Raw genomic sequence first — 243,793 nt, forward strand, 5'->3', positions numbered from 1 at the left:
GGGGCACAATTGTTCTTCAAGTGTGAAACAGTGGCCCATCGGCTGAGAGTTGTCCCCCGATTTGTCCCCCTCCTATTCTTTTTTCTTTTTTTTTTCCTCCCTTCCCTTTCTGGTTCACCTATTGGGATAGACTGAATTCTTGCACATAGTATGGCATCTGTTATTTTAAATTGACTGAACCTAGTTTTAGATCTATACTCTTTGACAGTATCCTCCAGAAGAAGTACGTATTGTTTGTGAAACGGTGAAAATCAAGAGTTTATGGATTATGTGATTTACTATATAATGTTGGACACTATTGGAAAATATTACCTATGATTTTATGTTTATTTGTCAACAATCTTGCAAAGGCTCTAATAGTGGATATGAGACCTAACTTTCATTATTTAGGAATTATTGGTGTTGTATATTGTAGTGCTGTTTGAGTCTTTAATTAGACACATTAACATTTCTTTGTTTCTTGCATTTGATGCAGTTTGATGCTCAGAATGGTCTCATTGATAGCTCATGTTAGTTAATGATTAATTTGATGCAAAGTTAAGCATGAGAGATCTCAAATGGCCATGGATACAGTATGAAGAGCAAGAGCTTGTGAGTTTTGGCCCTAACTCCAGTACAGTGCTGTTCTTTCTGTAGTTCTGTCCATTAGCCTACCGTTTCATTGCCAGGTGTTCTTAGTATGAATTTGTATGTACACACACTTTCACTGTCCTGAAGAGTACAGTTTATAATAGCTATAAACACAGTAAGCTCACCATGTATACAGCATGCTGAGGCATGGGATTTGTTTGATTTTCATTATTAATGATGCTTTTAGATCTGTCTAAGATGTTCAGTCACTTTGCCCTTGAAATGTTTGAACAAGATATACTGTATGTAAATTGGATCTTGGTTCACTCGTTCCCAATCATTTCTTGTGTGTCTTTAATCAGAGCTTGACAGAGGGAGGTGTTAGGAAAAATAAAAGGAGAGGCAGTGTACTAGTTCCACACAAGTTCATTTTCATTGAATGGAAATCTTTTAGACTTATGGATTTGAACAAAGACAACCACTTCTAAAGGCACGTTTTAATTTATCAAATGTCAATGCACTTCATCTAACTAATTCCATATGCACAATTCTATATTTGCAAACGTTGTTGGCAAAAAGCATATACCACAACACAAGGGATTAGACTTGTTTCTGTATCACAGACCAAAAGTTATGGTATGCCAGAGCATGATTGGAACAAAGCAGTCATCAACGGCCGTTTTCTTTCTGTAAATAAAGCTACTGGTGTCTTTACCATATTGTGAGATGAAACCAAGAACGACAAATGCATTTGTAAAGCTCTTAACAAATATACACACTCTGTTCCTACTGTAAGTAACCTGAGCCATGTGTATACTTTGACAAGCAGTTAAATAAACTCCTACTGCTCAGTACGAGAGCAGAGTAACATCTATGGGGTTCAGTAAATATTTGAAAACCCAGTTTACAAGACTAGGCTATGCCAAGCTCCAAATGTAATAATAATTGGTAATTGCTTACAGAATCTTTACTGAATTTCATAATGTACAAGACTTACCAAATGCACTGAATATAAGCTACTTGAGTCAAGATCTAAACTTAGTTAGAAACTTTAGCTAACAAATAATACAGTTCACTAATAGCAATAGGCATAAACAACTGGAAAACCCATCCTACACTTAGTTCTAGAAAGTGTCAGTGACAATTTAAAGAACTTATTAACTCCTTGTAACCCATCCTGGAGCTAGAAGATGGCAAAACTCTATAGAAATCTAAAAGGAAATATGTCAGCGCTCAGTGATAAAAATTAGCTGCTAGCAAAAAGTGTTCATACACAAAAAACACATAAACAATACATAAATAAAATTTTGCAGTGCTAAAAGTAACCACGTATGATAAACAAGACCCGTGAAAAGTGCATAATTAATAAAAAAGTGTATAAACAGTCCAAAAAATTCAAGAAAAATATTCTCTTCTCTAATATCAAAATTTCAATTATTTTCCTCATATGGTGACTTGAATTGTGCTGAACCTCCACCTTAAGTAAAAGTGCATACTCACCAGACTCAGTTGCGGTCTAAATAAATAGAACAGCAGGAAATGCTTTGTTAAGTGAATATTTTCTCCAAGAAAATGTACTCCAAATGAATAGATCTCTGTCCAACACTCTCTTAGCCCAATTAGACAACAAAAGACCATCAACAATGAAAAAGGTCTTATCATATTGTAATTTTATTAAAAAGCCTATATCAACAAACAGTGACTTTGTAAACATATATTAAAACATCCATCCAAAAGGTATCTGGATGGACTGGATGGACTGTTGTCTTTTTTCAGCCATACTAACTATGTATCACTTACATGTTTAGCCGCCAATCTTGAATAAGCTGTTTTGCGAAAACGCAATTGGTTTAGACAATCTTTAGCTGGAAATGGAATATAGGTTATTGGGAAAATCTGTAATTATTATTATAATTCTTATTATTATACAGGATTTATATAGCACCAACAATTTGCTCAGCACTTTACAATACAAAGAGAAACAGTTACAATACAATAAATAAAAAAAAAAAAAACAAGAGTATTAGGAAGGCCTTGCTCATAAGAGCTTACAATCTAATAGGTTGGATATGGGGTTACTTTAGATCAGGGGTATTGAATTAAAATTCACCGAGGTCCAGGCAGTAAGGTTGTCATGCATCAGATGTCCGAATCTCATGTAAGCACCTGCGGTGCATTTTCGTGTGCACCAAAGCACGTGTTTCTATGGTGCAATTTTGAACAAAAAAAGGGTCGGTGACTTCTTTGTGTTTTCTAGTGGGTACTGCAGCCCATTAAAATGAATGGGCTAATCTACCCACGATGTGTGCACCAAATGCGCATGTACAGATCTGAGCCTGTTCTTACATCAGTGTCCTCAATCCCCACTGCACATCACAGTCCCCTCCTCATTCACAACAAGATCCCCTCTTGATCTTGTCCTCTGCTCTCCCTTTACATCACCCCCTCCACTACTTTCACAGTAGTGTTCGCACACTTCCTTGACATCAACGCATCCCCCCAACAGTACTCTCCCCATACTCTCCTTGTCACTGCAAAGTACTCTTCCCCTTTTTACATAATCTTCCCACATTACTGTCCTCAGCCACCCCTCAAATGTTACTGTCCTCAGCCCCCTCATTACTGTCCTCAGCCTCCCCCCAAGTTACTGCCCTCAGCACCCACATTACTGTTCCCAGTCCCCCCACATTTCTGTCCTCAGCCCTCACATTACTGTCCACAGCCCCCCCCCCCCCACATTACTGTCTGCAGTCCCTCCACATTACAGTTCTCAGCCCGCACTTTAATGTCCTCAGCCTCCACACACCACATTCCTTAGCCCCCTACATTACTGTCCTCAGCACCCCCCCCCCCACATCACAGACTCTAGACCCTCATATTTCAGGACTCAGCTCCTCCAGTTTAAGTTTAACCCCCCTACACTACTGTCCTCAGCCCACCCCCAACACTTAATGTCCTCAGCTCCCCACCAACATTACTGTTTTAAGACCCCCACATTCAGTTCTCTGCTGCTTTTCACATCATCCCCCCTTCACACTAAGGTCCTTAACCCCTTTAACTTTGCCCCCTACCCCACTGTCCTACCTTACACAGTGATTGACAGACAGTGATCAATTGCTAGGACTGCCCTTCATTCTAGAAACCGATCACCTGCTTGTTAACCTCGGGCAGCTCCCGCCCTCCATCCAGAACTGTCCTGCCTCCCGTTGTCAGCTCTGTGAGGATGACCGTGAGACGGCTGGGGGAAGTAAAGGCTCCAAAATGTCAGGACCCCATGGGTCCGGATGGAACAGTGACTCGGTCCGCATCCGGACACCGGTCCGCCATTTAGTGATGCCTGCTTTAGATTAACATGAGGTTGTTCTATTGCAGCTGTCTTAACAGAGTCTAAATGGATGGCATACATGAGAACTCTTTCTATAAAAATGAAATCTAAAGGTCTTATAGTAACTTGGTGTGGTCCATGATGTGAGAGAAATAAAAAAAAAAAAAAAACAACAGACCCATCTCACCAAGCCCACACACCCTGCTAGGATAGATGCCACCTGCAGCTGGCTGTTTTATAGTTTTTTGATCTGGCTGATTTTTCTGTTCTTTCTTATACAGATTGTTGGTACTTTTTGTTTTTAGTTATTTTATTTTTGAAATCCAAAGCAGAATATGTGGACTGTAAAATGATGTGCTCCTTTTCCTTGTAAGTGCGGTGGTAAACTCAAGGAAACTTTGGATTTACGGACATCTCTGCATGACCGCACGGTATTTTTATTATATATTATGTTGTGACTTTGGAAAAATATGTAAGATGGAAACTAAGGTATTATTTAGCTAAAACTAACAACAGAACAAAGAGAAATAATATTGCCTTTTTAGAAAATGAAACTGGATTTCTTAAACAAAGAGCATGGTAGGAAAAAACAAGCCATTGAGATATATTTCATGCAAGCCGGACCCAGTAATGATGTGTTCACCTGGCTATATTAGAACAGTGGCTGTATGCAAGGTGTTACTATACAAAGGTACAGACATTATTTTGGTCAATTATTCAACTTAACGTTCCCACATTTTGTGTAGCAATTATTGCACTAAATATTTGTCAAATGCAAGGTTCACAAAATATGAATTTGTATTTATGTACAAAATATAACAATCAAAAAGTTGTACTGTGGAATCCAGCCACTTTATTGCCTATATTGGAGGAGGCTGAAGACAAAGAAAACCACATGTTAAACTGATGTAGGAATCAGCTGCTGTGGACCCAGTGAAGACACATTCCCTGAAGACCCAGATATTTGATTTTTTGGAGATTTGATCCTGGTTTTATACCGAGGATGCCTAGACCGATACTGAATATGCAGTTATCACCCAGAAAGATGCTCTGTATTTAGAGTCATTAGATACTTCTTCCCCAGGTCAATAAGAAGAGCTCCATGCTTTAGCAAAGTCTGTGAGCTACTGAAAGAGTATACATTTATATACAGTAGATTGTAGAGAATTAGAGAGCTTTTGGGGTGCCACGTGATTTTGGTTCCACTTGAAGGGCTAGACGTTTTTTACTTCGGCAGGTAAACCAATCAAGCATGCTAAGTTAATTGATTATCTTCAGCCTTCCAGCTTCTTGCTGAGGTAGCCATACTAATATTAAAAACACACACATTGGAAGCAGATCAGGTGACTAAAAATGCTGCATTATAGCCCAGGACACTTCCTGGATCTGTGCAGCTCACAGATTCCTGGCCCAGTAGAGCTGGGATTAATACTTCTTATGAAACAGGACTTTGGAAAAAGATGATGCCAGCCACTCTTTTCCCTTCATCTTGACACATGGACTGTGTCATCAGTCAGATGCAGTTATGGCTGCCTTTGTTAATTAGCCTGGGATAGCGCCAGGGTTCACCACAGTTGTTTTTGAATATATCGCTTCTTGTTTTACCTGCTACCAAAGGTGTTACTGAAAACTGAACATCCCTTCCAGAGATTACAAAAGAATATATTCAGATGCCCAAGTCAATATCTTACGAGTATGCACTGGTCTGTATGGACATGTTTTCTGAATGGCCAGAAGTTTGGCCAGTGGTAAATGCTACTGCAAAGGCCACAGTAAAGAGTGTTATCAGAAGTAGTTTGTAAGTACAGTATCAGAAGCTATAGAGAGTAGCAGAGGAACTTGTTTTATGGGAGAGTTCTTACAAAAAGCTTGAGGTTTTATTTTGCATCTCCTACCGTCCACAATGTAGTGGAGAAAGTAGAGTAACTACTAGGGCAAATGTCAGAAACTAGAAAACTATGGCCCGAATGTTTTAATATTTTTATATGTGGAATTTCTCCCTATGAGATTTTGTTTGGAAGTGTGTTGCTCACTTGCCTATATTTTTCTCAGCAGCTGAAGTCCTCCACTCAAATCTCACAGAGAATGTTGCTGATCTTTCAAGGTTTTTACAAACTCATTTATGTGTTTTCTCCCCAAATTCCAGATTCTAACAGTTTGGAAGGATCTCATAAACTAAAGCCAGGTGACTTGTGGACTGTTAAGAGGCATTTACACTATATATATATAGGAAATTGTTTGGAGACACAATACAGCTTCTGTTTCATGTACAGTTTACAAAACTTGAAGTCAAGTGGATCCATACTAGTCACTGCAAAAATGACTAAATGAAAGTGTCTTTGTATTTAATTTAGTTTCCTATTGGAATCACAGTCCGGGGTAATATTTATTCAAAATGCTTCAATAAATATATTAGTAAGGGATATATGTATATTTAATGTGATATGAAAAGTAGTTTAACCATGCCGAAGTCATGTTGTCTTTTATATGTCTTACATTTTATGTAGAATTGTCTGTTTAACTAAGCTGGTAAGTCAGCACGTCCACAATGAAGCTACAAGACCATTCTGGCTACAGGCTCTGAGTGTACAGCCAATTACTCTGTAAATATTTATCATCAATCATTTGTTTTTTATGTAAATTTAGTCACAATAAAAGGTCATCTTGTATTGATATTGCTGCTCTCAGCTATTAGATTATCTCCAGTGTTGCTTGCCTCCCAGACCAGGACTAGTTCTGCCTAAATGTAAGGAGGTTCCAGGTTAAAAGGTTATCAAAATGTAAAATATTGATCAAAAGAGGGGAGATTGTAAAGGAAATTTGTGAAGTCTGTATAAAATTGTATTCTATATTGTATGCTTTGCCTATGTATTGTATACTACACTCAGCACTAATGTTTTTATTACGTTTGCATTTCTTCAAGTCCTGATTATAATTTAGCCTGCCTATAGAACGCTGATTGGTACTATGAAAGTACAATTGTAATAATAATGTGATAATCATGTGTATAAAAAAACTTCAAAATATGCTGAATAAAAAGAACAGTGATTTGGAAAGATGCTAAGTATATTATTATTATTATTATACAGGATTTATATAGCGCCAACAGTTTGCTCAGCGCTTTACAATATAAAGGGAGACAGTACAGCAACAATACAGTTAAATACAAGAGGGATAGGAGGGCCCTGCTCCTTGGAACTTACAATCTAGGAGGGAGGGGTTAGTGGTACAAAAGGTAATAACTGTGGGGGATTGACTGGTAGGAAGAGTAGAAGATTCCATTATTAGCTGAGGGCAGGATAGGCTTCCCTGAAGAGATAGGTTTGCAGAGATCGCCTAAAAGTGAGCAGAGTATGCGATAGTCTGATAAATTGGAGAAGAGAGTTCCAGAGGATGGGGGAAGCTCTGGTGAAGTCCTGGAGACGAGCATGGGAGGAGGAGACAAGGGAGCTAGAGAGCAGGAGGTCTTGTGAGGAGCGGAGAGTACGCTTTGGGTGATATTTGGAGACAAGATTGCTGATGTAATTTGGGGCAGAGTTATAAATGGCTTTATATGTTATTGTTAATGTTTTGAATTTTATCCGTTGGGCAATGGTAAGCCAGTGAAGGGATTGGCAGAGAGGGGTTGCTGATACAGAACGGTTAGTAAGGTGGATGAGTCTGGCAGCAGCATTCATGATAGATTGAAGAGGGGATAGCCTGCGATGAGGTAGGCCAATGAGGAGGGAGTTACAATAGTCAAGGCGAGATATAACAAGGGAGTTAATAAGTTGCTTAGTGGTTTCCAAGGTTAAGAACGGCCGTATCTTGGAGATGTTGCGGAGGTGACGTCTACAAAATCTGGACAGCGATTGGATTTGGGGCTGAAAGGACAGATGGGAGTCTAGGGTTACATCTAGCACCCTGGCATGAGGGGAGGGACTGATGATTGTGTTATTGATTTTGATGGAGAAGTTAGGGGAGGGGGCACAGGCTGGAGGGAATACTAAGAGCTCAGTTTTGGAAAGATTGCGTTTGAGGAAGTGGAGTGACATCCATGCCAATATGTCGCTTAGTAGGTTAGTAATGCGAGAGGAGACAAAAGGGGTAAGGTGAGGGTTAGAAAGACAGATTTGTGTGTCATCAGCATAGAGATGGTAGTTAAAGCCATGGGAGTTTACCAAGTGACCAAGGGAGGAGGTATAGATGGAGAAGAGTAGGGGCCCAAGGACGGAACCTTGAGGGACCCCTATAGAAAGAGAGAGTGAAAAGGAGGAGCCAGAGTTATAAGTAATGCTGAAGGAGTGCTTTCGTTTTGTGTCTGTTCCCTACTGCAGTAGTTATTAATTAATTAGTTATTAATTTTGAACCACTAATGAATATAAGAATGAAAAATTTCAGTATTAATGTCCAGAACAGGTGTAACCACATATTAACACTAGAAATCGTGGAGGAACCCTCTGCACACTGCTAATTACCCTTTCCAGCAAATGTTGAAATAAAAAATAGGATTTTTGGTTCACACATACTGCAATACATGTTTAATCTGGCCAATTGCGTCAAAGTAATTTGTGTCTGTTTGCCCCAGGTTGGCATTATGTCCACAGTAGCATTTGTTTTGGCAGAGCAGAGTAGGACTGGCCATAAAAGGGATTACTTTGCAGCAGTTGGCTAACTTAAGCATGTACTGCAATATGTGTGACCTTTAAAATCACAATTTTCTGTTGCAACATTCACTGGAAAGGGTAATTAGCAGTGTGCAGAGAGTTCCTCCCAGATTTCTCCTGTTAATATGTGGTTACACCTCTTTAGCACATGATAGAGAAATGCATACACAAGCTATTGGAATTGGAGCACAGGTATATCTTTCTGTTCCATTCACACACAGATGTGGCTCACCCCACCCCCCACTGTCCCCTCTATGGCTCACTGACTTTGATTGACAGTAACTAAAGCCAATGACTGCTGTCCCAGCCAATGAGAAGGGAGAGTCGAGGCTCTCATGCACAATGCTGGATCAAGATGGGGCTCAGGCAAGTATTGGTGGGGCTGGGGCTGCTGCACACAGAAGGTTTGTTATGTTCATGCATAGAATGCATGATGGTAAAAAAACCTTGAGCCTTTACAAACACTTAAAGGAGGACTTTGTGATTTTTTTTTTTCTAATCTAGTGGGCCATTTGTTATCTGTCAAAATGAACAGAAGGGGGCACCAGCCTAAGTGCAGTATTAAAAGCAAATCTATTATATCAAAGACAGCCAAATTGTTAGTCACAACTGTGGTAAGTGTATAAGTACTTATGGGTAAGCTGTGTCCCAAGGAAATGTCTTTGAGGAGCCGGAGTGGATCTGCTGAACCTCAGACGCAGGTTACTGTCTGCAGAAAAAGTGGAAGCTTTGAAAAGCCTCACCTGACTCATTCCCACGCTTCCATTGAATGTTGCTTCTGGTCTGGTCTTCCGTGCATTCCACAGTGGTTACAGCATCCTCAGCTGACAGCCCGCAATTCCATGCAGTCACTTGTGTCTGAGCTTCAGTGGATCCACACTAGCTCCTCAAAGGCATCTCCTTGGGACACAGCTTACCATAAATGCTTATACACTTACCACAGTTGTGAGTAGTGCTTTGGCTCTCTTTGATATAATACATTTGCTTTTAATACTGCACTTAGACTGATGCTCCCTTCTGTTCCCTTTTTCATTTTTACAGAGTCTTGCGTCACTCTATGGGGCGCTGCCACAATATAGTGCTCATTTTATGGACTTTATACTAATATTGTATTCTTAAGTCACGGTGCTTACTATTTCTTCTCAGCGCCATCTGTATTGTGTTTTCTCCATTTGTTATCCATGACTGTGCCAATATCAGAGGTCCATAGATCTATAATATCATAAATGATCCCAAAACTGATATACAGTAAGTTACCCTTGGATATAATACTCTTTGTGACAGACATTTTATGCTAGGGCAAATTATGTAAATTGAATGGGTGTATCATGAAAATGAGTTAATAGAGCATGGTGTAGTTGTATGTACAGATGAAACTCGAAAAATTAGAATATTGTGCAAAAGTTCATTTATTTTAGTAATGCAACTTAAAAGGTGAAACTAATATATGAGATAGACTCATTACATGCAAAGCAAGATAGTTCAAGCCGTGATTTGTCATAACTCTGAGGATTATGGCTTACAGCTCATGAAAACCCCAAATCCACAATCTCAGAAAATTAGAATATTACATGCAATTAATAAAACAAGGATTGTACATAGAACAATATCGGACTTCTGAAAAGTGTAAGCATGCATATGTACTCAGTATTTGGTTTGGGCCCCTTTTGCAGCAATTATGGCCTCAATGCAGCGTGGCATGGAAGCTATCAGCCTGTCGCACTGCTGAGGTGTTATTGAAGACCAGGATGCTTCAATAGTGGCCTTCAACTCTTCTACATTGTTCGGTCTCATGTCTCTCATCTTTCTCTTGGCAATGCCCCATAGATTCTCTATGGGGTTCAGGTCAGGCGAGATTGCTGGCCAATCAAGCACAGTAATCCCACGGTCATTGAGCCAGCTTTTGGTGCTTTTGGCAGTGTGGTCAGGTGCCAAATCCTGCTGGAAAATGAAGTCAGCATCCCCATAAAGCTCATCTGCAGAAGGAAGCATGAAGTGCTCCAAAATCTCCTGGTAGACAGCTGCGTTGACCCTGGAATTAATGAAGCACAGTGGACCAACACCAACAGAAGACATGGCTCCCCAAATCAATACAGACTGTGGAAACTTCACACTGGACGTCAAGCATCTTGCAGTGTGTGTCTCTCCATTCTTCCTCCATACTCTGGGTCCTTGGTTTTCAAATGAGATGCAAAAGTTGCTCTCATCAGAAAAGAGGACTTTGGACCACTGAGCAACAGACCAGGTCTGTTTTTCTTTAGCCCAGGTAAGACACTTCTGACGTTGCTTGTTGTTCAGGAGCGGCTTGACAAGAGGAATACGACATTTGAAGACCATGTCAAGGATCCGTCTGTGTGTGGTGGCTCTTGATGCACTGACTCCAGCCTCAGTCCACTCCTTGTGAAAGTCCCCAACACTTTTGAATGGCCTTTTCCTGACAATCCTCTCCAGGCTGCGGTCATCCCTGCTACTTGTGCACCTTTTTCTTCCACACTTTTCCTTTCCACATAACTTTCTATTAATGTGCTTTGATACAGCACTTTGGGAACATCCAACTTCTTTTGCAATTACCCTTCGAGGCTTTCCCTCCTTATGGAGGGTGTCAATGATGGTTTTCTGCACAACTGTCAGGTCAGCAGTCTTTCCCCTGATTGTGATTCTTACTGAACCAAACTGAGAGACCATTTAAACACTCAGGAACCCTTTGCAGGTATTATGGCTTAATTAGCTGATTAGAGTGGGACACTTTGAGCCTAGAATATTGCACCTTTTCACAATATTCTAATTTTCTGAGATTGTGTATTTGGGGTTTTCATGAGCTGTAAGCCATAATCATCACAATTATGACAAATCACGGCTTGAACTATCTTGCTTTGCATGTAATGAGTCTATCTCATATATTAGTTTTACCTTTTAAGTTGCATTACTGAAATAAATGAACTTTTGCACGATATAGAGTATAAAACATAGTCTTAACGTATAAGAACCAGATAATTGTGACAACAGAAAAAGACCATGTAAATTCCACCAACGGTGTTCTCTTAGAGACAAAATCTCAGGGAGGTCAGGGTTATCCCAAAGTGGAGTAAATGTAGTATAACCTCCTTCAGAGAGAATACGTTTACAGACAGACCATACACTATGCAATAGCCATAATATAGGAAAGTTTTGAAAATATTTCGGTAGCTGGGACACACCCAGAAGAACAATAGGATTGTGCTCCTTTGTTATACCTCTTGTAAGACACATCTAGCATAAATAGTGAAATTGGCCAGCCATAAAATACAAATACAGATGTGGAAAAGTTATCACTTTACATTGTCCTAATCTATTAAGGGTAATTCAGGCTGTTTTACCCTTTGATGTAAAGGTGTGAAATACCAACTGCAGGAAACCAGGTGAATTTTGCAAAATATATAGTAGATTGGGCATTGGGACCTTCTTTAACAGGCTAGCATGCCCGACAATTAATGAATTCACAATAACCCAAGCTTGCAATCTTTTCATCATTTCAGTCATCAACGGGCCCTAGTTTAAGGTGATATTGGAATTGGCTGATATTTGCATACTCAGGTAAGAGAAGGAATGAACACAGGAGATATGAAAAAGATTAGGTGGGGGCAGTGCAGGAAGAGAACCTATAGGCAGCAAAACTGATGTATGCTAAATTTACCTAAAAGTCAGTAAAGCCAAAGGTATCTAAGAGTCTCATAATACATTGTAAGAATTCAACATTATCAACCAGATACACTAATGTATTATCTAGTATCATTCACTGATATACGTTCTTGCAAAACACCATAACAGAGTCCAAAGAATGCAGAGGTTCTTGCCAATATAGCCAGTGATTCCATTTTCAAACCAAATAGGACAAGTAATGGGGACATCCTGGCCTCATATCTCCTTATAAAGAGAGTGGATCACAGCCCTTTTACTGTATGAGCATTGGGATATTTATGAAGAAGTTGGAGCCAGGTAAGAAATTTTTTGGCCTACACTGTAAGCAAAAGTGCCCATAAATAATGTTGAATACAATGTTTTTGCTATATGTAATGAAAGAGTAGTCCAATTACCAGTGCTGAAGTGTAGTAGCTGCAGATTCCAAAAACGTCTGCATATATCTGTTGTGGTGCTTCTGTTGGGAATAAAACCTGTCTGGTCATGGGGAATAATTGTGGAAATGACTTTAATGTATTAATAAGAAATAGCAGTATGGGACCAGTGGGAGAGGGTCCTTACTCAGCTTTAAGAAAAGGGTTATAGCAGTTTGGTGTTAGGGCAGGTGGCTAGTGTAACCAATATCTGCAGCAGTGTTATTGGCCAGTAAAGGATGACCTTGTCAGCAGAAGCTAGTTGGGAAAATATAACAATATCCAGATAATGAGAAAGGGCCAGGTCAGGTTAGTCAACTCTGGAAGAATACAAGGACTGTATATTACCAGGAAAGGTCCTGCACAATTGTTGCTGAGGTTAAAGCAGTATACTCTCTTGAGGTGATAAGAGCAAACTGTAGCAAGACCAGCAATGAGCTAGTAATTTCGCTATATTAAAAAAATAAAAAAAAATCGCATTTAAAAAAATATAGTTTTGGCAATGTGTTTCTATGGTACCAAACACTCCAATGTGGACCAGGCCTCTTTTAAAGTAATTAAGGCTCCTGGGGAGGGATTTAAATGACACATGGACTCAGCTTTACTAAACTCTGCTATTAAAGGGTGTTCTTCCCTTTAATGGCTATATTCAGAGGTATACAATGTCCTCTATAGACAGATTTCATAGCACTCCATACCAATGTGTCAACATTCAATTTGACAAAAACTGAATTTGTTAATTTCAGATATATTGTAAAGTAATGAGGTTTCAATTTTGACATAGGATAGGAGCTAAAGGAGAGTAAAATTAAATGATGTCAGAGAATGATGCAACAAGAGTCTAGGATCAATTACAATATCAGTCATCAAGTGTATTGTGGGAGCATTTGCAAGTATCATATCTATCTGGCAGAATGTGAGGCAGGAAGCAGATAGGCAAGTAACTTGCTTTGTCCGTGGGTGATGCAATAACCATTCATCTAATAATCATTAGATGCTTTCACTAGGCAAACTAGGCAGCCTGTCTGTGTGGCCTATAGACCTCTTCTATGAATTCTTCATTTCTCTGCAGAGTCCCCCTCTGCTCATACATCCTCATACACAGGGAATGATGAGAGAATGATGGTTGTTACTGCACAATTGTCTCACAGCCTGTCCACACACATGACCATTTAGTGTGTATATATATATATATATATATATATAAACAGTATTCCATATAGCAGTGAAGTGTCGGCTCCCCCTAGGATGGGAAGTGGTTATTACATTAGCCCAAGGGTGATCAGCAGTCTTTGATTAGAGGATCCGACCGTACATCTCCGGTACACACGATTCTCTAGCTGTAACAGGGAGCCAGCTAGTGACCGAATGGGCTCCCTGTTGAATTATGTGTTATTAAGTCCAGAGGTACAAGCTGTATAATTATACACATTCTGAATGGCAGAGTCAAAACTGTTTTTATTATGTTTTTTAAATGAGATTTGTATCAATAAAATATATTTTTTTATGTACTTATGCTAGTATGGCTGCAATGACGTCCCATGAGACAATCTTCTTTGTAATCTTGGTCTTCGACAGGGTTCAGATGACCAAAACAGGAGAAGTACATTGGGATTTAATTGAAAAAGGGAACATTAACAGTGGAGCTCTCAGGAAGTGCCATCACTCACATGTGCAGGTTGACCACAGGGGGCTTTTAATTTCTACCATCCATCTCTCTTGTTCACCCATTTCTCTTGGTTGAGAGAGACATCATACATGCCCTTTCCTGAAGGACCCTCTGCAGGGTATTGTCCTTATGTGATTTTCCTCCAATTCATGGAGTACAGTTTTGCTTCCAGTACAAATTACTGAAGCCAATCAGGGCAAGTAGTTGTAGATCACTGTAATTACTGCCCTTTATACAGTTTATCTATGCATGTCCTATTTTATCTTTCCTTTAGTCCTCTGCTCTATAGCTTTACAGGAGTTCCTCCTGGGCCTCATCCAGCATGGTTCATTGTTCTACGGGTTTCTCAGATTTAGAGTCAGCATCATCCAACATCTAATATACCCAACAAGCATTCAATACACAATCAAACCTGGCATATTTTCACACAATGACCACATGGGCTTGAATTCCCTCACTAACATTTTAAAGATTTCAATTACTTCCACTCACTAAAATGATGTAGGGGTCATCCAAGAAAACCCTTCTTATTGACATATAACCTACCTATTATTTTTCCAATGGTAAAGAGAAAAAAGTTTTTTTGGCAGTTCTGATTGGGGAGAGAAATGTTATCAAGGATCATGCAAGGAGATATTTGCTGGTCTTACAGTAGTTGGGAGAGACTGTAGTAACATTTATTACAGTGAAGGAAATAAGTATTTGATCCCCTGCTGATTTTGAATGTTTGCCCACTCACAAAGAAATGATCAGTCTAAAAATCGAATGGTAGGTGTATTGTAACACAGAGACAGAATAGCAACAAAAAATTCTAAAGAAATGCATGTCTAACAAATTATGCATTGATTTGCGTGTTCATGAGGGAAATACGTATTTGATCCCCTATCATTCAGTAGGATTTATGGCTACCAGGTGTCTTTCATACAGGTATCAAGCTGAGATTAGAAGCAGTCTCTTAAAGGGAGTGCTGCTAATCTCATTTTGTTACCTGTGTAAAAGACACCTGTCCACGGGAGCAATCAAACAATCAGATTCCAAACTCTCCACCATGGCAAAGACCAAAGAGCTGTCCAAGGATGTCAGGAACAAGATTTTAGACCTACACTAGACTGGGCTATCAAACTCTCGGCAAGCAGCTTGGTGAGACGGTGACAACAGTTGGTGCAATCATTCACAAATGGAAGAAACACAAAACAACTGTCAGTCTCCCTAGGTCTGGTGAACCATGCAAGATCTCTCCTCGTGGAGTGTCAATGATCATGAGAACAGTGAGGAATCATTCCAGAACTACATGTGAGGATCTTGTCAATGATCTCCAGGCAGCTGGGATAACAGTCACCAAGAAAACAATTGGTAACACACTACACCGACAAGGATTGAAATTCTGTAGTGCCCGCAAGGTCCCTCTGCTCAAGAAAGCACATGTCCAGGCCCGTCTGAAGTTTGCCACTGAACATTTGAATGATGCAGAGGAGGACTGGTTGAAAGTGTTGTGGTCAGATGAGACCAAATTCGAGCTCTTTGGCATCAACTCAACTCGCCGCGTTTGGAGAGGGAGGAATGCTGCCTATGACCCCAAGAACACCATTCCTTTCCTTAGGGACAGGCAACTGCACCGTATCAAAGGGACGATGGACGGGGCAATGTACTGTCAAATCTTGGGTGAGAACCTTCTTCCCTCAGCCAGGGTATTGAAAATGGGTTGTGGATGGGTGTTCCAGCATGACAATGACCCAAACACATGGCCAAGGCAACAAAGGAGAGGCTCAAGAAGAAGTACATTAAAGTTCTGGAGTGGCCTAGCCAGTCTCCAGACCTTAATCCGATTGAAAATCTGTGGAGGGAGCTGAAAGTTTGAGTTGCCAAATGTCAGCCACCAAACCTTAATGACTTGGAAAGGATCTGCCAAGAGGAATGGGCCAAAATCCCTCCTGAGATGTGTGCAAACCTGGTGGCCAACTACAGGAAACATCTGACCTCTGTGATTGCCAACAAGGGATTTGCCACCAAGTACTAAGTCATGTTTTGTGAAGGGGATCAAATACTTATTTCCCTCATGAACATGCAAATCAGTGCATAATTTGTTAGACATGCATTTCTTTTGAATTTTTTGTTGCTATTCTGTCTCTCAGTGTTACAATACACCTACCATTCGATTTTTAGACTGATCATTTCTTTGTGAGTGGGCAAACATTCAAAATCAGCAGGGGATCAAATACTCATTTCCTTCACTGTACATATTATGTCCCCAATCAGGGCAATGACAGTACATTTCTTTTGAAAGTTATTTTCAGAGTTGCTTCTTAAATCAGAGGGCACAATGCTTTTAAGCTGGAAACTCCAACTTAGCACTGGATCAAGTAAAACCTTGTGTTTCAAAATTATTTGACAGATGGATGATTGGAGGTCAACCTATCTGCTATGGACTATACATATTATTATTACAGCTCATCATCAGTATTCCAGAATAGCCTGCATATCAATTCCTCAATTATTCTTCAATAATACCTTTATTAACATCTGCTTGAGTTTTTTTTTTACAGTCTGGTCTGACAACAACCCATTATTAACACACATCAAAGACATTGGTGGAAAGCTACTACATTTTCATTGGCAGTAAATGAATCCCGGTAGTAAGTGAAGCCATATGTTTTGACATATGACAAATTGAAATGTATTTTGATAAAAAAAGGCCTAGGATCCACCTCTTACCACCAATTGATTGACACATAAAGCACATAAAGGGGGTTTCTAATCCAGCTTTTATTAGTACTGAAATAGGCACATGACCATATTGATCAGAAAACTCAAGAATACCACAAACTTTAGCTATAAATCCCAATTTAGACCTTCACCCTAAGAATGGAACAATCACACACTGAACCTTTTTGATCACTAGGGTAGAGAAATCCTTATGATGGTCTAGACATAATTTTTTTTTTTTTACTCTCAGAGACAGACCAGACTTTCTATTAACTAACAAATTTAATCCTAAAATCCAAGCAATCCCTAAAATTAAGCTAGATAATGGTAAATTTTCTCAAAACCCAAATCCAGTTTGACATCCACAATTTTATAGCAATATTTATTAAAAACCACTTCTCGTATCCAAAGCAAATTTTGACTAATTTTCCAAATATACAGTATTGATCTCCCTAAAATAGACCAACACCAAGCAGGCATAATGGAAAAGGTATTCACTGCTGATGAAATAATTAGGGTAATTAAATTCATTAGGCTAGTCAAATCCCTGGGTTCTGATGAATTCTATAATGGCTTCTATTAAAAAAAATTCTGACCTGTTGGTTCTACATATCCTCACCCATTTTTAATTATCGGATGAATGGCAACCATCTGATTCTGGAGGAAAATGGAGCTTACTTTAGCATTTTACCTAAACCTGGAAAATACTCTGCTGAGGTAGCTAATTACTGGCATATCGAGCCTATCAACTGTGGTCTTAAATTATTAAGACTTTAGCAGTCAGGTTGAATACAGTTCTAGATTGCTTTATGCATTTGGGCCAAACATACTTTGTATGTAGCAATCAAGTCCTGGATCAAACCTAAAGAAAATTATAGTCAGCAAGTACTTTTCAATTTGGTCTCTATTACATGCAGAGAACCTATGCTCCTATTCATAAACTTAAATAAAAAAAAATCCCATTGTTCAAATATCAAAAACAAAAAGGGAACCACACAGGGGGAAGAAAATAAATGCACCCTTTTTGCAGAGGATGTATTATTGTTCATAATTTTCCCCTAAAAACTATCCCTAAACTTACCTAAACCCCTAAGATCTTTTGTTCACATATCTGGATTAAAGAAATAAAATTACATTTCTTACTCTTAAAGCTAAAAATTTCATTATTAGCTACATAAATTTTATATCTGACTATATGTGCTGAAAGTTTTTTTTATAAATAGAGTATTAGTAATTACCTTGTGATTCTGTCAGTTCATATGACATATAGTACATATCGAGTGTGGTAATGCTATGCTGTCTGATCCTCTATTGCCACTCTGTGCTGAAAGAGGTCCAAAGAAACAGCGTTCAAAGGCTTGTTATAGAATGACCAAGCAATTGGTTCCAATAAAAGATAATAGATTTATTCCAGTATAATAAAAAGTGCAGTATTGTCATCCAATATCAAACCAGCAGTGTCAATTGTCCAATTTGTGGCCGTGGTGGAATATCCACTCACCTTTGGCTGAACAAGAACCCTGAACCAGGAATGGAGATGTGTGCAGAGCTAATCCATTTACAGGTAGAAGCAGGCTGACAGGAACGGGGACCATGCAGCACCAGAACTGACGTCACAGGTCCCGGGAGGAAGCAGAAATTGGCCACCGGGAATCAGGCTGAACCACAAGCGTTCCAGTTGCCATGACAACATGTGTCGTGCACATGCGCTTTGTCAAGTCCTGGATAACTGTGGCAACTGGATATCTTTTATAAAGAGTCCGATCTAATGGGCAGGCAAGGGGACGATACTTGACCGTGATATTCCACCATTGCCAATATCACAATCAAGTACCACCCCCTTGCCTACCCATTGGAGGAAAGGAGAGGAGAGGAGGCCTGTGTCACCATCAGACATGGAAGACACATAGCCCTTCCTGCCCCAGAGATGGCACCAGTGAATTACACTCACCAGTGTGTGCTGCAGAGCAAAAGCACAGGACATGCGAGCTGCTCAAGCTGCAGGCTTATCGAGGCTGGAAGGGCTTTGATCAACTCAAGAAAGATTTTTTTATAAACAGTATCAGCTACCATTGCTTTATGGGCTCTCTTTTACATTTTTCAAATGATAATTGTAATTGTTTTTTTGTTTGTGACTGTCACATGACTATCAGAGCACCGATAGGCTCTGCAGTTAGCTCCAACCACATATTCCACACTGAGTTGCAGAGGAAGAATCTAATGATCAACTGACTGATGTGAGTAATATAAATAAAAAAAGTTATTTATAGCAATTCAGTGGCTGAGTTATATGGATTATGTAAGGGATTTCCAGCAAGAAGAATCCCGATCGGGAATGCGCATGCGCACAACCGGCAATTCTTCTGCGGGAATTCCTATGCGCATGCGCGTTCCTGATCGGGAACGCGCACGTGCACACGCATGGTGAAGATTGGTGCCAGATGGCCCATTTAAGGATTGCCACTGTTCAGGTTCAGTGCTGACTGGTCTTCAGCTCCCCCCTGTGTCCTGCTTGTTCCTGTACGATTCCTCCGTTACCAACCCGGCTTGTTCCGGACCCGACTTCGATTACTCTCCTGCTACCATTTCCTGACTTCGGCTCTGCTCCAGTCTTTGGCTTTTCCCTCTGATTCTGTACTGTGCTGTCCAACTGTTGATGACCCTGGCGATCCTATGACCCTGCTCCAGTCTCTTGTCCTTGCTACCTACCTTGCTCTGCTGTACGTCTGGCAATCCACAGAACCTGCTCTGTCTGTTATTACAGTGCCTAAATCAGAGGATCATCTGCCTTCCAAGGTCATCATCTGCAAGAGCTGCAAACAACCACTGGCGCTCTTGTCCCCCTAGTGTGTAGTATTTTCTTGAATTAAGAGTTTGTAGACCCAAGACAGAGACAAAATGTTGCCTCATCTTGAATATGCAGTTCAGTTTTTGGTACAAGTTCACAAAAAAGATAATTGGAGACTCCATATATATGAATCAATGTTCTTAGTTCTATAGTTTCATACATTTATGAAAGGGGGAGTCACCAGTATGTTAACATCAAACTCTTCTACAATAAAAACCTGGTTAAGACTCAACCTCTATTTAAATGTAAATAAACACAGTTATTATAATTCTTTATTGTTGCAAAAATTAAAACTATAACCAAAAACAAGGAAAACACACAAACACAGATTAAAATTATAGACCTCAAATGCCCTCCTCTCTCTTACTATGATCACATATATCCATCTAGCATTATTATCTATTTATAGGTGTTTAACATAAATCCACTGAGAGCAAGATCCTGGAAAATGAATGGTGTCTTAAAGTCCCATCAAGACATGGTTCCAGCTCAAGAGCTCCATAAGAAACAATGGTGCTGCCCAATTAATGAATGGAGGGCACTATGGTCCAGAGAAGGATATAACACACAAATGCACAACACAAATCACACTTTGATGATGGGTCCAACCCCTTAAGTCCAGTGTTGTAAACACCTCCCATGTACACCAGTGAAGGCCACACAGTTAGCAGAGTCAGTGGTGCAAAACTTGAAGGAACCCCAAAGTTCAGATTCTCAGACAGAGTTAACAAAAGAAAAGGGCAACCAAACTGAAGAGTGGCATGGAAAAGCTCAGCTATGAGGAAAGATTAGATGGACTAAATTTATTCTCTCTTGAGAAGAGGTGAATAATGGGGGGATACGATCACTATGCATAAACACATTTTGGAATTCCTAATCACTGGGCAGACACAAAAGTGTCTCAGAGGCAGTGAGAAAGTGGCGCAGAATGCTCCAAATTCATGTACCTATGTGGACTAGATATTTCATTTTGGTGCACTTCTTTGCTATTTGTCTCACACCTCTTCTGAGTAAAACTGGCGCTCTACCCTTATCACACCTTAGTGTGAATGCAGTTCTAATTGTCACATGTCTCTTCTGTAAGGAACTGGCCCATTAAGCTTTCTACTATATTTGCCGTATTGCTTTTTAACTGTCGCACGTCTCTTCTGAAGGAACATTAAGCTTGATGTTGTATATGGTGCATTGGTTTTAAAATGTTGCACGGCTCTTCCACTCTAACCTTCCTATTGCACTTTGGAGCAATGCTGATCTGATTGTCGTACGCCTCTTTCTAAAGCAAACTGGCGCTCTAATCTTCCTATTGCAATTTGGCACGATGCTGTTCTAACCGACATATGCATCTCTGAGGATAAGATGACTTGGCACTTCAGTTTGGAGGAATTCTGCTCTAACTGGCATACACGTCTCTGTGGAGAACTGGCATTCTTTCTTTTGGAGAACATTAGAGATGAGCGAATCGAACTTGGCGAAGTGGAATTCGTTTCGAATATTGGGAACTTCGGATGCGCGAATCGAAATTTTCCAAAAATGGCGGCGACATGTGTGGCGACGGAGCGGGGATCTCTGGGAAGGCGCGCAGACAAGGCGCGCTGACCCATAATGCATTCATTCATGACATGTGATCGCATTAGCCAATCAGCAGCCAGCCAGCACTGTGTAATGGTCGAGCTATAAATTGCGGCCATCTTAGAATTCTCCATTAGCCTCCGGTCATTCAAGAGAGACAGACCTCTCTGTATTAGGGACAGAGTTAGGGCCAAAGAGACTTTAGGGCCACAGAATCGTTACTTAGGGACACAGAATTGTTACTCAGGGACAAAGAATTGTTACTCAGGGACACAGAACTGTTACTCAGGGACACAGAATTGTTACTCAGGGACAGACACAGAATTGTTACTGAGGGACACAGAATTGTTACTGAGGGACACAGAATTGTTACTGAGGGACACAGAATTGTTACTGAGGGACACAGAATTGTTACTCAGGGACACAGAACTGTTACTCAGGGACACAGAATTGTTACTCAGGGACACAGAACTGTTACTCAGGGACACAGAATTGTTACTCAGGGACACAGAACTGTTACTCACTGAGGGACACAGAATTGTTACTGAGGGACACAGAATTGTTACTGAGGGACACAGAATTGTTACTCAGGGACACAGAACTGTTACTCAGGGACACAGAATTGTTACTCAGGGACACAGAACTGTTACTCAGGGACACAGAATTGTTACTCAGGGACAGACACAGAATTGTTACTGAGGGACACAGAATTGTTACTGAGGGACACAGAATTGTTACTCAGGGACAGACACAGAATTGTTACTGAGGGACACAGAATTGTTACTCAGGGACACAGAATTGTTACTCAGGGACACAGAATTGTTACTCAGGGACACAGAACTGTTACTCAGGGACACAGAATTGTTACTCAGGGACACAGAATTGTTACTCGGGGACAGACGCAGAGTTGTTACTGAGGGACACAGAATTGTTACTGAGGGACACAGAATTGTTACTCAGGGACACAGAATTGTTACTCAGGGACACAGAATTGTTACTCAGGGACACAGAATTGTTACTCAGGGACACAGAACTGTTACTCAGGGACACAGAACTGTTACTCAGGGACACAGAATTGTTACTGAGGGACACAGAATTGTTACTCAGGGACAGACACAGAATTGTTACTCAGGGACACAGAATCGTTACTCAGGGACACAGAATCGTTGAATTAAAGAGTATGTCAGACAACACGCAGAGGAGTGGCAGAGGAGGCAATGTTTCAGGAGCGAGCAGACGTGGCAGCAGAGGAAGGGGTCGAGGCAGCACTAGTCGCAGCCAGAGGCCAGTGCTCCCGGTGTCATCCAGCGGTCGTGTCTCCACCGACAACCCTGCCGTCATCGATTGGTTGGCTCGGTCGTCTTCCTCTTCCCAGGTCACCTCTGACACCTACAGCCAACGGTCGGTGGGTACGTCAGACACAACCGTTAGTTGGCATGGCCCGGGAGCAAGCCCACTGAAATCACGTGTCCTCTACCTGCCCCTGTCCTTTGGTGTTCCCTCACCAAGCGAAGTATCGCATGCTGTGGGCTCAGCCCCACTGTACAGTGAGGAAGAGCTAACAGAGGGCGGTCAGGAACGGGGGGAGACATCCGCCTCTTCAGCAGCCAGGCGAAGAAGTACTGGCGAGGAGAGTGGCTCGGTAGCCGGTCTAGAGACAGGTCTGTCTCCTGACCCACACGCAGCCGAGGGGGCTAGTAGTGAGGCGGAGACCCTAATTGATGATGATGAGGCTGATCGCACTTGGCAGCCTCGTCGTCATCAGGCTATTGCTTCCGCATCATCAGGAGAAGAGCTTGGCACCCAGCTTGGCAGCGAGCAAAACAGTCGGTGGGTTGCCCAGGAGGCAGCAAGGTCGCAGCAGTGTCAGTGGAGGCAAACGGCCACGGAGTAGAGCACCAGCTCCACTGCAGCCTACCACCACGGCCAGTAGTGGTGCCGGTGTGCACGGAGGAAGTAGCAGTCAGCCAGTGAGGAGTAGCGGAGGCAAAGTTTCCTACTCGGCGGTGTGGCAATTTTTCGTCAAGCCGCCCGAGGAAGTAAACGTAGCCGTATGTCGACTATGTGGCCAGAAAGTCAAGCGTGGCCAGGGAGCCCATGTTGGGCCAGGTCCAGAGTGTGTCATGGGTCCCTGTACGGCCTCCCATTGCTGCTGTCTCCATCGCCACACTCTGCCATGTGCCACTTTCAGGTCTCCTCACACTGCTGGTGGGTTCCATTTTGTCATAGGGTGCTGGCAGATTACGGGCCTCCCATTGCTGCTGCCAGGCCCGTAATCTGCCATGGGCCCCTGTACCGCCTCCTCATGCTGCTGCCAGGCCCGTAATCTGTCATGGGTCCCTGTACGGCCTCCCATTGCTGCTGTCTCCATCGCCACACTCTGCCATGTGCCACTTTCAGGTCTCCTCACACTGCTGGTGGGTTCCATTTTGTCATAGGGTGCTGGCAGATTACGGGCCTCCCATTGCTGCTGCCAGGCCCGTAATCTGTCATGGGCCCCTGTACCGCCTCCTCATGCTGCTGCCAGGCCCGTAATCTGTCATGGGTCCCTGTACGGCCTCCCATTGCTGCTGTCTCCATCGCCACACTCTGCCATGAGCCACTTTCAGGTCTCCTCACACTGCTGGTGGGTTCCATTTTGTCATAGGGTGCTGGCAGATTACGGGCCTCCCATTGCTGCTGCCAGGCCCATAATCTGTCATGGGCCCCTGTACCGCCTCCTCATGCTGCTGCCAGGCCCGTAATCTGTCATGGGTCCCTGTACGGCCTCCCATTGCTGCTGTCTCCATCGCCACACTCTGCCATGTGCCACTTTCAGGTCTCCTCACACTGCTGGTGGGTTCCATTTTGTCATAGGGTGCTGACAGATTACGGGCCTCCCATTGCTGCTGCCAGGCCCGTAATCTGCCATGGGCCCCTGTACCGCCTCCTCATGCTGCTGCCAGGCCCGTAATCTGTCATGGGTCCCTGTACGGCCTCCCATTGCTGCTGTCTACATCGCCACACTCTGCCATGTGCCACTTTCAGGTCTCCTCACACTGCTGGTGGGTTCCATTTTGTCATTGGGTGCTGGCAGATTACGGGCCTCCCATTGCTGCTGCCAGGCCCGTAATCTGCCATGGGCCCCCGTACCGACTCCTCATGCTGTGACGTTGCAACAAGGTGGAATTCAACCCTACATATGTTAGACCGCCTTTACGAACAGCGAAAGGCCATCACCGATTTCCTGATGTTACAAGCGGATAAAGGTACTCCCTGTGTAACTTAGATGTCAGCCATTGGCAGCTCATGCGTGACACCTGCCGCTTGCTCAGGCCCTTTGAGGAGGCCACGCTATTCGTGAGTCGGCAGGACTATGGGATGAACGACATCATTCCTCTGTTGCACGTCCTGGAACAAATGCTGTTAACAATGGCTGGTCAGGGTGCGGTAGACGTGGCGCACAGATCTCAACGCCACATGACCCCTGTGGGGGCAGGACAGGAAGAAGAGGAGGAGGTAGAGGAGGACATTGGTGCTCAGGAATTATTGAGTGAAATGGGTGGTTTTTCCACTCAGCGGACAGGAGTGGAGGAGCAGGAGCATCTGGTAGAGGAGGAGGAGGAGACAGAGGACCCAGACGCACCATGGCAGTATGCTGTGGAGATGGAGGCAGGGAGTCCCTCGCATTCCTTGGCACAAATGGCCCATAGCATGCTCGGTTGCTTGCGTAGCGACAGCCGAATAATAACCATCAGACAGAGGGATGACTTTTGGCTGTCCACCTTGTTGGACCCTCGCTACCGTTCAAAAATGGTGGCCTTTTTCACACCTGCTGAGATGGAGGCCAAAATAACGTACTATAAAAACCACCTATGTAGTCAGTTGGTCTCTGCCTTTCTGCGCCAACGTCCATCCTCAGACACTGTGGGCCCTGTGCGCTCGCGTTCCGCTGCCATGGCAGCAGGGGAGGGGTGGGGTGGTAGGAGCAGTGGCAGCTCCACCAGCAGCGGCTGCCTCAGTCTGCAGTCGATGATGAGTAGCTTTCTTCACCAGCGCAGTGAGGAAACTACTAACCAGCCGCAGCAGCAGCAGCATCAGGTGGACCTGGAGCAGGAGCTCAAACAACAGGCTTGGGCCTACTTGGACAGCACCCTGCCAACCGAGGTAGACAATCCCCTTGACTACTGGGGAACGAAACTTGACCTTTGGCCCCAACTAGCTGAATTTGCCCTTGAAAGGCTGTCATGCCCGGCCAGTAGCGTGGCATCGGAGCGCGTGTTTAGTGCGGCAGGAGGTATTGTAACTCCGCGGAGGACACGACTGTCCACCCAAAGTGTGGAGAGACTCACGTTTGTGAAAATGAATCAGGCATGGATTAGTCTGGATTTCAAACCACCAGTTCCTGACACAACTGACTAAATCCGCCATGAATCATGCCCCAAACATGTTATTATTTTTAACATAGGCCTCTGTATGGCCTTCAATTTAAGCTGCTTACGCTTCGCCACTCTGCCATGGGCCCCTGTACCGCCTCCTCTTGCTGCTGCCAGGTCCAGAGTGTGTCATGGGTCCCTGTACGGCCTCCCATTGCTGCTGTCTCCATCGCCACACTCTGCCATGTGCCACTTTCAGGTCTCCTCACACTGCTGGTGGGTTCCATTTTGTCATAGGGTGCTGGCAGATTACGGGCCTCCCATTGCTGCTGCCAGGCCCGTAATCTGCCATGGGCCCCCGTACCGCCTCCTCATGCTGCTGCCAGGTCCAGAGTGTCTCATGGGTCCCTGTACGGCCTCCCATTGCTGCTGTCTCCATCGCCACACTCTGCCATGTGCCACTTTCAGGTCTCCTCACACTGCTGGTGGGTTCCATTTTGTCATAGGGTGCTGGCAGATTACGGGCCTCCCATTGCTGCTGCCAGGCCCGTAATCTGCCATGGGCCCCTGTACCGCCTCCTCATGCTGCTGCCAGGCCCTAATCTGTCATGGGTCCCTGTACGGCCTCCCATTGCTGCTGTCTCCATCGCCACACTCTGCCATGTGCCACTTTCAGGTCTCCTCACACTGCTGGTGGGTTCCATTTTGTCATAGGGTGCTGGCAGATTACGGGCCTCCCATTGCTGCTGCCAGGCCCGTAATCTGTCATGGGCCCCTGTACCGCCTCCTCATGCTGCTGCCAGGCCCGTAATCTGTCATGGGTCCCTGTACGGCCTCCCATTGCTGCTGTCTCCATCGCCACACTCTGCCATGTGCCACTTTCAGGTCTCCTCACACTGCTGCTGGGTTCCATTTTGTCATAGGGTGCTGGCAGATTACGGGCCTCCCATTGCTGCTGCCAGGCCCGTAATCTGCCATGGGCCCCTGTACCGCCTCCTCATGCTGCTGCCAGGTCCAGAGTGTCTCATGGGTCCCTGTACGGCCTCCCATTGCTGCTGTCTCCATCGCCACACTCTGCCATGTGCCACTTTCAGGTCTCCTCACACTGCTGGTGGGTTCCATTTTGTCATAGGGTGCTGGCAGATTACGGGCCTCCCATTGCTGCTGCCAGGCCCGTAATCTGCCATGGGCCCCCGTACCGCCTCCTCATGCTGCTGCCAGGTCCAGAGTGTCTCATGGGTCCCTGTACGGCCTCCCATTGCTGCTGTCTCCATCGCCACACTCTGCCATGTGCCACTTTCAGGTCTCCTCACACTGCTTGTGGGTTCCATTTTGTCATAGGGTGCTGGCAGATTACGGGCCTCCCATTGCTGCTGCCAGGCCCGTAATCTGCCATGAGCCCCCTTACCGCCTCCTCATGCTGCTGCCAGGTCCAGAGTGTCTCATGGGTCCCTGTACGGCCTCCCATTGCTGCTGTCTCCATCGCCACACTCTGCCATGTGCCACTTTCAGGTCTCCTCACACTGCTGGTGGGTTCCATTTTGTCATAGGGTGCTGGCAGATTACGGGCCTCCCATTGCTGCTGCCAGGCCCGTAATCTGCCATGGGCCCCTGTACCGCCTCCTCATGCTACTGCCAGGTCCAGAGTGTGTCATGGGTCCCTGTACGGCCTCCCATTGCTGCTGTCTCCATCGCCACACTCTGCCATGTGCCACTTTCAGGTCTCCTCACACTGCTGGTGGGTTCCATTTTGTCATAGGGTGCTGGCAGATTACGGGCCTCCCATTGCTGCTGCCAGGCCCGTAATCTGTCATGGGCCCCTGTACCGCCTCCTCATGCTGCTGCCAGGCCCGTAATCTGTCATGGGTCCCTGTACGGCCTCCCATTGCTGCTGTCTCCATCGCCACACTCTGCCATGTGCCACTTTCAGGTCTCCTCACACTGCTGGTGGGTTCCATTTTGTCATAGGGTGCTGGCAGATTACGGGCCTCCCATTGCTGCTGCCAGGCCCGTAATCTGTCGTGGGTCCCTGTACGGCCTCCCATTGCTGCTGTCTCCATCGCCACACTCTGCCATGTGCCACTTTCAGGTCTCCTCACACTGCTGGTGGGTTCCATTTTGTCATAGGGTGCTGGCAGATTACGGGCCTCCCATTGCTGCTGCCAGGCCCGTAATCTGTCATGGGCCCCTGTACCGCCTCCTCATGCTGCTGCCAGGTCCAGAGTCTCTCATGGGTCCCTGTACGGCCTCCCATTGCTGCTGTCTCCATTGCCACACTCTGCCATGTGCCACTTTCAGGTCTCCTCACACTGCTGGTGGGTTCCATTTTGTAATAGGGTGCTGGCAGATTACGGGCCTCCCATTGCTGCTGCCAGGCCCGTAATCTGCCATGCGCCCCCGTACCGACTCCTCATGCTGCTGCCAGGCCCGTAATCTGTCATGGGCCCCTGTACCGCCTCCTCATGCTGCTGCCAGGTCCAGAGTGTCTCATGGGTCCCTGTACGGCCTCCCATTGCTGCTGTCTCCATCGCCACACTCTGCCATGTGCCACTTTCAGGTCTCCTCACACTGCTGGTGGGTTCCATTTTGTCATAGGGTGCTGTATGGCCTCCCATTGCTGCTGCCTCCACCGCCACACTGTGGCTCCACACTCTGGTTTTGGCCCCGTGACTGCCCAAATGAGTGAAGTGTGCGGTGATTCTAAGATCGACGGCACTCATCTGCATGTCATACTGGCTGACAGTATTATTTCTCTTCCCCAGCAGACTCCAAGGGCATTTAAATTAAAGGTACAGTGTTCTGCACTAATATAAAGGCTCTCTGAAGCCTAGAAACACCCTTTTTAAAGTTAAATTCGCAGCGAATATATTCGCCTCGAATCGAATTTATTCCTCGAATTCGACGAATCAGCCGAATCGAATTTTTGAATACTTCGCTCATCTCTAGAGAACATCTATCAAGGTAACATCTTCCATTTAGAGTTACCAAATTACAGTACTGGAGTCATTAAAAATACATTTTTGAAGAATGTTTTCAAAAGAATAATATTGACTCCAGTAGTATTGAAATTATTCATATTAAGTCTCAACAACTTAAGCCTAATAAAAGACTACATTGTCAACTGAACAAATAAAAACATAAAATTAAAACAAACTGTCACCAGTCAATATCCCTGATCATGGCCACACCAGTCATATGATGATGCTGTACTGCTCTGGTGACAGTATGTAAAAAAAACACCAAAACTTTATTTAATTTCTTCGCTTTCCAAAATATTGTGACAAAAAAAATTACAACTTCAAAAACTCACCATACCTTTTATTAAGTGCCTTGGGATGTATATGTACTGTCCTGGAATTATAGGGCCTCAAGAAATGAGATAGGCAGTCAGTACTTCAGGACTGATCAGTTTTAATATATATATATCCCATCCTTTTATTTTCACGCTGAGTAAATAATATACATTGATTTGGGTTATTTTTACTAAAGAAAATGTATCAGAATACATTTTTTTGTTTTATATAGAAAAAAAAAACAATGATTAAGTAACACCAAAAGAAAGCGCTGTCTCAAAAGATGATAAAAGTTTCATGTGGGTACAGTGTAGCATGACTACTCAGTCATGCTACACTGGAGCCACATGAAATTTATCATCTTTTTGTATTCTGATACATTGGCATTCAAACTGTGGCAGCGCTGAAATCTTAAAACTCTGCCTAGGCAGAAAAGGGGTGAAAGTGCCTGGTATTGAAGTGGTTAAATGACATCAACAAAATGACTAAATAAGTAATGACACTATCTAAATGACACTGACAATAATTCTGCCACTTATGGACACTGACTGACACGAACACTAACACTCAGTAGCCTAAACCAAGTCCTAATCTGATTAATCTTTATTTTTTTGTTTTCAATCTCTTTGTGCGCCAAAATAGAGTTGGTCCTAATTAGCTCCAGTTTTGCAGGAGAAAACTGTTATTTAATTTTGAATTTGGGGGCAATGTGACAAAACTAAAAAGTGACTCAAAGAAGCACTAGCTGAATTTCGTGCATGACTCACAGATAGGAAAAAAGGTAGTGCAAATAGTTATTGAATTTGGTGCAATGCATTAACAATTATTAAGCTGTTAATGCCAGAAAAGTGGCTCAAAACCTTAATTTAATTCCCCAGAGTGTCAAGCTCATTTGCAAAATCCAAGTAGGATAGGCAACACATTGGCCTTGCTCCAATCCAGTGGTACTATGTCAGCCCAGAGTCTCCAAAAAATAGAAACAATGGCTTTGAAATAACAGATCTCAACGCTTTGAGTACATGGGGATGGAAGCAATTTGGTCCAGGTGCTTTATTCAACTTTGTTTTGTCTAAATGTTTCAAGACCCCCATCATTTGGGGCTATGTCAATACTATCCCCATAATGGACCTGAGCTCTTCCATTTTCCTTTGCATACACAGAGCTCAAGAGGGTATTTAATAAATGTGTCTTCTCTTTGTCTCCAGTCACCAGATCTAAATTATCCTGTAAAGGGCCTACATGCTCAGACTTGACCTTTTTATTAATATATTTGAAGTTTTTTGGGGATTCTGCTCTACTCTTTTTTTGCAACTTGTCATTGTTTTTTTTTGTTTTTTTTTTAAGTCTTGATTTCCTTTTTACATATTCTGGTTTTTTTTTCTTTGTAACTCTTAAATCAGTGGTTCTCAACCTTTCTAATGCCGCGGCCCCTTAATACAGTTCTTCATGTTGTGGTGACCCCCAACCATAAAATTATTTTCATTGCTACTTCATAACTGTAATTTTGCAGTGGGAGGAGTAGTGCCCCATCACTGATGTCAGTGGGATGAAAAGTGCCCCATTGTTGGTATCAGTGGGAGGAATAGTGCCCCATCGTTGGTATCAGTGGGAGGAATAGTGCCCCATCACTGATGTCAGTGGGATGAATAGTGCCCCATCATTGGTATCAGTGGGAGGAATAGTGCCCCATCGTTGGTATCAGTGGGAGGAATAGTGCCCCATCACTGATGTCAGTGGGATGAATAGTGCCCCATCACTGGTGTCAGTGGGAGGAATAGTGCCCCATCACTGGTGTCAGTGGGAGGAATAGTGCCCCATCATTGGTATCAGTGGGAGGAATAGTGCCCCATCACTGATGTCAGTGGGATGAATAGTGCCCCATCATTGGTATCAGTGGGAGGAATAGTGCCCCATCGTTGGTATCAGTGGGAGGAATAGTGCCCCATCACTGATGTCAGTGGGATGAATAGTGCCCCATCACTGGTGTCAGTGGGAGGAATAGTGCCCCATCACTGGTGTCAGTGGGAGGAATAGTGCCCCATCACTGATGTCAGTGGGATGCATAGTGCCCCATCGTTGGTATCAGTGGGAGGAATAGTGCCCCATCACTGATGTCAGTGGGATGAATAGTGCCCCATCACTGGTGTCAGTGGGAGGAATAGTGCCCCATCGTTGGTGTCAGTGGGAGGAATAGTGCCCCATCGTTGGTGTCAGTGGGAGGAATAGTGCCCCATCGTTGGTGTCAGTGGGAGGAATAGTGCCCCATCGTTGGTGTCAGTGGGAGGAATAGTGCCCCATCGTTGGTGTCAGTGGGAGGAATAGTGCCCCATCGTTGGTGTCAGTGGGAGGAATAGTGCCCCATCGTTGGTATCAGTGGGAGGAATAGTGCCCCATCGTTGGTGTCAGTGGGAGGAATAGTGCCCCATCGTTGGTATCAGTGGGAGGAATAGTGCCCCATCGTTGGTGTCAGTGGGAGGAATAGTGCCCCATCGTTGGTGTCAGTGGGAGGAATAGTGCCCCATCGTTGGAGTCAGTGGGAGGAATAGTGCCCCATCATTGGTGTCAGTGGGAGGAATAGTGCCCCATCATTGGTGTCAGTGGGAGGAGTAGTGCCCCATCATTGGTGTCAGTGGGGGGAGTAGTGCCCCATCATTGGTGTCAGTGGGGGGAGTAGTGCTCCATCACTGGTGTCAGTGGGGGGAGTAGTGCCCCATCACTGGTGTCAGTGGGAGGAGTAGTGCTCCATCACTGGTGTCAGTGGGAGGAATAGTGCCACATCATTGGTGTCAGTGGGAGGAATAGTGCTCCATCATTGGTGTCAGTGGGGGGAGTAGTGCCCCATCATTGGTGTCAGTGGGGGGAGTAGTGCCCCATCATTGGTGTCAGTGGGGGGAGTAGTGCCCCATCATTGGTGTCAGTGGGAGGAATAGTGCCCCATCACTGGTGTCAGTGGGGGGAGTAGTGCCCCATCACTGGTGTCAGTGGGAGTAGTGCCCCATCACTGGTGTCAGTGGGAGGAATAGTGCCACATCATTGGTGTCAGTGGGAGGAATAGTGCCCCATCATTGATGTCAGTGTGGTGGAGGGGAGAATAGTGCCCCATCATTGGGGTCAGGGGGGGGGGAATAGTGCCCCATCGTTGGTGTCAGTGGGGGGAGGAATAGTGCCCCATCATTGGTGTCAGTGGGAGGAATAGTGCCCCATCATTGATGTCAGTGTGGTGGAGGGGAGAATAGTGCCCCATCGTTGGGGTCAGGGGGGGGAAATAGTGTCCCATCGTTGGTGTCAGTGGGGGGAGGAATAGTGCCCCATCGTTGGTGTCAGTGGGGGGAGGAATAGTGCCCCATCGTTGGTGTCAGTGGGGGGAGGAATACTGCCCCATCGTTGGTGTCAGTGGGGGGAGGAATACTGCCCCATCGTTGGTGTCAGTGGGGGGAGGAATAGTGCCCCATCGTTGGTGTCAGTGGGGGGAGGAATAGTGCCACATCGTTGGTGTCAGTGGGGGGAGGAATAGTGCCACATCGTTGGTGTCAGTGGGGGGAGGAATAGTGCCCCATCGTTGGTGTCAGTTGGGGGAGGAATAGTGCCCCATCGTTGGTGTCAGTGGGGGGAGGAATAATGCCCCATCGTTGGTGTCAGTGGGGGGAGGAATAGTGCCCCATCGTTGGTGTCAGTGGGGGGAGGAATAGTGCCCCATCGTTGGTATTAGTGACACAAATGATGGGGCACTATTCCTCCCACTGACACCAATGATACTTACTTTGCTGACCCCTGCTCCAGCCTGGGCTCGCTCTCTCACTTACCTGTCAGCTGTCTTCCTTCTCTGGCCGCTCTCCTCTTCACTCGCTCCGGCAGCTCCCTTGGTCTTCTTTGATGTACGCGCGCTGCCGCTCGGCTCCTCCTCTCCAAGCTCCACCTCCTCGCCGGTGATTGGTCGCCTGTGTGCCTCTCCTGAGCTACAGTTCCGGTGGCCAATCAGCGGCGAGGAGGCGGAGCTGCTGAGCGATCCCGGAGGTGTGGCCAGGTGACAGGAGCAGCGTATCATCCCGCCCACACATCGCCGGAGACAGCAGCGGTGTCTCGGTTCCTAAGACCATCGGAAATATGTGTTTTCCGATGGTCTTAGGCGACCCCTGGGAAATGGTCGTTCGACCCCCAAAGGGGTCGCGACCCCCAGGTTGAGAACCGCTGTCTTAAATGATGATAGCATGCCTTCATTGTTATATTTTGAATTTTGAAGTGACCTTTTCCTATTAGTTATAGATTTTCTAACTTTAGACGTGAGTTACATTTTATTTTTCACCTTTTAAACTTGATGCCTCTGGGAATATACTGTATTTTGTAGTGTGTTCACATATAGTCAATTTGAAGCATTTCCATTTCTGGTCTGTGCTCTTTGATGACTATATTCTCTCCCAGTCTAAGTATTGGAGTGCAGCCCTCTGCCTTGGAAAATTTGCTCTCTTAAAATTAAGCATTTTTATCTTTATAGTTTATCTTTATCTTTATCTTTACCAGTATAGGCTTGTTATTTACTGCTTGCAGTACATTAAATCATGTTATGGTCACTGCTACCCAGATGTTCATTTAATTAATTTAACATTAATTTTAAGCTCTGCATGGTTTAAGATTACCAAATCCAGCATAGCATCATTTCTAATTAGGGCTTCTGTAAACTGTACCATAAAATGGCCTTGCAAAAGGTTTAAGCACTTCTGCCTTTGTGCTGTTTCAGCAGTTCCATTGCCCCAGTCATTTTGGGGGTAGTTTAAATCCCCCATTATTATCACTGTTCCAGCCCTTGCATCCCTTTCTGCCTGTGCAAGCAGCTGAGTCTCCACTTCCTCATAAACACTTCCAATTTTGTAAAAAAACTAAATTAGGTGATGACGAATGACAAATTCACATGCACAATTAACCATAACTGTTGTGGATTTCAAATGGCATAGGCCCCTTTTAACTGTTACTCCTTGCTGGACAACTGAGACCTGAAAGAAATTAGACGATTGGAATGCTGCGCTGCCAGTCCTACAACTGTGAGACACTGGTTAGAGAAGTAATATATGTGATTTGAAAAATCTGTGGTTGTGCAAGTATGTAGTTTTACAATGCACCTCCCTCTTCAGTGTATAAATGTGTGAATTAAACAAGAATGCCAATGATGCATACCATGTTGCAGTCTTCACCTGTCTTCTTAATGGATGTAATCCTACAAATTACCATATTGCACCATGCTACAATACACCTCCCTTAGATGAAAGTACTTGTGCAACACTCTATAGTAAAAAATAGCAGACGAGATACTTGTGATATAAATCATAAACCATAGGTGAGGACCCCTATGTGGAAAACTGTGAATAATGTGGGGACTACAACACAACTTCTAAAAATTACACACATTAATAGTGCCGAATGTAGACCTGTGAATTATGTGTTCTTAGAAAAAAGCAACCGGAAAATATATCAAACCATGAAGTGAGAACACCTATATATCAAACTATAAATGTAGCAGGGACAACAAAACACCTTCCCTAGAAAGTACCACACTATATTAGTTGTGCTGAAAATAACTCTTTTAAAAGAAAGTGTGCTTGAGAAATCAATATATAAATACAATAAATGTGCCAGTCCATATTATGAAGTCCTGGTGCTACAAAGCACCTTCCACAATTTTTATGACATAGTGACTTGGTGATATGTTGGTGATCTTGATAAAAAAATAATGATAAGTGCTGTCTCTCGTGCTCCCCCTCCAGAATCCTCTTTCTAATTTCTGTTGTTGATTTCTGTTCTAACAGCAATTGATTCTTCACCCACTTTGATTCCCCTCCTCACCATTGAATGGAGTACCTATACTGTCTTTGTATGTGCTATTCTTGATTGAATGCCATTACATTTTTCATATGTAGTACAATCTTAATGTATAGGATCAACAAGACCAATATCCAACCAATATCAACAAGACCAAGATCAACAAGGCTCTGAAAAATGTAATCTTTATTGTCATTTTATTGTACATTGTCATGACCATTCCAAATGTTTGTAACTTTTTATAGAATTCCACAGATTGTAAAACAAAAAAAAATCCTGAAATTTAAAAGACTTATCTAATTCAGTAATTTCAGCACACAGCACCTCCAGATGGTGGCACTGCAAATAGGTTTTCAGTTTTTGCACTCTAGTCAAAAACATTTTGGTGCTGTGGCATGACTTGATTGTTTTGGTACGTCTTCCCACTTTTCTTGCCTCATAGCCCCTTACTGTGACAGGCTACCTTACTGGCCATCCAGGGTGCTTCTTAATTTGAAACCAGGCCTGACACACAAGTTCGTGCCTTAGGGCTCATATACACTGCAGCTGATAAACTCACATTCAGGAGCTTTTCTGCATTTTTTTCAGCAGCCTCTTAACTCTTCCTAATGTTTTCCTATGTGTCCATGTACACTATGTCATTTACAGTCGTTTACAGGCAGTTGAGTTTACAGTCGCATTTTTGAACGCACCAAACTTGAGTTCAGGAGTAGATTTTATTAGCATTTCAAACGCCAACTGCTTGTAAACACGGCTGTGTTTATAAGCATTTCCGTTTAGAAGCGTTTTTTAACTGTTCCATATCCAAATGCTGTCCAGAGTCTTTTTTCATCATCAGAAATGCATGCAAAGCGTTTTCCATGTATTCAAATGGACCTAGCACACCAGCGCAGTCAGTTCCAGGTTTTGAGTGAAGGAAAAAATGGTAGAACGTGCTGCATTATACTCATGATGGGATCCATAGTGAATACAACCAGAAAAAGATAGGTCATCTCAACACATACTGCACTCTCTGCTTCTGCCTCTCTATTTCACTCAAAATGTCTCAAATAGTTATTTTTTTACTGTTTTTTAATACATTCTGGGTATTTTGAAGGTCTCCTGATGTCGTTTTTAAAAAACACTTCTAAACGCACATAAACGCGCATAAACATGGTATGCAAACGCAGCTAAACTGACTTTTTAACCTTCATTTTCCAGCAGTCAGTTTCCATCTTTCAGAAGTGTTTTCCAAACGTCCTGTGTACATGGAGCCTTATACACTACTATGTTCTCAGAGCACTGGATTTGGCGAGTGTTTTAAACTTTAGATACACTTTAATGGAAAGCCATACTGAACAAAATATGGCTTGCTGATATTCCTCAGATTTCTCTTTTCTTTGCTCTGTGACTTCAGTACTTTCTGAATCGCTGATTTGAAACGTATGCAGTCAGTGAAACAAGAGGGAATTGAGAGCTCCTGATCTGTATATTTCTTCCAGGTCAGTGACCCAGAAAGCATTGAAGCCATAGGATCAATATGACCAGGGCTTTTTTTCTCAGAGAATAGGTGCTTGAACTCGCCCTGAGTCACCCCTTGTCTCCGCCACCACCCACCTCTGAGCACCATCCCTTGGTTTCACCCTCACCCACTTCCCAGTACTGCCCCTTTTAGAGAATACAGAACCAAGTATCATTTTGTGGTGCTAAGTAATTTGTATGGAAAAGTAGTAAAATAGATCTCCAACAGCCAGCAACAATAGACCCCCAGTGATAATAGATCTCCCCAGCAACAATGGATTACGTGTAACAAACTACCCCCCCCCCCCCCAGCAACAATAGACCTCCGGCTGAAAAAACAGATCTCCCAGCATCAATAGATCCCATCATTCAACAACAATAGGCCTCAACAATAGATCCATTACAGCAACAATTGACTCCCAGCAATATAACACCAACTCACAGCAACAATGAATTCCCCCACCAGCAACAATAGACTTCCCCAGAAACAATAGACATCCTTGCAAAAATTGAATAGATCCCATCCAGGAACAATAGATCCCTCAGCAGAGAGCATAAATAGACCCTCCTGTCCACCCTAGCACTCCTTGGCATTACATACATTCAGTACTGGAGGTGCCGGAACTGCGTTCCCCCATGCTCCCACTGAAAAAAAGCCATGAATACGACAACTATTAAACTTGCATTTTCCAAAGTAGTGATCAGCATTGGCAGTCTACATGTTTCTCAGAAGTATACTGGTTTCCTTTAAATTAAAAGTGTGCTTACTTTAAAGCTAATAAACCACCACCAGACATACAATGCATGAACTTGATGGAGTCTACATGTTTTTTTTACAAAGACTATAGACCTCTCCAAGAGTCCCAACTTATGTTTTACTTTTATTCTGATATGATGAAAACAAATGCAGACAGTGAAAACTGTGATGGTTCTTAACATTCGAAGTAAGAGCAGAAATTGCCCCTTGCACTCGTAGAAAACATCCCCTTCGTAGTTGTGCTCAGTGTAGGTAGGAGATCAATTCACCACTGCTCACTGCTCTAAGAACCGCCTCAGGTGGAAACCAGTTGAGAAAGACTGTGCTAGAGACACTCCTGTTCACTGCTTACTAATTTTCATTATGTATATATATATATATATATATATATATATATATATATATACACATACATACATACACATACACACAGGCGTACCTCAGTTTACGAACGCCTCGGTAAATGTAATTTTCGTTTTACGAATGAGAATCCATTGAAAATAATGTCTCGGTTTACAAATTTTTTTCACAATACGAACGGATTAATTGATTTTTAATGCATTTACAAAATCTTTTTTAATCATGTCCCTGTACAGTGCTATGCCTTTAAAGTGCACTTTATAAAGAGTTTTGAACAGATGAGACTTTTTTTCACTTTTTTGTGACCTCTGGAACGGATTCATTGGTTTTCAATGGGAAACCATGTTTCGGTTTACGAATTTTTCGCAATACGAAAAGTCCAGCAGAACGCATTAAATTCGCAAACAGAGTTGTGCCTATATATATATATATATTTTTTTTTTAACATAAAATAGGCTGAGAAGCATTTAAATCAGCACTTTACTGTAAGCTCCTCTTTATAGCCACACAACATAATTATTTAATAATGTCAACACTGTATAACATCGATTTCTCAGTGTTGCAGAGTTGACTTTAAATGTTTCACAAATACCTCTATAGGAGCCCAGGAGGTTGCTTAATTCACGTTGTAATAATGTGAATCACAGCCAACCAGAGTTAAAACCATATTGTTAGTTGCCTTTTATGCTCACCGACCCAGCAACACCAGATCAACTCAGAATCCGCTTCCTTCCATTGTGTCTGATTAGAGCCGGGAAATGATGTGTGGATATTATCCAGCAAAGAGTGATTGAAGGGCACCATTTTGGAAAATTGTTTTTGTTGTTTTTGGTAGAATAAATTATTTTTATATCTAGGGGTTTTTTCTTTTCCTATTGGTTGAACTTGTGTCTTTTTAACCTAACTATGTAGGGGTTAAGGTATAGGCTATAGTACTTACCATAAATCCCCACTCCAGCTAGCTATGGGACTCTCCGCTTCTGCCAGAAGCTCTGGTCTGTGGCAGAGCCTCAGCATTATCAAAAACAATACAGGGACAGTAACAATACAGACCCTGTATTGTTCACTTAGGAAGCTGGAGTGTGAGCAGAGCTGATTTACAGCACTTACAGAGCTTACAGAGTGGATTGCAAGGAAGTGGTCACAGCAACAGAGGGACCCTTCTGGAACAAGGAATAAAGTAAGCATTTACATCTTATTCATTCAGCCCTAACATAGTAAGCATTTACTATTTACCCCGCATTGCAAGAGTAGTTTTTTTTAATTCCTAGAGTTGGGCTTTAATAACAGCATGTTCCATGAATTTGATTCAAGAGTAGATTACCTGGCTACTACACAGCGTAGACTGTAGCATTGATTGTCTGTTGGATACTTTTGAATAGCTGTAACTTTTATTTTTAACACTGCTGTGTTACAAGGATTTAGTAGCTTGATCACTGTAAATACTCATGAAGAAATTCTGGTTTGTATATATGTACTTTGGTACTTAAACGTGTATGCATAAATTGTAAACTGTAGGTGTGTATTTTCAGGGAAAATCACTTATCAGAAACCCACTCCTCTGAGTTCAAAGACTAACACACTCTTGTTTGAAGTTTCTATAAGAGATAAGCAGTCAAAACCACAAGGTCTACTGCAGTTTCACATTTCATAACAGACAATTCTTTCTGGCTGGAGCAACCAACACATTATTAAGCAATGCTCTTGACAACGTTCCAACACAAAAAAAATGTATGTTTATTACAGAGCACAACAAGATGGGATGATCATGCATTCTAATTAGTAGCAAAGCTGAACTGAAGCTGCACTAAAACATGCTACTGCAGATATACAGTGGATAAACGGAGTATTCTCTGTAAATGCAATGTCTGATTCAGCAAAAAAGAAAAAAAAATAAAGAACTCACATATGATATAGACTAGCATTTACTAAAATCATTTCAACCTGGCAAGGTATCAGAAGGGATAAAGGGGTGCATGAGTCATTTTTAACAATGGTTAATGTCTAGGTTAGATTTCACTAAATGGGAAAAAGCTAGTAAATAGTCATCCTACATTGTAGATCACAGCAGTTAAAATGAATCAGTTCCTGAGCACAAGAGAGATCCATCAAAACCAATTACAATATACACATCCTAATGATACTTAATCTATACTACCTAACCTTTCACAGTAAATAGGGGGTGTCTAAGCAATATTATACACATTACTCTCAATCTGACCATATTTAGACATTTGATAAACCAACATCTCTTTTATAACCTAAAAATTACAATAGTTCTGATATTGTAGTCAGCACCATGTCCAATGACAATTATGTCCAACCCCCAAACCAGCATGAGAGCAAATCTCAACTTCTCATGCTGATCCGTAAAAGGAGTACTGAAAGATGGGTAGGTAGGAGTGATAAAAGAACAAGTATGTGCTGCTGAGAGAGCCACTGCTAGTGAAATAAGTAACAACAGGAATTTCTGTTGGTTGCTAGCAGAATTACATTGAGTCTTATTCATAATGGAGAGTGGCTATCGCTAGCTGTGTCTGTTATACTCCATTTGGCTATACACACCTCAGCCAGTTTACGAAATATTGCTCACAATGTGCAGCTTATGGTACTGCATGAAGTGCAGCAAAAATAGCTCTGTGATTACAAAGTTACTTAGTTACATAGGTAGTCTGGCTGAAAAAAGACAAAAGTCCATCCAGTTCAACAAAGAAAAAAAAAGGTTATAATCCTACACCCACAGTTGGGTGTATTTACCTATAAATGTTAGTATCCAGTTATATTCTGTGTATTTTAGAAAGAATCCAGGCCTTTTTGTAAAACAATCCACTGAGCTGGCCAGAACCAACTCTTGAGGGAGTCTATTCCACATTTTCACAGCTCTTACTGTGAAGAAACCTTTCCATGTTTGGAGATGAAATTTATTTTCCTCCAGACATAAACAGTGCCCCCTTGTCCTCTGTGATGACCTCAGGGTGAATAGCTCTACACCGAGTTCACTATATAAACCACTGATGCATTTATACATGTTGATCATTTCCCCCCTTAATCCCTCAAGAGAGAATAAAGTCAGTTCCTCTAATCTTTCCTCATAGCTGAGCTCCTCCATGCCTCTTATCAGTTGGTTTCCCTTCTCTGTACATTCTTCAGTTCCCTAATGTTCTTTTTGTGAATTGGTGCCCAAAACTGAACTGCATATTCCAGATGAGATCTTACTAATGATTTCTACATCTTCTCTCTTCGATCTCTCTCTCTCTCACTGGAGTCTATACCTCTTTTAGAAACTGCAGTTTGGCATTGCATGCCATTATTAAGCTTGTGATCTACCAGAACTCCCAGATCCTTCTCCACCATTGATTCCCCCAGTTGTACCCCCTCTAGTATGTATGATTCATGCATATTCTTAGCCCCCAAGTGCATAACCGTACATTTATCAACATTAAACCTCATTTGCGACATAGTTGCCCAATTAATCAGTGTATTGAGGTCAGCTTGTAAATTGGTGACATCCTGTAAGGACGTTATTCCACTGCACAACTTGGTGTCATCTGCAAAGACTGAAATGGTGTTTATAATCTCAGACCCTATATTGTTGATAAATATATTAAAAAGTAAGGGTCTCAAAACTGAACCTTGGGGTACACCACTGACAACTTTAGACCATCCAGAGCATGAATCATTAACCACTAGTTTCTGAATACGATCTTTTAGCTAGTTTTCTAGCCATTTATATATGGATTTTTCCAAGCCTGTAGAATTTACCTTACACATTAGCCGTGTGAGGAACTGTGTCAAACGCTTTTGCAAAATCCAGGTATACCACGTCCATCACCACCCCTCTGTCCAAGGTCTTGCTCAGCTCCTCATAAAAAGAAATTGGATTTGTTTGACAACTTCTCTTTGGTTTGATTGGGGGAGAGATGGTCATATCATTTTGACAGGTCAACGGACCAGATCTTTTTCCTGGGCTTTTTCTTTCAAACTCCCACTCAATTGATAGACTACTCCAGGTTCAGACTTAAACCGGTCATACATGGATTGAAAATTGATCCGGTTCAGCAGGGAGCAGCTGAGATTCGATCCATATATGGAAAGGCTGATTGTACCCAAGTCGATCCATTGACTGACTTGCGTACAACCAGCCTGTTGGATTTTCTAACATTTGCCTGTGGCTATAGCCACTAGTAGTAATCATTGTGTTCTGCCAGCTGGGAATAATTTCTAGAGTTAATGTGGTTACACCCCTTTAGCACCTGATGGATAAATGCATGCACTAGCTGTATGGATTTGAGCACAGGGATCTCTTGTTTGCTGCCAGCTGGGAAGGCTCCCCTGTGTCCCTCTGCTGGCAGAACACAATAGCATTCCCACACTAACTGTGTTGATGGGGGAATCAAGCAATCTTCTATTCTTCCACCCATGGTTGAAGGAAAGAAAATCAAGCCATCTATGGGCTGCCTTAACCGAATTATACTGCTGAATGTATTGTTTTTGAGGACTAATCTAGATAAATGCAGGAGTTTCAATGTTAACTGCAACATTTTCATATCTACAATTAGTACTAATTGACATTTAAAGTGAACAATATCTTTGTCCATGCAGGACAAAGTAACAAGATCATTAAATTGTTCTTCTTAGCTGCCCATGTTGACCTTCTCCTCACTCACTTAAGTTGGGTACACACAGGCCAAAAATGGTCAGGTGGGGCAGAACCAGCTGACTTTCAGCCCGAGTGTACAGCTTTCTGTTCTAAAAAAGCCAGTCTTATGACCAGCTTCTGTTGAACGGGAATGGCAAACCAGCATCTGATCAGCACTGGAAGTGTGTTCTGGTGGGGGGGGGGGGTGCAGTTCCCCTGTCAGAACACAGAGACATAGTGGGGGATATAGCCACACTAACATCTCTTGTATTAGTACGGAGATATTTCCGGGAAGGGGGGGGTGGGGGGAGTTCCATTCAGCCCACATGGTTGAAAGAAAAAATTGTCCTTGTGACTACCCCACATTACAGCTCTGTCTGCCATCAGGGGCGGAAGACAAAAGACTGCTATTGGAGTATGGTATGTATGTGACTTTCTACCAAATTACAGCTTTGTTGTATGTTAATTGGACACTCCAACCAGTGCTGTCCCATATGGACAGGAAGACAATTCTGTCTTATATGTAGCACTACCCCCTTAGAAGTCGCTGAGTTATTTTTAGGCTCCCTGTCCCTCTTATCCCCTCTCTGAAAGCCCAACCCCTGCTGACACCACAGTACCCTTCTGACCAGAGTAAATTATCACCAGAAAGTAGACTCATACACATATTAGAGTGAACTGATGTCTATATTAAAACTTAGATGTTCGCTCAGTGAAACAGTAAAACGTGGTATATGTTTATGTAATGATAATTACCACTCTTAATAACTCTAAGCAAAGAAAACAACACATGTAGCAAAATCTCAATCAGTGTTGGCAGGACTTCTTTTCAGAAGTTAGCCCAAAACCTCAAACCTGAGGTGTTTCTACTCTCTAGTGACCAAGGAAACCATCAAAGGTGGAACTAGCTCACTTTGGGCCCTCAGGATCTGATGGCAACGTTTAAATCTGAAACAGAAAGGAGCTCCTTTAATTAGGGTAGTCAATGTCCCTTTAAATGTCATGAGTAATCTTCTGGGCACTCGCTGGGGCCCAATTGGTGCACTAAAATGATCCAGACTATTTAAGTAGGAAAAGATGAAAGTTGCAGTCCCTCAAAGGAATAATAAGAATTAATAGTGGTACTAATAATAGAAGGGAAGAAAAAGGAAGAAGAGATACTATTCCTTTAAGTGGCACTTAACTTGGGTGGTGTTTCTTTAATGCACTAAGCAGGTTGCAAACTTCAGGCAAAAAGGTGTCAGAAGTTGGCAGAAGCACTTGCTAGCAAAGGGCAACTCCTCTCTGGGCTGAAGTAACTAATGGCAATGGTGGTAGATGTTCCTTTAAGAGGGTAGGATGATGGTTAAGGGAACAATGATGTGGTTTGGCCTGCAGAAGGCGTATACTGCGGCCAGCTCAAATAATTGAACTATGCTGCAATGTGTTTGGGAACTAGGCCACAACATGTGTTAACTATATGCAATGTCCGCAACTGTGGGCCGGGAAGTGACCAATTGGAAAGGAATATCAGTGTTGACTTGTTTGGCTGGTGTATGGGACTCTCTCACCTGATCTTCCAGTAGATCCTTGCAGTCTCTCTCTCTCAGTGGATGAGAGCCCCTAGTAGTTCTCTGATCCCCACTGCAGCACTTGGTCCGACACAGCACTGTGAGTCACCTGCCGACAGGATGTCTCTCTAGGTTGGCGATGTTGGTGGTCAGCGTTCCCTCCTGGCGGCCCACGCAGCTCTCTTTCTCCAATTCTGCTCTCCAGCTCATTCCCCTCTCGCTTCCTGTTTCTGTTCTCTTCTACATTTATATGCACGCAAGCTGTTCTGGGAAAAATGCAGTCCTCCAATTAGCAGCTTTCTAAAAAAGTTCAGCCTAAAAGATCCATAAAGCTTTTACCAGAGTGTGTCACTGAGTTGCAGGATACTGCTACCTTGTGTCTCTTTTAAAATCCTGCAGTCTGAATAATAGCAGGGTGTTACATATAAAAGCCAAACGATGGGATTGGAGGTTTTGCATGGCTTCATGCTGTGAAGGTCGACTGTCAAGTGAACCTATTGCTATGCCCTACATACAGTACATATGTTGTCAAAGCACAACTTTACTGTCACTAAGGCTGGCCATACATTATACAATTATCTGGAGATTTTTGGTTTAGATTTACCAAAACCCATATAATAGGAGGACAAACCTTAACAACACTTTCAGTTGTATCCAATTAGGCAGGCCCTCGCACTACACAGTTGAAGGTAAATCTAAAGGAAATTGGGCAGAAAATTGGAAGATAAATGTATAATGTATGGCCAGCCTTACTGTCATTTTTATCTCATTACTTTTTACTTTGCAATACCTGCCTTTCTCGTGGACACCTTCTCTATGACATATTTCCTCACTTTTAGCTTATGACCATGGCCTCATGGAAATCAGTTTTGGTGTTCACAACAAAAACAAATACAGACTACTACATTGCTCATATTTGGACTTCTACCACTCACTGTTTTTTTTTTGGTATTGGTAAAAGCACATGTTCAGCAATGGTCATAGGCAGTCCTCAAACAATATCGACAATTGTGCATATCGGTAAAAAGCCCCCAGAACAATATAGTGAGTACAAGCACAGTATTTAAACTGTACTACACAGCATTTTGAAAATGACGCACACCTGGAAGCTTTTTGTTAAAAAAATAAAGAGTATTTATTTCACTGAAAAAAGCAGCTACATATTACAGTAAGTACTGTAGGTGTACAGTCTTTAAACACTGACTAGGCTGCATTTTGAACAGGGCACAAACCTACCAGCTTTAAAAACAAATCGGCATTACAAAGTATTTATTGCACTGTAAAAAGTCCACAAAATATTGTAGTGCCTACATGTACAGTATTGCAACTGTACTTTTGAAAAGGACACAGACCAGACAGATTTTAATCTGTAAAAAAATAAATAAATAATGCAGTGCCTACATGCACATTACTGACTCACTTTTAGAAGGCCTCATTTTGAACAAGACCTAGGACAGCCAGATTGTAATCCAGAAATGACCATTAGAGAGTAATTTTTTTGATGAAAAGCCCCCAAAATAATGTAGTGCCGTTGTGTGCAGTATTGAATCATTTTTAGTAGACCACTTGTTTGTATTAAAAAAGCCTCCAAATAATGTATTGCCTATGTGCTGAATCTCTTGTACTAGGCCTAATTTTAAATGGGACTCGCACCAGCTATTTTAAAATCAAGAAATCATCATTAGAGTGTAATTTATTAGCTTATAAAAGCTGCCAATTTTTGTACCACATTATGTGCAGAGCAGGGGCGGACTGACAACTCATGGGGCCCCTGTGTCCTTGCCCAAACTCAAAAAAGCATATGAAAAAGGTACCAGGGGCATCTCATGGGGCCCCCCACTGACCCCGGGCCCTCGGGCAGTGCCCGAGTTTCCAAATGGTCAGCCCGCCCCTGGTGCAGAGTACTTAAAGCAGTATTAAACCCAAAAGTAAACATTTATTATATTGAATCTCCAGCACAATGCATCAGTTTACATGGATGAGAAAAAACACTTAACAGATGGAGTTTGTCTTTAATTTGTTTAGTGTATTTAAATCTGCTAATTCATTTAAAACTTACGTACTGTCAATATGCACAGTATTGACCACTTGTACTATCCCAAAAACAAGAAGTCAACATTAAAGTGTAATTATTTTGCAAAAAAAAATATTGTAGTGCCTTTGCGCTCAACATTTAATCACTTTTCCTAGTCCCTATTTTAAATAGGATCTCCACCAGACAGATTTTATTCTGGAAATCAGCAATGTAGAGCCTATGGACACATTTTTGAATCTCTTGTACTAGGCCTAATATTGAATAGGTCCCACACCAGCCATTTTAAAACCAAGAAATAAACAGCACCTCCACGTACCATGTTTTTTTAACATTCATATTATTGAATTGTTGTACTAAGCACTATTTTGAACAGGACCCACACAGTCCTTTTAACACAAAAGAATCAACAGTACAGTATAATTGTTTGAAAAAAAAGCCCCTAAAAACTCAGTGTCTACTTGTACAGTAATGACTCATTTGCATTAGGCCCCCATTTAGAACATGATCCCAAACAGCCATATTAAAATCGGGAAATTCACATTAGATTGTAATTTATTCCCTGAACACTCCCCAAAATATTCCTTTCTACTCTCCTTTACTTCCAAAGAAACAAATGGTAGATTCACTTTAAGGTTTTAACAGCTACTGTGCCTTGAAAAAGTATTCATACCCCTTGAAATTTTTCACATTTTGCATGTTACAACCAAAAACGTAAATGTATTTTATTAGGATTTTATGTGATAGACTAACACAAAGTGGCACATAACTGTGAAGTGGAAGGAAAATGAGAAATGGTTTTCAAAAGTATTACAAATCAGTATCTGAAAAGTGTGCCGTGCATTTGTATTCAGCACCTCGGAGTAAATACTTTGCAGAACCACCTTTCGCTGAAATTACAGCTGCAAGTCTTTTTCCGTATGTCTCTACCAGCTTTGCACATCTAGAGAGTGAAATTTATGCCCATTCTTCTTTGCAAAATAGCCCAAGCTCTGTCAGATTTGAAGGAAAGCATTTGTGAACAGCAATTTTCAGATTCTCAATTGGATTTAGGTCTGAACTTTGGGCCATTCTAACACATGAATATGCTTTGATCTGAATCATTGCATTGTAGTTCTGTCTGTATGCTTAGGGTCATTGTCCTGCTGGAAGGAAAACCTCCACCCCAGTCTCAATTCTTTTGCAGAAAGGTTTTCTTCTAAGATTGCCCTGTATTTGGCTCCATCCAACTTCCCATCAACTCTGCCCAGCTTCCCTGTCCCAGCGGAAGAAAAGCATCCCCACAAAATGATGCTGCCACCACCATGTTTCAAGGTGGGCATGGTGTGTTCAGTGTGATGTACAGTGTCAGTTTGCTGTCACACATAGCGTTTTGTTTTTAGGCCAAAAAGTTAAATTTTGATCTCATCTGACCAAAGCACCTTCTTCCACATGTTTGCTGTGTCCCCCACATGGCTTCTCACAAACTGAAAATGGGACTTCTCTTGGCTTTCTTTCAACAATCTTCTTGCCACTCTTCCATAAAGGCCAGATCTGTGGAGTGCATGACTAATAATTGTCCTGTGGACAGATTCTCCCACCTGAGCTGTGGATCTCTGCAGCTCCTCCAGAGTTACCATGAGCCTCTTGGCTGCTTCTCTGATTAATGCTCTCCTTGCTTGGCCTGTCAGTTTAGGTGGACGGCCATGTCTTGGTAAGTTTGCAGTTGTGCCATACTCTTTCCATTTTCGGATGATGGTTTGAACAAAGCTTGGGATATTTTTTTTATAACCTAACCCTGCTTTAAACTTCTCCACAACTTTATCTCTGACCTGGCTGGTGTGTTCCCTGGCCTTCATAATGCTGTTTGTTCACTAATGTTTTCTAACACACCTCTGAGGGCTTCACATAACAGCTGTAATTATACTGAGATTAAATTACACACAGGAGGACTATTTACTAATTCTGAAGGCAATTAATTCCACTAGATTTTAGTTAGAGGTATCAGAGTAAAGGGAGCGAATACAAATGCACGCCACACTTTTCAGATTTTTTTTTGTAAAAAATTGATAACTTATAGAATGATTAAGCAAATAATATAATGTAACACAAATACTGAACACCTACAATGTTATTATCAAACAAGTCCCAAGGAGTTAATAAAAAGTCAATAAAAATCAATGTCTGTATAGTGCACAAGAGTAATCCAAGTGAATGAATGAAGGTAATTAGGATCCTCACTAAACAACTGTAGCTCCTCAATCAGTATCTTGAGAACAATCAAATTTGTTCAAAGGCGGTTCATTCTTTTTAAGCCCATGCTTTTTAAAACTCCTTCCCCTGTATAGTGGCCAGGCTTAAAAAGGGGCAGATAACTCTGAAACACATCATAATTTCTATAAAGTGCATTCCACAACGTTCATGCTTACACCTAGACACCACTAAACCAGTGGTGGTAAACTGCTTCCAAACGGCTACACAATAGCAGCACGTTTTTGTATGTTCAAGACTATTGTATCAAGTTAGGTAGCCCATTAAAAATAAAAGGGTTGTAATGCACCTCAACACCTAAAAATTTTGGCCCTTCTGAATTTTTTGCAATATATTGCATAGCACACTGAAGAGAAAGTTGGAATCATCATTGGTGTCAGTGGCTGCAATAAAAAACCTCAGTACTGGTGTCAGTGGACATAATAATAACCCCAGCATTGATGTGAAAGGATACAATAAAAGCCCCCAGCAATGGGGTCAGTGAAAACAAGAACAACCCCCAGCATTGGCATTGGTGGCAGCAAAAATTACCCCCAGCATTGCTGTTAGCGGACACAATAAAAACGTCCATCATTGTTGTCAGTGGACATAATAACCCCCAGAATTGTCAGTGAACACAAAAGGTACTCCAGCATGAATGTGAGTGACCGCAAAAAAAAAAATCCTCTGCGTTGTTTCAGTGAACACAGTAGTAATCTTTAGCACTGGTGTCAGTGATCACAATTATAACCCTTGGCACAGGTGTCAGTGGCAGTACTATTAACCTTCCCCCTACATTGGTGGCCATTGGCAGTGCTGTTAACTGCCCCCCCTACCCCCCACATTGATGCTCAGCAGCAGTACAATTTATGATATTTAACCCCTCTCCCCTCATTTGTAGTTTTCACCTCTTTTTTAACCACTTGACCTCTGGAAGATTTACCCCCCTTCCTGACCAGGTAATTTTTTTGCTATACGGCAAAGTTACTGAGTTACTTTAATGGACAATTGTGCAGTCATGCAATGCTGCATATAAATGAAATTTATGCCATTTTCCCCACAAATACTGTAGAGTTTTCTTTTGGTGGTATTTGATCCCCACTGGGTTTTTTTATTTTTTGTGCTATAAACAAAACAAGACTGACAATTTTAAAGAAAAAAATTTTTTTTTTTACTTTCTGCTATATAACATATTGAATAAATTAAAAAAAGAAAATAAATGTCATTAATTTAGACCAATAGGTATTCTGCTACATATTTTTGACATAACAAAAAATCCCAATAAGAGTATATTGATTGGTTTGCACAAACGTTATAGCATCTACAAACTAAGGTATATATACTGAAATTTGTATTTATTTATTGTTATACTAGTAATGGAGGCAATAGGTGACTAATTGTGGTGGACAATCTGACACTTTGTGGGAATCAGTGACACTAGTACATTAATCAGTGTGAAAAAATATACACTGTCACTGTACTAATGACACTGGCTGGGAATGGGTGAACATCTACGGCGGTCAAAGGGTTAACTGTGTGCCTTGCCAGTGTTTATGTCTATAGTGTGATGTTTTAACTAAGGGATGTACTGGATTTTATTCCCTGCTTTGCAGGGAAGCAGAATCCAGCAAATTGCTGCTGACAGGACACAGCTCTGCCTCGTTTACATAAGCAGAGCTGTGTTCTGTCTCTCTCCTTGCTGATCAGCAGGTGCCAGCTGTCACCCACTGATCGGCTTCTGCTGTGGCTTGTGCCCTACTATAAATTGCAGAACCATGTATGTAAATGTGATCCTGCCACCCTGTAGCAGTAAACTGATTAAATATGCTCCCTGCATTGTTGGTCAGTTGCTTGGGTGATGGATGGCTGTGTTTTTAACCCCCCTCGACATTAATGGTCAATGCAATGGCGGTGAAAACCTGATCTGATCACAAACACCAGCGCTGCTCTCCCTCCAACGAGGCCAGGACTAGACCTATACTGTTGGGCAGGGATCAGTCTGTCTGACAGTACTGCCTATACTTCTATGGCAGGTGATGAAATGCAGAGAGCATTTCAGTGTCTAGCACCCTGCTGCAGCTCTGCAAAGTCCACAAATGCCCAACAGGTGGCAGACCCAGCCCAGTACATGGTGGACACCCAACAGGCTGCCAGGGCACCAGGGCACTAATCCCTTTATGTATAGCAATGCTTTTACAGCATGCTTTGTTAACATTGCCACTTCATAGAGGTTTATACATGATAACTGGCAAAGTTTTAATCCTGTGGTCTGGAGGCCAGCCGCATTGTGTTGCTTCTGGCTCCAACTATCATGTAAGGAAAAAGAGACTAGCAGGAATTTGGTTTTGTTGTGTAATTGCTGGAATTAGCATGCATTAATAAATCTGCTTGTATATTTACCAGTAATTACAAAGAGAATTGGCACCTGCGGCTAGACAAAATCCAACCAAGCCAATGCACAACTGAGATAACCATCAAGCTGCACGTGTTGCTTGAATTATCTATGTAACGGTTTGTGATGGGAGCGACTTTTGGGGGTGGGGGGACCCCTGTATCATCTCCCCAAATCATTATGTTTAACCTACCCTGTGCCTGTTTAAGGGTACAGGGTGTACATGTGAATGTCCCAGTATTGTGCATTTGTGTGTTGTCCTTTGTCTAGGCCACATGGCTGTCCATTGTTTGTTTGCCATGTTCTCCCCCCCATGGTGCTGTGCCTTCCTGTCCAGCAAACTATTATGGGATGTACTGTTTGTGTATTGGTGTGGGGGTTGGTCAATGTCCTTTGCCGCATGGCTGCATCCCATTGTTCTGTGTCTTGGGTTGGTTGGGGTGGTTCCCTGTAGCCTTTCCCACTGAGAGGGCGGGCTGATGATGTATTTCCTGTTCCTGGTTGTGTTTCTCCACCCTCTGTATATATTCTGTGTTTTGTGTTAAAATAAAGAGTTGGCTTTCTGTTTTAAGAGCTGGGTGCTGTCTATTTCCTGAGGGATTTCAAGGGTGTGGTCCGTGGATGGTGTTCGGACAGGGGAAGCTGCAGGATAACGGAATATACCCAAGTGCGGTCGGGTACCGGTTCCGTTACATTGGTGGCAAGCGGTGGGATTGTGCTCCCAGCTGTAAACACATCCAAACCACCACCGGGATTCAAGAGCAGGAAAAGACGTCAGTCACCCCAGTGGAGCTATGGACCTGGCATCAGAGTTCCCAGGGCTGCTACAGACTGTCCTTGCAACATACCCCAGGACTGTGTCTACGGATCAGTACCTGGAGCTCAGGCAGCGGATTTGGGAGGTGCTTTGGAGAGGAGTGGTCCAGGCTGCTGGTATGGACAAAGGCAAGTGCTACCCAACCCCAGGGGAACGGGCCAGGGACCATCGGAAGTTACGGATGCCATTCCTGGGAGAGCAACCCCAGGAGCAATGGGTGACTGAGTTGGACAGGCTGGTCCAGCAGGAGATAGAACTGGACAATAGATATCGGGCTCTGCGGTTGTACACAGAGCAGGAATATTTTGGGGTGTCCACAGAGTGCTCTCCTGAGGGACTTGACTTTGGTGGGCCTGGATTGCTGTGGGAGAGCCTTACAGACCTTTTTTTGTTTGGCAATAGAGGAGAACCTACTCTGAAGGAGTTATGAGAAGGCAGAGAGGCTATGTTTGGTCTCACAGGATTCTCAGAACTTAAACCAGATCTGGAATACCTGCTGAAGAAAGAACTGGATCTAGAAAGGGCATACAGGAAGCTGCTAGGACATGTTCGTCAGCATGCCCAAGAATCAGCAGTAGAAATTCCAGAGACTGGGGACCTCTCGGCTGAGGAGGAACCAGCAGTAGACCTGGCAACAGGGCCAAACAGTACTGAACTCCGCCCAGCACTGGTAACGTCTCCTGAGTTCCACGAACAGGAGATGGTGAGCCCCGATCCCCAAACACCAGTTCCAGAGGCTGGGGATTTGATTAACTTTTTTACTGATGAGGAACCAGCCGCGGAGCCGCCAGCTGAAGCGCTGACAACCGGACAGAGGGTCCAGGACCTCTGCCCCATGCCTGTGGTAGTTTCAGAGGCCCAAGGTGAGAAGGGAGAGGAGGTTGTTGTCCTCCCTCCCCCACAGTCAGCCAGAGTGGAGGAAACTGTTTTCCCTCCCAAGCCAGGATCTGTGCACCAGGGGGACAGTGACAGAGGAATGCCATCCCAGCAGCAGATCCACAGTCTGGGAGTGGAGGAAGTCGGTCTCCCTTCCCTACAGTTAGCCGGAACAGATGTGGGGTCCCCAGCAGAAGAGCTGGCACCAGGGCAAGGCATCGTTGATCTCTGCCCACAACAACCAGCACTGCAGGAGCTACAGCAAGAGGATGCAAGCGGCACCTCACAACAGCAGCTTGAGCTGATGTCCGTGGATGAGACTACAGCCACCACCTGGACACCCCAGGGATGCTGGGCAGTCAGCCCAGATGCCCCACAGAATGATGGAGTCAGCCCAGCCACCCTGTCTTCTCTCCAGCGGCTGAGAGGACTTCCGGGAGAAGGACCAGTCCGTACTTCTCCCCAGCGGCGGGTATGTTCTACGGGAGAGGCAGAGGTTGGCTGGGTGAGTAAAGCTTGGTGTGGGACAATTTGCATGGGGTACTGTGTGGGTGCTGGCATTGGGGGACTGGAGGTGCAGACTAACTTCAGAGTACATCTGTGTGGGATCTACTCCTGTGTTAGTCTCCTGCCGAAAGGGGAGATATGTGACGGGAGCGACTTTTGGGGGTGGGGGGACCCCTGTATAATCTCCCCAAATCATTATGTTTAACCCACCCTGTGCCTGTTTAAGGGTACAGGGTGTACATGTGAATGTCCCAGTATTGTGCATTTGTGTGTTGTCCTTTGTCTAGGCCACATGGCTGTCCATTGTTTGTTTGCCATGTGCTCCCCCCCATGGTGCTGTGCCTTCCTGTCCAGCAAACCATTATGGGATGTACTGTTTGTGTATTGGTGTGGGGGTTGGTCAATGTCCTTTGCCGCATGGCTGCATCCCATTGTTCTGTGTCTTGGGTTGGTTGGGGTGGTTCCCTGTAGCCTTTCCCACTGATAGGGCGGGCTGATGATGTATTTCCTGTTCCTGGTTGTGTTTCCCCGCCCTCTGTATATATTCTGTGTTTTGTGTTAAAATAAAGAGTTGGCTTTCTGTTTTAAGAGCTGGGTGCTGTCTATTTCCTGAGGGATTTCAAGGATGTGGTCCGTGGATGGTGTTCGGACAGGGGAAGCTGCAGGATAACGGAATATACCCAAGTGCGGTCGGGTACCGGTTCCGTTACACGGTTTGCTCAAGTTGCAAAGAAATTAAGCTTCCAGAATTTTTTGTACAGGTTATTTCACCTATTATGTATGGCTGAACTTTTTGCAAGCAGGACAGTCCTACAGAGATGTACATACTTTGTACATTTTATATACCTGGTGACGACAACAGTAAAAATCTTTTTTCAGTTTTAGTGTAAAGTTGAGCTAAACAACTAACAATTAAAAATTAATGGCTTAACCTGACAAGTAAAGAAGTACACATTAAGATCCACATTGGGGATGATTTTCTAAATGCAAATAGATTGTGCACTTTGGAAGTGCAATTGCTCCAGAGCTTAGTACATGAGGGAGAGTTCTGCTGACTTCCATCATTCAAACATATACAAGCAAAAATGCTGTTTTTTTAATACTTATCTTTGTTTTATTATTACTTGTATGTGATTTGGTATTCTTTGCAAAATTAAGCTCATAAATGAGGTAAAGCTTAATTTTGCAAAGAATACCAAATCACTTGCAAGTGATAAAACAAAGAATGTGCTTCACTGTAATCGCAATGCTTTGGATGGCTGTTCTGGGGCTGTACATACAGTTCTCCTCCCCGTCGGAGATCCTAGGCAATCACTGGGTGCCGGCGAGTAATCACCGGCCAAGACCCGGTGATTGACAGCCACGAATGACAGCGCGGGTAGGGCACACACGCGCCCCCTACCCGGAAATGCAAAATCACGCATATATACGTGATTTTGCGCACCCGTGCCGCCCTGTAGCAGTATATCCAGGGGTGGACTGACCATTTGGAAACTCGGGCACTGCCCAAGGGCCCGGGGTCAGTAGGGGGCCCCATGAGATGCTCCTGGTACCTTTTTCATAGGCTTTTTTGAGTTTGGGCAAGGACACAGGGGCCCCATGATCCCCTATTTCCCGGGGGCCCCATGAGTTGTCAGTCCGCGCCTGGGCTGCATGTGATCTCCTGAGATAATTGTGTGATTACAAATTACCTAAGATTAAACAGTGAAACCAAAGTTAAAAAGACCATTACATGAAAATAAGCACTGACCCTTGGTATTTTTTAACGCACATTTTGGCACATTCTTTAAATTTGTATTTTGGCTCCTTTTTATTGCACATTTTAGCATTATTTACATTCAGTTTGCCGCTTATTAACAGTCTGTATTTTTTTAACATGCATTTTGATGTGGTTTTTTTTAATGTGCATTTTGGCGCTTTTCTAAACACACATTTACCCCAGGTTCACACCTAAGCATTTTCCATAGCGTTTTGCAGAAATGCAGTACAGTCCATTTAACATGATTTCCTATGAGACATGTTCACACCTCTGCGTTTTCACTTGGTGCGTTTTTTGGAAAGGGTCAGGGACTTTTTTGAATGCAAAAAGTTGCATTTTTGGTTCAATAAACTTCAATGGAAACGCTGCAGAAAAGCATGTATTGCAATTTTGCTGTATTTTTGATGCGCTTTTGTGTTTTAAAAATGCATAAAAATCGCAAGTGCAAAAACGCAACGCAAAATGCAATGCAGAAACAGCTCAAATGCAACCTGCATAGGTGTGAATCTAGCCCTAGGCACTTTAACGCACATTTTGGCACAGGTTATTTTAACATGTATTTTGGTGTGGTTTGTAATGCACATTTTGGCACTTTTCCTAGCACGTGCTTTGGCAATTCTTTAAGGTGTATTTTGATTTGGTTTCTATGCATATTTTGGCAAACTGCATATCTGCTAGCCACTTTTGGGTGTCATTAACAAATAATGGCACCACAAACGTGACATGCATTTTGCGTGCGTTTCCAGAAAACACACAAAAATGGAGGTGAAAAATTAGCCAAAACACATGTTAAAAATGCACATAAAAATTTCAACAAATTTTTTTAAAAATGTGTGTTGCAAAAAAGCAGCCAAATATTTGTTAAAAACTTCACCAAAATATGCAATAAAAACGCCCCAAAAAGCCAAACTGAACCTTTTTTGGGTATGGAGTGTTGTGTGTTTTTTAAATATGCATTTTGGTGTGTTGATAGTGTATTTGTCAAATGACAAATGTGTGGCAATATGCATATCTGCTAACAGCATTTGGGGTGCCATTAACCATTTCCATATCGGGCACTTTTACCCCCTTCCTGCCCAGGCCATTTTTCAGGTTTCAGCGCTGTCACACTTTGAATGACAATTGCGTGGTCATACAACATTGTACCCAAACTAAAATTTTATCATTTTCTTCACACAACTAGAGCTTTCTTTTGGTGGTAATTAAAATTAAAAAAATTTTCACTATTTTTTTTTTACATACTGTCACCAGTGCAGTACAGCGTCATCATATAACTGGCATGGCGGTGATCAAGGACACTGACTGGTGACAGTATGAAAAAAAAAATTTAATTTTTTTTATTTTTTTTATTATTTTATATTTTTTATTACATTTTTTCTTTTTTTAAGATTTTTTTTTTCATATTTCACTATGGGGAAGTGATCAGTATTTTTTTTTTTTTTTTACACAATTTGCTTATAGCAAAGAATTATTTTGCTATAAGCAAGCATTTACCTGAATGACATCGATTCATTCAGGGCTTTTTTTTTTTTTTTGTGCTTAGCTGTGATTTGGCCACGGCTAATCACATGACACAGCTGGGCTGTGATTGGCCCAGCTTGTGCATGTGATCGCTGTGACCATTCACAGCTAGGCACACTAGTATACCATGGATGGCATGAATAAAGCCATCCATTGTATACAGCTGTCATGTGACCTGCTGTGATTGGTCACAGCAGGTCACATGGTACCGGCAACGGGGCCGGTACTCAGATCTGTCATCGGCGCGGCACAGCTCTGCAGGGGCGCAAACTGCGCATGCCCGGGAGGACGCCATATGGCGTCCACCCGGAACGCTGAAGGATTTTGCCGGCCGCCATCTGGCCATAGGCCAGGAGGGAAATGGTTAAAAATGAATGGCACCCAAAGGCACACTGAGTATTTTTATAACATTTTAGCACAGTTTGGAATTGCGGCAAGAATTTTTCAATTCTGCCAACAATTCTGCATTGCTCAGGTGTTAATGTATTCTAAACGACAATACATCATAACTATACTGTATGTATGTAAAAACGTACCCTACGCTGCACCCACACTGTGGCAAACTGCAGTAGGGTAATATGCATGAAGCATACAAAATAAAAAGTGCAGCACAACATTTAGAAAGTAATCAAAACTATATAGCAAACAAAAAACACATTTAGCACAGTGGCTAAATGGTTAGCACTTCCGCCTGGCAGCACTAGGGTCATTGGTTCAAATCCCAACCGCGGCACCACCTACCTGGAGTTTGCATGTTCTCTCTGTGTCTGCATGGGTTTACTCCGGTTTCCTCCCACACTCCAAAGACATGCTGTTAGGTTAATTGGATCCTGTCTAAATTGGCCCTAGTATATGTATGTATGAATGTGAGTTAGGGACCTTAGATTTTACGCCCCTTGAGGGTTAGGGACTGATGTGAATGTACAATATATATACAGGTGAAACTCGAAAAATTAGAATATCGTGCAAAAGTTCATTTATTTCAGTAATGCAACTTAAAAGGTGAAACTAATATATGAGATAGACTCATTACATGCAAAGTAAGATAGTTCAAGCCGTGATTTGTCATAATTGTGATGATTATGGCTTACAGCTCATGAAAACCCCAAATCCACAATCTCAGAAAATTAGAATATTACATGCAATCAATAAAACAAGGATTGTACATAGAACATAGGACCTCTGAAAAGTCTAAGCATGCATATGTACTCAGTACTTGGTTTGGGCCCCTTTTTGGGCGTGGCATGGAAGCTATCGGGTGTTATGGAAGACCAGGATGCTTCAATAGCAGCCTTCAGCTCTTCTGCATTGTTCGGTCTCATGTCTCTCATCTTTCTCTTGGCAATGCCCCATAGATTCTCTATGGGGTTCAGGTCAGGCAAGTTTGCTGGCCAATCAAGCGCAGTAATCCCACGGTCATTGAACCAGGTTTTGGTGCTTTTGGCAGTGTGGGCAGGTGCCACGTCCTGCTGGAAAATGAAGTCAGCATCCCCATAAAGCTCGTCTGCAGAAGGAAGCATGAAGTGCTCCAAAATCTCCTGGTAGACGGCTGCCTTGACCCTGGACTTAATGAAGCACAGTGGACCAACACCAGCAGATGACATGGCTCCCCAAATCAAAACAGACTGTGGAAACTTCACACTGGACTTCAAGCATCTTGCAGTGTGTGCCTCTCCATTCTTCCTCCATACTCTGGGTCCTTGGTTTCCAAATGAGATGCAAAAGTTGCTCTCATCAGAAAAGAGGACTTTGGACCACTGAGCAACTGTCAAGGTCCTACCTTTCTTCAGAGCTTGTGCATCTCCATGAGCTGGCATCCATCTTGGTTTTCTGCAAAGCATGGTGGGAACCTTTATGCCTTCAGGCTTCTGCGGCTCCTCCTCAGAAGGGTGTGGTTGAGCACATTTAAACCTGCTGTCTGCAAGTGTGCTCTGCACTTGTGTCCTGTATGTTGCTCTGTTGCAAGCTCTTGTGTTGTTCCCATTGCTCTCCTGGTAACCGACTCGGCTTGGACAAGACTACTCTCTGCGTTAACCCTTTACCTGACCTCCCGTTGCTGAACCCAGCCCGTGACCTGAGTATTCTTTGCCTACCGTCTAGTACTGTCTGCTCCGTTGTTATTGACCCAGCTTGTCTGACTACTCTACTCGTGTTCCCATCTAGCTCCCACCAGCTGTACGCCATTGGCGGCAGTCGTTATCGCAGCTGGGGTCACTCGGGGGCTGCGACCTGGTCTCAGGCTGCGTCAAGTCCATCCCGACCATCAGGGGCACTGGTGAAGGGTAGCCTGGGGCTTAGACTCCGTGCCCTGAGGGACTCTGGTCTGTGGGTAGTGGCTGTCGTCATTCGCAGCGTGACCGTACCATAGGCCTGCCTGCCCATTCCAGCGTTCCTGTCCTGACATTACACAAGTGCCATGAATCCTGACGGTGCAGGTACGCCTTCGATCCCTATGTTACTCGCCAGACTTGACCAACAGGATCGCTTGTTGGATCAGTTCGCTCAGGCGTTGCAGGCTCTGCTTGCACGCACAGCGCACCTTACCCCTGGGGCTATTAGGTCAGTTGTTACTCCGGTGGACTCTCCCACTGTTGCTCTGGATGTTGCACCTACCTCCGCATCTGTTGCGGAACCCACGATACCCAGAGGTATGACTGGTTCTGCCCCTCTTTCTCAGCGCTTTGGGGGGGAACCGAGTCAGTGTCGTGGTTTCCTTAACCAAGTGGGGATTTACTTTGAATTAATACCTCACGCTTTCCCTACTGAGAGGGCAAAGGTGGGCTTCCTAATCTCGCTACTCTCTGATAGGGCCTTGGCCTGGGCTAGTCCCTTATGGGAGAGGAATGACCCGGTGATTCACGTGTTTACCCGTTTTGTTGCCTCCTTCCGTACGGTATTCGACGTGCCCGCTCGCTCTGCTTCTGCTGCCAAATTGCTCATGTCCATGCATCAGGGTTCACAAACCGTTGCCGAGTACGCCATAGAATTTCGTACTTTGGCGGCAGAGGTGGGTTGGAACAATGAGGCTCTAGTGGCTGCTTTCTCTCATGGTCTCTCTGATGCGTTGAAGGACGAGATCGCAGCCAAAGAACTGCCTGTGGAGTTAGAGGCACTCATCTCCTTCCTAATCTTGATTGACACCAGGCTCAGAGAGAGGCCTTCATTTAAGGAGTGTCTGCGGAGGCCTCCTAACCGTTTGGCGCCTACCTTTTCTGTCCCACCCGTGCCTCCCTCTCCTCCCATGCCTCCTGGGGATGGTTTGTCTGGTAGTGAGCCCATGCAGCTGGGGTTTGCTTGCCTTTCCGAGGGGGAGCGGGCCTCTCGGCGTCGGGAGGGTCGATGCCTGTATTGTGGACTCGGGGGGCATTTTTGGCAGTCCTGTCCGGTCCGTCCGGGAAACGCTCGCACCTGAGATCCTGTCGGGGGCAGATCTTGGGTGGAGTTTCCTCGTCCCCGGTTTCCCGTAAAGATAAACCGCTTATCACCGTTGTCCTCTCTTGGGCAGGAGGCTCGGTGACGGCCCAGGCATTGGTAGACTCTGGGGCTGGCAGTTTGTTTATGGACAGTTCGTTTGCTGCCCAGTACTCCATTCCTCTGCAGGCTCGAGAGATTCCATTGGTTTTCGAGGCAATAGATGGCAGGCCCTTGCAGCCATCGCAGGTTACCCACGAGACCCTGCTGGTGGAGGTAGCTATTGGGGCTGTTCACAGGGAATTGGCCTGTTTCCAGGTAATTTCTTCCCCGCACTACTCCGTGGTTTTGGGCTATCCCTGGCTTCAGAGGCACAATCCGACCTTTGATTGGCGATCGGCCAAGATTCTCTCATGGTCACCACGGTGTGGGGCTGGTTGCATCCGTGGTCCGGTTAAGGTGCTGTGCACCTCCTCGGACTCTGTGCTGCCCACTGAATATGGGGAGTACCTGGACGTGTTTGACAAGGTGCGCTCCGGTGCTCTGCCTCCTCATCGTTAAATACGATTGTGCCATAACCTTACAAACTGGTGCCACTCCTCCGCGTGGCAGGGTGTATCCTCTTTCGGTGGCAGAGAATCAGGCCATGGAGGAATACGTTGCGGATGCGCTTTCCCTGGGCACATTCGCAAGTCTACGTCTCCAGCAAGAGCTGGGTTTTTTTTCGTGAAAAAGAAGGGAGGTGAGCTGAGACCCTGCATTGATTTTAGGGGTCTCAATCGGATCACGATTAAAAATGCTTATCCTATTCCGTTGATCACCGAGTTGTTTGACCGCCTCAAGGGAGCAACGGTCTTTACTAAACTCGACCTTAGGGCTGCCTACAACCTCGTACGGATCAAGGAGGGCGACGAGTGGAAGACCGCGTTCAACACCAGAACCGGCCACTATGAATACCTGGTTATGCCCTTCGGGTTGTGTAACGCACCCGCGGTCTTTCAGGAGTTTATTAACGATGTCTTACGTGACTTGTTGCAGCAGTGCGTGGTGGTTTACTTGGACGACATCCTGGTTTACTCTGCGTCTATGGAGACTCATATCCAGGATGTTAAGCGGGTGCTGCAACGGTTACGTGAAAACAAGCTTTTCTGTAAGCTCGAGAAGTGTGAATTTCACCAATCCCAGGTTGCCTTTTTGGGCTACATCATTTCCCCGGTGGGTTTTTATATGGACCCTGAGAAGGTTTCAGCGGTTCTGCAGTGGCCTCATCCCAGTGGTCTTCGGTCCATTCAGCGCTTTTTGGGATTTGCCAACTATTATCGGAAGTTTATCAGGAACTTTTCCACACTGTCCAAGCCTCTCTCAGACCTGACCAAGAAGGGCAGTAACCCTCACGAGTGGTCACCCGAGGCCATCTCAGCTTTCAAGGCTCTGAAAGCCGCCTTCACTTCGGCCTCAATTCTGTCTCATCCCAATCCTGGGTTGCCTTTTGTTCTCGAGGTTGATGCATCTGAGACAGGAGTAGGCGCCCTCTTGTCCCAGCGTCGGTCACCCGAGGGACCCCTACTTCCTTGTGGGTTCTACTCCAAGAAGCTTTCCTCTGCAGAGCGCAACTACCAGATTGGAGACAGGGAGTTGTTGGCCATTATTCTGGCTCTCAAGGAATGGAGGCACCTGCTTGAGGGTTCCGTGGTCCCGGTCCTAGTTCTCACTGACCACAAGAACCTCACATATCTCTCGGAGGCTAAGAGGTTGACACCCCGTCAGGCCAGGTGGGCACTGTTTTTGTCACGTTTTAACTATGTGGTCTCTTACTTGCCTGGTTCCAAGAATGTCAGGGCTGATGCCTTGTCGCGGCAATACTCTGAGCTGTCCAGGGAGGACACTGAGCCGACCTCGGTCATTCCTCCAAACCAGATCCTGGCTGCCATTCGTACCAACCTGACTTCTCCCCTTGGGGAGCAGATTTTGGCGGCTCAAACTAACGCTCCCCCTGAGAGACCGGCTGGAAGATGTTTTGTACCTGAGGGATTGCGTACCCGCTTGCTACATACCTACCATACTTCCAAGACTGCCGGTCATCCTGGTAGGAACCAATTGTCCTGGGTCGTTTCTCAGTTATTCTGGTGGCCATCTCTCCATTCTGACATCGCCTCATATGTAGCAGCTTGTTCGGTCTGTGCCCAGAATAAATCTCCTCGCCACCTTCCATTGGGCCCTCTGCAACCCATTCCCAATGGGGAGCGTCCCTGGTCACACCTGGGCATGGATTTTATTGTGGATCTTCCTGCGTCTCAAGGTCATACGGTCATTCTTATGGTGATCGATCGTTTTTCTAAGATGTGCCATTCCGTTCCGTTCAAGAAATTGCCGACTGCACAAGAACTGGCTACGGTTTTCGCAAAGGAGATCTTTCGCTTGCACGGGTTGCCCAAGGTGATTGTCTCGGACCGTGGGAGCCAGTTTGTGTCCAGGTTCTGGCGCGCCTTCTGCTCCCAGTTGGGTATCGAGCTTTCCTTCTCTTCGGCCTACCACCCTCAGTCCAATGGGGCTGCGGAGCATTCCAACCAGGCCCTGGAACAATTCCTTCGTTGCTATATATCGGATCATCAGGACAACTGGGTCGATCTCCTGCCATGGGCAGAGTTTGCGAGGAACTCGGCTGTCAACTCCTCCTCTGGGATGTCCCCCTTCATGGCCAACTATGGGTTCCAACCCGCTGTATTGCCTGAGTTGTTCTCTCCACAGGACATTCCGGCTGTGGATAACCACCTGGCTGCTCTGCGCTCCTCATGGGGGCAGATTCAGAGGTCCTTGAAGGACTCGGCACAGCGCCAGAAGCTCCAGGCTGATCGTAGACGGTTGCCCGCTCCCTCATACCAGGTCGGAGATCGGGTGTGGTTGTCCACTCGCAACCTCAAGCTTCGGGTGCCCGCACCAAAGCTGGCCCCCCGTTTTGTTGGTCCTTTCCGCATTCTTCGCAGGGTGAACCCGGTTGCCTATGCCCTTGCTCTTCCTCCTGGGATGCACATCTCCAATGTCTTCCACGTATCCCTGTTGAAACCTCTGATCTGTAATCGCTTTACTGCCTCTCCGCCTCGGCCTTGTCCTATCAGGGTCGACGGCCATAAGGAGTATGAGGTGAGCCGCATCTTGGATTCTCGGTTGGTCCGCGGTCGGGTACAGTTTCTGGTCCATTGGCGTGGTTATGGTCCCGAGGAACGTTCCTGGGTTCCTTCCGCGGATGTTCATGCTCCTGCCCTCCTCCGCGCTTTTCACGCCCGATTTCCTCAGAAACCTTTTGTTGAGCCGCGGAGGGGGAGGGGCCCTTGAGGAGAAGGTACTGTCAAGGTCCTACCTTTCTTCAGAGCTTGTGCATCTCCATGAGCTGGCATCCATCTTGGTTTTCTGCAAAGCATGGTGGGAACCTTTATGCCTTCAGGCTTCTGCGGCTCCTCCTCAGAAGGGTGTGGTTGAGCACATTTAAACCTGCTGTCTGCAAGTGTGCTCTGCACTTGTGTCCTGTATGTTGCCCTGTTGCAAGCTCTTGTGTTGTTCCCATTGCTCTCCTGGTAACCAACTCGGCTTGGACAAGACTACTCTCTGCGTTAACCCTTTACCTGACCTCCCGTTGCTGAACCCGGCCCGTGACCGGAGTATTCTTTGCCTACCGTCTAGTACTGTCTGCTCCGTTGTTATTGACCCGGCTTGTCTGACTACTCTACTCGTGTTCCCATCTAGCTCCCACCAGCTGTACACCATTGGCGGCAGTGGTTATCGCAGCTGGGGTCACTCGGGGGCCGCGACCTGGTCTCAGGCTGCGTCAAGTCCATCCCCACCATCAGGGGCCCTGGTGAAGGGTATTTATTAAAGATAGTTATTTAAGAGGTTGTAGAATGAATAACCGTATCACCCAGTAAATGGTCTCCATTCAGTAGCCAAAAAAGGCATGCTAAAAAAGGGGGATTGTGAAAAGGGATTCACAGAAAAGCGGCTACATAATGAACAGAATGTGATACTCATAAACATTTCCAAAAATTATGCTTTATTACACATACAAATTTGACATATGGGCAATCGCCCTGGTTTACCATCACCTCAGTATGAGACAATACACACAGACCTAAAAACCATATAAAATGACGCCAAGACCGGTCTGAATATATGTGCAACAAAGACTATGACTACTAGAGTCTAAAGTCTTTGTAGCACTGGCGCATAGGTGAACACTTCCCAAAGGAGGTGTATATAGAGAAATTATACCATAAATATCCCATATAGCATATTAAAAATGTGTAGACTATGCTACTTCCATAATGGTTATATCCCAAACAAGGGGTTTCAAAAAATTATACTACGGATATAGATATCACATGTATGCAATACAGCAAGCACAGTATGCGTCAACCAAGAAAGGCATGCCTCTAGGCCTATATGAAACTTAGCATGAATATCATATATATAGATATGATGCAGTACATTCCTATGCCGGCACAAGTGGTTGGGGCCCATTCATCTGTAATATAGATAGCTGTTTCCTAGGGCTCTTAAATGAGAATATGCCCCATCAGTTACCAGGATGGAAGAGTAGATGCAAAGAGTAGCGCACTGCTTGAAATGGTTTCTTCACCACGGTATGTGGACTATACACCACTTTCAATAAGAGAAAAAACAAGACACATCCCAATTGATCTTCTGCCCGTTGAAATATACGTGGTATATCTTGTTTCCTATGCAAAGCACCATAGTGTCCCCATCCTGTAGTGAAACAAACAATATGTAGAAAGTCACTAAAGGAACTTCCACTCTATATAGGATGTATAGGTCATATAGTTCACATAGGACCATATATCTGGTGTCCTGTGACGGTCCACTCACCACCTGTGCAATGGATGATAGGAAAGGAAAAGATGTCCTTCATAGGTACTGCCATACAAGGCCAGGGAGGCCAAGGAACTACCGCTGACATCAGCCGATACACCGCGGGTTCCGGCCTCTTCTTGGCGCCTGTGCTGCTTAGGCTTGCCTCATGGCATGTGAAGATGGCTTCCTCCTTGTAGGTCAGCGTGCGTTCCACCTAATGCGCATGACCGGAAGTGACGTATCTGACGTATGACGTCAACGCGTTTCGCCGATGGGCGTATCTCACTCAGCTTCGTCAGGACCAATGAGACAACTGTGGTGTGTGTGGTGGCTCTTGATGCACTGACTCCAGCCTCAGTCCACTCCTTGTGAAAGTTCCCAACACTTTTGAATGGCCTTTTCCTGACAATACTCTCCAGGCTGCGGTCATCTCTGCTGCTTGTGCACCTATTTCTTCCACACTTTTCCCTTCCACATAACTTTCTATTGATGTTCCTTGATACAGCACTTTGGGAACATCCAACTTCTTTTGCAATTACCGTATTTGCCGGCGTATAAGACGACTTTTCAACCCCTGAAAATCTTTTGAAAAGTCGGGGGTCGTCTTATACCGGTGTCAGTGCGGCACTTTTTCGTGGGGCGGCGCCGCCCCCCCTCCTCCTCCAACGGACACCATGTACAGGGGTGGGCAGAGGGACTGCTGTACCTTACCTGGCTCCGGTCCCGGTCCCACGACGATCCGGTCCAGGAAGCGCGGCTGCTCTTTCTTTCAGTTCGGCCGCTCGATGGTCCCGCCGCGCGCTCGGCTCCGCCTCCTCACCGGTGATTGGGCGCCAGCACTGGAAAGGCACACAGGCGACCAATCACCGGCGAGGAGGCGGAGCCGAACGGCCCTGCGAAAATCAAGCGGCCGCACTGAAAGAAGGAGCAGCAGCTCCTCTCCCCCACTGACACTAACGATGGGGCACTATTCCTCCCCCACTGACACCAACGATGGGGCACTATTCCTCCTCCCCACTGACACCAACGATGGGGCTCTATTCCTCCCCCACTGACACCAATGATGGGGCACTATTCCTCCCCCACTGATACCAATGATGGGGCACTATTCCTCCCCCACTGACACCAATGATGGGGCACTATTCCTCCCCCACTGACACCAACTATGGGGCACTATTCCTCCTCCCCACTGACACCAATGATGGGGCACTATTCCTCCCACTGATACCAATGATGGGGCACTATTCCTCCCACTGACACCAATGATGGGGCACTATTCCTTCCACTGATACCAATGATGGGGCGCTATTCCTCCCACTGACACCAATGATGGGGCGCTATTCCTGCCACTGATACCAATGATGGGGCGCTATTCCTCCCACTGACACCAATGATGGGTTGCTATTCCTCCCACTGACACTAATGATGGAGCACTATTCAGTGGGAGGAATCGTGCCCCATCATTGGTGTCAGTGGGAGGAATAGTGCCCCATCATTGGAATACCATACTGAAATACCATACCATATTGAAATCAAATCTGATGTTTTTTTATTTGGTGTGCGTTGGAAGAGGGGTAGTCTTATACGGCGAGTATAGCTCAAACCCCATATTTTAACAGGAAAAGTAGGGGGTCGTCTTATACGCCCTGTCGTCTTATACGCTGGCAAATACGGTACCTTTCGAGGCTTTCCCTCCTTATGGAGGGTGTCAATGATGGTTTTCTGCACAACTGTCAGGTCAGCAGTCTTTCCCATGATTGTGATTCCTACTGAACCAGACTGAGAGACCATTTAAAGGCTCAGGAACCCTTTGCAGGTGTTATGGCTTAATTAGCTGATTATAGTGGGACACTTTGAGCCTAGAATATTGCACCTTTTCACAATATTCTAATTTTCTGAGATTGTGGATTTAGGGTTTTCATGAGCTGTAAGCCATAATCATCACAATTATGACAAATCAGGGCTTGAACTATCTTGCTTTGCATGTAATGAGTCTCATATATTAGTTTCACCTGTTAAGTTGCATTACTCAAATAAATGAACTTTTGCACAATATTCTAATTTTTTGAGTTTCACCTGTATGGAAAAGTGCTGCGTAAATTGACAGCGCTATATAAGTACCTGAAATATATATATATATATATATACACACACACACACATACTGTACACTATATATAAAGCACAAATATACATACATAAACATATATAGTTATAATTTATATCAATGTTTAACCCCACTGGTGCTGATATTAGGAAGAAAGAAGCCTTCTTCCTCACATCACAGCAGCTTCTCACCAAGCTCTGGGCTGGAGAATCTGGGAAGGAGATATTTTAAAGAGATGGCCAGTGAGTGCTTCAGATCTCACCTTCATAAACTGCCCATCTCTGTAAAAGTGAATGACAGAAGGGTGTGTCCTGTGATGAGAAGTGAAGAAAATGTTCTCCGCTCCTCACCTTAGCTTCATAAACTGGCACACCTGGGAGATCAGCTGTGATCCTCGGGATCTCAGCTTTTCTCTCTTTCTTAAACGGACACCTAACACCAAGCAGAGTCTGCTTACAGCTGAACTCTAAACAGCTATTGACTAAATACAAGAACGTGTATTCCTCCTTAAATCTTGGAGTGCTTTGTACATTATTTTCAGATCTGTGCAGAAATCCTGTTTGAAACCTTGTCTCTGTGCAGGAGCTTTCTGTATTAACTACTTGCCCTCCAGAGGATTTACCCCTCCTGACCAGGCCATATTTTGCTATGCGTTAGTTTAACTGACAATTGCGCTGCGTTCGTTTAACTGACAATTGCGCGGTCATGCAATGCTGTACATAAATTAAATATATGTCATTTTTTCCCCACACAGAGCTTTCTTTCGGTCGTATTTGATCATCTCTGTGTTTTTTATGCTATATACAAAAAACTGTCAATTTTAAAAAAAAAAATATTTTTTACTTTTTGCTATAAAACATATCCAATAAAAAAATTTTACAAATAAAATTTCTTCATAAATTTAGTCCAAAAAGTTGTCTGCTGCATGTCTTTGCTAAAAAAAAAAAAATCCCAATACATGTAAATTAATTGGTTTACATGAAAGTTATAGCGTCTAGAAATGGCGGTATATATACTGGAATTTTTTTTTTCTATACTAGCAATGGCGGTGATCAGCGACTTATAGCGGGAATGAGGCGGGCATTCTGACACTGGGTGGGAACAGACTAATGACCACTGACATCCCCAGTGACACCAATACAGTGATCAGTGCTAATTTATTTATTTATTTCAGGTACTTATATAGCGCTATCAATATACGCAGTGCTTAATATATATATTGTACATTCACATCAGTCCCTAACCCTCAAGGGGTGTACAATCTAAGGTCCCTAACTCATATTCATACATACACATACTATGGACAATTTAGACAAGATCCAATTAACCCACCTGCATATCTTTGAAGTGTGGGAGGAAACTGGAGTACCCGGAGGAAACCCACGCAGGCACAGGGAGAACATGCAAACTCCAGGCAGGTGGTGCCGTGGTTGGGATTGCAACCAACGACCCTAGTACTGCCAGGCGGAAGTGCTAACCATTTAGTGAGCAGGGTGCTCAGGTATGAAAGTGTATATAACATTTCTCATACACCGATTCAACTGTTTGATTAGAAATATGTATTAATAATTTATGTAGTCAGAAGGCCCACATGATTGAATAAGAAATAAATGGATTGATCAGGTAAGCCCTGTATGAACATAATTACTGGTATGTTTTGCTGGTCTATAATATCTAAAGTAAGGGGAACCCAACTGGTGCTTGGCCAGCTTGAAGCACACATGCGCCCAAAGTATGAGCCGCCCCAGCATCACGCGTGCTCGTCCTCTACCCGAAACTAAAAAATCATATATATATATATATATATATATATATATATATATATATACACATACACACACATGATTTTGCTCAGAGCGGCCACCCTGTAGCAGTATATCTGCCATAGAGCGATAGGTGAGTGGTTGAAGACTAGTCACTGCTGTTCTCTCTCCTTGTGCAGGGTGGCAGGTCCTGTATACACCCCCATCCCCACCCCTGCTGCTGAGACTACTAATGTTTATCGCTCCACAGCTCTAAATAATCTTTTTACTACTATAAATAAGCAATCAGCGCTGCCTGTTAAATCACATAGTAAAAGATCATCCCGTGATGTGAGTTGGTGTGGTTGCATGTGAACATACACAGCCCTAACAGAGCACACAACCATGCAGCACTGAGTGTTTTTTACTATTATGAAGGAAGAAGCAGCACTGTCTGGAGTGTTTGATAGACCTGCCAATGTCCTGTATGTTTACCAGCAGCAAGCAGCTCTATCACTCAGCCCTGCAGCATTGATTGGTCATTCATAATAGTCCAGACCGATCAGATTTAAGAGGGGGCAGAGGCTCAATGCTGGCTGCACCTCCCCCAATAGGAATGTCCATGCATTGGGCTTCAGACTGAGGTTGAGCTACAGCCAGTATTAAAGTGGAATGTACCTCTCCTTCAATGGCCCCCATCGATCCATCCCCCAAGCATCGTCTTCTTGGTGTTGGTCTTTGGTCGTCTTCATTAGCCAGGGTGGGATGACATCACTCCTGTGCATGCACAGAAGTCAGTCATCCTGGCACACTGGGACCGTGCCGGCAATGTAAGCTGAGCTGCACAAGCTCAGCTCAGTTTACATGCTGGAGAATGGTGCAAGCAGTCAGGTAGGTGCATTTCCTTACAGAAGAGACACTGTTGAAAATTTAATAAAACTGGTGCTCTCAGAATCTGGTGCAGCTGTACTTGGTAGCCAATCAGCTTCTAACTTCAGCTTTTTCAATTAAGCTTTGACAGTAAAACCTGGAAGCCGATTGGTTTCTATGGAGAGCTGCACCAGATTTTGCACCGTACAGTTTTAATAAATGTATATAGCACTTGGTCCCATTCTGATCTGGAGAGTGCAAAATCTGTTGCAGCTCTGCAGAAAAGCCAATCAGCTTCCAGGTTTTACTGTCAAAGTTTAATTGAGCAAGCTGAAGTTAGAAGCCGATTGGCTAGTCTCTCTGCAAAGCTGCACCATATTTTGCGCTCTCCAGTTTTACACCCCGGTCACATCGGGTGCGACTTGGCATGTGATTTGCATGAAATGCAACTTGCAAATCGTATGTCAAGTCACACCATATTGTCCGCAATTAGAGCAGTCAAATCGGTGCGGTTCCGACTTGGTCGGAGCCGCACCGATTTCTAAAGAAGTACGTGTATTACTTTTGGTGCAATTTGCATAGATATCTGTGTCAGATGTCTTGCAAATCGGACCTGAAATTGGCATCTCACCCGACTTTGAAATCATGCGACTTACAGTGAAGTAGCATGATTTCAAAGTTGGGTCTGATGTGACCGGGGGGCGGGGGGTTAATAAACAACCTTCATTGGATATCTGCAATAGAGAGCCTGCCTGCTCACAGTTTGTGACATTGGAATTTTCGATTCACTTTAACTGTAAAAAGGTGTTTTTAATGGACAACTGAGCCACCGATCAGAATGGGACCAAGTGCAATATACACTTGGGGGGGGGGGGGGTATTTATTAAAACTACACAGTGCATAACCTGCTGCAGCTCTCCACAGAAGCCAATCGGATTCCAGGTTTTATTGTCAAAGCTTAATTGAGTAAGCTGAAGTTAGCAGCTGATTGGCTACCATGCACAGCTGCACCTGGTTTTGAGTGCACCAGCTTTTAGTAAATCCCCCTCATGGTCTCCTAGAGGATTAAATACAAGTGTAAACATTTTGGTGTAAGTTTGTCCTTATGCCTTTTGTTTTAGTGCCCCCCCTCCCCCTGGACTTTTGCTATCTTAAGCACCTGTCTTTATATTTATCCATTCGACTTTATAGATCTCTTTAGGGAGAATTTTATCTGCCATCTACTTGCCTTTTGAATCCATTAGTTATGCGGCCCCATGAGCTATATTGTAACATCTCAATCACAAACCTGGAACTGGGTCTCCGGTTGCACATGCTGCCACTTTTGACTGCTGCAGACAGAAACTATTGTTGGCCACACTGGGATCAAAGGAGTATAAAATGTGTGATGTAAAGCTCTGTTCAATCATTTTTCAGTCATGCAATACTTTAATCTAGCATTACATTGAGGAAACAAAGAAACACCGCCACCCTTTAAATCCCTTTTCTATCTGTTGATCACGTTTCCTAGAATAATTTATAAACCGCGTCTGAAATAAAGGAAAGATGCAGGTGCTGCCGACACCTCGTGCGTGCATTGCTGACAACTAATGTTACGAGGTTGTTAAGTTGTTCTGACATGTGCACAACAAGCAAAGTGTGGCAACGTTATTGAAAATTCAGTGCTAAAACGTTAATAGAGCATAGCTGATATTGATATGTTACATGCAGTTTATTACAGTAACATGTCACATTGGGGTCATTTATAAAATCATAATCCTTATATAACATAGTTTTTCCACAGTTTCCTGGACTATACAATCTACTTTAAATTAAATGGCTGGATTTGACATGTCATTCAGATTTGGTATTTTTGTAACTAGTAGATATTGACAAATATCACCTGCTAGCCGATCCAGACTTAGTGCACTTTTTTTTCCTTTTTTCAAGCAGAACTACAGTCAGGGTGGATAAAAATCGATGATTTTTATATATATATATATATATATATAATTTTAAAAAATTGTTTATTTAAATCAGATTTTTTTTATTTTTGTCAAATATATTTTAATATAATGATTTTGGAGTAAAAATCTATCTAAAGATAGTTTTCTATTTAAGATACATTAATAATTTTGTTTATTCAGCATGAAATGGAGCTTAGTTATGTAGCATGAGGCTGTATATTCTGCAATATTTACATTTTTGGTAAACTCATTCAATGAATCCAAGCTCTACGAGCTGAGATATCATGCACTGCATTGATGCACACACAATTTCTCAGTAACCATGAGAAAAAAACATGAATTAAAAGAATTTGAGTAGTTCTCCAGCTATGTGTGATTAACCTATCAACCTAAAATCGGTTGTGATATCACTGTTTGACTAACCTGACAGCTTATTCTAAAAAGGAAACCTTCATTTGGTTTGCAAATATTAAAGATTCTAACTACCAGCAAGAATGAGTCAGATTCCTTATATTTAAAGAGCACCTGTCATTTTAGATCCATCATGGCAGTGCCTGTTAGTGGGCATCCATTCACCTGCTGACGTCACCTTGTTGTGTCACTGCCGCATCACCAGCCTTCCCATTAAAGTGACTGGGACTGTCAGTGAGTCAACAGCTGATCAGAGGAGGAGCCACTGCGGGACAGAGATGACAGCTGCTCTTTAAAAATTATGATTTAAATTGAGCCTTTTCACTGGTGATTTAAATCAAATCCACCCTGACTACAGCCCAAAATAACAAGATAAAAATGAATAGTCCATTAACAGGTCAAATATTAATCTTCAGCTTCAGTCCAGAGATATCCTCACAATGCTTTTTTCTGCCACTAGATGTCCCCAGTCTGGTGGCCAGCATCATTTAACCCCTTCCCGCAGGCGCCTCCCAGCCCTTTAAGAGTTTCAGAAGCCGAGACGGGCAGGGTTTAGGGATCGTCACGGCGGTCACATGATCGGGAAAGGTACCGATCGAAAGAACAGACCGGGACCTTTCCATGAGTACCGGACATGTGTGCTGGGAGTGCGCAGGGTGCACGCTCTCAGCACATATGTTTTTTGTTAACTGCACGCAAATGTGCGACCACTGGGCATCTAGGCCCAGACGCCGGGAGGCCGCACATTTGTGTGCGGCCACCGTGAAGAGGTTAACCAAGTTCCTCTGAGCCCAGGTTGGCTTTGACTAGCCGCAGCCTATGAATGGAGAGTGAAGGGAGACGTGGCACAGTGATTAGCTTACCTTTTTGTTACTCTTTTTTCTCTTCCTATCAGCATGCTTCTTGTCACACATGCATTCAGCCTGGGTTCACATACTGTATATGCGTTGCGGTATATCGCATGTGATTCGCACACGAACTTTACTGTAATCTTGTGCAAATCACATGCAATTTATGTGCGGTGTGATTGGAGCCAAACATTTATATAAGTACCTGTAATAAAATAATAAAAATAATAATGGCTCTAATCACACCGCACCCACACCAAAAACCTGCAGGACCCTTTTTTGGGGCCGCACTAGAATTGGATCGTATTGGGTATTCACACCTATGCGATCTGATACTGCACATCGCACCGCATTTTGCGGACCACTTTCAGGGTGTTGTTAACTTAACATACACACCCACAGCAGTTCGCATGAACGGGGTGCGAATCTGATACGGTGTGGAATTTGCACAGAAAATGCTGCGAATTCCACACCGCATCAGTGTGAATCAGGGCTTAATGATGTAATAAAAATTACAATGCTGTATTAATTTGTGTATTTTATATCTTCCTAGAGTTCAGCTTAAAACCTTGTACGAAAAATGTTCAAAAGTGTGAGGTCCACCCTAGATAAAAGCACCGATATAGACATTTTTGTATGAAGCCTCACATGTGATTTCCTTTGGAAACTCTAAGTGGCCTCTTAGTAGAGGGCTCAAAGCATTGCTAGTTTTTCAGGGACTAGGCATCCATATCCTCATTATCACCTGCGGTGCCAGTGTAAAGAAAAAAAGAGATTCTCCATGACAGCAACCATTGCATTCAAAGACACAGGTGTGAACAAGCTCATTAAAAGATTCTATTTCAGTAAGTATTTAGCTTATGATAATAATTTCAACTAAAAATATTTCAGCCTGATACTATGCTTTAAAGCTGTTATATTTTTCATAATTTTTTTCATATAATGAAATAATGCCTAAATTGTATAAAACCAAGACTTTTTATTTTAGTTTTTGATAGAGGAAGTTAGAACTCTTATTGCGCTCTGTTTTGTCCCAGGAAGATTCATCCTATTTGTCACCAGGACAGAAAGTGGGCTAAAACTTAACATTTTTAGTTGTCAGGTATACAGGATAAATATTCCAGCGGAGACTGCTGTTCCTATGACTACTGTGAAGATTGAAACTATGTGACTAGATTTCCGCCTACTTTCCGTTGTGAAGGGAAATATCTCCAATGGGACATGGGTGGCAGAATAAAAACTTGACAGGGTTTAAACTATTCCCTTGTCTTAATCCAAAATAGACTTCGATATACACCCTGTTCCAAATTATTATGCAAATTATATTTTTCTAATTTACCTAAATAATTGATGTAAATAACAGTCGGCATAATTCTCATGTTACAACTATTAAGAGAACAATTCAAATTTTATTGAACAAACCTCCTAATAATAACAGTATTTATTTAAACATAAAAAACTTACAATGCACTTTTCCAAATTATTACGCACAGTAAGTTTCAAAACACTTCATAGGTTGTAAAGAACTGAAAATTGTTGAGTTTGCAGCATATTTACTGAAATCAAAAGCTATTTCAATCAAACTTTTAACAACATTTTAAATTTTAAACATTTTAACAGGTCACGTTACATTGTAACATAGGACCCCTTATTTGATAGCAGCTTCACAAGTCTTGCATCCATTGAACTTGTGAGTTTTTGGACAGTTTCTGCTTGAATTTGTTTGCAAGATGTCAGAATAGCCTCCCAGAGCTGCTGTTTGGATGTAAACTGCCTCCCACCCTCATAGATTTTTTGCTTGAGGATGCTCCAAAGGTTCTCATTAGGATTGAGGTCAGGGGAGGATGGAGGCCACACCATGACTTTCTCTCCTTTTATCCCCATAGCAGCCATTGATGCAGAGGTATTCTTTGCAGCATGTGCATTGTCATGCATGAAGATGATTTTATTATGGAAAGCATAGTTCTTCCTTCTGTACCAGGGAAGAAAGTGGTCAGTCATAAACTCCACATACTTTGCAGAGGTCATCTTTACACCTTCGGGGACCCCAAAGGGGCCGACCAGCTCTGTTCCCATGATTCCGGGCCAAAACAGGACTCCACCACCGCCTTGCTGACGTTGCAGCCTTGTTGGAACAGGGTGGCCGTCCACCAACCATCCACTACTCCATCCATCTGGACCATCCAGGGTTGCACGGCACACATCAGTGAACAGGACTGTTTGAAAATTAGTCTTCATGTATTTTTCTGCCCAATGCAGCTGTTTCTGCTTGTGAGCATTGGTTAGTGGTGGCCGAATAGAAGGTTTCTGCACAGTTGCAAGACTCTGGAGGACTCTACACCTTGATGTCCGTGGGACTCCAGAGGCACCAACAGCTTCAAATATCTGTTTGCTGCTATGTAATGGTATTTTAGCAGTTGCTCTCTTGATCCAGTGCATGGATCTTGCAGAAATCTTCCTCAATGTGCCTTTATCTGCACGAACCCGTCTGTGCTCTGAATCAGCCACAAATCTCTTAATAGTGCGATGATCACGCTTATGTTTTCGTGAAATATCTAATGTTTTCATGCCTCGTCGAAGGCATTGAACTATTTCACTCTTTTCGGCAGCAGAGAGATCCTTTTTCTTCCCCATATTGCTTGAAAATGGTGCTCTGCTTAATAATGTGGAACACCCTCCTTTAGTAGTTTTTCCTTAAATTGGGCTCACCTGCCAATCTAATTATCACAGGTGTCCGAGATTGTTTTCAGTGATCAAAAGAGCCCTGAGACACAATGCCATCCATGAGTTAAACTGAAAAACAAAATAATTTAATCTTTGTGACACTTAAATAGAATTTGCATAATAATTTGGAACAGCATGTACTTTAAGGCGAATTAAGCAAATATGCTACTGCCCACTTCCTTCTGTATGTGCAAAGTCCTAAATAGGAGTTCTGCTCCCCCACCTCCCAAAAATTAAAAGTCAGCAGCTACAAATACTGTAGCTGCTGACTTTTAATATTAGGGTCCTTACCTGTCCAGGGAACCAGCTGTGTCCTCATCCTGAGCCAACTCTTCAATCGGCTGTTGGGTGCTGCGCTGCCATCTTGACTAAGGGAAACCGGTTTTCTACTGCGCTTGCGCGAATTGCACTGCACTTTGTAAATGGGACTCAGCTCTCTGGGACCTATGAAATGCCTCAGAGGGCTGCGGAGGGAAGGGGGGGTGAACCTCCACTCAGTTTGCCGCGGCAAACTAAGGTGGAAGTGAGAGCGGGTACCTGTAAAAAACAACAGGTACCCATTCCTCCCTCCCCCCCAAAAGGTGCCAAATGTGGCAGCGCAGGGGGGAAGGAGGCAGATAAGTAGAGCTTCCACTGTTGGGGTGAACTCCGTTTTGAAGTGGAACTTTAGGTAAAAAGTAACAATGCGCGAACAGGCAAGAATTTTAATGTAGAAGTGATGTGCTTTGTCTCTTCTGCATTAAAGTTATGTATCTGCCAGTCTGCCCCTGTTTAGTGAGCAGTGCATGTGCAGCTCATTGTACAAATCTGGCAATTCCAAATCTGACTGAACTCGCGCGCATGCGCAGGAGTGACGTCATCCCTATCCAGCTGAGAGCGGCAGGTGATAGAGACCTGTTAGTCAGATGCTCAAAGATGTCAGGGGCCACCAGGGAGATCCGAGATGGTGCAACGCTGGATTCAAGGTGAGTATAGTTCTGCTTTAAGCTGGCCATACACTGATCAAAACTTTTGATCAGTCTGTAGCTGTTCCCACTCAACAGAAGTTGATCATTTGATCTTCATCTGTCAAAACTGACATGCAGCTACTGATTAGTGTATTGTGTAAGACTATAATATCCCGGTGCGGGGATTCCTCTACCCATCTTGTCTGTGTAGATGGGGGAATTTGTTCATCTGATCAAAAAACGAATCATGTATGTCCAGCTTTAAGAAAGCCCTAATCCACGTGACAGCAAAACAGCCTGGCAACAAGTCTTTTAGAGACTCAGTATTGCTTTGTTGCATTGGAGGAGATAACTATTTTTAGCCATACTTAGAAAGAGTAGGAAATGTACAATCTGCCATTTTACAGTGCCTACTTTTCACCAGATTGCTTAGAAGTTTTTGGGCCTCCACAGGTTTGCTTTAATTGCCTACCGGTCACTTTTACCCCCTTCCTGCCCAGGTCAATTTTCAACTTTCAGCACTGTCGCACTTTGAATGACCATTGCGTAATCATGCAACACTGTACCCAAACAACATTTTTATCATTTTTTTGAGACAGATAGAGCTTTCTTTTGGTGGTATTTAATCACCGCTGATTTTTTTTTATTTTTTGTTAAACAATAAAAAAAAGATTGAACATTTTGAAAAAAAAAAATTTTTTTTCTTAGTTTGTTATAAAATTTTGTAAATAAGTAATTTTTCTCCTTCATGATGTGTGCTAATGAGGCTGCAGTGATGGGCACTGATAGGCAGCACTCATATATGGAACTGATAGGTGGCACTGAAAGGCAGCTCTGATGGGCACTGATATGTGGCATTGATGGGCACTGACGGAGCTACACTGATCATCAGGGCACTGATCACCAGTGCCCTGATGATCAGTATAGATGTTCCCTCTTAAGAATGCCGCTTACCGGCTCTACTCTCCTCACGCACTTTCAGCGTGAGGATAGGACTGCCGATAACTGGCATTTCCTTGTTTACATGCAATCAGCTGTGATTGGACACAACTGATTACGACAGAGCTTGTGTCATCGGCTCTTTACTGTAATCGGCTGTGTCCCAGAGACTGATCACTGTGCCGTGTGCCCCTGGGGCCGTGCATGCGCAGTAGAAGTGGGAAGATGTCATAGGACGTCCTCCCAGAACGAGAGAACAGTTACCCTCCTGTCATATCCTTATATGGCGGGCGGAAGGCAGTTAAAGTATAAAGATTTAGTTTAAAGTAAAAATTTTCTAGTTTTAGAGTAGAAATATTTTTTTATTAGTCCCAGTGTGGAGATTTCCCTCTACGGCCTGCTCTGTAGAATCAACAGGAGCTAAGGGAAAGTCTCTGCAAAATTATGGCAATCTTTTCTTGAACAAGTTGCAACTGTAACAAGTATTCCTGCTGGGAGATGTGCCCATTTACCTGTTCCATTTTAAACGAGTAGTAAAGACTGATGCCAAAAATTCTTCCAGCTACCTTCTTCTACATATCCTAAATGCCCTGTTTAAAAAAGATCTGCGTACTTACCGATTTTTATTCTGCTTCAGTGTGGTCATGTGATCCTGCAATTCTGGCTCCCTTGTGTAATGTAGCGCTTAGCAATGACTGTGAATTCCCAGAGCCATGACATCACCTATAGGCTCCCATGGCCCATCCTTTGTTGCCGCTCCTACTCCTCCTCTGCAGCAGTGGCTCACTGATGCAGAGGAGACAGAGCTGCGGGATCACATGAACAGACCAGATTAAAATTAAGTACGGTAAGTATATAAATCTTTGTTATACAGCGGATGCAGAATAGTTAGGAGTAGAGTGGGAGAGAACATTTTTAAAAATAGATACTGTGTTTCCCCAAAAATAGGACATGGTCTTATATTAATTTTAGGTTAAAAAAATGCACTAGGGCTTATTTTCGGGTAGGTCTTATTTTTATTGACACCCCCTCCGACGAGCCCCGCAGGATGGATCGGATCTGCGGATTGAGCATAATGGATCGGAGTCCGATCCATTATCCTCCCCAATCCGCAGATCCAATGCATCCTGTGGGGATCGTCGGATTGCAACCTAACTGATCTCTCCACCAGCTCCACAAAAAGGTACGTTTTAAAGCAACCCCCGCCTTTTCTCTCTCTCTTCTCTCCCTTCTCTCTCTCCCCCTCCTCCTACATGAAGCTGCAGTACTGTCACCAGGGTCGGGGGATTACACTGACCTGCTGCATACTCTGCCTGCGTCTTCAGCACCGTGGCAGGGATGTGGACCCGCCCCTCTGCTGAAACTCAGAGGAGGCGAGGGGTCTGCAGTGTCTGCCTAACTGTCCGTCCCGTCAAATCCTTGCTTATTTCAGAAGCGGTACATACAGGGACAGACTGAGCCTGTCACGGGGCCCTGCAGTGCCCAAATGGTCAGTTCTGCCTTGGTGGAGGTAGGTCTTATTTTCGGGGGAGGGCTTATATTAGCAGTACGTCAAAAAGTACCGCTAGGGCTTACTTTCGGGGTAGGTCTTATTTTCAGGGAAACACAGTTGTATTAGCCTCATCTTCCACTTTAAATTTTTGACTTGTGACAGTGGTCACTAGGATAAATAGTACATTGCCATAGTGGGGGCACAAACTGCAATAACAAAACTTGACAGGAAGATCCTAACCTTCCCTTACGTCATCCAAAATATTCTAAAAAACAGATAAGCTTTAATTTCACAAAGTTTTTGTACAGCTACTATAAAATAGTGGGTAAGGCAAACTGCATACAAAGAGATAACAATAAATGTTAGGCAAGACTTCCACAGCTTTCAGCTAATTTCTAGTGTCTGAACCAGCCTTTCTCAACCTTATTACCCCTGAGCAACCCTTGAAATAATTTTCAGGTTCTCTGGGAACCCCTGCTAAAAAGAGTTATGCCTACAGCTCATGATACATTACCATGATTAAAAGGTCATTAAGAAAGTTTTAAATATAGGAAAAAGTAATATAGCATACTTAGTGCCCACTCTAACATTAGTAGTCATTTTAGAAGTAGTGGCAGAAACAATTGAGTACTGTCCGTGATACTTTTTTTATTTGCACTAACATACAATTTTGAGGACAAGCTTTCGGGGTATGTCCCCTTCTTCAAGGTCTAAGCAGTACTATTAAAAATCACAAAGTTTAAGCAGAATGTTAGAATGGATTGAGAGAAAAAAAAAAAAAAAAAAAAAAGGGCTACAGATAAGATACATCAAAAGTGAGGGGGGGGAGGGGGGATACAACACTCACACAGAGGGGGTCAAGTTTTAGCTAATAGATAGTCATAAAGCTGTCGGATAGTGGTTGAGGAATCCCATGTCCAAATTAAGACCATTATCTTTAGTGTCAAATAGAATTATCATTCTTAGTTCAAATGTTTTTCTTTCCTGGATGGATTTAAATTTTCCTTTCAGAACTAAAATATTGAGGTCTTCCATATTGTGGCCTGGTTGTGAGAAATGGTGTCCTACAGGTGTGCAGAGGTCATCTTCTTTATGTTCCTTGATGGTATGTCTGTGTAAATTCATCCTTGTTTGCAACCTCTGTCCTGTTTCACCAACATAAGATCCTTTGCTGCTGCATTTTCTGCACTGGATAAGGTATACAACATTACTGGAGGTGCAGCTGTATGATCCGGAGATATTGAAGATCCCTTTTGAGTGTCTGACACGTTTTGATGGATTGATTTGGTTGCACAGCTTGCAGCGTTTCTTATTGCAGGGTTTGCTTCCATTATTTGTGGCATCATAATCAGAAGGAAGTTTCCTACTGATTAGTTTATTTCTGAGGTTGGGGGGATGTCTGAAAGCCAGTATTGGGGGTTGCTGGAATATTTCTTTCAGAGTTCCATCCTCTGTTATAATGGGTTGTAAATCTTTGATTATTTTTCTTATCCCTTCTAGTGCCGGGTTGTATGTAGTTACTAGAGGTACACGGTTGTTTGTTTTTTTCTCTTTGTACTGAAGCAGATTTTCCCTTTGGGTTCTCAAGGCTGTGTTTATGCTGGTGTTGATAGTTTTGTCCTTGTAACCTTTCTTATGGAAGGCGTCTGCTAGTGTCCCAAGATGTTTATCTCTGTCTCTTGGGTCAGAACATACTCGGTGGTATCTGATGGCCTGACTGTGTATGATGGCACGTTTCGTGTGTTGGGGGTGGAAGCTAGAACTGTGGAGGTAGTTGCATCTGTCAGTGGGTTTCCTGTATATTGAGGTGTGAAGCGTATCATCCCTGATGTATACTGTGGTGTCTAGGAAGTTGACCTGTGTGTTTGAGTATTCCATTTTTAGTTTGATTGATGGATGAAAAGTGTTCATCAATGAGTAAAATTGTTTTAGATTTTCTTCACCTTCCGTCCATATGATGAAAATATCATCAATATAGCGAAAGTATCTGTATGGTTTTTGTTCCATGCTGTTCAGGAATTGTTCCTCCATGTCAGCCTAAATAAATTTGCATATTGGGGTGCCATTTTACTTCCCATCGCAGTGCCCATACATTGAAGATAGATGTCCTTATTGAAAGCAAAGTAGTTGTGTGTAAGTATGAATTCAATGAGCTGTGTAACATCCTCAGCAGTGTATTTGTTGTTACAGGTATGAATACATTCACCGAACAAATCTCAGGCTTTGTAGAAAAATTTTTAAAACCGTTAGTCATGAATACTGCTAGTTTCCTGCAAGACACAACTGACTTTCTGAACAAGATCAACAACATCCAGCAATTACCATCTAATACACTTCTAGTGACTATGGATGTAGTATCCCTGTATAGTAATATCCCTCACAAGGATGGATTAGCTGCATGTCACAGATCCTTATCATCCTCACCAAACAACAAATACACTGCTGAGGATGTTACACAGCTCATTGAATTCATACTTACACACAACTACTTTGCTTTCAATAAGGACATCTATCTTCAATGTATGGGCACTGCGATGGGAAGTAAAATGGCACCCCAATATGCAAATTTATTTAGGCTGACATGGAGGAACAATTCCTGAACAGCATGGTACAAAAACCATACAGATACTTTCGCTATATTGATGATATTTTCATCATATGGACGGAAGGTGAAGAAAATCTAAAACAATTTTACTCATTGATGAACACTTTTCATCCATCAATCAAACTAAAAATGGAATACTCAAACACACAGGTCAACTTCCTAGACACCACAGTATACATCAGGGATGATACGCTTCACACCTCAATATACAGGAAACCCACTGACAGATGCAACTACCTCCACAGTTCTAGCTTCCACCCCCAACACACGAAACGTGCCATCATACACAGTCAGGCCATCAGATACCACCGAGTATGTTCTGACCCAAGAGACAGAGATAAACATCTTGGGACACTAGCAGACGCCTTCCATAAGAAAGGTTACAAGGACAAAACTATCAACACCAGCATAAACACAGCCTTGAGAACCCAAAGGGAAAATCTGCTTCAGTACAAAGAGAAAAAAACAAACAACCGTGTACCTCTAGTAACTACATACAACCCGGCACTAGAAGGGATAAGAAAAATAATCAAAGATTTACAACCCATCATAACAGAGGATGGAACTCTGAAAGAAATATTCCAGCAACCCCCAATACTGGCTTTCAGACAACCCCCCAACCTCAGAAATAAACTAATCAGTAGGAAACTTCCTTCTGATTATGATGCCACAAATAATGGAAGCAAACCCTGCAATAAGAAACGCTGCAAGCTGTGCAACCAAATCAATCCATCAAAACGTGTCAGACACTCAAAAGGGATCTTCAATATCTCCGGATCATACAGCTGCACCTCCAGTAATGTTGTATACCTTATCCAGTGCAGAAAATGCAGCAGCAAAGGATCTTATGTTGGTGAAACAGGACAGAGGTTGCAAACAAGGATGAATTTACACAGACATACCATCAAGGAACATAAAGAAGATGACCTCTGCACACCTGTAGGACACCATTTCTCACAACCAGGCCACAATATGGAAGACCTCAATATTTTAGTTCTGAAAGGAAAATTTAAATCCATCCAGGAAAGAAAAACATTTGAACTAAGAATGATAATTCTATTTGACACTAAAGATAATGGTCTTAATTTGGACATGGGATTCCTCAACCACTATCCGACAGCTTTATGACTATCTATTAGCTAAAACTTGACCCCCTCTGTGTGAGTGTTGTATCCCCCCTCCCCCCCCTCACTTTTGATGTATCTTATCTGTAGCCCTTTTTTTTTTTTTCTCTCAATCCATTCTAACATTCTGCTTAAACTTTGTGATTTTTAATAGTACTGCTTAGACCTTGAAGAAGGGGACATACCCCGAAAGCTTGTCCTCAAAATTGTATGTTAGTGCAAATAAAAAAAGTATCACGGACAGTACTCAATTGTTTCTGTCGCAAATGCACTAATACGGCTACAATCACCTCAAGTAGAAGAAGTGGAAAATTCTCCTTGCATTGGTGATCAGTGAAGGTGGGAGATCAATCCACAATTTCTCAAAGCTCAAGGAACCCCTAGCAAGCTCAGGAGGAACCTTAGTGTTCCACGTAACCCTGGTTGAGAAATACTGGTCTGAACAGTCAGTAGATTGTGCACTACGATACAAAAAAGTCAAGCACAACTATTCTGTGTAACAATCACAACAATGAAATGTAGTAACTTCTTCAAAGTTCATTAAAAAATACCACTACAAAAACCGAAACCATATTATCATTAATAAAGGAACACTTAATATTGTGACCTTAAAACATGCAAAAATAACAAAGTGCAAGAATATGTCACTGCAAAACGCAGGTCGGGTATAGTTATACTGCCCCTTATGAGTCTCAATATGTCACACAAATATAGTTCACAATCTCCCAGTGAGTTAGGTGAGGTGAAGGATCAGATGGATCCCTGTTGACACGTAGTGAAAATCAAAAGGTGATATGTGGTGATATCCAAAACTGATAAAAGATTGTGCACTCACCAGATGCACAACCAATATGCGCATGTAAGAGATAACCCCTCTTAAGGTATGGTTCCAGGATTCATCAAGGACAAGATCTGGTCAAACTCTGCGTAGTAGACCCTCTGCTGTCATGCATGGCTCTGTCACCTATTCCACTTTATTCTGCCGGTAATTGGAAGCTCACCAGAGAGCCCCAAAAAGAAACAAGGAGGCCAGAATAGCGTGATACCGCTTAAACATGCGTGCGTTTATTTCAGCAAAAAAGGGTATGGTAAAAACAATACTGACCAGACAAGAAAGTTGACCGCCGGGACCCCAGTGGTGCCGGCGGTGGTAAACGTCACTGTGCCGCAGTTCCTCACTGACGCGTTTCGTGCAACCGCACTTACTCATAGGGGGTATGCTCTGGGCACAGGACGTTTGATAATGCGTATATATAAAGAAAAAACAGCGCTCGTTCAATAAACGTGCGCCATTTTACAATAGATTTGTGTCTCCAAACATGCGCCATTTTGTTGAAGTCCGCATATGCGCGATCACAAAATATACGGGAACGCGTGAGCGTTGAATCCACCGCTTCGATCACGCATGTGCGGGAGCCATTTTCCTAAAGTCCAGATATAATAGTGTCACTGCCAAACAAGGGAACCTGACAACAAAGAAAAACAAAAGATATTGAGTGAGATATCCTCACTACTAATAATCAGGGTAACATATATAGGCACCCAGATATGTTATCCCAGACTGGTCATATAAATGTTATAACAATTTACATGTAGGTGATAACAATGCCATGTGTCAAATCATGGCAATCGTATAATAATATATTCTATTAAAATAGAACAGCCTCAGTACGTCTATAATATTGGGATTATCAGTAAGGATGCTAAATTCAAAACCATCCCTACATATATGATATTTATAAAAAATTCTTGCCGCAACCCACCTTCAACATATGAACATACAAAAAGAGGTAGTCCTTGGTTGGAAAGGTGACACATAAATCAGAAAACATATACATTATATAATCATCATTATTAAAATTACGCTAAAACAAAATACAATGATAATAAAAATACCCATAAAAATAGATTATAAAATATAAAAATCTGAGGATCCATAAATAATGAAGAATATTATGAGAAAATCGTGAGATAATATGCAATTAAAATTAGAATTCGCAATGGCCTAAAAGCAACCTAAAAAACCAATAAACAACAAGTTAGGGCGTTTATAAATCTATTTAGCCAAAAAATGGAGATATAGAAAAAATAATAATAAAAATTGATTATTAGCTGAAAAGGATAAAATATTTAACTATTATCTATAAAACAGTTTATATCCATTTCCACATTGAGTCCTTTGGGATGCATAGAACCAATTTCAAAGATCCATCTTGATTCCATCTGTGATACGGCCCGTTTTTTATTTGTCCCTCTCCAATTGGATTGTACAACTTCAACTCCCGTAAATGTTAAAGATGATGGATCTCTGTGGTGACACCTACGGTAATGATTGGAGAGGGAATGTTCCTTATATCCTCGTTTGATGTTCTAGACGTGTTCACGTAAACGATCCCTTAGGCGTCGTGTTGTACGGCCTATATACTGCTTCTTGCATGGGCATTGGAGCAAATAAACCACGTACCTGCTGTTGCAGGTTATAAAGTTATCGATTTTATAATTTTTACCCGTGGTTGAGGACATGAAACTGTCCACTCTCCTTTTTCTATGCCCATTGCACGTGCAGATCACACACTTGTTACAAGGATAAAAACCAATTAAATTATTAAAAATTTAAAACAGATCCTGCCCGATAAACCTGAAATCATGTTTAGGAGGGCACCCTCCTTACGTAATAAAATTGCCCCTAATGTGATTAATCCTCCCCGAAGTATTTCAATTTTTAATAATTTAATTGGTTTTTATCCTTGTAACAAGTGTGTGATCTGCACGTGCAATGGGCATAGAAAAAGGAGAGTGGACAGTTTCATGTCCTCAACCACGGGTAAAAATTATAAAATCGATAACTTTATAACCTGCAACAGCAGGTACGTGGTTTATTTGCTCCAATGCCCATGCAAGAAGCAGTATATAGGCCGTACAACACGACGCCTAAGGGATCGTTTACGTGAACACGTCTAGAACATCAAACGAGGATATAAGGAATATTCCCTCTCCAATCATTACCGTAGGTGTCACCACAGAGATCCATCATCTTTAACATTTACGGGAGTTGAAGTTGTACAATCCAATTGGAGAGGGACAAATAAAAAACGGGCCGTATCACAGATGGAATCAAGATGGATCTTTGAAATTGGTTCTATGCATCCCAAAGGACTCAATGTGGAAATGGATATAAACTGTTTTATAGATAATAGTTAAATATTTTATCCTTTTCAGCTAATAATCTATTTTTATTATTATTTTTTCTATATCTCCATTTTTTGGCTAAATAGATTTATAAACGCCCTAACTTGTTGTTTATTGGTTTTTTAGGTTGCTTTTAGGCCATTGCGAATTCTAATTTTAATTGCATATTATCTCACGATTTTCTCATAATATTCTTCATTATTTATGGATCCTCAGATTTTTATATTTTATAATCTATTTTTATGGGTATTTTTATTATCATTGTATTTTGTTTTAGCGTAATTTTAATAATGATGATTATATAATGTATATGTTTTCTGATTTATGTGTCACCTTTCCAACCAAGGACTACCTCTTTTTGTATGTTCATATGTTGAAGGTGGGTTGCGGCAAGAATTTTTTATAAATATCATATATGTAGGGATGGTTTTGAATTTAGCATCCTTACTGATAATCCCAATATTATAGACGTACTGAGGCTGTTCTATTTTAATAGAATATATTATTATACGATTGCCATGATTTGACACATGGCATTGTTATCACCTACATGTAAATTGTTATAACATTTATATGACCAGTCTGGGATAACATATCTGGGTGCCTATATATGTTACCCTGATTATTAGTAGTGAGGATATCTCACTCAATATCTTTTGTTTTTCTTTGTTGTCAGGTTCCCTTGTTTGGCAGTGACACTATTATATCTGGACTTTAGGAAAATGGCTCCCGCACATGCGCGATCGAAGCGGTGGATTCAACGCTCACGCGTTCCCATATATTTTGTGATCGCGCATATGCGGACTTCAACAAAATGGCGCATGTTTGGAGACACAAATCTATTGTAAAATGGCGCACGTTTATTGAACGAGCGCGGTTTTTGCTTTATATATACGCATTATCAAACGTCCTGTGCCCAGAGCATACCCCCTATGAGTAAGTGCGGTTGCACGAAACGCGTCAGTGAGGAACTGCGGCACAGTGACGTTTACCACCGCCGGCACCACTGGGGTCCCGGCGGTCAACTTTCTTGTCTGGTCAGTATTGTTTTTACCATACCCTTTTTTGCTGAAATAAACGCACGCATGTTTAAGCGGTATCACGCTATTCTGGCCTCCTTGTTTCTTTTTGGGGCTCTCTGGTGAGCTTCCAATTACCGGCAGAATAAAGTGGAATAGGTGACAGAGCCATGCATGACAGCAGAGGGTCTACTACGCAGAGTTTGACCAGATCTTGTCCTTGATGAATCCTGGAACCATACCTTAAGAGGGGTTATCTCTTACATGCGCATATTGGTTGTGCATCTGGTGAGTGCACAATCTTTTATCAGTTTTGGATATCACCACATATTACCTTTTGATTTTCACTACGTGTCAACAGGGATCCATCTGATCCTTCACCTCACCTAACTCACTGGGAGATTGTGAACTATATTTGTGTGACATATTGAGACTCATAAGGGGCAGTATAACTATACCCGACCTGCGTTTTGCAGTGACATATTCTTGCACTTTGTTATTTTTGCATGTTTTAATGTACAAGCGCTGCACTTTCTTTATATGTGAATCTTTGGAGGTTTTTTTGGTGCCTTTTGTGTTCAGCGGCTTTGTTTTTTAGCGCTCACTTATACCCATTGTTACAGCATAATATTGTGACCTATTCACATATGAAACATAGTTAAAAATCAAGTGAACTAGATTGATTTCAAGTTCCATCTGAACATAGCATTTTCTCTGATGATTTGATGCACCAAAATATTGGCTTATTAATACTTCATTTAACAGCTTGCTGTAACAGCCACTTTCTGATTAAAAATAAAATTACAGAAAAAAAGGTTTCTTACAAATGTTTCAGTTTATTTATAAAAAAAAAACAAAGATTCAGCCTTCAAATATTAACAGATTAATGCAGCAAATAAATGACGTTTGCATACGTGTGAGTGTGTTTGCCAAATTAGTGTTGTTGCTTCATTATCTCTGTGAACCATCCAGCCGTCATCAAATTAACCCATATCGTCAGCTTTTATTTTCATGTCCCAGGCATCGCCTGCCTGTACTTCCACACACTAATTCAAGTCTTCTCATTAAAAAGAACTCAACTTAGAAACATGCCAGACATACTTTTAATCCTGTGAAATCTCTGTTTGTTGTTTCTGTGCAGAATGAACTTTTTTTAAAAGTAGCCTTGCCAGTTTGCATGATCTCATATGTTAGATTGATGCTGTGAGCTTGGATTAAAGAGAACCTCCAGTTTTGTTGGGAAAAAACAAACAATCCCCTCTAGGTTAACTATGCATATGTCAGCTATTTCACCCAGTTTTATTGCAGCTCCCAAACTGCCTTTGTTTTTAAATAATAGGACAGGCCATATCAGCACTGCCTTTTATAATTAAATGGTCAACCCCAGTTTTAAAATAGGAAATCCTGCCTCTCCTTGGCATTCCATTTCTCAGTGACTTTGCTGGTATCACTCACAGATAGGAATCTTGATGGAAGTTTTTTCTGAGCATGCGTGACATTTACCATCATGCTCTGCTCAGACTTCTAAGCAATACCATGACCAGAACAAGGCTGGGAGGAGGGGGAAGGGGGTAATCAGCGAAAAACTTCAATTTCATTAATATACGATCTATGATTAACATAGTATGAGCCATTTATGTAATGGATTGTTAAATAAATATGTTTCCACTTCAATCTGCAGCTAGCCATGAGTTCCTAAAAACATACAAAATTACAAAATTTCACTACCTTGCAGCTATGACAACTATGCTCAGATTTACTTGACATACTTTTGCCCAAAATTCTAAAGTCACAGCATACACTTGAATTTTAAAGTATCATCACTGTAATAACAATACAAACAATAGTTCTTATTGACAATCCAATAAAACCTTACTTGAAAAATGTCCTTTTATTTTGTGAGTACTGCCTGGATACATTAATTCATAGAAGTATATTATTTCATTGTGTTCGTTACAGTGCCTTAAAAAAGTATTCATACCCCTTGAAATTCCCCACATTTTGTCATGTTACCAAAAACGGAAATTTATTTTTAGGGGATTTTATGTGATAGAGGAACACAAAGTGGCACACAATTGTGAAAATGAAGGAAAATGATAAATGGTTTTCAAAATTTTTTACAAATAAATATCTGAAAAGAATGGTGTGCATTTGTATTCAGCCCCCTTTACTCTGATATCCCTAACTAAAATCTAGTGGAACCAATTGCCTTCAGAAGTCACATTAGTAAATAGAGTACACCTACAGTCAGGTCCATAAATATTGGGACATCAACACAATTCTAACATTTTTGGCTCTATACACCACCACAATGGATTTGAAATAAAACAAACAAGATGTGCTTTAACTACAGATTGTCAGCTTCAATTTGAGGGTATTTACATCCAAATCAGGTGAACGGTGTAGGAATTACAACAGTTTGCATATGTGCCTCCCACTTGATAAGGGACCAAAAGTAATGGGACAATTGGCTTCTCAGCTGTTCCATGGCCAGGTGGGTGTTATTCCCTCATTATCCCAATTACAATGAGCAGATAAAAGGTCCAGAGTTCATTTCAAGTGTGCTATTTGCATTTAGAATCTGTTGCTGTCAACTCTCAAGATGAGATCCAAAGAGCTGTCACTATCAGTGAAGCAAGCTATCATTAGGCTGAAAAAACAAAACAAACCCATCAGAGAAATAGCAAAACATTAGGCGTGGCCAAAACAACTATTTGGGACATTCTTAAAAAAAAGGAACACGCCGGTGAGCTCAGCAACACCAAAAGACCCGGAAGACCACGTAAAACAACTGTGGTGGATGACCGAAGAATTCTTTCCCTGGTGAAGAAAACACCCTTCACAACAGTTGGCCAGATCAAGAACACTCTCCAGGAGGTAGGTGTATGTGTGTCAAAGTCAACAATCAAGAGAAGACTTCACCAGAGTGAATACAAAGGGTTCACCACAAGATGTAAACCATTGGTGAGCCTCAAAAACAGGAAGGCCAGATTAGAGTTTGCCAAACAACATCTAAAAAAGCCTTCACAGTTCTGGAACAACATCCTATGGACAGAGGAGACCAAGATCAACTTGTACCAGAGTGATGGGAAGAGAAGAGTATGGAGAAGGAAAGGAACTGCTCATGATCCTAAGCATACCACCTCATCAGTGAAGCATGGTGGTGGTAGTGTCATGGCGTGGGCATGTATGGCTGCCAATGGAACTGGTTCTCTTGTATTTATTGATGATGTGACTGCTGACAAAAGCAGCAGGATGAATTCTGAAGTGTTTTGGGCAATATTATCTGCTCATATTCAGCCAAATGCTTCAGAACTCATTGGACGCCGCTTCACAGTGCAGATGGACAATGACCAAAAGCAGACTGCAAAAGCCACCAAAGAGTTTTTTAAGGGAAAGAAGTGGAATGTTATGCAATGGCCAAGTCAATCACCTGACCTGAATCCGATTGAGCATGCATTTCACTTGCTGAAGACAAAACTGAAGGGAAAATGCCCCAAGAACAAGCAGGAACTGAAGACAGTTGCAGTAGAGGCCTGGCAGAGCATCACCAGGGATGAAACCCAGCATCTGGTGATGTCTATGCGTTCCAGACTTCAGGCTATAATTGACTGCAAAGGATTTGCAACCAAGTATTAAAAAGTGAAAGTTTGATTTATGATTATTATTCTGTCCCATTACTTTTGGTCCCTTAAGAAGTGGGAGGCACATATGCAAACTGTTGTAATTCCTACACCGTTCACCTGATTTGGATGTAAATACCCTCAAATTAAAGCTGAGAGTCTGCAGTTAAAGCACATCTTGTTTGTTTCATTTCAAATCCATTGTGGTGGTGTATAGAGCCAAAAATGTTAGAATTGTGTTGATGTCCCAATATTTATGGACCTGACTGTATGTGTAATTTAATCTCAGTATAAATACAGCTGTTCTGTGAAGCCCTCAAACAGCATCATGAAGGCCAAGGAACACACGGGACAGGTCAGGGATAAAGTTGTGGGGACGGTTAAAGCAGGGTTAGGTTAAAAAAAAAATATCCCAAGCTTTGAACATCTCACGGAGCACTTTTCAATCCATCATCCGAAAATGGAAAGAGTATGGCACAACTGCAAACCTACCAAAACATGGCATTCCACCTAAACTGACAGGCCGGGCAAGGAGAGCATTAATCAGAGAAGCATCCAAGAGGCCCATGGTAAGTCACCACGTGACGACTTGTTCCGTCACGCTGATCACATGACTTCATCGGTGTTACTTAATAACACCTGTCATCACATTTTGGTTCACCATCACAAGAAGCGCATTGTTTGATAAATTTAGGTGTTATTCACCTCACGGGACTTATTTGTTACATGTGTTTCAGTTACATTTGTTTGTGTTATGCGTTTATAATTTTGAACACATTAATCGCTTGATACCATTGTTTTATGGCGGATGCACAGGTAGGTGCATTGTGTTAATTTAAGTGACACAGTGTTTGTTGTTTTGTATGCGATTTGGGATTTGTGCCTCAGAGCATTGTTTTTTGGGGGGTTGGAGCACTTGTGTGTCTAGTCCCAGTTTGGACTCTGTGTTTATGTTCAGTGTGTTTTTTCTCATACCACTATTGGATCCATTTTTAGGATCTGTTTGGGCACTATTGTTATTGATTGGTCCCATTTTGGACTGTATTTGGCACTCTGTTGCACAAGTGTTGTGTGAGTGTTATAGGCACCCGTCTTTATTATCACCTTATATGCTCTGTGTTTATTCATTATTATAGATTAGATTTTATCTTATATATTGATTTATCTATTATTCATATAGCAGTCCTCCTTTTGGAGCTTATTTTGGCACTTTCATTTGCACGTTTGTGTGAGTGTTATAGACACTTTTTATTATTATCATCATTATATATTTGTTATATTTATTAATTTATTTATTATTTTTCATCCATATATAATTTTGGGTTTCATATGGTATTAGCGCCACATAATTTTCTTTGGTTTTTCATGCTTATCATTGGGTATATGATTGGATGTTGGCAGCTGTACCTCCTTCAATAATCTGTAGGGACATAGTTAGGAGCGCAGGTTTTTCACTTTTTTAACAGTGGTGGATGATCGCAGGATCCTCTCTATGGTAAAGAAAAACCCATTCACAACATCCAGACATGTGAAGGACACTCTCAAGGAGGTGGGTGTATCATTGTCAAAGTCGACAATCAAGAGAAGACTTCACGAAAGCAAATACAGGGAGTTCACCACAAGCTACAAACATTCATAAGCCTGAAGAATAGGAAACCCAGAATAGATTTTGCCACAAAAAAAAAAAAAAAAAAAAGCCAGACCAGTTCTGGAAAAGCATTCTTTGGCTGGATGAGACAAAGATTAATCTGTACCAGAATGACAGGAATAAAAAAGTGTGGAGAAGGCTTGGAACAGCTCATGATCCAAAGCACACAACGTCATCTGTAAAACATGGTGGAGGCAGCATGATGGCATGGGCATGCATGGCTTCCAGTGGCACTGGGTCATTGGTATTTATTGATGATGTGACAGAAGACAGAAACAGCCGGATGAATTCTGCAGTGTTTAGATATACTGCTAGTCCATATTCAGCCAAATGTAGCAAAGTTGGACAGTGCAACACAGTACAGATGGACAAAGATCCCAAACACACTGCAAAAGCAACCCAGGAGCTTTTTAAGGAAAAGAAGTGGAATATTGTGCAATGACCAAGTCAATCACCTGATCTCAATTAAGCATGCATTTCATTTGCTGAAGGCAAAACTAAAGGCAGGAAGACCAACAAAGAACAACTGAAGACAGCTGCAGTTAGAGCCTGGCAAAGCATCAGAAAGGAGGAAACCTAGTCTTTGGTAATGTCTATGGGTTCCAGACTTCATGCAGTCATTGCCAGTAAAGGATTCTCAACAAAATATTACAAATTCACATTTTATTTATGATTATATTCATTTGTCCAATTACATTTGAGCCCCTGAAAATGGAGGGACTGTGTATAAAAATGGTTGCAGTTCCTAAAATTTGTACTTGATATTTATGTTCAACCCCTTGAATTAAAGCTGAAAGTCTGCACTTCAAATCAATTTTGATTGATTTGGTTTTAATTTATTCTGGTGGCATACAGAGCCAAAAGTATGGAATTTGTGCCTGTGTCCAAATATATATGGACCGAACTGTACGTTTGCCCTAATAGCAGATGGAATCCCAAAGGTTTAAGCTATGTAGCATTAAGGAACTCAGAAGGGGTCAGTGTAATTTGTGTGGGAGCCAATTCAAGACTGTAGCAGGGATAGGCTTGCTGTTCAAGAGTACCCACAGTGGGACATCAGAAATAGTATGCAGCACAGAGAACTGTGAGATTTGGGCAACAAAGGAGTATTTTGTGACATTAGGGACTCCTAAGCCCCCCTGCAGTCTGTGGAGAGTGGAACAAGGGACATTTGTGGACCTAGATATAGAGGAGGATCCTGTTCTGTAAGAGCCATATGTTAAAGTATTGGACCCTAAGCTTTTGGCAGAATTGTAATTTTAAAGGCGCTGATAAGGCCTATCCACAAGATGGAGGAAAATGTCCATAAAAAAGACCACGGAGCACAACAAGGGTAAGATTTCAAACTTCAAGATCATTCAGGTTAATAGGTGTAGAAATTTAAATGTAATGTGAATATCAATATATGATTTTACATTTTGACTTTGAGCCTGCTTTAAAGATGAACTTATACTGTATCCAAACAAAGTGATCTAATTCTACAGGTTCACACAAGATTCATAGAACCTTCCTCTAGGATTTTCACATTTTTCCAAATGAATCCAATTAGAACAATGTGTGAATACTAGGTTAAAGTTGTGTGAATTGTTAAAAGTAAACCTATATCATCATGATTTGTATGCAAGACTCACTTCTGGAACAGTAAATTTACCATATTACAAGAGTAAAAAGACTGCAGCAAATGTATAGACTGTTTATGGTGTACCAGTTCTAATAAATCATGCCCTTTTAGCCTCTTGTTCAATATCATGTGGCTATATGCACCATTCTGCTCATAAATATAAAAAACTTGATGTTCTGCATACTTCTAAACTAAAATAAAGAGTGGCATCTCAAGACACAGAACTCTTGCCTAAACATTTTTGGCTCAAGAAGTGTAATATATGGTGACACTTCAATATGTGGCAATACGTAATCAGTTGGTGTAATATACCTGTAGTCTGTGTTAAAAATGATGGTATCTGTAACATAATGGTTATATTACGGAGGGGGGTGCTGAATACACAATTAGTATGGCAGTTTGACTATACAATTAAAATTGAATGCCTCTAAACTATGATCATTACACTGAGACCGTCAATTCTTGATAACTAAAAGTAGTGCTGCAATTTTTGATATGTGGTAAATGATTAAATATTATGGTACACAATATTTTTATATAATTCAGTACATGACAGACACATGATTTATAGGTAAGACAACACTTGCATTTTACATTATAAAAGCTGTAACATCATAGGAATTCCAGTGAGACACATACATAGGGTGTATAATGGACGTCCTGACCAGGGGTGGACTGACAATTCATGGGGCCCCCAGGCAATAGGGGATCATGGGGCCATTTCCAAATGGTCAGTCCGCCCCTGGTTCTGACAGGACCTCCCCCAACAATAGTGGTTGAAACATAAATGATAAAAATTAGAAAGTAACAAGTAATAGTAATACATAGTGATAATCCTAGATATAGTTCAGCTGTAGCTGTTAACACATCTGCTCACAATAGCAACTGCTTAAAAATAGTTACATGAAAGTTCTAATTTTTTATTACCTTTATGCTGAAAGAAAGATATTCATGCACCCATTTAACAGAAGCAGTTTTTCACTTTTGAAATTTAGCAATCAGTTTGTCACATAGGAATCGGAGACCCCTAAAAGGTAGTTAAAAGGTTTTTTGACAAGCATTTCAAGCATTTTTTTAACATTACTAAAGATAAATCTAGCTATGTAGAGAACTATTATGAGAATGATGCAATAGAATACCCAACATGTGGGAATTGGCAATTGGATTGGGGTGGGAGGGTCAGCCTTTGCTTCTGGAAGGGCTGTTGCCATGGACCCAACAAGACCTATCAGTCCTATTTAGTATGCAGTTCCTAAAACTCTTTCACATATTATAGACGTTGTCTTCAAGCACTAATACAGGGACAATACATTTTAGCCACATTTGTATTTTACATACGTATCAAAATTTAGTGGTTGTGGAGAGGGTGTCTGGTGTTAGTTCACCTTCTTATTTTCTGTAAAGGTGAGTTAACCCATTATCAATTCTTAGCAAGCAGTAAAACAGTGTTAAAATAAGTATTCACTAACTAATTTAGCTGCATGTACTGTGAAGTAATTCATCCTCAAAGATCACAACAGGGACTAACAAAATCAGATTTAGTTGATCTTCAACAGTTTAAGGCACCTGGTACTTGTTTACATTAGAAGACTGTCAAGTTGGCAAGTCTCTGCTACCACAGAAAATAAGCAGAGAAGAGCTGTAATGTTAAAATTTGTAGTTAATTTCTGCACGATTACTATAGCTACAGTGTCAATCAGGGCATGTTTAATATGCTTGTATTGCTTGTTCAGAAGTAGTAAATAATTATACATACTTTGGGCGCATGTGTGCTTCAAGCTGGCCAGGCACCAGTTGGGTTCCCCTTACTTTAGATATTATAGACCAGCAAAATGTACCAGTAATTATGTTCATACAGGGCTTACCTGATCAATCCATTTATTTCATATTCAATCATGTGGGCCTTCTGACTACATAAATTATTAATACATATTTCTAATCAAACAGTTGAATCGGTGTATGAGAAATGTTATATACACTTTCATACCTGAGTACCCTGCTCACTAAATGGTTAGCACTTCTGCCTGGCAGTTCTAGGGTCATTGGTTCAAATCCCAACCACGGCACCACCTGCCTGGAGTTTGCATGTTCTCCCTGTGCCTGAATAGGTTTCCTCCGGGTACACCGGTTTCCGCTCACACTCCAAAGACATGCTGGCAGGTTAACTGGATCCTGTCTAAATTGGCCCTAGTATAATTATGTATGAAGGGAAGTTAGGGAATTTAGATTTTACGCCCCTTGAGGGCAGGGACTGATGAGAATGTACAGTATATATATGTAAATTGACAGCACAATATAAGTACCTGTAAGAAATAAATAAAATGTCCAATAGTAAAAAGTGCAATATATAAATGGGGCTTTAAACAAAAACTGAAAAAAAGAATATTACTCAAAAGAGACTTATGCATAAGGCCCCATTGCCTGGAATGGCCTGTGCTGTGAAGGCATACAGGCATAGGGAATGAATGTATCCACCAGAAAGAAAACAGATGTCTCTAACATGCAAAAGTCAGCACTAACACTTTTCTCAATACTGAGTGTTATATGTAGCTCCCAAGGTGCGCGTGACACTGTTATGCACAAGGTGACATAACTGAAAAGCCTCTAAAAAATAATAAACACTGCAACAGAATATATGACCATATGAACACTTTGGTAATGTGATAGTTTTTCTGAAAGTTTTTATTGCACTTTTAGTACATACATATAAACATAAAGCAATCTTCCAAAAACATTAAAAAAAAAAAATTTAAGGGCAGGTTCTATTTTAATTTCTAATATCTTGTCAGACAGCCATTCAGAAAAAAAACAGACAAATACATTGTATGCTGATGTGGAAGTGAGGGAGTTAAGACAGCCCACGCTCATCTGTCCTTCAACCTCCTGGCAAAGAAGAGTTTGTCTATGTTGGCATATCACCTCTTCTATATTTTAAGTGTGTCCAAAAATAAAGCAAGGAAGTGAATGTGGTTGTTTAAGAACTTTCCAAAACATCCTCGCTACATCCGGATGTTGCTTAGATGGGTCCAAAGAATCTGATGAACACTGCAAGAGCAATAAGGATTTTTAGGGGCATTATGGTAGTGTAATGGAAACACATCTGCCCCCAAAAGTCCCTCATTTTCCCTGCGATATTCAGAATGAGTTAAAAGTTGACGGTTTGAAGTTTTGCTACAAAGGAAAAAGGGTAAAGTTAGTGGAGTAATGCCAAAAATATGTTTTTCCACACAACAAACCAAGCCAATAACAGAAAATACAAAATATGAAAACATACTACACATGTCCTTTTTAAAGCATACTGCAACATTGCCTACATTTTTTCAGCTATCATTTTGCAATATAAACAAATCACCTTAGAAAAGTTAAAAATAAAACATTTGATAACTAAAGTCGCATTTTTTTGTTTTATCTGTATAGTCTTAAATAACATTTTGCTAGTTATGCAATATCTTTAGTCAATGTCTAAACTCACATTGTCTGATAATATACTGTATAAATTTGAACAAATAATACCTTTTTACGTCAAACCTTATATTCAAAACAATTGAAAATCTACAAAGTTTTTCTTGTTTCAGTATATGCATACATATGCAGTCATTTGAGTGTGTATATCATAGATGTATCTCAGCAGTGGAAATAAATACATAAAGGGGTATTGGCAAACATTCTTCAAATACTTAATTACTATATATACACCTTAAAGTAACTTTGTCATTTAAAATAAAACTTTCAAAAAAACTTCCCTTTGTCACATCCAATGCATTGTGGTTCCATTCACTGGCCTCTAGGTCAGTACAGGACACTCTGGCCACCAAAACTCTTGGAGACAGTAAAGTTTGGACTCCCCAACCACTAAAGATGTAAGTATTAAAAGTTTTCTTTTGCAGGGATTTTGCAAGCAACAGAGTCACTTTAAACAACCCTTTGCCCATATGAGTACCAACTACTACTACTGAAAACTCCTACTCTCCTTTAAAGTTGTGATTGCTGTCTATCTGTTGACTATCTCTTTGCTCAACGTCTTGGATTTCCTGCATGCTTCCCCATACTAATTCCACCTCCAGAAACTCCTCCTCCCAGTGCCTCTGTAGTTCAGAAGGCAGGCTCTGTGAAATCAGTGACACAGCAGTGACTACTCACAGTGAATATGGCATAGTGAATATGTCATACAATTCAAGAAACAGGGCCGGGACAAGGGGTGGACAAGAGGAGCAGCTGCCCTAGGCACAGCAGAGCAAGCGGGCGGAGAATGGGCACAGGGCAGTAAACCCATTCTATGCCATGCATTTACAGTGGGGGATGGGGCGCAGTTCCACATCCTTGCCCTGGGTGTTACATGCACCTGTCCTGTTATTGTCAAGGATGCAAATATGTGGGCATATTCACAAAGTTTACAGATTTTAATATTGTTCAGATTAGAAATACCTGGTATATAATGTGAAAATTAATATACAATTTTACATTTGGACCAGATACTGTATGCTTTCATGATTGTACATAAATAACTTGTGGATTGTACTTCACAGTCCCAAAATTTCTCTTCTGTGATCGCTGTTTAACATTGTTGGCACCACCATGTAGAATTACTCTAAGAGAACTCTACGCTAGCATAGCAATCCTGTTAACACGTACAACTAGGAATAATTAGGGGTAAATACAGATAAAAAAAATTCACACTTCCTAGGAATGCATAGCAGGAATGGGCTGTCAAACTGACAGTGACAGCTCATTACCCCACAGTGTAGTAGACAATGAGGGCAAAGTGAAGCCAGCACAAACTGGAGGAGCCTCTTCTGCCTCTGCCTTGTCCTAACATTGTTTGTATGGAACTATATATGCTCTTGCAAGTGCTATCTACTACTTTCTATCTACTCACTAATGCTGCACTCTCAGATTCTTCACTCAGCCTTAGCCAGTGCATTTTGCCAAAAACAAAACTTTATAACAGCCATCTAATGATGTTCACTCTTTCCCTATATTACTTCCTTCCTACTTACATTAACCTTTTTAATCGCTTTATTTCTATAATATTATGTACATTGCAAACTTCAGGTCCATTCCATATCTTTGTAATACTCACTTCTTTGTTCACATATTTAAATAATAAGTTCACTTTAAAATAAATAACTGTGCATTTATTTATTTATTTTTGGAGCCTGGAAAGCATTTCATCAGCGATCAGCTGATCACTGATGCCATGCAGGACTCCAGCAGACTGAGTGTAAGCTGTCTGCCTGTACATTGTACAGGCAGACAGTTTTACACTGACAGGAAGACTCAATGATCTACCACAGCACTCACTGAGAACTACAAGCCGACATCCGCAAAGGATGTTGGTACTTGTAGTTCATTCATTCACAGAACTGTGAATGAATGTCAAAGCCATGTGGGCGGAGCCCTGTACAACCCGCTGTTTTCAAAAAGTGACAGCTAGTACAGGGAACTTCTCCCCATACTGCGGTCACAGGGAGAGAGAGCAGCGGGCAGTGGCTGCAGCCGTGGAAACATGTTACATGTTCCACCCTAAAAACAGGTGGAACATGCAACATGTTCCCAAAGGTGAACTTAACCTTTAAAGCTTGCTTTTTTTCAAATATATAGATACATACAGTACATACACACACACATATACACTTACATAGACACCCTACACACTTAATCAAATACCAAGTACATGGGATTTATATATTTCCACACATACTCATTATCCCACCTTCCATGAATACATTTTTTGAACAAACATTTTATCAATCTTAAATGTATATTTATATGCTAACATTTTCAATATTACTATTCATTATGAATTAAACATATTTCTATGTTTAGGCCTCATGCACAGTGATTGTTAAAATCACTGCTTTTAGAGTCGTCTGACTTTTTTTTCTGCCTCCCAGCACCTCTCCATGTTAGCCTATATGTCAAAGCACACATAGGTGTTTGGCAGTGGATTTTTTTCTGCTTCTAAATGCCTGTGCTGCTAGTGTGTTCAGAAGCAGCAGAAAAAATGCTTGACTATGTACATGTATCTAAATGTGTTAATGCTAGGCATGTTAATGCTCAGTATTGCTAGGCACATGGAGCGATTTAATGTTAATTCATTTCAACAGTCAGAATAAATTATTATTGTGACAAATTAACACCCAAGTGCTTGACACACCCAAATGCGTTTACATGTGTCAAGCGTTTTTTTTTCTGCTAAAACTGCTGCCAGGAGGAAAGGCGTTTTGGAGAGCTGGGCAAAATTTCCTGTGTACATGGGGCCTAAGCCAGAAGACATCGCAGCATTTATTTTATAAATCTAATAGGTATCTCTAGACACCTATTTTAAATGAGTTCCCCTCCACCAATTTTTTTCCTTGAAAACAAAGGCTGCAGACTCACAGGCAGGAGGAGAGTGACTAGGGCTAGCTTCCTGCCTTTACACATTACGGCCTTTCACCGCATATAAATCTCCGTAGAGCTACGTTTTCTTAACATTTTCTTTGAGCCTCTCCCATCCTATGGAACCTTCCCCAATCTGTCCAGCTATCTCCTACTCTGTTCACTTTTAGGCAATTCCTGAAAACCCATTTCTTCAAAGAAGCCTATCCCACCTCCAGCTAACAACTGTATTTCCACTTTCTCCATCAGCTCATTCCCTACAGTTATTACCTTTTTTATCATTTGACCAGGGGCGGACTGACCATTTGGGCTCTCGGGCACTGCCTGAGGGCCCGGGGTCAGTAGGGGGCCCCCATGAGATGCCCCTGGTAACTTTCATAGGATTTTTTGGGTGTGGTTTGAGTGTGGGCAAGGACACAGGGGCCCCATGATTCCCTATTGCCCGGGGGCCCCATGAGTTGTCAGTCCGCCCCTGCATTTGACCCTCCCCTTTTAGATTGTAAGCTCTAATGAACAGGGCCCTCTGATTCCTCCTGTATTGAATTGTATTGTAATTGTACTGTCTGTCATTATGTTGTAAAGAACTGCACAAACTATTGGCGTTCCATAACTCCTAAAATCAAAAGTCTTTCTCAGCATCCGTATAATCTCAGTAACCCCTAATGTGCTAAAAATATACTTTCTTCTTATTTAATCATCTTTCTCCATATGTGATTGATACTTCATCCTCCAAATGTCGTCCTCAAAAGAAAGAAAAAAATGCATATAGTGTATTATCCTTAATATATTTGCTTAAATCATAGGAAATACACTCACAGAATCAGTGAAAAAAAGTGCTATGTTATGCCACAGTTACTTGTGGCCCAAGTATGTACTGATGGAAATACTGACATCTATATACAGTACACTTGTATAATTCAACTTTTCCCTAGGGGCACAGCTGATCCATATCCCTGATCTCTATGACAATGACTTTCAGGCATAAATGATCAGTGTACTTTCTTGCAAGAAAAAAGCACAAAGTCCCTTTTCAAACAAAACTATCGCTTAATTTGACAAACAGTATGCTAATGCATTATTATTATTACAGGTACTTATATAGTGCCATAAATTTACACAGCGCTTTACAAATATATTGTACATTCACATCAGTCCCTAACCCTCAAGGGGTGTGAAATCTAAAGTCCCTAACTTACAATCATACATACACATACTAGGGCCAATTTAGACAGCATCCAATTCACCTACCAGCATGTCTTTGGAGTGTGGGAAGAAACCGGAGTACACAGAGGAAACCCACACAGGTACAGGGAGAACATGCAAACGCCAGGCAGGTTGTGCCGTGGTTTAGATTTGAACCGACGACACTAGTACTGCCAGGCGTAAGTGCTAAGCATTTAGCCACTGTGCTGCCCCACTAGCAATGAGTTCTTTCTACTAATAAAAATAGCAATAAACCATAAGTAAAATGTGGAGTGAATTTTGCCAGATAATTGACTACAATTGTTTCTTGTTCTGAGTGATAGTTTTTTTTAGGTGCCCTCATGGCTGCAAACACTGTATATCTGTATCTGGTTTTAGACCCTCTGATGACAAAATGTGGGCAAAATAATTAACTGCAAATACCCCTAGTGCATTTTCTACATTGCATTTATCTCCTTTTCCCCTAGATCTGTCAAGCATGGCTTTCAAATGGGAGTCATGTTATTCAGTAACATCATGGGATCATTAACATGCACTATCCCTTTGATTCCTATAACTGTATAATTCACTTACCTTGAAACATTTCCTGTGTGGCCATATCGTGAGCACGTAAATTGGTACCTTTCATATTATCCGTGCTATAAATTTCTCTCTATGCTCATTTCATTTTTTCAAATGTTCTTTTGAACGACTGGAGATGTAACATACTGTGTCAGCACTAGGTGCAACAGGTTTACATATATTATGTCAAATCGTCAATTGCTGGTTTAGAAAGTGACTTAAGCTATCTTGTACTTGTTAGTTGTTAAAGTATCTATATCTAAACCCAATAACAAAAAATTAACACAATGCAGTTTACTAGTCCAGAAATGTAGCACATTAGCATATTCTCTTTAGGCTAAGTGAATCTAAGGACTGGCTAACTGCAATGTATTACATTTGTGGGGTTTATTTGGTGGGGAGGGGTTACACTTTAAATTTAGAGGAATGCCCCAAGCACGTTTTCTGTGTAATGATTGTTTTCAGAGGCCAAGCACAGAAAACATTTAATCAGAAAATTACCCTAAACAGCAATCCCCTTTAAGATCACAGCACAGCATTTCCGGGTACTTCTACTGATGATGTCCTGAGAAAGTCAAATGATGAAACTAGTTGAGCTGAAGTGACATCATCGGCAGGCATACCCAGATGCGATCTTAAAGGGAATATGCACATTTTATGTGCGTGGTATTTTATGAATGAAGCACTTTTGGTTTTAAAAATATGCGGCACTCTGGGCATATGTATTCTACTTTCACTGATCCTGTGCATTTGTTTTTTGATGGGAAATCATGTTGCAATTATTGTTAGCGCTTTGTTAAGTCTAGAGTTCATATAGCACTGGTATATATATATTATTTTGTTGATTCCTATACACTAGGGGATGTTACATTCCAGCAACTGGGTGTAAGAAGGTGGATGGTTAGTGCAGGGAATAACCTTTATTTAAAGGTTCTCTTTAATCACCTGGCATATTTTTAACTTGTACTTCATCCATTGTATTTAAAGGGCGTGTTAGCTAAATAGCACTATGCCCCCAAGAGCTCAGTGAAATAGTGAAATCACTTTGTCCTGTACTAAAATAAACTGGCTCACATCGATTCTGTAACCCGCCATCTCCCACAGATGTTTTAAAGAAGAAGTGATGCCTCTATTATCCTCTGACTCCCTCTGGAAGCTGCCTTTTGTAATCTATAGTGAATAACATGAATTTTCAAATTTATAAAAAACGATTGCTGTACTTGTTACATACACATCATAATATATATATATTACTGTGCATATTAAAAAAAAAACTAATGGTGTTCCTTTAAATTAAGCTCACCAAAAGTTTCTTTAGCACAAAACTGTTGTGGAAAATAAACCATGCATGATAAATTCCATAGCGAATTCTTAAAAACAGAATTAGGGTCTGGCAAAGTCTGCAAAAGAAAAAAAACATTTCAGCAGAAGAGAGATGTTAATTGCTACGTGTTGCTGGGACTTGGGAGCGCGCCAGCTGTCAGGATGCATTGACAACATACCCACATATTGGTGGCAAGAGGTCAGCTAAAGATATAGTGCCACAGGTATGCAGAAGTAAAGTACACATTGTACCAAATGTTGGTTCACCACATTCTACTGCTATGGACAAGATCCCTGACTCCTAGACAAGAAAATTCCAGAGTGATTGGCCTTTTTAACAGAATACTGTTTAGAAATCCAAAATGTATGTGTGATTTTCAGACATCTGCAAAGAAAAAAAAAAATTGGTATAATTGAGGTATTTTATAAAGACGCACACTACATTATAGCAAAAGGCGGAGTTTGTAAATATAGTTCGATAACAAGGCTGTATACTAACATCAACAATACTTTAATAATACAAATCTTTTAAATCATGTTTATAGAAACAGTTCAAAGATTTAGTTGCATGTCCTCCCATCAAGTGATGTTATATGTATCAAACAATTAGCCTGATTTACAAAGGGTATAATGAGTTTGCATGTATTATTTAAGCATGTTCTTAAGATTTTTTTTTTTTTTTTTAAGCTTCAGCTTTTATTCAAGCTAATTCACCCAAAGTTTGACACTACAATGACATCATTGACTTAAATTTTAGAACTCACTACATGAGATTTTAACCACTCAATGTTAATAAACTATTAGACTTGCAGCTACATGGATTTTCCAATTTCAGTAGCTCAGTCATGCTACTAAAATCATCAGTGATTAATTGCTAAAATGACTCCCCATATGGCTCCCCATATAGTATTGATTGGTACCAGGGGCGGATTGACAACTCATGGGGCACCCGGGCAATAGGGGATCATGGGGCCCCTGTGTCCTTGCCCAAACTCAAAAAAGCCTATGAAAAAAGGTACCAGGGGCATCTCATGGGGCTCCCTACTGACCCCGGGCCCTCGGGCAGTGCCCGAGTTTCCAAATGCTCAGTCCGCCCCTGATTGGTACACATTGGCCAAAAAATGGTCGGTTCGGCAGGAACCAACTTTTGGCCTGTGTGTACAGCTCCCTGTCTGACAGAAGCTGGTCTTATGACCGGATTCTGTCAAACTGACGTGGTAGAAAACCAGCATCTGATCGACATCCAATCAGCACTGGTAGCCAATGGCTGCCAGCGCTGACCAGTGTGTCCTGGCAGGGGTCGGTCCCCCTGTCAGAACACAATAGCTTTGCACGGTAGGTCATTCTTGACTGTATTCTAGCTACTGTAGGAAAGCTCTATTAAGACAAAGATCATATCCTGCTGTGACAAAAATGAGGAGCTATTGTAGAACCTAACATTTCTACACACAAAGTTCCCCAGTATTGCTAGCACTAAATAAATATACTTCCAGTTTTTAGGCATAAAAAAAAGCTTCTAGTGTTGCAACAGCTTCTAATGGAAACTTGATTTAAAAAAGATTTTGGGAATGTTCCACTAAGAAAAAATAGATAATGTGGATACGTAAAGTAAAAATTTTAGTTTGTTGCCCATGCCCAATTATGCTGCAGAGTATCTGACGCTTGAATAATAAAGAATCCTTGTACTGTCCTATAATCCAGAATTTCCTGGGACAGCCCAGGGTTCCAGTAACTAAGGGAAGGAACCAAAATGGTACTTGGAGTTCAGCCAGGAATACTAGTAAGTATACTTATGCAATCCTGACATTCAATCCATTAGCACTGAAGCATGTACATGCTTTAAAAACATGAGGCATATGCTTTATTAGGTTTAATAAATCATGTTGGCAATGTGCATAATAATGTTCCAATACTATCCCTTTAATTAATTTCAAAGTACGTGTTTTTCAGACTTCCAGGTGGTAGTACAAGCTAGGAACATGCTAAAAGGACTACACCAATTATAACATATGTGATGACGTGAATAGAACTGGAAAAACAGAAGTGCATTTAAAAACATACAACTATATAAGGTTATTAAATAAGGGCTTCAACCCCAAAAAAACTATTTTGTATAGCATGATCTACCTTGTTTAATATCTTAAATTAACCTGAACTAGGAAATGTATCAATGTTTCAATTACATTTTCATCCAAAGGAGAGCATGAATAAATGTCTAATCAATCCTATTTTACCATAACGTAAATGGCTCAGATGATAAGAGGATCTCAAACTTATTTCTTGAGCTGAGGCTTTTAATCCCAAATGCCTACAAAGTAGTAATTTTACATCACTACCAGTGAAAATGCATCTGAAGATCCACACTGCTCTGTATAGGAAATTGCACATTTCATGCATTTGAGCTAAATTTAAAGAACCAGTTCCCCCACAGTAATATTTTAGATAGAGTATTGGTGTATGTACAGTATGTGGGTTGAGTCAACCTCACATTTCTTGTATACTTCATATCATAGATGCTTAAAAAAAAAACTGATTATGTGGCCTGTTAGATAGGTAAACTTAGAGAAATGTACAAAAATCCAGCCCCTAAACATAATGTAGAATATTCTCTCCTTTCAATAATGTAGGTTCAGCCTGATGAAGCAGTGTATGCATATGACAGACTATAAAGGAAAAGGGAATCAAGCTGGACGGGATGCACACAAATTCCAGATGGTACAGCCCAACCCTGTCAGAGACCAGCCCAAAATACATAACAATAGCAGTGTACATTAGAAAATGGTTTGTTACCTTGCCAGGGACTATACAGTATGTTTAAAAGGAAAGCCAGTCTACAAAAGCTAACCCTTAATTATGCAACCCTCTTTGATCATTGGTTTTTGAAGCCCAAAGTGTGAGATGTATAAAATATTTTTAAAAAAGTGTATTCCTAATGAGATATATAATTACTTTATTATGTTTTTCTCATATATAAAATAGTTAGTAACTGCTATGACATAAAGTGCAAACTAGTTATACACTTCCTTAAATATTGAACTGCATTTAATTGTACTCATAATCAAAGAACATTTTCTAGTTTTTATTGTTTGACATGGGATGGCATTTTAAAATCTGCATTCAGATGCAGTGAATACTTGGTGGGATATTTAAACAGTGAGATTTCAATTCCCAACAGAGAAAGTGGAAACTACATTACGGTACAGTCGGTGTGTACAGCAAGGGTCCCAAAGAATTTTAAGAGATATCAGACGGTTTAACCCTCTAGCCCCTACCACAAACTGCAATTTCAGTCAGTGATGCATGGACTAACCATTTAGAAAACAGTGCATTTGTAAAAAAAAAAAAAAAAAAAAAAAAAACAGTTCAACGTGTCTGTGTGTATCCCTCAGATTCATAGACAAGAACTTCAGAAGCTGACTGTTCTCTCAGAGGTACAGACAGTTTTTGTGCACAGCACTTCAATTTGGCAGCTCTGCTATCCTCATATGAATCTACAGCTATCCTAGTGCACTTTGACTCTGGACACAGCTCAGCAATAGATCACTTGTGTCTCACCTGATATGGGAGAGAACATCAAGAGAAAGTAGAAACAACACTTGGTGCAGAAGAACACTCTTTGCCTCAAATGGTCTCAGATGAAACCATGCAACTCTCCTCCAAAGACTCCAGGTCACCTTTTCTTAGTCATTAACCTGCAATTCTTCCTCTCAAGAGCCACATCTACTTCTCCATAGGGCAGTCTACTCCTAGAAAAACAGAGGGAGACTGTAAAGGAAGAAATTAACCTTGTTTCAAAACAATTATCCAGCAGTCTCCTGTGAGAGGAAAGAAAAAGGCCAAAGAGCATCTGCACTAGAGGACCATATGGATGATGGTGCTATGGTTCCAAAGGGCTATACGGGCAAGATCATATCCCCTCTCAAACAGGACAGTGCTGTTTGGTAAAGCTTTGTAATACTTGGGACTAAATGGACAGAAAACAAACCTTTTAGCAGATAAAACAGCTCTCATATATGTACTTAACGGTTTGTCAGATTTAAAACATGTCATACCCGACCACTCTTGCCACATGTATTATGAAGTAATTAATTTTGAAAAGATCTTTAATGGTCACATGAAAGATCTCAAAAGGCATTTTATTTGTTTTTTAACAGCTTAGAAACACCTGCTGTTTGTTTGCAATGATAGCAAAATTCTGCCTCCCTAGGAAAAGAAACAATGATTTCAGAGCCACTGTTGCGAACCTTAAGGACCCATTCATATTATGGCATTTGAATCATGGGCAGAATTGCCGCAATTCTGCCCTTGATTTCAAAACGCTTTACTGATATAACAAATTGCACAACAGAGTGGTCAGGTGCCATTCATTTTAACGGTACCTAAAAAAGCAGTGCGGTTCTGCCGCAATTGTCATTAAAAACACGATAGTGTGAATGGGGCCTAATGCATCATTAAATCCAGACTATAAAAAATAAAAACTCTCATGACATGCTATATAACACAGTGTGCATACTCACAAAGCCACTAAATCATTGGTTTTGTGTAGAGTGAAATATATATGGTTAATCCTGCTTTCAGTTGTCCCTCCCATCTTCTCTCTGTCCCCATTGCTGGCTGAGATTGTGTAAACCAGCTGGTGTCTTCTACTGAGCATGCTTAGTTTCCCTTCTAAGCTCTTCATTTCCTCCTTTCTCTTATCTGTGCAGTCCACATGACTATAGAGTCACACATGTGGGCATATACCCTGTGGTAAATGACACGCTCCTCCTCCATGTCCTCCTAACGCTAAACACTATAGGGACAGGACATAGTATGACGATTTAATACATTCACTAAGAAACTTACAACAAATATTAGTTTTAATATAAATTAGAAATGCATATATCAAATGTAATTGCGAATACCTGTATTAAAAAAGAGCTTTGGATGCAGATGTCATCTGAACAAAATGAAAGCTAGTGTCATTCTTTATGCCACCTACACCACGCTAACGCACAAAACACATATATGATGTTCAATAAATATGTATAGGGAGATTTAAAATATTTTTTTTTTAAATGTGTAGTTTAATTTGAATTGCTTTTCTAAAAACAGGGTTTTTTAGTCATGTGACTAGTACAACACCAATCAGGGCTGTGCAGACAGACACATACTGTAGTAATAGAAGCCCCACTCAAAGATCTTTTGCTGTTGATGGCAAAGAACAGGGACAGATCATGTGGCCACACAACAGTGCTGCAGTAATAATGAACTTCATAACAAAAAAATTACAATGGCATGATATATATGAGTTATGTGAATGAATTATTGCAACTAACACATCTCTATTTAGAAACACTTTCAAGGTAAATTTCTCCAAAATGCCTCAGGCTACAGATGTGAATGTTTTAAAGTGCTTTCACAGCTTGTTCAGAATATGTAAATAGCTTTAAATACTATGTTCACCTCTAAAGCAGAAGTAAACCATGTTTGAGAAAGAAAAAAAACAAGTTCTCCCCACTGGCTGATTCATAATGTGCTATTATGCACAGCATACTAGCAAATTATGACAGACTTACCTGTGAATCAGATCCTTCCAGCAGCACCCTGTCACCGCTGACAGGTAATCCATCTTCGCCCGGTCTTCCTTCTGGGTTCACGGGCTTCAGCCGTTGGAATGGCTGAGCCATGATGACGTTACTGATGGCTGTGGCACAGCTCTCCCAATGGATGGCATGCTGTCCATTGAGAGTGCAGTGGGCATGTGCTGGTGATGTCACAGGCTGTATATGTGTTCCTCCTTGCATAAAACTAACAATCTGCACAGTCCCCAAGACCTGATACTGAGTCTAGTCATCTATATGAAAGCTTAGTCTTAGGCTGGACTAAGCTTTCATACAGATGACTAGACTCAGTGTCAGGTCTTGGTGACTGTGCGGATTGTTAGTTTTATGCAAGCAGGAACACATATACATGGAGGAAAAAGTCTGATAGGAGCCAAGAGACCCCCTAGTGGGAAGAGGGATAACTCCATCCATCCATCCACATCCAGGAAAAGGATCTCTTGATAACGGCGAGACCCCCTGCTGGAAAAAAAAAAAAAGGAAAAACTCCATTCATCCATCCATCTGGGATACAGGGATTCATCCATCTGTCCAATTCTGAGCCCAATAAAGGGACACAAGCTTGTATGACCTCACTTAACGGTTTGGTCATAAACATCAGGTGAGAGTACAACTGGTGAAGGAGCACAGTATATATATAAATTTGGTGGACTATATTTCATTTTTTGCAATATACTATAGAAGACACTATAGGACCATGGATTATTTTGAGGATTCCTTTTGAGGATTTTATGTGTGAAGATATGCATGGAACACTAGCGTGATTGCCAATATCACGTTGTGGAAAAATACTAGGACTCAGTTTATTGTTTTGCACTAATTGATTTGAGTGTATATATATAGTGAAGCATCACACAAAGTGGTTTTTAATTTAATTAAGTCACATTGGTATGAGTATGTGTATAGTGTAGGCGACCCACTTATTTAATTTTAAATTAGTTTATTTTAATTTAGTCACTTAATTATTTACATTTAATTTATTTTACTCACCTATCAGTAAATATAAATACACCATAGTAGCTCAAAAGAATCACATTTATAAATCTTATTAATATAGCTGCTTAAAGGAAAAAAGACTGTGATGAGAAAGTTAAGCAACTCTGAATTATGCTTGTCCTTCCAAGAACTTAAAATACATCTAAAGACAATTTTGCCCTTCACTTGTCCTGTAGACACAGCAGAAAGGGATAGAATACAGTGAAGGAAATAAGTATTTGATCCTCTGCTGATTCTGAATGTTTGCCCACTCACAAAGAAATGATCAGTCTAAAAATCGAATGGTAGATGTATTGTAACACTGAGAGACAGAATAGCAACAAAAAATTCAAAAGAAATGCATGTCTACCAAATTATGCACTGATTTGCATGTTCATGAGGGAAATAAGTATTTGATCCCCTTCACAAAACATGACTTAGTACTTGGTGGCAAATCCCTTGTTGGCAATCACAGAGGTCAGACGTTTCCTGTAGTTGACCACCAGGTTTGCACACATCTCAGGAGGGATTTTGGCCCACTCCTCTTGGCAGATCCCCTCCAAGTCATTATGGTTTGGTGGCTAACATTTGGCAACTCGAACGTTCAACTCCCTCCACAGATTTTCAATCGGATTAAGGTCTGGAGACTGGCTAGGCCATTCCAGGACCTTAATGTGCTTCTTCTTGAGCCACTCCTTTGTTGCCTTGGCCGTGTATTTTGGGTCATTTTCATGCTGAACACCCATCCATGACCCATTTTCAATGCCCTGGCTGAGGCAAGAAGGTTCTCACCCAAGATTTGCCCATTGCCCTGTCCATCGTCCCTTTGATGCAGTGCAATTGTCCTGTCCCCTTAGCAGTTAGAATATATAGGCTATGAAACACAATATAATGGTCTAATATATACAAAAACTACAGAAAATAAATTTAAGAGTTACAAAAATGGTTCAGGAATAGAGTGGGGGGAGTAAGAAGGGGGAAAAATGAGAGGGTTAGGACTAACTTTTATTCCTGGTAGTAGGCCAAATAAAAGGAAGAGTAAATCTCCCTAATGGGTACTCAGACAGCAATGAAAATCCAATTGGGTACAGATTTTTAATTACGCTATCCAAAACTAAAAAAAGCTTTGGCTTTACATGCACTTTAAAGCAAACACTATTACCTCCACACAACAAACTGGGTAAGATAAAAACTGTGCTCAAGTGGGGCCTGGATGACACAATGAAGCATCAACTGCACTGAGCAAAATAGATTCTACATCAAAGTCAATAAACTGGACACTGTGCTGGCGAATAAACTACAATTCTTACACCCACAGCATAAAGCTATTTTATGCACTTCACCAGAATATTTCTGAATAAACTCAGGTGTGTCTCAGGTGGAGGAGGGGGGGGGGTGTCTTCAAGACGTAAATGCTGAAATGTTTGTAAATGCTGAAAATGTGATATTTTGCTTCAAATTACTTTTTTTAAACACTAATTTTAAACAGGTTGATATTAACTTGAGGTTCATAATATCTATGAAGAACCACAAAAAACTAATGGGACTTTACTGGTACAGAAAACAGACAACCTCATATTACTACATAAAGTCTGATAAACAACAGCAACAATATGACAAAAGAATCCGCAATAGACAAGACTTTGAAACAGAGGCAGATAGTGCTATATAAGTCTAAAACAAAAAAGCCTTTATGTCAATACTTCTTTCAAAGAATCCCAGCAGGCTTTCGAAGAAAAGCATGTGATAAGTATAAAAAAAGTTTTAGTGGCGGAGGATTGACAAGAACAGTAACTTACATTTCACTGATACTGAGCTGTTACACTTAAAGTTTTCTATCAATAAAAAAGTGTTTGTTAAATAATATTAGTTGAGGGGCTTTTATTATTGGTCAATACTGAAAATATTCCAAGAATTGTTTCATAACTGGGCAAAGATCCCTGTAACATTTCTGTTTTGGTTAAATGTGAAGTTCAACTGAGTAGTCACCATAATCTGCTGTTGTTCTGATCAATCCTAAGCGGCAGTTATAATCCTATGCGTACAAACTCAGAAAGTTTACGTGGAAAGTACATTAGCATTAATTGTTAGTCCTCTGCCGTCTGTTATACTAGACCTTTAACATGTTCATGACACTGCATTCTTATATGTATCTCTATAGGATTTACTGCTGCACTAACGTTTGTATGTTCCACTTTCTAATGATTAGTGTAACAAAAATAATATAAACCTTTACCACCATAGGTTGGATTTTCCAGCTGTCAGCTTCCACTAGATACCATCTGGGTAAGGTTAAATAATTTTGGATTGTGTATGTTGGCATGCTAGTATAGTTCAACTAGCAGGCACTAGACCCTAATTGTTAGTCAGGAGCTGGTTAGCACCTCAGATGTAATAGCCAGATGGCTAAAATGTGGTCAGGGCTGAGAGACTCTGCAGGCCAGCCCCTGTGGAATTTCTCCCTGCGTTGAGGCTTTAGGAGGAGGGCCTTGGAGGCAGTGGGTGGATCTGAGAAGTGGCTCGGTGCACTCTTGAAGGATCCCCAAAAGGCTTGGTAAGAACCTTGGACTCCCTTGAAAGTGTAAGAGCCTGCTCAGTGGCAGAAGTTGGAGTGTGGTGGTGAGAGAGGTGTAGAGAGTTGGAGAGGAAGATGTGAGGATGGAGGAAGAAGGCAACCAGGAGGCGTAGTGGGATGTGGCCTACATCCGAGACTGGAGCTGGAAAGGAGGAAAATCGGGACTCACTGGCCCCCTGAGCGAGGGCCACCTGTATGGCAGGGATGGACCAGCCCAGCTGATAGGACTGGTAGCAGCAGCCAACCCGCAAGCAGTACAGGCGAGGATCTGAGTGAGTACACCTGCACCTCCCTGGGCGGATGAGGGAAGGAGCACTCTGGTGGGAAATCAGATTAGCCTCATTTAAAGGAGCAGGAAACAGATCCTCTGCTCAAGAAGGAAGTCTCCAGATTGCTGGGTGAAGAGGAGTTCATCTGGGGTGGTACAACTAGGAGATGTTGGCTATCATTCCACCAAAGACTAGAGACTGTGTTGTTGAAGAAGGGGAAGCTTGTGAATTGTTCAGGAAGTTTTCCTCAGGGTTTGGTTCCCTTGGACATCCTATACCCCTCTTACCTTATCAAAGTTGTAATCCCCTCAAATACCAAAACCAACACTCAAGGACTGGTTTCTGTCTCTGGATGAAAGCTTGTGTGGAAAATGCTGAATGACTGACTGTGCAGGACTATGGGGGACCCAAATTCGACAGCAATTCCTAATGGGGTAATGCTACACTAGCATGTCCCCTTCCTTTTATTTTCAGTTTTAAAGTGTTACTATACCCAGAACCCTGACTTCACTACACCTGGTCTCCCACAGTACTCAGAACATGGAAGTGCAATTATTTTAGTAAATATAATCTGCTAAATACCTTTTCTCATCAGCAGTTATAGCAGTCTTGTGACTTCTATCAGTTTCCAGCTGAGCACATGTTAAAGCTTGTAGGAGGAGTTTTAATTCGGCTCTAGGAGGATGCAGAACCCCTGACCTCTGTCTGGACAGTGCTGATTGGTCCTGTGCTGATCACATGTACTCACAAAAAAAAAAAGCAATACACACCAAACTGAGCATGTGCAGAGCGTCTCCACACAATATGTCTCATCAGGAGATAAGAGGGGGACACTGGAAGAAAGGGAGGATCAAAGAAGACAGGATCAAACTGCTTTTTTTTTTTTACACAATGCAGAGGATTACCCCTTAGGTTCCACAGTGAGTATAACAAGCATGCTTTACTGCATATATAGACTGATTGTACTGCTGTGGGTTTAGTAACACTTTAAATATTTATTTTAAAAGGATCAGTAACCGTGTATATACAAGTTCACTGTATTAAGAAAAGCTTTTATTACCATGCTGTTATAATTACAGATAGGTAAAACATTCCAAACCAGCACAAACCTTATAAGATTTGCGTTGCATTTATTGCCTTCAATATGTTAGTCATCACTTTAGATGAGAGTAAGCTAACTACAGTCCTCCTACTTTGTTGGTGTTCTTCAGATTGTCAGCTTCCTGCACAAGAAGCCAGATGTGGGTAGCAAAGTGTCACTATCTAATATGGTGTCATTTAAAAAGTGACTCCACTTTTGCTGATAAAAGAAAAATCCCCTCGGGTTGATCAGCAGATAATTCAGGAGTTTAACAAATTTTGTAGCAGATTCTTACCTTTGTTGCTGTGATGAACTAGCTGTTTGTTTCACCAGACTGTTTGCCTTCTGATTCTGTATCTGGTTCATTATAATTGGCTGGTAAACGTTCAAATGAGGAACACTGCAGGGTTTGCATCCTTTTTAGATGTAGTTAAGTGATAATAAAGCTAAAAACATTTTTTCCTTCATGTATTCCTTGCATTAATGTAAAAAAAAAAAGTTTTCTATTTCTCTGTCCCCCCCCTTCCCTGTGTGCGCTGTACACGGCTGCATCTATTCTCCCCTCTCTTCCCCTTCATACACCACTTGAGCAGCAGCAGGAGCCATTGGTTCCTGTTGCTGTCAATCTAATGCAGTGAGGAGGAAGGGGGGGGGGGGGGGGTGAGGCTGTGTAAGTCTATGGAGCACGGCTGCATAGACACAAAGTTCGGAAGCATGCAGACACTGTGTGCCTCCATAGCAAACGGCTTGCTTTGGGGGCACACGATGAAGAGAAGGAGCAAAGATCGCCAGCGGGGACCTGAGAAGAAAAGGATCAGGGGCTCTCTGTGCAATAACATTGCCCAGAGCATGTGAGTATAACATTTCTGTAAATTTAATTTAAAACATTTTTTCTTTTATTAATACTTTAACCCTTAGGCAATATCTCACCAAAACTTACATTTTTTTTACAAGGCATGCCTAAAATCTGTCTTGTATCTTACTGCAGACTTCTAGGAAAATGAGCGAGCCAATCACACAAGCAGAAAATGAAATTTCTGGAGGCTTTCTGTACACCAAATGTATTCAAAATGCCTCCAGGGTGTTTAATTTTAGAGAAAATGACAGCACTGCAGATTGAAAAGGAAAAGTAATTTTTATAACAGTAAATTATAACATGGCTTATGCATAATTTCAAAAGCTATATTTTTTCTATTTTCTATCATTTTTTCACGAAAGTTGAGTTACCTTTTAAGGTTGACAAGTTACTCCCAAAATCACGTATAACTATTTTTGATTGCCCTTTTACAATATGCTATGTTTTCATTCCAGTTTACAGGACCTTTGGGGTCCAATGCACGTCTCAACAAATGTTATGTTGAGCGATAATGTGTGTTGCATTACGGCAGCCCATTCAAGTGAAAGGCTGCCAATGCATGAGAAAAATAGACATGCACCAATTTGTTCGACGCAGTGTACCACAATGCATGGGGAAAAAATCCAAATCACAAATCCATGGTGGTGCCCTGCATCATATGCTTTATTGCCACTGAAAAAGAGAGGCCTCAATACACGTAATGTATGTTATGGCAAATGAGAGATAGCAATGGGTTCTTAACATGATTGATGTTTTCTCATATTTATACTGTTATGCTTGTATAAAAGATGTAAAAATGTTTTGTACAATTAAAAGAGGCTTGCATCCTAATACTTTTCAAAGAAAACTGTGCATACAATAACATAACTACTGGAGTGAATCAACCTGAAGGCTCTGTTTTTGGCCATAGCAAGGATTTCTCTAATCAATTTTATCACCTCTATACTTCTAAAGCAGCAGACAACCAAAAATCTCCAAAGCTAATCTTGGGTCACACCTTGGGCTCCCATTGCACAATAGGAGAATTTTGGTTCTGTGTTTCCTAGGCTACTTTGTGTACTATACTAGTAACCATAACAGGCCTTTCTGGTTGCAATAATGCCTCATATAAAAGAGAATATGAAGTCTTTAAATTTATTATTTCATTATTGCAAGCTCACAGCCCGAGTAATGTATTTTAAAAGACTTGGGCTACGTTCACACTAGCGTTGTGTGCAGGCGGCAGAGAGGCGTTTGGGAAGCGTTTTTACCGCTTCCCAAACGCCTCTGACAATTCTGCACATTGCAGCACATGGTGCTGTTCTAACGGGAGCGTTAGCGTCACGGCAAAACGGACGCCTCTGGTCAAGTCAGGAGGTGTTGAAGCCTCATATTCTAATCTATAGTGCCGCTCCGCAAACGCCCGGCTGGCGTTTGCGGTGCGGTTGCGACGCGTTTGCAGAGCGGTAACGCCATTCAAACTGCAGTATAGGCTTTTGTGGGGCATTTTTAATGCTCGGCAAACGCCTGGCAAGCTCCGCTAAACCCCGCATGCGGCGTTTGCGGAGCGTTAAAAAACGCTCCGCAAACGCCGGACCAACACTTGCCAAACGCTATAGGGGTAGGAGAGGACGTTTTGGCTGGTGGATGGAGTTGGTGTGATTGGGAAGGCTACATGTGGATATATTTTTGTCAGTGTCCTCTGGACCTCAAAGAGGCAGCACACAGTGAATCACATGAAGTAAATATTTGCTGACATACTTCTGCGACTGCCTGTACATAAGGTATTTACAAGCCAGGGATGCTTTAGGACATTAGTAGGCCCAGAGCAAGGATCATATAGACGTGTCTTTCTGCATGATGGGACACATTTTAAAAATTCAACATAATAAATTTAAACATAAGAGATTCAAATTAATCGGAATTCACAAAGCATAATAGCAGTAGAAGGATCTTTATTTTTAGACATGTGACTGTAATTTTGAAATATTTTTTGACTCTGAAAATAACTTGCTTCTTTGAAAATAAGGATCCATATCATGGTGTATTTGCTTTGTGAATTGACCTTAAAGAAGAATATTCATTTGAAAGGATAAGTTCACCTTTTGAAAAAAATATTAAATGCAGGTAAAAAAAAAAAAGAGCATTTATTATTTTTTTCCAAAGGAGCCTGCATAGCATTGCTCCTGCGATCTGCTGACGTGCAATCTAGGACTCCTGCAGACTCTCAGGATAGCTGTCTGACCATACGTCAAACGAGCAAGCAGTTACTTGAGAGCAGGAAGACTAAAAGAGCGCTCACCAGTGCCTCGTAGTTCACTGAGAACTACAAGCTGTCAACCGCAATGGTTGACAGTTCCCTATCCATTCACAGAAAAGTATGAATGAATGAAGTGGCTGAGTGGGCGGAGCAACACAGGGCCACATTTTTCAAATTGTAACTACACATACACGGAGAGGATATAGGGAGGGGGGATCACAGGGAGGGTATACTTAGCTTTAACAATACACAGACACACTCAAAGAGAGTTTTGAGCATTTCAAAATTTAAAAAGAGATAGAACTTTCCCTATTAGAGAGCATCTTTAACATTTGATGTACAATAATGTTTTGAAATTATAAGGATATTATTAGGCAAATATTAGGATTAGATTTGGATAACGTTTCAACTTATATATTGTACAGGGGTGGACTGACAACTCATGGGGCCCCCGGGCAATAGGGGATCATGGGGCCCCTGTGTCCTTGCTCAAACTCAAAAAAGCCTATGAAAAAGGTACCAGGGGCATCTCATGGGACCCCCTACTGACCCCGGGCCCTCAGGCAGTGCCCGAGTTTCCAAATGGTCAATCCGCCCCTGATATTGTATTTTTAAGTTAACTTAATATCTGGGGCAATTTTTACAATTTTTTAAACACATTAAAATGAGCATTTTTTGCTGGAAAATTTCTTAGAGCCCCCAGACAGTATATATTTTCTTAAAACAGATAGCCATTGCAATTTTTTAGGTCACAAATTATTTATGCAACTGTTTATCAAATGAATATTTTTAGAAACATTTTAGTGCGTAGCCTGCTAAAAAAAAACTGACACCAAGGTCATGGCTGCAGCTGCAGCCATGAGCTTGTGTTAACTACTTCAAGTCCAGAATGTTTTAAAACAGCCTAGGGACATCGCTAGGCCTCATTCACATGGGCATACTACAGCGTACACCTGTCCGTGTTTGCTTGCAAGGGGATACGCAGCTGTTCCGTGCATCCCTATGAATGCAGTCCCATTCATGTCAATTGGGATACGGTGGCTGCAAATACACAGCCACTGCTCCCAATCCGACAGCCATGCGCATGCGGGTGAATGGCCCCAAACTCCGACCAAGTGCATTTGATGTCCTGCACTCGTACCCATGCAGCTGTCAAAATTGGGAGAATGTGTCTATGGAACCGCTATGTCCAAATTGACATCATGTGGCCAAACATGGCCCTCACATGAGTTTATAAACATGCCAATCCATATTCAGTTATTATAACTCTTTTAGGCCTCATTCACATGGTATTTTAATGCAGCTTTGCAAGAATCCAGAGGATATCTGCGTCTGGATTCACAAATGGATTCGGATGGCTGTGGACACTCAGGTTCTTTAAATCATTGACAGGTTGACAGTGCCTGCAGCTGTCTACTGGTGTTTGGAGGTAATTGCACAAGCTGTAAGCTTCCACAAGTAATCATCTGACCCCAAATACAGGTAATCGCTCCATGTGTGATTACATCCAAACACCAGCAGACAGCTGCAGCATGTCCCTTAGGCTGGCCATACATTATACAATTTTCTTGAGAATTTTGCTTTAGATTTACCAAAAACCATATAGTATGAGGTTAAACATGAACAACACTTTCAATTGTATCAAATTAGACAGGCTCTTGCACTACATAGTTGAAAGTAAATCTAAAGGAAATTGGGCAGAAAACTGTAAGAAAATTGTATAGTGTATGGCCAGGCTAACTCTCCATTCACTGAACTAGGGTACTAGATAGGCTGTGATGTTAAATAAAAATACTTTGCTAAGGTTTTACATGCTGTTGCATAATTCTTTTATACTATTTTATGTATTCCCTGAATATTGGCAGGGAGTGGTGTCTTGACTGTATTTTTGTTTCTCATAATAGTTTTATTCAAATATTCAAGTAGCATGCCAAGCAAGCCCTGACTAGTCTTAAAAATTTTCCCTCCCCCTCCTATGCACCTATGCTGACTAACCTCTATAAGACAGATGTATATACCGGTACTTGCCCATTTTTAGGCTGCTCCAGTCCGGTCATGCAGTTCGGCTCCCCTTTTTCAGCCAGTGATGGCTGCAGGTGAGAGGAAGGAGCGCCAACAATGGATGGGACATGGGAGCCTACCAGTGGCACCACCACTCCCAGGCATTCCTAGCCCATTTTCAAGTGCTTGCCTTCTCCACTGAAGCTGCCTCTGCCTGACTCCGAGAATCACATGACCAGAATTTGTTAGCGGCCTAAAAATAGGTAAGTATACAGATCTTGCTTACAGATGTTAGTTAGCATAGGTGTTAGGACAGTGGAGGGAGCATTTTTAAGACTAGATCGGGTTTGCCTGGAATTCTACTTTAACAGCACATGTGTGTAAGAGGATTACATGAGACAATAGTTACTGTCATTTCACTTAGGATCTGCCTAGAAATTGTAGACTGAGTCTGAGGTCTTGCATCCCTAAAATTCATTGTGGTGTATTGCATTTGGGCAATCATAGATGGACAGTTAAGTGAGCGTGAAAATAAAATAAAAAGCTATCACCATTATGTTTTCAGTACATGTGTGAGGAAAGGTGCTCAGCTCAAACAGAACTTCCTTCGATCCTCTGTCTTCTCTGTCTGCAAAATGTGAACTCTTTCTTTAGAAGAGCCTTTTTAAGCATGGGTGGTGCCTCGGGGAGTGTCATTCCTGCCAGTACCCTTCCAGGAGAGGGTAAGCAATCAGGTTAATTCCACTTTCATGGAAAAAACAATGGCAAAAAAACATATAGCATATACAATTGCTACCCAGGCCATGTTATAATTTAATGTTATTTATTATGCTTCATTTCCGTTTCAATGTGCAGCCACTGTAATTTTCTGTAAAGTTCAATGCAATATGGCAGCCTGAAGGCTTTCTGCAAACTACCAGTGTACAAAAAGCCTTAGAAATGTAATTTCCTGCATGTGTGATTGACTCGCTGGTTTTCCCAGAAGTTTGCAATAAGACACAAGTCAAACAATAGGCACCCCAGCAATAGGTCCTTAAGTTTTAGCGGTTTTCTTAACAAAAATGGAGTTACGTTTTAGGGTGCATTCACACCCTACATGTGAGAACTCCAGTGAGGGTTACCAGCAGTTAGCTGTGGCAGGCAGCCACACTAAAAGCAATGGGAGCTTGCAAGCAGCCGCAGCTAATTGTGGCCACTCATAAGTAATCTCTCATTCAGTGATCACATCCAAGCGATCAGCCCTTGGTATAGACTGCCTGCGTCCAGGGTCGATCACTCACATATGATTGCTGTATGAGCAATGACATGTGCTGGTCACAATGGGCTGCAGGAGCTGGCATCCTCCTCTTGCCTCCTGCAGCTAATTGCTGGGAACCCCCACAGAGGTTCTCGTATTTAATTGGTGTCGGGTGCATTTGCAGGTGTAAATGCACCATTAATGTACAGAGGCAGAAACCTGACCTAATGAGAAGATAAGGTTGCACAAGTTTTAACTTTTTGTGTTTAATGTTTTCAAAATTGTTTGGTAAATTCACACAGGATATACAAAGAGAAATTATCCCACTGTCCATTCAGGGCCCTACATTTACACCCCATTGTTCCTTGCATGCAGTCACTAAATAAACCCACAAGCTTTCAGGAAGATGTTTCATTCTGACTCATGCTGCATTGTGCTTTTTTGGTACCCATTAATAGCACAGTCATAAAACAATGAATAGATGGGATCAACATTCAAAGAGAGGCATAGATAATGGTAAAAGCACAAATAGGAAATAGCAATGTGAAGCAAAATGATAATCCGCTGCATTAAATATATATACACAGAGTACTCTGTGTAATGTTCGGCGACAAAAAAACCACAATGAACCCAGACAAAAAAAAAAAAGTTATTGGAACAACAAAATCAGACTGCGCAGTCCTTTTACATGCTTTCACCATAGGCTGAATCAGTTAGGCTGGGTTCACACTGATGCGGTGCGGAATTCACAGCATTTTCTGTGAAAATTCTGCACTGCATCAGAATTGCACCCAGTTCATACAAACCGATGCGGGTGTGTATGTTAAGTTAACAACACCCTGAAATCAGTCTGCAAAACACGGTGCGATGTGCAGAATCGGATAGCATAGGTGTGAATACCCATGCGATCTGATTCTAGTGCGGACCCAAAAAAGGGTCCTGCACCTTTTTGGTGCGGGTGCGGTGAGATTTGAGCCATACATAAATGTATGGCTTCAATCGCACCACACACAAATCACATGCAGTGCGGTTCCTGTGCGAATCACATGCGACGTACCGCACTGCATTAGTGTGAACCCAGCTCATATATTAAAAACAATGCTAATCTACTCTTTGCTTTATGGTACTTCATTTATTCTGTTTTCTTTTTAGAATACCTGTATGGAAATACTGAACTGTTGGATATACTGAACTGTTGGCCAACACAGTTTATACCGGATAAATACATCTATGTCACTTATCCCTATAGCTTTTACCTGGAAGTGTTCTGATTACACCCTAGAAAACTAGACAAACTTCACACTACAGTTTATATGTTGCTTGCAGAAATTAGAACATGTGATTGGTTTAAGCCATGCAAAGTTTACACCCAAGTGGATATTTACAAATATTATGTCATCTATATAATGGATGTTGGGGATCTGTTAATAAAATCGGGTAACTTTCAGAATGTTGGATCTTGCTGCATTATTTTAGCTCTAGTATAATGTTTATGAGACCCATATAACATTGACTAGGCTTGACTTGACATAGGTTAGATTCATTCTGCAGCGATGTGCTTCTGATTTGACAGTGCAATTATGTAGTCCAACTCAGATGCTACCTTTCCCAAAATTGTGCTGTGCTGAGCTGCATTGATGTGAACAAGCACCATTGAAAACAAGGTGATCTCCATTATCAAGCATCTGAAATCACATTAGTGTAAACAGGGCCTTACAGCAATATAGACATATTGGCAATGTCTATGCGTGTTTGCAAGGGGGAAGGGGGATGACAGGCAGGGAGCATAGGAGTAAACTACTGGCTTTAATATGCTTTTAACATGCTCAGTTTTCCTTTTTAGGCTCCATGCACACTGGGCGTTTTGATAACACTGGTAACGTTAGCTGTGTAGAGTTTTCAGCTTTTTTTTTTTCCAGCATTTTTTGCATTAGCGTTTAGCGCCGTTTCCCGAGTTTGTTTGACCCAAAAAAAAAAAATTTTTTGGTAAAAAACAAAGTCCAAAAACACCAGTTTGCAGCGCTGTGCCGTGTTTTCAGCGTTAGAGCATTTTTACAGCTACAAAAAAATCCTCTAGAAACCCACTAGTCCTGTTTTTTTTTTTTCCAGCCAAAAAACATCCCCGCCAAAAAACGGTGATTACAGTTTGTGTGCATGGACACATAAGATAACATGATGGAGAGTTTACTGGCTGTAGAAATAAACATCAAAAGCCAAAAACAGCAGCTGTAAAAATGTCCAGTGTGCATGAGGACTTACTCACATGCATAAAGCAGGTTAAAATTACATAGTTACATACTGCTCAGAATGGGAGGGTAAGAGCTAATGCGTTTCCCAGGTCTGTAGTTTTGACAGGATTTTTGGATTCGAACCACTGCTTCTGTGCATATAAAAGAGGGACAAGGGACTGAGTCAAGAGTCTTTGTCCTTTTCCCCCAGTCTTCCCATAGGAGTTCGAGAGCCTTTGTGGCTGATTTGTTGGCAGTGTTCTGTAAGGTATACAGCCACTTAGAAGCCTGAGAAGCCAGAGGGAATCGAGAGCCATCCAATCCGGGGTTTGCCCCAAAAATACCAGCTACTGCGGAATGCCACTAATGGACCTTTATTCACATGGAGTCTACCCTTTGTAGGTACTCCGGGCTAGGATTTGGAACTAGGAACTTAGGGAGGATGACTGCTTTATTGAGGTTCTGCTGAACGGTCTCATCTGCTTTGGACTTTGGAGTGCATTGCAAGTAACCAGCATATATCTGAACTGAGTATGCGGTTTAGATCACTATCACTTGGGGAATGAAGGGTTAACATGCTGAGTGTCATTCTAGTGCAAGTTATATATGTGGTTTGTATATGCAACAAAAGGTACAGTCAGAAAGCAGCCTGTCTTAAATGTGTACCAGTAATAGGTGAAGTTGCCCCTAGCCGCGAGGGAGATGTCAGCACTCCGCATTCCATCTCCGCTAGCAACTGGAGCAGAACTGCACTGCAGAGATCCCCATCCTGAACAGAGGTATGGAAGAAGTTCAAGAGCTAAACTCAAGGGAACGTTGGAGCCTGCACGGCTAGGTTTCATGCTGCTACTGGCACCGGTAGTAGGAAAACGGTGGACAGGTGGCTGTGGTTCGGCACAGCCTGCCTAATTGCAAGCTACATTGGAAGATGTACATTTACACGGGGACCCAAAATTTAACTGGAGAACAGTTGTGCAAGTGTACACGGTGTACATTCGTCTCTCAAGTCAGAGGCCTGCCTCAAGGTTGAGTATTCCCCCATAACAGCCTCAGCCTTGTCCCAAGGCACTGATGAAACAGCACTAAAGCAAAGGTACCCTATGTGTAGGAGAGTGACACTGTCTCGGGTGCCTAGCATAGCCCAGAAGAACCTACCCTGGGGTAGTCCTCTCATGTTATCCAGACTGGGTGCCCAACAAGATCATTGGGAAACATGGAGGAAAGGTCCATCATAGCTGGCCTGAACACACCCGCCTAACCCGAACATTATATATATATATATATATATATATATATATATATATATATATATATATATATATATATATATATATATATACACACACACACACACACATATACATATATACACACACATATACATATATACAACTGCCCTCCCTCACTCCCCCTGCCTACCTATTCAGAGAAAAACCATGTCGATGTGGGATACCAGGATACAGTCACGGTTATAATTTATGCAGCCTGTATAAAATGATTAAAAAGAGTAAAAGTTATAACACAACCGTTTAAAATCGTGAACTTAAAAAAAGTAAAAAAAGGTTTTCTCTAAAGCAAATTTGTCACATGACAACATCACAGAAGTGGCCAGCAAAGAAGTATGCTGAAGAAATGTTTAAGGGCTATCTCCACCTCTTGCAACATATTTTATGTTACACCGGTATGTAGAGTAACAGGTTGCTAAGCAACCCACCCTTCCTACCTGAAGAAGGACTCCTTCTTCAGGAAATCGGTATGGCTGTGCAGGGCTCCACCCGCACAGCAGTGTAATTCATACACAGAGATCTGTGAATTATTAAACTAACACACCTGGGTGTGACTTGGCATGCCATTTGCATGCTATGCGACTTGAAAATGTATGCCAAGTTGCACCCTAATATCCGCAATTTCGGCGGTCATATCGGTGTAGTTCCGACTTATTCGGAGCCGCACTGATTTCTAAAGTAGTACACGCACTACTTTTGGTGCGCTTTGCACCTGTGTCAGATGTCTTGCAAATCGCACCTGAAATCAGAATGTCCCCCGACTTAGAAATCGTGCGACTTCACTGTCACACGATTTCAAAGTCGGGCTTGATGTGACTGAAGTTTAAAAGTCCCATCTGCCACTGCGGCAGCCAGACTAGACTTATAGTTCTCGATGGAATACAAGAGCAGTAATCACCACACCTGCAGTGGCCTGACACTTCCTCCATCTGTTCAACTGAAATCCCATACCTCGGTACAGAGAGCTGAAGGAAGAGTCTACAGTAGCCCGGCATTGCACCTGCAATTCACTGATCACGGGAGTAATGCTTTGCATGAGATGATGAAAAAAAAAATAATAAATGCACATTTTTTTCCTGCAAAAATATGTGCAATTATTTTTTCTTAAAGGTGAATATAACCTTTACATTAATGCTGGCATTGCTTAATAATTACCAGGAAAAAAAAAAAAAGACTAATATTGTTGATCTGAAAATGTTGACCTATTCATATCCACATAGAAACTGTATACAGCTAGAATGTTTAGCATTGCTGATGCTGCACACAAATTGTCAACATAACCAGGCCCATAGTAAATGTGTAGTAAATCAAAGCATATCCACGATTTACAAGTGACAGATTTTCTTTTTGGGGAATGTTAAAGCTAGCTGTTGCATGGGAAGGAAATGGTCCATTTTTAACAGGCTTCCTGTGCACGACACAGCCATCCATAGCAGTGTGCTTACAGTGAAGCACCAGCACACCGCCCCCCAGTAAAACACTCCCAGCACACAGTTAACCCGTTGATCGCCCCTCATGTTAACCCCTTCCTGCCCAGTGCCATTAGTACTGTGTCAGTGCTTTTTTTTTAGCACTGATCATTGTATTGGTGTCACTGGGGATGCCCCCCTAGTGTCAGAATGCCCGCCGCAGTCCCACAATAAGTCGCTGATCGCCGTCATTACTAGTAAAAAAATTCAAGTACATATACCGTCATTTGTAAACGCTATAACTGTCACAAAAACCAATTAATTTACATGTATTGGGATTTTTTTTAGCAAAGACATGTAGCAGAATACATTTTGGCCAAAATTTATGAGGAAATTTGATTTTTTTTAAATTTTTTTACTGGACACATTTAATAGAAAAAAGTCAAAAATATAGTTTTTTTTCTCAAAATCGTCAGACTTTTTTTTATATGGTACAAAAAATTAAAAAACGCACAGGCTATCAAATACCACCAAAAGAAAGCTCAATTCGTGGGGAAAAAAAGGACGTAAATTTCATTTGGATGCAGCGTTGCATGACCGCGCAATTGTGAATTAAAGTAAAGCAGCGCCATAACGCAAACAATGGCCTGGTCAAGGAGGGGGGTAAATCCTCAGGAGGGCAAGTGGTTGAAACCAATTTCCAGCCAAAGATTATTTGATTTTAGTTAGAGCACGAAAAAGTTAAAGCCTCTCATGTGTTTTTATTGTCTGTGACTCTACTGGGGAGATTTCCATTCACTTCTTGTAAGGAATGGGAAATGTCTCCATTGGTTATCCAATAAAGGCATCTTAGGGAAAGTAAATAAAAGAAAATCTCCCCAGTAGAACCACAGAGAGAAACAAAAAAAAACCTTATATAAGTATAACTGTTTTCCAGCCTATCCAAGGATAACAAAAATGTTGTCTTTAGTAGACTTAAAAGCCTGTATGTCGCTACCCTCTTCAAACAGCACATAATTCTGTACTTTCTGGAACTTTACAATGGATTATCTTTTAGCATGCAAAATTAAAACAGATGAATGCCTGGCAAAAAGCTAAATACACAGCTCTAAAACACCTATGAGAGCTGTTTAACCTGCAAAGTATATGTCATTTTAACCAGATGGTCCAGAAATGTACACAGCCCTGCCAGACAGTACAGCCAGGTTGGTGACCAGATGTTTCTCTGCTGATCTTAAACAATACAGCTTGGTCACCACCCAGTAGAGTACTCCTAGCAGTACAGGTAAAGAAGTCTGTATGGGACTTTAAAAGTGCCAATAATATAGTGACTAGTCTCAAATAATTAAAGTCTGCATTTTTATTAATAAAAACATATGAAAGTTGGTACATATAAAACATCAAAAATATTTTAAATTTGCACATATTGTGTGGTTTTCCTAATGCCAAGAACTGAAATGTAAGCCTGAAACCTCTAATAGCCACCTTCTATACTTTAAACTAATTATTTTACATGTAATCACGAGCACTTGATACTTTATCTTTAAAACCATATGGTAAATTTTGCTTTCGTACTACTTGAATTAGAAGGCTGCGATCTTCATTGAGCAATATATTCTCCCCTGGCAATCTGGCCAGTAACACACCTTGTGTGCTAGAGTGCCTCCACTCTGGATAACAGAGCACAGGGGCACATCAGACAGCAGCACTGTTAGGCCTCATGCACACAGACGTATGAAAAAATGCCTCAAATATGCTGTCAGAAGTTGGCAGAAAATATTCCTCTAATGCTGCCTTTATATGCATGTATGTGATTTTATGCATGATTATGTGCATAAGGCATTTAGATGCATGAGTGTAAACCGATTCTATTGACTAGAATATTAATTTATTATAGCCACTAGAATAAATTTACAGGCATACACATGTTTAGGAGCATTTAGACGTGTACAGGGATAAATTATGCTGGAAAACGTTCCCTGAATGCAGGCTTGGGGCATTTTTTTTATACCCCTGAATGCTTCCCTTGAATACACCTGTAAATTACACAATATTCATACACTTAAATAACCTAGAGTTGCTTTCAGAGTCATAAAAAAATGCTAGAAGCCCCTACCAGCGGCATATTTTCTGCCCGTGTGCATGAGGCCTAAATCTGGAGGGAGTGTTAGCTGAAGTTTGGCTTCAATTTATTAGTGTATCTCAATCTGCTAGAACATCTAACACTGCAGTTACACAAGCAGTAACAGCAAACAGATTTTTACCTTTTGAGATAAAGGTTTTACATGAATAAATAAAAGCTGATCATTGTAACCACCCATGTCAGTGGTAAATAGTTTGTCTCAATACTCTTAAAGTGTTACTAAACTTATGACCCTGCATTCGGAATATCTGGTCTCCCACAGTGCAAAGAACATGGAAATGCAATTATTTTAGTAAATATAAACTGCTAAATATCTATTTTTTCTCATCAGCAGTATATAGTAGTCTTGTGACTTCTATCAGTGTCCAGCTGAGCACTGGTTAAAGCTTGTAAGAGGCATTTTCATTCTGCTCGGACTGTCCTGTGAGTCTCCATGACCCCTGACCCTCTGTCTGGATGGTGCTGTTTGGCCCTATGCTGCTCACATGCACCCTCTCAAAAGGAAAAAAATACTCTCTAGCCATCCACACTAAACTGAGCAAGTGCAGTGCGACTCCTAGAGTTTTGTCAGGTAGAAAGGTAGAATCAGAGAAGACAGGATCAAACAGACTTTTTACACAATGTGAAAAAGGATTAACCCCTTATGTTCCACAGTGAGTATAACAAGCATGCTTTACTGCATATACAGACTGATTTTACTTTTGTGGGTTTAGTAACACTTTAACTGATACATTTGCAGGATAGCTTGTACTTTTGAAAAACAACAGACTTACTAGTTGGATCACCAGGTGAAAACAAAAGAAGGAGTAAACAAGAAAACTAATGCAGCCATCACATCTAAGAATTGGTAAGCTGCAATATAATACAGGTTTGCTTTTGGGTTTGATACTACTTTAGAAAGGCAAATATGCTTAACTGGAATGTACTCAGTCAAATCACAGGCACTATAGTTTATTGCTAGGATTTCATTTGGATCTTTCTTCCCCTCTGGCCCCTGCCCAATGGGTGTGGTGATGTTCTGATCAGCCAGTTACATCACAAGCTTCTTTAATGATTCTGGCCTGCAGTATGCGAGTATGATCATGTTTGTAGTGATTTTTTTTTTTAACATGCTGAATTGTATTGTTTGACAGGAAACTATGTTACACACTGTCTATTTGGTAACATTGAAACACAAATTTGTATGTATTTACCTCTATCCATGTAACATTGAAGATGTTATCTGCCCTGCCTGACGAAGCTGAGTGTTAAACACCTTAAGAAAATTAGAAACTTCCTAATTCAACTGCAACTAATTTTACTGAAAAAAAAAAAAGATTTAAGATAACATATCGGCTGCTTGTGATTATATATAAAATAAGTATAAAGTATAAGAGGCTCCGCAGCCCAGCCCTCTGGAATTTCCCCCTGTTCTAGAACTTTGGAGAAAGGTCTAGAAGCAGTTGGCAGATTTGAGGAGTGGCTGGATACAAGTTTGTGAAAATGTGTGTTGCCTGGCTCTGCAGGACTATAGGGGGACCCAAATACTCAACAACTCTGAAGGGGGTAATACTACAAAAATAAAGAATATCAAGGAACAGTCTTCTTTTTAGGCTCCATGCACACTAGCATTTTATTAAGCTTCTAGAAGCTGTTATTAGCATTTTTCTTTCTGCTCCTAGAAGCTAAATAGTGTGATCCTATGTGTCCATGCACACTATTCTAGGCTACTAGCTTTTTTTAAGCTTCAGTGTCTAGGAGTATCCCAGCCACGGTACCTCCTGCCTAGAGTTTGCATGTTCACCCTGTGCCTGCGTGGGTTTCCTCCGGGTACTCCGATTTCATCCCACTCTCCAAAGACATATTGGTAGGTTAATTGGATCCTGTCTAAATTGGCCCTTGTATAGGAATGTGAGTTAGGGAACTTAGATTGTACGCCCCTTAAGGGTTAGGGACTGGTGTGAATGTACAATATATATGTAAAGCGCTGAGTAAATTGACGGCGCTATATAAGTATCTGAAATAAATAAATAGGAGCAGAAAAAAAATGTTTTTGTAGAGTTTTTGGAGCATTTTCCAGCAGTAAAAACCACTAAACACTCCTACAGCTTTTTTTTTCTCTACATGTATATCTAGAGATACAAAAATGCCTAAGTGACAACTTTTAACATAAAATTACAGTCAGAGCTAATTATAAATAATACCACTTATCCTAGCAGATTCACAATTCTAGGTAATGCGCTCTACAGCTGCAATACTCCCCAAAAGATAAACTGGAGGTTGCAAAGTTTAGTCATGTTATTTGTAAACTAAACCCTTCACATTTAACAAGGTGCTGCATTATTAGCAATGTGAATGTTCACAGGATAAACTGGAGGCCACCAAGTATTACTAAGGCAACTTGATCATATTTAAAATTTTATGCTTCAAACTTCCAGTTTGCTATAACAGCACTGACAAAGCATGAGATACCAATGATCAGATCTTCAGCTCCACAGTGTCCACCAAAATTGACTGTCATAGATTAGGAAGTGTTCACGCTGACATTATAAGTGGTTACATTTGGCCAATTTGCACCCATAGTGTTCACTTACTGTAGATTCCAATCTGTAATTTCAAGATCAGTGTGGGGAGGTGCAGCATGGTGCAGGCGGTAAATACAGAGTCTAGGTGCAGAAAAATGTATACTTGTATTAAGCAAACACCCAGGCAGGAGAGCATCGCTGGGGAAAAAACTCACAGTTCAATGTAGTCAGATGTAGAGGAGGAGAGTTGCCAACAGCGTCTATTTAGAGCAGGGGTGTCCAACTCAATTTCATGGCGGGCCACACCAGTATTATGGTTACCCTCAAAGGGCCGGTTGTATCTGTAAGACTAGCTGTCCAGAGCACCCCACCCTTCCTTACATCACAGCGCACCTCCCCTTACCTGCTGGAGGCGGAGCTGGAAAGCAGAAAGTTCAGGGGAGGGCAGGAGTCAGCTGAATGCCAAGACCAGGGGAGTTGGAGATGAGGGGGTGCTGCGGCTGCACAGAGAGGTGCAGGATCTGTAGGAGGATTTCTGTTCTCGTCTCTGCTGCCAACTGCTCAGAACAGGGGTGGGAAGTTGCAGAGATAAGCCTCTCCGCAGCTGCATGGAGAAGTGCAGGATCTGGCAGAGGAGTTCTGTAGTCCTCTCTTCAGCTGATTGTTGAGATGATGGGGGTGCCACATCTGAGAGCCACATGAAATGGCCTGGAGGGCAAAATTTGGCCCTTGTGTTTGACATCTGTGGTTTAGAGGTTGTGACAAACAGCTCCTGTCAGTTGTGGATGGAGTGTATCTGCTGCATAGGATTTTGCGGTTAATAAGGTAAATGGATGGTAGTGAGAGGCTTGGAGCAGCATGCACGGGATAAGGCACTGGGCACACCTTGCTGCCCACCTAGGGTATAATTTGTCTTTCCCTGGGTTATTCAGTGTTGGTGCAGAGAAAGGGGACAAGCGGACTGTGAGAGAACATGTCTGCAGGACAGCAGACCCAGCAAGAACTATTTACTAGCCAGGAGGCTTTTTCTGTACATACTGACCAACAAATGTGGGCAAGATGCTCTTAACCCCTTAACAAGTGGCTTGGTTGACCTTTCCACAAGCTCCACTTAAAGCTGAATCCCACAAGGGAGAAACACAGCCTGGCTGCCCCATTGACTCAGTAAACCATGAAGAAACATTGTTTTTGTTGGACTTCCTCTCTAGCCTGAGGTACCACTTGGTTTGAGCCACCTGCAGTGGAGAAAACAAACTGCACCTGCCTACATCTGTATCACCCAACAAATACAAACTATGCTCTAACTCCTTTTCACTTTATATAGTGTATTGGCACATGTTTGCTGTTTACACCTTTTGTTTCACTTTGGTGAAGTATCACTGGATGAGTTATATGTTGTATATATACTAAGGATAATGCACTATGTGGTTTTTATTTTTGTTTTGTTTGAGGTAAACCCAGCTTTTACAAGACTCTGAAGAGATTATCACTTTGTGGACAATTTTTGGATATTTTTTGCTTTTTAGAGGGACATTGACTTTCAAAAACTTTTGGGCTATTTGATTTAGGACTTTTTGAGTTATATGCACCAATTGGGAATTAAGGGTCATTATTGATTATTATCACTGAGCATATTATTTGTATATGCTCTAACTCCGCATCTCTGTTCCTGTGGATGGTCCAGCAGCATGAAACTCCTCCATTCACTTGCTACAGCATCAACACAACTGGTTGGTAAATACCCCCCCCCCCCCCTGGGGGGGGGGGGGCATGTTTTGGTAACACACCACAGCTGCAATAGGTTTTGCATCATAAAGCTGATGCTGAATTTTCATTTTATATCCAGAAATCTGTAGAAACTGCACTATTGCAATTTCCTATTCCTTTTTAATTATGATTTGTCAAGTATTCTGACTCCAAGTTCAATACAATAAGCTATACCATCTGTCATGAACAAGAATAATCAGAATAGACTACCTTGGCAGCTGCAGCGGATAGTACAGAGTGATATATTTGAAGCCAGGCTAATAAAACCCAGGTGTTATGATGACAGTTCTTCTGCCAAACAGGACAGAATTGGAGTATGTGGATCAGGACAGATGGTGGGGGTGCTGCTATCTATGTGAAAGGTCTGAGTTGCATGTTGAGTAGCTTCATACCAGATTCAAAAATCTCTTGATTTTTGCTTGATTTATCTGCTGTAAAATGACAAAATACTTCCAGATGACTAGGGCAAAGTCTAAGATGGCTGCAAACAACACATTTGCCTGCTTTCTTACAGTTTGTACATTGCATCTATTAGATGAAGTGAATCTGTTAGATGGTCTACTGGTCAATCCCAATCAGTTGGGATCTATTAGAGAGTTTCCCGTTCGCTCCCAGTTATCGGGGGGGGGGGAAGGCAGGCTAAAATGTCTACGCAATTAAATCAAAGTCATTTTACACTTCAATGCATAAGTCTCTCCTAGTCCAATAAAGACCGGGTTAATTCTGAATATACATGCCATGTTAACACTAAAGTATCAAAAGGAGGCCAAATGTTTAATCTGAATATAAGCACGGCCTTGGTTGATTAGTTCCTAAGCTTGTTCTCACTAGATATTAGGTATCAGCAAATCTGCCTGGGTTCTCATCACAGGGGGTTTGTAGGATCCTACAGGAAATCCATGAAACTCAAACTTTACAGCAAAAATATTGAACTCTAAGGGAGGAAGGTGATACTACATTCTACCCATTCTCAAGGCCAATAGGCAACTTATTGTTAGAAAAGGGCATGGGGAGCTGGGTGCTGCCACTGGGGGGACATTTTCAAAATTCACCAAAGACTGCAGATGTTGCAGTGGATGCAAGTGAAACTTGTGGATGTGGGAGAGAATGTGAACACTGACAAATAAGGAGGAGGTAGAGCGTGAGCCTTTGTGTGGGTCTCATTGTGGTGCTGTTCTGAGCTCAGTGATGCAGTTTCCTCATGCATGTGGTATCCAAATGACAGGTACCTTTACCAAAGCTAATATTCTACAGACTAAAATGAAGTTGTTGGCAGTAGATATGTTAAAAAGGCCCATACTGCATAGTGGAAGTCTAGACCTGTAGAGCAGTGCCAACAGTTGGAGTAGGACAGCTGCTTCCTTCAGTCCTCTGCAAATTTCCTGATGTTTTGCCTATCCCTCAGAACTTTGGCATTAGACTCCAGCTGTTGGAAAAACACTGACTTTTTCTGCTCTCTACCTGGTGTCCTCTCACTCTATGGGTCTGGCACTATCTTCCTAATCCTCAGTATCTGAAATGAGGAATATTTGCTCTTCAAGATCATCCTTTTTTCAGCTACTGTAGCAAGTTAGTGACCGTGTGATCATTTAATTCTGTCGACTCCTCATTGCCAGTTCGCTATGGCAGATTTAGCTTTGATCCTAGGAGAAGGAAGAAAAGGAAGGCCTTGTCAGCCATTCCACTACCTCCTGCATGTGCTGTGGCTGTATACCAGGGTTACTTTAAGATAAATAAAAGCAGATGTTCTGCTTTAGATGGTGCAGCCCCACCACTGCTGGAAAGGAACCTATTTGCCCCCTAAAGCCTCCACATGCAGAAAATATGCCTGATCCTTTAGGCCTATTTGACATTTTTAATAAAGGGGATTACCTATATTTAATGGCATTTGTGGCAATGGGTGGAATTTACTGTATATGTGGTGCTTTGGTGCAAACTACTTTTCAAATACACTTAAAAACAGCTGCTTTTTACCCACCCTTTAATGAGTGGCCTAGCACAAAAAATCCCATTATTGGCACATCTAACCCAGTTGACCTAAGTTTAGATTCCAGGCAGTGCTTTATGGTTACAAAGAATCCCAACAAATTCAGGTATTAGTTTGCCAGTTCTGCAAACCTCGCACATGCAGAATTCGCTGCAAACCCAACCCTCACTCCTACTGGATACCCCTCTCTGCTTTTACATCCTAAATTTCACAGTCTAAGTGTAATGTCCCAACCTGGTTTTTGAGACAAAAGTGTGTATTTCATGCCTTGATACTCCCAGACCATGCAGTGCATAATTATATAAAATTCTGCAAAATCCTGGTTGGAGGAGATAACAGACTCCAACTTAATGGTTGAGTATGGAAGAGATATTTATTCAATATGTCAGTGCCAGTTATGCTAGGAGTAAAGCATCTGTGTTTGGTCTCTACACATGGCAGAACAACAGCCGAGACCATTACTTTGACTTAGAATTTATTACATGGCACCATTATTAAAGTTTGATGTTTTTGTCACCCAAACCTTACTTGCTGATAAGGCAAGATGCAACAGCCAGACTCTTTTATCCTACTGAACAGGACGAGGAAGTTGCAACTCATATTTGATCTCTAAAGTATAAAACGGAGATCTGCAATTAAATTATTGTGACATCTGTGGGGTCTCTGTTGGGGGTATGAAGCATGTGCTGTATACAAGCAGAAAAAGTACTTAGCAATTTGCTGTAAGCCTTTTATTTTCAGTATGGATTTATTTTGAATATCTTACTTTTGTAACTTGTTTTTTGTAACTTTTTCTATGCACTGCCCACCAAGGGATTTTATATATATATTAGAGTTTAGATTGCTTTAAAGATCTAAGATAAATCTAAAGAGACTGTGAGTGGGTGTTTGCACTAACTCTAATTCTGGCCATACATTATACAATTTTCTTGTACAATTTCCTTGAGATTTACTTTCAGCTATGTAGTGCAAGGGCCTTCCTTATTGGATACAAATTGGAAGTGTTAGGTTTGACCTCATATTATATATCTTTGATAAATCTAAAGGAAAAATGTAGAAGAAACTTGTATATTGTATGGTCAGCCTAAGGGTCCATTCATATTGCAAAGTGTGCTTTGATTGCTGGTAAATGCGCATGCACGGATGTGCATTGGCATGCTGTGTTTCGGTGCTTTGCATTGTGCTTTAAAATGCATTGTTCACATCTTGGTACATGCAAGAGGTCTATGGCACGGCAGAGGCGCCAAACGTGTTTGCTCTACTTTTTTTTCCAACACGAACGAGCAAATATTAACACAATACACCAGTGTGAACTGCTCCAGTTCATATAACTTTGCTTTTACATGTCCTTGCTTTGGTATGCACAGTGCGTTATTTCCCAGTTCCAGCTTAGCTTAGCAGCAGCCGCTCTGGGCTCATTCAAACTTTGCAGTGTGCACAGCTAGAGAAGGAGACTGCACACTGTGAAAGTGCAGAATTTAACAATTCGGTGTCCAGTACTTAGCTAAGCTAGAGCGAGGAGAGGATGTATGTTCATAATTTGAACAGTCCGAAACAGCCACTAGGGGGCACATTATTGTGAAATTCAGAGAGGAATGAGGGGCCTTTTTTATTTTTCTGCAGAGGACCCACCACAGCTGCATCTGTAATGGATGACCTTCACCCTTTCCAACAGGAGGACTTGGGGTATGTACTATTCATTGGATATATAATTAACCCATTCAGGGCAAAATGACAGTGTCTGTTCAAAGGGCCCCCTAAACTAACTTATACCTATCTAAATTTGAAATACATCATTAAACTGTAAGGAATATCTGCAAGTGGCATAGATAACCTCAAAATGTAAACATGGAGTGTTCAGGCAACCCATTCAACAGATGGGGTCAAGGTGCATGCATCTACAATCAGAAAGAGACTTCACCAAAATGAATTTGCAATGCAAAAAGAATGTTAGATCAAGAATACAGTTTGCCACAAGTAGTCAAACACCAGGACACCAGGTCTTCTGGGACAATCTGCAAATATAGGGTTGTCTGGTCACAGTAACATCGGACATGTTTGCGGCAACCAAAGATATAATTTCAGAAGAAGAACCTCATAACAACATATAAGTGTTATGGTTTGAGGATGCTTTGCTGCTGCGGGTCCTGGGCAGCTCACAGTCATCATGTCAACCATATATTTTGCGTCATATGAATGTGTGCATGATGAAAATGTGAGATCATCTGTCCAAAAATAATAATCCAAAGGACACTAGCAATTCTACCCAGAAATGGCTCAAAAAGAATAAATAGACTAGAGGGTTATACTCTGCCCTAGTCAAAGCCCTGATTTGATTCCCATTGAAATTTTGTAGAGGGAAAGTGTAACAGGCAATTCAAGCAACAAAACCTATAAATATCTTGCAACTGGTGTAATTTTGCAAGGAAAAGTGGTAAAAAAAAAATCTTACTGAGTCAATGTCAGACTGGTGAGCAGTTATAAAAAATGCATACAAGAAGTCATTTCTGCTAAAGGAAGCAATAATTGCTTTTTTATACCAAGGGCATACTTTTTTCACAGTACTCTTACATCTTTTGAAATTTTTGTTAAAATAATTATTAAAAAGCAATTTCTTCTTTTGTTTTTATTCAGATATATTACTTTGATTCGTAGCCACTTCTTGATTAAAAATCTATAGTTTGCCTGTTCAATTATTTTGAAAAAGTCCTGAATTTTTTCATGGGGTGTACCTAACTTTTAACATGACTGTAAATATTTAGTGGAAGCTTATTATTAGAGGAATAGACTGTCCGTGCCGTCTTCTAAAAATGCCAGCTACCTAACTTTCATGCTACAACTTCAGTTTCACTTTTTGAGTCACTGACCCAGGTCAAGCCAGACTTTTATTTGTTGTGTGCTTGTTTTTTGGTTCTGTTCACACTTGGCTGTTTTACCAACACTTGCCAAACGCCCCTATAGCGTTTGGCAAGCGTTGGTTCGGCGGTTGCGGAGCGTTTTTTAACGCTCGGTAAACGCCGCATGCACGGTTTAGCGGCAGTTGCTAGGCATTTGCCGAGCGTTAAAAAACGCCCCACAAACGCCTATAATGCAGTTTGAATGGAGTTACCGCTCTGCAAATGCGTCGCAACCGCACCGCAAACGCCGGCCGGGCATTTGCGGACCGGCACCATAAACTAGAATAGGAGGCTTCACCGCCTCCTGACTCGACCAGAGGCATCCGTTTTGCTGCGACGCAACACGACACAAACGCTCCCGTTAGAACAGCACCATGTGCTGTAATGTGCAGAATTGGCAGAGGCATTTGGGAAGCGGTAAAACCGCTTCCCAAACGACTCTTTGCCACCTGCACACAACGCTAGTGTGAACGTAGCCTTACTCACATGTACTGAAACAAAACACAGTCAACTAGCATTTATTTTAATAAAGAGCAGCAAAAGAAGACCTCTTTTTACTATTTTGACGGGCATACTGCATAAAATATTACCTAGCATGCATGGGGGAGATTTAACAAAGCTAAAGCACTCTGAATCTGCTGCAGCTGTGCATAGTAGCCAATCAGCTTTTAATTTCAGCTTGTTCAAGTAAGTTTTGAGAATAAAATCTGGAAGCTGATTCACTTCTATGCAGAGCTACACTATATTTTGCACTCTTCAGTTTTAGTAAATCTCCCCAATAATGCCATGATTACCATATTAGCAAGACAAATGTTAGACTTCTGCTTGGTATTATAACACAATAGTTTCAAAAGACAGTCATACAGTGATGTTGTGCTAGTATTACACATCAATTAAGACAAGAGGCAGAACCTAGAATTAAACAGAGTCACACTTTGGTAGCTTTGAAATTAGCTTCACATTCGTCCCGAGCCTTATGTTGTGGTGCTGTAGTCAATTAGTTCGGCTTTTCTATTTTTGAAGAAACACATCAGCACCATGTTATCAATGCCATGGATGCTGGTAAAGTTAAGTGAAAACAGGAGTGATTTTAATTGAATACTGAATGCATACAATGCGTACTAATGTGCTCCTTGTGAGCTCAACTGTTCTTCAGCTCTTTATACCTTGAGAGGCATTAATTATAGAGCAGTGACTTACAAAGTTTATATAGGAAATATTACTAATGTTTTATTAAACATACAGAGCACAGCAAAGACTGTAAGAGAAGTATTTAAAGAATGTATAGAGGATAGAATTTTCCCTCCAACATCCAATGCAGAGGTGATGTAGGGACATATGCTGCTTTGCCATGCAATGCAAGACCTGGTCGGGTCAGAGCCTCTGGGCTATGAAATACTTGTGCACCTAGAAGTACCAAGGCACCACTGGGATTAGGTTTTTATGGCTGCACTGGATGGTCATTGAAGAGGGCAAGAGTAGTGTAGAGGGCTGTTAATAAGCAATTCCTTCAAACAACACCTCACAGAGATCAAACGTCAGTAGTTGTAAAGGGCACTGCTAGCATCTAAACATCATTCTGTTTGCTCTAGGCCAGGGCTTAAAATTTCAAGTCCTGAGCTACTAGCCAGGCCTTAAGAGTTACTCGCTACCAGTTGCCCCACCCAACCCCTACCCTGCAACACCCCTAATTCCGCCCTTAAACATGCCCTCATAAATTATTTCATGAAAGGACCCTGTTAAATGTTACCCACGTTACATCAGGGTCCCCAGAGTCCCCCCACATTACATCAGGGCCTCCAATGTCTCCCTAAACACTCCATCATATTTAGACCGTGCACCGCATACAACCATAACCTCCCATAATCTTTCACTCACAAAACCATAACTCTACCAAGCATATCCTACCTACTAGCCAACCCAGCAGTACCTCAAATGCCCCATACTCTACCACCCATAATAACCACATAATCGTGAACCTGACCAAACCACCCATACATGTATGTTTACATACAGACACATGTACATACATACACACACGCACAGAGACACATGTACACACAAACAGACGCATGTACATACATACACAGACACGTACATACATACACAGACACATGTACATACACACAAACACACACACACACGTACACACACAAGTACATACACACACACGTACATACATACATACATACACACAAATACACAGACACATGTGCATACATACATACATACACACAAATACACAGACACATGTGCATACATACATACACACACACACACACACACACACACACACACACACACAGCCCTATAAAAATTAGCAGTATATCGTTACCTTCACTCACAGAGCCGGGTACTGCATTCTAGGGGGAGGCAGAGAGCATAGCACACACTCCTTCCTTTGCTTTCATTTTGCTCAACTATTGAGCAGTCTGACGGCTCCTAGTGCGAGTGACAAATACAGCCCTGAGTTCCAAGCTTGCTCAGCAAGACAGCCCTGGGGACACACTCGTCCCCACCATAATTTCCACTCACCAATGCGAGCAGGGGAGTGGAAATTTCAAGCCCTGCTCTAGCCATTGTGAAGAGTTGAGAATAAAATGAGGTATAGGTTATATTCTTCTACTGGGAAGGGACCCTGGGAATCCTGAAGATAGTAATGTTGAGTTTTATTTAGAAGTAGCAAATGGTTTAAAAAACAAAGTGAATGAGTCCATAGAGAGAGGCCACGGCCACATCTAGGCACCGCTGTATATCAAAAAAAGAGAAAGGAGCAGCATACAGAAGGCATAATGAAAAATCAGCAAAACTATATAATGGGGTATACTTATTCCTAATGTGCATTTCCAATTCAAAGTCAAATTTGAGAAAACCACACTATATATTTTTAATGTGTTCCCATTCACACAGCAAACCTAACAAAAAAAGAAAAAAAATCTTCTTACATCAAGCTGTCCACAGATGGATGGAAACTCGTTCAGTTCAGGAGAGAGTAGCCAAATATCAATGTATGTGTGGCTGCTCCAGCTTGACAGAAATCGATCTAATGATTAACGTTTGTTGAACCAGCCTATTGGAGAACTTGATTAATGTATTCTGACAGTGGAGTCAGGATAAAAACAATGGCACAGTGGGAAGGATTCCTTCATCCAGTTTGCATGTGTGGATGGGGAATGCGTTGTTTTTTTTTCTTCAATCAGCCCATTTGCTGATCAACAAAAAAATCTATGGCCAGCCTTAGATGTTTCTGAGGAGAAGCTGTCATGGCTGACAGCAAGGACTTCTGAACAACGTTAGAGTGAGTCTGGCTTAAAAAACAAGGCATTAACATACAAAGCAAGAAGCCCAACTTCTAAACCTTTAACTCTTTGTTAGGACAGACAGTGTTCAAACCTAATTTCCAACTAATGAAGATCTGCCAGTACAGTACAAACAGGGTTAATACTGGGAGCCACAGCTGGCCAACCCCCTCATAAACAAAGAGAGCTAGTAGGATTTTACAGTGCTGGATTTTCCAGAAAAAAAGGATTCCAAAAAAGGAAGAATGGTTTGGATAAAAGCGCACAGATGTGTCCCAAAGGAAATAAGTGAATGGTGTATGTCAACTGTGATTAGTGGGGAAAAAAACTCACTGCTGCCATGGTAAAAAAGAAACTTGATAAAGCGCATGCACGCGAAACACGTTGTTCCGGCAACCGGCCTCTTCCTTCTAAAGCTGTGGCTCCAGCGAGAGTTCCCCCCCCTCCGTCTCTCCACATCGTGGGGACGTCATCCGGGATGCTGGGACGTCGAATACACGTGGTCCCTGCACTGACAGGCATTCTACTCTCTACTGCTTCCCTCTGAGCGGACGGGTCGTCCATCTTGGAACCTGGCTTCATAAAGCCACAGGCTGGTTATCTATTTTTTACCATATAAATTATTAAAGGCACACCTCCATATAAGGTGTATTACTTTTATCACAAAACTACACAGCGCCTGGCTCCTGTTCATACTTTCCAAAAAAGGAAAGCTGCAATTTTTTTTTAAGTTACGCTATATGAATGAGAACATGTAACAAATACAGTATAATGTGGTTTTTATTCCAGTTTGGCTGCCGACTTTTTGTATTTGTACAATTTGTATTTTGTACAAAACAATGACCAGCACCAGTGCTATTCAAATGCAAAATGCTCATCTGAGCGACAGCTCAGTACCATGCGATTGTGCAGCATTTTTCAAAAGTGGTGAATGCACTACTTTTTGTGTGTTCTGGTGTGATTTCAGCCCATTCAAATAAAAGGGCTGCTTAAAAAAATAAATAAATAAACAAGGCGGTCATATGACTCTAAACCCTGCGCCACCTCCCGGCATCACAAACCTCTTAAAGGGCGTGAGGCGCTGGTGCCAAATGGTTAAAGGGGCAGTTATATGTTATATTATGTGAGTATAATAACTTTTGATATTGATCATTTGAATATAAACATGCTTCACTACGGAAGTCTTGTGTTTTAATTCAGGTCCTGGTCAGACTTGAATAAGGGCGAATGTTGATCACAATGGAGGAAAGTAGAAAGTGTGGAGGCACTCATATACATTTAGAAAATTGCTGATGGCATGCCCTTTGTTATGTATACCTTCCCTTGGGGAATGCATATAAGACTAGGTTAATTATATCAAGTTTCAGATATCCACCGAGAAATATAAGAAGTAGACATATCAAATCTGAAAATAAGGGAAAGAAGTTGTGTAGTGGATCAAAGCCTATCCAAATATCCCCGGTGGAAGGGGTGCATCTAGATGTCCATCAAAACCAATTGGGAAAGCATGGTCTGACTCACTCATAAGGGGCCATGACATTCTGCTGAGTCTCTACCTGTTCTCCAAAGAACACAGAGCACTAGCACTGTGGTGGAATATTTTGAAGAATTATACAAAAAGTGAAAGATACAGTGTATTTTAAGGACAATTATTACTTTATATATTACAGACTTCACTATTATCCTCATTATCTGTATACATTTTATGCATATTTATAAGTGTTTTATGTTCACTTGAGTGTGTGACTGATTGACTGATTAATGCAGCTAGTGGTGGTACATATGTAGTTAGATTAAAGGACACTAGGGAGGGTTTCATTTTTTACTAGTAGCTGGAAGAAAGTATAAAGAAGGTGGGGGGGGGGGGGTTAGATCTTTCAGTGCAGGGTTTATGATTATTATTGTTTACAAAAAGACCCAACAGTGTTTTCAGTATTTACTTATTCAATCCAAAACTATAAAAGGGAAATCAACACTTTCACAATTAAAGTGTTACTAAACCCAGGACCCTGCATTCACTATATCTGGTCTCCCACAGTACAAAGAACATGGAAATGCAATTATTTTAGTAAATATACACTGCTAAATACCTTTTCTCATCAGCAGTATGTAGCAGTCTTATGACTTTTATCAGTGTCCAGCAGAGCACTGGTTAATCTTGTAGGAGGAATTTTCATTCTCCTCTAGGAGGATGCAGAACCCTTGACCTTTGTCTGGACAGTGCTGATTGGCCCTGTGCTCATCACATCCACTCTCCCAAGAACAAAAATATAAAACTCTAGTAATACATACCAAACTGAGCATGTGCAGAGTGAGTTCAAACCTGTGTTTTATCAGGAGATATTTAGGGGACAATGGAAGAAGGGGAAGATCAGCGAAGACAGGAGCAAACCCCTTTTTACACAATGCAGGGAATTAACCCCTTAGGTTCCACAGTGAGTATAACAAGCATGCTTTACTGCATATACAGACTGATTTTACTGTTGTCGGTTTAGTAACACTTTAATCCAAAACTAAAATAAAGGTTCTAGCTTTATGTATACTTTAATATGCAAGTAGTCTCTTACAGTCTTTTGTTACATGAGACTAATAAAACAAACAATATGGTGACTTCTAGAGCCCTATAATCCACCTACCTGTCAGACACCCAGAACACATGAGTAAATGCTATGTGCAATATTTGGGAAAAAAAAAAAAAAACGAACAAATATATACAGTTGCAAGAAAAAGTATGTGAACCCTTTGGGATTACATGGAGTTTTGCATGAATTGGGCATAAAATGTGCTCTGAACGTCATCTAAGTCACAACAATAGAAGAACACAGTCTGCTGAACATAATACTACACAAACATTAGATGTTGCCATGGTTTAATTGCACATAACATGTAAACATTCAAAGTGCAGGGAGGAAAAAGTATGTGAGGCCCTAGCTTAATGACTTCTCCTAGAGCTAATTGGAGCCAGGAGTGAGCCAACCTTGACTCCAATCAGTGTGATGATATTGGATGTGTTGCTGACAGCTGTCCTGCCCTTAAAAAACACACATTTGTTTTGGGTTTACTGGTTTCAAGAAGCACTGTCTGATGTGAACCATGCCTCGCAGAAAAGAGCTCTCAGAAGACCTACGACCAAGAATTGTTGACTTGCATGAAGCTGGAAAAGGTTACAAAAGTATCTCCAAAAGCCTTGATGTTCATGTGTCCACGGTAAGACAGACTGTCTACAAATGGAGAAAGTTTAGCACTGTTGCTACTCTCCCTAGGCGTGGTCGTCCTGTAAAAATGACTGCAAGAGCACAGCGCAGAATGCTGCATGAGGTAAAGAAGAATCCCAGAGTGTCAGCTAAAGACCTACAGAAATCTCTGGCACATGCTAACATTTTTGTTGACACATCTACAATAAGGAAAACATTAAACAAGAATGGAGTACATGGGAGGACACCACGGAGGAAGCCATTGCTGTCCAAAAAGAATATTGCAGCACGTTTGAAGTTTGCAAAAGAGCACCTGGATGTTCCACAGCACTACTGGCAAAATATACTGTGGACAGATGAAACCAAGATTGAGTTGTTTGGGAAGAACACACAACACTATGTGTGGAGAAAAAAAGGCACAGCACACCAACATCAAAACCTCATCCCCAATGTAAAACATGGCGGAGGGAGCATTATGGTTTGGGGCTGCTTTGCTGCCTCAGGGCCTGGACGGATTGTTGTCATTGATGGGAAAATTAATTCCAGAGTTTATCAAGACATTTTGCAGGAAAACTTACGACCATCTGTCTGCCAACTGAAGCTCCGCAGAGGATGGGTGATGCAACAGGACAATGACCCAAAGCATACAAGTAATTCAACAAAACAATGGCTGCAATAGCACAGAATACGCCTTCTGGAGTGGCCCAGTCAGAGTCCTGACCTCAACCCGATTGAAATGCTGTGGCATGACCTTAAGAGAGCGATTCACACCAGACATCCCAAGAATATTGCTACACTGAAACAGTTTTGTGAAGAGGAGTGGTCCAAAATGACTCCAGATCGTTGTGCAGGTCTGATCTGCAACTACAGGAAACGTTTGGTTGAGGTTATTGCTGCCAAAGGAGGGTCAACCAGTTATTAAGTCCAAAGGTTCACATACTTTTTCCTCCCTGCACTGTGAATGTTTACATGTTATGTGCAATTAAACCATGACAACATCTAATGTTTGTGTAGTATTATGTTCAGCAGACTGTGTTCTTCTATTGTTGTGACTTAGATGACGTTCAGAGCACATTTTATGCCCAATTCATGCAAAACTACACATAATCCCAAGGGGTTCACATACTTTTTCTTGCAACTGTAGGACCTATAGACCTAATGTATATATATCCTGGATTGCAGTCTTGCAGTGAGGATCATGATAGCAGGGAAAGAGAAGGAGTCCTAAGAACCATACCAAGGCTTCTTGTAAGTAAAAAGAACTTTCTTATAACCCCAAAATTGTCTGTGTACATGCAAATATACTACAAGGGAATTAATTCATGCTATAATAACAGAGCAATGTGCTGGGTGTAACAGGCTGAGAAGCCACTTCATTACAATGAATATAGAAAAGAATCACCAGCCTGAAATGAAGACAGATGCAATTTTTGTTTTATCCACCTGTATTTACTGCAATGTATAACATTCAAGTGAAAGCTATATCAATAACATATCAGAAAAAAATAAAAGAAATTCAAAGACAGATTCACTAAGTTGGGAAAAGGATCACCCCCTTGTGTTAGTATTTTGTTGAACCACCTTTTGCTTTAATGCCAGCCTTTAGTCTGCTGCGATATGTCTCTACTAACTTTGCAATATTTGCCTACTCTTCCTTGAAGAACTGCTCAAGTTCAGCTAAATTTGATGCTGATCTTTTGTAGACTGCAGTCCTAAAGTTATTCCACAGATATTCAATGTGGTTTAAGTCTGGGCTCTGACTAGGCCATGCAAAGACATTCACCTTTTTCTCCTCCAACCACTATGTGGAAATTTTTGCTGTGTGCTTTGGGTCCTTGTCAAGTTGGAAGGTAAACCTTCTTCCCATTGACAACTTTCTTGCAGAGGGCAGCAGATTTTCCTCAGGGATGTGATGGTATTTTGCCCCATACATTTTTCCTGACAAGTATTCAAGTCCCTGCTGCATAGAAACACCCACATAACAGGATATTACCACCTCCAGGCTTTACTGTAGAAGTGGTGTTATTTGGTTGGTGAGCTGCATTGGATTTCCACCAGACCTATCATTTAGTGTTGATGCCAAATAATTCAATTTTAATCAGAATCTTCAAGGTGCATTTTAGCAAAGCTCACTGGTGCCTGCATGTGGTCTTTCTTGAGGAGTGGCTTTTTTCTTGTAACACTCCCATACAAGCCACATTTGTGGATAATTTGTGATATTGTTGTAACATTCACACAATCACCACTGTTAATTGACTGAATACCCTTCTTAGTGTTCATATAATATATATACCGTATTTTTCGCTCCATAAGACGCACCTAACCATAAGACGCACCTAGGTTTTAGAGGCAGAAAACAGGAAAAAAAAATTCTGAACTAATGGACTGCAGACACAGTACAGGAGATGACCAGAGACTGCAGACACAGTACAGGAGATGACCAGAGACTGCGGACACAGTTCAGGGGATGACCAGAGACTGCGGCCACAGTACAGGAGATGACCAGAGACTGCGGACACAGTACAGGAGATGACCAGAGACTGCGGACACAGTACAGGAGATGACCAGAGACTGCGGACACAGTACAGGAGATGACCAGAGACTGCGGACAGTACAGGAGATGACCAGAGACTGCGGACACAGTACAGGGGATGACCAGAGACTGCGGACAGTACAGGGATGACCAGAGACTGCGGACACAGCACAGGGATGACCAGAGACTGTGGACAGCACAGGGATGACCAGAGACTGTGGATAGTACAGGGGATGACTGCTGACCTTTGGGGAGGGGGGGGAGCGGGTACCTGAATTTGACAGATACCCGCTCCCACTTACGCGGAGTTGTTCTTTCATCTTACCTGTTCCTCTATCCAGCCGCGCGCTGTCTTCCCGGCTTCTGTGATGGCGCTCGGCATGACAGCCGGGTGCCCAGTGCGCATGAGTGAGAAGCACTTGCGCTTTGTGATTGGTCCGGCGGCTTCTGGGATCTGTCATGTGTCCCAGGTGCCGCCTTACCATTCACAAAAAGCACCGCTTCCTGCGCATGCGCACTTGGCACCCGGCTGTCATGCCCACACTACAGAAGCCGGGAAGACCGCGCCGGTGGATAGAGGAACGGGTAAGATGAAAGAACAACTCCGCGGAAGTGGGAGCGGGTATCTGTCAAATTCTGTCAAATTCAGGTACCCGCTCCCCCCCCTCCCCAAAGGTCAGCAGTCATCTCTATAAGGTCCCGCTGTAGAGCTGAGCGGCCGGCCCGGTATTCTGACACGGCGGCAGTGGAAATACCGGACCGGCCGCTCCATAAGACGCACTGACATTTTCCCCCCTTTTTTGGGGGGAAAAAAGTGCGTCTTATGGTGTGAAAAATACGGTATATATATATATATATATATATATATATATTTATTTATTATGTTCCTATAATCAATATAAACAATCAAAATTTTAACAAAATAACAAAAATAAAGTACATAAAAATTTCTTACAAAAGAACTCACCATGTAAATCCAGTATGTGCCGTGTACCTCAAAATAAAAGTAAACTCAATAGTGCATTATCCTCACATAAATTCATCAAAATATCACAAATACATATACCCAAAAAAAAAAACTTATAGGTCTCATGCAAAACGCATAAATCGTGCAAACATGTGGTGACCTGTGAAATACGTGATAGCAAGACCCCTTATGAGGAAGTCAAAGAAGTGACGAAACGCGTCAAGGGATGTGACGTTGACCGAGAAACTGGAAGTAGCAGAGCGGCCATTTTAACTGTGGGAAAAGTGGTTGGCGTTCCTGGAAGCTGCTGCAAGGTGGTCCATGGGATCTTTTATGCCTGATACAAGGCGTTTTATGAAAGCATTACCAATAAAGCGTGGAGTTATTATATCTTTACATACTACACTATACGAATCTTCTTTTCAATATGAATGAATGTACTGGAGTCTTAAAAGGAGACCAGAATATCGATGAGTATCAGGGGATCCGAAGGTACGCACCAGGTCCTAGCAGATCTATATCTGTACCCTCCTTTGGATATAAAGGCTGGCTTATTACTTATTTGGGTAAGGTTATGCAATTCAGCCACATTAGAGTGTTCACTGAAGTATTTTATAAATACACAGAGTGGTTCACCATCACGTATTTCACAGGTCACCACGTGTTTGCACGATTTATGCGTTTTGCATGAGACCTATAAGGTTTTTTTGGTATAAGTATTTGTGATATTTTGGTGAATTTATGTGAGGATAATGCACTATTGAGTTTTCTTTTATTTTGAGGTACACGGCACATACTGGATTTACATGGCGAGTTTTTGTGGAAGAAATTTTTAAGAACTTTATATTCGTTATTTTGACTAAATTTTGATTGTTTATATTGAATATATGGACACTAAGAAGGGTATTATATGAACACTAAGAAGGGTATTCAGTCAATTAATTTATACTTTCAAGGGTGAAAGTGAGACTTCTTTAGAGTGTTTTACAGGCTTTTTGAATTGTTGGGACACTGATTAACGTATATTAATGACCACTCTTTGTCATCAATTCCTGCAACTGCTTCAGAGTTGCTGTAGACCTCTTGGTTGCCACTCTGACCAGTTTCCTCCTGGCCCTTTCATCCAGTTTGAAGCAACCTCCTGATCCAGGGAGGGTCTGTATTGTACCAAATACATTCCACTTCTTAATAATATACTTCACTGTGCTCCTAGTCATTGATAAAGCCTTTGAAACCTGTTTGTATCAATTTCATGACTTGTGCCTGTCTGCAATTTTATCTTTTCACAGTGCCTTGCACTCACAGTAGATTGTTTACTTCAGTTGCACCAACAGGGACTGAAATGCTCCAGGAAAGCTCTTTTCCTGCTGAGCTTATCAAAATGACCACATCTGATCACAGTTGAAAGTCAAAAGTCTTTGCGAGCCAAAGTAAGAAAGTGATTAGATACACCTGATTGAGTTTACAAGTCATTTTTAGGAGGGCGGGTGATCCTTTTTCCAACTCCGTGATTCTGTTTTTGATTTTTTCAGTTTTTTTTCTGGACATGTTGGTGTTATATCTTTCACTTGGATGTTGTAAGTTTCACTGAGTAAATACAGCTGGATAAAACAAAAATTGTTTCTGTCTTCACTGCAGACTGGAAAGCTACAAAACATGATTTTAAAAGGGGGATGATTCTTTTCTATACCCACTGTATGAAACATAAGTAGTATACCAGTTTAGCAGTAAATAACCACTTGTGGGTGCTTTATAAAGATGCTTTAAAGTTATATTAAACCCTAATTTTTTTAAAAGTCAGCACAGTATGCAACTTCTTTATCTTATATTTTTTGCCTGTGCTCCATTTTTAAGCTGGTACCATGATCACTGCCCAAGGTTTCCTGTTTCAGGGTGGCTCTTCTTGCAGTGTCCTATGGAGCCAACCTTGCATTCAATGACTAAAGTTGTGTCTCCCTACACTGCGTGCTTAAGTAGAAACACAGCCCTGTAGCCTAGGAAGGCGTGTACTCCTTTGATCCTTTCTTCTCCAAATTATCAGACTGACAAGAGACTACATTGTCCACTGTTAATTCTTTCCAGCGAGTGAAGGCAGCATTGAAAATTGTAAATTGCAAGTGGTGATGAAAAATTTACAAATATTTAACTGGGGAATGTTTATGTTACTGTGCTAAAAAAAAAAAACACAGAGTTCACTTATTCATGTGACTTGAGTTGCACAAAATGGCAAGACAAGTGAAATCACTGGTTTTCTATGGAGTCTGTTCACATCAATGCAGGAAGCAATTTTGAAAAATGTTCTTGTACTACTTTGGTGCAAATCCAGTATGATTTTGGCCCCATAGAATATATCATCCTTTATCAAAGTTGCATCCAAGTAGCACCACATGATCACTGAAAGTCTGATCAAAATTGTATCGCAGCAGTGTGAACCTTGCCTCAACCTGTCACTGGCAGTACTTGCTACAGTTTAATCCTTTAATGACCAGCAGTCATAGGTGCCTAGGCCAAATTCAAAATTGCAACTGAGCTAAAAAATTTTAAAAATGTTTTAAATGTTTTATATTTTTTTAAATAAAATTAGTTATTTTTAATAGATTGTACTACAGAATAGCAATCCAATCTCAAGGTGTCAGTATTTATCTGCAGTCTATTTTTAGTGAATGGAGCCTCCAGCCTTCATGTGTTCATTGATTACTATAAGCTCAATTCAGAAAGGAAACACACCAGGAAAGGATACCCATTTGAAAAAAAACCCAGAAAATTACAGTTATATGACTGAAAACAGAGTGTCTGGAGGCTTGTGAACTGAGACTTGAAGTTGGTCATATACTGCTAATGTATGAACGAAAAAAAACAAACAGATTCCTTCATCCACAGGAATGAGGTGGATGAAGGAATTCACCTCACCCCTTGGGAAATTGTATTTCCAGCACGTTCCTTTGACAGAAGCCTACAGTTGTGGCCAAAATTATTCAACCCCCAATGCTGTAAAGGGGTTTAGGGACTATAGTGTACATTTGGAATTGTATTCAGAATCAAATCCTACAAGGACGTTGTAACTACCCAAATGCAACTAAAATGACATCAATTGTTTATGTAATACAGTAGTAAATGGTTCTTATGTGGTTTCTTCATTGCCACAATTATTCAACCCCTTAAAGACTACCACTCTGAAGAACAGAGGTTCATACAGGTGCTTTCCATCAGGTATTGAAAACACCTGTGGATGTCACCGAGCAGCAATCAAGCATAATAAGCACCAATTAGGCAGCTTTAAAATGACTGTGATACTCAGCTCCTTCTAGACATTTACTGGTGTGGTTACAAACATGGTGAAGGCAAGAGAATGGTCCAGGAAGACAAGAGAAGAGGTGATTTCTCTTCACAGGAAGGGCAATGGCTATAAGAAGATTGCAAAGATGTTAAACATACCAAGAGACACCTTAGGAAGCATCATTCGCAAATTCAAGGCAAAGGGCACTGTTGAAACGCTACCTGGTCGTGGCAGAAAGAAGATGCTGACTTCGACTGCTGTGCGCTACCTGAAGCGTAGAGTGGAGAGAAGTCCCCGTGTGACTGCTGAGGAACTGAGAAAAGATTTGTCAGATGTGGGTACAGAAGTTTCAGCCCAGACAATAAGACGCACACTGCGTAATGAAGGCCTCCGTGCCAGAACTCCCAGGCGTACCCCCTTGCTGTCTCCAAAGAATAAGAAGAGTCGACTGCAGTATGCCAAAAGCCATGTGGACAAACCACAAAAGTTGTGGGATAGTGTTCTGTGGACTGATGAAACAAAATTAGAACTGTTTGGGCCCATGGATCAACGCTATGTTTGGAGGAGGAAGAACAAGGCCTATGATGAAAAGAACACCTTGCCTACTGTGAAGCATGGTGGAGGGTCAATCATGCTTTGGGGCTGTTTTGCTTCTGCAGGTACAGGGAAGCTTCAGCGTGTGCAAGGTACCATGAATTCTCTTCAGTACCAGGAGATATTGGATGGAAACGTGATGCAGTCCGTCACACACCTGAGGCTTGGGAGACGTTGGACCTTTCAACAGGACAATGATCCCAAGCATACCTCCAAGTCCACTAGAGCATGGTTGCAGAGGAAAGGCTGGAACATTTTGGAGTGGCCATCGCAGTCACCAGACTTAAATCCGATTGAGAACCTCTGGTGGGACTTAAAGAAAGCAGTTGCAGTGCGCAAGCCTAAGAATGTGACTGAACTGGAGGCCTTTGCCCATGAAGAATGGGCGAAGATACCCGTAGATCGCTGCAAGACACTTGTGTCAAGCTATGCTTCACGTTTAAAAGCTGTTATAACTGTAAAAGGATGCTGTACTAAGTACTAAGATTGAATGTCACTTGGGGGTTGAATAAAACTGATAATGCTGTGAGCACAGAAAAGACATTTGTGGTTATTTCATTATAACTGTTATGTTATATTTGTCTGACCTACAAGTGCCTCTTTAATGTAAATGTAAGCAAGATGACTGAATGATCAAAAGCAATGTCAAACTGGCCAAAACACTCAATTTCAGTGGGGGTTGAATAATTTTGGCCACAACTGTATCAAACAATCTCCTTTTGTTGAAGGGGGGGTGTCCATACACTGCTTGCAATTCAGCTGGTATCTATTGAACTATGTTATATAGTAATATGTGTATGGTATGGTGAACCTGTGATCACCTTCCATACCCATGTGTGAGTGAAATTAACAAAAAAAAAAAAAAAAAAAGATTTTTTGCTAGCACGATTGGATAATTGAAATAAACACAGCTTTTATCTTAACAAAGTGAACATTTACTTTGACACTTTGCAAATGATTTACTAAAAGCAAAGAAACTGTCCAGAGTTAAAAAATGCATACTCAGGATGCTAAATTTGGTCTGGGCATCTAGGCTTCAATGACCTCTGGTCATAAATGTGTTATTCTTTTGCATGCTATAGTTGAGCCTATTGTCTGCTTTCCTTGCATCTAATACCCTAAATTTTCTATCTAGGCCACATTTAAATCTGATCTGAAAGCGGTGACACAAGTCATGCAATATTACTGATTGAGAACTAAAAATATGTATGGTCTCCCAGGGACCAAGATGTTCTTTTTAAAGCCAGGCTGCTACTATTCATTTCAGACCTTGCATTGATTGTCCATTTGTTCGGTTTTAAAAAGCACTCTGAAAATCCATTTTGGACCATGCCCTTATGAGAAATTACATTTCTCTTAAATTATTTTTAATAAAATATAAATATAGTAAAATGGTCATAACCAATATGCTCTGTATTACAAATTACATGCTGTCAGATTGATGAATGGATATTCTGTAGTTCAGCATCCCTTAGCAAGAAGTATTTGTGGGAATATTTGTTGTTAAAGTACTTTTGCAAGCAAGATTCATACTGTACGTAGAACAGTCAGTTTTGGCAATAGGGTGAATTAGTGACAAATCTTCAGGCTGAGAAATCCATGCATGCTTGAAGTGTCCATTCAGGCAGTAGTACTGCGGCAACACTGTAACTTCACCTTTGCAGTAAGCCCTGATACCTTAGACAGAGCAGTGATGAATAATCTACATTAGTACATTCATTTACCCACGTGGCTGCTCGAGGATAGGTGGCAAGGTGGAAACCCCATCCCATGGTACTGCTACTCAGTGGGCACTGCCTAAGGCTAAATTTTGACTTTTTATCATGAAAAGAATGGTTCTGCGATCATGATAAAGACAAGCTTTTTCTTTTTATGTCCATTTACCTTATACACTTCCTTTAATCCAATAACAATATTTGCTATCTAATTTACTCTCAAAATGACCCAAGCCTGGTCATATTAAACCATCTTTGACTGCATTTCACAGAGAATACTTTTTCAATGACGAACTGTAATTGTGCAAAGCAAAAGCTTTCAAATGACGATTTGTCTTACTCAGCACTGGAATTCCTCCATGGATTAATAGAACAAGCATAACGCTGTGATGCACACAGCATTTGGGGCAACAAGGACACCAAAGCTTTCATTATTTTTTTTTATGTGTTTAACAGTGCATCATTTTATTTAGAGTTATACCCAGCAAGATTCTTTAGTTTCACAAAAATCATGAAGAATGGTGGAAGCACTAAAGGCAGGAAAAAGGAAAATAAACCTGACCATTAACTAAAGGATCTGATCAGTTGAAAGCAGAGTCTAGTGTCAATCTTACCTTCATATCACATGAATATAAATATTTATCCATGTTAGGCCATGTAGCTTTAGGATCCAACCTCATCTGTATGCATATATATGTGCAATAATGTGCATTTTTTTTAATAAAAGATGATGCATTTTTCCTTTTATTCATGTATTAGGCAAAATGTGGGAGGATCCTAATATACTCAACTTTGTTAAAGTTCTCCAGTTTTCGGTTATCCCTGTCTCAACAGATCATCAAAGAATTGACATCAGTGATGTGAGCAAGTTCTGTAACTATGGGATTGATTTACCAAATCTTTGGTTTCTATGCAGAGCTGCACCAGATTTTGCATTCCCCATTTTTAATAAATGAACCTCAATGTGTACGTCAGAAGATTAATTTCACCAAATGAAGAAAATGGATAAAAAAAAGCTGATAAGTACATGTTGGCCTATCGTTTCTATGTTAATTTGGTGTTAGGAGTCATGTAATGGTATGGTATTGATTTGTAGCCAATTAGGACTACCTCCTGAAGAAGATGGATATTCTCTCTGTGAGAGAGTACAAATGGTGCACAGAGGGGAAAAGACTAGATATTTTCATCTAGAACTTTGCTGCAAAATGAAAGAGAGCCTGTAGGTGTGCAAAATTAAGTGAAGCAGCAATATACAGTATTAGGCCGCCAGCCACTACAACCCTGGCAAACTGATGACACCATAAGCCTCAAAAGACATAGCCATGTTTTTAAGCAACTGTGGTATGAAATCAGATCTCTGCAAGACTTCTCCCTGTATAACTGTTCCCTCCTAAAAGATATTCCTCCCTCCATGCTGCCAAATACATCTATTTTTCCACTTTCATTAACACCCTCTCATCCAGACCTAGGTAATTCTTTTCTGTCTTTAATGCTCTACTTTTGTCCTCCACTACTTCCACCCATTAACTCATTCATTATCCAGGAAATCACCAGTCATTTTGAAAACAAGGATAGATGCAATTCATGATGAAATCCCACTGCCAAAATATCCCCGCTTAACATACCATACCTACGGTCACCTTCAATACTTTACTCTTTTGACCTTTCTACCTCAATAGAGGTCGCCAAATTCTTCCCAGACCCCCACCTAACCAACTGCCCCTGTACCTTGTTTCTTTACAGCTATAATGGTCAATCCCTGCTCTATTATATGTTATCTAGCACACATTTTCAATCTCTCCTCCTCTCCAGGCATTTTCCCCGCTAAAACATGCACTGGTAACCCTCTTATTAAAAAAGACAACTCTAGACCCCACCAATCAGAACAACTTAGGACCTATCTAATTGCTCTATGATACTTCTTAACTTCTAGAATGCCTAGCCTACAGCCATATGAGCTACATCGCTAACAACCACCTTTACCCTTACCATCTGGCTTCCACCCACAACATTCCACAGAAACATCCCCACTAAAACAACCCACTGATAAAACCAATAAACACTACTCCATATTCATACTTTAGACTTTTGTGCTGCCTTTGATAAAGTTAACCACCCACTCCTCCTCAGAAATCTCCCTTGCCCTCCAAGACTCCGCCCTTTCCTGGTTCTCCTCCTACCTATCTAAGCCCTCCTTCAGTGTCACTTATAACTCCATCTCCTCCTTCCTCTTAAGAGGTCCTCCAGGTTCTCTCTTCAGACCACATCTATTCTCTATGTACACTTTCTCCCTTTGTCAGTTAATGATCTTCTATGCCTTCCAAAACAATCTCTATGGGGATGACACCTAAATCTATCTCTCCATACCTCACCTCTTTAGTCTCCCTGTGTATCACTAATTTACTCACTGACATATCAGTATAGATGTCACACCACTGCCTAAATATAAATCTTTCTAAAAGTGAGCTCATAAAGTTGCCTTTTTTACTATTAATAGATTTAAAGAATTATTTGGGGTTGGTTTTACTCTCTTCGGCAACTTTTCTTATTCTTTATGGCTTTATGAACACTGGACATGAGCTACATAGGTTTTACTTTAAGCCTTTTAAACTTTTTGCCCATGGAAAAATATTTTGTGCTGTGTTTACTTCCAGTCTATTTTAAATTTTTCAATTTCTGTTCTGTGTTTTTCGATGACAGTATTCCCTCCCAGTCTAAAAGTTGGGAAGCAGCTGTCAGATCTGGATCACTTGGTGGTGGCCCTGCAGTTCCCAGATCTGAAGGATGTAGTTCCAGGGTACACCAAAAGGTGTCTCCTAGTAGCCAGCAGATCCCAGCAATTCGTCCCCACATGATGCTGGCTGCCGGGAGGGTTTTTAGCCCCTCCTCTCGTTTTCCATAGTATCTCTGCAATTTCCCCTGTATGCCATACATCTTGATGCCTTTGCCTTATTCCTGCTTCTCTACCTGTTACACTGACTTTTTCTGCCTTGCACCTGTTATCTTGATCCCACTGCCTTGTTCCCCTTGTACCTGGATCCTGCTCTGACCTCTTTTCCTGACCAATCTCACACACTGTTCCTTCCACCTCCTACCTTATCCGATCTCTCCCCTTGCTTTTTATATATTCTATCATAGTTACTGTATTATTTTTTCCCTAGTTTTCATTTGTAATTTTTCACTTGTTTCACTATTGCATGTATACGATTTGTGGATGTTAATTTTTTGCTGTAACATTAATAAATTCTATTATAATTGCACTTAGGCCCACTCTCCTTTATACAGTTACACACATCTGGTCACCCCTGCTTTTGCTGAATATCAGCACTTGGTACTCTAACAGCAGCTCTTAGAATTATAAAATTTGCTTTGCGTTTTATCTTTCCAGTATGTGCTCGTTGTTCACAACCTAAATTAAATCATATGAAGGTCATTATTACCCAGCAGTGTTTTCTATGTTTTTATGAACATTTGTAATAAGCTATGCATTGTTCGAGATTAGCAGGTCAGGCAGAGCATCATTCCTAATTGAGGCTTCTATAAAATGGTACCATAAACTTGTCTTTTATTAAGGAAATAGATTCCAATCCTGCCATTACACCAGTTCATTTCAGAGTAATTTAATCACCCATCATAAATCACTTCTCACATATTAGACACTAAGAATGATTGTATAGCCTGAAATATTAACAGCCTAAACAGCTGTTAAACAAAGCCAAAAATCAGCAATACAAGTTAGATCCTAGTTCTCTCCATGCACCAAAGCTTCCAACTGTTCTAGTTTGTTTAACAGACTTCTGGCATTGGTAAACAAACCCTTGACTCCATTGTTGCATTTTGCACTTATATTAACCATATTTTGATGTTGTACAAATAGTACTGTAATTGCAAATAGTTTGTATGTTTCTAACATTGGAATCTCCTTATCACCTGCCAGAGCTCTCCATCTTCCCCCATTCCCCTCTCCATTAGTGTTTGACCCCTGTCGGACTTATCTGCCATATTATATTCTAACTCTCCCTGCCTCTTAATCTTAGCTCCTCCTTCCCATAACCCTTTTCACTAGACAAGAGCCCCTTCGATTTAGGTGAAACCCATCCTTAGCATATAGATTGCACTCCAAAGAAAAATGAGCCAGAAACCCAAATGCGCGCTTCTTATACCAAGTCTTAAGACATGGGTTTAGCGGTTTAAGCCCCTGCTGTCTTTCCTGTGTTACACATGACACAGGCAATATTCTACAGAATATAACCTTGGATGTCCCCTCACTTCAATTTGAAGACAATATCTCTAAATTGATTCTTAAAGTGTTACTAAACCCAGGTCCCTGCATTCACTATATCCAGTCTTCCACAGTACATGGAACTGCAAATATTTTAGTAAATATAAACTGCTAAATACCTTTTCTCATCAGCAGTATATAGCAGTCTTGTGACTTCTATCAGTGTCCGGCCAAGCACCAGTTAAAGCTTTTAGGAGTAGTTTTCATTCAACTCTGACTGTCCTATGAGGCTGCATGATCCCTGACACTCTGTCTGGCCAGTGCTGATTGGCCCTGTGCTGATCACATGCAACCTCCCAGGAAAAAAAAACCCTCTCTAGCAATACACTGATTTTACGGTTTTGCTGATTTTACTGTTGTGGGTTCAGGAACACTTTAAACATCTTCCATGTATTCTGTCATTGGTTCTAACATGGACCAAAACAGCAGAGTCATGCCCATGCCGTCCTGGTAATTTATCTACCCAGTCTACACTTGTGGCACACTGGGCAAAACCTTCAACCTTGCTAGCATTTATTCCAAACACAATATTTATATACTGTATGTTTATATTGTTACTTACAGATTGAAGACTCTTATTGTTTAAACTCCTGAGTTCTGACGCCACTTAATTCAATCCAGATAGTTCACAAGCCTCTGTGAGCACTTAACCACTCCCCTTAATAAGTGAACTGCAAAACAGAAACAAAATAATAAATTACTAGATACTAATGGCAAAGGCAAGACATACTAAAAGGTATTCATCAGTGATTAAGTAGTTCAATTGTTTCTATATCCAAAGCTTTTTTTTCATAATAGAGTGGGGAAGGAATAAAACTCCTATCAGGTTTTGCTGCTGCATGAGGCACCTTTGGAGAGATTCTTTCACTCCCTATCTGGTTAAAAGATTGCCGCAGGACTGGAAGTGATGGGAAATCTTTCAGCAAGACTGACAGAAATAAAAATGTTTTTTTTTTAAAGTTAAGTAGAGAAAGGCTAGAGAACTTCTGTCACATTCTTATTGTTTTCGGACTCCCTCTTCCATTCTATCCAAGACTGAAAAAAAGTTTTAGGTGTTTATTGGGTACTTTTTAAAAGAACTATTTTATACTAGAACATTTTTTGGCAGAGCTTGTCACAGTGTGTTATAATATGTGCATTGCTACATTTGCCGACCTTACTATAATTGATGATTAAAGTGATTATAACGTCTGAAGGTTTTTTCCATCAGGTATTCTATGCATGAAGGTAAATAAACCTTCTGTGTGCAGTTCCTTCCCCCAGCCCCCCTTAAACTTGCCTGAGCCCTATCTTGATCCAGCAATGTGCCAAAAGAGCAGCTGCTAACTCCTCATTGGCTCCCACTGCTGTCAATCCCAGCCAGTCAGGAGAGAGCTGGGGGTGGGGCTCCGGAGCAAGCAATGGGGGTACTCAGGAGGGGGGAGGAGTCAGGAGCGCTGTTGGGGGGACCCCAGAAGAGAAGGATTAGGTCTGCTCTGTACAAAACCATTGCACAGAGCAGGTAAATATTACATGTACGTTATTTTTCTTCCTTTAGTATCACTTTATTGTATAATTGATGACAACAATATACAGCGACCTGTGCCATGTACAAAAAAAAAAAAATCTAGACTTGTCAAAACTACCTATTCATTAAAAAAGTGAAAACCTTAAACTTCTAAGCTGGCCATAGACAGTTTGAATTGGTCGGTTCAGCAGGGACCCGCCAAGATGCAAACCATGGTTGGGCGGGCTGAATGTACCAAATTTGATCAATCAATGAACTGGGGTACAACCAGCCTGTTGGATTTTATATGTGATTATTGTTATCAGCTATTATAGCTGATAACAGTAATCACTGTGTTCTCACGGAGGTGACAGCTCCTCACGCACCCCTGCTGGAAGAACACAATGGCTCCATGGGAGGGATTCCACCATCAACACTGACTGTGTTGATGGGGGAATCAAGCGATTGCAACCTGTGGTTGCAGGAAAGAAAGTTGCTCTATGGTCGGCTTTAATTTTCTTCATTTTCAGTTCTGTGCATGTCAAATGTAAACCGAGTAAGCCTGCTTTGAGTAAAATACATTAGAGTGTAGGTCTGTGAATGGTCTGAAGGTGAGGGATACATGTTTGTGCTGCCTAAATACATTTTTACAATTGATGGCATCAGAGTGCAACCTTGTATTCAGTTCAGTCTATTGCCCGGAACACCTTCCAGTCCAGATAACTGACTACTTGTATAAACACTATCCTAAATTCCCATGTTAAACAACTCCTAAAACATTTCATTGGTATCCTCAGAATTCTGTACATGGTTGCTCCGACTTTGCAAGACCAACACAGAAGTAGTTGTAGGAGTCAAAATTACAGAAAGAGTATTGTAGGAGTTCTCTTTCTATAAAAGGGGATTCCAGACACCTACAATCCCTATGACCTTGGCAAAACACCAATATTATGTAGATCCTTGGCATCATATTATAAAGTCTTAACTTTGACTAAAAGTTACACTTTTATATCCACATTTAGTAATTATTTATGGAAAGGTACACTTTCTTACACATATAAACAAATAAGCAATATGATACCTTCACACATGAACAAACCGTATATACTGGTTATACACATGAACAATATAATTGGAAATATAAAAATAAATACTTTTTTAAAAAATATATGAAGTCAGGCACCAACACAATCAAGCATCCACCTACAGAAAGTCTCATTTACCAAGTGATGTGTGATGGTTTTGTTTGTATGTTAAACACTTGCCCTTGCAACACCAAAAAGCTGACCGCAAAGATGTGGCATTTTCTAACTACATATAATACAATGGACGTAGTTGAGACCATATTCTTTATTAATACAGGGTTTCTCCTGACCATCAGATGGCCAACTTATGACCTATGGCATTATGAGTTCAAAGTAAGATCTGCACTGCACAGGTAATGTTAATCTCTTGCTGGTATGAAATTTAATTACTTTTTGAAAATCATCTCTGCCCATCTACACAAGCCCTACATAACTGCAGAAAAGAGATATTGTTTCTTCCTCTCTGCCTGTTTGACTACAGATTTAACAAATTGCATGATGAATGAGAAGCAGAAACTCTCTTTAAGTATACAATATGAAGTTGTCTGGATCAGAACAAAATGATTTTTGCTGCATTAACTCAATTGCACTTTCCACAATTCAATGCATTGGAATATACTTTCAAAATGTGCAAACACTGCCAGATTGCAGGGCAGTGCAATAAGGTGCCTAAGGTTATCAGTTCGATTCCCAACCACGACGCCATTGCATGGAGTTTGCATGTTTTCCTTGTGCTTGTATGGATTTCCCCTGGGTATTCCAGTTTCCTCCCATACTCCAAAGACACGATGGTAGGTTATTGGCCCTAGTATGTGTATGTATGCATGTGAGCTAGGGACCTTAGAATTTAAACTCTTAGAGGACAGGGACTGATGTGAATGTCAGTGGCATAGCATGAGTTGTCACCACGTGGGGAAAGGCAAGTAGTTTGCGCCCCCTAACCAGTGGGCTTTTAGCACTCCCTGAGTCCCTTCCTCTATGTCACAGGTGTCAAACTGTGTCCAACTACAAGTTCCATGATGCACTGCAAGGCTGACATTTACAAGTATAACTCACATAGACAGAGGCATGAGGGGACTTGTAGTTCTACAACAGCTGGAGGACTGTCAGTTTGACACCCCTGCTCTATAGAGATGCAGCAGCTGTATGAACACAGCTGCAGGTCATAAATTGACAGATGTGGGGGTGCAGGTGTATGGCCCCAAACACAGATTGTATGCATTTGGCCCACTCACCCAGGCACCTGACATTAGGACCTGCAGCGGTGTTCATACAGCAGCTGCATCCTCAGAGTAACAGGTGGCTCCAACAAACTGCTCATTTACAATGTATGGGCCAGAGAACACGTGTGAATGAGCCCTTACATTTTTAAATTAACTTTTACAATTTCTTTAAAATGAGCTTTTGCAATGCTTAAAAAATATTTTTTACAATTTATTTTTTACATTTCAAAAATAATTTTTTGTACAATGCTATGGGGGGGGGGGGGTGTCTTTGATGAGATATGTCTAAACAAACCCCTGACATCTCACCTTTGAGAGAGAAAGAAATTGAGGACATGAATTCTTCAACTCCTTTCTGTCAAAGCTGATCTGAAAAGACAGTGGCTCCTGTTCATTCATAAACTAAAGCATAGTAAAAACAGTTTACTATGCTCAGTTATCAATGGACACAGGACTGATCGGTACCGATCACACACGATGTTCATTCATTCACTAAAGGAAGGGGCCGGGAAATGATATTTACCGCCCCCTTCCGCTGCTCTCCATCCTGACAGATGCTCCTGTATGTATTGTTTATTTGCAAATGCGTGCATACTAAACCCCTATTTTTAATGCAAACTGTTAGAGAGGACAATTTGGTTAGTTGCAGGCTGGCCGGTATGTTGAGCATGCGTCACCCTTCCATATGCTCCTTGCTGCAAAGGCCAGTTATAGTTTGGGGCAGTTGACATTTGTTTGTATAGCTGATATATTGGTGAGGGGTCACTGGACACCTTAGTTGCCATTGTGCTATATGCTGGGTATACAATCTGCCCGTCCTTTAAGGAGGAGTGAGGTCCCTCCAGGCTATCCTGCCCTCAGTCTATACATTATTATACATGTGCCTCTACTATGGAGGCTCTCAAAATTATAGAGTTAGGAACTGCAGAATATACTGGGGTGCCGTGAAGAGGCTCTGCAGCTTACGCATGTATTTGCAAATGTGTGCAAATGAAACCTGTTTTTAACGGAAACTGTTAGACAGGACAATTTGGTTGATTGCAGGCTGGTTGATAAGTTGAGCTGGAAATTTTTCTTTTTTGTTGTTTGACATGCGTCGCCCTTCCATGTGCTCCTTGCAGCAAAGGCCAGTTATAGATTGGGGCAGTTGCCATTTGTTTGTAGTATAGATGCTCCTGTGTACCTACAGCAGCAGGCGGGACAGTGAAGCCAGCAGAGTTGCAGGGGGCCTGGGCACACAGGAGGGAATCCGATGTAATCTGGACAGGGAGTGGGATAGGTTAGCGGAGCAGGGGTTAATTATAGTAACAATGCCCTGTGTGTTTCTCCCTCCAGCAGCTATAGATTGGCAGGAGGGAGAGGGAGAGAAACCGGCTTTTAGCTGCTGTTGGATGAGACACACAGGGCATCATTGCTGTAATTAACCCCCAACCTGCAAAACTGATCCCCCTCACTGACCAGGCCCCTGTGCGCCCAGGCCCCCTACAGGATAAATGGCAGATTCCCCCTGTTGGCAGCCCTGAGCTGATGTTCCCAGAACCAGCTTCCTTGTGCTGGCCCGGCACGCTTGGGACCCTCTAAATGTTGCACCTGGGGGGACTGCACCGTACACCCCCCTCCCCACATTACATAGTTACATAGTTAGTCTGGCTGAAAAAATACAAAACTCCATCCAGTTCAACCATAGAAGAAAAAAAAAGTTAAAATCCTATACCCACAGTTGATCCAGGTAAAAAAAAAAAAACACAACAAAGCACAATCCAATTTGCTCCTGCAGGGAAAAAAATTCCTTCCTGATCCCCCAAGAGGCAATCGGATATTCCCTGGATCAACTTTACCTATAAATGTTAGTATCCAGTTGTATTCTGTGTATCTAAGAAAGAATCCAGGCCTTTTTTGAAGCAATCCACTGAGCTGGCCAGAACCAACTCTTGAGGGAGTCTATTCCACATTTTCACAGCTCTCACTGTGAAGAAACCTTTCTGTGTTTGGAGATTAAATTTCTTTTCCTCCAGACATAATAGTTACATTATACTACTGGTGAATGTACAATATACTGTACATAAAGTGCAGCATAAATTGTCTGTGCTAAATAAATACCTCTAATAAATATTTTAGAATTCAGATGTTCCTTAAAGGAAGTCCACTTTAGTTGAATACACTTGTTTTAGGTGGCTATTAGGGCATTAGTGCAGTAACATAGGTACTCATGTATATATTTTTATATTGGACTTCAGGTTCATATAAAAGACAGATTTGTTTTTCTTTTTAAATGTGAAATAACCCAAACTTGACATGGTAGTACAAGGAGTATGCCGACAGGAAAAGTGACTGAACAGGAATTATTTGAAATCCATCCCAGGAAGTAGGGCTAGTGTCCTCTTAAGAGCAAACCGTGTTCATACCGCACTTCAGGAGGGCATTTGACTGGCAGTGAGAATAGCCTCAACACCTGCTTTAAACCCTAAAGCCTGTAATAGAGCACCAGACGCAGTTGCAGGTGCCCCTATTCAGTTAAACAGGTCACATTCAGTGGGTTGTACTGGGTGAGGATATTTTCTACCGCTCTGCAATGCAAAGCATCCCAGCTGCGGCATATGTACTCCTCCCTATTCTGACTTTAGAGTAGAACGGAGAGGAAGCAAGGTGGAGGTAAAAACAAGCAGCAAGTTTAAACGAAGCCTTAAACAGTTATCAAAATAACAATTGTCCCAATTGGATGTTTTACCCTCACCTATTGCTCATGTGACAACAGAGTTGTCCAGTGCGGACACAGACAGCAAAGAAAAAAAAATTAAATTGAAAGAAAGTTTAACCTTTCCTGCTCTATCAAAAACTAAAAAGAAAGTTCCTCTTTTTCATACACTTTATCTCAACTAGTAAATAAATTAAGCACTCAGATTAGTGTTACCATATTCCATTTGGTAGGTGTAGTATTGATTATCTATCATGAATTGTTGGCTGGATAACAGGTTAAAAGTCAAGGAATATTTGAGCTGCCCAGCTCCAGCCTAGGGAACAATTACATTTCACGCTTCATAATTATCGAAGATAATAGATTATCATAGAGATGTTACATTTGCTAATTACAGTTTACCTTATGTGGGTTTATTATACACACACACAAACACACACACAGACATTTTTCCATTGTCAAGTTTTTTTCTACAGATATTTGCACAGATTTACAGTATGTAGAGAGAGGTGACAGTGTGTATTTGTGACATGTAGCAGCAGCAAAGGGCTCTTTTTGCTGATCTTTAAATACAGCAAAGATCACAAAGGAATTATGTGACCTTTAAAGAAAAAAACAGCCCGAGGAGAGACCAGATAGAACAGTGCATGCTTAATTCTCATGGGACTAATGCTTTAGACTGCTATCACAGAAATATGTTTTTTTTGCACTGATGACATACACGAATTATCATAATGTATAACATAATGTAATGTATTAAGTTTCAAAAGCTACAGATACAGCCCTCGTCATCCCCTGACATGACATCAGAAGATATATATGTATTCTGGCCATACACATACATATTTTTTTCTGTCCAGTCTAAAATCTAATAGATTCCTTCATTCAAGCTACACAGTGCAGATGGATGAGTCTCCTGCTGCAGCTGTTGTATTGTGACAGCCAGTCCCACCAGTTGTCAAAATACACAAACAGAGGCTGAATTTTTTGGAGGCAGCCTCATTTTGTCCAGCAATTTTCCACCAATTTTTCAATTGAGGGACATCATGTGGAAGTTGGTCAAAAGGGTTACCCATGTTCATCAGGAAAAGGTCAAAATTCAAACAGTGTATGGCCTACTTGAGTCTCTGCATTAAGTATTAGTAAGACAACTTTTCCATATAAAATAAGGGTGAGATTTAGGCTTCTAGTCTGATGGAAAACTGTCAGTAGAGAGATGTGGATGTTAGGAGTAGGAAGTTTAGGTACCAGAGTGTGTCTACTATACGACTGGGGGGAAGGGGGGGTGCAGCAATGCTTTATGGGGGAAACAACAGAGCCTACTTGCTCATGGAACTTGAAAATGGCTGTGTAGTATACCCAATACAACAAAGACAAAATAATACACCTAGTATATAAAACAAAATTGGAGGAGTCTAACCAGGGGTGGACTGACAACTCATGCGGCCCCCGGGCAATAGGGGATCATGGGGCCCCTGTGTCCTTGCCAAAACTCAAAAAAGCCTATGAAAAAGGTACCAGGGGCATCTCATGGGGCCCCCTACTGACCCCGGGCAGTGCCCGAGTTTCCAAATGGTCAGTCCACCCCTGAGTCCAACTACAAATCAACAGGTCCAATAGCAACATTTTGTTGGGGTCATCCCACCGCTTAGTGTACCACTCCACCCCATACACACATGGATGTTTCTAGAGATTTCTCAGTGGCACCTGGCATTTTATAACCCTAACAAGCCACATATCACTCTACCGAATAATACCAACTGGAATGGGTACATTCAATAGATGCATGGGAAAAAGAGGCCCTCTCTGTCTCACCACATTTTGCCTCTGGATGGTCCTGGCAGAAGGCTGTCTGGCACTCATGGCTGGTTCAAAGGAATTCCCATTCCCAGAGATGAAGCAGGTCATGCTTACAAATCTAACTGCACAGTGTACAGGCCAGGTTATAGAATGGACAGCTGCTTTTCTCCAGCATTATGGCTGCCACCTTTTGGCCCATGGGAAACTGAAGAGATGGGGGTTGTGCAACATGTTTAAAAGTGATGCAAAGTGATATAGCTACATTGAGCATGGTAAATCATCTGTATTAACAATATGGTAACCACATTATGATTCCATTTGGAAACAAAGTTAACTTTTCTCCTTTATAAGGGCACTAAATTCATGTTTCTGTTGCAAAGCATAGTAAAAACATATATTCATCAAATAAAGAACATTTTATTTTAAGACAAAAACAGATAAAAAGGTCATATACCGATGGTTAAAAAATTTGCTAAATTAGCTTAGTGAGGAAGAGAAGGAGGGTCTCAAGAAGGATGTTAGAAGTAGTTATCTGCTTCATGAAAACATAAGAGGGAGCAGAGACTCCACATTCTTAAAAAAAATGGTGATTGAGGTAGATTTGTTTTTCAGACCAACACAAAGAAGGTAGAGATGAAAACATATTGGAATTATACCAGCCAGTCCAGGGGTATCACAGCAATTTTACTGACTCCTTCTGAAGTAGTTTGGGCAGTGATAGCAATTCGTATCTATTGATTTGCTTGGAGTTATTACAATTCATTGCTCCTTGAACTTTTAGAGCCCATTAAAATGAGACACTAGAAATGGGATCTAAATGCCAACTAAACACTATCCAGAGGGCAGGATGAACTGAATCAAATGGATCAATGCACTCAAGCAGTTTTTGAAGCTGTATACATGGGTACGCTTTCAGATGAATGGTGCCTATTAAAAGCAACATCTGGTCAGTATGCTGTAGCAGATGTTATAGTAAATTATTCTGGGAGTCCCTAACATGGGGCAAGTTGTGATGACAACTTGCTCTGCTTGAGAATTTCAAAAGTGTCAGGTGCAGTGTGCACCCTGTATTCACATGCTTAACTCTTGATAAAAAGAGATTCTTCTGCACATATTATGCTAATAATCACTAATTCGCTTATCAAAAGTAGAAAATAAGGTCCCCAAGCTGTCATATTGGGAAGCAGAACAGCAACAACTCATGATCCTGATGACCCAGTATATCTTTAGTCACAGCAGCAGGTGATAGTGTTAGATATGCACTGTGAAGTGAGATCATGCGCAAATAAACAGAAGAAATGTACTTTTAGTGCTAATGTCAAACAATCTGATTTCTACTATCGTTTTTTGTTAGAATGTCAGTTTTAATACAGGATAAAATATCATCATAAAATGAAATTTTCATGCTGCAATCACAACTATGTCCCAGTTCTTCACATTAAATTAGAAATCTGCCCTGTCTGTAGCCAGCCTAAACTTGTGAGTGAAGGGTCATCAAAATTGGACCCAAGCATGGGAATATGGTTCAGTCAGACCCAAATTGTAGACCAAGTCCAAGCAGCGAGTATCTCATAGTGAAATGCCAATACAGCTGTAGCCCTAATAGAGCCCTTAAAAATGAGTTTGTGAGGAGAAAGATAGCACACATGGGGCAGTGTCAAAATCTAAAATGGATTTTATTTATGTATTTATTTTGCTACTAAGGGCAAGGATGCACAAACTATGAGCACAGTAAACCTTTTGTGTAAGGCAGTGCCAAAGAAGTAACCAGGAGGCACTAGAGCAACTGGGCAATTTACAGAAGGTGAGTGGATTCTTAATCTACTGCTGTATCTTCTGCTACTGTGTGCTCCTACCTGTCACTTTATGCAGCAATTACTGACCAGAGAGAGTAGTACTTGGTGTTGTACAATGGAACAGATAAGTAGCAATGAAACTATAGCATTATCCTACTGCCATTACTATCCAATACAGGTGTACCTCGGTTTACAAATTTAATGCATTCACGGGACTTTTCGTATTGCGAGAAATTCGTAAACCGAACCGCGGTTTCCCATAGGAATGCATTGAAAACCAATTAATCCATTACAGAGGTCAGAAAAAAAAGTTTAAAAAAAGTATTTTATTTGTTCAAAACTCTTTATAAAATGCACTTTAAAAAGGCATAAATACGATACAGGGACATGATTAAAAATTTCCAAAATGGCTCCACAACTCAATGCAAAATCCGCTGCAACACCTCCACACTTGATACCACGTGCCAGCATGCACGGGGCCGGCACTATAAACCTCCCAGGGGCAATTCATCCCCGATGAAGGGGGAACTTTCTGGCCCCAAACACATTAACTCTTTTATATAGTATTATACCTGATCTTCCATTGGAATAAATTTGGATTTGGATAATTAATTCTGCTTGTCACTTCAAGTAACAAATTCCACAAGCTGAAATGTCTTTGCAGAGCAAAAGTAATGGGGGTGAAGATGCAGTCAATTACAAAAGGTGGGCCATTGAGTGAACATACAGTGAAAACGCCTCCTACTTTTACTCTGCCAATCAAAAAAGTGAAAAGTGGCTGGGTGAGCAATTAAGTAGGCCATAGAGAGACGAAGGGGCAGGCTACTGGAACTGCTTGTATGTGGACATTACTATACGCTTTGGCTGCTCAGAATGCCTGCCAAGTAAGTAGCGGCAAGACAATTCCACACCTTGGATAATTGCAGGCCCAGCACCAATGCCCAGACAAGGCCATTCAGTGCCCACGTTAAGGATGTGAAACTGAGCCTCCAACACCGGTTTATAACACATTCGATGTCTTTTCAAGAGAAGAAAATAATTAAAACATTAAAAACATGACTCACTCACAGCTGCTCCTCCTCTCCCCATCATGCCCCTGAATGTATACATACAGTATATTAAATTAGCAGCACTTGGAGTTGGTCTACAGTGTGTGGCCTTCTGGATAGTATTCCCATGCTTGGGTCCAATTTTTATGAACCCTTTCTCATTACCTTAGGTTAGGCCACAGATGTCTCCATTAGTGAGAAGAGCAAGGCTCTATTAAAATGTGAGGAAGGTTTTTAAGCGTTTCATCACTAGTAAGTAACACAGATTTCAGGATTCACTAACATTTAACACAGAGTGCAGGAGTCAGGAGTATGCATTTCACAGGGTAGGAGTCAGCAATACTTTCCTTACAGTGGGAAGCCATAGTAACCTACCCTGTTACATTGGTGCTCAATGGGGATCTCCCAATAACAGACACTGTTACATTGTGGTCAATGGGGATCCCTAGTAACAATCTATTACCATACAGGTCAGTGGGGAGCTTAAGTGACATACCCTTTTCCCACTGGTAGTGAGCCCCACCCCACAACCACCCCCATTATAGTGCAGCAGATCATTATTATAGTATTACTCTTCTCTGCTCAGCTCTATGTATCTTGGTAGGAAGAAGCAGCCTGACATAGCTACCTGTTCTGGAGCACTGGTCCCTGGCTATCCACCTCTCCTATCTATACTAGACAATTGTATGAAATATCACCTGCAGGCACCTGGGGCAGATGTGAGAGGAGGATCACAAAGACCAGTGCAGCATAACAGGTAGTAATGTCATCCTGCCACTTTCCTTTGCAACTCTGCATATGGAAGAGGGGAGCACATGTGATCAGGTGGGTGCAGCTTGCCCTGCGACAGCCCACCACATGCAAACACTGTGCCTGGGGAAGCTACACCTACTGACCTTCCCCCCACCCCTTAACCTGACCCTGCCCAGTGCTCGCTATTTAAGTGCAGGATTCCTCATTTCTGCTAGCCCATACTTTATTACAGTTTCAAATATGTATTACTGCATGTCCTTCCTGCCTCCTGAAGTGACATTGAACACAGAGTGGTCCAGCTGACATACCAATGTTTTTATTAAAATATAATTCATTTTGCCTTCACAGCAGACTCAGGAAAACTTCCTACGGCAAGCTACACATGGTTGACAGCTATATTGAGGATTTTATAGATTCAATATTATTCAGCACTCCGGAAGCAACTAGTGCTCAGATTACAAATTAGCCTGAAAACTGATTAAATAAGCAAGGGACCTGAAGTCGTTAGCTTCCACCGAGCATGAATATTAAAATGCTGAGCCCCTGCATTCAAGTACTATGGGAAAAACTAAAATATTTAGAACACAAAGAACAGAGCTAATGCAGATTAATCAATATCCCTGGAGGTAGGAACATATGTCCACATTCATTGGTTAAGCTATATGTCGAGCTATACATCTTTTAAAAACCTCTCCATAGCTATATGGCTGAAACTGAGACATTAATAAGCACAGAGAGATCATTTATATCTAAATTTAAAATCATGCTTTAAATAGGTCATTGGATTTGCAGAACACACCACAAGATCATTTATTTAATAAAAGAGAAGTGATGACTAAAGGCTGTGACCAGGGCCAGACTGACAACTCATGGGGCCCCCGGGCAATAGGATATCATGGGGCCCCTGTGTCCTTGCCCACACTCAAACCACACCCAAAAAAAGCCTATGAAAAGGTACCAGGGGCATCTCATGTGGCCCCCTACTGACCCTGGGCCCTCAGGCAGTGCCCGAGTGCCTAAATGGTCAGTCTGCCCCTGGCTGCAACTCATAGCAACTAGATTTCGGCTTGCCACGATCAAATTCATAAAAAATTATTTCTTATTGGTTTCTAGCGGTTTCTGCACCTTACACATTGATCCGTACTTTACACAAAATAATATATTATGCTTTACCAAATGATACACATTCTCACTGTTTAAATGCCTAATGCACTAAAGCTGGCCATACACATGTAAAGTTTTGTTAAAAAAAAACCCTTTATTTTCAGAATGCTTGTTTGATTTTCTATTAATTAATGGGTCAAGTTGATGATCGTTTTAGACCATAGTGACAAAAAAAAAATGTTTGTAAATGTTTGTGGCTTTCATAGGGGAAATTCCATTCATTTCAAAATTGAATGTTAAAAGTAAAAGTTAAAGTGTTACTAAACCCACAACAGTAAAATCAACACAACAGTAAAATGAGCCTGTATATGCTCACTGTGAAACCTAAGGGGTTAATCCTCTGCATTCTGTAAAAAAGCCATTTGATCCTGACTGCTCTGACCCTCCTCTTGTTCAAGCAACCACCTCTTATCTCCTGATAAGACAGGCTGAACCGTAGGCATTTTGCACATGCTCAGTTTGGTGTGTATTGCTAGAGGGTTTTGTTTTTTTTCTTGAGAGTGCGTATGTGATCAGTACAGGGCCAATCAGCACTGGTCAGACAGAGGTCAGGGGTTTTGCATCCTTCTAGAGTAGAAAGAAAAAAAACTTTCCCTACAAGCTTTAACCAGTGCTTGGCTGGACACTGATAGAAGCCACAAGACTGCTCTAACTGCTGCTGAGAAAAGGTATTTAGCAGTTTATATTTACTAAAGTAATTGCACTTCCATGTTCTGTGTACTGTGGGAGACCAGATACAGTGAATGCAGGGTCCTGGGTTTAGTAACACTTTAAGTACTTTCAAACTACATTCTTCAAGTCTCTGATGCCATTATGAATGCACGAATGAGATTTTTCATACGAACGTTGATACGAAACCTACTAATGTATGGCCAATTTAAGACATGAAAAGGGAGATCAAATCAGGATAAACTGTCAATAAAAGTACATAATATTAGTGTAAATATGTATTTTTTTTTTATCTATGCAGAATATGCTTTACTTCCAAAGGTTATCCGACAGCTAGCTAACAAAACTTACAGAAGCAGCATTGTGTTTCATTCCAAAACTGAATTTACTGCTGTGAATAGTTCTGTAAAACTGCAATACAATCACATAAACTGAGGTTACAATATGCTTTTATATGTGTTTTACAAATGCATACAATGAACACACTTCCTTGCAAACAGCTACCTACAATCTATATCAAATACATTGAAATGCAATCTAGATAATGTACACATTGCCTTGAAAAAGTATTCAAGCCCCTTGAAATTTTCACATTTTGTCATGTGCAACCAAAAATGTAAATATATTTTATTGGGATTTTATGTGCTAAACCAATACAAAGTGGCACATAATTGTGAATTGGAAGGAAAATGAAAAAATGGTTTTAATTTTTTTTTGACAAATAAATATGTGAAAAGCGTGGCGTGCATTTGTGTTCAGCCCCCCTGGGTCAATACTTTGTAGAACCACCTTTCGCTGCAATTACAACTGCAAGTCTTTTTGGGGATGTCTCTATTAGCTTTGCACATCTACAGAGTGAAATTTTTGCCTATTCTTATTTGCAAAATAGCTCAAACTCTGTCATATTGGATGGAGAGCGTCTGTGAACAGCAATTTTCAAGTCTTGCTACAGTTTCTCAATTGTATTTATGCCTGGACTTTGACTGGGCCATTCTAACCATTGAATATGCTTTGATCTGAACCATTCCATTGTAACTCTGGCTGTATGTTTAGACATTTATTTGTAAAACATTTTGAAAAACATTTATCATTTTCCTTCCACTTCACAATTATGTGCCACTTTGTGTTGGTCTATCACATAAAATACATTTACGTTTTTGTCTGTAACATGACAAAAAATTTGGAACATTTCAAGGGGTATGAATATTTTTTCAAGGCACTACATAGTGTAGCTTTAACAATGAATAGACTTACAAGCATATGTGTATCAAAAGGGAAAAAAGTTCTTCTAGAAGCTGAAATGGTACTGCAGTGATAGATGGAAAATCTTTAATTAACAGACAAAAGACACTTCCTGTTCTTTATTGAAAAGGATAGAAAAAGGGTGCAATTGCAGTGAACACCCAATAGGCGGCTCCCTACTCAACACAATGATGATATACAGAACACTGAAAGTTACCAATCATTTCTAAGTGGATTATCAGGTTTACGTTTAGGAGTAATATGTGGATAGAGGAAGAGGCTGTTGTTGGGCAGACTTGTATGGTGTTATAGCTAACAGCAAAATAAGGTCACATATAAGCTTTATGTTCTACTGGCTAAAAATATGTGCACATCCAAAAACAAAAAGCAGGCCTACTTTAAAGTATATGTCTTGGCAAAATAAAAAAAGAAACATATGCAGTATATGCATATTTCCCCGTGTTTTGTTTCTTGAAAGACTCTGCAAGTACTGAAAAATACACAATGATTTGTTGAAATGCACCTACAAGTGTATGGCCAATTTAAGGGTAGGTTCACACCTCTGCAGTTTGCGTTTAACCCGTTTCTGCATTACATTCTGCGTTTTTGCACCTGAGTTTTTTTTTTTAGTTTTTTTTGTTGCTAAGCAAATTTAAAACGCATCAAAAGCGCAGCAAAAAAAACACACTACGTGCTTTTCTGCAGCATTTCCATTGAAATCTATAGAACCAAAAACAAAACTTTTTGCGTTCAAAAAAGTCCTTGACACTTTCCAAAAAATGCACCAGGTTTTTCACGCAGAGATGTGAACCTGTCCCATAGGCGATCGTGTTAGATGGACTGTAGTGCATTTATGCAAAAAGCTGCAGAAAACGCTTAGGTGTGAACCTAGTGTAAGACATGAAAATGCACCTACAAGTTCTGTTGTGGGCTGACACCACAGAGCATTTTTGTGGACAAAATGGTGTCAGCCCTTGCAGCTGACTTTTGATAAATTACAGGACCACTGCCACTCTCAGATCTCAACAACATGAAGGCTTATTATTCAGTAGTCCAAGATAAGAACATGAACTAAGCAGAGGGCACAGAACAGCTCTGAATCTCTGACACCATCAACAATTTTTTTTTAACTTACCAAACAGAAATAACAAAATACAATATATTGATTAGAATTCAATTTAATAAATGGAGTTAACTAATAAAATTGTCAATCTTTACTATAATCAATTTTCAGCAACACAAACAAAAATGCTCAATCAGTATCCCTATCCATGCAAACTACATTACTATTCTTATTACCAACTATAATAAAACAGCAATACCAAGTCAACTACGATTGTGTGTCTGTATGAAAGATTCTTAGTAGTCGAAACATTTAACAAAACAATATAATGACACTGATAAAAAGCTGCAGGAGACTTGGATAATATGCTTCCCTAACCCATGATTAAGTCCTAATTATTTTGATTGCAAAGAATGTTGAATTTGAGTACAACTATAGAGATGTTATTAAATTGCATTTGACAAAGTATTCATTAAAATAGCATTTAGTCAGGAAATATCGTACTTGTGTTTTGATACAGCTAACGTTTCCCGCAGGCCTAAAAAAGCACAATTGTCAGCTATCCAGATGTTTTTTTTTATGTTGTGAATTTCCTTGCATTTTCAAGTGGCTGTAATCCACTAAATATATTCTTCAGCAAAATTGACCCATAAAACCCTTAACCAGTGCAAATGATGATGCTTTTAATACTCATTATAATGTGTATTCCGATGCTTAGCAGAAGTGCCAGAACAAAAAGGTCATGTGGTGGTGCTGGAATTTGGCAGACTCATGGAAAAATGCTGTATTACTGGGTGGTGGGCCTGGGTGAGAGAAACAGTGTCAAAAGGTTTAACACTGTCAGAGCATTGTATAGGATTGTTAGGATCAGGATTAGAATGAAAATACGCTGGCAAAGAGTGCACAACTTGATTTAGCAAACAACTGTAGCAACATGATGGACATACAGACAATTTCTACACAAATATGTTCTAGTAAATCAGTTGACATTATTTATTCTAGAATAGATGTTAAAGCTGAAACTCCAGGTACAGATTTTATTGCATAGTTAAGCCGGCCATAGAGGAGACAAAAACTGATGGCTTTGTCAATAAAAGAACAAAAACAGCTCATACAATTGTGCCATAATTTCGCTTTTCTAAAAAAAACCTTAGAATGTTGGATCAGGTACTTCTGATTGCGGCATGAAAATCACGCGTCACACCTGGCATGATATGAATAACCTTTCAGATCTATGGCCGGCTTTAGTCCAGCTTGGATCAATGTGAGTATGGACATACTATAACTGTGGGATCCCTGAGGAAAGTGACAACCCCTGCAGTAGTCACCACTACTCCAGTGGCCGCTGCTACCTTTGGGTCCCATGCCAAGCTGGGCAGTGTCCTCTGACTGGATGAAGCGGAGAGGTGGGCTGGTGACGTCACAATCTCCACCTGGTCCATTTAGAGAAAGCTTGCATTCATTGAGAAAAATGCAAGGTGTTCTTTAGATGGTGCCTGTGCTGAGCAAGTGACTCTCTGTCCCCTATGCAACAGGGCAGCCCTTGGCACAGGACCTGGAAGACAGCAGCGATCACTGTAGTAGCAGTGATTACTACCGTGATTGTCACTTTCCACAAGTATCCCATAGGTAAGATACAGTCAGGTCCATAAATATTGGGACATCAACACAATTCTAACATTTTTGGCTCTATACACCACCACAATGGATTCGAAATGAAACGAACAAGACGTGCTTTAACTGCAGACTGTCAGCTTTAATTTGAGGGTATTTACATCCAAATCAGGTGAACGGTGTAGGAATTACAACAGTTTGCATATGTGCCTCCCACTTGTTAAGGGACCAAAAGTAATGGGACAATTGGCTTCTCAGCTGTTCCATGGCCTGGTGTGTGTTATTCCCTCATTATCCCAATTACAATGAGCAGATAAAAGGTCCAGAGTTAATTTCAAGTGTGCTATTTGCATTTGGAATCTGTTGCTTTCAACTCTCAAGAGGAGATCCAAAGAGCTGTCACTATCAGTGAAGCAAGCCATCATTAGGCTGAAAAAACAAAGCAAACCCATCAGAGAGATAGCAAAAACATTAGGCATGGCCAAAACAACTGTTTGGAACATTCTTAAAAAGAAGGACCGCACCGGTGAGCTCAGCAACACCAAAAGACCCGGAAGACCACAGAAAACAACTGTGTTGGATGACTGAAGAATTCATTCCCTGGTGAAGAAAACACCCTTCACAACAGTTGGCCAGATCAAAAACACTCTCCAGGAGGTAGATGTATGTGTGTCAAAGTCAACAATCAAGAGAAGACTTCACCAGAGTGAATACAGAGGTTCACCACAAGATGGAAACCATTGGTGAGCCTCAAAAACAGGAAGGCCAAATTAGAGTTTGCTAAACGACATCTAAAAAAGCCTTCACAGTTCTGGAACAACATCCTATGGACAGATGAGACCGAGATCAACTTGTACCAGAGTGATGGGAAGAGAAGAGTATGGAGAAGAGTATGGAGAAGAAAAGGAACTGCTCATGATTCTAAGCATACCACCTCATCAGTGAAGCATGGTGGTGGTAGTGTCATGGCGTGGGCATGTATGGCTGCCAATGGAACTGGTTCTCTTGTATTTATTGAGGATGTGACTGCTGACAAAAGCAGCAGGATGAATTCTGAAGTGTTTCGGGAATATTATCTGCTCATATTCAGCCAAATGCTTCAGAAGTCATTGGACGCCGCTTCACAGTGCAGATGGACAATGACCCAAAGCATACTGCAAAAGCAACTAAAGAGTTTTTTAAGGGAAAGAAGTGGAATGTTATGCAATGGCCAAGTCAATTACCTGACCTGAATCCGATTGAGCATGCATTTCACTTGCTGAAGACAAAACTGAAGGGAAAATGCCCCAAGAACAAGCAGGAACTGAAGACAGTTGCAGTAGAGGCCTGGCAGAGCATCACCAGGGATGAAACCCAGCATCTGGTGATGTCTATGCATTCCAGACTTCAGGCTGTAATCGACTGCAAAGGATTTGCAACCAAGTATTAAAAAGTGAAAGTTTGATTTATGATTATTATTCTGTCCCATTACTTTTGGTCCCTTAACAAGTGGGAGGCACATATTCAAACTGTTGTAATTCCTACACCGTTCACCTGATTTGGATGTAAATACCCTCAAATTAAAGCTGACAGTCTACAGTTAAAGCACATCTTGTTTGTTTCATTTCAAATCCATTGTGGTGGTGTATAGAGCCATAAATTTTAGAATTGTGTCGATGTCCCAATATTTATGGACCTGACTGTATGTTCATACATACATTGGTCTCAGATGGACAAATGTTGCTATGCAAAAAAAACACATATGGAATTCAGCTTTAAAGTATGTGTGAACCACTTGTAAGACAACCCAATCAGTTTAAAATGGAAATAAAGGCAAAACATGTATATAAACAAAAAACATTATAATCACCTTATCCATTCTCTTTTTTTTATCATGACCGCTGTTCTCCGCTTCATAAGGAGCTTAGAAAGGTGGGGTGGAGAAACAGCAGTATACTTATCTCCCCAGAACTTAGCTGTGCGGGTGGAGGGGGGGGGTGGTTGGGTGCTGACACAAGTCACAAGTGACCTGCTGAGTTGACACAAGTCTGACCATTGGATGACAGCAAGGCTGTGCACCCAGCACAGCCAGAACACGGACCTTACTGGGATGTATGTGTTTCTCATGCCTAGCGTGGTCAGTTTGAATTAGGAAAGCAGAGGGACTGGCAGGAATATGAAATGTTGGTGTAAAGCATTCTTTAAGGTTATAACAGTGGGACCAAAAGAACCAGAAAGACCTCTTTGAGGGACTTTTAATGCATTTGGGTAGAGGTGAATTTGTTTGTTGCATTGAGCAGGTCCATAGTCAGCATGCATTTCCTTTGTGCTTTAATCAGTTCCCGCCTGGCCGACAATCTGATATAGGCCGGGAAGGACTTTTGTCTTTCTGAGCGGACGCTATATGACGTTCTCCTGTTCTCACCACTCAAGGTAAAAAGTCAAGAACAGTGGCTCTTTACCCATGTGACCGCTGTGTCCAATTACAGCCAAACACACATGTAAACAAAGTCTGGTAACTTGCTGTTACCAGCTTCTTCTCCTCACACACAGATCATGTGTGAAGAGAAGAACCCAGGAACAGTGAGTTACTGATTTAACCCCTTCTTTACTGTGCCCTGAACATTGTACAGCCTGTCACAGCTGCCATCCGTGTACCTCTCAGTGCAGCCTTTAAGTGTACCTGTCACCACATCCATCATTGCAGCCTATCAGTGTACCTGTCACCGCATCCATCACTGCAGTGTATTAGTATACCTGTCACCACAGCATTCAGTGCAGCCTATCAGTGTACCTGTTACCACATTCATCAGTATACCTGTCACCGTGGCCATCAGTGCAGCCAATCAGTGTACCTGTCACCGCAGACATCTGTGCAGCCTATCAGTGTACCTGTTGTTGCATCCATCAGTGCAGCCTATCAGTGTACCTGTCACTACATCCATCAGTACAGCCCATTAGTGTACCTGCCATTGCATCCATCAGTGCAGCCTATTAAATGTACCTGCCATAGCATCCATCAGTGCAGCCTATTAATGTACCTGTCACTGAATCCATCAGTGCAACCTATCAGTGTACCTGTCACCACATCCATCAGTACAGCCCATTAGTGTGCCTGCCATTGCATCCATCACTGCAGCCTATCAATGTACCTGTTACGGAATCCATCAGTGCAACCTGTCAGTGTACCTGTCACCGCATCCATCAGTGCAGCCATTCAGTGTACCTGTCACCGCATCCATCAGTGCAGCCATTCAGTGTACCTGTCACAGCATCCATCAGTGCAGCCTATTAGTGTACCTGTCACCACAGCCATTGATGGAAAAAAAAATAGTTTTCAATTTTCTTCCCACATTTTCCTAAAAACTTGTGGAAAACATGTTCAAAAGACTCATTAAGCAGCATATAAAATACATTGGGGTGTTTGCTTTCCAAAATGTGGTCATTTTGTGGGTGTTTCTATTGTCCTGGTGCTCCAGGGCCTTCAACAGTGTAATAAGTAGTCAGAAAATTAAATGTGTACTTTATGCCCCTAGAACACCTGAAAGTGCTCTTTGGATGTTGTGCCTCTCTATGTGTGCATGCTGTGAAAAAGTCTCACACATGTGGTATCACCATGCTCAGGGGGAATAGCAAAATGTATTTTGGGGTGTAACTACAAGTATGCCTATGTCGTGTGAGAAAAATTAACATGAAAATTTTGTGAAAAAAAATGTAATTTCTTCATTATCCAAATATTGTGGGAAAAATTTACAATTTCAAAAAATCACCATGCCTCTTTCTAAATACCTCAGACTGTCTACTTTCCAAAATGGGGTCATTTGTGGGGGTATTTGTACTGTCCTAGCATTTTAGTACATCAGGACTGAATAATTTTTAATGATACAAACCATAGCTTGTACACTAACTTTCACACAGACTAAATAATATACACGGATTTGGGTTATTTTTACCAAGGAAATGTAGCAGTATAAAGTTTGGCCTAAACATATGAGAAAAAAAAACTACTTCTGGCTTTGGACTGTCCATTTGTTTTTGACCAGCCGGACCGTGATGACATCACTCCCGCCCGGGTGTCACGATCATGGCACAGCGCTCTATGCATTAACAGCATTAATGCGGCCTGAATGCAGAGAGCACTGTGCATGCACAGTGATGTAATCAGCTCTTGCTGATGTGAATATCTCCAACTTTAGATGATATTCACTGTACCTTCAGGTAAACCTTATTACCTGACTTTACGATCGCTTTAATTACACTTACATCATAGCAGTAAAAGAAGATGATGTTATGTATAATTATAGGCTTCAGGCTTGAGTTCTGGAAAATTAGTTATTCGTGTATGGACTGAGTGGGAGAAGTTAGAACCTTTGTCATGTTTATATTGGATTTCATATTTTAATTTTTTCACCAATTTTTTTGATTACAAAGATAGCATTTGAAATAGTTTCTAAAGATAGATATAATGCCAGAATCCAATTGATATCAGTTTTTCTTTCCAACTCTCTAGATTTGTCTTGTATGTAGAGTTTGAATAATCTAACAATGGCTAGTTAAAGAAGCTTATTCGGTGATCCAGCTAGTTATAGATCCAAGGACAATTATATAGGATGCAAAAATGCTTTTAAGTGAGTTTTTAATGAATAGTGTAGTGGAAAGGTAAGGATTTCCAACATATCAAGGGGAATAGAAAGGGGAATATATTGCTTTAGAGGTGAGGGAAGAGTGCTTCATGTGAGTTTAAAGTGTCTGGCATGCATGGGATCTACTTTTTCTCAACCTGTGCTGGCTTATTTATTAGTACCCATAAACGTGTCCCATTTTCCTCATGAAGAAGGTCACTGAAATTGTGGATTTTTTTCAAGCTTTTTCATATTGCATTCTGTGGGGTCGATATAAAAATGTTGCACAAAAGATTCACACAAATTTCACACAAGATTAAATATTTTTCCAAGCAAATCCTATTACGAAAAAAAGCATTGTTGTTTAAGCAAAAGTGGAGAGCAGGATTATAACACGGTAAAAACACAAGGTAGGGTTTTAGCCCTTGTCAGTTTTTTGGGGGGCCAACTGTGTCCCATTGCTGAGATTTTCCTTCACTTCCTATCCTGCAGCAAAATAGGACAAGGAAATCCTTCGAAAGTTAGGCAATTCTGGGGTGTCACCAAGGTCAAAATTTGGGATTTTCTTTCACTTTAAATGAGAACAGTAAACAAGACTAAGGGAGGGTGAATCTCCCAGGATGGCACAGACAGCAATACAACCTGACAAGAGTTCTAATACCTCTCCACTCAACCCAAAACTTAAAAAAAAAAAATTGCCTTTAGTGACATTTTAACTGCAACTCAGTTTGTCAATTAAAAACTCTGGGCCAAAATCAGTTAGGCCAATTCACATTGTTTCCTAATCTTAAAGCGGAGTTCCGGTCCAACTCCCAAAAATTAAAATCCAGCAGCTACAAATCTTGTAGCTACCGACTTTTAATATTAGGGTACTTACCTGTCCAGTGATCCAGCGGTGTCCTCAGCCTGAGCCAATTCTTCACTTGACTATCGAGTGCTGGCGCCGCCATCTTGACTAAGGAAAACCGACAATGAAGCCTTGAGGCTTCATAGCTGGTCTCCTACGGCACATGTTCCCCCACATGTCCCAGAGGGCTGCAGAGGGAAGGCGAACTTCTGGCTCAGTTTGCCAGGGCACCCACTCCCCCCCCCCCCCTAAAAGGTGCCAAATGTGGCAATGGGGGGTGGCAGATAAGCAGAGCTTCCAATTTTGGGTGGAACTCCACTTTAATGTGTGGTAACACGCAAGTCACCATAATACACATTAAAGCATGAGCCCATGTTCGGTGCAGTGCCATTTTGGATGGCAACCCAATGGACTACTATAGCAGCAGGCAATACATTCCCATTACAGTGCACCACTATGCAAGATTCAAAATAAATGGGCTGTGTTACCGTGTAACTGCACTCAAGGCATAGTCTGAATAGTCCTTAAGATCTCCTCACGTCAATGAAATTCACACTTTAGTAAACTCCCCTCAGCAGTTCTACACTTTACATAAGCTGGAAAAAAGTGATAGCTGACTTCACACAATTATGGCAAGTGTAATATTACTCTGCAACTTAACAATTACCCACTCCAACACATAGTAGGAATGTTTTTTCAGCATTGCATTTCAATTACTCACCAGCATGTTCTCTGCCACTAGTGAAGGCTGGGGTGCAAGCTTCTCATGGCAAGAAAATTTGCTCTCTTCAGGAACTGTTAGAATATAATAGTTTGTAATAATTAGGATAATAACACATATTTACTTTCATCAACAGTGGAATAGTGCTAGACCCCACAGTAAATGTAAAATAATCAAAATAAAGTTTTCTTTAGTAATGTCTTCACAGGTAAGGCAATAACCTGTGATCCATACTCCATGCTAGTTAAATTTTGACAGATGGCCAAAAGCCTGTCTTTCTAATCTGTTACATACTTCATGCATTTTAAAATGGATTTGTAAAATGATTGCTTCTTGTTGAGTTATCTTTTCTAAAACAATGTAAAAGTTGCTCGCCAAAAGAATTTCCAGCATGTTTTAAGGTAACTGTGAGCAGACTACAATGGCAACAACAAAATATCGACACATATTAAGGTATACTTTCATACAAGAAAAACACCAGATTTACTTTGATGCCAGCTTCCTATGCTTGCCTTCCTTGTGCTCCCCCAATGATCCATTATGTTTTGTAAATCAAGCAGCAGAGGCCCTCTGTAAGCTTCAAGTCACGACCTGGAACTTAGGTAGCCCATACATTCGTCATTTGTTTTTGATTCAGCCAGCAAGTTGAAAGAAAAAAAGATCATTCTATTCCACCATCCACACATTCTATGTGAATCCTCCCACTATGCTGTTGTGTTCTGATGACAGGAAGCTTTAGCTGGCAGCACTGATCGATCGGGAAAATCCTGACAGGCTGGTTGTACAGAAGTCGATCGGTAGATACATCTCAGGAGAATAGTCAACGTAAAGCCCAGACCAAACTCGTTATGTTTTGGATAGCGCAGGGAAGGTAGAACTTCTGTCTGGTCTTCAATTCTGTATGCAAATAGGAAGAGAAGAAAAATCTCTCCAAAAAGAAACACCATGAAAAACATACTTTTAGTAGAACTGGAAACTGTCAGAATTTCTGAGAATATATTTTTTCTATTTGCGCCATCCTGTCCTGGTGACGACTTCCCCTATTTCCAGCATTGGTGCCACAGGGACTGAAAGTGAGGGGAATCCTCCATATGCAGTAACAGACAGAAATAAAGAACTGACAGAAAATTTTAATGGTCATCTTGCTAAAAAACACAAAAACAACTATTCTCTGCTAAATTATCAGACAATATCATTCAGCATAACGGTTACAAGATATCTGTTCCTGTCTTGGCCATCCGAGCTATGACGTGCCATGGTGGAACCACTTCTTTCTTCACGAGAGGAGGCTGTGCTTGATATCTGTCCTCCTCCTGTTCCTCAAGCTACCCACTCCTTTGCTGACTTTTCATTAAACTCCTGCTCCTTGGCCAACTTCTCCTTATCTGGCCCCTCTTCCTGCTTGTCAAATGGGTCCTCATACACTTTATCTGGCTTCTTTTGTTCCTCACGTGAGCTGGCTGACTTGGGTCCCTTCCTCTTGGGGCAATTTGGTTACATTTAATTCAACTTCCGTGTTAGACAGAAAAGAAGACCACTAGGACAGGAAGACATTGGCACTGGCTTCTGACCAGCTTCAGTTGGCCTCAGGGAGCAGATGTGTCTAAAAAAAATATAAGAAACACTTATTACACAAAAATAGGTTTTGTGCTAGCTAAGAAAATATAGATATGCTTAAAGAGAAAGATAAATCTTTTAAAAATGAGTCTTCATTTGTGGTAGGATTGGAAATCCAGTAATGTATGAGAACCACGAAGAGTGAAAAGTAGAAAGAAACATGAGCATTAAAGTACAAGTAAACTGTCACTTACAGTAAATACCATATATCACTGCCACCTTGAGAAAAAGCTTCCATTGCACCTCTGACCAATAGTGCTGGACCTGAGACAGAATACCAACAACTGGAATGCCTCCATATCGGCTTCCTGATCACTCCCTAAACGGTTACTTGACAAACTTGCTGCTGCTGGTTTTAATGGTAACAAAACATAGCACAGCCCATATTTACATAAAATATTAGCATAATAATATTACTAATTTGAACAAGTGATACCATGTTTGGCTTATGGTCCCTTGAAAGGAGAAGTAGGGCCAAAGCTCTTTTGGCCCTACTTTTGTGGGTCACGGGAGAGCACTTGCTCTGAAAACCAAGAACTAGCAATCAGCAGTCTTTATTGCTCAGTTCTTGGTTTAGAGATGATGGGGGACATATGCAGCATTTGATTGATGCTGCATCCACCTAGGTGATTATGTAGGTTTGTTTTTTTCAAAACCTCTCTTTAAAGGGGAAATAAGGGGTTATTGTCAGGGGTGAATCTACCACAAGGCAAACAAGGCACTTGCCTGGGGTGGAATTTTTCAGGGGGGCAGCACCTCCCCGCAGAAAAATTGATCAAAGAAAGGACACACAACCATGGGAACAAGGTGGGATCGGAGACGGGCTGCTTGATGGTATATGTAGAGCCTGACTCTCGTTCCCAGGGACGTTTGGAGCAGTGGAGATGAGTCTCTCCATCGCCAGGAAGGGGGGTAGTGGAAGGACCTCACAGGTGGGGGGCAGGGGTGTTGTTGGTCAGTGTCAGGCTCTCTCCACGGGAGGAGGAAGGGGGCATTGTGTTGGTCGGTGTCCGTGGGGGCAGACGATTTTTGTGTTGCCTGGGGCAGCACAAAACCTAAATACACCACTGGTTATTGTGCCCATGAGAGGGGTTTGATGTCAGGAAGTCTCCTTTAGCTCCTGTAGAGTTCACCCCTTGCTGGAGATCGGGGCAAATTCAGTGCTCCAGGTGTCATTCCTTGGGGCATACTTGGGCCCCATCTCCAATACAGGAGGGGCCTATGCAAAGTGGAGCCATCCAGAAGGTATCCTTTTATGTTAAAGAAGTTTCTTGACCTATGTGAGGGGCACTTTAGTTGTGCTGTGGAGGTGTACCACCTTCCTTACCAAATCTTTACTAGACTCAGGCAGCATGGTAGGACTTGTGCATGTCAGATTGACTGAAAGAACAAGCCTGAGAGGTAACATCCTCTGTTTTGTGTGCATGTATAGGGACACTAGGGAATACTAGCTATTGCCAGTGTCAATTTCCAATGCCTGTGGTAAGGTCAGACAAGAATTTGGGGTCATGCATGACATCATAATGGAATGGGATTATCCTTTATTTTTGAAACTGTGACAGTTTATGAGAGATTAACTATCTGTATAGACTGAAGAAATGTGACATTTACCCAGCTTCTGAAAATGAAGAGAACCATACAGAATTGCAGACACAAATTTAATTGATTGATGGTGATGATGATGATAGTAATATTGATGATTAGAGATGAGCGAATCGAACATGACGAAGTGGAATTCGTTCCGAAGATTTGGAAAAATTCTATTCGCGACGAATCCGAAGATTAGCAAACTTCGGATGCACGAATCGAATTTTCCCAAAAATGGCGGTGACATGTGTGGCGACAGGAGAAAATGGACAGAGAAGATGGGGCGGGGATCTCTGGGAAGGCGCGCAGACAAGGCGCGCTGACCCATAATGCATTCATGAGTCATGAATCATGACATGTGATCGCATTAGCCAATCAGCAGCCAGCCAGCACTGTGTAATGGTGGAGCTATAAATCGCGGCCATCTTAGAATTCTCCATTAGCCTCCGGTCATTCAAGAGAGACAGACCTGTCTGTATTAAGGGACAGAGTTAGGGCCACAGAGACTTTAGGGCCACAGAATCGTTACTCAGGGACACAGAATCGTTACTCAGGGACACAGAATCGTTACTCAGGGACACAGAATCGTTACTCAGGGACACAGCTATCAAAGAATCGAAAATTTACAGTGACATACACCCTTTTTTTTTTTGGTGGCTGTCGTGCACAGTTGGTGCTGCAGTTTGCCGATTGTGCAAAATAAACTGACTTTCTGCTTCACAACCACTATTGTACGTTCAAAGAGTTAAATCCATATACACGCCGGGTGGCGGTAATATTTTTTGGGTGATTAGTGCATTCCAGTGACATAAACGTACAGTTTCCAGCCAACGGCAAGCTGCAATTGACCGATTGTGCTAAATAAACTGACTGACTTTCTGCTTCACAACCACTATTGTACGTTCAAAGAGTTAAATCCGGTTTTATTTTTGGGGTGCTTATTGAATTAAAGAGTATGTCAGACAACACGCAGAGGAGTGGCAGAGGAGGCAATGTTTCAGGAGCGAGCAGACGTGGCAGCAGAGGAAGGGGTCGAGGCAGCACTAGTAGCAGCCAGAGGCCAGTGCTCCCGGTGTCATCCAGCGGTCGTGTCTCCACCGACAACCCTGCCGTCATCGATTGGTTGACTCGGTCGTCTTCCTCTTCCCAGGTCACCTCTGACACCTACAGCCAACGGTGGGTGGGTACGTCAGACACAACCGTTAGTTGGCATGGCCCGGGAGCAAGCCCACTGAAATCACGTGTCCTCGACCTGCCCCTGTCCTTTGGTGTTCCCTCACCAAGCGAAGTATCGCATGCTGTGGGCTCAGCCCCACTGTACAGTGAGGAAGAGCTAACAGAGGGCGGTCAGGAACGGGGGGAGACATCCGCCTCTTCAGCAGCCAGGCGAAGAAGTACTGGCGAGGAGAGTGGCTCGGTAGCCGGTCTAGAGACAGGTCTGTCTCCTGACCCACACGCAGCCGAGGGGGCTAGTAGTGACGCGGAGACCCTAATTGATGATGATGAGGCTGATCGCACTTGGCAGCCTCGTCGTCATCAGGCTATTGCTTCCGCATCATCAGGAGAAGAGGGTGCCAGCTTGCCAGCGAGCAAAACAGTCGGTGGGTTGCCCAGGAGGCAGCAGGGTCGCAGCAGTGTCAGTGGAGCCAAATGGCCACGGAGTAGAGCACCAGCTCCACTGCAGCCTACCACCACGGCCAGTAGTGGTGCCGGTGTGCACGGAGGAAGTAGCAGTCAGCCAGTGAGGAGTAGCGGGGGCAAAGTTTCCTACTCGGCGGTGTGGCAATTTTTCGTCAAGCCGCCCGAGGAAGTAAACGTAGCCATATGTCGACTATGTGGCCAGAAAGTCAAGCGTGGCCAGGGGGCCAATGTTGGGACTACAGCGTTGCGTCAGCATATGCAGCGTCGCCTTTCGGTGGCCTGGGAAAACCGTGATAAAGATACGGCGGTTCTGCCAGCCCCCGCTCCATCACCCGCTCCGTTACTTGCTCCGTCACCCGACGTCAATCGCCCTCTATCAGCCAGTCAAGGCTCCAACACCTCTGCTGAGGGGAGTTGTCGCTCGTTGGCATCTTCCGCTCGTTCAGATGCTCCTTCTCCTGCTACTCCTCTTCACGGATTCCGTCAGCAGTCTTTCTTGGAATCCGTTTCCAAGAGACAACAGTTTGCGAGCACGCACCCGACGGTGCAGAAGCTGAACGTCCTCCTGTCCAAGTTGCTGGTGCTGCAGTCCCTCCCTTTCCAAGTGGTGGACTCAGCACCTTTCCGAGAAATGATGGCTTGTGCCGAGCCGCGGTGGAGAGTGCCAAGCCGGCATTTCTTCGCCAAAAAGGCAGTGCCAGCCCTGCATTCACATGTAGAAGAGATGGTGGGCCAGTCTTTGAGCATGTCGGTCTCTGCCAAAGTGCACGGCAGCGCCGACGTGTGGAGCTGTAACTACGGTCAGGGACAGTACACAGCATGTCATGCTGTGCTGCACCTGGTATGCCTTGGCGAACGTAGTCACACAGGGGAGGAACTTCTGAGTGTAATGAACAGAGAAATCGACAGATGGCTGTCTCCGCGCAAACTGAAAATCGGAACCATGTTGACCGACAACGGAAAGAACATGGTGTCTGCTCTGCGTCAAGGAAGGTTGTGCCATGCGCCATGCATGGCTCACGTGTTCAATCTGGTTGTCAAGCGGTTCCTAAAATCCACCATCCCACTGCAAGACATCCTTAAAATGTCACGTAAACTTTGCATGCATTTCAGCCATTCCTACACCGCAAAGCACACCCTCCTTGAGCTGCAGCGGCAGAACGGAATTCCACAGCATCGCCTGATCTGCGACGTTGCAACAAGGTGGAATTCAACCCTACATATGTTAGACCGCCTTTACGAACAGCGAAAGGCCATCACCGATTTCCTGATGTTACAAGCGGATAAAAGGTACTCCCCTGTGTAACTTAGATGTCAGCCATTGGCAGCTCATGCGTGACACCTGCCGCTTGCTCAGGCCCTTTGAGGAGGCCACGCTATTCGTAAGTCGGCAGGACTATGGGATGAACAACGTCATTCCTCTGTTGCACGTCCTGGAACAAATGCTGTTAACAATGGCTGGTCAGGGTGCGGTAGACGTGGCGCACAGATCTCAACGCCACATGACCCCTGTGGGGGCAGGACAGGAAGAAGAGGAGGAGGTAGAGGAGGACATTGGTGCTCAGGAATTATTGAGTGAAATGGGTGGTTTTTCCACTCAGCGGACAGGAGTGGAGGAGCAGGAGCATCTGGTAGAGGAGGAGGAGGAGACAGAGGACCCAGACGCACCGTGGCAGTATGCTGTGGAGATGGAGGCAGGGAGTCCCTCGCATTCCTTGGCACAAATGGCCCATAGCATGCTCGGTTGCTTGCGTAGCGACAGCCGAATAATAACCATCAGACAGAGGGATGACTTTTGGCTGTCCACCTTGTTGGACCCTCGCTACCGTTCAAAAATGGTGGCCTTTTTCACACCTGCTGAGAGGAAGGCCAAAATAAAGTACTATAAAAACCACCTACGTAGTCAGTTGGTCTCTGCCTTTCTGCGCCAACGTCCATCCTCAGACACTGTGGGCCCTGTGCGCTCGCGTTCCGCTGCCATGGCAGCAGGGGAGGGGTGGGGTGGTAGGAGCAGTGGCAGCTCCACCAGCAGCGGCTGCCTCAGTCTGCAGTCGATGATGAGTAGCTTTCTTCACCAGCGCAGTGAGGAAACTACTAACCAGCCGCAGCAGCAGCAGCATCAGGTGGACCTGGAGCAGGACCTCAAACAACAGGCTTGGGCCTACTTGGACAGCACCCTGCCAACCGAGGTAGACAATCCCCTTGACTACTGGGCAACGAAACTTGACCTTTGGCCCCAACTAGCTGAATTTGCCCTTGAAAGGCTGTCATGCCCGGCCAGTAGTGTGGCATCGGAGCGCGTGTTTAGTGCGGCAGGAGGTATTGTAACTCCGCGGAGGACACGACTGTCCACCCAAAGTGTGGAGAGACTCACGTTTGTGAAAATGAATCAGGCGTGGATTAGTCTGGATTTCAAACCACCAGTTCCTGACACAACTGACCTAATAACCTAGCCGTTCAGGCCGCTCCCTGAACACCTCGGGAATTGCTTTGTATATCTGTCGCCTTAGAGGCCGCTGTCTGAACAGCTCATGAATTGCTTTCTATATGTGTCGCCTAAGAGGCCGCTGGCTGGACAGCTGATGAATTGATTTGTATATATGTACTTATTGTCCGCTGTCCGGACAGCTCATGAATTACTTTTTGTATATAGCCTTCCAAACCACTCTCAGAATAAGTCATGATATTCATGCTGTGTATAGCCTTATAGGCCAATAGTCAATCAAGTCATGATTGTTATAGTGTGTATAGCCTTATAGGCCGCTGTCTTTACAACTTTATAATTCCATGCAGTATATAGCCCTATCGGCCACTTTCTGGCATCCAGTTGCTGTAGCCCCCATCACCACACTGTGCCACGGGCCCCTGTACCGCCTTCTCATACTGCTGCCAGATCCATCCTCTGCCATGTGCGTCTTTGTCGTCTGCTCACGCTGCTGGGTTCCAGTTTTAAGCCTAGGCCTGTGTATAGCTTCCTAATACTGCTGCCTCCACCGCCACCCTGCGCCATGTGCCTCTGTCATCTGCTCACGCTGCTGACGGCTTCCGCTTTTTAACCTAGGCCTGTGTATGGCTTCCGAATACTGCTGCCTCCACCGCCACCCTGCGCCATGTGCCTCTGTCGTCTGCTCACGCTGCTGGCGGCTTCCGCTTTTTAAACTAGTCCTGTGTATGTCTTCCGAATACTGCTTCCTCCACCGCCACCCTGCGCCATGTGCCACATTCAGGTCTCCTTACACTGTTGGTGGGTTCCATTTTGTGATAGGGTGCTGTATGGCCTTCCATTGCTGCTGCCTCCACCGCCACCCTGCGCCATGTGCCTCTGTCGTCTGCTCACGCTGCTGACGGCTTCCGCTTTTTAACCGAGGCCTGTGTTTGGCTTCCGAATACTGCTGCATCCACCGCCACCCTGCGCCATGTGTCTCTGTCGTCTGCTCACGCTGCTGACGGCTTCCGCTTTTTAACCTAGGCCTGTGTATGGCTTCCGAATACTGCTGCCTCCACCGCCACCCTGCGCCATGTGCCTCTGTCGTCTGCTCACGCTGCTGACGGCTTCCGCTTTTTAATCTAGTCCTGTGTATGTCTTCCGAATACTGCTGCCTCCACCGCCACCCTGCGCCATGTGCCACTTTCAGGTCTCCTTACACTGTTGGTGGGTTCCATTTTGTGATAGGGTGCTGTATGGCCTTCCATTGCTGCTGCCTCCACCGCCACCCTGCGCTATGTGCCTCTGTCGTCTGCTCACGCTGCTGACGGCTTCCGCTTTTTAACCGAGGCCTGTGTTTGGCTTCCGAATACTGCTGCATCCACCGCCACCCTGCGCCATGTGCCTCTGTCGTCTGCTCATGCTGCTGACAGCTTCCGCTTTTTAACCTAGGCCTGTGTATGGCCTTCAATTGAAGCTGCTTCTGCTCCGCCACTCTGCCATTGGACTCTTGATAGTCGTCTCCCCACGCTGCTGCTGGGGGGACTTTTTAACATAGGCCTCTGTATGGCCTTCAATTTTAGCTGCTTACGCTCCGCCACTCTGCCATGGGCCCCTGTACCGCCTCCTCATGCTGCTGCCAGGCCCGTAATCTGCCATGGGCCCCCGTACCGACTCCTCATGCTGCTGCCAGGCCCGTAATCTGTCATGGGCCCCTGTACCGCCTCCTCATGCTGCTGCCAGGTCCAGAGTGTGTCATGGGTCCCTGTACGGCCTCCCATTGCTGCTGTCTCCATCGCCACACTCTGCCATGTGCCACTTTCAGGTCTCCTCACACTGCTGGTGGGTTCCATTTTGTCATAGGGTGCTGTATGGCCTCCCATTGCTGCTGCCTCCACCGCCACACTGTGGCTCCACACTCTGATTTGGCCCCGTGACTGCCCAAATGAGTGAAGTGTGCGGTGATTCTAAGATCGACGGCACTCATCTGCATGTCATACTGACTGACAGTATTATTTCTCTTCCCCAGCAGACTCCAAGGGCATTTAAATTAAAGGTACAGTGTTCTGCACTAATATAAAGGCTCTCGGAAGCCTAGAAACACCCTTTTTATAAGTTAAATTCGCAGCGAATATATTCGGCACGAAGCGAATTTAATCGGCGAATTCGGCGAATCAGCCGAACCGAATTTTTGAATAATTCGCTCATCTCTATTGATGATGACAATGTTCCACGCTTCCAAACCAAACTGACTTCTGTGGAGGAGGGGGGGTGCTTTAATTACAGATAATGGTTGGGGAAGATGATGAGACTTTCTCCAACCACTAACATCCTGACTTGAATAAGTCAAGGAAAGCATTGACACTCAGTTGCAAGATCACACACTGATAAATGCTGGTGAATAGGTTACTGTTATTAATGAATTACCACAAATGACTGATTCCACAAAGTGGTTTTCTCATTTTGCTGTTAATTGTGATTTGCTATATCGAGTTACCGAAGTTGACAGTAAGGTTGTAGAGCAGTTGCTTGTTCCCCAGACATATAGGCAGATGGTGCCTGATTTAGATCACAATGACACAGTGGGAGAACACCTGAGGATCATGAAAATAGAGACATGGGTAACAATTAGTTTTACTCACTGGGACTGCAAGTCTAGGATAGGAGATGCTGTGCTTCCTTCCCCACTTGCCAATAAACTGCTCTGGTGTCACACTTTCATAACCCTTAGTACCTCTACCCATAATAGAAGTACCATTGAAGCATATTGCAATGGATTCAGTTGGCTCATGGATACGAATATATACTAGCAATTCTTGATTATGCAGAAAGAAAGCCCAAGGCTTTTCCTCTACGTGAGACACTGTTTTGTTGCTATGCTGAAATAAGTGGACTTTGTTTTATGTTCTTGAGCTGAAAAAAGTTATTTGGATTTGCTGATGGAAGCATTGTTTGCTTTGCCTGCTGGGAAAAATAGAGACTGTTACTGTTGTCTTACTGCTGTGCTGGTGATCCCTGACCCCCTGAACTTTACAATATATACACACACAGATCAATAATCTAAAAATGCAGAATAATATTGTAATCATTCATCTTTACAAGAAAAGTCTGCCCTTTGCTGATGAAAGTGCTTGTAGGAATCCTGTGTCATGTTAGAAATTAATGAGACAATGAGGAAATGCCTCTGTGGTAGTGGAATCATATCTGTGAAGGCCACTTTTCTGCATTAGATCATACACACAGTTCTGCTGTAGCTGTTATAGCTGCAAAGAATGGTCCAAATCAATGTTGAACCCTACGGACTAAGACTAATAAAGTTCATGTGCGTGTAAAGGCAGGAGTCCCAATACTTTTGGCAAAATAGCGTGCGTGTGCGTGTATACACACACACACACACACACACACACACACACACACATATACATGCACATATACACACGCGATGTATAATGGGATTTTTATATTAACAATTGAGAATGGCTCTAGTTGACAAGTATACAGTATGTATCTTTTGGATTGTACCGGTTTAATTACACTGAATAAACTTCCTTTGCAAATTATTCACCAGTGGTAAATATATTAACCAAAAGCTAGCTACAGTATATGATTGTATATTCTAAGTGAGCACTGCCAATTTCTAAGATGCTAGTAATTATTTGACCATGTTCATCATCTGAGTTACTATAAATTGCGTATAATTGTTGAAGTTATTTAAGTGTTTATATATGTATATCTCTATACCTTATAAGAAAGTAAATTGTATAATTGCAAAAAGTGTATCATAGGATATACAAGTGAAACTCGAAAAATTTGAATATTGTGCAAAAGTTCATTTATTTCAGTAATGCAATTTAAAAGGTGAAACTAATATATGAGATAGACTCATTACATGCAAAGCAAGATAGTTCAAGCCGTGATTTGTCATAATTGTGATGATTATGGCTTACAGCTCATGAAAACCCCAAATCCACAATCTCAGAAAATTAGAATATTACATGCAATCAATAAAACAAGAATTGCGCATAGAACAATATCAGACCTCTGAAAAGTATAAGCATGCATACGTACTCAGTACTTGGTTTGGGCCCCTTTTGCAGCAATTACTGCTTCAATGCGGCGTGGTATGTAAACTATCAGCCTATGGCACTGCTGAGGTGTTATGGAAGACCAGGATGCTTCAATAGCGGCCTTCAGCTCTTCTGCATTGTTCGGTCTCATGTATCTCATCTTTCTCTTGGCAATGCCCCATAGATTCTCTGTGGGGTTCAGGTCAGACGAGTTTGCTGGCCAATCAAGCACAGTAATCCCACGGTCATTGAACCAGGTTTTGGTGCTTTTGGCAGTGTGGGCAGGTGCCAAGTCCTGCTGGAAAATGAACTCAGCATCCCCATAAAGCTCGTCTGCGGAAGGAAACATGAAGTGCTCCAAAATCTCCTGGTAGACGGCTGCGTTGACACTGGACTAATGAAGCACAGTGGACCAACACCAGCAGATGACATGGCTCCCAAAATCAACACAGACTCTGGAAACTTCACACTGGACTTCAAGCATCTTGCAGTGTGTGCCTCTCCATTCTTCCTCCATACTCTGGTTCCTTGGTTTCCAAATGAGATGCAAAAGTTGCTCTCATCAGAAAAGAGGACTTTAGACCACTCAGCAACAGACCAGGCCTGTTTTTCTTTAGCCCAGGTAAGACGCTTCTGACGTTGTTTGTTGTTCAGGAGTGGCTTGACAAGAGGAATACGACATTTGAAGCCCATGTGCAGGATCCGTCTGTGTGTGGTGGCTCTTGATGCACTGATTCCAGCCTCAGTCCACTCCTTGTGAAAGTCCCCAACACTTTTGAATGGCCTTTTCCTGAAAATCCTCTCCAGGCTGTGGTCATCCCTACTGCTTGTGCACCTTTTTCTTCCACACTTTTCCCTTCCACATAACTTTCTATTAATGTGCTTTGATACAGCACTTTGGAAGCATCCAACTTCTTTTGCAATTACCTTTTGAGGCTTTTGCTCCATATGGAAGGTGTCAATGATGCTTGTCTGCACAACTGTCAGGTCAACAGTCTTTCCCATGATTGTGATTCCTACTGAACCAGACAGACCATTTAAAGGCTCACAAACCCTTTGCAGGTGTTATGGCTTAATTAGCTGATTAGAGTGGGACACTTTGAGCCTAGAATATTGCACCTTTTCACAATATTCTAATTTTCTGAGATTGTGGATTTGGGGTTTTCATGAGCTGTAAACCATAATCATCACAATTATAACAAATCATGGCTTGAACTGTCTTGCTTTGCATGTAATGAGTCTATCTCATATATTAGTTTCATCTTTTAAGTTGCATTACTGAAATAAATGAAAACACTCTTCTCATTGTCTGACATTTTAAAAGCAGAACTTTTGGCACAACTTATTTTTTTTTTTTTCATTTTATATAGAACAAAGGATGGTTATAACTCCTGTCAATTTTTTTTTTTACCATCTGTATCCCATTTTGAAGATTTCTTTTCACTTCCTGTCCCATAGGCAAACAGGAAGTGAGCAGAAAATTCTGCAAAATAAAGGAATCCCTTGGGGACCCAAAGAATTGGAATATTTCCCCGATTTGACTTTTATGGGGACAACCCAAAATGTAGGATTTTCTTTACTTTCACTTTCAATGATAATGGTAAACAGGACAAACACAGAGGGTGAATCTCCTTAGCAGTGTCACAGACAGCAATAAAACCTGAAAGGGATTCTAATCCCTCTGTACTCTATACAAAACAAAAAGTTTTGCCATTGGTTATACTTTAAGTGAGCAATAATTGATTCACAGTTATGTTGCGATTTGGGATAGCGGGCAGAATTGTATTCCAAATCATGTGGCAATTGCAGCAAAACACACTGCATGAGATTGGGTGCCATTATCCCTCAATGGCACTTCAAATGCAATGCGATTTGTGATGCAATCATCAGGAGTATGTGTACAGGCTTCCAAGGGCCCATGCCATGACCCATTTTCACAACGAACATTTGATGTATTTTTAAAAAAGAAAAAAAAAAAAAGTAGGTATTTATGACAAGCAACAGTCAAATACACAGTTATGGACAAATGCATAGTGACTATACAACGTTTATAAAGCTATTTGTTTTGTTCTACACTCCTGTTCGTGCACTTTACACTTAACGCTGATACTTTTCCGAAAATGTATTTTCACAATATAACTAGATATATTGCTTAAAATTAATTTTTACACTTTCTATTGGTTTTCATTATCTGCCTATTTTGAACATACCAATTAATATACACTTGTAAAATAGTTGGTATTGAGCTCATGCACTGCCTGGTACCTGCTCTCTGGCTTGTTGTAGACACCTAGTACAGCTTCAGCTATGTATATCTGCTCCGTCAGCTGCCAAACCTCTTGCCATTGTCTGCAGATGTTGGACAACATACAACATTCAAGAGCAATCCTGGAAACCTTTTGGAGGACAGTAAAGTAGGTACATGAATCGAGAGCTAAAGTCTATGACAGAAAAAAAAACTATTTTCTAGTTTTAGATATTAAAGCTCCTGTAGGGTTTAGGGGTACCCACATCCTAACCTGCTTTCCCTAGACAGTAGGAAAGGGGATGTCTGCAGCAGGGACATGGAAAATATACATCTGAGAGGGGTTCTAGCTTCCCCTTACTTTACTTGTTTGGGAAAATGTTGGCAAGACAGGAAATGAGAGTAAATCGCTTTAACGGAACCCTAGCATTTAATGACAGGGGTTCTAACCATTCCACCTATATTCAAAACACCAAAAATGGGGCATTGTTAACTTCCTCAGATGTCAGGATAGCTACAACTTCCATTGGCCAGTCTGCCTAAAGTCTGCAGGACAGTAAACTGGTCCTTTGTTTAGAAAGTCTAAAGACCCTTATTCTAGGTTAATAACTAACACAGGGGCCGTTATCAACTGGGGACTATGACAGAAGGCCAGTGACAATGAACCCCAGAGGCACAACTGATAAGCAAGATTGACAGTTAAAGAAAGGTGTCCCTCAAAAAGCAAAAGGAAGAGCGATTACAGACAGAAAATAAATAAAAAAAGTGTGTGTCTTTCACACAATGGAGTTTGATTTACTAAAGAAGTGGAGAATCTTCACACAACTTGTGTGAATTTCCACTTTAATTATCCAAGCAAGTGAAAGGTGAATTTGTGTTTACTTCACATGACTGTATAAGTGAAAAGAATCTTCACACAATATATTTACTGTCACAGTTACAATGGGGCTTTACAGCTCACATATCGTCAGGTCCCTTATGGTGGTACTAAAGTTTAAATTTGAAAAAAAAAAATGTATTCGGAACAAAGTAAAAAAAAAAATAAAATAAAACATAATTAATACAAAAAGAATATATGTATGTTTGTACACAACATACATACACAAGCCCATAGGATGCATATTTATACAGTATAGTACATAAGCATGGAGACTATAATTCCCGCTCCAGAGTTTTTATCCCTGATGACACAGTATTAGAATGCCGTTATGAATCTGTATTGAAATACATATGTATCTCAATGACACTACCTGTCACTTCTGTGGCCTCCGAGCATAATTTTTACTACCATATAAATATCTACCAGAAAAACAGTTTGCTCTTAACAGAAGAGCAAGAGCTCTTGACTACAAGTTATTCATGCCTTTGTCAAAGCCACAATAACAGGCAACTAGACCTTCTATAGAACTTTTCAATGTTAATTACATTTCGCATATTGTTGTGTTTTGAAATAAGTGAACCGACCTACAGTAACCTTAAAGTGGAACTTTACCCGTAACAACTTGATAAAAAATAATGTACTTTAGCACAGAACATACATTCCACATTAATAATTAACTAAATATGCTACCAAAATTAGTGTGTGCTGTAAACTGCCTCCAGCATTGTTCCTGTTTCTTCTTGCTGGAGTCTGCCATTTTGCTGATGCCCAGAGCCCTTAAGCAGCAGTAAACCTTTAGACTGTCAGCAGATCAGCCTCTACATTTTCAGCACACAGCCAAAAAATAGAGAGCAGCTGAGCATGTGCAGAGCAGGGTGACAGAGTGATCTAGCAGGACCTAATTATCCGATTATAGCTCCACTTTAATGCAGAGCATTGATCCCCCCTAGACAAGGTGGGCCTCCTCGGGATATCATCGTAAAGCCACACTTTTCAGGTCAAGGAAGTGGTTATGAAGTATAGTAGGGAGACTCCGGATCTGGAGTTTGCGGTACATAAAATAAAAATTTTTGCAGATGTCTCTCCGACCACTATCCAGAAACGGCGATCTCTTAAGCCACTACTTTCGCACTTCGTGCAGAAGGATATCTGGTATCGGTGGGCCTACCCTTTTTGCCTACAATTCAATTTCAATGGAAAACCTTACGGGTTCTCTACATTCCAGGATGGCGAAGAACTGTTACTTCAACTGGGCATTATCTCCCATAGTCCTACATCCCATTCCCCAGCAAGATCGGCTTCTCGACCTCCGCCACTTTCACCATTGTGGACTGCTCCAAATTCTAGGAAGCCGAAGTCACCGAAATCACCCGGAAAGACTTCTTGAGGTTAACATGTCATTTTGTGGGTTTTCTTATGTGATTTCTTGACATGTGGTGGCTTCACAGTGGTACCACCACTGCTCTGGTGCTGTGAGAGGATTGGGGGGGGTGAGGGGGGGGTCCATAAGGTTACATCTGATCCGTCAGCTGATTACAATATCAGAGGGCTCGGTTATCTTTTCTTTACTGCTATTTGATATGTTATTAATGGGTTATTGTTCTTGTTGGTGCCGGGGAGTGTCTATGGGCCATCCTCGATTGGAAGACTCTTCCCTGAAGAAGAGCCTCTTCTATGAATTTTGATCTTTACTTCTTTCCGTAGATTTTCTATTGGAGTCAGGTGATTGGCTGGGCCATTCTAGCATATTTTCTTTCTTTGAAATCATCTGAAAGTTTCATTGGCTTTGGTTTGGGATCATTGTCTTGCTGAAATGTAACCCTTGTTTCATCTTCATCATCCTGGTAGACAGCAGCAGATTTTTATCATGAATGTCTTGGTACAATTTTCTATTCATCCTTTCTTCAAGCAAATGAAGTCTGCCAGTACCGTATGCTGAAAAACAGCCCCTCACCATGATGTTGCCACCTCCAAACATCACTGTTGGTATGGTGTTTTTGGAGTGATGTGCAGTGCCATTTGACCTCCAAATATTCTGTGTATTATGACATCCAAAGAGTTCAATTTTAGTCTCATCTGACCAGACTATATCATCTCAGTATTTCACAGACTTGTCTAAATGTTGTGCAGCAAACTTTAAACAAGTTTCAACATGCTTTTTCTTCAGCAATGGAGTCTTGTGTGGTGAGCCTGCATACATGCCATGGCAGTTGAGTGCATTACTCATGGTTTTCTTTGAAAAATTGTACCTGCTTATTCCAGGCCTTTCTGAAGCTCTCCACAAGTGGTCCTTGGCCCTTGGGCAACTCCTCCTATTATTCTTTTCACTCAACTGTCAAATCTTGTGAGGAGCACCTGATTATGGCTGGTTTATGGTGAAATTATGTTCTCTCCACTTCCGGATTATGGCCCCAACAGTGCTCACTGGAACATTCAGAAGTTTAGAAAACCTTCTGTAACCAAAGCCATTAGTATGTTTTGCAACAATAAGGTTGTAAAGGCCTTGAGAGAGCTCTTTGCTTTTACCCATCATGAGATGTTTCTTGTGTGACACCTTGGTAATGAGACACCATTTTATAGTCCATCAGTTGGGACTGAACCACTGACGAGGGGCAGGATTGCTTTTTAATTTCTAATTTAAACTGAATGGGTTGTTTTACAAGCTAAGGAGTCATATATATTTTCAGGCCTACACTTATTAAAGCCTACAATTTCTACAACAAATACTGGGAGAATGTATGCTGCTTAGCCTTCTATAAGCACTTTCTTTTATTTTTGATTAGGCTGATTCCCTGACCACTGGCCCAACTTCCCATTTCCATGGTCATTGCAGGGGTCTTATGGAGCTACCATTACGTTCATCTTCCATTTGAGGTATAAAAAGTATGTAGGTGCATTCATCTGTTCTCACATCGGCAATTAATTTCAAAAAGGAGGCACGCACTGGTCCTATACAGGGTGCAAAATGTAATTCTGATGAATGGAAATAATGCATTTAGTGCACGCTCCTCGGCAGAAAGTTTGGGGAAGTGGCACACAGGAAGGGGAGAATGAAGTGCATACTGCTAACAAAGTAACATTTTCTAAAACTAAATATGATGGAATCAATTACGGCACAGTCCAAAACTAATCAATTCTAAAGTGTTGTTAAAAACAAAAAAGCTTTAGTCCCACTTTAGTGCTAGACTTGCAAACTCCTCCGCAGATGACAAAGTAAGCTTCTTTGTGTGTGTGAACGCAGTGTTGTTTTTCACGGAATACAGTTGACCTGCTGTATTCCTTATTAAATAAGGTGATAATGTCTGCTGTGTTTTCTATTTTTACATGAACAGTAAGGCATAGGCAATGGTAGACTGCCGTGTTATGTTCTGCAGTCTTCTATGTATTGCAAACATGTGCAGCAGAGTGCCCCTTGACTCATCATGGTCACATGCAGGTGCAGGCTCCTTTAACTCCTTCTCCCCTGGGTTATGAAAATCCCCTGTTTTTATGGACACATCCAGGGAATATAACTTTCCTGTTTACCACCCTCAGCAGCTCAGAGAGACCACATCTGATGAAACATAAGTAGCTGGGCATGTAATCTGCAGCCAGTTGTATGATTCCGCACTGTCAGTCCTGGCATGCAGACTACCAGGCAGAAGCTCAATAGCACACAGCCTCTTTGGAAGACCCAGCCACTGCAGAATGCACTGCTCCAATTGCTACCAGAACACTGCACTTCAAGTGGGGTGGCCCTCTGTCTCCAGCCCCCCCCGACATACCACCCTTGAGACTTTACCAGCTGCTCGCCTGCACCACCAGCCCTGATATCATCCTGCTGGTACCAGACTTAGACTTCACTAAGCTGTGATACTGTTAACATCGTTCTGACTGTATGTATAATCTTTGCCTTTCTGACCCGGTTTGCATTGTTAATCCTACTCTGCATCTGTTTAGTAACCTTCAAGAAGAATCCCATGTATGGCATATTTTTCATTGTTACATTGTTCAGCTTGGACCTACGTAACTATGTTTATACCATACCTGTTGGATCCCTCTAGAGGCTGGAAATCGCTGTAGTAGACAACTACCCAAGCCGAGCAGCTACCCTGCTGCATTGTACATGCAGGAGGTCAGTCTGAACGGCACAGGCACCATTCAGACAATGCTTTGGCTTTGCAGTTATTAAAAAAATTCAAAGTGTTCTCACCAAACTAGACCAATGTAACTATGTAAAAAAATAATATAAAAAATTGCAGCGCTTGAGTGTATAATACAGGGAATTAACATGAATAGCAGATTTAAACATTCATATTTCGACATGCACCAGATCCCACACTCTTAAATTGTTGTAAACAGTAATCAGATAAGTAATGAAGATCTATCCGACTAGTCAAGGTGCCTATAGTGATGGGGATGTTAAAGTCATAAGTTCTGTGATGTATCCAAACAAATCCGTGACTTCCGTGATAGGGGAATAACTGTATAATGCACTAACCAGATAGCGCAAGTAAATGCTTAAGGGATAAGGACACCTCTCATACCATTGATCATCCACTTGTTTCATGCATCTGACTGTCAGCCATCTTTTTGGATTCTATGCATCAGCTTTTGTTGGACATTACCATGTAAGTGTATTACTTACTTTTTACCTTTGAATAAAAATACTACACTATCAAGATTTCTTTCTTTTGGGTCTTATTGCTGAGCCCCTGAGATGATCTCCTGATATGAAAGCACACCAATCCTGGCGATAGAGGATATAAAGTGATTTCGTGTTACTGTAAAGAGGCGCACTCCCCCTGGTGGTAGGAGACGGCAAGAGTGGTGCACTGGTGTTCCTGAGGGCTTCACGCTGAGGACCATCTGGCTGTGACCAGGAGTAGGTCATTATACTCCAATGCGCATTTACTTGCGCTATCTGGTTAGTGCATTATACAGTTATTCCCCTATCACGGAAGTCACGGATTTGTTTGGATACATCACAGAACTTATGACTTTAACATCCCCATCACTATAGGCACCTTGACTAGTCGGATAGATCTTCATTACTTATCTGATTACTGTTTACAACAATTTAAGAGTGTGGGATCTGGTGCATGTCGAAATATGAATGTTTAAATCTGCTATTCATGTTAATTCCCTGTATTATACACTCAAGCGCTGCAATTTTTTGTATTAGACTTTTGATGAAGGGGGTATACGAGGTTTACCTTTATGCTAGCAGCTTGAATCCTGTCATATCCAGCGCTCGTTCCTCTCTTCATATATTGTAAAAAAATAATATACCTGGATTACTACTTTAAAGTTACAGTTACCCTTTGTCTGATTACAGATTCTGTTACAAATGGAACACACAGCATCTTGTTTACTGCCATGTACGGTTCACATTTAGGCAGACCCACGTGGAATAAAAATATAGTTTAAATATATTTTAAAAATATTCTTCCCAAATACATTGACATATTATTTGAAATAGTACAATTTTGGCCGTATTCAATATATTTAAAAAATATATACACATACATACACACACACACACACACATTTTATATATATATATATATATATATATATATATATATATATATATATATATATATATATATATATATATATATATATATATATATATATATATTGGCAGTGCGGTGTCCTGCCACGGTCAAACTCCAGTTGAAAACCCTGGATTCTCAACCAGGCAGGTTGAGGGGCTCCAGAGAGTTTATGTATTGCAGAGGAAACTGACTTTTCGGTTTCCTCATTTATTCATTAAGTTTGTTTTGGGATCTGGAGCCTGGAGATTTCAAAGAGATCTGGGAGGGATGAAATCTCCAATCCGGGGTCTGTGTTTTGAGAACCCCCAGCACACTGAGTGCACAGGTGTTTACAGGCCTTTTTATAGGGTCCTAACCATAGTTCTGGGCTCGACCACAGCAAACGGAGTCAGGAGGGCTCCACCCCGGCAGACAGGAGGTCTCTGCCTTTGAGTCAGGTGAAAGCCAGACTAGCTGTGTGCTAGAGGCCATAATTTGGGAAGAGTCTGCAGGAGACAGACAGTGAACTGTGTACAAGCCAGGAGGCTGAATCTTTGTTGGTATTTCTTGATGGTGGATACCCCTGCGTGGGAAGCATTTGTGTTATTTGAACTTTCTTTAAATAAAAGTGGGCAAAAAAGCCCTTAAAGAAGCGAGTTGCTGTGTGCATTAACAAGAAGAGCTCTACCATTTGAAGCGAGTTCCCACAATATATATATATATACATACACACACACACACACACACACACACACACACACATATATATATATACACACACACACACATATACATACATACATAAACCATGTTGAAATGTGTTTTTTATATATTAAAAGATATATGGAAAATATTTTTAAAAACCCATTTTCAAATATATGTCTTTGAAAATACATTTAATCTACATTTCAGGAATGCATTTACAAATATATGAAAAAAATATATGTAAAAATGACCTTTATATATATATATATATATATGTTAAAAAAAATCTGAAGAATATATTTTAAAAATATATATTTTTAAATATATGCCTTTAGATAATATATTTAAATTTACATTTCTTAGAGGTTAAAATATATTAATGTAGGCCAATATATTGCAAATATATGTAACATGTATCATTTTTTTTTCGAAATATATTGGAAAGATATTTCTCTTCCATGTGGGGAGCTCTGCGTATTAGCATAGATAGGCATGATGTCTGCAAAATATCAATTACTGTGGGCGTTACTGCAGTGATGTGTGTCCATCCAAATCCTCCCACCAGCCAGTTCAGAGTAGGATGAAAAAAAAAAAGCAAGCATGGGTGGTCATGCGATCCCCTTTCTTATCTCCAGTTTTAAAGGAAGCCCCAGAAAAATGTTAAAATGAGGGCCTAAATCTGTACAACAGACAGAGGAAAGTATAGAAATAGAGATTGCTATCGAAGTTCAGCTTTAAAGGCGAAGTTCACATTTTGGAGCATGTTAAATGTTACACCTATATTTAGGATGCAACATGCTCCAGTCCCTGCCCCCCTGCATCCTCACCACAACATACACACTTCAAAATTGCACAGCCACATCACTCATTCACAGGAGTCTGTGAATGAATGAAGTGAGAGATGGCCACTGTGGCAGATGGCTTGTAGTTCTCAATGCACTGCAAGGGAACTGATGAGCGCCACCATAGTTCACGGACACTTCCTCCAGCTTTCAAACTGACAGCCCATACAGAGGTACAGCTGGTTATATGCCATAATGCCCCCCTTCTGTGACTGCTTACAGAATGATAGGCATCAGCAATGCAAAATTACCTTCCCTTGCAATATCTGATAGTTAATTGGCCACTATTCTTTCAAGTGATTGCTTGATGCATTTATAAAATCCCTTTATCATCCCATTATTTATATTTTAAATTATAATCCTTTTATATGTTTACCATTAAACAGTCTACAGCAGCTGAGATACCAGTGCATTACTGTAACTGTAGATTATGCCTTAGATCAGGGGTGTCAAGCTCAATTTCATCGTGGGCCGCAACTGCACATTATGGATGCCCTCAAAGGCCCAGTTGTATCTTTGGGACTATATAAATGTATCTACTTTTTATCATAAAAAATAATTGCATCTGCATGCAATTATTACTGGTTTAAGTCATAAATAGCACTGAAAGTATATCACAGTGCACCTCCCTTACCCTGTGTTGTTGCCAGAAAGAAGCTGGAAAGCAGAAAGTGCAGGGTCTGGAGAAGGACCAGAGGAGGGCTGGAGTCAACTGCTGGAGTCTGATGAATGCTGAGACCAGGGAAATGAAGACAAGGGGGTGCTGCGGCTGCATAGAGAGGCACAGGATCTGTAAGAGGAGGTCTGTCCTCCTCTCTGCTGCCGACTAGTGAGAAGGGGGGGGGGTCAGAGACGTGATTTGCCAGTGCATGGAGAAGCACAGAATCTGCAGGAGGAGTTCTGTCCTCCTCTCTATTGCCGACTGCTGAGACAAGGTGGGGTAGAGATGAGAGGAGTGCCGCAGCTGCAGGAGAGGTGCAAGGGCCACATGGGCCTTGTGTTTGACACGTGTGCCTTAGATGACCTAACACAGCAGAAGTGAACTATAAAGCTACAAGAAGAAGGTACAGGAACAACAAGTGCCTAGGCACAATCACATGCCAGAAAGTGCACTGCTATTTTCCAGGAAGAATTCAAGGAAAATGTATATTTCCATAAGGGTACTGCTTAGTTATGACAAATCTTTCTAGATTCAGCAGGTGACAACATCCACTTTATAAAAACAGCATAGCTCTAAATAGGTCATTGATGTCTCTTCTGTGTGCTGTAGATGAAGACCTGGGATTTCTTCTCCCATGGCCTTTGGGGCACTCAGGATGCAAGTGAAGACTGAGTGTTGATTCCCTTAGCTCTTGCACAAAAATACATCGACCACTCCCAAAGGATTTAACTACTGTTAGTGGAATGTGACCAGGGTGCTGCAAAATCATATATGTCATTTTTGCATCAAGTTCCACTAGATGTGTTCACTGGCTACAGCAGGAAATAATAATTTCTTTGGTTGGATTCTATTTGGTTGGACTGAATAAGAAAATACACACTTTAGTCCACTGACAGTAAACTGATTATATAAACCTGGTAAAGAACAGCAAGTAAAATATTCAGCATTTAGGAAAGCATAAAAGTCTCTCTCTGTTTTCCAGTAATACAAAGTATTTTTTTTTTTCATTAGCTAAAAAGCAACATCAGTTCTGGTATGTCTGTATGGGAGCACAAATACTTTTCTTTCCAATAATACATTCCAGCTAGAAGTGTTGCTTGAGTACAGCGTATTCTCAGCTAGCAGATATTTTGCACTGAGGGTTGTAATTTTTGCCTTTTTTGATGTAACTATGTTTCCTGATGTACCTCACTTTGACTGTTTCACCAAATGTAAAGATTTGTACATTGTTTCCTTAATAGGTTAAAGTTCTACTAAACCCACAACAGTAAAATCAGTCTGTATATGCAGTAAAGCATGCTTGTCATACTAACTGTGGAAGCTAAGGGGTTAATCCTCCTTTGTATTAAAAAGGATGTTTGATCCTAACTTCTCTGATCCTCCCTTTCTTCCAGTGTCTCCTAAATATCTCATCATAGAACAGAGGCTTGGGGGCAAGCTGCATATTTTCAGTTTGGTGTGTATTTTGAGAGGTTTTTTTTTTCTTGGGAGAGTGCATGTGATTACTACAGGGCCAATCAGCACTGTCCAGGCAGAGGTCAGGGGATCTGCATACAACTAGAGGAAAATGAAAACTCCTCTTACAAGCAGTAACCAGTGCTCTGCTGGACACTGATAGAAGTCACAAGACTAACTACTGATGAGAAAAGGTATTTAGCAGTTTATATTTACTAAAAAAATTGTATTTCCATGTTCTGTGTACTGTGGGAGGCCAGATATAGTGAATGCAGGGTCCTGGGTTTAGTAACACTTTCATGTTGTTCACTATCATCAAATTACTTTCTCTAAAGTAACACTGCAGATAAGAGAAAGCCACTCAAAGTGACATTTTTCAAATCAATCAAACCTAACTGGTAAACATGTACTAAGAATAGGAGAGCACCAGTAAAGCTGCCTATAGATATAGATAGAAATATTCTGGTTATTTATGGTCAGATCTGGGAACATTGAAGTAGAAGTCCAGTCAAATTCTATCTAAACTTAAATCTGCTCCCCCCCCCCCCCATTCTGAGCGCTATACTAGCTACCCTGTAGAGCAGGGGTACTGAACCTCTTAAACGCCCCTTTTACACATCTGTCAGCAGATCCACTTGCTCAGCGGGGGATCTGCCCACTTATGCAGAGCTGGCACAGACAGACACAGTCCTCTGTGGGGAGTAAGGTGGAAACAAACTGCCTGTCCGTTTCCATCCGACTCGATCCACCAGATAGATGGGAAACGAATCCCCATCTGTCTGTTTTTAGCGGATCAGATTTAATGCAGGTGGGTGTAAACGGACATGTTTAGAGAGCAATGTGGCAACTGATCGAGTCTGCTTGAAAAACGGACAGGCGTTCCACTCGTGTGAAAGGGGCCTAAAGAGCAAGGGTCATTTAGGTGGTGATTTGGTAACTGATCACGGGCCACAATGAAATGATTTCGGATTTAAAATTTTTTATTTTGAATAGCAGAATTAACATTTTCCTCCTGCAGCAGCTGAATGCTGGTGGGATGTCACCGCAAACTTCTTGGAATTGCATTGCCTATTTAGCCAGTTATTTAGTTGCCTAGTGGATCAAGATATTTCCATTTTCTTGTGTTTTTGGTCTAGAATGTGACCAACTTTACTCTTAGTTCATTATTCCTAATCCAACATCACTGGCCACAATGAAATGGTTCCGAATTTAAATTTTTTTATTTTGAATAGCAGAATGAACATTTTCCTCCTACATCAGCTGAATACTGGTGGGATGGAGAGGAGAAAAAGCGGACTTCCAGTGGTTGCAAAAGGAAAATGCAAGAGGAAAATGGATCGGTTCCTGTATATGCCACCCCCACTGCCCCTCCTGTCCAAGTGTAAAACAGAAAGTGACATGGAAGCCTACAGACCCAATGGAGCATAAGTGGGGGTCGCCATTGCATCCCCTGATGCTACACCAGTGGTTGGAGAGAGAGATAAAAACATCCCAAAATATGGGGTTTTACCCCCCCATCCCAACTATGGGGTTTTACCCTTCCCCCCCAAAACTGAATATGTAAATGACCCCTTACTGTCCTAAGCCCCTTACAAGGCTGCTTTCACAGCAATGTGCTGCAGTTTACCCACACAGTTCACCTGCGGCTTTCCTGCTGTGCCATAGACATCTATTATATCTTGTGGGTGTAGTACACTGACAGTGCACCAAAACTCCTGCATTCAGTTTGAGAAGGAGGGCCACAAGATCTGTATACTTACCTATTCCCTGGGCACTCCAGTCCGGTCACATGATCTCCCCAATGGCAAGCTTCAGTGAAGAGATCGCCAACAATGGCTGCAATGCCTATGTATTGATGCCACCCGCAGACTTACTATGGGCATCATTGCTGGGTCAGGGCTGTTTTGGCAGCAAACGTGGGACCTATTCATTATTGAGTGGGTGGTCATAAATGTTATGGTAAGTGGTCATAAAAATATGGCTGATCGGTATACACTCACCGGCGACTTTATTAGGTACACCTTGCTAGTCCTGGGTTGGATCCTCTTTAGCCTTAAGAACTGTCTTAATGCTTCGTGGCATAGATTCAACAAGGTGTTAGAAACATTACTTAATGATTTTGGTCCATATTGACATGATAGCATCATGCAGTTGCTGCAGATTTGTTGGCTGCACATCCATGATGCAAATCTCCCATTCCACCACATTCCAAAAGGTGCTCTACTGGATTGAGATCTGGTGACTGTGGAGGCCACTGGAGGAGTACAGTGAACTCATTGTCATGTTCAGGAAACCAGTTTGAGATTATGTGAGCTCTGTGCTGGAAGTAGCCATCAGAAGATGGGTACACTGTAGTGATAAAGGGATGAACATGGTCAGCAACAATACTCAGGTATGCCGTGACATTTAAACGATGCTCGGTTGGTACTAAGGGGCCCGAACTGTGCCAAAAAAATAGCCCCTACACCATTACCAGCCTAAACCGTTGCTACAGGATGGATTTATGTGTCTTTCATGTTTATGCCAAATTCTGACCCTACCATCTGAATGTCACAGCCAAGATCGAGACTTCTCAGACCAGGCCAACATTTTTCCAATCTTCTATTGTCCAATTTTTGGTTAGCCTCTGCGAACTGTAGTCTCCATTTCTTGTTCTTAGCTGACAGGAGTGGCTCTAGGTGTGGTCTTCAGCTGCTGTTGCCCATCTGCTTCAAGGTTGGATATATGTGTTCAGAGATGGTATTCTGCATACCTTGGTTGTAATGAGTGGTTATTTGAATTACTGTGGTCTATCTATCATCTCAAACCAGTCTGCCGTTCTCCTTTGAAATCAACAAGGCATTTTTGTCCACACAACTGCCACTCACTGGATATTTTCACTTTTTAGGACCATTCTCTGGCCCGTGAGTGTATATGTATAGGCACTGCCAGACCAATGCACACATTGCCTACCTGAGCTCCCGCAGAAGAGGTTAGCCAAGCTAAATCCTTTTCGAATTACTGTTGTTCCTTGACACCTCCACTCCCCAGAAATAGAGCTCACGGGAATAGCTAAATCATACTATTAGTGCCAAAATTAAAACAACAAATTATTTACCACAAGACAACACCATACTGTAGAAAGCACTCAATTCGTTTTTATGCTACAAAGAAAGACCTGCCTACATCAATATCCTACATAAATCAATTTTTGCTTTCTAAAACACAATCCACAAAACAAATTCCCAATTAAACACTTTATCAGTACTTAGAAGCTGCTGATGATCTATACAGTCCTGAGCTGTCAGAAGCAGAGATGCAGTTACCAAGTAGGCTCATCAGACGACAACAATTTCACACAGAATAATAAATGAATCAATAAATGTACAATAAATTAGGAAAGATATAGGAAAATTATTTATGTTATATTATAAATATAAGCAAACATGGATAAACATCTGTTTGTCAGGCAGTAGTATATATTTTTTTTTTTAATAAAAGGTGAGGTAAACAATAATTCTAATGAAACCATAGCAGTTTTTAGCCAATAGCATACAGTACATACAAAGATACATTGTCACCGCAAACGTCTTTTAGAATTGCATTACCTATTTAGTCATACGATAAACTGAATTTAGTGGATCAAGATATTTCCATTTTCTTATATTTTTGGTCTTGAATTTGACCAACTTTACGCTTAGTTCATTATTCCTAATCCAACATCATATTCAGTTAATAATTTCAGTAATAATTTCAATGATGTGCCATCAGTAGATTATGTAAACAATATACAGAGCAAAGACACACAAACACATAAAGGCCTTTGATTACATACTCATTACAAGAAATAATGTACATACTGAATTAATGGAAAAGGGAGAAGTCCTGGAAGTCGCACATCTCTGCAAAACCCCATAAGAAGGTATATGACGGCCTCAGCCCAGGCTCCAACCAGGCCATGACCCCAATGCATTTCACACTGTCCACTGAGCTTAGTCATGAGCACGATCCCCATGACCGGCCCACGTTGCAGAAGAAAATGTATTGGGGCATGGCCTGGTTGGAGCCAGGGCTGAGGCTGTCATATACCTTCTTACAAGGCTTAGCAGAGAAGTGCGACTTCCAGGACTCCTCCCTTTTCTATTGGATATCTAGAGCTGGGGCGAGCTCTGTCCTTTCCTGCACTCCAAGCAGTTGCTACACTTGTGTAGACCCAGTGAAGTCTTGAGCAGTCCCTGTCAATTTAGTTTGGGTCACACACAAATTAATCCCATAATTGTATTAAGGGTGCCCTGCTTATTTTTATAGACCTTTGGTACAATGTTGACAATCATCTTCCAGGGCAGATACTACTGAAAGTAGTAGGGTTTCAACAGTCATATAGACAAGACAACTACATATTTTTCTTGACTTTGAAAATAATCAGCTAATAGCAGGGGCATCCCTATGGTTGGTGTTACCCGGTGCGGGACCGCCCACCTCTGGAGGGGTGACACCACATGTTACCGCAGATCCGATCCATCTTGCGGGGATTGTTGGCTTGCTGTAAAACTTTTTGGTGTCACCCTGTGAGATAGGTTTTGCCTGATGCAGCGCGCACCCCCCGCACCCACCTAGGGACACCACTGGCTAACAGGCTGGACAGCTAAGGCCTGATGCACACTCTGTGTTTGAGATCCTTGCTTTTAATGCAAGCGGATGGCACAGGTGCACCATCCAGCACCACTACTGTCAGCCAGTAAAACTCTATGAGATGCTAAAAGCTGCTGCGGTTGGATGGTGCACCAAGTGATACTAGCATGCATTCCAGGCATTCATTGCACTACATGCCAGTATACTGTAGGTCAACAATGAGATTTTGTTCTCAGTGCACTGTACTGGATTATATAGGAAAATAACTGCACTAACGTCTATAAGAATATATGTCACTTGAAACATTAGTTTGGAGCTACTCTCTACACTCAATGAATGCCGAAAAAGACAGACAGACAATGCTGAAACATGTTTAACACTTTCCGTTAATCATTTTATTTGTATGGAAGTGGGTTTTCTGCTTTAAAAAGTTTTTGTGTAATTTTTAAATTTGACTTTTAATAGTTTAAAGATAATAGTGGCAAGTCCTGAAGGACTCAAGGTTTACATACTATCATTCAACTTTTAATTAGGTCTCACAGGTTTGAACATTTTTATATTGCTCATCAGGTGCATCAGACAGCAGAACTGTGCATAAACGCGACTACAACTGTTAACCACTTGAGTGGCCTAGCCTTTTTCTTCTAAAATCCCCTTGGCTTCAAGAGCATTTTTTCATTTTAGCGATTACTCAGTTCTACCTTTTAGCTTTCATAATGTTCCCTAACGGGTTCTGTCAGGGCAGGTAGGGCTTTAATTTGCAGCAATTTTGGATAAATATACTTTTGGTTTTCATGGTTTTTAATGGTATTTAAAATAGTAATTTTTATTTAAATAGCATTTTCCTGTTTTTCCAACACAATGTTTGAATAATTATATAGAATATATAATTCTGTGTGCGCGCGTGTGTATTTCCGATTTTCTATTTTTTGCATTTTTAATTTACTGGGATCTTGATTCAATCAGTGGAGATCGGATCTAGCCCCTCAATGCAGCTGATCAATGTAAACACAATTCAGAAGCATTGTAAACACTTTGCATTCACTGTGCAAGCATCAAATGCTCATACAAGTGAAAAGGAAAGATAATCTAGATCAGTAGTCTCCAAACTGTGGCCCGAGGGCCAGATATGTCCCTTTGCTTGCCTTTATTCATCCCTTGGGGCATGATTTCATCCACTGATATAAAAAATGGGGCATAATTCCCTCCACTGACACCAATGAAGGAGCACAATTCCTGCCAATGACATTAGCGATGGGACACAATTCCTCCCATTAACAACAACAATGTGGCCCATTTTTTCCCAGTGACACCAATGATGAGGCACAATCCCTTCCAATGACACCAAAAATGGGGCAGTTTTTTTCCAACTGACGTCAGGACCTTTTCTACTCCCAATGGCCATGGTCCGGCCCCCAAGTATTGGGCCAGTGTAAAGTCCAAAGGACAGTAAACTGGCCCTTTGTTTAGAAAGTCTGAAGACTCCTGATCTAAATCATCCAATGTCATTAAATGTAGCCTGGAGCCTAATATGGGGAAGGGATATATATATATATACTATATATGGCAGTGTCCTGCAACTTAGTGACACACACTCTGGTAAAAGCTTTATGGATCTTTTAAGCTGAACTGAAGGACCTTGTTAGAAGGCTGTTAATTGGGGTGGGGGACTACATTTTTCCTAGAAGAGCTGGTGTGTGAGAGGAGGCATATAAATGTAGAAGCCCAGGAACAGAAAGGGGAAGTGAGAGGGGAAAGAACTGGAGAGCAGAAGTGGAGAGAGAGAGAGCTGTGTGAGCCGCCAGAGTACCAGGCCAGGCCACAAAGGGAGACAAGAGAGGAACCAGGAGGGATCGCTGACCACCAGCATCACCAGCCTAGAGAGAGAGACATCTTGTCAGCAGGCAACTCAGAGTGCTGTGACCGAACCGAGCACTGCAGTGAGGATCGGAGAAAAACTGGGGGCCCTTATACGCTGAGAGAGAGAGAGCCAGGACATGCTGGAAGCCACAGATTGGGTGAGACTCCCATATACCAGACAAACATGGGAACACTGACATTCCTTTCCAATTGGTCACTTTTCTGCCCACAGTTCCCCGGCTGCTACTAGTGAACACATTTGCAGCGTAGACCAAATCAGCAGAGCTGACCGCAGTGCATGCCATCTTCAAGCCAAACTACATCATTGTTCCCTTAACCATAGGCCTACCCTCTCACAGGAACATCACCATTGCCATTAGTTACTGCAGACCAGAGAAGAGTTGCCCTTTGCCAGCAAGTGCTTCTGCCAACTTCTGACACCTTTTTTCCTAAAGTTTGCAGCCTGCATAGAAACACCACCCAAGTTAAGTGCCACTTAAAGGGATAGTATTTGTTCTTCTTTTTTTCTTCCCTGGTATTAATCATTTGAGGGACTGCAACTTTTATCTTTTCCTACTAAAAAGGTATGGATCATTGAGGTGCACCAACTGGGCCCCAACAAGTGCCCAGAAGATTCCTCACTGCATTTAAAGTGTCACTAAACCCTCAACAGTAAAATCAGCCTGTATATGCAGCACATATGCTTGTTATACTCACTGTGGAACCTCAGGGGTTAATCCTCTGCAATGTGTAAAAATACTCTTTGATCTTGACTTCTCTGATGCTCCCCTCCCTCCAGTGTCCCCCTTTTACCTCCTGATAAGACATATCTGTTGAGTCACACTGCACATGTTCAGTTTTGTGTGTATTGCTAGAGAGTTTTTTTTTTTTTTTTATTTGTCTTGGGAGAGTGTATGTGATCAGCACAGGGCCAATCAGCACTGTCCAGACAGAGGTCGGAGTTCTGCATCCTCCCTAGAGCAAAATGAAAACTCCTCCTACAAGCTTTAACCAGTGCTCAGCTGGACACTGATAGAAGTCACAAGACTGCTCTAACTGCTGATGAGAAGAGGTATTTAGCAGTTTATATTTACTAAAACAATTGCACTTCCATGTTCTGTGTACTGTGGGAGACAAGATACAGTGATGCAGGGTCCTGGGTTTAGTAACACTTTAAAGGGATGTTGACTACCCTAGTAAAGGAACTCCTTTCTATTTCAGATTTAAACCTTGCCATCAGTTCCTGAGTGATCTAGTTCCACCTTTGATAGTTTCCTTGCTTATTGAGGACTAGAAGCACCTCAGGTTTGAGGTTTTGGGCTAACTTCTGAATAGCAGGCCTGCCAATACAGATTGAGAATTTGCTATATGTATTGTTTTCTTTGCTTAGAGTTACTAAGGGTGGTAATTGCCGTTACGTACACATATACCACTTTTTACTGTTTGACTGTGCTTTCATCCAAGTTTAATATAAACATCATATCCGTTCACTCCAATTGTCCAAAATGTCTTGGTATGCTGATACCTTAAGAGTTCCCTTCACTGGAACTAAGGGGCCAAGCTCAGCCCCTGAAAGACAACCCCACACCATAATCCCCCCCTCCACCAAACTTTACACTTCGCACAATGCAGTCAGGCAAGTACCAGTCTACTGACAACCACCAAACTTAGACATGTCCATCGGATTCCCAGACAGAGAAGCATCATTCATCAGTCCAGAGAACACGTCTCCACTGCTCTAGAGTCCAGTGGCAGCGCGCTTTACACCACTACATCTGCCGCTTTGCATTGCCCTTGGTTATGTAAGGCATGGATGCAGCTGCTTGGCCATGGAAACATATTCCATGAAGCTCACTACACACTGTTGTGCTAATCTGAAGGCCACATGAAGTTTGGAGGTCTTTAGCTATTGACTCTGCAGCCAGTTGGAGACTTCTGCACGCTGTACGCTTCAATATGCGCTGACCCCGCTCTGTCATTTTACGTGACCTACCACTTTGTGGCTGAGTTGCTGTTGTTCCCAGTGGCTTCCACTTTGTTATAACACCACTAACAGATGACCGTGGAATATTTAGTAGCAAGGAAATTTCATGGATGGCCTTATTGCATAGGTGGCAACCTATCACGTTACCATGCTTGAATTCACTGACCTCCTGAGAGTGACCCATTATTGCACAAATGTTTGTAGAAGCAGTCTGCATGCCAAGGTGCTTGATTTTATACACCTGTGGCCATGGAGGTGATTGGAACACCTGAATCAAATGATTTGGAGCGGTGTCCCAATACTTTTGGCAATATAGTGTATATATACATATATAAACACACACACACACACACACAGCAGGTAAAATAAGTATTGAACAGGTATATTTCTAAAGGTGCTACTGATATTACTGTTTCACCACATACATACAAAGAGACCAAAACTAATAAGTTCAGAAATTAAGTTATGTGTAATAAAATGGAATGATACAGGGAAAAAGTGTTGAACGCATGAAGAAAGGGAGGTGCAAAAAGGCATGGAAAGCCAAAACACCAGCAGAAGTCTATCAGTAATTATAAAGAGATCCTGCCCTTTGTCAGTGCAAATTAATATCAGCTGGTTCAGTCTCAACTGATTGCCTATTAAAAAGGTGTCTCATTACCAAAGTGTCACACAAGAAACATCTAATGATGGATACAAGCAAAGAGCTCTCTCAAGGCCTTATCCTTATTGTTGCAAAACATACTGATGGCATTGGTTACTGAAGGGTTTCTAAACTGAATGTTCCAGTGAGCACTGTTGGGGCCATAATCCAGAAGTGGAGAGAACATCACTTCACCATAAACCGACCACGACCAGGTGCACCTTGCAAGATTTTTGACAGAGTGAAAAGAATAATCAGAAGAGTTGTCCAAGAGCCAAGGACCACTTGTGGAGAGCTTCAGAAAGACCAGGAATTAGCAGGTACAATTGTTTCAAAGAAAACAAAAAGTAATGCACTCACCTGCCATGGCCTGTATGCACGCTCACAAAGCAAGATTCCATTGCTGAAGAAAAAGCATGCTGAATTTCGGTTAAAGTTTGCTGCACAACATTTAGACAAGCCTGTGAAATACTGGGAGAATATAGTCTGGACAGATGAGACAAAAATTGAACTCTTTGGATGCCATAATACACAGCATGTTTGGAGGTCAAATGGCACTGCACATCACCCCAAAAAACACCATACCAACAGTGAAGTTTTGAGATGGGAACATCAAGGTGTGGGACTGTTTTTCAGCATACGGTACTGGCAAACTCCATTTCATTAAAAGAAAGATACATTTATAAAAATTCTTGATAAAAATTTGCTATCTACCATGATGATGAAGATGAAACGAGGGTAGTCATTTCAGCAAGACAATGATCCCAAACACAAAGCCATGGAAACTTTCAATTGGTTTCAAAGAAAGAAATAATAAAGCTGCTGGAATGGCCCAGCCAATCACATGACTAGAATCCAACAGAAAATCTATGGAAAGAACTAAAGATCAAAAGTTGATAGAAGAGGCTCACGGAACCTTCAAGTTTTAAAAAATGTTTGTGTGGAAGAATGGGCCAAAATCACACCTGAGCAATGTATGCAGCTAGTTTCTCCATACAGGACGCGGCTTAAAGCTGTCATTACCAACAAAGGATTTTGTACGAAGTATTCAATACATTTCATTTAGCGTGTTCAATACTTTCTCCCTGTGTCATTCTATTTTATTATACATAACTTAATTTCTGAACATATTTGTTTTGGTTTCTTTGTATTTATGGGTTTTCATGGGTTGTTGTGGTGAAAATTGCATGTCATATAAAATAAAAACATATAAAAACATGCAAATATATAGAAATATATTTACCCTTATTTTACTATATATATTATATATATATACAAATACACTAAATTTTGCTGTAATATATATAGGATTGGAGAGAAAAAAATATTTTAAAAAGTCTAAAGAATATTTTTTCCTGAGTAAGAACCTAGGTATGGGAAACACAGACAGCCATCTGTACAGGCCACGAGGCTGCACATTAAAGACTATGTAAACCCAACATTTCATATTACTGGTATGTGCCTGCTATACCATGTACTTTTATGAAAAGTATCCTGTTCTCTTTGTATTGTTTCCTTTGTGTGATATCCCTGGTGTCCCGTCGCTCCCTCTGTTTTATCTAGCTGTGCTGGGAACTCCGTGTGCTCTCCTCCAATGATCAGACTTGTGGTGACAGGCCCCTCTTCCCTTTCCACCATTCATGGAGAAGATCAGTGTGCTGCTGCTTTTCCTACCTCAGAAAAAAGGGAATAAAAAAGGCATTTATAATGTTTTTTATATCTATATACAAATGCTTTATCTTTCATTTCTATTGTAAACTGAATGGATTGTTTTACAAGGCGAGGGTTTACAATCACTTTAAGTAGCAAAGGGCCACATATGTCCTCCAGGATGTATGTGTGCATCACAGATATAAACTATAAATCCAAACTCTGGAAGAGTCTACAATATTCAGTTACCAATTTTTTTTAAATACATTGGTGGATCTCAGTGTTTTTTTTCCAGTGTAATCATGTGACAGTATTTTAGTTAAAAAATGCGCAAATGTATCTAATTCTCTTAATTTTGGGTCTACTTCTCTTCATACAGATGAACAGAACTGAAGTCCAGTCCAGGACTGTGAATAGTAGCCTCTGTGAGAAAAGTGAAAAACAGGCCTGTGAATTGCTGACAATATCATTTCTAAAGGACTCCCATATATCACAGCCAACAGCATGTGCGTGACACTGTCAGGAAATCTCTCTCATAAATAGCTGAAAGTTTTCAGTATAAATAAGCCTTGTTTTCCATATTGTGAACACATTTAACCTTTTCATTTCTACTCCCTTTTATAGCTTGTGGATAGTATTTAACTTTTGGCTTTTTTATATGTACGGTCATCTGATGACTTCAGTGGGTATCTGTAACAATGTTAGTTTATAAAATGTAAGCATAACAATGAAAAATGCTACCTTTAAATGTATGGTTACCTCTAAATGACAAATATTATGTATGCAATTATTTGAGTCATTAAAATACCACTATAAAGAACTACAAAATACAAACATGTTATGCAAGAAATGTTTCCATGCCTACCTTAACTTTATATTTATAAATTAGAGTAAATGTGTGCCATGTGCATTTGTCCCAAGGGCCTACTTCAGTGGGTTCAGGACTGCTAATTTAATCTCAGTAGGTAATGAGCTAAATGCAAGTTCAGATAATAAACATTTGTTTTGAATGCTTTGGTAATTGAAATGCACAATACTTAGTAAAGGTATTTCCCTTCCAATCATTGAGGGATGCAGTTGAGCTCTTTAATCTCTGACTGTTGGGTCATAGCACCACCTTCAGGGTGTAGGACACTAGGCACCAAAACAAAGCCACAATGCTAGGTAGCGGCCACTGATGGTGACCAAACCCCCACCTGCTAGAGACCTCTGGGCATGATGGTAAAGGTCAGAAGGTCTTTGTAGCAGTTCTCTTTTCTTGTCTCCACTCTGGCCTTTAAACTGCATTCTGCTATCATGGGACAAAAATTGGTTTGGTCTATAAACAAACTGACTCACATGATGATAGGGGCCAAGTTAACTTTGCCTGGTGGTTTTATATCCTGAGAGTTGACAGCTGGCACTCTTGTTCTTCTGCAATTATAGCCTGGATTGGAGGAATGGACCATACACCCAGAGATGTTCAATGTTCTGTGTCAAAGATGAAAAGCACTAGACATTGACCTATTGGTCTCCCAGTTCAACGATAACTGTACAGATTTGTCTCCAGAACAGAGCTTGTCTGGAGGAAGTGGTGGATGCTATTAAAGTTCTTGGGATTAGTACGGTCTGCTCTACACCATTTCTCGCTTATCTCGACCTTCTCCACAGGATTGAGATAGAGAGACTTCCAGGGTCATTCATGGCTATAGTTGGACCTAGGTGTACGTGGTAATCTGGCCTAATCTGAATCCTGGCAGACTCTCCAGGGGTTACTACAGAGCACCTAGATCTTCAGTTCTGTTTAGGTCACTGGCCTTAATGACTTGGTATTTAGGCAGGTCTTGAGAGACAGGGGTCTCTCTGGCTTGATTTTCTTTTTTTGGTTCTGCCTCCATTTCAGTAGCCATTTATTGAATCTATGCCATTTTCTCATTCCATTCCTGCTTCCACAGTTGCCTTCCCTGTTGGTATTGACTCAGTGAGGCATGTTTTGTGGGCTTGCGTCATAGTCCTGTAGTACCCTTGTTGGTCCTGCAGGGGGTTGTTGCAGTGTTGAGGCCCTTGAACCCCCTCCCTTTCTACAGCAGTATTCTACCTACTTTAGGCTTTGTTCTACTCTCTCTCGTCCAACTCCTGTGCATTAGATGGGTCTCTTTCTTAAATGTCTTAAGGTGAGGATCTCCTCGCAAACACAGCTTATGTTCAAGTGACCAACTTTTCTATTCTCCCTAGTGGGGGTCTTCAGGTTTCCTGGGCATTCAGTCCTGTGAGAACTAGCCCTTGTCTGCTTTTTCAGTCAGTGGTCCTATCATATGGCAGAGGTTCCTTTTCCCATTCACAGATTATGAGCCTTAACAGTGGATTAGTATTGTTTTTGCCTTAGGGAGTTTTATTTCCCCATGGCTCAATAGACACTGCTTTAGGATAGCCTAACAGTCAGTTATTCAAGATCTCCATTGTACCCTTCAATGAACAGAATAAAAAAACATAATTTTTTTTGTACACAGCAGCCACCTCTCTGATTGTTATGTTGACTGGTTGTTGCTATTCATACTGTTGTGTGGCTAACTGTGCTGCCTCTAGCAGATTGTTTTGGAGGCTGCCCCTAGGCTGTGCTTTTGCTTTTAGACCTAATGTACTAATCTTGAAGGTGGTGCTCAGGGGCGAGCTGACCATTCGAGAACTCGGGCACTGCCCGAGGGCCCGGGGTCAGTAGGGGGCCCCATGAAATACAACTGGTACCTCTTATAGGCTTTTTTTGAGTGTGGGCAAGGACACAGGGGCCCCATGATCCCCTATTGCCCGGGGGCCCCATGAGTTGTCAGTCTGCCGCTGGTGGTGCTATAATCCATTAGTAGTCATAGATTCAAGACTTTTGCGGTGTCCTATGCGAAGCATTATACATATTGTGTGCTTATTTTCACTTTTATCAAGAGAGTGCCACATGTTTGGAAATCTTGGCTATAAACGTTCTCTCCTCACAGGTTTCAACGAGGCATAAGACTCATTTTATAAAGAATAATGTAAAATATAAAAGCAGGTGTTCAAACACAAAAGGTGATGAGCACCTTTTTCAAAGACTGGTGTGAGCAAAATAAGCAATAGAATACAGCTAAATGTTGCTGATGAGCCACTGCTTGGAAATCAAATCAACATCTCACAATAACAGAAGATTTCTCTTTGGATTTGAAGTAAAGAACCCCTAAAAGCAACCCTGTAAAAATATAAAAATACACCAGAAGGAATTCCCTACAAAAGAAAAGTAAATAGTTACATTTCCTGATGCCAGCACTGCCAAACGCCACTCCATTAAAGAGAAATCAGAATAACAATCTCCCGTGTCCCTGGTGCACTCAGTTGCTGACCTTCATGTTACTACTGTTTTGAAAGTGTGGGTTTGTTAATAGACTTCAGAGAATGATTCCTTTTCAACAGGGTGGCATACAGTGGTGCAAGCAGCAGGAGAGTTCTTACAGCCTTTCAGTACAGGACATTCTTTTTGGCCAATTTGATTGACAGGTAGGTTTAATGCAAACCTGTCAGAAATGTGGGTAGTTCAAACGAAGCACAAGATGAAAAAATGCCTACATTTGTCAGTAAAGTTTTGTCACTCTATAGCGGGGTCAACAACCAGTAGATTGTGATATACCAGCAGGTCTCAGCCAGATGACTGGTAGATCACGGTCAGGGATCGCTGATCCGCCACTCCAGAGCATCAAACATAGTGCAATGCAGAGGGACTACTTGTAAAGTTGGAGCTGTAGTAGGGAGCAAAAGCCACATAAGTTGATGTCTCTTCTGCAGTGCTGCTCCTACACCCTGTCATGGTTGGTGGGTATAGCAGCTGCCAAGCATGACCCATTCAAATGAATGAGGCCACTCTGCAAGTGCCCTGCAACCATGTGCAATACAGCAAACAAGGGGTTAAACAAGCAGTGGTGTGTTGCTTTCTCACCACCTGCTTTAACCCCTGGGACCCCACAGAAGTATGCAGTTGTGGGGCACTTGCAGAGTCGCTCCATTTACTTGAATGGGTCTCGAATGACAGGAAGTAGCACCTACCAGAAGCAACAGGGGGTGCAATTCCTACTGCAGCGTGTGTATAACTTTGGCTATTGCAGCTAAAGGGGGTAGGGATTGGGGGCAGTAAAACCATGACTGAACCACAGGGTTTTACCACCCCCACAACTTTACCTGTGAACAAGCCCTAAGAGTGCCACTGCCAGATACAATTAAGGGCTCATACTCAAGTGCAGCAGACACTCCTAAAGCGATCCAAGGGTGTTTGACAGGTGGTGGTAACATGTTGCTTCCTCAACACCTGATTTAAACCCACGATTGCTGTACAACGCACACGATTGTGACACGGTAGTAGGGCAATTAGAAGTTTAAATCAGGTGTGTGGAGGTGACACTGTGCCCAGTGATCTATGACTTCTCCCATGTTGTTCAGGTAGATCTCCACCTCTTTAAGGTTGCCTACCCCTGCTCTATGGGCTTGAATTACTAAAACCGGAGAGTGCAAAATCTGATGCAGCTCTGCATAGAAACCAATCAGCTTCCAAGTTTTATTGTCAAAGCTTAATTGAACAAGCTGAAGCTAGACACTGACTGGCTACCATGCAGAGCTGCACCAGACTTTGCTCTTTCCAGTTTCAGGAAATCAATCCCAATGTATGCATTTGTTAAATCATACATTCAGATTGATTTGTCTAGGTTTGTAACAGGTTTACTTCAACCTCTGCAACAATTGTCTATTTCCAGCTAATAAACAACATGAAAATTACTATTTGAACGCAATATGTCTCTTAATGTTTCCATTCAACGCTTTCCTTTAATCCTTTCGCTGCCGGAGCCGTTTTTGCAAAACTGATTTTTTGCACACATTTAAAAAATCATTTTAGGCCTGAAAATTACACAACACCCCCCCCCCCTCCCTTCCCCACCACCACCACCCAAACATTATAGATTTATTGAAAGCAGACATCCTAGAGAATAAAATAGTGGTAGTTCCAATTTTTTTGAAAATTTCAGTAAAAAAAAAAAAAAAAAAAAAAAAAAAAAATCACACTAAAGTGAATTTTTGGGCAAACAAATAATTTGCCCACATTTTTGGTAGAATATAAAAGATGAGGTTGTGCCGAGTAAATAGATACCCAACATGAAAACCTTAAATTCATATGCACCTATGAAATGGCAACAAATTCAGTAACCTATATTTTTGAAAGGAGACGATTCAAAAGCCCCTATAGATCATCAGTTTACGGAGGAGGTCTGGCACTAGGATTCTTGCTCTTACTCCAGCGTGCGAGGCAATATGTATCATGTGTATCGCAAATATTAGTGTTTATTACAGGTGCTTATATAGCGCCATCAATTTACAGAGCGCTTTACATGTGTCTATGTATACTGTACATTCACATCATTACCTAACCATCAAGCAGCTTACAATCTAAGGTACCTAACTCACATTCATACATACTAGGGCCAGTTTAGACAAGAAACAGTTAACCTACCAGCATGTCTTTGGAATGTGGGAGGAAACCGGAGTACCCAGAGGAAACCCACACAGGCACAGGGAGAACATGCAAACTCCAGACATGTGGTGCCGTGGTTGGGACTTGAACCAACAACCCTCGTACTGCCAGGAGGAAGTGCTAACCATTTAGCCACTGTGCTGCCTAAGGTTCACATGTAAACGCCCCAACATGTGCGTTTACATTCGTATGTGCGTATATGTGGGGGTGGGGGGGGGGGCATGTGCTTGGGTATAACTTTAGTTTAAAAAAACAAATTACTTAAAAACTTAATCTAAAAGACACTGCATGTCTCCTCTGTGATCCATTAGATGTATTGCAATGCAAACCGCGTTGCACTACATTGTTCCTTGGCTATTTTAGCCAGGAAATTGACAGCTGTGACCCGGAAGTGACATCACTGACGTTGCCTTCCTGGTCACACAAAGAAGGTGAGGGGAGCGAACGTTTTTCTACTCTCCTCTCTCCCCTCTGCCCACCATCATCATCATAGCACTCCCCAGGCCTCTCAGATGGGCAAGCATAGCCCGGTTACTTGGCGGGAGTGGGCCCGCGGCGGATGCGTTGGAACCGGGGGCTGTGGAAGCAATCGGTGTGGAAGCAGTCAGAGTGATAATTCTCCGCCGCTCCTGTACCCCCCCCCCCCACACGCTAGTGGTCTTGTGAATGGGCTGTTCCTGCCATCATCACGCCTATATACCGGCTCCAAACTTAAGGACAGCAGGAACAGTCCACTGCAGACTTGGGGGGGGGTGTAGTTTTCCAGAGGATCGGAGGACAGAGTAAGTACAGCTTTTCCCTGAGCCCCTGGACAAAATTAGAAATTATCCCATGCAGTGCGGGCACAGCCCCACTGCTTGGGAAAATAAAAAAATTTGACTAGAGTTCTGCTTTCAGAATTTAGGTGGGCCACTGCACCAAAATTATCGAAGCATGCTTCTGAGCACCAGCATTTTCCGTATGCCAGTTCAGAGCTGGTCTTGATTACTGACAGTTTCCTAATCTATGAAATGGAAGTTGTTCAAGAATGTGTCTCAGCCATATCGACAAGCTGTTAAAATGATGGCAGAAAGAACTACTTGAATTTGCTGAATGTATCAGTGATGTTACTGAATTTAGTGCAAATGCTTGCCGTAATTAGTAGCAGGTTCAAAATGAACTATCACCAGAAAACTGTTGTAAATGCCTAATTGAATTCTCCAGGCTATGTCCTTGCAAGATTGATCCTAAATGGGAATGGGGGGGGGGGTGGAGGTCAGTATCAATTATATTCACCTGGTTCACTTTCAGCATTCTAGTAAGAACCCCTAGTAAGTTATCCCTTAGAGAGTGTCTCACCAAAAATGAAATACCTTTGCAGAAGATGTCCAAAATCTGAGAAAATCACACATGCAAGAAATTACATGTTACAATTACATGTTACATTATATTGAGAGCCTGAGGCAGCAACTCCCTCCCCCTCAACAGCCCAGGGCTCCAAAGCAGAGAGCTGGAGACTGACAGTCACTGCTCTCTGCTCAGAGCAGAGGGGGGAGGACTGAGTGATCAGCGGTGTTTGATCGCTCAGTTCTCAGTGCAGAGCCAGTCGGGGACAGATGCAGCATCTGATTAATGTTGCATACACCTACGTGAGTAAAATGTTTATTTTTTCCCAAAAGCCTATACTGCAGCCATGATCCCGTATCAAATTTTTCAGCCTGCAGTTCTCTTTCAGTTTGATCAGATGCTTCTGAGGGCAGAGGAGAGAGCTGGGGTCTAATAGACCCCGGATCTCTCAGTAAAGAGTACCTGTCACTGCCCATGCAACAACATCCCTTGTGATAGCAATAAAATGGAGTTTTGCTTGTGTGCTCAAACTCCCATTATTATTTATTATATTCTGTTTGCATGCACTAACATCTAATACAATGTATTTTTCCCTACAAATTTGCATTTGCACAAATTTCATGTGACATAAAAAATTACAGCAACCACCATTTTATTCTCCAGATATCAGAAAATATAGAACGTTTTGGTATTGTTATTAATTTATTACCCAAAAAAAAAAAAAGGAACATTTTTACATCTATGGGAAAAATGTCAGAACAGAATTGGCTTCTGCAGCAAGTGGTTAATAACATTAGATTACATAATTAGTGATAAAGGTACCCAATCTTATGTGAACAGTAGTAAGTTAATTACAAAGCAGGAAGTATTGTGAAGTGGAAATTCTAAAAAATACACATGCTCCCTAACTGATCTGTGCAAACAATATTGTCAGCTGCCTGCAAAGCAGCACTTTTGCAGTCCACATACTGTACATTTCAGTACAGTGCAAAAAGGAGTACTAGATCCATGTTATCAACCAGTACTTATCCTCTTAGATGTAGCAGTTCAACTCTAAGGCCTTGTTCACACAGGCAGTAAAAACAGGCTGTTCAACCGCAGTTATACTGCCACCCATTTGCTACCGAAAGCTCAACAAGGCAGATGGAGGGATCATATACAGGTCACGGCTGTAATGCTTTGTTTTGCAGTCAGGACAAACTTAACTCTGTTTGTCAAGTCTGACAGGCAGCACAACCTGTCAAAATCAAAACTCCTGAAACTGCACAGCAGCCATGAGCCAAATGGTTGGGCATGGTATATTTTTGCTGTGAACCGTACTTCATCAGTCACATTGGTTTCAGCCAAGCGTATTGTAACCCTTTTGTGCCCAGAGTTCATTGATGCTTTGATGCCCAAGTTAAACTTAGCAGTGCCAGCATGTGTTGGTTGACTTGATAATAATTTGAAGACTATGACCAACCAACTCATGCTCAAAAAACAGGTCATGGCAGAGCTGCAAGTTTCTGGAGAAGACTTAATTGGTTAGGGCATCTCCTGACAAAGTGGCTCTGTCAGAATATGGTAAAAGTCTCACCTATGGACTGAGCCTGTGTTCAAGGCCTTGTGAAGAGAAGTATGTTGGCTTCTTTTGTGTACCTAAAGCCAGCCATAGACCACGGGTTGCAGGAAAGAAAATTGCTCGATTTCCCCATCTGTTGACGGAGTCGGCATTGATTGAGGAATCCCTCTCACGGAGCCATTGTGTCTCCCCGCTGGGAGAATACAGTGATTACTGCTAGTGGGTATAATAGCCACTAGCAATAATTGCATGTAAAATCTGACAGGCTTGTTGTTGATCTATCAATCAACTTGGGTACATTCAGCCTGCCCATACATGGTTTGCATCTTGGCTGGTCCCAGCTGAACTGGCAGAGATTTGAACTGTCTATGGCCAGCTTAAGGGTGTAACATGTCAAGACAAGTGTCCAGAGAAGATGGAGTTAAAGCGGAGCTCCACCCAAAAGAGGAAGTTCCGCTTTAAGCCTTTGCCCCCCACTCCCCATTAAGGATTGGCACCTTTGGGGAGTGGGTACCCAAATTTTACAGGTACCCGCTCCCACTTCCACTGCGAATGCCTAGGCGATCAGAATAGGTTGTCCTCCCTCCCTCCCTATAGTCTTCTGGGACACGTGACAGGTCCCAGAAGACTACGGGGCCATTACAATGCACAGCACTACTCACGCATGCGCAGTGGGCACCCAGCAGTGAAGCCGCAAGCTGTCTCAGCTGGGTGCCCACATTGACAATGCCAGCGCCAGTTGAGAGAAGACAGTCGGTGAAACCAGCGGTGGCAAGGACACCGCTGGACCGAGGGACAGGTAAGTGGCTGTATTTTAAAAGTCAGCAGCTACAGTTTTTGTAGCTGCCGACTTTGATTTTTTTTTTTTAGGTGGAACTCTGCTTTAAAGAACGTACTCGATATTACTTTCTCAAAATGTTACAGATTCTATTGTTGGGGCAGACAGCAACAGACCTAGCTGCCGGAGAGGCACAGTCCTTCTATAAGTGTATGGGTCTCTAGTGTCAATTTGCCTCTGGCCTGAAAGTGTTAATGCCTTCATGAAGTTTTCTGAGTCCCCTGTAACACGGTTTTATTTCCTGTTGGTCCTGCCAATAGACATGGTATTCTCCCATTTCATTTTGCGTTGAAATTGTTGCTATGTAATCATGGTAGTTCTAAATATATTCCAAAAAGAGCCAAATTCCTGCTAACAATTTTTAAGCAGTTACAGCAACTGGCTTTTTTCTTCTTTTTGAAATTGTCTGTCCCAGCACTGTAAGTGTTCATTCACACCAACCTACAGCATTTTACTATGCAGGTTGGTGTCTGCTGTGTATCAGCAGTGAGGAGGCACTGTGAAAAGCTGATTAAGTGCATCACACTATTTAAATTTTTTCTTCAACTATATTGAAATGTCAGAAAATGTAAAGTTTTTGTACCACAGTTGACAAGCAGTAACATCATGGAGTGTTTAGTTGTACTATGGAAAAATACTGCATGGCTGTATTTTTCTGCACTGCTCATTACCACTGGATTGTGGTATGAACAAGTCACAATTGTTTTCTATGTGCCCTAGTGAAAGTCTGTGTTCTTTTGCAGGAAAACAACAAGCCACTGTATATGCAATGCGTCCAAACTGACAATTTTGCTGGACAGCACAATCTGTAAGGCACCATGCACACTGGGTGGTTTAATAACACTGGTAACGTTAGCTGTGTAAAGTCACGTTAAAAAAATTTAGTTTTCAGTGTTTTTTGTACTAGCATTAACAATGGTTTTTTAGCAAAAAGAACATTTTTTTTGGTGGTCAAAAAAAGTCCAAAAAACGCTGGCGATTTACCGCGTTTTACAGAATTAGAGCATTTTTACAGCTAAAAAAACTCCTCTACAAACCCACTAGTTCTGGGGGGGTTTTTCCAGCCAAAAAACGCCCACGCAAAAAAACATTGATTACAGTCTATGTGTGCATGGACACATAGGATAACATGCTGAAGAGTTTACTGGCTGTAGAAAACAACATCAAAAGCCAAAAACAGCAGCTGTAAAAATGTCCAGTATGCATGAGGACTTATAAGAAGTGAGAAATCAATAGCTCTAATGGCAAGATCAAAAGGTAATACAACTATGTTACAAGGATGGGTGGAGAGAAGGAGACTGCATTGTATTTGTAATTTTGGATTTTGAATATAGTTCTACCTTAAAGCATAAGTGGAACCTCCTCCCCATGATGAACATTATTTAAGGTGGACCTTCACCCAATAAAGTAACTTATTTGAGCTCTCGCCCACCATTTGATTTAAAAAGAATGTTTTTTGTGTAGGGTATCTGCTACTTTTTATGCAGCACTTCCTTGTCGCTTACCTAGGTGAAAATAAAGTTGCACTCCCCAGGCACTTTCATGGTGCTTGCACACCTTAGGGACCTGCTGGAAACACACGGCAGATTTGCAAACACATGGGGTTTTCTGCACGTGTGTGAAGATAACATAGGTATGAGCCCTGGGATTTTAGGGTTTCTGCATATGAAACCCCCTACACGTGAACAGATGTACCACAGGCCATTGCGCATGCACCAGATTTTAAAGCAGGGAAAAAGACCAAATTATGGGGGACTGAAGTTCCTCTTTAAGTAGAATGCACTTGCTTTCAATGTTTCCCTCTGGTTATTAACTACCACAGCTTTTTTTCCAACATGTTCCCAGCTGGCATTCCTGCCTCAAACGCCATGCATTTTAATAGGATGTCATCAACAGGCTGACACATTTTAGAAAGCATTAAAGTGAACATAGTTTAGGCCATGTATATGTGGTGGAAGCATTGGCTAGCTGAGTTTAGAAGAGACCCTGTGTGGGACCAAACAGACCATAAAGCGAATATCTCTGGAGTGAAAAGTATCAAGTATATACCATACTTCCCAACCCTTTTACCTTTTCACAAAGCTACCAGACTAGAATAAAACTGTCCAAATTTTCAAAAAAGTTACAACTATTTTCAAATGAGCTCAATTAAATTTGCAAATTACAGAAAAATTAAAAGTGTGCCCCCTGGTGGCAGGTTGTTAAGCCAGTTCCAACATCAGAGCATACTAGGTGGCTCCAGGTACCAGTTGTCCCATGGCTGGTAATAGAGTGACTTGGGCAGGTGTGACTTGAGCCTATTAGGTGTTGCTTTTTAATCAGTTCTAACATTTTAATTTTCAAATAAAAATCCATTTTTAATATACTTTTATTTGGTATAGTTTGCTGGCAATTCTATTATCCTTAAATTATAGTTATGTGTAAAAGGAGAAATATACATATATATTTTAATGATGATGTAAAGTATGCTAACCAGTTAAGGACCTAGAACGTTGTAGAGAAAAAAAACAAAAAAAAAACAACATTTTTATATTAGACACACCTTGGCTTAGTTGGTATATGTTTGCATGCTGAAGCGTACATTCCATAGCAGACACCATCCTTGTTAGTAAAGTGCACCTATATGTGCTATATATAAATAAAACTTGTATTTGCGCTTAGTGTAAAGATATATGGTAGGAGCTGCACTCACTACACACCTGAATACAAGATGTGACAAATAAATACATATTATAAGTGCACATCCAGAAAATAATTACATAAATAAAGTCTGTAATAATAACAACACCAAAAACAGTCAAGCAAATGTGAATATAATCCACGTGGTATAGAAGATCAAGAAAAAGTGCAAATAAAGTGGAGCTTTCAACACCCATTAAGTGAAAAAATCTTGGAAGGTCAATCAAACTTCTTTTGCCTTCCACCACAAGAAACAATGGCCTTTTACCAAATATAAACACTGGATTTTCTGGATGTGCACGTATTATATGTGCTATAGCCTGTGTGCATTTTAAGTGCAAAGTAGATTCAGAGAGCATATGATTTTTATATTTTCACACGGTCAATGCTGGATTTTATGCACACCAAATCAACCACATTGTATTTACTTTTACTTTCAGTGATACAATATGCATCAAAAAAAAAAAAAAGTTTAGTTTTCGTTTTTAATAAAAAGTAATTCTATGTTACCTTTTTGTTATGGATAATTATCCCTAATTATCTTAAGTATCTACTTCTCCCTTTTGTATCATCACTGTTCATACATTGTTTTTTTTTTCATTTACATTAATTTAATTTAATTTGTTACTTTGCATGGCGTGTTTTGAACTAGCAGCATTCTTTGATTTCAAAATAAATGGGACAGATTGCAGAATAAAATCAGCACGCTATAACTTTTTTTATGTTTATAAACTAGGAAAAAAATGCATTTTTTCCTGTTTATTTTTTTTGCTTTAACTATATATAGAAAATCAAATATATATTTTAAGGCAATACTGCCAAAAGGAAGTCCCTTTTGTCCCAAAAAAACAATATATGCATCACTGCTGTTTTAGAAGTAATTTCAAAAGTTATTGCTGAATTAATAGGACTATAGTTAAAAGGTGAAGCTCGAATAGTTAAATAGAACACAAATTATTATTGTTATGCTGAGTCACACCTAAGCTTATTGTATGTATGGGATGCTCTAACAGCCAGATCTCTCTATCATAATTTGTTTAAATACACCCAGTAGATTTGGGCATTCACCCTTACCTTTCTGTGTTCCATCACCTTTTGTATTCTCCACAATAAAAAATATATTAAAACATCCAAAAAGGGTAAGTGGCACTCTTCCATAATGGCCCCTGCAGGTTTTTAGACCCTGGAACAGAAGTGCCAATATATCACTAACTCCAGGAAAAAACTAAAAACTTCATAAAAGGTCACTTAACTCTTCAGCATTACCAAAAAAATGAAATATCAGTTTTGCATGGACTGTTCCTTTAACTGATCACTCAAACTATGTTTCAGAGATCAACCACTGAGCAAAGCTGTACTTAACCACGTAAAGGCATGTGTTCAGGGAAGCATGAGTCAGCAAGCCTTTTTCCCGAGAAAGAAACACTGCTCACATTAGCTCAAATTTAGTTTACCAAGCCCTGTAGTTAACTGCATTCGGATTTTTAAAATATAGAAATATGTCAGCTATGATTTTGCAAAAAAAAAAAAAAAAAGCAGTTCACAGCTGGTACAAATAGGAACTACATGCTGTTTGCAAAATGCAAAATTCTTGCTAATGCGAGTGCAGGTCACAAACGATCTTAGCAATGTCTTTCAGCTTAATTTAGAAATGCTGCAAGACATATTTCTCAACGTGTGGCTGACTTTCCAGGAAAATCCAGCAGGAGGGGACAGAAAACCCTGTTAGTATTCCTGTACTGAGGCCCTCTTTTTCCTTCACATGCACATACACGTCCTAGGCCATAATCGAGATAACAAAATAGTACAGCTTACACTTAACCTAAAAGGAGAAGAAATAATTCACACAACTTTTCAGGATTGTTAACACACAAGTAAACAGCTAGTCTGTGTGTTCACTTAGCAAGTATATAGTGACAGCAAAGATTATGCTAGCACAGTAGCAAAGACTTCAACTGACAGATTCATTAATGGTCAGTTAAACACTTCGATCAATGGATTTATTACAGATAAAGTGTGTTCAAAGTTCTTCCATCTGCTTTCTACATTTCTTTCAGGTTTTCCCTTCACTTGTCTGTTACAAATAATTACCCGTTCATATCACTAGTAAATATTGAAAGTTCCACACTGTAAGAAATGCTTTTTTATTGTATTTTCATTCATACGAGAGGTTTATAGGTGTTTAAGAGATTAAAAAAAAAAAAAAAAAAAAAAAGGATTTACTTAAATGAAAGTTACCTTAAGAATCACTACAGAATTCAAAGTGTCAAATTTAAAGCGGATATTGTGCAGGAGTATACATATTTATATATGCATGTGACGTATTAAGCAACCCAAGCCAAATAAATTACTCCAATAGTTCAAATGATGTGCAACACACAAAACTCTTGTTACAGCCTTTTCAGTTATAACAATATTGCGATCTTAAAAATTATAAACACATATCAAGAAATGTAAAAGTATTTCTTGTTCAAAAATCTTATTGAAGAAACACAGAAGTGTACAGGCGTTATCAGAGCATATATTGGATTGCATTCCGTTGTTGTAAACTACATTATTTGTGAGTAACTGGGATATACAATTGGTGATATTACAACATAGACAATGTAATAGAGCATGTTATAGCTAATGTAATATTCCTGAGATCCCTGTCATACTGGGAAATTTAAATTTATTTCAAGACTTTTTAGGTAGTATCAGGACTTACTTATCTCATTTATTTAATTAACAGAAACAGCATTCAATAAAAAGTACTTAGTCCTGATGAAAGGAATTGGCTAGAGAGATGTCCTGATACAACTACGACTCAAAAGAGAAGCCAAAAACTTAAGACACCCTGTAGATAAAACATTTCCATCTAATCCAATTTTTGCCTGTAATGCCATATAATAGCTGTAAATTTTAGAATTAAGTGGTTAGTGGTAAAGCCAATGTTCATAACACTATTTTATGTTGCATAAACCTAATGTAAGCCACAATGACATTAAAAGGCAATATGTAATACTGCCAAATGTTTCAATAAAAAGGACATTTTTTTTTTAATCTTGCTATTTTCTTGGGATGCCAGATTTAGCGATTTACATTATGTGGAAATTGAATCAATTCATGTGTGTTTCAGTTTAGCCAAAGGAAACCTTGTAATCTGTTTTTAGGCCTCTAACTGGCTTAAAGTGGCTGGGGGTTCCTGTTCCAAAATGCTAATTCTTACCTGTTGTAAACCATAACAGCCAATCAAAATCCAACCATCTAAATATTTTTACTTGTATTACACACACACACACACAAAGAAAATGCAAAAGGGACATGGAGAATGGTCAGGATCATGAAGTAATGTTAATGATTCCAAGTTAGGTGTTATTCAAGCAGCAAATTTCACCACAAAATATAGACAAATAAGCGTAGTTGCTGTAAATGTCCTTTCTGAGTTAAGTGACTATGCTCAATAAATGGGCCACCATCTAGATTACAGGTCATCAGTCGTTGAGACCACCTTAAACTAGTTAGGCAATCAAAGAGTCCATTCTTAATAATTGCTCTCTCTATAGATTTGTGTCCACGACAAATATAAAATGTTACAGATGCATTTCAGTTTTAGACCCTCTGCCACAGCTATAGACAGGGAAACTTATAAATCCAAAACCTGTCAATAAAAGGCTTGGTGTCACCACAGGAGCAAAAAGCCCATAACAGCACTTGCATTGGTTATGGTTTAAAGGCCTAATTCTCTGTACTCCTCAAAATAAGCCTCCACCCTCTGAATAATGCCCCATTTCCCCTTTTCTGCCCCTCCTAAACATGTAGAACCAGATAAGATATGGTGCCGCTTAGCATCATCCAGAAGTATTGTTGCAAAAAGTGAATCTGCTATTGCATCTAACAGCCCCTTGCCCAGATTAACAATGCTGCTGTTCAGAAGGGGCTCCTCTATCCCGAGTGGAGGCACTTTAATACAGGACGTGTGTCACTGACCAGATCACCAGGTGAAAGGGCAAGGGAAAAAGAACCTAAAAAGAAAACTAATGCAGCTACTACATCTAATGAATGGTAAACTGCAATATAATGAATCTTTGGTTTTGGCTTTAATGCTGCTTTAAAGACCTTTGCACAAAGTAGAGTATACTGTATATCTTAACCGAGGCATATTAAAGCACATTTCTACTTTTATAATTCAATTTGAGAAAACTTCACTCTATGTTTGTTATGCGTTTCCATGCTTACAGCATGCCTTAAAAATGTTTTTATAAAGGAATTCTTACCTTTTAGATGCATCTCATGAGGAGGCTACACCGGCTATACATGGATCAAAATTCGTCTGGTTCAGCAGTGATCGGCAGAATTTCAATCAAAGCTGATCCATCTGTTGGTATTTTTCTGCTCAATCAGTACCGCAGGCTACAGCCGGCAGCTCTGATCAATGTGTTCTGCCTGCAAAGAGTTTTCCCTCTGTCATAATACAATAACTCAGCGGGGAAGATTCCCCTATCCACACCAAGTGTGTGGATGGGGGAATCGGGTCATTTTTTTTTTTTTTTACTTGTTCAACCCGTTGGTTGAATGGAAAAAAAAAAAAAAAAAAATAATGATTACTTTATGGGTTGCTTTAGCATTAAAATTGTCCCAAGGTCTGTCCTGCATACAATGCAGGAGGTCTTATTTTAATTTTAACCCTTTGTTAGGACACACCCTTTGCACAGAACAGAAAGGGTTAATTACAGCAAACACTGCTGCCCAGCCCCCTATTTTTCGTTGCTGGAGGATCCAGAATAGATCATAAAAAAAAGGTAAGCTGCAATTTTTACATATTTTTGTTAAAATTTTCTTTTATGTTGTGCTATGCGAATGTAACAAATATAAAAAGGTGTTTTCCCAGTTTGGCTGCAAAAATGGAAATACACACTTGAATGCCTTTTTTTAAGTCCTATAGACATATAATGGTGAACTCAAGCTGTATCGTACCGAGGTTAGTGATACAGGTTCACCAGGAGATATTTCTCCATGTGGTAAGTGAACAGCTTACCAAAGAATAATTCATATTCTATATAAAACAGATAACTGCAAGTATCTTTAATCATATAAAAGACATAAGACTGTTAGGAAAATATCTGCATGTTACTTGGGGGTACTCACTCCAAAGGCTACTTGATAAGGACTGACATTTTGCTGGGGAAGAATAACAAAATGAAGAAACAACAGTGTCACACATGCACCATGCTGTCTAACTGAGCACCACATCAAATGAATGTAGACTGTGCATGCCAACATACCGCATGTTATAACAGAGATAAATGCCTAGTACTATACATACAGTAAAGCAAATCTACACACCAATTGTGAAAGCACTTCTAAAAAAAAAGTTGACTACTTGCGAGAGTGCTTCTTTTCTATACATTCCTTTCTCAAAGTCCTTCCTACAGAGGTAACAGAAGCTAAGCCTAAATACAGGAGCTATAGGTGTTGCTTTACTCAATGATATTGTAAAGTGAATACTAGGAAATAAAGCAAAACTGAAGATTATAGACTATTAATCATTTGGAGCTAAAATACTTTAGCATTTTATTAAAAGATTTAATTTAGGAGTTCATACATTTTATTTAAAAAGATTCCCACAGTTCTATTGAAATTAAAAGCTGCTTGTTCACCATCAGCCATGAACCATACATTCTAAATTTAAATCTAGGTAATTGCACTTTTGTCATATTCAGCAAATTATTGCGTGTAGTCTCCAACAAGGAACACTGGCGTGCCACTGTCATTAATATTCAGATTCTGGTAATGTCAGTGGCCCAACTAATGGTTTAGCGAGTAGCCTTACATATTAAGTACAATACAGTATTTATATTTGTTCCTACCTTTACCACTGTTTTAACGAATGTTAAACCACTGCCAATCTGAACTTAAATATGCTTAAATCTAATAAATATCCTCAAACTCTAGCCAGGCCCAGATCAACTATGCAGGTTAAAAAAAATAAAATAAATAAAATTACACACACACACACACACTGGACAAGTGACAAAAAAGTGTCAAGATTGAGAATATTTTAGGTGCCCAATAGTTAGTTAGTTAGGACAATAATACCCATAGATATTTTAAATTCAAAATCAAGGTAAAGGAAACAAAAAAAATAAAAAAAATCTTTGCATACCACACCTTGAATTATTTTACACGGTATGATTGTAGAAGAGCATATCACTTTTTACAATTAGTTCACAATCTTACATAGATACAACTAAAGCATGTGCAAATCAATACCAAAATGTTAAATGTAGAGTAGCAGAATTTGGTTGGATATTCTAAGAATAATCACGGAGATGTGAGAAATGGGCATATACCCATTACTTTATCTTCTCTTACATTCTCAAGTAAATCCATTCATTACAATGGTTACATCTATGTTATCTGAGAATACTGTCTATATGTACTAATAAATATATTATAGCTTAAGTCAAAGTGTAACATTAACCAATACAAAAATGAGAAAAATATTACAGCAGCAAAATAGGTTTTCATTTAACTTGCAGATCAAATATCCAATAATATAATAAGCAGAGTACTAGAAAGAAAAATCTAGTCCAGTAAAGGCCATACCTAAGCTCCCAGTTCCGTCCAATTGCTGCAGCCATTATAAAGCCAAATGAATGTCATGTTTTCCTACTTGGCTCTCCATATTGTCACAAACACAACTGAGGAGTTAAGCTGAGAGAGACTGATATCCATTACAGCCTTGTTGCAGGGGAAGGTGACTAAATATCCTGAAGGAAAATTTCCCCACTGGAGTCTCCAAGAGATATCAACTGGTGCGTGAATCACTAACATTGCCTGCCCAAAACTAAAAAATTGGTGAAACTGCCCTTTAAACTGTGCATGCACTAGACCTCGTCTGCTAAACAGATGTGTAGACTCATTGTTAGGGAATGTCCTGCAACACATACCCAAAGATGTAACAGCAACAATTACACATAAACTTAAAGTCTAGTGTGGATGGTAACCAAAAGAGTGCTGCATGCTAACCAAATAAATGTGGAAAGTTTATATATCAACCTTGCATAGGAGCTGAAAATTTCAAGTTGGGCTTTCAGTGGGACCACCGCTGTTCTTAAAAAGTTGCCAAAGAGCAGGAGGCAGTGATCTAAACTCCTGTCTCCAATCTCTCTGGGTTTCTTAAAAACTGCAGATCTTACGTTCTCATATCGAAAGTACTGGTAGTTCAATTATAAGAAGAAAGGAAAGGCAAGAATTGAAACCAGTTAATGAACTTCTAAAACTAGTCAACAACCACTGCAACATTGGTAAAGTAAGACCACCCAGTCAATGTGCCTAAACACGGAGTTCTCTCAAATCCATTGTACCTACAGTTAATAGAGGTCCTTACATGCGAAATAGGAGGGTGCTTCCTATGCATACCCTGTGAAAATAATGACAAACCCAAAACTGTGTGCAGACAATAGTGCTAAACACAGTGCCATCCTCATTTCACCCAAAATGCATAAATCAGTAACAAGAATGTTTAGATTTAAATCTTATATCTGTGCTAAGCAGCCAGAAAAAGTGACACCTTTGACATAACACACAACTAAAAAAGGAGAGTAGAGTTTTCATAATCCTCCTCTAGAAGGTCTTTGTAATACTTCTAATAAGGCCCTATTGTAAATGGTTAAGTCTTAAACAGTCTGGGTTCAGAACAGAAATACACATCTGTGATGCAAAGGTATAGGGTCTCTATACAGACCTGCAGCTTAACTGTCCAGAGTTAAGTTTCATACAATCTCCATATTTCTTACTGTACTGAAGTTAACTTTCCAAAAAGTGGATACACTAATGTAGAAGAAGATGATACTCTTTAGTAAGACACCAAACAGGGCTATATCACAAAAATGTAGATGCACCCATGATAGCTGGCATTGAGGGCGTCAAAGGGAGAAAAATACAATTCTCTTCAGCACTTCTACCGTCCACCCCTTGAACCGTCTGATTGGAGAGGATCCCGCAGTTCCAATTCCACCCAATGACAAGAAAACCCATTGCAGATGGCAACTACAACTCTCATTTTATCACTGAAATTATTATTAATTTATGAAGGAATACTAAAAGTCACGTAAGAGGGCAGGTGACTCTGTCATATCAAATTGGACTTACTCTGAAAACAATTCATACTTTGCACAGGACCAGGAGAACTCTGTTAAAGTATTTTTCACCTTTGAAACCTTTTTTTTTATTTTACTTTTTATTTTTTATTTAAATATCATTAAACTGTATCTCTGAATGCCATTACTAAAAATTAAGAACTTTGCCGTTGTAAAGAGATACCATTGTGTAAAAACACATTCCTGTCTGGGTGTGGCAACCTATGATACATTTTTTTAAAGGTTGGAATTGAAACAACGGATGCTGTGAATGGTGCATGATTCCATTAAAAATACAGGTGGTGAGGGCTAGTGTGTGTGTGTGTGTGTGTGTGTAAAGGGTAAACTGATCAGTTAACCTGTCCCAGTGACAATCAATTAAATCTGCTGATACTTATATTGTTGTCCTGAGAGCTGGGAAATCCCTGCACAGGGTGAGGCTGAGGGTGTTATTGTCACATTCTGGTTGGCAGCAAAATGGGTTAAATCTATTTAAAGAATTAGTGTTACATTCTGGTTGAGGAGGCTGTGGGATACTTCTGTTTAGAGCATTAGAGTCATATCTGGTTGATAGCTTGTTGGGATTGTTCTGCTTCGAGCATGGGTGTCAAACTGGTGGCCCTCCACCTGTTGCCAAACTACAAGTCCCATTAGGCATTGCAAGATTGGCAGTTACAAGCATGACTACCAAAGGCAGAGGCATAATGGAACTTGTAGTTTCGCAACAGCTGGGAGGGCCACCAGTTTGACACCCTTGACTTAGAGCATTAGTGCATGAACAAAGTAACTAACCATACACTAAAGGATTGCAGCCTCTGTGCAAGCAGTTTTTTTTTTTTAGAGATAAACTGGTGAATAATAATCAATTTAGAGACACAGCAACCATTCCCTTCCTTTCTTTTTTTTCTTACCTTTTATTTTGCATTTATGCCTGGCCTAGGAGAGTAGAAGAGAATGAACATAGATGATCTGACAAATGTGTTGTAAGGCAGACTGAAACTGGTGGCAAACCAAAGGAGGAACGGATTTGTGATTTACACGACAAATATATCTAGGCACAGCAGATCCTGGTGAAGCCTGCAACAGAAGGGGCTCCATCTAAGGTACAATGGTTTTAGTAAAGCCCAGCAAGGTGTGAGTAAAAGGACTAAACCAATGTGTTGACAAAATGAAACCTCCAGTCCACAACCTGAGCATGGGAGAACTAGACGGTCTCCAACCTCAATCTTCCTCAGCTACAGGAAGCATTGTAATGAATAATTGCTCTGGATCATATGGCATACCTACAGTTTCTTAAGCACCAGGCTGAAAGAGGTTGCAGAGCAGCAGGGGGAGAGGGAAGCTGGTATCTGATGCCAGGGTTAACACAAAACCCTAGCGCCCTTCGTAGAATTGCTGATCAAGAAGAATGATTATTATGAGACCATACAAAGGATGCTATAATAATGAAGTATCAATTGGCCCTAGAACTCCATCACAATAATTTCAGGTAATTGCAGAAAGGACCTGCAGACTCTTACACTAATATAATAAGCTGCCATCATACCACATTCCTGCAGTAGACTAACGAACTGAAAAAAAGATTACTTTGAGTTCCTGGAGGACCTCATCATCCAGGATCGACTTCTACAGAGTTGTCCCACAGAAGTTTGGCAGTTTGTGTTGAAGTGCAAGCTTGAGTCTTTTAAAGTGGCAGCAGCATTAGTAAATGCATACAATTGGGTGTCTGACCACTGCATGGCTCCCACTAGTTGCTGAACAGAAGATAAAAAACAGCAACCCCTGCTATATCTGTGAGCCAAGCCTCCAATCAACTAGCACCTGGTGTTTCTCTTAACGAGCCAGCATCAGGTGATACACGTGCTAAATCTATAGTAAGATTGCAAGGGGCAACAAATACCAAAATGTATAGCCTGTCATGGGCAACCAAACCTTTACTGGCTTTTGCAGAAAAAGTACGTTGTCCCAGGTAAATGACTTACTTTCACTAGAGGTGGGGGAATCCACTCACGTGTACTCCATGAATGGGTTTTCATTGGCTGAGAGCAAGGAGTTGGGAGGAGAGTGGCCAGAGTCTCGGCTGGCTCTACTAGGCCCAGACATGGGGATTCTCTCATAATATGTGCCTTTTGATGACACCCAAGATTTACCCACCGGACCCTCTGGAAATACTAAGTGTAAAGATGTGGATGTGAAATCTGAGCAACTTGGGAAGGGACAAAAAAGGAAGGAAATGGGTTGGAAGAGGGACAGAAACTAAAAAGTTTTACTGAGACAACAGCAAGCTGTATAAGGGGGATCTGCCCATCGAAGGCAGTGAGGCAGAAATGGTCAAAAGGCTGTTTGCTGTACCAAACAAATGCTTTGCTGGGAATCTTTACGAGAGTGTGATTCCCTGCAGAGCTCCTGGGCCTGGAGTTTGTGCTCAACCTGATGCAGAATCTCCATACGAAGAGGACATATAATGCGACTAGATCTTACTACCCACAAAAGTGCAGTCTGTATGCAAATGCAGAGAATGTTTTTGAATTTGCAGGGAAGGGACTGGGAATGCTTCATCTGATTTTTCACCATTTGAACTCGTACATGGGAGGTGAGTGAGAAGAACCTTAGACCTAATGTGAAAGACCCAGGAGGGCAAGATTGCTATTTCTGAGGTATCTTTGGTGGATTATGTAAGGAGGAATATGATATAGGCCAAGAAAAAGATCTAGTATGACTGCAATGCCAGAGAGGGTATATACAATGTTGGTCAGAGGGTGTATTTCCTACTGCAGTTGCAGCAGAACAAACTGCACTTATGAGACAAGTTTTGGAGAAAGAAGTAAAAGACAGAAAGTTTTCCCATGTAAACATGCTAAATACACACCATGAACAAACAGCATCTGTAATGTCAATTTGCAGCGGACCTGAACAGGAAGAGGCAGACCCACTATTAGCTAACACTTGGGAATTGGGAGCAAACGTATTCACACCTCGTTTACACACAGGAAGCTCAGCTGCTGGAACCGCTCTTAGCACAAAGTGACCTTTTTTGCTGAGCAATCAGGGAAGGCGCATCATACAGTTTGCAATGTAGATGGAGGAGCACATCCTGCCACCAAAAAGTGTTCCCATGAACGAAAAGGGGGATTGAGGAGATGCTGCAGAGTCCTTCAGAAGTCTTACAATTCCTGAACGTTCTGATCCCCAAACAAAATAAGAAGACCAGGTTCTGGGAGGACTACAGAATTCGGAATGTAATCACTACTGTTGATGCCTACCCAGTGCCTAAAATTCATGGGTTTCAGAACAGAATGGAGGTCTCTTGCTATCATGAACCTGAACAAAATATATAAGAGAATTCCTCTAGCGCCCTAGCTCCAGGATGTATAAATAAGCCCTTTATACACATTCAAATGTATACCACAGCATGTGTGAGAAGCCACACACAGGGGCGGACTGACCATTTGGAAACTCGGGCACTGCCAGAGGGCCCGGGGTCAGTAGGGGGCCCATGAGATGCCCCTGGTACCTTTTTCATAGGCTTTTTTGAGTTTGGGCAAGGACACAGGGGCCCCATGATCCCCTATTGCCCGGGGGCCCCATGAATTGTCAGTCCGCCCCTGCACATACATGAATATAAAGGGAGGCATACACATTCAGATCAAGCTTGCAATTACTGGGTCAATATTGCTTAAACTAATAGAGTCTAGGGAGACAACCATTGTTGTTGCCATCAGGCTTTAAACATTGGCTTTATCCTATTCAGTAGCTCTTTTTCCTTGTCTATTTATTACCTATCACCTGCACAGGACGTGAGAAGAAAATTCCCAGGAGGGCAAACTTATAAAAGTAGAAACCAGACGAGGTTCTAACTATTTCATTGTTTATTGTAATCCATCTCCCTGTTGGAGGAGATATGCCTTCATATGCAATTCTGTTTTATGTTATGGGCTTCCACCTGAAGCTTTTCACATATGGTTTGGTTTCTGACAGACATCCAGTAAATAATATCATCCTTTCCACCTCTTCGATATTTTCCGCAGTTGAGTGTGAAACAGATCTGTGAAAAGTGTCCGAGCTCAAAGAGACTAAAAGGTGTATCACAGAGATGGACGACACCTAAAAAGGTGCTTTACTTGGTGTATTGTTAACCAAACCAGTTCTTTCTTTATGTCCATAGAATTTCATCCAATCATAGAATATCTATTTGCATTTCACCACATGAAATTGTTAGAAAGCAGTGATATTGGTGAAGTATGTAAACTCTTGGCAGTTCTAAGCAAACATGACACCTGCAGTGCTATGTAGTGGCTGATCAAAGTAAAACACATCTTAATGGGCTAGCAAAAGAACATTTGTATGCATGAATTCTCAGGACATATTGGTAGCAGTAAAATCCATAGTAAATGGTATATATATGAACTCATATTACAAAAAGCTTATAAAACAAGTCAGAGCACAATGAAAACTAAATTTATTTATTTTTTTAAAAAGAAGCATATTATAGTAATTTCCTCCTCATTGCATCTCTATCTGGCCTAAATTAATTTTCCTATAGGATTTCAGCAGACATATGCATTCTTAGACAACAAAAAAGGGACAACCTCAATTCTGCAGACCTGTTACTTGTATCAACTCTGTGTCCCAAAACACAATAGACAACTGGCAGTTTAGTAATAGAATGTAAAAGGTTTGTACAAGCTTAGCTATTCTGCTTTGATTAAAAATGACCTTAGACGTTAGGCAGAGGTGTTTATATAGGCAATAGGCAATTTTTTAAAAATCTATCTGATGCGTCATACTGAAGTGACAAGACAGGGGTCTCCCAAATGACTCAAATGTAACAAAGCTCATACCTCAGTCTCAACACTACTTCTGAATCTTGTGACATTTTTTGAAAATAATAAATTGTTAACTCACAAGGGTCAGTTGGTATGAAAAGTAAAGATTGGTTCTGGTTTTACAAAAAGGTAATGGGGGCCCAATGGGAGTTTTTTTTTTTTAACCTGGGCCCTCTTATGCCTAAGGTGGCCCTGCCATGCAGAAGTCTTGAGGGCTACACTGACCACACACATCTTTGTTAGATATCATTACTCTTTACAAACAAGGCCATGACATCCTTGCTCTCAATGCCATAATATCCAACATTTTCCTATCAAATCTTTGTGGTGACCATATGTAAAATGATTATGATTATCTCTAACAACTCTGAAGGATAGTCCTCTGTCGCTTAACATTTGATTTACAAAACTATACATGCATGTTCGCTGACTGCAAATAATTGCACAATCGGTCCACACATACGACAACATGCTTATACCCATGGAGGACTATCTCAATGGATTTTATGTAAAATGTACCAACACAGGATACAAAAAGCTTAAGATACAGCTAGATTTAAGAGAATATTGAAGTTGGAACTAACAAGCGTTATAAAAACTTTACAAAGGCCCACTTTTTGTTTTAATTTTGTGCATCACATTTTTCCTTCAGACGCATCATATGCAAGTTTTTCAATGTATGTGACCGATCTAGTCATGTAATATTGCAGTTTACCGGCATCACATGCCTTTTCTTCAATTACACACACCCAATCGACTTGAAGGAGTGACCAAAATACTATGCTGTATTGGTACCTTTACTTAAAAGTTAACTGCGTCTGCTATGCTAATAAAAGATCTCAAAAACAACTATATTATATTGACTATATTAGTGCTACACTAAGGTCGGCCTACAGTTTTGCCATTTGATAACTACAATGTAAATGTAAAAATAGTATCCAACTGCAATTAATGCAAGATTTAAAAGTAGGACACATAAAATAAAGAAGGTAGTTTAGGCTTTTCAATTCAATAGCATGTTATGTAGGAATTTCCAATCAGAAGGACGTTCATTCATTTATTTTATTTCTTGTTTTTTTAGTTTTCGTTTTGCAATGAAGAACACATTTAATTTTGCAAACACACCTTTGAAAATCTTTAGTTACTGAACAGAAGTATTAAAGCCTCCTATCTGTCTTGTGTTATGCACACAAGCAAAGATGCAATATTAATTAGTGCTCTCACTTACAAACACAAGTGTTAAAAACGCCACAAGCTGTTCTGTTACAGTAAATAACAGCTCAACGAAATCTGATCCTTTGCAAGACTTTCTTGTCTCCAAAAATGTACTTTAAAATTCTTTGCCTGAACAGTAAGTCAGTTTTGATGTTCAGGTTAACCCCTGACACACTGGAACAACAACATTTATAACTTATACATGGTCAAGTCAACTTACATTTAATCTATTGATAGTATATTTTAAAATATGAAGACAGCTGCATATGAAATGCATTAACGTCTATATTTGCGCAGTTTCTCAGAACAGGCCATAAATCTTCACAGAGATAGACTATAGCAAGCAGAAAAAAATTAAGACAACGGGGATGGGTACAGAGAACACCTGACTAATATATGGCAGCATCACCATGAGTTTATTTTGGGTTTTATTTATATTTTTACAAAAAAAAATCATAGAACAAAACAAAAAAAAAACCCACAAATTTAAGTTTACTTTGTTTAAGTTTACCATAGTAATCCTTAAATAATAACCTAACAAAATGATGCAAGTATTTACAATTATGTATATTTTTACTTATTTCTAGCTCCCAATTGAAAATAAAACTGCTTAGATATTAATAACTTACCAGTTTCAGGCAGCCACTCATTTTACTTTGCGTTCTTGAGAGTTATTGAAAAAGAAAAAAAAAAAAAATATATAACCAATAACCCAATCAAATCACAATATTTTGTTTTAAGAATTGTTACATTTGTTTGACATTGTAATAACTACATATAAATAATGAAAGCAACACTGAAAGATATATGTAGGCCTGAAGGTAATATAAAGAAAAATGTTACGCAAGTCGGACAGGAAAATATATGTTACATTACTAAAATAAATGACTTAGACTCTTGCTACTGTTTTGGCATCACAGTTCTAAGAAACAATTAACATTTTAATGTAAATGCAAATAAAATATTTATAAATGCATTTAGGCCTTTATCAAGAAAAATCACAAAAAGGTGACCTTTACATTTGACTATATCTTGCACATTTTTAAAAATCAATTTTCAAAAAATCTTAAAACATACAAGAATGCTGATATTTCCAGTGATCTGTACAAAAATTCCTGAGTAATAAAAAGAAAGGGTTATTTATTTGTAGAAATTAGTGGCACCCAAAAGCGGGACTTTGCGGGCCAGTTGGATAAAACATTAACTCATCTCGCTCCCAAAATCCCGAATCTGAAGCCACATTGACTTTAGTAGTGACTTATTCACTAGAGGGCCAGACAGATGATAACAGAATTCTCCAAAAACCATTGTTTCGAAAGTATATTAGAAGCCAAGAACTTCCTATACACCCAAACTATAAAGTAATATATGTGCTTTTATATATACATATATGCACACACAGACATACGCCCATACTTTTTTTTCCCAACTGAAACAAATCTGTATCATAGAAAGGAATGCAATTTCAAATGCAAAGCTGATATGTTAACTCTTTCAGAGGCTGGAGAACAGAGTTCAACAGTTCACCAAAGACCATCAGCCACTTATCACGTGTCTCAGCAACAAAAGCGTATTAATAACATACAGAGACGTTAATGTTAGAAGAAGAGACGTACGATTCAAGCTCTTTCCAAATGTAGCTGTCATCCCTTATTTTGTTAGCTTTGGCTTGGCTCATGGATTGCAGGCGCCTCGGCCCCGACCCAAAAAAAAAAGGACCAACTGGTAGAATAATTGGTTGATATGGAATGTATAGCAAATTGTTTCCTTTTTTACAGCTTCATTTTGTCATCATTACCATAAAACTTTAAGTCTTATAAAATATCTGCAATTTAAGATGCACTTGCAAAAGGATCTTCTATTCATGATAACTTTATAAAGGTTTGTAAAAGAATCAATCACCAAATGAGAAGTGCATATAGATACTTTTTAATGACCCACTGCTGCCTATGAGCATTATTAAAGTTTTCTGCAGAGTTTTCCTTTTTGGGGATAAAAAGCAATAATGACAGATACATATATTTGCCATATGTATATAATTTCATTCCCAAAAAGCTGCAGAATCAATAGGCTTTTTATTATTCCACGGACGCTTGCAGATCAAAAGTAGTTCGGCAAGATTTATTTTTCATTTATAAGAGAATGCGCACCTTTGAGGTAGTATTACAAATACTCAGCTTTTGCCTTGCATTTAGTTATTGGGAATGCAATGTGACAGATGGGTGTGTAACACTCCACAGTGATAGAAAGGATAATAGCAAAATCACAAAAAGTGTCCAAAATACAGTTAAAGTTATATTTTATTATGCATACATGTGAATACACAAAGACGCTTGTATTGACAAACTTGTATTAGTCACAGTATTACAGTAACAGTGCTAGTACTGTCTAGTACCTGATAAGACGGGGTACAACAGAGGCCTTTAACTTCTATGCTGATAAGTGTCATACAGCAAAGACCTTTAAATTCTGCAGATCACAAGACACTTTTTACATAAGTTTTATGACACCAGTTTTGCCACTTTAATTTTCTTTAATTGAATGTTCATATCGCAGCGGAATTCTCTGCCTACAAAAACGCATAATATGACATAATCAGATTGTTTTGAGTTATGTAATCTTATGTAATGATGTGCTTACAGTCTTCACTTTCAAAAGAACCCAGAAAAAAAAGCAGACATTAGTGCAGAAGGACAGCACTGAGTGCTGGTGGGTGTGTCCCTTCATTTGAAATGTGCACAAACCCCCCTACATTTTTTTGAAAGTTAACTGTTAACCAGCACAAGAGCTATCGCTCTATATGCACTTTTTTCCCCCCAAATCTAGAGAGGTTTACAATGCACAATAGAGCCCAGCAGCCCAAGGTACAGGTACATTAAAAATCACAAGAGGCAGCAGGAATAAATCAGCTGAGATCTGTTGCTTTAGCAGGCAGTCTGTACAATAGCAGACTGCAGCTAAATGTCAGACGCTGTCTATGGCAAGGTCCCCTGGGACTAAAGGTGCTTACACTGTTGTCTCTGTGCAATAAACTGGGGGGTGATCTATTAAAAAAAAAACCCAGTAAGCCAGAGCCCAGACAGGCTACAGCAAATCTGCAAAGCTGACATGTTAAGCTGATCATTAGCTAGGAATGATTTCCTATGTAGGTCTACCTAGCTGTCAGAATCCCAACACCTGCAGATCAGGCTATCCTGGATCTGATCACACCATGGCACTGGCTTTTTAAACATGCTAAGCACAGGCTGGGGTAGAGCTGCAGTCTGTCTTATTTATAGAAATCAGGACAAAAGGAAGGGAACTTACAGTGTGTAGAGATCCAAGGGAGAGCACGAGCTGCAGATCTCCCCTGCCTTGTAATTCCTATAGCTGGGGAAGGTCGATCCTCCAAGCCCCAGCTCCTTCCCTTAGCGAATCCTGACTCATTACATAAAGATCACATTGCCAGGCTTCTGTAACATTTCTTCATCATCATCATGGTCACGCCACAGAGGCCAGATCAGGGGTGAGAAAAAAAATCCAGTAGTGGCTGCAGAGGCGATCCAAAAAAAAAAAAAAAAAGTAGATTCAGCTTAAGTCACACATTCATTTCCCCACAAGTGCCCTTTAATTGCATTCATCTTTCTGCAACAATGTTGCAAATCATGCTGTTGATCCAAAAGCAGATTAAGAAAGGCTCAGAGTTTGCTGCACACCCACAGAAAAAAAATATCCTTTCACCGGTTCTGAATATGGAGCTGTACTGAAGTCCAGATCCTCTGAAAATTATTTTCCTAGAAACTACCTCCAAATATAGTAACAGGGAAGGGGCATTCCTAGAAATTCGGGAGACGTCAGAGAGAGGCTGCTGTCGTTCTCCCCGGCCTCCTGAAGGGGGCCCCGGCGTGCAGCCTGGAGAGGAGAGCGCTGAGAAGCAGCCCATTGCAGAGAGAGAAGGAGAGAGAGAGCTCAGCATACCTTTCCTATCAGATAATAGTCCCACACACAGGAGGGAAAACTACTTCAACCTGCAGTGTGCTCATTACATCCGGGACAGTCATGTGAAAAAGCCAATAGGCTCTGCACACTCCTCTTCTCAGCTCTATTGACCATTCACAGACTTATGACAGTCAGCAGCCCCAAAGCTCCACTATGAAAACTTGGCTAAGAGCAGAACTACTTGTTATATTCTCTG

The 243,793-nt window shown here is 41.4% G+C and overlaps 1 long non-coding RNA gene across 4 annotated transcripts; it reads right to left on the reverse strand.

Moving 5' to 3' along the window:
- Positions 1–95,611: 95,611 nt before the first annotated feature.
- Positions 95,612–243,571, reverse strand: LOC149460901 (uncharacterized). Of its 4 annotated transcripts, XR_016312986.1 has the most exons (9): positions 242,926–243,571; positions 240,249–240,282; positions 179,629–180,744; positions 179,142–179,215; positions 155,896–156,004; positions 105,971–106,161; positions 102,595–102,800; positions 102,396–102,492; positions 95,612–96,118 (listed from the first exon to the last, which is right to left on the reverse strand). It is a non-coding gene; the product is annotated as an uncharacterized LOC149460901 (long non-coding RNA). The 4 variants fall into 4 exon arrangements; XR_016312987.1 differs by lacking the exon at positions 102,396–102,492 and having other exon boundaries at positions 242,926–243,570; XR_016312989.1 differs by lacking the exons at positions 102,396–102,492; positions 102,595–102,800 and having other exon boundaries at positions 242,926–243,568.
- Between the last annotated feature and the right edge of the window lie 222 nt (positions 243,572–243,793).

Source organism: Staurois parvus, unplaced genomic scaffold (assembly GCF_062004578.1).
Source record: "Staurois parvus isolate SC_StPar_1 unplaced genomic scaffold, SC_StPar_1.0 ptg000217l, whole genome shotgun sequence".
In the NCBI taxonomy this organism is placed as follows: domain Eukaryota; kingdom Metazoa; phylum Chordata; class Amphibia; order Anura; family Ranidae; genus Staurois; species Staurois parvus.